At 52.0% G+C, this 271,154-nt stretch overlaps 1 protein-coding gene across 2 annotated transcripts; it reads right to left on the bottom strand.

The window, feature by feature from the left end:
• Positions 1–29,886: 29,886 nt before the first annotated feature.
• Positions 29,887–247,568, bottom strand: ADAMTS2 (ADAM metallopeptidase with thrombospondin type 1 motif 2). Of its 2 annotated transcripts, XM_023617040.2 has the most exons (22): positions 247,210–247,568; positions 245,793–246,187; positions 182,112–182,271; positions 125,178–125,380; positions 101,780–101,863; positions 82,860–83,016; positions 75,949–76,054; positions 75,102–75,245; positions 74,545–74,677; positions 74,183–74,296; positions 66,847–66,992; positions 62,938–63,113; positions 61,615–61,748; positions 57,589–57,712; positions 56,454–56,534; positions 54,549–54,715; positions 53,409–53,568; positions 51,515–51,647; positions 50,577–50,784; positions 48,953–49,082; positions 47,954–48,043; positions 29,887–33,416 (listed from the first exon to the last, which is right to left on the bottom strand). In XM_023617040.2, the coding sequence occupies exons 1-22, from the start codon at positions 247,340–247,342 to the stop codon at positions 32,959–32,961; spliced, it is 3,636 nt and encodes a 1,211-aa protein (XP_023472808.1). In that variant the 5' UTR covers positions 247,343–247,568; the 3' UTR covers positions 29,887–32,958. The 2 variants fall into 2 exon arrangements, with proteins under 2 accessions (XP_023472808.1, XP_023472809.1); XM_023617041.2 differs by lacking the exons at positions 245,793–246,187; positions 247,210–247,568 and adding an exon at positions 237,607–237,796.
• Between the last annotated feature and the right edge of the window lie 23,586 nt (positions 247,569–271,154).

The following is a 271,154-nucleotide window of genomic DNA, read 5'->3' as shown; positions in this document are numbered from 1 at the left end:
GTAATCATTGGAAATAAAATAACTTTGGTTGGTTCTGGTTCCCCTTTAAATGGAGTAAGCACACACCACCTTACCTCTCCCACTAAACAGAACTAAAAACCCTGGAGAGAATGTAGGGGCAGCTGTGTGAGGGCCTCGAAAGTAATGGTAGCAGGCAGCTTTGGGAAGGAAACCAGAATTTGAAATAAGACCAGTCTAGCAGCCCACACATTCCTGTGGTGAGGACAGTGGTGGTTGAGCAGGCATGTAAACCTCCAAGAGAGAGAAACCCTTATCTCTGGTCAGAGGAACGGTGGGCCAAAAGGTTGGGAAAATTCCCCTGGCTTTTCTTCTCTCACTGTCTTCCTGCTTCTTGGGCCTGGAGGTAGATATCTGAGGTGTATAGCAGAGAGGAGAACCTAAAGCCTTGTTTTTTTTTTTTTTTAAAGATTGGCACCTGAGCTAACCTGTTGCCAATCTTTCCCGCCCCCCTGCTTTTTCTTCCCAACTCTCCCAGTACATAGTTGTATATTCTAGTTGTGGGTCCTTCTACTTGTGGTATGTGGGACACTGCCTCAGCGTGGCCTAATGAACAGTGCCATGTCCGCACCCAGGATCCGAACCAGCAAAACCCTGGGCTGCCAAAGCAGAGAGCGCGAACTTAACCACTTGGCCACAGGACTGGCCCCAAGCCCTGGATTTTTAACCAGAAGACCAGGAAAAGGAAGTGGCCCCTGGGGAGCTGAAATGTGTTCGGGTGGTGGCAGACAAAAGGAAACTCAAGACAGTAATCTAAAGTGTCTGTAATCCTAGACTCATTCTGATCTGGACCCAGAGTCTCTCAAAATATTTAAAATGTCCAGGATATAATGTAGAATTGCACAAAATATAAAACTCAGGGAGATTTCAACAATTCATAAGGAAAAAGACAACAGACCCTACCCCCAAGATGACACAGATGTGGGAATTAGTAGGTATTACAAGAATGTTTCAAAAATTGTGACTGTTTTTGAATGGAAACCAGAATTCTCAGCAGGAAAATAGATAACTCATAAAAAGGAACCAAATGGAAATTTTAGAATTGAAAAATACAATAACAAAACTAACAAAAAAAATCATTAGGAAAACTCAGTAACAGAACAGAGATGAAGAAGAGTTGGCAACGCTGAAGGTAGGTTGACATATTATCCAAAGTGAATGAGAAAGAAAAAAACACATGATCATATCAATTGATGCAGGAAAAAATTGACAAAATACTCATGATAAAAACTCAGAAAATTAGAAATAAAAAAAAATAAATAAAAGGCATCTACCAAAAACTTAAAACTAACATCATGCTTATTGGTGATCACAGAATGATGTTCAGATGAGGAACAAGTCACGATGCCCACTCTGAACACTCCTATTCAACCTCCTCCTGAAAGTCCTTGCTAATGCTATCAGACGAAAAAAGAAAGAAAAGGCATTCAGTTTATAAAGGAAGAAATAAAATGGTCTTTATTCAAAAATGACTTGATTGTCCACTTAGAAAATCCCAAAGAATCAACAAAAAAGTTCTTAGAACTAACAAGTTTAGCAAGATCACATGATGTTAGGTTAACATGCAAAAATTAATCCACATATCTATATACTAGCAATGAACAATTAGCAAATAAATTTAAATAAGAAACGCCAATTGCAGTAACTCCAAAAGGAAGAAAAGAGAAGAGAGAAATACATAGATAGACATCTAGCAAATATGTGCAGGATCTCTGTGCTACTACAAACTATTGAATGAATGACATCAAAGAAGACCTACATGGACACCATGTTCAATTCTCATCAATTTAATCTTTAGATTTAACACAATTCCAATAAAAATTTTGTAGTCACAGACAGGCTGATACTAAAATTTATGTGGAAAGGCAAAGGAAGTAGACTAGCCAAGACAAGTTTGAAAAAGAATAAAGTTGGAGAAGTCAAACTACTCAAACTTACAAAGCTACAGTACTTACAGTATACTGTTGAGTATATAAATCAACAATAAAAATGTATGAACTGGGGGGCTGGCCCCATGGCCGAGTGGTTAAGTTCGCGCGCTCCGCTGCAGGAGGCCCAGTGTTTCGTTGGTTCAAATCCTGGGCGTGGACATGGCACTGCTCATCAAACCACACTGAGGCAGCGTCCCACATGCCACAACTAGAAGGACCCACAACGAAGAATATACAACTATGTACCGGGGAGCTTTGGGGAGAAAAAGGAAAAAATAAAAAACGTATGAACTGTTGATACATTCTGCAACGTGGATGAGAGGCAAAGGCATGTTATGTGAAAGAAGCCTGTCAATAAAGCTTATATGCTGTATGATTCCATTTATATAGACCCTGGAAAAGGCAAAAACTATTGGCACGGAGACTAGATCTGTGTGCCAGGATCTAGAGGTAAGGAAAGGGTTTGACTACAAGAGAGTTTTCTGGGTGATAGAGCTGTTATGTATCCTGATTAGTGGTGGTTACACAAATCTATTCAAGTGTTAAAACTCATAAAACTCGACACCAAGAAATGTCTAATTTATTGTATGTAAAATTTAAAAATAATTTTAAAAACAAAAACAAAATGTGTGTCCAGGATCTGTGCGTTCGCATGCATGAAGTTGCATTATACTGTGGATGAACCATGGAGGAGCCTATCGTAAGAGGCATTTCAAGGCCAAAGAGGTGAATCTTGTACCTGAGTTAATATGACAGAAGCAACCAAGAGAACCAACATGGGAGTCTGAAGTCATATCAAAATTCACAGCTAATGGAAAAGTGAAGTTGGTATAGAGTTCACTTGTAACCCTGCACGGCCACAACCAATGAGGAAATGTGAAGTCTTACAGTCGAAGGCTATCATGGCCCATGTGGAAAAGTGATAGAGCTTACAAGTGAAGCTACAGAGGAACAACATGGGTGTGTTTTGGTTTCAAACACAATGCTAAGATGTAGAAGGGACATTGGTTTCAGAATCAGAAGACTTGAGGTTAAAGAGCTGGTTTTACCACTCACTGTTGTGAACTTGGGAACATTTGATACCCTTTCTGGATCCTAGTTTTATATATCTGTAAAAATATGTATATATGTAAATAGACAGATGATCAATAGACAGATATGTATCAGATGAGTTGACAGAATATTTTCATTTATACCATTGAAATATCCTAAACCAAAGAAAACTTCCTCACCTGTCTTTGTTTCTGCTGAGTGATTTTCACTCATTATTGTACCAAGAAGTTCCCAGTTGGCTTCCCAGCAATTAGTTACTTAATGCCAGAAGCTTTCTCACTCATACTGATCCACAACCTGTGTCCTCCAGGGAGCATGCTCTCCCTTCTCTATCCCAGTCCTTGCTCTTCCCTCTATAGGAAGGATAAACAGGACTGTGGCAGAATAAGTGAGACTAAACCTTTTCCAAATGGACGCAGGGTGAAAACTCTTTCTCCCAACCTTATAATTAGTACTTGGGAAGTCCTAGTGTAAAAGATGAAAAGATTTGTGTGATGTACACTGAAGAAGGCTGCCGGTGGCCTTTTCTATTCTTTCTTTTTGGCAGACTAGCCTGTAGAGAGATTCATGGAGAGATCAGTTTGCTTCGTATGTTAGTTTGTGACACTGTTTGACATGATAGCTTTGTACTGCTCTCTGCTGCTCCACCCACTTCTCTCAGTTATTTCTCTCTTCAACCACATCATGTTTTCCTCACCAGAATTAACAGATATTTTAAAGGGTTTTGTTAACTGTAAGTTATAGTTAACAAAGGTCCCTAGTGATGAAGGGGCTGAAACTGGAGATAGATCCTGAAAACCTAGACTGGGATAAAAGTTGAATTAACTTTGAAAGGCAGGAGAAACCATGCTCATCTTGGAAAAAGCTGCGCCCTCTAGAAAGGAAATTGGTTTAACGAAACCTAGGGATGAATTTGCTCTCAGAGGAAAAGAAAGGCAGTGTTGCCCTTCACGGGGCTGGGATCCCAGCAGAGAAAAAGTGTAGGGTGGAGGGCTATCCCAAGCAGGGAGCTGCATCCTCGTCCTCAAGCTGGCGCCCGTGTGAAATAGCCTCCTCTTGCTCTAGAATGTGTATGGCTTTGCAGCTGAGGCTCCAAAACGGAGGTGGCGATAGCTGTACTGCAGTGAACTACATTTATACCACACTAAGCATTTATTAGTGTTGATATGAGTTGTTTCTGAAATTGTCATCAGTCACTCAATAATGACTTAAAAGTTACATATTAATTTGAGTCTCGTAGAATGTAATTGATCTCAAGGGTAACTGTGGAAGACATACAATGATCTAAAGCAGGAGTCAGCAAACTTTTTGGGCTAGATAGTAAATATTTTAGGCTTTGTGGACCAAGAGGCAAAATCAAAGATGTTATATAAATATTATTTTATAGCAAGAAAGAAAACAAATTTCCACAACGGTTTTTACATACTCATGACTTATAACTGGAAGTTTGTATCTTTTGACCAGCTTCACCCAGTTCACCCACCCCCCCAGCCACAAATTTTTAATGATGGAATTCAAAATACAAAAACTGAGTACTATTGTTTGTAGTATGAGCCTACTAATGAGAATAATGGAAATCTTTTCTGGGGAGGGATAACCACTTTGCTTAAGTGGGGTTCAAAGTTACTACTTCCTATCATTAAAATTGATTGTACTAAGACAACCAAATGGAAATGAATAGTCTTTCAACAAATGGTGCTGGAACAACTGTCTGCAAAAGAATAAAGTTAGACCCTTATCTACCATATGCAAAAATTAACTCAAAATGGATCAAAGACCTAAGTGTAAGAGCTAAAATAATAAAACTCTTAGAAGAAAACATAGGTGTAAATCATTGTGATCTTGCATTAGGAAATGGTTTCATAGATATAACACCAAAACCACAAACAACAAAATAAAAAATAAATACATTGGACATCACCAAAATTAAAACTTTTGTGTACCAAAGGACACCATCAAGAAAGTGTAGGGGTCGGCCCCGTGACATAGTGGTTAAGTTCACACTCTCCATTTTGGCGGCCAGGGTTTCGCAGATTTAGGATGGACCTAGCACCACTCGTCAAGCCACGCTGTGGCAGCATCTCACATAAAATAGAGGAAAGTTGGCACAGATGTTAGTGACAATCTTCCTCAAGCAAAAAGAGGAGGATTGGCAACAGATGTTAGCTCAGGGCCAATCTTCCTCACATACACACACAAAAAGTTCAAGGACAATCTTCAGAATGGGAGAAAAATTTTGCAAATCATATATCTGATAATGGATTTGTATCTAGAATATATAAAGAACTACTACAACTCAATAATAAGAAGACAAATAGCCTAAATAAGACTGGGCAAAGGATCTGAATAGGTATTTCTTCAAAGAAGATATACAAATGGCCAATAAGCATATGAAAAGATACTCAGCATCATTAGCCATCAAGGAAATGCAAATCAAAACCACAAGGAGATACCACTTTACCCCCACTTAGGATGGCTGGACTAAAAAAGAGATAATAAAAAGTATTGACAAGGATGTGGAAAAATTGGAACTCTCATACGCTGCTGGTGGGAGTGTAAAATGGTGCAGCCTCTTAGGAAAATAATCTAGCAATTCCTAAAACAGTTATATAGAGAGTTACCATGTGACTCAGCAATTCTACTCCAAAGTATATACCCAAGAGAAAAGAAAAGAAAACATACATCCATACAAAAACTAGTGCGTGAATGTTTATAGCAGCATTATTCATAATAGTCAAAAAGTGGGAACAACCCAATGTTAATCAACTGCTGAATGGATAAGGAAAATGTGGAATATTCGTACAATGAAACATTATTTGTCAATAAAAATAAATGAAATACTGGTAAATGCTACAACATAGACTAACTGTGAAAACATTGTGCTCAGTGAAGGAAGCCAATTGCAAAGGACCACATAGTGTACAGTTGCATTTATATGCAATGTTCAGAATAGGCAAACCCATAGAAACAGAAAGTTGGTTGCCAAGGGCTTGGAGGGTTGGGGGAAATCTGAGGTGCCTGCTAATGCATATGAAGTGTCTTTTTGAAGCAATGAAAATGTTCTAAAATTGATGGTGCTAAGAGTTGCACAACTCTAAATATACTAAGAAGCATTGGATTGTATACTTTAAATGGATGAATTGTGCGATATGTGAATGCTATCTGAATAAAGTTGTAAAAAAAATCTATTGCAAATGCTTATCTGTTAATGCTGATCTGTGATGAAATTTTATGTATCTCATCTTTGAAAATGTTTTTTCACAAAGACAGGTATGCCAAATAGGGATATCAGTCCTTGAGCATATGATGATTTTAATTGAACATACTCATTGCCTTGAAGGCATTTATATAATTCCATGAGATCCTTTGGATATTTTCCTTCAGCATATCATTCCATTGCAGATTAACCACTTCCAACTGATGATCCTCCATTGGACTGTTAAATGGATTTTGAGCTAAAGGAAATTTCCTTTGCACTTGCATTGAGATCTTAAGAAAAATGCTGCTGGAACTGAAGTTTATGCTCAGAATCTCTACCTGTGGAACATATTTGTGGGAATTGAAATATTACTCCCTGTTTTAATTTTTGACAGCACAGGACATGTATAAAGCACCTTGACATTACTTGTGATTCAAATATTCGTTGTCATGACTTTACAACAGAATAAGTTTTGCATTTAAGCTCTGATTTGCCTCATGATTTTAAGTTGAATTCATTCAGAAATATTTATCAAGTTTGCAGCAAAAGCCAATTTTCAAAGGCATCTCATGTTTAATAATAATAATGAGAACACAATTCTCATTCAGAAAAATTTCGTTGTCAGCCCTGAGTTTAAAAAATTGCAATCAACTTTGCTACTGCTGAGTCATTGAACTACTGTGTGGCAAAAGCAAGGGAGGATAGTCAGCTTCTGTTTCGGAAAAAACAATTCACAGAACTGACAATAGTTAGACGCACAAGAGCACATAAAGTTCACTATTGACACCACTTGTTCAATAAGACACGATAGACTTAAATATTTTCTGCATTATTACCTGCTGATGAATAACCACAGGTTTTAAACACTTTACGTTTTCACAAGCTTTGTGAATTTGTTCAATTAAGCCTCTTTCTGCTCTTTACATGTTTTTGCCACCATCGGTTGGAACATATCTTAGCAGAATCCACTTCAGGTTACACTGAGTTAGTGTTTTTTTCAACTTTTTTAGAAATATTCTTGCTTGTAGTTGTTTCACATGGCCTGTTTATACAGGCTAACTCTTCAGTCATTTTAAACTTGATATTGCCTCATCAGATAAACAAGAACTGAGCAGTGTCGTTAACATCTATAGACTCACCAAGAGCCAAGGGAAACCACTTAAAGTCATCTGCCTTATTTTTCAATTGGCAATTGATATTGCCCACAGTGTGCTCAACTCTGCACAACTGTTCTCACTGAAAGGCTTAAAGTTCATTTTCTCTGGACATCTCTCTTTGGCTGCTGCACTCAAACACAACTTCATTAATTTACCATCAGCGAACAGACCTCCTTATTTAGCTAACAAATGATCCACTCAGAAACTTATTTTGGTTGCAGCCTCATTTTCTTTTTTTAATTATTGTGAAGAAATTATGCTATGATGATATTCCATTTTATATTTTTAAATTTTTCTCTCCATTATTTCCCTGTGAGCAGGAAATATGGTGCCTTCTCTCTTTTTCTTGATTAGTCTGGCTATAGGTTTCCATTTTATCAGTCTTTTCAAAGAACCAGCTTTTGGTTTCATTGATTTCCTTTACTGATTTCCTGTTTTCAATTTTATTGACTTTTCCAATTTTTATTTATTTTTCTTATTTCTTTCATTCTGCAATATTGGTTTATAATGTTCTTCATTCTCTAGTTTCCTAAGATAAAACCTTGAATTATTGATTTTTGATCTTCCTTTTCTAATATATGTATGCATTGAATGCTATCAATTTCCCTCTAAACACTTCTTTCACTGCATCCCACAAATTTTGATGTTGTATTTTCATTTTCATTTAGCTCAAGATATTTTTATTTTCTCTTGAGACTTTTTCTTTGACCCATATGTTATTTAGAAGTGCATTGTTTAATCTCCAAATGTTTGGGGAAATTTCTAGGTATCTTTCTGTTATTGATTTCTAGTTTAATTCAGTTTGGTCTGAGGGCATACTTTGTATGATTTCTATTCTTTTAAATTTGTTAAGATGTGTTTTATGGCTCAGAATGTGTCCATCTTGGTGAATATTTCATGTGAACTTGAGCAGAATATGTATTTTGCTGTTTTGAATGAAATATTTTATGATGTCAGTCAGATCTGGTTGACCGGTGGTGCTGTTGAGTTCTACTGTATCCTTGGTGAATTTCTGTCTACTGGATCTGTCAATTACTGATAAGAGGTGTTGAAGTCTGCAACTATAATAGTGTATTTATGTATTTCTTCTTGCAATTCTATCAGTTTTTGCCTCACCTATTTTGACACTCCATTGTCAGGTGCATACACATTAAGGATTGTTATGTTTTCTTTGAGAATTGACCCCTTTATCACTATGTAATGCCTCTCTGTATTCCTGATCATTTTCTTTGTTCTGAAGTCTACTTTGTCTGAAATTAATATAGCTACTCTAGCTTTCTTTTGATTAGTGTTAGCATATCTTTCTCCATCTTTTATTTTTAATCTGTGTTTATATTTAAAGTGGGTTTCTTGTAGACAACATATAGTTGGGTCTTGTTTTTTTATCCATTCTGCAGTCTCTGTCTTTTAATTCGTGTATTTAGATTATTCCCATTGAAAGTGAATATTGATATCATTGGATTAATATGTATTGTGTAATTATTTGCTATTCATTGTACATGTTCTCTTTTTCTTATTTTATTTTCCCGTTTTCCGCCTTCTCTGATTTTAATTAAGCATGTCATATGAGCATTTATTGAATATTTTCCATTTTCTCTCCTCTCTTAGCTTATCAATTATACTTTTTTTTAAAAAAAATTTGGTGGTTGCCCTAGAGTTTGCAATATACATTTACACCTAATGTATGCCCACTTTCAATAATATTATACAGCCTCACACAGAGTGCAAGAACCTTAACACAGTGTTCTTAATTCTTCCCTCCCATCCTGTATTACATTGCTGCCATTTGTTTCACTTATCCATATGCTAGATCACCCAATATACTGTCACTCTTATTACTTTGAACAAACATTTATCAATTAGATCATTAAGAGTAAGAAAAAATTTTATTTTATCTTCATTTATTCCTTCTCTGATGCTCAGCCTTTTGTTGTGTAGATCCAGGTTTCTGACCTGTATCATTTTCCTTCTCTCTGAAGAACTTCTTTTAACATTTTGTGCAAGGCAGATCTACTGGTGGCACAGTTTCTCGATTTCTGTTTGAGAAAGTCAAACTCTCAATGTCTGTTTGTCTGTATTTCTCCTTCGCTTTTAAGGGATAATTTTACTGAATACAGAATTCTAGGTTGGTGAGTTATTTTTCTTTCAACACTTTATTTCACTCTCTCTTCTTGTTTTCATGGTTTGTTGTGAGAAGTCTGATGTAAGTTTTATTGTTTCTCTACAAGTAAGCATTTTTTTTCCTCTGTGGCATCTTTCAAGATTTTTCCCTTTTTCACTGGTTTTCTGCAATTTGAATATGGTGTGCCTAGGTCTTAGATTTTGGGGTATTGATCCTGCTTGGTGTTCTCTGAGCTTCAATGATCTGTGGTTTGGTGTCTGTCATTTGATTTTGGAAAGTTCTCAGCCATTATTACTTCAAATATTTATTCTGGTCGATTCTTTCTTTCCCCTTTTAGTATTCCCATTATACACATATTATACCTTTTGTCTTGGATCTTCTTGGTCTTAGATCTTCTGTTCCGTGTGTGTGTGTGTGTGTGTGCATTTATTTTCACTTTTGTTGGGTAAATGTCCAGGAATAGGACTTCTAGGTCATTTGGAAAGTGAGTATTAAACTTTATAGGAAGCTGCCAAACTGTTTGTCAAACTAGTTGTTCCGTTTTGCATTACCAGGAATAGTGAACGAGAGTTCCCATTGCTGCACGTCCTTACCAGCCCTTGATACTGTCAGGGTTTATTGGTTTATTTTTCATTTTAATCATAATAATAGGTTCACAATGTTATCTCCTTGTGGTTTTAAAAAGCATTTCTCTAATGACTAATGATTTTGGTCATCTTTCATCTGCTTATTTGCCATCCATTCATCTTATTTAGTCAAGTGTCTTTTCAAAATTTTTGCCAATTTGGGTAGTTTCTTTGTTTAATGCTGAAATTCAAAGATTTTTATATAGTCTGTAAATAAGTCTCTTGTCAAATAAGTGATTTGTAAATATCTCGTCCCTGGTATGTGGCTTCACTTTTTATTTTTTTTTTAATTATTTTATTGAAGTCATAATAGTTTCTAACATTGTGAAATTTCAGGTGTACATTATTATCTGTCAGTCACCATATATATGTGCCCCTTTACCACTTATGCCCACCTCCAACCCCCTTCCCCTCTGATAACCACTAATGTGTTCTCTTTGTCTGTGTATTTGTTTATCTTCCACATATGAGTGAAATCGTATGGTATTTGTCTTTCTTTGTCTGGCTTATTTCGCTTAACATAATACCCTCAAGTTCCATCCATGTTGTTGCAAATGGGATGATTCTGTCATTTTTTATGGCTGAGTAGTATTCCATTGTATATACATACCACATCTTGTATATCCATTCATTTGTTGATGGGCACTTGGGTTACTTCCATGTTTTGGCTATTGTGAATAATGCTGCAATGAACATAGGGGTGCATAAGTCTCTTTGAATTGTTGATTTCAAGTTCTTTGGATAAATACCCAGTAGTAGAATAGCTGGATCATACGGTATTTCTATTTATAATTTTTTGAGAAATCTCCATACTGTTTTCCATAGTGCCTGCACCAGTTGGCATGCCCACCAGCAGTGTATGAGGGTTTCATTTTCTCCACATCCTCTCCAACATTTGTTGTTTTTTGTCTTGGTGATTATAGCCATTCTAACAGGTGTAAGGTGATATTGCATTGTAGTTTTGATTTGAATTTCCCTGATGATTAGTGATGTGCCTATTGGCCATCTGTGTGTCTTCTTTGGAAAAATGTCTCTTCATATCCTCTGCCCATTTTTTGATCAGGTTGTTTTTTTGTTTTTGAATTGTATGAGTTCTTTATATATTTTGGAGATTAACCCCTTGTCAGATATATGATTTGCAAATATTTTCTCCTAGTTGGTGGGTTGTCTTTTTGTTTTGTTCCTGGTTTCCTTTGCCTTGCAGAACCTCATTAGTCTGATGTAGTCCCATTTGTTTATTTTTTCTTTTGTTTCCCTTGCCCAAGTATACACGGTATTCAAAATGATCCTTTTAAGACTGATGTCAAAGAGTATACGGCCTATATTTTCTTCTACAAGTTTTATGGTTTCATGTCTTACCTTCAAGTCTTAAATCTATTTTGAGTCAATTTTTGTGTTATGGCATAAGATAATGGTTTACTTTCATTCTTTTGCATGCGGCTGTCCACTTTTCCAAACACCATTTATTGAAGCGAATTTCCTTTCTCCACTGTATGTTGTTAGGCTCCTTTGTCAAAGATTAGCTGTCCATAGATGTGTGGTTTTATTTCTTGGCTTTCAGTTCTGTACCATTGATCTGTGTGTCTGTTTTTGTACCAGTACCATGCTGTTTTGATTACTATAGCTTTGTAGTATGTTTTGAAGTCAGGGTTTGTGATGCCTCCAGTTTTGTTCTTTTTTCTCAGGATTGCTTTAGCTTTTTGGGGTCTTTTGTTGCCCCATATGAATTTTAGGATTCTTTGTTCTGTTTTTGTGAAGAATGTCGTTGGGATTCTGATTGGGATTGCATTGAATCTGTAGATTGCTTTAGGTAGAATGGACATTTTAACAATGTTTATTCTTCCGATCCATGTGCATGGAATATCTTTCCATTTCTTTACGTCATCATTGATTGCTTTCAGTAATGTCTTATAGTTTTATTGCATAGGTCTTTCACCTCCTTGGTTAAATTTACTCCTAGATATTTTATTCTTTTTGTTGTGATTGTAAGTGGGATTGTATTCTTGAGTTCTCTTTCTATTAGTTTGTTATTAGAGTATAGAAATGCAACTGATTTTTTGTAGGTTGATTTTGTGCCCTGCAACTTTGCTGTAGTTGTTGATTATTTCTAATAGTTTTCTGGTGGATTCTTTAGAGTTTTCTCTGTACAGAATCATGTCTTCTGCAAACAGTGAGAGTTCCACTTCTTCCTTGCCAATTTTGATAACTTTTATTTCTTTGTCTTGCCTGATTGCTCCGGCCAAAACCTCTACTACCATGTTGAACAAGAGTGGTGAGAGTGGGCATCCTTGTCTTGTTCCTATTCTCAGAGGGAGCGCTTTCAGTTTATCTCCATTGAGTATGATGATAGCTGTGGGTTTGTTACATATGGTCTTTATTATTTTGAGGTACTTCTCTTCTACACCCATTTTATTGAGAGTTTTTTTTTAATCATAAATGGATGTTGGATCTTGTCAAATGTTTTCTCTGCATCTATTGAGATGATAGTGTGATTTTTATTCCTCATTTTGTTGATGTGGTGTATCACATTGATTGATTTGTGGATGTTGAACCATCCCTACATACCTCCTATAAATCCCACTTGATCATGGTGTATGATCCTTTGAATATATTGCTGGATTCAGTTTGCCAATATTTTGTTGAGGATTTTTGCATCTATGTTCATCAGCGATATTGGCCCGTCATTTCGCTTCTTTGTGTTGTTCTTGTCTGGTTTTGGGATCAGGGTGATGTTGGCATCAAAGAATGAGTTAGGAAGTGTTCCATGTTCATCAATTTTTTGGAATAGTTTGAAAAGGATAGGTATTAACTCTTCTTTGAATGTTTGGTAGAATTCTCCAGAGAAGTCATCTGGTCTTGGAACCAGAGATTTTATTGTTTGGGATATTTTTGATTACTGTTTCAATCTCTTTACCTGTGATTCATCTATTCAGATTCTCTATTTATTATTGGCTGAGTATTTGGAGGTTGTATGAGTCTGAGAATTTATCCATTTCTTCTAGATTGCCCAATTTGTTGGCAAATAGTTTTTCATAGTATTCTCTTAAAATCCTTTGTGTTTCTGTGGTATCCATTGTAATTTCTCCTCTTTCTTTTCTCATTTCATTTATTTGAGCCTTCTCTCTTTTTTCCTTGTGAGTCTGGCTAAAGGTTTGTCAATTTTGTCTATCTTCTCAGAGAACCAGCTCTTAGTTTCATTGATCCTTTTGACTGTTTTGGGGTTCTATTTCATTTATTTCTGCTCCAATTTTTATTATTTCCATTCTTATGCTTACTTTGGGCTTTGTTCTTCTTTTTCTAGTTTTCTTCAGGTGTAGTTTAAGATTGCTTACTTGAGATTTTTCTTGTTTGTTAGGTGGGCCTGCCTTGCTATGAATTTCCCTCTTAGAACTACTTTTGCTTCATCCTATATGAGTTGGTATGATGTATTTTCATTTTCATTTATCTCCAGATAGTTTTAAATTTTTCCTTTAATTTCTTCATTGATCCATTTGTTGTTTGGTAGCATGTTGTTTAGTCTCCACATATTTGTCAATTTTCCAGCTTTTTTCTTGTGGTTGATTTCTAGTTTCATAACATTATGGTCAGAAAAGATGCTTGATATGATTTCAATCTTCTTAAACTTTTGAGGCTTGCCTTGTTTCCCAACATTTGGTCTATCCTTGGGCATGCTCCCTGCTCACTTGAGAATAATGTGTATTGTGCTGTTTTGGGATGGAGTGTTCTATATATATCTATTAAGTCCATCTGGTCTAATTTTTCATTTAATTCCACTATTCCCTTGTTGACTTTCTGTCTGGATGATCTATCCATGATGTAAGTGGGGTGTTGAGGTCCTCTACTATTATTGTGTTGCTGTTAATTTCTCCCTTTAGGTCTGTTAATAGTTGCTTTACGTACTTTGTTGCTCCTATGATAGGTACATATATGTTTATAAATGTTATGTCTGCTTGGTGGAATGTCGCTTTTATCATTGTATACTGCCTCTCTGTGTCTCTCATTGCCTTTTTTATCTTGAAGTCTACTTTGTCTGATATACGTATGGCAACACTTGATTTCTTTTGATTGCCATTTGCTTGGAGTATCTTCCATCCCTTCATAGTGAACCTGTGTTTGTTGTTGGAGCTGAGATGTGTTTCCTGGAGGCAGCGTATTGTTGAGCCTTGTTTTTTAATCCATCCAGCCACTCAGTGTCTTTTGATTGGAGAATTCAATCAATTTACATTTAGAGTGATTATTGATGTATGAGGGCTTAATACTGCCATTTCACCTCTTGTTTTCTGATTGTTCTGTATTTCCCTTGTTCATCCTGTGTATTTCCAACTGCCATTTCAGTTTGGTGATTTTCTCTGATGGTTTTCTCATTATTTATCATTTGTGTCTCTGTTCTGATTTTTTGTTTGGTAGTTACCATGAGGTTTGTATAAAAGATCTTGTAGATGAGATGGTCCATTTTTCTGATAGCCTCTTATCTCCTTAGCCCGAGCAGTTTCCATCCCTTTCCTCTTCTCTGTCTAAGTTATTGTTGTCACAAATTATTCCGTTTTGTGTTCTGAGTTTGTAATTAAAATGAAGCGATTATAGTTATTTTTGATGCTTTCCTTCCCTTTATCTTTAATGTTGTAATTGTTTGCTAACCTTTTCTGATAGAGAGCTGCATTTCTGATTTTGTCTGTCTATTTATCTCTGTGCTCAAGGCTTTGTAAACCTTTTCTCTTTTTTTCAGGTATGAGGGCATTCTTGAGTATTTCTTGTAGGGGGAGTCTTGTGGCAATGAACTCCCTCAGCTTTTGTTTGCCTGTGAAGTTTTTATTTCTCCATCATATCTGGAGGATAGTTTTGCTGGATAGAGCAAAGTTTTTGTTTTTCAGTATTTTGAATATATCATTCTACTCTCTCCTAGCCTGTAAGATTCCTGCTGAGAAATCTGCTGAAAGCCTGATAGGGGTTCCTTTGTGGATTATTTTCTTCTGCCTTGCTGCCCTTAATATTTTTCTTTGTCATTGACTTCTGCCAGTTTTACTAATATATGCCTTGGAGAAGATCTTTTTACATTGATGTATTTAGGAGTTTGGCTTCATTTACATGTAACTCCAACTCCTTCTGCAGGTGTGGGAAGTTTTCAGCTATTATTTCTTTGAACAAGCTCTCTGTGTCTGGCCACTGTTGCTTCACATGCACAGGTGCTGGTGCCCTTGCAGGAATCACCTGCTGACTGGCTGACTGGCAACAGACAGGATGGGGTGAGGGGGCGCTTCCTTTCCCACCTGCACTCCCACTCTGCAGTCACTGGTGGCCTGCCTGGGCGGCTTGGCTTGGTGGGGTTGCCCCCACAGTGACTGAGCTGCCTCAGTGTGGAGTGTTCCCATGAGCTGAGAAGCAGCTCCCAGAGTGAAAGCGTTCCTGAGGAGGGCTGCCTTTTCCCATCTCAGAGTCATGTGCTGGCCATCGTGTGGTGTCCCACCTCCTAGATCTCTGCCACTGGGGAGGGGGAGGAGATCCGCTTACTTCCTTCCACAGCTTCCTGGGGGTTCCCGTACCCCCACCTTCAGATGTGTAGGTGCGTGGATTTCTCAGACCTCTATTGTGTTGTGTGGATGTCCTCTGTTGGTCAATGAATGTCCTTTTTATTGTATCTTAATGGGGAGAGACCAAGGGAACAGCTCATCCCACCATGATGCTGATGTCACTCCTCCTACTTTTTATTTTTTAACATTGTCTTTAGCAAAGCAAAAGTAATCCACTGTATTCATATGTATTCATACACACACACACATACACAAAAAGAGAGATCAGTATACATATTAAAAAAAAATATATATATATATATAAGTTCCAAGAGCATTTCATAATAAGTGATGATAATCATCTTTTCTAATGCTTCAGATTGATAAATATAAAATTTACTGTGCTATATGGCTAATATGGAGCTGATATTAGAATTCCTTTAATTTTTTTTTTATTTTATAGATGACGTGTAAGAAATCTTTACCTAACCCAATGCTACAGAGATTTTCCTGTATGCTTTCTTCTAGAAGTTTTATATTCTATGTTTTACATTTAAGTCTATGATCCACCTTAAGTTAATTGTTGTATAAGGTGCAAAGTACAGGATAAGCCTTATTTGTTTGTCTGTTGCTTTATTGGTTTTTAGTTTAGTTTTGTTTGCATGTGGACATCTAGCTGTTTCAGCACCATTTCTTGAAAAGGACTAGCCTTTCTACATTGAAATGTTTTTGCGCCTTTTAAAAAAATCAGTTCATTATATATGTGTGGTTCTATTTCTGGACTCTATTCTATTCCATCGATTTATGCTTTTACTCTTTAGAGGTTTCTTTTTAAGCTCTGTTTGTGTGTGTTTTAGTCTGTTCAGGCTACTATAAAAAAATACTATAAACTAGATGGCTTATAAACAGCAGACATTTATTTTTTACACTTCTGGAGGCTGAGAGTCCAAGATCAAGACACCAGCAGGTTCAGTGCCTGGTGAGAGCATGCTTCCTGGTTCATAGATGGCCATCCTCTCATTATGTCCTCACATGGTGGAAGGGCTGAAGAAGCTCTTCGGGACCTCTTTCATAAGGTCACTCATCCCATTCATGAGGGCTTCAATGACATAATCACTTTCCAAAAGCACCACTTCCAAATACCATCACCCTGGGGATTTGGTTTCAACCATAAGTTTGGGGGACACAATCAGTCCGTCTACAGGAGTGTGTGTGCCCTTTCCTCCAGGGCTAGAAGCACCCTGCACTTTTGGTGCGGCCCTTCTAGCCTGTCAACTGAAGCTTAGGTTTTCCTCAGGGTCTCCTCTCTCTGGCTGTCGGAAGCTTCAATGCCTCCCAGCCTTGTGTCAACACCAGAATCTCCCTTCATTTCACAGCTCCCAGCCCTTTGTTCTTCACCCGTCCACAGGCACTTATTCCCTGCATATTTGCAGCGTATTCAGCCAAAAACTCAAGGAGAACTCTGCCATTTTTGGAGCTACTTTGCAGCTGCTTTCTATTCTTGTAGTTTGTACCACAAATTCCAGACACCTCAGCAGCTCCAAACTTTGATTTATGTCTTTTCAGCTCAGTAAGACTGCTGTTTTCTGGTTGGACTTCTTTTCTCCTAACCATGACTGCCAAGTGCCTCCAGGTAGAAAGCTGCAATATTGAGGGCTTGCTTTTGTTCCCTTTCACTCAGGGATTAGAGTTCTGTGTTGCCAGTTATCCAAAATCTGAAAAAAAATTTTTTTCTTGATGTATAATTTGGTTCTGTTCTAGTAGGCTAGTAACACTTTTAAAATCATGAATGATAGTGATCATGTACAGAAATAATCCTTAAATTACAGTTTTGATAAATGTTATTAAAACTACAGACTATCACCAAGGCATTGAATAGAGACTTTTAGGTGCTCCAGAGCGTGCTGTGAGGTCAGAGCATGCTTGCTTCAGTGAGGACCACGCGGCAGAGACGCAGCACTTGTTCCAGACAGAGAGGAGTGTATAAAAAGGCCCCCTTTCATTTTTCATTCTTTTTTTGTTTGAATTTCAGTTTGGGAAGTTTTTATCGACGTATCTTCAAGCTCACTGATTTTTCCTTAGCTCTGTCCAGCCTCCTGTTGAGCCCATCAAAGGCACGCTTCATTTCTGTTGCAGTGTTTTTTATTTCAGCGTTTATTCCTTTTTAGAGGGTCCGTCTCTGCTTATATTCCCCCTCAGTTCTTGCGTGTTATCTACTTTCCATTAGACTCCTTAACATATTAGTCATAGTTATTTTACATTCTCTGATAACTCCAAAATCTGTATCATATCTGAGTCTGATTAGCACGCCTTGTGATTTTTTGTTGAAAGCTGAACACGATGTATCTGGTAACAGGAGGTGAGGTACTCAGGCTTTTCGTGTGAGCTTCTATGTCAACCTCTAGGAGCTGGGCAGTGTTTAATGTTTGCTGGGGCTGTAGGTGCCAGAGGCTTGTTTCCTCTAGTTTCCGTGTGTGTGTGCATTCATTTGTTTGTTTTTTGCTTCCCTGTTGTGTTTGAGTTCCCTAAGAATTCCTTCTTAAATAGAATCTGTCTCTTGCAGCTCTCTCATTTGTAATCCACTGTTTTATACTGGAGCCCTGTTGATATGGGGGGAAGATACTGAGGAGAGGAAGCATTCTATAATTTTATGATTACATCTCCGTTTTTTGGTGGGTTTTAGTCCCTGGGTTGTGACCTTCAGAAGCATTTCTTAACCTTTCTTTCTCCTGCTGGAGAGCAGGCTGGAAGGGATTGGCATTGTCTAATTGCCCTTCTCCAGGCCATGTAAGGTTCAATGTGGTTCTTGAGGGCAGGCCTCTGTTTTAGAGAACACTCTGGGCATATTTCAAAATGACTAATTTTCCCTTCTCCCTGCCAGAAGCACAAGGGAATTTTTCTCCCATCTTCACCAGCAGAACCTGGTCAGGTTTCTGGAGGTAAAACCCATGAATGGGGGCGGGGGCTCCCTAAGACTGCAGACCCCAGTAGTTTCTTACTCTTAAAACAGCCCACGCTCTGCTTCCAGCAATTTGTCAGTTACCATTTAAGTATTTCTACCAGTTACTGGCTCCAGAAGCTCCTGCTCCTGGCAAGCTCATCTTGTCTGTGGTTCTCTGTAGTCACTTGCTCCTTGAGTTTTTAGGGAGGCAATATGCCCTGTGACCTCGATTCCCTGAAGGATCTAAGAAAAGTCATTGCTTTTCAGTTTGTTCAGCTTTCATCTTATTGTGAGGATGGAAGTGATGACTTCCAAACTCTTTACGTGGAGGAGCTGAAACCAGAAGTCTCTTTCTTTAGTTTTTAGTGGAATTGCCTGAGGGTTTGAAAGAGGAGTAGGGAGAGGTGGGTGGCTGACAGTCTGCGCCTCTTTCCATCAATTTCTTATTGTCCTTGGGCTTCAATCCTATCCTGATGTGACACAACGGACAGCATTTAGCCTGAGCTGTTGCTAATAAATTCTGGGTGAATGTGGCAGACAATGATCACCCCAAAGCAAAGAATGGAAGGAAAAAGGTAAGAGTTATAAACTCTCCCCCAGTGCTGTCTCCTCATTGTGGGGTCTGGCTGCTCCACATTCCAGAGTTTTGAAAAAAAAAAACAAAATAGAAAACAAAATAAGCTTCTGCCACAGGCATACTTGTGCCAGTTCAAAACAGCCTTCTCAAGCATTTCACAGCGTTCAGGTGGATTCATCAGATCAATAACCCCACCTCCTTTTTGTAGCTTCTCCAGAGGCATTGTGGGGAGAAAGTTGGAAACTCATGCTAGTTCACCATCTTCTTTGGAAACCAATAGGTTTAAAGTTAAACCATCCTTGATTTCTGGGTTCAATAAACCTAACTTGGTCTGATATAGCACCTTTTTGTCCACAATTGGATTTGGTCTACTGATATTGGGGTTAGGGTTTTTGCATCCAGGTGATTTTATTCTGCTTTTTCCTTCTGGTCCTTATCTATTTTGGTATTAGAGTTATCTTAACTTCGTGGAAGAAATTGATGAGTGTGTCCTTTTGTTCCTATTATCTGAAAGAGTTTGTATAACACTAGAATTATCTGCTTCCTGAATGAATGGTAGGATTTGTCAATAAACAGTCCAAGCCTGGTATTTTCTTTGTGGAAAATTTTGAATTACAAATTCAGTTCCTTTCATGATTATAATTCTAATCAAGTTTTCTGTTTATTTCTTGTGTAAATTTTGATAAAATTTGTTTGTCTAAGAATTTATTCATTTTGCTTATTTTTATTTTTTTGCACTAATTTGTTCATAGTATTTATTTATGATCCATTTAATCTCTACCTTTCAATAGTTAAGTTCTGCTTTTTATTCCTAAAATTGTTCATTTATATATTCTGTTTTTTATTTTTGATCATTATTAACAGAAATTTGTAAATATTAAATCAACTTTTGACTTTATTGATCCGTTCTAAGTTTGTTTCCTATTAATTAAATTCTACTCCTATAAATAATCTTGGCTATTTATTTCCTTCTAATTTCTTTGGGTTTATCCTGTTACATGGTTCATTAATTAATTTTCAAACTTTTTTCTTTTCTAATTTTCGTATTTAAGACCAAAAGAACTTCCAAGCATGTCCTTGACTGCATTTCACAAGTTTTGCTATGTAGTATTCAATTATAAGTATTTTCTAATTTTTAACATGACTTTTTTGATCTATGAGTTGTTTAGAAGTGTGATTTTTGTGCATGTGTGAGGAAGACTGGCTCTGAGCTAACATCTGTTACCAGTCTTCCTCTTTTTGCTTGAGGAAGATTGTTGGTGAGCTAACACAGGTGCCAGTCCTCCTCTATTTTTGTATGTGGGACACCACCACAGTGTGGCTTGATAAGCAGTGTGTAGGTTCACACCCAGGATCTGAACCTGCGAACTCCAGGCCACTGAAGAAGAACACACAAACTTAACCACTATGCCACTGGGTTGGCCCCATTTTGAATTTCAAATATATGTTTTTAAATTAAATTTTTATGTATTGATTTATAATTTAGTTACATGTAGTTAAGTTACATTAATTACTAAATCTATTCAATTTCTTATGCTTCCTTAATGGCCTAATATATTATCAATTTTCATAAATATTTCATATGTATTTGAAAAGAATGTGAGTTCAGTTGTTAGGAGAGCAGAGATATACGTATGTTGCTTAACTCAAGCCTGTTTATTATATTATTCAAATCTTCTGTATATTATTGATTTCTTTTTTCTACTGATCTTCAATTACTGAGAGACATGTTAAACTTTCTCCCTAGCATGGACACTTTGTCAATTTCTTCTTGAGGTTGTGACAACTTTTGTATATTAACTTGGTTCATTGAACTTTTATGTTTTCATATTTGTATGATGATCCTTCTCTATCCAGTAATGTTTTTTGAAACATTAATAGTAGAAAGCCAACTATCTACATAGAATTATAGTACTTTATTTTATAAAAATTTTAGTCTAAATTGTTTTAGGAATAGAGAAGGAATTTTTGCATTTGGGCACTTTGCTAAGAATTTAAATGCTTTGAATTCTATTCTCTTTCACCACTAAAGCTTTGTGTTAAAAGTTTGCTATATAATATTAGAAATCATACCTAGCCCAATTCCAGCAGATAGAAATAGAAGACCCTGTGTCAAAAGTTAATAAATAGGATTCCAGAATTGACAGATAAGATCATTCAGGCCAATCAAAACATCCCCTGAAAACAACTAAACAGACTGAACAGGAAAAACAAAACTCTTGAAAGCATCAAATAGTTGAAAGGATATTTAGAAATTCTCAGCCAACATCAGGGACAGGATTGGAATTCAGAGAGGTGAACCAGAGCTACCAGAAGACTTAGACAACGTTATCAACAAACTTAACCCAACTGGCCCTGATAGAACACTCCAGCCAACAATGCACGTTATTTTCAAACACACATGAAGTGTGGACAGACCACATACAAGGCCATAAAAAAGTCTCAATACATTTAAAAGGATTGAAATAATACAAAGTATGTTTTTTTTGACCGCAATGAAATTAAATTAGAAATAACAACAATAAAAAAAGGGAGATACCCAAATATTTGGAAAATTGAAAAATATTTGTACTGAATGCAACTGAAAACTTTTAAATAATCCATAGGCCAAAGAAGAAATCATAAGTGAAATTTAAAAATATTTGAACTGAATGCAAATGAAAACACAACATATCAAAATTTGTGGAATGCAGCTAAAGTAGTTCATGAGGGGAAATTTATAGCTGTAAAGGCCTATATTAGAAAACAAGGATCTCATGGTGCAGCAGTTAAGTGTGCAAGTTCTGCTTCAGCGGCCTGGGGTTCACTGGTTTGGATCCCGGGTGCAGACATGGCACTGCTTGGCAAGCCATGCTGTGGTAGGTGTCCCACATATAAAGTAGAGGGACATGGGCACAGATGTTAGCACAGGGCCAATCTTCCTCAGCAAAAAGAGGCAGATGTTAGCTCAGGGCTAATCTTCCTCAAAAAAAAAAAAAAAAAGAAAAGAAAAAGAAAAAAAGAAAACAAGGATTTTGAATCAATAACCTAAAGCTTTCACATTAAGAAACCAGAGGAAGATAATTGCTTCCTGGTTACTGGATGACTCAGATCTCTGGAATGAGATGGCGGTTCCCTGGGGGCTGAGCGTCCTCTGGGAGGCCCACAGAGGCTGAGGTCTGTTCCTTTGAACCCCAGTGGTTAGATTTGCTCATACCTCAGCTTTCTCCAGGACTGACGCACCCCAGGATGCTGTAGAGCACAGTACATTCACCTGTCACCCAGCTGCCATTCTGGTTCCAAGGCTGCATCTCCCCTGGACTGGTGAGAGGCTTGCTAGTATTCACCCCTGGGCCTGCTTCCAGCTATTTCTTTGAATCCTTGCTCTGTGATGGACTACTCCCAGCCACAGCCCTCACTCTCTGTAGTCACCAAGGCCTTGGACAAGTTGTTACTGAGTGTGTTCATGTGGATACGTCACACAGAGCCGCCACGGCAGGCCTTTGGGCGCCCCTAGCTCTAACCTGTGCTGAGCTTTGTTGTTTCAGCTATCATGATGTGGGCACCAGGAGGCTGTTGCCGTACCTGGAATGGCTGTGGAAGCTCTGCCCTTTTGACTTAGAACCTTCAAAATTGATTATACACCTCTTTGCCTCTGCTCTGTCTTGCCACTCAACTGACAATAAAGAGGAAATAACAAATCAGTCCATTGGTGAGACAAACCTCTTCTAATCAAACGGTTATTTTCAGAATTTAATCTTTGAGGAAAAGGTTTGAGCGGAATTGTATCCAAGAAACTGTGAGACTGAGTTCCATATTCTGGTCCATTCATGGCTTTGTCTCCCAGTTTCTCACAAGACTCACAGTGTAACTAAACATCATATATGGGCTGTTCCCTTTTAATTTCTCAATCTCTTAGAGAGAATTCAGCTTCATGAGCATCAATACATGGTCAAATGTGTGTATTTGTGCTGGGAATGATGAACAAAGGGGAAGAGTGTTAATGCATAAGTAACAACTTTGCAGAAAATTAGACAGTGTTTAATTTCTGAAAACTTCCCCAGCTGTTCGGTTAATACCACCTACTGATGGTTACATGTCCTAGGGAAACTTTAAAATTAGGAAGTGCTGAGACCTCACATTACTACTTTCTGAATCCTAGGAGAAGAGAGTGTAGGGGTTCTGAATATAGAGAAGTCCCATTTCGGGAGGAGGTCCCCTTGAAGATGTATCAAAACCTTACAGATTCTAAACTGAGACAACTGCCAAATGTATTTATTTTACTGGTCCTAAAATAATCTGTCCACAAATATAAAACTATAAGTAATAAATTATTATTTTCCCATTGTGAGAATCTCTAATGCGAAAATGTATTCTATGAAAATAAAGTGTTTTTAAAAAATAAAATGCTAGATTAAAAAAAAGAAAGGAAACCAGAAGAAGAGCAAAGTAACCCAAAACAAGAAGAAAGAAAATAGTAAAGAATAGATGAGAATCAATGCCATAGAAAAGAGAAAAACAAGATAAACAAAAATAAGAGAAAAAAAAATCAGTGAAACCAAAGGTTGGTTCTTGGAAAAGACCAAGAAAATTGAAAAACCTTTAGTTAGACTAACTAAGAAAAAACCCACAAATTGCCAAAATAAGGAGTGAAAAAGATGATGTCATTACTGATCCTGGAGCAATTAAAAGGATTATAAGGGAATGCTATGATGCCAACAAATTGCATAACTTAGATGAAATGTATAAATTCCTAGAAAGACAAACTACCAAAACAGATTCAAGAAGAAATAGGAAATCTTAATAGACCTATACTGAGTAAGGGCATTTATTTCATAATTTAAAATTTTGGTACAAAGAAAAACCCAGACCCAGATGGCCTCACTGGTGAATTCTATCAAATGTTTAAAAAGGAAGTAATATCAATTCTTCACAAACTCTTCCAGAAAATAGAGTAGGAGGGAACACTTCGCAATTCATTCTATGAGGCCAGTACTAACCTGACACCAAAGCCAGGCAAAGACATGATGAGATAACTACAGAATATGGATACAAACACCCTCAGCAAAATATTAGGAAACCAAATCCAGGAATAGAGAAAAAGAATTATACACCATGATCGAGTAGGATATATCTCTGGAATGCAAGATTAACATTTGAAACTCAATTAATATAATAGAAAATATTAATAGGATAAAGGGAAAAAGCCACATGATCATCTCAATAGACAAGGAAAGTATTTGACACAATCCAATACCTATTCATGATAAGAACTCTTGCTAAGCTAGGAACAGAAGGTACCTTGCTCAATCTAATAGAGATCTACAAAAAGCCCACAGTTCACATCATACTTAATGGTGAAAGCCTGAATGCTTTTTCCATTAGGATCAGGAACAAAACAAGGATATCCACTCTTGCCACTTCTATTCAGCATTGTACTGAAGTTCTAGCCAATCCAAAAGTGAAAAAATAAAAGGAGTTCTAGATTGAAAAAGAAGCAAAGCTGTCTTTATTCACAGATGGCATGATCCTGTACATAGAAAATACTAAGAAATCCATACCCAAAAACAAAAGAAAACAAACTACTAGAACCAGTAAACATGTTGAGTAAGTTTGAAGACCCAAGATTAAAATACGAAAGCAATTATACGTCTACATACTAGCAATGAATAATCTTGAAACAAAATTAAGAAAACAATTCCACTCACAATAGCAACAAAAGAATAAAATGCTTAGAAATAAATTTACCAAAAATGTACAAGACTTGTACACTGAAAATTACAAAACATTGCTGAGAGAAATTAAAGAACATCCAAATAAATGGGGAGATATTTCACATCCATGGGCTGGAAGACACAATACTGTCCAGGTGTCAGTGCTTCCCAAACTGATCCATAGATTCGATGTAATCCCTCTCAAATTCCAGGATGCCTTTTGGCAGAAATTGACAAGCCAATTAAAAAATTTATAGGGAAATTCAGAGGACCCAGAAGAGCCAAAACAATGTTGAAAAAGAAGAACAAAGTTAAAAGAGTTACACTTCTTGATTTCAAACTCGTTAAAATCTCTAGTAATCAAGACAGTGTAGTACTAGGGTAAGTCAATGGAAGAGAATTGACAGAAAACTCTTATATTTGTGACCACTTGATTTTTGACAAACATGCCAAGGAAATTTATATGGAGAAGATAGTCTTGTCAACACACAATGCTTTGTTTCCAATAAATGATGCAACCACTGACAGTTGGATATCCACATGCAAAAAAGCATAAATGCAATAAATGATGCAACCACATAAATGCAATAAATGATGCAACCACTGACAGTTGGATATCCACATGCAAAAAAGATGAATTTGGACCCTGATGTCACACCACACACACAAATTAAATCAAAATGGATCATAGACCGAAATCTAAGAGCTAACACTATTAAACTTTTAGGAAAAAAAAAAAAAGCAATCTTCATGACCTTCAACAATTTAGTGGAGAAAGGATAGTTTTTTCAACAAATGGTGCTGTGACATGTGAATATCCATATGCAAAAGATGAACTTGGGTCCAGACTACACTTCATATACAAAAATTTACTCAAAATATGTCATAGACATAAATGTAAAATCCAAGCATATAAAATTGATAGAAACAAAACAAGAAGAAAATCTTTGTGACCTGGGTTAGGCAAAAATTTCTTAGATGCCATATGAAGAACACAATCCATAAGAGAACAACTTGATAATTTGAACTTTATTAAAATTAAAAACTTAGGCTCCTTAAAAGACATTGTTAAGAGAATGAAAAGACAAGCCACAAACTGGTGGAAAATATTTGCAAAGCATACATCTGATAAATTCCTTGTGTTTATAATATATAAAGAACTCTCAAACTAAGTAAGAAAACAAATAACCCAACGAAAATTTGGCAAAGATTTGACATACACCTCACCAAAGAATATATATATATATATGGCAAATAAGGACACGCAAAGATGCTCAACATCATTATTCAGTAAGAAAATGCAAATTCAAACCAGCTCCCGTGGCCGAAAGGTTAAGTTCTGCACGCTCCGATTTGGCAGCTGGGGTTCGGATCCCAGGTGCACACCTACACCACTCGTCTGGCTGTGGCAGTGGCTCACATGCAAAAGGAGGGAGACTGGCAAAAGATGTAGCTCAGGGTGAATGTTCTTCAGGAAAAAAACGCAGATTAAAACTACAATGAGATACCACTACACATCTGTAGAATGGCTAAAATTAAAAAGACTGACTATATCAAGTGTTGATGACAATGTGGAGGAACTGGAAGTCTCATACACTGCCGGTAGGACTCCGAAATGACACAACAAAACAATTTGGCAGTTCTTTAAAAAGTTAAACATATACCTACCATATGATCCAGCCATTCTACCCCTAAGTATTTGCTCAAGGAAAATATACACCATACAAAGACCTATACACAACAATCATAGATCTTTACTCGTTAGAGCCACAAGCTGGAAACGACCCAAATGTCCATCAACTGATGAATGGATAAACAAATTGTAGTATATTAACACAATGGAATACTACTCAGTAATAAAGGGAATGAAGTATCTATATACACAATAACATGTATGAATCTAAAAGTAATTATGCTGACAAGAAGCAGCCAGACAGAGTAGATACTATTTAACTCCATTTTATGAGACTCCAGAAAATGAAAACTATTCTATGATGATACAAAGGAAATCACTGGTTGCCTGGAGATAGGAATGAAGGGAAAGGAGATTACAAAGGGATGGGAAGGAACTTTTGAAGGTGATGGGTATGCTCACTATCTTGATTGTGGTGATGCTTTCCCATTTATAAATATATTTAAAAACCTGTCAAATTGTACACTTAAATACGTGTAGTTTATTGTTTGTCAATTGTATCTCAAACTATTTTAAAAATTGGGTATTTTGTTTGTTTTTACTTTTTTAATTTCATTTTCTATTAATTCCTTTATATTTTGTTAGTCCACAATGAAATGAAAATTTAAAAAATTTATCTTTCAGCACAGATAGTTGAGAGCACTAAGGACGTGCATTGTTGGAATGAGGGTCACTTTAAGAGTAATACTTGATTTTGATAAGTTAAGAATGCATGTTGAAATTTCTTGAATATTCATTAAACTAAGAGAAAAGCAGTGTATAGCTTCAAAACTAACAGATGACTAGAATGGAATGGAAAAAAGTCACCTGACCCAAAGGCGAGAAAAAAGAGAAGAAAGAACACAGGACAGTCAGGACAAATTGCACAGAAGGAGGTGGATATAAAGGCACTGGTACCAGTGATGGCAGTAAATGTCATGGACTAAGAGTCTCATCAAGAGACTAAAAATGTTAGACCACACTGAAAATTATATGTTTACAAAGGACAAATAAAACACGTAGGATATAGGAAATTTGAAAATAAATGAGTAGAAGAAGTTATGTCATGCAACCACTAACCCAAAGAAAACTGATATAGCGATACTAACATCAGGGGCGAAAAGTTTCAAGACAGAAATTATTTCTGGAAATAAAATTGGTCAATTCATAAAGATAAAAGGATAATGTTACCAAGAAGATATAACAATTAAAAATTTGTATGCTCCCATTAATGTGGCCTCCAAATGGTAAAGTAGCTTATTTTTTTAAAGGATGGCAAAAACTGAGAAAACTGCAAGAGGAAGTAGAAAAATCCACAATCATTGGGAGCTATTTAAACAAATTTCTATCAAATTAATAAACAAGAAGACAACAAAATCAAGATATAAAAGATTTGAATAACAAATTAACAAATTTAACATAATGGACATATATTCAAGAATTGCCAATTATGTGTCCTTTTCAAGCACATGTGTGGTACTTAGAAAAAATTGACCACATCCTAGGCCATAAAGCCAGCCTCAACAAATTTCAAAGGGTTGAAATCTTTCAGAAGATATTTTCTGACCACACTAAAATAAGCAAGGAATCTATAATATTCCATAACCAGAATATCCCCTAATGTTTGGAAATTAAGCAACATGCTTTAAAATAACCCTTAGGTCAAAGAGGAAGTCATAATGAAAGTTAGAAAATATTTGGAATGGAATATAATAAACTCATAAAATACCAAAATTTGTGGGGTACAGCTAAAGCTATGCTTAGAGGGAAATTTATAGCCATAAATGCAGAGAATTAAAAAAAGAAAGGTTGAAAATCAGTGATTAAGTGTTCACCTAAAGAATCTGGAAGAGCCTTAGTTGAATCAAGGCGTTGGTTGCTTTAGTGCACTGTGGGGCAGTCACATGCTGTCTTTGTATACCTTTTATGTATGTTTGAGGTTAGACAGTCCCTGGGGGAGCCCCCAGAGAACAATGTGGAAGTCTCATCCTGACAGACAAGCACTTCCTGGCCTCTGTCTCTTCAGTCTCCACTTGGTCATGAATGGATATGAAAGCTCCGACGTAGGAGAGCTGAGGGGGTAAGAAAAGACCCTCTAGGACATATCGTGATTTCGGATGTGCATACAAATGTTTGGATGTAGAATCATGGGAGTATGGCTTCTGAGCGCCTAACCCATGACAGTGAAGAAACAACTGTATAGGGTCATGAGGTTCAGAGGGAACTGGCCGCACGACCTCTAAGAATGGGAGTGCATGGTGTTCCCTGGGCTGAGAACAGGCAGTAGGGGATGACCGTGGCACGGCTGCTCTGTGCCTGGGAGTCGAGGACGTACACACAGGAGGGAGGAGGCGGAGGGAGTGCTGGCCAATACCTCTGTAATTACATTTGGTTCCTCCTAACATGTGTCAACATTCTTCAGAAAGCACAGATCGGGCCTTCCCTACCACTTCCTCTATAACCCAGGGCCTGCTTTCTCAAATAACCTCGCTGGGTTATCCATTTATGAATTACCTTTGCAAGTATTTAGTCTCAGCCAGTTCTGCTCACCCAACTCCACTTCCTCCCTCCACTCCTAATACGCACACTCACACACACCCACTCCAAGCTCCACTTCCGCGTTATCAGTGACTAACTGTACTATAAAAACAGAGTCAGAACAGATTCCAGTGGAGAACGAGATGAGCAATCCTGCGCATCCCACCGCCACCTCCCACCCCCGTGCCCGCGGGGAAGAGCCCTGCCTGTGCCCTCTCCCCAGCACGGTCTGCACCTTGGCGCCTCCTCACTGGGCAAGGTGCCAGCAGGAGTCTTCTGCTCTGCCTTCAACCTCCCTCCTCCAGTGCCTGCTGATATCAAAGAAAGCCAGAGAGAATGGACTTGTCTTTAAAAGAGGAATTCTGATTATAAGCGGGGTTCCCAAATTTAGCAAATAACCATACAGGATTCTCAGTTAAATTTGAATTTCACAGAAAGAACAAATAATTTTTTTTGTATAATAAATATTTATTTATAAATAAATAATTCATAAGTATACCAGAAAGTTATTTGTTGTTTCTCTGGAATTCACATTTCACCCAGCATCTAGTATTTTTTCTGGAAACCCTCATTATAGGAGAGGTGGCTGTGATCAGGCAGGAGGTTCACTTGGGAACTGCTGGCTAAGTTGTGTCGCCTGGACGGCCGGCTTCCCAGGAGCCGGGGCGAGTTCGGTCCCTCGGGTGCCTCTTGCCCTTCCCAGGGTCCTGCCTGGAGCAGCCGTGGCTCTGTGCCCGCCGTGGCCCCCAAACCTCTTGGCCTTGCGACCGCAGTGCATCCTCCCGCCTGCCCACGTCCAGGCTGGGGCTGAGGGGCAGCCCAGTCCGGGTAACAAACAGACGAGGCATGATGTGCAGACATAGACAGTGACTTTAATAAGTTACAAAATCTAGGAGCCAACTTTCACTACACAGAAAACAAATGCACTGATTGCTGTGATCGGAGGATAAAATGTGAGTTCAGCACCGTGATGATGCCTGTGGCGGCTGCCTGTCACACAGGAGCACACAGTCATAACACTTCATCTGAGAAAGGCTTCGCTATTGAGCACCATTTATATACCCCAAATAAACAAATAAACCAAAACTCTTAAGATACAAATGAAAGGCTTATATGTGAAATTCCATGGGTTTTCCAAAAGGAGAAGAGCAGAGAGCCAGGTCCCAAACTCTAGCACACGTCTCCCCGTGAACACGAAGTGACTCTCAGGCCCCTTGGCTGATTTTCTGGAGCCGCAGACAGAGAGGCCCTCGGAGTCACAAAACCTCAGCTAGAAGACCTCCACAGCCCCCCCGGCTGTTGGAGCCCCTCAGACACGGACACTAGCTCTGGAAGCTCAGGACTATTGCTAAGCTGGCTCTCCCACGGGTCCCCAGCTCCATGGAGATTTGCAGTTTCTCAGAGCCTGGCGAACACGGCAATCCTTGGACAGAGACCTCTGAGACCATCTACTCCTACAGGACTCTGCGGACACATGGCCCAGGGCGCTGAGTATGATATATGGGGCCATGGCCACACTGCCTGCATTTCCCAGAGGGCGTCTCTCCCTCCAGCAGAAGACAGGTCCCCGTGGGAATGTCCCACCTGGGGCCTCTCCCTGAAGGCTTCCAGCCCCCAAGACATGCAGCCCTTCTCTGCTGGGATCTGAGAACAGTGCGTTCCCATCCTATGGCCCCCAGGCTGCGTAAACCAAGTAATACTCTCTGGTTCGGGTTAGTCACCCCTAACTTCCTCTACACTCTAGGCCAGACCCAAGCAAAACTGCCCAGTCCTTCAGCCCGTGGGTCACGCCAGCTGCCGTGGGTTCACCAGAGGAGAGAGAGTGCGGGGTCCGTGTCCTCATCATGGAGAGACAGGACTGCAGAAGAGCTTTGTACCACGTCCTGTTAAAGAGGAAGTGACACTGGGGGAGATGGTCAAAAATGCCTTGTCCAGTGTGGTTCTTAGGAGCCAGCACCGGGACAGGTGTGAGCACGTGTGGGACATGGAGGCAGAGTGGGAAGGCAGGCTGCGTCCGCCGTGGAGGGGGCAGCTCGCTATCAGCCGGTTGGAAGGGTAAGCATCATCCCAGGGATTGTTCTCACTGTCTCCTGCACCCTTACTTGTCCCTTAGATCACACACAGAGACACAGCCACACACGCACAGACTCAGACACACTTAGCACCTCAAAACTCCGTAGAAAGTAGGCATCATGGTATTATCCTGAGCCTCAGTATTGTCATCCATATAGAGGGTAATTAAACAAGAGAGAGATCTCTCAGATCTAGTACTGGCAAGAATACAAAGGTTCCAGAACTTTCCTGGACATGAAAAGCTTAAGAATTAGGTGTCAGGCTAGGCCCAGCTAAGGAGCTATTGTGCCCCTGGGTCTTGTAATTTGGGGAAGTTTAAGCCGCACATTCAGGGAGAAGTACCATTAGCCACCGTCCTCCCACCCACCCCACTCCCTTCCTATTTCACATCTCGCTCACAAAGCACCATTCTGCCGAAAGTAGTTGTTCAAGTTTGGAAAAAGCAAAAGATAAAGCAGGCTCCCCGCTCCCACCCCACACCTCCCCTCGGAGGCCAAGTCTTGCACAGCCCTGCTGGGTTCTGGAAGGAAGTGGGGGTGGGGCTGAGGGGGCACCACAGGGCTAGACAGGGAAAGCCCATCCCCCACAAGTGAAGCTGGTCTTTAGGAGGAGCAAACTCAGCCCACAAGGCCTCATCTCAGAACCCTCGGATGTGGCCACCCTGGTGGCAGCACCCCTACCCCTCCAGGAGGGAGGTTCAGGGCCTGGACCACTCAGTGGACTGTCCAGGACAGCACATCCTTCCAGTGCACCTGGGGAGGGAGAGAGAACTCTGGGGAGCTAGCGCTGAGGCCAGGCTGGCTCAAAGCAGCAAGCAAGGCCAGGGTTAGAGGAGAAGAGAGAGGCCGGGGGAGCCCCAGAGAGCTCCCTGCTGTCTTCTGGCACAGGAAATGTGGCCCACTGTGCAGATCTAGCCTCAAGTCCCAGGTGGAGGATTCTCAGTACTTTCCCAGGAAGAAAGAGACGCTTCATGGCTCCAACTCGGCTGAGAGATTCAAACGCAGCGCGTGAGCACCAAATAGGTCAGGCGGCTTTCCCTAAGTCCTTAATGTGCAAGACTGCATCAAGCCGAGACTGGCAGCTCTAGGCTCGGACAGACCCCAACCACCTTGAAACATTCTGAGTTGACCTTTAAGGATTGAGAATTTTCACACAAAAATCTAGACTTCTTCTGGAAAAGCACACCATCTGGCAGCAGGCGCCAGCTCTCACAGAAGCGGCAGTGGCTGGAGCCAACCATCAGCTCCAGCAGGGCGTGGCTCTCCCGTTGGTCACGGTCCCAGCCGGCCACCACGTTCATCCTCGCCACCCGCCTGGGCCTTGAAGGCACTGGAGTTCACGGCCTCCACTTCATTGTGCTCATCTTAGTGACTAGTCAGTTAGTAAATAAATCACTGTTTCTCCTAAGAGTCCCCATGGGGTTTGTGCCTCAGTTTGGAGACCGGTAGGAAAGGTCCTGTGTCTCCAGAAGGGTTGTCACCACCAAGGAAAGGAAGATTCCCAATCACGGCCCAGAAGCTCAGGGCGAACGTTTTCTCTCTCTGCCTTGCCCTCCTGCCCTGCTCCCCGCCCCCCCCCGACTGACAGAGGCTGTGGAACCTCTGTATTCCTCTCCACCCCACACCCAACCCCAGTGCAGGACTTAGAACATTCCAGGGCTGGGAAACACGTGTGCTAACCTAGTGCCACATGCTCACAACCACATATGTATTTTTTTATGTCATTCTCCCTCTTTGTTTCCTTTTGGAATCAGGAATTTTTACTTCATCTCCATGACACAGGATTTGCCATCCCATGGAATATCTCTATAAGCAAGAAAAAAAATGCTATTGACGCTATCTTTCCATTTTATTAGAACTTTCCAAGCACCTCCTTCTTCCTCATCTCATCAATGAGCTCTTGGATTCTTCGGTTTCTGGTCTTTTCATACGGGCTTGGGCGTCGGGGGATTAGATTGGGTGGCAGAACTTCATCCTCCAGGCCGTGGATTTGGTAGGGCACATCGACGGCATTGGTTTCGGGGTGATCCTCGGTGGCATTGGTGCTGGAGGCATTGAGAGGCACCTCCAGGGGCGTGGCTGGGGGAGGCTGCACCTCCATGACTAGCGTGGGTACTGGGAGGGTGGGCATGAGCTCTTCAATGTCATTGTGCTTCCCGGGCGGGGCTTCTGCCCTGTTGTCCACGTTGGTGAGGTTGTCGTGTAGGTTGCAGGACTTGCAGCACAGCTTGTTGTAGCCTGGGATGGAGCAATAGCGAGACAAGACTTCCATCCTACAGAACATTGACTTGTCGCCTTGGCAGCGGCCCTCTGAAAGAGAAAAGTGGGACAAATAACCAAAGGACAAGATGGGGGCTTTGCTCCCCTAAAGGGAACAGCTTGCTGGAGGAGGCATTTGAAAGAGCCCAGAGACAGCATAGAGGCAAGCGAGCTCAGGTGGAAAGTCTGTGTGGTTTCAGTGTCAGAGCAGCCCTGGAGGGGGGCCATGTCAGGGACCCCTGCCCTGGAGTGCCACCACACACGCTGTGAGCCCTGCTCCCTCCTCCAAGCGGCCCCAGCCGAGTCCAGATGCTTCCATATCTCTCAAAGTTTGAGACAGAATGAGGCCTGTCTGGTTTTATTTTTTATTATTATTATTTTTTGAGGAGATTAGCCTTGAGCTAACATCTGTTGCCAGTCTTCCTATTGTTTTTCCCCTGAAGCCCCCCAGTACATAGTTGTATACCTAATTGTAAGTCTTTCTAGTTGTGTTGTGTGGGACGCCGCCTCAGTGTGGCCTGACGAGCGGAGCATAGGTCTGCATCCAGGATCTGGCCTGGCGAACCCTGGGCCGCCGAAGCAGAACACGTGAACTTAACCACTCAGCCATGGGGCCGGCCCCATGAGGCCTGTCTGTTTTTAGGGAGTGATTCCAAGCTCATCTTAAAGAATGGGATTTCATCAGATCTTCACATTGGACATCCCAGTGGTAACCCCAATGAAATTTTGTGGCAGAGTTGACTCTACAATAATCTATAAGCAGTAACTATAACAAAACTAAACCTAAAAGAACCAATTCCTAAAACTCAACAGAGCAGAGAGATCTCATCAAGATGGCGGTATAAGCAGACTCTGAACTCATCTCCTCCCACAAACACAACCAGGTTACAACTATTTTTGGAAAAATTACCCTGGAGAGAAAACTGAAAACTGGATAAAAAGAACCCCCACAACAAGGGACACTCCTGACTAAGGCGGAAGAGGCAGAAATTCCTGCTGGAGAGGAAAAACGCCACCTTTGGGAGCAGCGGAGCTTCTCAGCTGGCCAGGTGGGAGCCACCCTAAGGTACGCAGCCCTCCCTGGAGGAGTGAGGTCTGGAGTGGGGGCAACGATACTCCTACAAGCATCCTTCAGACGCAGCCCAACTGAGGCGAGGGTCTTACTATCTGGCTTCACTGGCTTTCAACTGCAGTTATTAACCCAGAAAAGCTATCGGCCAGCCAAAGGCCAAAAAGACCCAGGTCTTAAAGGGCCCACGCACAAACTTACTCACTGCAGCAACCTAAAATCACCAGAGAGAAGGCTGACTGTCCTTTGGTGAAACGAGACTCATCTAGTGGGCTCTGGGGGCATCTTGGTGAGAGAAGGGACCTCTCCAGAGACTGAGACACCTGTGGGGGCCATTGAGGTGCATCCCTTGGTCTGTTAGCCCAGGGGCCTGCCACACCCACTAGAGCACAGATTTAATCCAGTTCAGCCAGGGCAGGCAACCCGCCCTAGGGACTGGCCCCACCTAACAGCAAGCCCTCAGGCTACTTTTCAGCCTGCATTGACTGGGTGCCTTGATCCTCTACAGGCAGGCAAGGGTGTCTGCCTCTGTGGGGAAGGACCTGTGTAATGACCAGGTGAACTGTGAGGGGCATTGGTGAAGAGGCCTCTGCAGTGCAGCATTGGGGTACACTCCAGGGGGTTGAGAAGTCTGCACGACCAGGACTGTGTTGATGGTGTGTGCAGTCCTGTGGGGAGTGAGGCTCATCAGCGGCAGAAGACCTGTGCTTCACAAATAGCCATAAAAAGGATCAGCCCCACCTTCTAAAGCCTGAAACAATTGAGTTCTCCCTGCTTAGGGCCAGCCCCACTCAGCTGCACTCCTAAGAGAACTGACAACAGCCTTGTAGGCCTGAGGCCTATCACAACTGTAAGCCCCTGAGCCTAGCAACCAGCTACACTAGGTACCAACCCAATTAAGAGGAAAACTGCAATAGAAGTGTGCTGATAGACTTAGTAGCCAGTGGTGCTGAGGTTCCCCAAACAGGATTTAGAAACAGCTGGCCAGGGAAGGAAAGACTAGACTCCCTGGGTACCTGCAGTGGGAGCAACCCTGCCACAGCAGAAGGACACAAGTAGCCCACAAAGGGGTCACTCCTGGGTCTTCTGGACTGGTGACGAGAGGGAAGCACATTGCTGGGCCTCATAAGGCATCTCATACATAGGGCCACTTCTCCAAGATCAGGAGACATAGCCTACTCACCTAATACATAGAAATAAGCACAGAGAAGAGGCATAATGAGGAGACAAAGGAATACTTTCCAAGCAAGGGAACAGGACAAAACCCCAGAAAAAGGACTAAATGAAACAGAAACAAGTGACCTACTCGACAAAGAGTTCAAACAAAATATCCTGAGGATGCTCAGAGATATGGGGAGAAGAATGGATGAACACAGTGAGCACATCAGCAAAGAACCAGAAGATACAAAAAAACCCAATCAGAAATGAAGAATACAATACCAGAAATGAGAAATTAACTAGAGGGACTCAATAGCAGAGTAGAGGATGCAGAAGAACGGATCAGTGAGCTAGACGAAAGATTAGAGGAAATCACCCAAGCAGAACAGAAAAAAGAATTAGACAGAATGAGAACAGTGTAAGGGAACTCTGGGACAATATCAAGCATGCTAACATTCAGATTATAGGGGTCCCACAGAAGGAGAAGAGAGAGACAAAGGGGCAGAAAATGTATATGAAGAAATAATAGATGAAAATTTTCTTAACCTGAGGAAGGAAACAGACATCCAAGTTCAGGAAGCACAGAGAGCTCCAAACAAGATAAGCCCAAAGAGGCCCACACCAAGACATATTATCATTAAAATGTCCAAAATCAAAGATAAAGAGAGAATCCTAAAGGCAGCAAGAGAAAGGCCACAAGTGACATATAAAGGGAAGCCCATCAGGCTGTCAGTGGACTTCTCAGCCGAGACCCTACAGGTGAGAAGAGAATGGCACAACATATTTAAAGTGCTAAAAGGAAAAAACCTACAGCCAAACACTCTATCCATCAAGGTCGTCATTCAGAATGGAAGGAGAGAGAAAGAGCTTCCCAGACAAGCAAAACTTAAAGGAGTTTATCACCAAGAAACCAGTTCTGCAAGAAATGCTGAAGGGACTTATTTAAGTGGGAAAGCAATGACCACAAATAGAGATTTAAAAAAAAGTTATTATCAACAAAACAAAACAACAACAAAAAAAACCCAGGCAATAAAATCACTCGTAAAGGTAAAAATATAGTAAAGCTGGCAGATTAACTACTGTGAAGATAATATGAAGGTTAAAAGACAAATGTACTAAAAATCGCCTATTTTGATGATAAGAGGGTAATGGATAGACACACACTAAACAAGAGACTATATATGATTTGAAAAACATAAAATGTGGGAGGAGGGGAGTGAAAAAGTAGATCTTTTAGAAAGAGGTCAAGCTAAAGACTCTATCTACTCAATATAGACTGTTATATGCATAGTATATTAAATAGGATCCTCATGATAATCACAAATCAGAAACATATAATAAGCAAGCAAAAAAGTAAGACAAAAGAAATCAAACATACTACTAAAGATACCCATCAAAGCACAAGGGAAGAGAGCAAGAGAAAAAGACAGGAAGAGAAGAACTACTAAAACACTCAGGGGAAAAAAAGGCAACAAAATGGCAATAAATACATATTTATCAATAGCTACTTTAAACATCAATGGACTAAATGCTCCAATCAAATGCCAAAGGGTGGCCAACTGGATAAAAAAAACAAGACCCATGTATATGCTGCATACAAGAGACACACTTCAGACCTAAAGACACTTCAAATCTGAAAGTGAAAGGATGGAAAAAGATATTCCATGCAAATGGCAAAGAAAAGAAAGCAGGGGTAGCAATACTTTTGTCAGACAAAATAGACTTTAAAACAAAAACTGTAACAAGAGACAAAGAGGGGCAGTACATAATGATAAAGGGAACAATCCAACAAGAAAATATAACACTTGTAAATATCGATGCACCCAACACAGGAGCATCTAAATATATAAAGCAATTATTAACAGATATAAAAGGAGAAATAGACAGTAACACAATAATAGTAGGGAACTTTAACACTCCACTTACACCAATAGATAGATCATCCAAACAGAGGATCAATAAGGAAACACTGGCCTTAAAGGACACGTTAGACCAGATGGACTTAGTAGATATATACAGAACACTCCATCCAAAAACCACAGAATACACATTCTTTTCAAATGCACACGGAACATTCTCCAGGATTGATCACATATTAGGACACAAAACAAGTCTCAATAAATTTAAGAAGATCGAAATAATACCATGCGTCTTTTCTGACCACAAAGGTATGAAACTAGAAATCAACTACAGGAAGAAAACCAGAAAAGCCACAAAAATGTGGAGATTAAACAAAATGCTACTGAACAACAATTGGGTCAATGAAGAAATCAAAGGAGAAATCAAAAAATTCCTGGTGACAAATGAAAATGATAATACGACATGCCAAAATCTGTGGGACACAGCAAAAGTGGTTCTAAGAGGGAAGTTTATAGCAATTCAGGCCTACCTCAACAAATAAGAAAAATCCCAAATAAGCAATCTAAAAGCGTATCTAAAGGTACTGGAAAAAGAACAACAAACAAAGCCCAAAATCAGCAGAAGTAAGGAAATAATAAAAATCAGAGCAGAAATAAATGAAATAGAGACTAAAAACACAATAGAAAAAATTAATGAAACCAACAGCTGGTTCTTTGAAAAGATAAACAAAATTGACAAACCCTTAGCTAGACTCACCAAGAAAAAAAGACAGAAGGCTCAAATAAATAAAATCAGAAATGAAAGAGGAGAGATTACAACAGACACCTCAGAAATACAAAAGATAATAAGAGAATACTATGAAAAGCTATACGCCAACAAATTGGATGACCTAGAAGAAATGGATAAATTCTTAGAAACATACAACCTTCCAAAACTGGACCAAGAAGAAGTAGAAAATTTGAATAGACTGATCACCAGTAAGGAGATTGGAACAGCAATCAAAAACCTCCCAAAAAATAAAAGTCCAGGACCAGATGGCTTCCCTGGTGAATTCTACCAAACATTCAAAGAAGACTTAATACCTACCCTTGTCAAACTCTTCCAAAAAATTGAAGAGAAGGGGAGGCTTCCTAACTCTTTCTACAAAGCAAACATTATCCTGATACCAAAACCAGACAAGGACAACACAAAAAAAGAAAATTACAGGCCAATATCACTGATGAACATCGATGCAACAATCCTCAACAAATACTATCAAATCAAATACAACAATACATTAAAAAGATCATAGATCATGATCAAGTGGGTTTCATTCCAGGGATGCAAGGATGGTTCAACATCCGCAAATCTATCAACGTGATACACCACATTAACAAAATGAAGAATAAAAATCACACGATCATCTCAATAGATGCAGAGAAAGCATTTGGCAAGATACAGCATCCATGATAAAAACTCTAAATAAAATGGGTATAGAAGGAAAATACCTCAACATGATAAAGGCCATATATGACAAACCCACAGCAAATATCATTCTCAACAGAGAAAACCTGAAAGCTATCCCTGTAAGAACAGGAACCAGACAAGGATGCCCACTGTCACCACTCTTATTTAACATAGTATTGGAAGTCCTAGCCAGAGCAATCAGGCAAGAAAAAGAAATAAAAGGGATCCACATTGGAAAAGAAGTGAAACTGTCACTCTTTGCAGATGACATGATTTTATATCTAAAAAATCCTAAAGAATCCACTAAAAAACTTTTAGAAATAATAAAGGAATACAGTCAAGTAGCAGTATACAATGTACAAAATCAATGTACCAAAATCAGTTGTGTTTCTATACACTAACAACGAAGTAGCAGAAAGAGAAATTAAGAATACAATCCCATTTACAATTGCAACAAAAGAATAAAATACCTAGGAAAAAACTTGACCAAAGAGGTGAAAGATCTGTACACTGAAAACTGTAAAACGTTGAAAGAAATTAAAGAAGACACAAAGAAATGGAAAGATATTCCATGCTCTTGGATTGGAAGGATTAACATTGTTAAAATGCCCATACTTCCTAAAGCAATCTATAGATTCAATGCAATCCCTATCAAAGTTCCAATGACATTTTTCACAGAAATAGAACAAAGAATCCTAAAATTTATATGGAACAACCAAAGACCCTGAATAGCCAAAGGATTCCTGAGAAAAAAGAACAAAGCTGGATATATCACACTCCCTGATTTCAGAATATACTACAAAGCCATAGTAACCAAAACAGCATGGTACTGTCACAAAAACAGACACACAGATCAATGGAACAGAATCAAGAGCCCAGAAATAAACCCACACATTTATGGACAACTAATATTCGACAAGGGAGCCAAAAGCTTATGATGGAGAAAGGAGAGTCTCTTCAATAAATGGTGTTGGGATAACTGGACAGCCACAGGCAAAAGAATGAAAGTAGACCATTCCCTTACACCATGCACAAAAATCAACTCAAAATGGATTAAAGACTTGAATGTACGACCCAAAACCATGAAACTTCTAGAAGAAAACAAAGGCAGTACACTCTTTGACATTGGTCTTAGCAGCATGTTTTCAAGTACCAAGTCTGACCGGGCAAGGGAAACAAAAGAAAAAATGAACAAATGGGACTACATCAAACTAAAAAGCTTCTGCACAGCAAAGGAAACCATCAACAAAATGAAAAGACAACCTAACAATTGGGAGAAGATATTTGCAAACCATATATCAGATAAGGGGTTAATATCCAAAATATATAAAGAACTCATACAGCTCAACAACAAAAAAACCAACAATCCAATTAAAAAATGGGCAAAAGATCTGAACAGAGATTTCTCCAAAGAAGATATACGGATGGCCAACAGGCACATGAAAAGATGCTCAACATCATTAGCTATCAGGGAAACGCAAATCAAAACTACAATGAGGTATCACCTCACTCTGGTCAGAATGGCTATAATTAGCAAGACAGGAAACAACAAATGTTGGAGAGGGTGTGGAGAGAAGGGAACCCTTGTTCACTGCTGGTGGGAGTGCAAACTGGTGCAGCCACTATGGAAAGCAGTTTGGAGTATCCTCAGAAAATTAAGGATAGATTACCATATAATCCAGCTATCCCACTACTGGGTATTTATTCAAAGAACTTGAAAATGCAAAGGCATAAAGATACTTGCACCCCTGTGTTCATTGCAGCATTATTCACAATAGCCAAGGTGCCCATCAAGGGACGAATGGATAAAGAAGATGTGGTATTTATACACAATGGAATACTACCCAGCCATAAGAAATGATGAAATCCGGCCGCTTGTGACAACTTGGATGGACCTTGAGGGTATCGTGCTGAGTGAAATAAGTCAGAGGGAAAAAGTCAAATACCGTATGATCTCACTCATAAGTAGAAGATAAAAACAACAGCAGATGAAACAACAACGACAGATAAACACACACACAGCAATGGAGATTGGATTGGTGGTTACCATGGGGGAAGGTGGGGAGAGAGCAAAAGGAGTGATGAGGCTCACATGTGAGGGGATGGACTATAATTAGTTTTTGGGTGGTGAACACGATATAATCCACACAGAATTCGAAATATATTATGATGTACATCCGAAAGTTATATAATGTTATAATCCAATGTTACTGCAATTAAAATAAATAAATAAAATAAAATAAAATAAAATAAAATAAAATAAAATAAAACTCAACAGACCAGATCCCAGAGCCTCACCCGCTCCTCCACTCTGTTCCCGCCTCACCCAAACTCCCAGATGGTCTCTGTTTCTGAAAAGTATTTAAAGGGAATTTAAAGGTCACCCCAACTTGTGGGGCTGGCCTGGTGGTGTAGTGGTTAAGTTCACACACTCTGCTTTGGTGGCCCAGGGTCCGCAGGTTCAGATCCTGGGTGCAGACCTATGCACCGCTCATCAAGCCATGCTGTGGCAGTGTCCCACATACAAAATAGAGGAATACGGGCACGGATGTTAGCTCAGGGCCAATATTCCTAGCAAAAAAACAAAACCAAACCAAACAAAAAGGTCACCCCAACTTGTCTGGGCTTTCTTCCACTTGCCTCAACTTACCAGACAGCCTCATGTTCTGCCACTGCTCCATCCATCTACGGCCCTACCACATTGAGCTTCTTGTCGTTTTCCAAACGAACTGCTTTGTAACTTGATGCCTTCACACAGGTTAGTCCTCCTGCCCAGCACATCCTCCCCTCCTCTTCCAGCCCAAGAAACCGCTCATCCACGGTCTAGCTCACACAGAGAGCCCTGATTCTCTTTCCACGTGGCTGTCTCCTGGCCGAGCTGCAACTCCACCTGCAGTTATTAATTCCACCGCCCAGTTCCTCTCATTCTTTCTCTCCCTTCTCTGTCTTCCCAAATTCCCATCCCTCCTCCCTTTCCACCACCATCTCATTCCACACACAAGACAAAACTGAGATGACTTACAAAAATTCATTCAATATGAAAGCATAAGTCACATAACAACATAGAGGATATTTGATCCATTATACATTCCTGATCACGGGCCTCAATGGGCCCGCCCCTGCCTGCTGTGTTTCTCGCTCAGCCGCTCTGCTCTGCACGGTGAGGGTGTCAGTCCTTCCCCACACAGACTTCTCTCCCCTCTCTCCTCCCCGACCTCATCTCCTCCTGACAGGAAGGACGGGGGCAGCGGGAGGGAGGCGGGAGGATAGGGGAAGGGGCAGCCATGGCACAGGAACCACATCTGTGGCAGTCACTCTATGCACCCTCTGCATCCACGTCTGAAGCCAGGAGCAGACAAGCAGCCCTCCCACTCAGGGCCAGTGGGTCTGATGTCCACCCACTGCCTGGCCACAGCTCCAGCCTGTACTGTCCCCTACAGCCTGGCGACCCCTTAGATGGACACCAACCCCAAGCTCCCTCAGCTTCAGACTCTCTATACCACTGTCTACGAGACACCCCCTCAACCCCATGGTCCCAAAGGTGCCTGAGAGTCCACACGTCCAGCCCAAGCCCGTGGCCTTTGCTGACACCATCCACCTCAGATATGGCCTTTCAGGTGCACAAGCCACACCCCGGGTGTCCCCTCTCCAGTCATCTCCAAGCCCATCAGTATTTCCTCCTAGACGCTCTGGGATACAGCCCCGTTCCCCTCTCTGCCATCTCCAGCGGGTCCAGCTGCCCTGCCTCTTGGCTGCACCGTGGTAAGAGCCTCCTTTCTGCCTGCCTATCTCCATTCTTCCTCCTCATCCTCTAGCTATCTGGGTCCAGTCAGAATGTTGTTTTTCAACTAAAGATGTGACCACGTCACCATTCTGATTGAAGCCCCTGCAATGCCTCTTGTTGTTTTCAGGGTAAGGACTTGTCCCCTTTACCTCTCCAGCCTCACTCAGGCCTCAGACCCTCTGCTCTGCACTGTGCTGCCTCTGGTCACAGGGCCTTTGCACATACTGTGCCTCCCCTCTCCCTCCAGCTGCTCTCCTCTCATCTGCGAGGCTCAGCTAAAACGCATCTTCTTCAGGCAAGCATTGCCTGGCCTCCCTGAGGAGGCTGAATCCCACTGGGATGTGGCCTCACGGTGCCACAGGGTCTCCCCGTCCCAGCACTTCACCTCAGTTGGCAAGTTCACATTTAATTGTCAGATAAGATGACTAATGCTTGACTTTTTTTATTACCCTGAAAGTTCCAAAGGGCAAAGCCCCAAGCTGTATTTGGATGTCCCTCCATCCCCAGAGCCTAGAACAGGGAAGCAAAGGATGCATAAATGTATAGATGTGACAACTGAGGAAGCTCAGAGCCGGGAAATTACGGACTTTACCACAGCAACGCTGCGGGCAAGAAGAGCACAGGGAGGCACGGGCACCAGAGCGGACCAGCGGTGGAGCTGAGCTTCCACGTGACTCAAAGGAGGAGGAAATGTGCCGGCCACAGGACCCAGAATGCAATGCGAAGAGATAAACCAGAGGAGCTGCTCAAGAAAAGCCCTGGTCTGCCCAGCCTGGAGACCCGGGGCAGGCTGACATGCAGGGGGCAAGCACCCGTGTTGGGGGCCGACCGGGAACCCAACTGGGAGAGCCCGAGATGCACTCTCAGGTGTGACCTGGGGGACCCCTTTCCCCGGAGAGAATCTTACACAGATGCCCAATATATGAGACATACGGAAGCAGAGTGGTCCTGTCTGGGTGCCTAGGGGGGATGTGGCACAGAGGCCCATCACTCTCTCTCCCTCCCATTTCCCCTCCCCCCTGCTTCCTTCCCCCACCCCTTTCCCCTCCCCACCTGCTATCTTCCCCTTCCACGTCCCCTCCCCACCTGCTCCCTTCCCCTCCCCTTGTCCCCTCCCCACCTGCTCTCTTCCCTCCTCCCTGGCCCTCCCCACTTTCCAGCAGCCACTGGGGTGAGCAGTGTGAAAACCACTGATCATAGCCCTCAGGGAGACACCAGGGGGCTTTGACAAGAGAAGACGGCAGCATCTCCCACAGGCTTTGACCATCAGCTGGGGTGGAGAGGGGTGGAGGCACAGGCCTCGACTAGGATGGGACCTGGTCTGGTGGTGCTGCTGGGAGTGGGGCCACCCCTGCCACAGAGCAGCACCTTCTCCTGTCCCTGGTGCCTTTTCCTTCACACAAATGACAAGCGTGGTGTTACACCTCGCCCTCACGTGTCCCCCACTGGGCTGGGGCCTGAGCCGCAGGCATCACGACGGCCCCTCAGCTGGTTCTGGGCGTAAGGTTCTACTGGAGCAGCCGAGACCCTCATTTATGACCCACAGCTGCCTTCCTGCTGCAGTGGCAGAGTCGAGTAGTTGGAGTGTCCCCAGAGCCCAGGTCAGAGCTTGACACACAAAGCACTTGGCAATGTCGCTGGGTAAAGGGACGAACGGGGACCCATCTCCCTGCCACAGGTGGGCAACAGCTGGGTGCCGGGCTCCCTTTCTCCAGGGCACCTCCCTTCCACCTGGCACACAGAGCTGACCTCTGTGTCTGATTTCCTTTGAACAGTGGGCTGCACTGCTTTAGGCTTTTAAAAATTAAAATAAGTCAATGAATGAATAAATCATTGAGAAAGCCACTGACCAAGATATTAGCATTGGTTATGCTGATATCAGCCTAGAAAAGTTTCAAAATAATCATTACCAATTGCTCTTAAAAAGATGCCAAAGGCTGTGTATTTTTAAGCAGCATCACTGAGCAGAGAGCCCTCTGAGGGAAGGGAGATGCAGAGTCCACCACGAAAGGGCCGGGCCGCTGTCCTGAGCCCCGCCGGGCCACAGCGCTCCGGGCTGGCAACTGCGGCTTTATAACCCTGGATCTTCAGCTGCCCCCAGCAGCAATTAACTGGCAAGGCCTGCTGCCTTCCAGGGAACGACAGGCCGGGAGAGTGAGCCCACTTCTCATAGATCGAAGTCATTTGCATGCTGGTCCCACAGTCTCGGCGACACCTGAATACACCTGTGTTGTCATCAGCTTAGAAGTTTCCTCCTTCAAATTAACTCCTTTTTAACTTAAAACTTTTTTAGAAGAAAACATTATACTACCTCCGCTCATGGGAAGCTAGTGCAGTGAACACAGGTGACCCTAAACATCAATACACGGAAAACTTCTAAGTCCTCTGAAGTTAATTTTTTAAGTCGAATTTTAATTCCTCAGATTCTGGGGAGATACTCCGGTCTGCAAAGCTCTGAGCTGGAGAGAACGAGCAGATGCGAGCGAGATGCCAAACTCAGGCCAAGTGAGACTCTCTCCCGAGGCGTCACAACAGATGGGGGTGGGGGGAGGGGCTGCACAGTGGGACTCACACACACCACCCAGGTGACACCACCCACGTCTCCCACGCTTTTGGAAGAGGCCTGGACAGAGACAACTTCATTCTCTTCTCTCGTTTCTCAATCAAGCCTCACGCAGCACTTCACCATTCAAAAGGTCGTGCGACAAGTTAAAGAAGCGGGTGGCCCCCTCGGCTGTCTCAGGCACACAGCACCCTGGGCTGTGGTCGCCTGCCTGCAGCTCGGGCCGGGAGCCTGTCAGGGCACTGCCCTCGTCTGTCCGGAGGGAGACTGAGTGAGTGCAGTCCTGTCAGAGGCGGGCGGGCCTCCTCGCCTCTCTCGAGCTGGCATTCCTTTCAACCAGCAGCGCACTGGGCAGGCTGAACACAACCACGGCCACTGTGGCCCCCACCCCACAGGATGGCACCTGGGGCCTGGCCCTGTGTGCGCGCCGAAGCCCATCTCCTTGATGCTGGGTAGCCCCACGTCATCCTTTCTCATGATCTCCCTCCTCCCTGGCATGGCACACCTTCACAGAAAGGGAGGAGAGAGATGCCCAGTGACAGGACATGGCAGTGGCCCCAGACAAGGAGGGCCCTGTTGGACCCTGACCTGCTCTCTGGTCCTTGTCAGCAAGGTGAAGGAACACACAGGCCCTGTGGCTTCTGAGGGCAGCCCTCGGGGCACACGGGCAGGCACGGCTGAGCACACACGTGAACACCACAGGCCGGGTGCCAAGAGGCACCACCACCTTGCTCTTCTCTCCACCCAGACTCTCCTGGGGCTGGAACACCCCCACCTGGCCAAATGGGCACCCGCCCTCCCAGAACAGGTGGGCTGAGGCTGAGAGCTGGCTCAGGAGCCAGCGCAGCCGCCCTCAGGGTGCTGTGACCTGGGCCAGCACTGTCGCAGCTACTGGCCCCAGATTCCTACTCCACAGGCTCTGGTCCCAAAGATGGGAGAAACCCACCTGGGCCCTTTTCCTACTGTGATGCTCCATCTATGAGGGGAGAACCCAGGCATGAGGTGCTCATTTAGCACCAAGAATTCAAAACCCAAAATCACGGAGGTGGAGTGTCTGCACGGGCTGCTGTCACATTTTGAAGAATGCTCTGGCAGGGGGCACACGCCTCAGTGCCGAGGGGCCCTAATAGCCGCGCTGCGCAGGGGGGAGGGGGAGAGTAAAGTCATTTGAGTCAGAAACCGAGGATCTACTGCGACAGAAGGGCACCCGCAGCTCCCCAGCGCCGTGAGCCCGAGGAAGAGAAGGAGCAGCAGCGGGCCAGGCCGGCGCAGCGTTACCGCACTTTATTGAGTTTATTTGTGGGATGCATGACAGAAAGTCTTTCCATTGTTAGTAAGAATAAAAGGTCATTTTCACAGTCACTTTGGCACACACTGTCATAAAAAACCGGGAAAGCAACAACAATGGAACCTACATAATACGTCATTGAATACATACAAAACACTGACAAAATATCCCTGATAAACCAAAGTGCGGACAGACAGAGCGCCCGGCCCAGGGCGCACCCGCGGCCACGCGTGCCGCTGCGGCACCCGGGCAAGTGGAGTTAACAGTCGTGAGAGCTAGTCTGCGGTTCACACCAGCGAGTATTTACACAACGGGCGCGGTGTGGGCAGCCAGCTGCTACAGGGGCACGGCCGGGCGCCCGCGGCCACACGGCCTGGGGGCGGGTCCCCTCTTGCCGCTGGCGGGGTGTCTGGACCCCAGGCCTTCCCCTTGGCAAAAGCGGCGGCCTGACAGCCTCCCACAGCCGCCACTGCCGGCCCCTCCCTGGACCACGCGCCCTCTGAAGCTGGAGCTAGCAGCCAATTCTGTGACCTTTCAACTTTAAGGCATTTTCTACATAGTTTTGTCTAAGCAAAAAAGCAATAAAAATTGAGGTAATTCTGTAGTTGTTCACACTGTAGGTGGCCGCATCCACCTCAGCCTCTCACTCTCTCACCCCTGTGGATGGGGACGTGCACACAATGAGAAAAGGCCATTGGAGCTAATGGTCAGAGAATGGAAGGGGCGGTGTGTCCCCATGTCCCGCTGGAGGGACACGTCCCCTGCCTCCTCCATTTGACCTGAACCCCCAAGGGGACCAGGCATGGGGGCCAAGGGCTGTGTAAGTTGGACACGAAGGCCACAGGAAGCAGGCCACAGCCGCACGAGTCAGGAGGACACACTCAGCACAGGGGCAGCAGCAGCAGCAACAGCAGAGGTGGCCGGCAGCCCCGACACCCCGCCGGACAGTCGGGCTGGCCGCGCAGCCAGAGCCACTCTGGCCTGGCCCGCTGGTGGGCAGCATTTGAAGGGGGAGGAGCCGGCCTCGCCCTTGGCTCCCAACCTCAGCTTTAGCCTGGAGGGATGTGGCCCCCCGTGGTCACCAAGTGGTCACATTTGCACTCTGGCCTCTGGCCCCTCCAGCACCACGACAGATCTTTGCCCCTTTACAAGCCCTCACCAACCAGGTCCAGCCCCCTGACAAGAGGCCAGAGCCCTGGGCCATGCCTCGTGAGGCTGGCCTTCCCGCCAGGCGGCCAGGCGGCTCCGAGGGAGACAGCTGGGCACAGAGGCCCCGAGAAAACAGATCCCGCCAAAAGAGCCCTCAGGAAGAGTCAGGGGAACTTCCCATAGAAAGAGAGGAGAGGAGCCCAGGGCAGGCTCCACAAGGCGCAGGGCATGCACGGGAGGGCAGAGGCAGAGTTATAAACCGGCCGGTTACTTGACGAGGTCTTCTGGATAGGTGAGTCGGGGTCCGGTCGGGACAGCCACTGAACCACATAGCTCTTCTTGGAGGGGTCGGAGACATTCCCTGGAGAAAAGAGACAGGAGGCTTCGGTTGCCCGGGTGCCAGGCCAGGGCTCCTGCCCACCCCAGGCAAGGGGGCTCCACAGCCTCCCTGTGTCCTGGGGGGCCACAAGAGGACCCCAACTCCCCAAACTCCCGGGCGAGGCATTCAAGGCCTCCCTCAGGACAGATGGGTCCCAACCGCCCTGTCCAGGCCCTCCTCCTGCCTCGCCCCTGCCCCACACCTTCTGGGTCTGGCTACACAGAGCATCCACAGCTACTACCCCAACTCGGGCCCTGCCACACCTCCTTATCTTTGCCTCGCTCCTCAGTGCCCCCATCCTGCCCTGCTCCTGGGACACAAGAACAAGCGAATCCCAGCTCTCCCCACTCCAGCTGGGGCGGGCACACCCTCCCCCACTGAGCTCCCTCCTCTGTAGACAGGACCTGTGGAGGGGTCTACATCTTGAGCTTCTGTGGGGACCAAAAGTGGGATGCATGTTGAGTACTTGGCAGCATCTGCATGCAGAAGTGTTCGGGGTGCTCTCCTTAAAGGACGCTAGGCACCCCCTACTCACACAGGCGCCCCCTGCTCACACAAGCACCCGCTCCTTGCGTGGGCATGGGTGCCCCATCTGGCTGGGCACCACTGTGCAGTCACTGTGAGTCTGGTTCCTGTCTCCCAGACCAACAGGGAGTGCCAGGAAGGCAGGGATGGGCTGAGTCTGCTCCATCCTTCACCAGGGCCGGGCCGGAGACGAGCCTGGCAAATGTTCCTTCCACTTCCTACGAGGGAGAGGTCCCAGCCTTGGCCGGGTGGGCTCATTGCCAAGTCCAGCCCGTTGTGGGAAGAGCTGCGTTTGCCTGGACCTGCCTCCCTCACCCCGGGCCTTTATATGCTGGCGGCTGGGGACCGGCGCAACAGAGGGCTTACGGGGACAGGGGCCAAGCCTGCAGATCCTTGCCGTCTCAGGCCGCGGCTCCCGGCAGACCCCGAAGCTGTCGTCCACGGTTCGGCAGAGCACCGGCCGCTCCTGGGTGCCGTTGCCACAGGTGACGGAGCACTGCAGGCAGAGTCACCAGTCAGGGCCACATTAGGCTGGGCCTGGAAGAGCTGCCCAGGCGTGTGACCCCAGAACAAGTGGGAGGTGGTGAGGGGCAGCAGGTAGAGTGGGCTGGAGGCCTGGCCCCTCTTGCCCCAGCCTCGGTGGCCACCTCAGACTCTGTGCCATCTCTCTGAGTTAGTGTGAGCTGGAGAGACAAATGCGCAGGGCCCAGCCTAGGGCCTGGCGCTTCTGGGATCTCAGCGAGTGCCCTCTGCTCTGGCTGGAGGAGGCCCAGGCCCAGGGAGGCCTGCCGAGCACTGGGGCCGCTGGGAGAGCCCGGCCATGTCCACGAAGCTTTGGCAGACACCACCCCCTTGCAGCTGGACAGGAGGCTCCATGGCACCGGTCCCTCCCCGGCCCCTCTACCTTACCACACGGGATAGGTCATGCCCAGATGCCCACTCGGCCCAGCCCTGCCCCAGGAGAATTCTCAAGTCCTCGCCGTGTGTGCGAGAAGGGCTGACTCAGCAGACCCAGGAAAGGCCTGTTTTCAGGACCAGCCCTCGGGCAGCTCCTGGGAACCAAGTTCAAGGAACGTTCCATCTGGTAGAGTGTCGTGCCCACTTAAGGCATGAGTTGCTGCAACAACAGTGTGACTTATGGGGAGCTGAGCCCCTGCTTTCCCTTGGGGGGTCAGGGGCGCCAATGACCAATGTCCGTCACATGGGGCTGTCTGCCCACGTGACTGAACCCCAGTGGAAACTCTGGACGCCCAGGCATGGGGGGCTTCCCTGGTGGGCAGTACTTCATGTGTGTTGTCACACATTATTGCTGGGAGCTCTAAGCACGTCCCTGGTGACTCTACCGGGAAGGGACACCTGGAAGCCCGTGCCTGGTCTCCTCTGGACTCCACCCGCATACTTTCCCCTTTGCTGATTCTACTCATGTTGCCACTGTGATAGACCATAACTGTGAGCACCGCTGCTGAGTCCTGTGAGTCCTTCTAGCAAATCATTGAGCCTGAGGCTGGCCCTGGGGACTCCTGACCTGCCAGGCCTATGAGCTGGATGTCAGTGCTCACATCGGCTCAGCTCAGCCCCCAAAACTGCCCCTCTAGCCCCTGAGACCATGCACACTATTCTTTACAGCCCACATCTAAGCCCTCCCTTGCTCATGTCCCCTCCCACAAGTGTGGCTGGCCTTCCAGACCACACCCCCACCTTGTGAGATGAGAGCCCCAGCCTCTTTGGATCCCAGAGCCAGGCTACCCTCAGTCTCCTGGGATTCCAGACCCCTGTAGCACACAGCAGCCTCTGCCCTTTGCAATGAAGACAGACATTCCACTGCATTTCTCAACAGAGCACTGGACCACCAGTGCCCTGAGATCCACAGGATGGAGCCCAGGGCAGGAGCTGTGTCCAGGCCAAGGGGGAATGCTCGGGCTACCCCATTGCCACCCAAGCTTCGTTTGGGGGCCAAGGACACGGGGAGGGGAGCTGGGGGACAGCTTACCTGGGACCAGGGCCCAGCCCGCCACCGGCCGGGGCAGAGCTCACGGTTGCAGGCGCGGCGGCCCTCAGGCCGGGCGTCGTTGCAGTGCTTGCTGTGCACGGCACGGGTGGCGTTGTTGTGCAGAGGCTGAACGCAGCGCACGGAGCGTGCCTGCGTGCCGGTCCGCCCGCAGCTCTGACTGCACGGCTCCCACTCGCCCACCACCCACCTGCCAGGCAGAGTGGTGCGTGGTCAGTGCCCTGGAGAGCCAGCCTGCTGTGGCCCAGGGGACAAAGAGAGGCAGCCTGCCTCCAGGCGCACCTGTCCCCACTCTCACAAGGCGCCCTGTAGGTTGCTGTGACCCTGCCCGAGGTCCCACAGGTGACAAACCCCACACATGTCCACTGCTCAGAGACCCCGGGGAGTGGCCCTGGAGAGCCCCGGCCTGAGGGGCTTTGCTGGCCTCTGTCCCTTCCCAGCCTTCCGCCTCACCCTCTGCCCTCAGCTTCTGCTGAAACCGTGAGACAGCAGTGCGGACTCCGTCAGCACCCAGCCCCACACACCCACCTCCCTACTCGCCAGCCATCTGCCCTGCTCAGGGCCCTACCAGAGGGACCAGCGATGCAGCCCTGCCAAACCCTGGGGCTGGAGGGTTGGGCCACGCCACTGCAATGAGCCGCGTGGGGAACAGCAACTACAGGACCTGCCCCTCGGAGCCTCAGTGTCCACACCTGAGCACTACCCTTATCATTGCTAAGTGGCATGTCACCGTTCCAGGTCAGCAGGGCTGAAGTGGGGCCGCAGCATCTCAGACTCCACGGAATGTGGTGAGTGAGAGAGAACCCTGTAACATCTCAGGGCACATGAGGCCCAGTGCCATTCGTGGCCACACCCGCCTCCCCCCACGGGAGCGGGGGCCTGTGCTCTCCTCCTGTAGGAGCTGGCCACGAGGCACTCACACAGGCTGGGAGCACGCCTGGGGGTTGCAGGCCCGGCGGATGGCTTTGGGCTTCAGGAGGGTGTCGCAGAAGTCTCGGTGCACCATCTTGTGGTCCAGCCTCCGGCGGCAGCCGTACTTGGTAAACTGGGACCCTGAACGAGGTGGGGCAGGCGGAGGGGCGGTCACGGGGTGGCGTGGCCCCCCAGGGGTGCAGAGGGCAGTTCCACATGCAGCCTCAGACCTCCCTGCCCTTCTGAGGGGGTGGAGAGCAGAGCGCCCAAGCCAGGCCTTGCAGATATCCAGCTTGGTGTCCACCCAGCACTCCAGGCTAAGTGTGGGCAACAGGGCAGGCACCTTCTCCCCTTGGCAGCTTCTCCCCGGGCCCTGGGCTGGCCTCCTGGGGCAGGAGGAAAGGTTCTCTTTTCTCTCCCATCATTTAGCCATTCACTACACCTTGAATTAATATGCACCGAGGACCTGGTATGAGCCAGGAGGTGGCCAAACACAAGAACACAGCCTGCAAGCTTCCTCCCACCACAGTGTAGTGCCGTGGTTCTCAGCAAGGGGCGCCTTTGCCCCCTGGGGACATGTGGCAATGTCCTGGACACTAGTTGTCATAACTGGAGGAGAGGTGCTACTGGCATCTAGCAGGTAGATGCCAGGAATGCTGCTCAACATCCCACAGGACACGGGACCACCCCCTCAACAGAAAATGACAGAGCCCAAAATGTCAGCAGTGCTGTGGTTGTGCAGCTCCAGCTTAGTGGGCAAGACATGAGTGAATATGGCCGGGCAGCCCTGACCAGGTCTGGCTTCTGGAGATGTCCCAGGAACCAGCGTTAGGGAGACTGCTGGTTTAGTATGAAGGCGGGCGAGGGGGATCCCGGGGGTAGAGGGAGATAGCCTGTGCAAAGGCCCTGAGGCAGGAGCATGGCATGGCCAGGGAAAGCATCTAAGGTCAGTGTGGCCTGGTGAGCCCGTGCAGGGCACCAGTATGGTGGGAGAGGTCAGCAAGTTGCCCAAACTTCGGAGGCCATGAGGAGAATTTGGCTTTTTATCCTAAGAGCAGAGAAGTTGCTGAAAACTATGACTCCAGGAAGGGACGTCGTCTGATGTGCCCCTTTAATAGGCCACTCTGGGGGCAAGCGTGGACACACAGGGCCAGGTGTGGAGGGAGGGTGGTGCCAGGACTGGGAAGGTGGGACCAGCAGGTGGGTCCAAGAGATACGTGTGGGGAGAACCAACAAGCTGTGCTGATGAAATCCAGCGGGGCAGGAGGCCCACCAGAAGGCTGGGGGTGCCACCTGCCCAGGTGGGAGCACTGAAAGAGGAGCCTTCCATCCAGCCAGCACCACCCCCATAGACAGCTCTTTGTCCTCCGGGTGTGGGACCGGCCCGCGAGGGAGGTCTGTCCTGCCCCAGCTCCTGCGGGCGGGCTGTCCTCTCCTGCCTCTCATCTGGCCCAGCCCCCAGGGGCGGAGGCCGCCCTGCAGACTGGCACTTTCTGCCCATCCGTCCGTCTCACCCAACCCCGACCTCATTCCATCCAGGGCACTGGGGACCCCAGGAGGGTCTGGGAGGCCTTTCTGAATGAACACAGGGAGGGACCTCTCAGAGGGGCCCCTCCCCTGGTCTCCAGCGCGGCTAGTCTTCCCCGCGTCCCCCTCGGGCGCCCAGACCTGACCGGTCCCAGCGCTGCCAGCGCCGCCGCGCCCACGCGCCCCTCGGGCGGCCTTTGGCCTTCCTACCTGCCCCTCCCGCCACCGTGCCGCTCGCAGGCCGGGCTGGGCCGGGCCCTCGTCCACCCGGGGAAGGTCACTGCTGTGGCCTCCCTGGCCCCCCACCGGCTCCGCTCACCGGGCCCCTGGGTCACCTGCCGCACCCAGCCCGGGCCGATAGCGGAAGGCCCTCACCTCCGCCGCAGGGCTTGGAGCACGGGGACCACTTCTTCAGGGCCCACTCGTAGCCCACGGAGTCGTCTTCCAGGACGTTGTTGTCGTCCACGTTGAGCGAGTCCTCGTGGATCATGTACTTGTAGGTCAGCGAGACGCGGGCGTCCCCCTGCGGGATGACCTGCGCCCCCGCGCCGTGACGGTCTGCGCCCTCCCGGCCCCAAGCCCGGCCCAAGGGCTGTACCGCGCAGCCCCGCGAACACGGGGGCCGCCATGCCCGCAGCGCTCGCGGAGGGCACCCAGCGCGAGGCCACCCCGGCCCGCGGCTCGGCGACGCTGAGGGGCGCGTTAGACCGCGGCCGTCCCCGAAAGCACACAAACACGGCCCTAAATGCCCTGTGAGGGGCCGCTTCTTCCAGGGGGACGCCCGCACAGGTCGCCGCTCGGCGTGGCCGTGGGGACCTCACCCCGCAGCCAGGAGGTGGCTCTCAACGCGGAGCGGCTGCTGAAGCAGGCTGATCCCTGAGGGCCTCCCGGGGCCTGACCGGAACACCTGCGCTCCCCTGGGTGGAGGGGCTAAAGGACCTGAGCCTCATCAGTAGGCTCTTAATTTTTTACAAGTAAAATATATTACTTATACAACTAAAATTAATTTTTAAAAAGTGATTAGCCAATCAAGGCCCCTCTGCCTTCTCATCACCAGCAGAGCCTGTGGTCTTGGACTCAGGACACCTGGGTCCAGTCCCTCTTGGGGACAAAGTCCCTGTGACCTGGGTCTGGCGGGCTACCCTCCTGAGCCCCATGGGTCCTCCCAGGGCGTGGCAGGGTTTGGACGTGATGGCAGACATGGAGGAGCAGGATGAAAGGTGGCCGTGAAGGTCATGCAGAGGGGGAACCGAAACCCTTACAGGGGAGTCTGCCTGAGGTCCCTCGGGGGTCAACGCAGGGCCCCGGCTCTTGGCTCCGTCTGTTCCTCGCTCCGACACAGAGGTGGAGACCCTCGGTCCCAAGGGCAGGCCAGAGGGGCCGCTCAGAGTGTGGCCTGCCCGAAGGCGCAGTGACGCTCAGGCTCCCGGGCAACCCCCCATCGCTTCCCCAGTGGCCACCTGCCCCTACCTGGGCAGCCAGGAGGCGGCAGGCCTGGCTCCTGTCTCCACTTACCAGGATGGTAATGGTGCCATGGAGGGGGCCCATGGTCTGCAGCGTCTCCCGGCCGTCCTCCTCCCGGTATTCCCACTCCACTCCCATGGCAATAAAGGACTTGGGGTCGGGATCCACGCCATTCTCTTCATTTAAAATGAACTCGCCTGTCTCCAGGTTCTTGATGGCTGAGAGTGGCAAAAGGCAGCCCCAGCCATGATCGCCCAGGGCGAGGTCAGGGCACCGGGGGACGCTGGCTGGGAGCAGATGCCCTCGTCTCGCCCAACTGCCCTCTACCAGGGGCCCAAACCGCCTTGGGAGCCTGCCTCGCCCTTTGCTGCTCAGTGGAACTAGATTTCCCTCCGCCGTGCCCTTCTGGCCGGCCCAGGGCCCTTTCCTTGGTCTGCTCCACAAGCCCTGAAGGCACAGGGGCGGGGGAGTGGCTGAGCCCTCAGGGGCTTCCCTGCAGGCTACTGCAGCACCCAGCAGGCACTCAGAGCTACCGCCCTCCCTGCCCTGGCCCCCGGGTGCGGGGGATCTGCTGGACAGCAGGCTGCAGGGCTGCGGGCTTCCTGCCATGGCGTGGGCATATGTCCAGCTGAAAAGCAGGGTCCCCCCACCCCCTCGGTAACTGGGGCCTGGCCTGGGTCCCCACCAGTTGCCCATACCCCGGAAGAGGTCTGACCTGACTGGGGGGGGAGACATTTGGGCCACTGGGCATCCACGAAGAGCATCTAGGAGCTGAGAACCCAGCTGTCAGGGAGCCCCACACTTCCCAGTGTGGAAGGCGGCTACTGGGGGCCTGCGGGGTGATTTCATGGGGGCCACAGACAGGGCACGGAGACCACGGGCTCCCCGAGTGAAGAAACGACTCCCTGAACACGTCTCCTATGACTCTGTCCTGGTCACGGAGAGTCCCCAGTGGGTGCCAATAGGCCCTCAATTTGTCACTAACCCTCACTCCTCTTGTGCAGAGAGGGGACCTGGGACCTAGTCCACTAGCAGGAAACACGTTTAGGTAGAAGTGTCTTTTTTTTCGGGAAGCAGCTTTTCTATTTACCTTCCATTTAAGGCAAGTGGTATTGGTTTTAGATTTTGGGTGGTAATATAAAGTTTCCTCTTAAAACAAGGAAGAGAGAAAAATGCATGTTAGAGATGCTGTGCCTGATACGTGTTGTCAGTGAGTGCGCCGGATGGCAGCAGTTTGGGAGCTCCTGACCCAGTCCAGCCTCCAGGGCACAGGGAGGAAGGTGGGGCCCAAACTGGGGGAAGGGACTTGTGCAGGATCCCGCCAGGGACCGCAGGCATCACCCTCTGACTCTGGCCCCACAACTGCCTCGGTGGTAGGGCCCAGATGCCTTTGGGGAGGAGGGAAGCTGGGTGAAGCCCCTGCGAGGGTGGGGAACAGAGAGCACAGTCCCGAAGGCAGGGGCGGCCACATGGGAAGGGGTGCCCAGAGTCAATAGAATATCCAAATTTTCAAGGGATGTCCGAAATCCCTATTCCAGGTAGAATCCCTTGAATTTAAAATTAAACTAATTTCAATATATGCAAATACACCGGGAGCCTATCCTCCAGCGGCCTCAGCGCCCTCTGGTTGGTGCTGGGGGCGCTGCCCAGCACTCTGCTGCTTGCAGACCCTGCCCGCCTTCCAGTGGGTAGGGGGGGGTCTGTCTTCCCCCTTGGCCTTGAGATGGGAGGTAGAGAGTCACCATTCTATGGGCTGGGGGTGTGGCATGTCTTAGACACAGGTCCCTCCACAGCGGCTGCTCTGTTCTCAACCCCTGGCCTCTCCACCAGGTGACCCGGGGAAAGGTCCACCAGGTGGGCTGAGCCAGGGACAGGCCTCTGACCCCGGGGCATTCTGCCCATCCCCAGAAGAGCCAGGCTGTGGAGAGGCGACCTTGCCTGTGCTTGGAGACTCACCCAGGTGGTGGCTGGTGGCGTCTGCCTCCTGGATAAGCAGGTGTCTGGCTCCTGCTGGGATCTCAAACATCTTGATGTAACCTTTGTTGGGATGTAGGGAGACAAAGCCAAATGAGGGGAGAGGCTGCCCGAATGTGGGTAACACATGGAGGGCCTGGCCCTTGACGGCGGTTCCTGAGCCCCAGTGTTCCGTGGGCTCTGACTGCCCTCCCAGATAGGGGCCAATGGGAAAGATGCTGTGTCTCCACAGCCCTTCTGCTCATCTTCAAACCCCAGGTGCTCCTGAGGGAGCCTCCTCTACTGAAAGCTCGTGGGAATCCTGTGGATGGCCCTGGAGTCACGCCCGGGCCTGAAGCTAAGACGCCACATGTAGGAGGGAAGGCCCAGCAACTGCCTGGCCTCCCTGGACCTCAGCCACTTGATCTGCAAACTGAAGACCCCGGAGCTCTCGTGCGGCAGGTGGAGAGGGTCAGCTGCTGGCACCTGGCACCCGCTCTGTGTGGAGTCCCGCACGCTTGCTCCATGGCCTTCTTCTGGAAGAGGCAAAGCCAAGCGGCTTCTCTCCATTTCAGACAGAGGCGGGGCAGTCAGCGTCTGCAGGCCCAATTGGAGGGCGGAGGGCCAGGTGGAGGCACAGCCCTGCAGTGAGGCTCCCCAGAGGGCTGTCTTCCCAGAGCCCAGGTCCGCCAGGACCCCAAGCTCCCCAGGCCCATCCCATAGCCCCGTGGGGGACAGACCTACCATGCCCTTAGGCCCCAGGCTGCACTGACCAGCCCAGGCCCGGGAGAGTCCTACTGACAGCCAGTGGGGGTAGGGGCTGAGGGGCAGGGAGCAAGGGGCCCATAGGCAGCTGGGCAGCCCCGGAGGGCAGGGGAGGGGTGTCCTCCTCAGGCCTCTCCCCTCAAATCAAGTCTTCTAAGACCCACCCTGTGCGCCTATATCCCAGCCTTCTCTGCCCTGAGCCTGAGACCAGAGCCCCCAGTCTCCCTGTTCCCCATCCCCCTGGAGCCTGGCTCAAGCTGTCCCTGACTTAGGATTCTCTGTCCACCTCACACTCCCAGACCACCCCCAGAACAGTCTGAACCCACACAGAGCCTCAAGGACGGCTCGGGGCCGGAGGGAGGAGCGCACTCACCAAGCTTCTTGGGCGAGCGTGTGAAGGTGCCCTTGACGACTTTGCAGTGGCTGTTGTCCCCGCCGCACACGCCACACTTGTCCTCCTGCTTGCTGGAGCCGATCACCCCATCACAGCCCACCTTCTGTGAGGGCAGGGTGCAGTGTGTACGTGAGACCCCCTCCCCACTCAGGCCCTGGCCTGACCCACGCCCCTAGGCCCCAGCACCTGTTCCCTCTGCGGCCCAGGTCTGGGCATCCCTTTGCCATTCCCAACACAAGGGAAGGAGACAGGGCTTTGGAGCAAGGCAGATCCTGTGTGCCCACTCACTGGGGACCCACCAAGGACAGCCACTCCCCCTCACTGGGCCTCATTCACTCATCCGGACAGTGTGACCTCAGAGGGCCCTGCACAGCCCAAACAGGCTAATTCTCTCCTCAAGATCCTCCTACCACCTGCTTCCTCTCCCTTTGCTCTTTGGTTTCTGACTTTTGTCTTATAAGGACCTTTGAGGGCAGGGGCTCTAGACCATGAAGGGGCTACAGAGCAGAGGTTCATGCACCTTTTTTCTTTTCTTTTTGGTGAGGACGATTGGCCCTGAGCTAACATCTGTTGCCAATCTTCCTCTATTTGTATGTGGGACACCACCACAGCATGGCTTGATGAGTGGTGCATAGGTCCACACTCAGGATCCAAACCTGTAAACCCTGGGCCACTGAAGTGGAGCATGCAAACTTAACCATTGTGCCACAGGCCAGCCTCCATGTGTGATTTTTGAATGTGTGCATAGAGTTCAACAATCTTTGGGTTTTATTGACCTATATGTGATCATAAGCCTTTGAATCATGTTTGGAAGTGAGCAGGGTGAAAAACAATCAATAAAATGAAATGCTCTTTTTTATTTTAATAATTCCTGAGGAAAAAAAAATTTAGCAAAGGAAGGCAATGTGATAAACTGTCGGGGGGAAAATATTGGTCTTTTAAGGCACAGAAGCCTGGGCTGAAATCACAAATCTGCCACTTCCCAAAACCAGCATGTGTCACCATCACAGTCGGGAGGCCTGCCTGCCACCTGGAGGAGGGTTTCACACAGCCACTTTTGTCTGGGCAGCGGTGGTCGGCTCATCTCTGAGCATCCAGGCCAGGCAAGTACCACCCCAGCTCAGGCATATCTGTCTTTGGCAAGCGTGGACGGGCCTTCAGGAGACACTGTGTGAGATCTAGTGGCCTGAGCTGGACTAGCGGGAATGTGGCACTGAGACTTTAACTAAGAGGCCAGTGGAGCCCAGGGCCCTTCTACTGGCCTGGAATCTCACTTTAGATATTAAAGGGGTTAATGGGTCCGAGGACAGCTCAGGTTGGGGATGCCCATGTGTCCCCAGGCAGCTCTGCATGGCTGGGGCTGGCCATCCCCATGAACAGAGGAGACTGACAGTGTGATCCCACTTGGGTCCCAGCTGGGTGGGGGGAGGCGCTGGCAGTGAGGCTGCAGGGCTGCCACAGGGAGGGGTGTGGGGCTGGTAAGGTGCTGCTCTTCTCCCTCCTGATCTGTGACAGCCAGTCGGCGAGCTATGAGATCAGGAAATATGCTGGCTTATTTCAATTTTTCCATTTTTCATAGCAGTTTTTAGATGACATATTTGATAGCATGTCATTACTTTATCAAGGTTGTGGATTGTGCCCTTTATCAAAAGAAGCTATGGGCCACATTCAATTCTTGATTCTCTTGATTCCTTGCTGTGTGTGTACGCTGTGTGCATGCACCTTTATTCTCCTGACACATCTGCTGTCGCTTCACTTTTGACCTTCTCGAGTCATTGTTTTGACATTCTCTAAATTGACAGCATCCACGAGGGTATTGCTTTTTGACCCAGTATTAGATTCTTTTAAAAGAAGAGTTTCACATTCCCAGGCATTGCTGGGACTCATATATTTCATCTCACTACTGCCCATGTCTTTTGTGTGTTTTTAAATCTTTCTTTTCTGTCTCGTTTGTTTTGTGACTTTTGCAATATGATCATACACAGTCATGCGCTGCACAACGATGTTTTGTCAACGATGCACCGCATATACAACTGTGATCCCACAGGATTAGTACTATAGAGCCGAGCTCTACTGTCTGAGTTTGTGTGAGTACACTCTGTGATGTTCGCACAGCGACAAAATCGCCTAAGGACGTATTTCTCAGGACGTAAGTGACACACAACTGTATATATTTTCTACTTATGCAAAAATCTATCATCCTGCTGTTATCCATTAAAAATCACTGTTAATGAGGCGCTTAACCAGTCTTCTCCAGTTGCCAGTGTCAGGAGCGGAGCGATGGCCCTGGTGCTGACAGGGTGTGTGAGTGCTCTCACTTCTCTGTCAGGTTTGCAACCATCATCACAGCTGCCATGAAAAGCAACTTCTACTACTAAATGTTTTCCATGCTGACAGCCTATATTAATCATGTTTGAAAATTTTTTCTGCGTCTTGTGATGCTGGCCAGGGAGAGGCTGCCCCTCCCAGGGCAGGCCAGTTCATAGACAGCAAAGGGCTATGCTAGGAACCCACCTTTCATAACCAAACCAACAAATGCCACCAACTGTCCTCCTCATCACCTCTCACACAAGCCAGTACTTCCCCTGCCACTCCTCCTAGGCCAGGCACCCGAAGGCTGGGGACCACCCCTATAGCCTGGAGTCTACTGGAATTATTCACAATGGCCGATCCTCAGCCTCTACCCGCCCTACCTTGCCTTTCCCACGGAACCCTAATGCAGGCTCGGACCTAGTTCCCTGCTCCTTTCTGCCTCCTGACCAAATCTGGCGCTTCCCCTGAGTGGCCCTGCACAGCACAGTATGCCCCCTTCTCGGGAAATGGAAGCAATAAATTCTTCTTTCAATGGCATTGGTCTCTCTGTGTTGTCACCCAGTTGCCTCCATAACTTAAAACCCTGCGGGGACAAAGGAGACACTGCTATCTTTGTTTCGGGGTATTTGGTTTCACCATCTGAGCAGACTGTGTGGCCAGCCTCCCTGCCAGACTCAAGCCAGAGCAGCCTCCTCTTGGCCATCTGCCGTGTTGTGGAGGAGCCTCCTTCACTCTTGCTGGGCTCCTACTGAAGCCCTGTGAGCGGAGAGAAGCCCTGAGGGCACCCAACTGCCCAGCACCCGCCTCCTTGTCTTCCAGCCTCACCTTCCTCCTCCAGGGCACCTGTGGCCTTCTGCCAGGCTCTCTGCCAGAGACGTCCTGAGGATGCCCACTTCTCAGGAAGGTGAGACAGAGGCAGCCTCGGTGACACCTACAGTCAGTCCTGTCTACACAAACTCTACAGGGGGTTCCAGTTGTTTCTAGGGAGTCTGGCAGGGGGCGAGTCGGTGCTCATGTTATTATCATATACTGAGTTGTCCCACAGTTGTCTCTTGTGACAGCCTAAGATTGAAGCCAAAGATGTAAGAATAATGGAAAACACAGCAGGGCGTTTCTACAGAGCCACACCAATGAGACAGACAGTGGGCCACCCTGATCAAGAATAAGCTGTCTGGGGGCAGGCCCTGTGGCCAAGTGGTTAAGTTCACGCACTCTGCTTTGGCAGCCCGGGAATCGCTGGTTTGGGTCCTGGGTGTGGACCTGCACACTGCTCATCAAGCCATGCTGTGGCGGCATCCCGCATGGAAGAAACTAGAACAACTCCAACTAGGATATACAACTATGCACTGGGGCTTTGGGGAGAAGAAAAAAAAGAAGCAGCTGTCCAGTGCCCAGTGGAGTGCAAGGACGCAGCAGTGCCTCACGAACAATCACCTGGGGAGCTCGTGAAATTCATGCTCCCGGCCCAGCCTTGACCTGAATCTCTCAGGTGCAGCCCCCAAGCTCCCCCGGTGACTCCAGCCACACCAAGTCTGAGAACTGCTGGCACAGGGAGGGGTAGGCCGACATTTGCTGAGAGCCGGCCCTGCGGCAGGTGCTGTTCCAACACTTTGCATACTTAACCTCAGCAATTCCTCCCAACAACCCCAGGACGCGGAGGCCCTGGGCCGTGGCGGCGCTCGTGGCACTCACCCTGCAGTCCCCACGCACACAGAGGCTGAAGGCGTCCTTGTAGGAGCAGCGCGTCCCATCGTGCACCATGCGCTTCATGGCCACCACCTCCCCGGTCTCCTTGGACTCGCAGTAGAGGTGGCATCTCTCCTTGGCTGGAAGGGGAGCAGCGGGGGGTCGGCGAGCAGTGCCAGCCGCACCACTTGCCTTCCTTCCCTAGTTCACTCGAGAGAAGCACCATGTGAGGGAGAAACTCCCAGGAGGGTGTTCGGATGGATTCCTGCCCCCCCCCCCCCCAGCCTGTGCACCTGCCCTGGGGCAGGCGACCACCCCACCCCCTCCCCCACCACCCCCCACCCCCCGCCCCATGCACCTGCCCTGGGGCAGGCGACCACCACCCCTTGTGTCACTGTCTCAGGGCCTTGGAGCTTGGGGCGTCAGATTTAGGAGGAGCTTGTCCCAGTGGAGCCAGGCTGTTATAGGTGCAGCAGTATCTCAGATCCCCAAGGCCCCGCCCAGAGACCCCGACACAAGGAAGCAATGGCACATGGCTGTTTTCCAGGTCTTTGCCCGAAGACCCTTTTCTGCCAGCCTTCTCTGAAACCCTGAATAAGGCCAGATGCCCCTTGATTCAGTCTCGGGTCCCTGGCACCTCCCCATCTCAGCATTTTCTGAGGTCCTAAAACACACTGGGCCATCATTTGACGAGCATCTACCTTGCCCACCAGATTGCAGCCTCCCTCTGAGAGGGAGGGCCCTGTCTGCTCCGGCAGCACCTCCAGCACTGAGCAGGCCGCGGCCCCTGCCACCCTTTCCTGCCCAGTGCCTGGAAGGGACAGCAACTTGTGTTTAGAATGCCATCGTGAAGGGGGTGAGGACCCGAATGGGGTACGAACACTATCGTGTCAGAGTTCCCGGACTTTTCAGCCCAGGAACCAAGGAAGGCCTTTAATGCTGCCACCAGATCCAGTCATGCTTTCTGACACTTGGAGCTGAGAGCTCCCGCTGAGAGATGAGAAGGCCAGAGGCGGCCTGGTTCCTCGGCAGGGTCCACCCCAACCCTGAGACGTCCTGACCACAAAGCCCCAGCCTCGTCCACTGGTGGTGACTGCGGGAGCCTCCAGCAGGGCCCTCTCCCAGCACCCTGGGCCAGGTTCTTCCTGACTCCTCTAACTGCAGTCCTGCCATGCCACAGGCCCCAGGCCCCAGCCCAGGAGTGGCCCTGGCAGCCACAGGGGCCAGGGTGGGCTCTGCTGGCAGCCCAGGGTGGCCGGCAGCCTTGCCCGTGCAGCCTCAGTGGGAAGGGACGCGCAGAGCACCCACTCGGCCCCCATGCCAGCTCACCATCCCGGTGCTCGTGTGGCAGCCAGTGGTGCTGGGCGTCGCCATGCGGGAAGTACAGGTCCCACTGCCGGCACTGCTCCTCGCGGAAGTCGGCCAGGGCATCTGGGCAGTCCTGCGGGTTGCAGAGCTGGAAGTCGTAGCCGAGGCCGGAGCAGGTGCGGCCCCCGTTGGCCGGGCTGGAAGAGGAAGCAAAGGCCTGCAGCTTGGTGCCACCAGGGAGAGGCCAGCACTTGAGGCGCCTCTCGTGGGGTTCAGGGGCGTCCCTGAATCTCAGAGGGGACGCTCTGCTGAGTGAAGGGACCTAGCCTAGCCCTGCCCCAGCCACAGGCCCCGCCATCCCCCGCCTCCCAGGCCTGAGCATTAAGTAAGATGGGCTGGTCATGTTCCTTGGGCCCGTGGGAAGGAGCATCTGCCAGGCCCCTGGGCCCCCAGCTCCCGCTGCTGTGACCGTGAACCAAGAGCGGGCTGTGACCGGGTGTTTAGCTTCTGCACCTCCACCCCTGGCCGTAAGCCCCAGGATGGAAGAGCTGGGTGAGTCTCCTCTGCATCCGGGCCTGGGCCTGTGCCTGACACATGGCAGGAACTCAGAGCAATTCTGAAATGGTGGAACCCCCTCAGCACAGGTTCTTCACAAGCGGCAGGCACACAGTGGAGTGCCCCCACCAGCTTCCCCAGCTCAGAGAACGCGGGCTGCGTTTCTGTAACTCCCTCACTTCGCTGAGAACACACCAGTCCACCAAGCACTAACGCCACAGCAAAGGCCGGGCTGGGGGCCAGCAGATGCCTCTGGCGGGCGGGGTGGTGGGACACGGCAGGCCAGGGCCCTGAGAGCAGCTGGGGGCCTCTGTGTCGCCATTTGCCAGGTGTGGCAGAGCTGAGCAGGACCCAACACCGCACCTGAGACTTGGACAAAAGTCGTGCTCTGCCTGCGGCAGGGGGTGGCTGCTGCTGCTGTGCGCTGCAGAGAGGGGAAGAAAGGAGTCGCACCTGTGAGGCCCCGCACAGAACCACGTTCTCGAGGGAAGCTGGTGGAAACAACCAGTTGGAGAGGAAGAACCAAGAGACCTCAGTGTTTGGTGGGGAGGATGAAGGAAACGGCAACTTTGAGATTTACACCACTGATCACTGATGGGACCACAGTCAATGACAGTACAACAAGGGCATCACCAGAAGGGGGTGCAGGCCTGCGCGCAGGTGCGGGAGCCCAGGGGCATCTGTGCAGCAACAGTCTGGGAAATAGCAGGAAGGAGCCAGGCTGTCCCTGGAGCTGCTGGCCAGCCCAGGCAGGAGGCGTACTACTTCGAAAGGAAATCCGTGCTAACTCCACAACTGAGCGCAAGCTGGAGACCGGGGGAGCGGGGGGGAGAGCAAGCGAAGAGCTAGACACTGGAGACTGCAGCTGTGCAATCATAAGAGTGGGGGGAGCAAAGAACACGGAGGGAACTCAATCCAGTGAGCAGGCGGCCGTCTTCCCTCTGGCCCCAGCGTCACAAGCCAAAGAGAGCACAGGGAGTAGGAGCTAAAGATGGGCAGTGTGAGGTCCAGCTGGCATCACCTAGAGAGCGCGTGAGAGGGGGGCCTGTGGGACCCATGGGGGTTGCTGACAAAGAGGCCACATGGAGCCTGTGAGCTCTGAAATGCTCTGGGCACTACAGCCGCATGTCTCCGACTGACCCCAGTGTAAAGGAATGAAACAACGTTACAGCTCTGCGCAGCCGCACCCCTGCCGACAGCCGCTGACGTGGAGGGAGAGCTGGCAGTGGTCGCCCCCCACCCCCCGATCCGGGCCTGACGGGCTTCATGAACAGATGGGCTCACAGGCAGTCTTGGCAGCTTCGCTCCTGTCACTGCTGTGCCTGTCCCTTGCTACCACCACGGAGACTGGTTCAGCAGAGGGGTAAAAACTACCTAGAGGGTGCAGGTGGGGAGACACAGAACATGGAAGCCCCCCAACCCTTGAGCCAGGCCAGGCCTGAGGGTGAGTCCACTGGACCCCAAAAGCCCAGCATCAGGCATGAGGCTCAGAACCTGGACGCCGGGGGGTTAGGCCAGATCTGCTCACTGTGCACCTTGGACTCAAGTTCCTCCATCCGCACAGGAAGGAGCAGCAGAGACCAATCGCGTCACTCAGTCAATCTCATCCTGAGAAAAGTGTAATAGCCCCAGGGGTGCTTGAGGGGACCCAGTGGCAGGGCACGTGGGCCCCTTCCTGCCTCTGGACCTGGCTGGGACAGCGGCCCGGAGCCCTCAGACAGGAGCTGGTCTGAAGCAGGAGAAGAGTTCTCCAGGCTCGAGCTGGGGCGGCCGGCCCCAGCACAGGTGTCCCTGAGGTGTGGTCTTTCCTTCCCCACCCATGTGGACTAGAGCCCTCTCCCCAGAGGGGTGACTGCCGCCCTCTCCCCAGAGGGGTGACTGCCGCCCCCTCTGGCTGCCCAGTGGCCAGTTCAGGATCTGGCAAGAGAAAGTACAGCAGCCTGATGGAGCAGAGCACCGGAGCTGCCGCAGAGACGGGGTCGCAGCCTGTCTGCAGGTCGCAGCCTGTCTGGACAGGCCCCAGACACCTGTGGGGCTTAAATTTGGGGGTTATAGGTGCCTCTGAAAAGTTGACGTGAAGCTAGAGACCTGTGCCCCCCAAAAAAACACACACGCACAGAAAGTCACGGACACTTTCTGCTGAGACTGGCAGGGGCCAAGAAAGTGTGATGAGCCTGTGGCTTAGGGCTTAGGGCCCCAACTCAAATATCTAGGGGGTCCAGGTGGGTGGAGGAGGTGAGTGAACATGGCTGGGTGGGGCTGCCCACGAGGGGGCAGCCTGAGTCACCCACCAGCCTGTATTTGGGCCTGACATTGCTATGGCGCCCAATTTGGAAGGTGGAAATCTGGTTTGCTTTTTTATGTGAAATTCCAAATTTTAATGTAAATCAATTTTCATGTACATCAAAATCTTTAAAACACTAGACAGCCCAAAGAAAGAAAAAGGCCACATGTCTCCCAATAGCTGAGGGGCCTCTTCTGGGCAGGTGGAAGAGCAGCGCGAGCTGCCGTCTGGGGGATTCTTCCTGCACACCAGGCCCTGTTCACATCACTGTACGTGTACCCACAACAACCCCACAGGGCAGGCTGCCTGAGGCCCAGGGTGCTAACTGAGTCACCTGGGCTGCAGGTGCCCAGGGCTTGGGCCCTCTGGTTCCTCCCCCACCCGCCATGGGCACTGAACCAGGCAAGGCCAAGGCCAAGGGTTCAGGCAGGAGTGGCCCCGGCATGAATATGAAAGTGGTGCTGGGCAGAGCAGTGGGGGAATGAGGGGTTTTCGGGAAGGACAGCACAGCATAGGCCCTGGTTCCTGCACTGGAGGCAGGACAGGGAGTGTGGGTAGGGGGAGTCTGGTGGGCATGGAGGCAGCCTCTCCAGGCTGTCTCTCTCCTAGGCAGCTGGGCACAGGTGGCATGTCACTGCTCCTGCCCCTTGCCTGATGGGAACAGCTGTTCCCCTGCTCAGTGTCCTGGGGCCCCAGAAAGCCCCCTGCCTTGTCCCCAATTCCTGGTCTCTGTTCCCTCTTCTATCCTTGGCACCCTCAACCAAGCAGGGCAGAGCGAGGCAGTGTTTAGAGTAGGGCACTGGCCAGGTAGGGCGACAGCCCCAGGCCAGGGGTCAGGAGGCCAGGTTTCCAGGTCTCCAGGGCTAGCTCAGCCCTCTGCAGGCCATGTGGCCAGGGAGCCTGAGCCCTCCCTTCTCTGAGTCTCAGCTTCCTCCCAGGGAGGGTGAAGAGGGGCCGGGGCTGTCTGCCCTCGCAACCTCTCCAGGACCAATGTGTGGCCGGAGGGGCCCTGCAGGACAGGGGGCTAGTGAGGGGCCTCAGGGACTGCAGCTCCCACCTGGGAAATTTGGGAAATATCAGGGCCAACTCACTGTGGGTTGTCGCATTGGCGGGTCCTGAACTTCACACCTGTGCCGCAGGTGCGTGAGCAGGAGCCAAATGGACTCCAGGCACCCCAGTTGCCGTCCCGTTTGAGGATGTCAGGCGTCAGCCAGATGCAGTGTCCTTTAAAGCAGTGCTGAAAGACAGCCGGTTACTCCCTGACCCACCGCTTGCATTCTCCCCACCCCCTCAGCCTGCAGTGCTTGTGACGACCGCCTGGCTCTGGAGGCACGAGCCAAGCTGGCCCTAGATGCCCCCAGATGCTCAGAGCCCTGTCAGGAGGCCCAGGGAGGTGTTGGCCCACCCAGCTGCCCCCAACCACCGCCTGGGCCTCCCACCGTCCTTGGCACCTTGTCCAGCCTCCTCTGTCCCCCCGGCCACATGCTGCCCCACACCTGTCTCCAGGTGGAGACAGTGTGCCCACAGGGGACATTCATAAAGATGGAGGTGGCACATCAAGCCAGTGACTTCAGAGACATGCAAGATCTACTTGTTTAAGTAAAAAAGGCGATTTAAAGGAAATATGGAAATGAAGGACAGGTGATATGCTGACATGGTAAAAATTCACGAATACAGTCAGTAGAACGCTGGGGTGCAGAACACAATTCTCCAGCTTGAGTCTGAGCACACTGCCCCTTCCTCCCACGGGGAGGAAGCTTAGACAATTTAGGGCCCACTTGAAGGAGAAAATTGCAAAATTAAAAATACAAATTAGGTATAAAATGGAATGTTGATTTAGAATAAAAAATACATCACAAAAAATTAAAAACTGACCAATATCGCAAACAACCAAAAACAGAGGACAGTGATTTTTTTCAAATCGATTGACTGACACAACTTTTCTGCAGTTCTAACGGGATACTCTTTCATGACCTCTTCGTGTGACAATAACTTTGTGGTATTGTTTTCCAGAGAAGGAAGAGAAGGATAACGCAGGCATTCCTCAGCAAGCTTTCCCTATAAGGGCCAGAGAGTACCTATTTTGGACTTTGCAGGCTACACGATCTCTGTTGCAAGTACTCCACTGCCATCGGAGCATGAAAGCGGCTGGCCCCAGACAACATGTAAATGAATGGATATGGCTGTGTTCCAATAAACTTTATCTACAAAAACAGGCAGTAAACGGAAACTTCTAGAATGGAGCTGCAAGGAGCTTGGTGAACTCTCTCCTCAGTTAAACAACCATTTAACTGGTGAAAATTATTTTTAAAAAACCACCATTTAAAGCATCTGAAAATTATCCTAAGGTCAATATAAGAAATGGAGAAAAACTTACTCAAGAAAATCTACTAAATCTTGGTAGGAACAGTGAAAGTCTATGGCATTTGAGCCACAACCCTCTCCCACCCTTTCCCCAGCTCAGCGTGACAGAAGCTTTACTGCCTAGACGACAGAGCTCTCTGTCTTCCCCACTCCCAGTCTGGGGCTGTGGTTTCACCCTGGGGAAGGCAAGCCACTGGCATCTCCCATACCTCCCAAATACGTGTTGCAGAAAGTCTATTCCGGGTAGGGGAGACTGGAGGCCTGGGGCTCTCTTCACCCACCCAGTCCCCACTCCCAGGGGTGGCAGGCCAGGTATACTGGTCCCTGATAGTCCCTTCCCCAGCTTGCTCGTAGGGCAGAGGATTCATGCTGAAAGGGGAAATCAAGAAGACTAGGGGCTGCCATCCCCAATCAGTGACCGACTTGTAAACCAGGAGTGTCACCCTGGGCAAAGCAGGCCACCCTGCTCCTGCCTCCAGTGCAGTGGCACAGCGGTCTTCCCAGAGGAAAAGGCAGAACAGAGAGCGCCATGGCTCTCCCTAATGGGACCAACTTTATTTGGAACAGAGCTTGGGAAGTTCATGCCCTTAGCACTATCAGAAACAACAGAAATCTTGGTAGTGAGCAATAGAGAGGAGGCCAGTAGCTCTAGGATATTAGTAGCCACAAGTAAAATGGCAAACCCACCACAAGTGTAACAAAGAGAACCAGGGAAAAGGCAGCTAAGATCCCTCCTGGACTCTGAGCAAGCCTCAAAGACTGGCAACACCCTACCCCGGTGAAGGGTCTAGAATTTAACCAGTGTCATACTGTAGATAAGTTGTACCCCAGGGCATTATCAAAAACAACACAGCAATCAGTCAGCAGCTTGTGAAAACTAATTGATTGTGATACCAACATTCAACAGAACAGCCAGAAGCTTAGTAGGAAGATCAGAGAAAGAGACAAAGAGAGCCTGGCTAATTCCACTGTCCTAGGGCCGTGTGGGGGGTCGGGGGCTGTGAGGCCAGAGTGGCTGTGCACTTGCCCAAGGTTGCAACCTTCTCAGGGGCAACATCAGCAGCTGCACACTGCAGGGCAAACAAAATTTACTGAAACAGTGCAGCCTGGGAAGGAGAATGCAGAGAGCAGCAGCCTCTGCAGTGGCTCGTGCGGGCTCAGGCTGGGGCAAAGGCAGGCCTGGAGCGCGCGTGGATCAGGAGGGGGGAGAGGCCTGTGTTAGGAAGGAAGAGGCGAGGCGGGCTCCCAAGCAGAGATGTGCACAAAGCAGGGGGGCAAGGAAGGGCTTGCTTGAGAGACAGAACCAGGAGGACGCGTGGGAGCACCTCGGGCCTGGAGAGGGAGCACGGCTCCCTGAAATTGCACTCAGCGGCAGAGAGGTTGAGTGCAGGCATTTTCCTGGGGAGCGCTCTTGGATCAACGCCTCTGGGGAGAGTGAGGCATTGAACAGTGATGCGGCCACAACGTGGGGCTCCGTTGATCCCGCTCAGAGCTCTGGCTGGCCCAGCCTTTAGAGTTGTCCCCAACCTGACTAGTCATTGGCTCTTGCTGTCCCCAGGCTGGGACACTGCCAGGTCGGTCTGACAGCCTGAAAGGCAGACTGTTCTTTTTAGGAAATGCTTGTTTAGCATTTCTGAACGGCTGTGGTCCTGGGTTTCTGTCCTCCACCCACCAGCAAGTCCCGAGCAGGTACCCTGGGCCAGGATGTGAAGATAAGTGATGTGGACTCTTAGGTGACTTGCCAGAGGGGGAAAGGATGGCTGAAGGTCACACCATGAGGAAGGAGAGACCCTGGGCTTAAACTCCTGTACCCAGACCTTGGGCTGGCCCTGTCACTCTGCCTGCCTGCCAGTTCTCAACTATGCAGGGAAGCGTGGGTTCTGACACAGAGGCGTCACTGGGTCTGTGCACTGGGCATCTATCTCTAAAACAGCCCTTCTAAGGAGTTTCTGAAAACTTAGGGTGGGCGTTGCTGCCCCAAGATGTGAATGTGAGGGATGTGCATGTGAATGTGAGAGCACATGAGGACTCTTTCCTGCCAAGATACACTGAGGCAGGAGACATCCCTGACCCAGCTGGGCCTGCACTCCGCCCGCCACAGTGACCCTGGCTCACACAGGGAGGGCAAGGTCAGCCCAACAGCCCGGCCTGAGGGGCAGAGGCATGTGGGAGGACCATCTGTGCTTGGCCTGACCCTGCCTCTGGGGTGTCTTGGGCACAAGCTATGTGGCCACAGGGCATGGCTGTCTGAGAGCAGAGCTGACAACGCCTCCAGCACCCTGGACAGGGCAGCACATGGCCCAAGCACAGGAAGGGCTATCTTTAGTTCAGTCCGTCCTTGTCTCTCTCCCACCATCTCTCCAGCATCCTGGGGAGCCAGGTGTGTTAACCATGTCATTTGTTTCCTGTATTCTGATACATCTGGAGCCCGCTGACCCTGGAGGGACTGCCCCTCCCAGGGTTCACCAATTCCCAGAGATAGTGAACCACTCACTAGGGAGCGTGCTTTTCAAATGCAAAGCACTGAGTCCAGAGCGCACCCCCAACCACCTCTTCTATGGGGCTCTCGCGCTCCAGCCACTTGCCCTAATCACCCCAGGCAGCTCCGACGCCCTAGAGTCCCCTGAAGTTATTCAAATTATTCCTAAGCCTGCTTGCCCTGCCTCCTCTGGTCCTTTCTGTGGAAACTACACCTCCCCGCCTCCCCCTGCCTCCTGACTCACACGGTGCTTCCTGGTGTGGCCCCTCCTGTTGGGATGCATAAGGAACAGCTATCTCCTCAATGGCAATCATCTCCTGATCTGCTGGCTTTACCATGCCTCAAATGTTCTGTTAACACACTAGTCTTCAAACATCATGCTCGTCTCCTCTACGCTCCCCAGCCCTCCTCGCCTTGCTCTGCCCAGCGTGGTATTCCAGCCTGGAATGCTGGTCCCACTTTTGTCCACCCTTCTCCCAGGTGACTGACCAGGAAGCCTCTCTGAGCTCCCTAACAGGCCACACCCCATCCCTCTCCTCCCCACCGTGTCACCGCTGCCTCTGCACGCTCCTGGTCGACCCCCCAGACAGCGAGGTCCGAGAGAAGCGGAGTGGACCTGACACGTGCAATGAATGAATGAATGAACGACTATGGAGCTGAGTGACGTGGAGCCTCCTCAGCCTCAGCCCCAGGTTCACCCAAGGGCAACATGCTCATCTCTCCTCTCTCAGCCAGACCTGCCTGCCCGAAACCCTTGATTCCGCGGCCCTCGCTCTTGCCAGCCCCATCCTCCGTGCCGCCGACGCCTACCCGGCCCCACAGCGCCACCCTCGGCGGACAGTGGAACTACAGGGCGGAGGGCAGCTGCTCCTCTGTGCTTTCTGCTTTCTCTCCAGGTCATCTCAGCACACAGAATATAGATACAGATTGCTCCATCTGTGGGAAATGGCGGAGTCACAAAACTATGAGTGAGCAGGGGTACGATGCGGCAGTGGAGGCCAAGAGGGGAGAGCGTGCTTGGGATGACCCTCTGTAGAGTGTGGACAGTGAGGAGCCCGGGCAGGGTGGCTGTGGCCAGGGCGGCTGTGGCCAGGGCCTGAGCATGGAGCTGGGCACAGCCCGGACCCTGAGATGCTGCATCTGGTGCCCTGATATTTCTCTAACCTGGCCAGACCTCCCCCTACTTCCTCCTCACTCCCCTTTCTCCTTGCCTCTGTGATTTTTCTTGCAGGAAAGGGGTAAATAAAGGATGATTGTTCTCCTTTATTTATTTATTTATAAAATTACACTGCAATAATAAGTAAGATATCGAACCATGCAAACGCACACCAGCAGAAGATTCTGATAGGCCCCAGGAGACCCTCTTTCCCTTTGCCCCCACACCCCCTACCCCGAGAATGCTGATCTGGGTCAGCTTCTAACCTACACTTTTGTGACCCAGGGCAGGCTGAGCCAGCCGCAGCTCCAGCCCTCAATCAGCACAATGCTGTTTTTAATACATAAAATGGTGACTTTATTTACTGGGCTGAAGGAACAAAGGGTCCCACCACCAAAAAAGAGTGAAGGGCTGTGGCCAGGCCAGTGGTTTCTGTTAGAAGGAGGCACTCTGGCTACATCTGCCCGCCTCCTTCAGCAGACCAGCCCCATCAGTCAGCTGGGGGTGCAGGCGTTCTTTGGCCTGCTTCTCCCAGTGGCCAGGGTTCCTGTGGGACGAAGGCCAGCCACACACCTCTGGACGAGCACACCTGTGCAGGTTTGCCTCCCACTGCGTCCACCTTCTCTCTGCCCAGGGTGGACTGGGAGGAAGTGGATGGGAGGGGTGGACTGCAGTAGGAAGGCACACTGAGACAGTCTCACCCTCCAGCTCCGCAATTCCTGAGCTCCCCATTGGAGTTACAGCAAATGCTTCCAGGCCCTGTTCCCTCCATCCAGCTCCTGCGGGGAGGAGGGCTATGTGATCAGTTCTGGCTTCACCAGGTCCCTGGCGTATTAGCAACACCCCCCACCTCTGACTGGTAACAGTTCGTTAAGTCTGGGGGCACAGCTGAATCAGCTGGGGCACCCCTAAAAATACCAATTCCCAGGCCTTCAAACAAAAAAATACACACAAATATTCATAGCAGCACTATTCACAAATACCAGAAGGTGGAAAAAACCCAAATATCCATCGATGGAGAAACAGATAAACAAAATGCAGTCTATCCATATGGTGGAATATTATTCAGCCTTATAAAGGAAGGAAATTCTGACACATGCTACACCACGAATGAACCGTGAAGACGTTACACTAAGTGAAAGAAGCCAGTCATAAAACGACGCAAATCGTACGATGCCATTCATATGAAATTCCAGAACAGGCAAATCCATAGAGACTGAAGGCCTGTTAGTGGCTGCAGGGCTGGAGAGAGGAGGGGAATGGGAAGTCACTGCTCAATGGGGCCTCCTTTTGGGGTGATGAAAAAGTTCTAGAACTAGATAGTGGTGATGGTTTGCACATTGTGAATGTACCAAAAGCCACTTAATTGTACACATCAAAGTGGCTAAAACGGTGAATTTTACATTATGTGAATTTTACTATAATTTAAACATTAAAAATAAAAAAATGATTCCAGATGCTTGTTCCAAACCAAAATCTTCAGGGGACTGGGAACCTGAGTCTTTAAGAAGCTCCGCCAGCGACTAAAATGAAGCAAAGTTTAAGACCAGTGCGGGGGACCTCAGGCGATGCGGGGGTCTTTCTGGGCCTGCCGTTGGAGTTCCAGACCGGAGTCCTCGCCGCCCCACGCGCCGCCCCACGCGCCGCCCCACGCGCCGCCCCACGCGCCGCCCCACGCGCCGCCCCACGCGCCGCCCCACGCGCCGCCCCACGCGCCGCCCCACGCGCCGCCCCACGCGCCGCCCCACGCGCCGCCCGGTCTACGCGGCTTCCAGGGGCGGAGCCCTCTGAGCGAGACCCAGGTTTAGGCTTATCTGCATAAGCCCGCCCCCTAGCAAGTGATTGGCTGCCGAGTGGGCGTGTGATCTCATCTGAACCAACGAGAATCAGGCCCGGAGGTGGAGCTGGAAGGCTGGGGAAGGAGAAGGCCCTTTTGGCTGAGCTGCCACAAGTTGGGAAGTGAGCCTGGGGTGACCAGAAGGCTAGTGGGCAGCCGTCCAGCGACCTCGAGGGACAAGTCTGCCCACCAGGGGGCAAACACTGAGGCGCAGGGATGGAGAGGATAAGCCTGATGCTGGGCCTGAGGACCCAGTGGCCACCAGACCCCAATGCTGGCCTCAAGGGGAGGTGACCCACAGTGTGCAGGGGGGACGAAGGTTGCCAGAACCCCAAAACTGCTCCTCAGAGGAGGGGATTCCTGAGGGGGCGCTCGAAGCACTAAGAGGAGCTCTGAGACACCAGGTTTGCTCCGACAAAGGAAATCGTGCATGGGAAGGGGGTGGGGGAGCTCTGGAGTGGCAAGTACGGGATTATTAGAAAGAAGGCAGGGGTCACCCCGAGAAGGCCCCCCGCCCTGCCTCGCGGGCAGGGCTGGGCTTGTCCCTAGAGATCTGTGTGTGTTGCGGTGCCTGCTGTCAGCCTCACTCACCTTGCCAGGTGCACACATGGTCCCGTCCAGGGGAGGCCCCTTCTTGGTCTTGCAAAAGTAAGGGTTATCAGGGTGGCTGCACCACAGCTGCTTGCAGGGGTCGAAGGTCCGGAACTGGAAGAGAGCACCAGCAGCTTGCCAGGCCACTTCCAAATGCAGGGACGCTCGTGGGGTGCCACCTGTCCCCAGGAGCTGCCCCAACTCCAGCCACCTCCGAGGAAGCCAGCCAGGCCCAGGGCAGGCTCCCCTCCCCAGCCCTGCAGGTGCCCGCTCCTGCACCCACCGCGGTGCACATCAAGCAGCCCAGGCCCCACCCTCCCCCCAGCCCTGCAGGTGCCGGCTCCTGTGACTCCTGCACTCACCGCAGTGCACATCATGTAGCCCAGGCCAAAGTCGAAGCGGCACTGCTCGTTCATGGAGTAGTGCAGCCCGGGCAGCTGGGGCAGCACCGGCCAGTCATGGGCAAAGGGGTCGTCTCGCAGGCAGTCATAGGAGCTGTGAAGGGACACATGGGCCATCCAGCCCACGAGGCAGCTGAGGCCCCTACTGGAGCCGCGGTGGAGGGCCTTGCCTGCACACCCCAGCTCTCAGCTGTGCTGCCTCAGTTTCAACAGCATCTCTTTTTCTCAGTAAGCTACCCAGGACCTGGTTTGCCTAGATTCCGGGACCCTAGACATTCATTAAAGGTGAGGCTGCCATGACCACTTCCTGCTCAAGGCTGGGCCCCCCAACAACAGACTCTCCCCCCCACACACACCCCGACCTGCGCTGCTCTCTCCCTCTCCCTCCCCTGGGCCTCAGGCTGGAAGAATGGAGGTATGAGGGCTCAGGCATGGCCCAGGCACAGCAGGGACACGCACCTCCCCGAGCTGAGCCCCAGGCTGCGGGGTCGTCCTCAGGGGATGGGGGTGGTACTCACTGCAGGTAGCGGCTCAGCTCCTGCTGGCTGCAGCGGGACCAGTGGAAGCGGTGGAAGGCTGCCTGCACCAGGGGCGCCATGATGCTTCCCAACCGCACCTCGTCGCCACAGCGGTTGCCCTGCCCGTCATGCTCCATGCCAAGCCTGTGTGGGGAGCCAGAGCAGCCTCACTGGACCCTCACCTAGGCCCACTGACCTGTCGGCTCCACCCTACCCACACGCTGGGAGGGCACCCCAACCTCCCCGAGCTGGCTTCCCTCGACCTTAGCTGTTCTGGTCCACGTGGAGCCAGGTGGTCCGGCTTTTCCACCAGCCAGATTCTTAAGCGGGGGGCACTCTGGGAAGATGGTGTCCAGCGGTGGCCCCCTCGGTATTCTGTCCCTAAGGTGGGGTGCTGCCCCAGGTCTCTGGCTGCCCTCTCCACACAGACCCAGCGGCCCTGCGAGGTTTCTCACAAAGGTTGTCCAGGCCTAAGATTCAGGTGGTGCCTGGGTGGTGCGCACCGGGCAGAGTCGTGGCTTCCCCACCTCCGGCTCTCTTATCCTGGGCGTGCCTCCCTCAGAGCCTCAGCTACTCATCTGTAAATGCAGTAAGGAGCTCCCACCCAGGGGCTTGAGTGGCATACGTATGGAAGGCCCCAGTACCTGCTCAGCCCTCTGGAACTTTCTCCCTGTGATTTGTTCCCTCGGCAGAAAGAGGGCGGAGGGCTGCCCTGTTCAGTGCTAGGAGGACAGGACAGCGTCTCCCATTTTCATACAGAGCATGTCCCTCTCAGGGCACAGAGGAGAAGTGGGGCCCCACTGAGCCCTGACCTTCCTCAGACAACAAAGACAGCAAGGCCACTTACACATGGCCAGTCTCGTGGGCCACCACGAAGGCCGAGGAGAAGCCATCCTCGTGGTTTAGGGTACAGCTGCGGACGGGGTGGCACATCCCAGTGACAGGAGCATAGCCTGGGAGGAGACAAAGGGCAGCTCTAGCTCCAGGCCCAGAGCCCTGCCAGGGGTGGCTCCAGGCCCCACCAAAGCCCAACTCAGGGGACCCTGGCCAAATGCCCCCCACCATCCCCAAGCAAACAAGTAGAGTCAATTGCCCCCGGCTGGCACAGCTCAGGGGACATTGCCCAGGCAGCAGGCCTCAGCTCTGCCTATCAGTGTCCACACTGCAGCTGGCATCAGTTTCCCAAATCCAGATCTCACCTGCTAGGACTTTCTGCCACCTGGCAGCCGCCCGCCTGCCATCCTCTTCCACGCCACGCACCACGTCCCCCTTCACTGAGTGACCTTCAGGCCCCTGGGCAGCATGCTGCCTCCATACCTCCTCCCTCTCCTGTGGGTGCCCTGGCCCCTCATCAGCCTGGCATCACACCCGGGAGCCCACCCCTTCAGGAGGGCCTTCCCTGAGTCCCTTGGGGTTTCCCTGTGAGACCGTAGCTAGACCCATTTCTGTGTCACACAGAAGGCTGCAGTGAGGGCTGGCCCCGAAGCTGTCCAAAGGCAGAGCTGAGCGCAGAGAGCCAACATGCCACACTGCCCTGCTGCGTCCACGCAGAGTGGACCAGCCGAGGGGACTGGGGGCAGGCCAGCCCAAGACGACAAGGCCCAAGGAGCTCTTAGCCGGCAAACTCTGAGCTCCAGCCAAGAAGATTCTGAGCCACATTCCTGCTTCTCCTCAGGAAGGACCCGAGAACCTAGGACGGTGTCCCCAGAAGCAGAGGTGGGAAGGGGGAGTGGGAAGGGGTGGTTCAGCAGGCCGCATCCCTCTGACACAAGATGCCCAATGACCCTCCTGTCACCCCCTCCCTGGCAACTGGCTTCTGAAGAGCCACTGGATTCACAACTAAAAGTGAGGAGATGCGGTGGGTTTTGCCGGCCCAGTCACATTGTGTGGCCCAAGGGAGTAGCTGGAAAATGGAGGCTGACAGGGAACAGGGGCAGGGCTGAGGAAGGAGCCAGAACAGTCCAAGCAGGGTGAGAAGGCCTGCAGGTGGCGGGGTGAGCAACAGCGCTCCCCGGGGCTCGGCTGAGCCTCATCACAGGGTTCTTCAGATGTCCCCAGGGCAGCCTTCCCACAGTCGGGGACATGGAGGGTGGGGGTGGGCATGACACCCAGACCCCACCTAAAACTGAGGAAAACCAGAGAAGGGGGCCTGCCACCAGCGCCTGGACGCGATAAAGACGTGCGTACACAGCTGGGCGTGACACAGAGCTGGGACACCTGGGTCCTGGAGGCCCCGCAGCGGGGAGCCGCGACTCCTGGGACCCTGAGCAGCCTCACCCCTCTCAAGCCCCACCAGTGGATGCTGAGGCAATCTGTTCAAAGAGAAAAGTTGAGCAGTGTGACCCTGGGGTGCTGGGTTTAGACCTGTCTGTAGACGCACAGTATCTAACGAGTGTCTTTTTCCCTGGGAATAAACAGGAATATCTGAATCTTTTGTTTTATTCGCTCTGCAGATTTTGAGATGATTGTGCTTGAATCAGTGCGCCAGAGCGAAACTTGGAGATCTGCCATGTCCTCTGCACCGAGGCCGGGGTGTGGACACTGGCCTCAGGGCGGGCCCTTCTCCTTCATGCCTCGGAGGGCTACGCCAGCCTTTACCACCCGAAGATCTGACAAAGTATCTTTATTTTCTTATTTGTAACCTTCCCTCCTATTCAGTTTTGTTGTTCTCTCTCTCTGGAAATCTTATTAGATAGATATTGCCCCTTCTGTGCTAAGCCTCTCTGTCTCCTAACTTTTGTCTCATATTTTAATATTTTTGGATGCCCTGGACATTTTATTTTAGCTTTTGAATTTTCTATTTTACCCCTCACATCTTTAATTTCATAAAAACCCTTTGCTGTTCTCTAATTCTTCTTAGCAATGTTTTCTAGTTATAGAAGTATTTCTCAAACAGTCTGGGAATATTAGTTTATAAAAAGTTCTTTTCTATTCTCTAAATTATCTCTGTTTTCTTTGGAGTCAGTTTTCCAATTTTGTTTTGCATCTTTTTTATTCTATAAGTTTTTTTTTTTTTTAACGTCTGGTAATCGTTGGCTGTCTTTTCACAGTTTTCAATGAAGGATGAGGTCACTTACTATGAAAGTTGCGTGTCCCCAGGAGCAGTTCTGCTCGGGTTAGAGCTCTCGCTGGGACAACACGCAGAGGGCTGCACTGCTGGAAAGGTGGCTTGAAGGGGAGCAAGCAGACACTAACACCAACTGGGAGCCTCACTCTTTGCTCAGTGGGGTGGGAGTCATGGTCTCGGCGCCCACCCGCGCCGCCTTGTGGTGACGATCAGCATGGTAAAGAGGGCAACTACGGTGCCACAGCAACAGAAACTGATCTTAGCTCTGTGTTATACAAATATAGGCGAGCAGCCAGCAGAGAAAAGTGAAGGTTGAGAGAGTGGAGTAAGATGCAGAGCAGTGCATATGACAATTCATAGAAGAAACTGGTGGAAGGAATGAGCATATATTTCATACAAATATACTTACTTTTACAAAAAGGGTCACTGGAATGATCAACCAGAGACTAATAAAAATGACTGGCTGTAGAGGATAGGGTGGGTGAAATGGGTCCACTCCTCTGAGTGGATCCATATTTTTATATCGTTTTTTAAAGCTCTTTCTTTGGAAGTATAATACACATCCATGAAAGTGCACAAGTCAGGATACAACAAGTGAATTACCACAAGGTGATCACACCTGGGAAGCCACCCGCCCAGTCAAGAAATAAACCACATCAGTGCTGCAGAAGCCCCTTCTTGCCGCTTCCAACCGTGACTCCCTGCCTCCGCTCCACCCTCTTGACTTTAACACCACAGATTAGTTTTGCCCACGTTCAAAGTTGAGATAAATGGAATCCTAAGTATATATTCTTCTCTGTCTGGCTTTTTTCACTCAGCCCTCGACGTGTGAGACCCATCCGTGGGGTGGCGTGTGGTTCTAGACCTTTTCACTGCTGTAGGAACATATCACATTTCTTTATCCACTCTCCTGCTGACGGACTGAAGTTGTTCCCTGTTCAGGAGTGATTGCACACGATGCTGCCACGAACGCTCCTGCACAATCTTTGGGTGCACGGGTGCCTGCATGTGGCAGGTGACTGTCTAGGAGTGTGGCTGCCAGGTAGGTGTATGTTCGACTTTAAGAGATACTGCCAAACAGTTGGCCAAAGTACTTGTACCAATTTATAGTCCTGCCAGCAGAGCATGAGAATAACATAGCCCCATCCTCACCATTTCCAGTCTTTTTACATTTTAGCCATTCTATTAGGTGTGTCTTGGTATCTCATTGTGGGTTTCATGGCATTTCCCTAATGTCTGCTGGGTTGAGCTCCTGTTCATACATTCATCAGTCATTTATGCTCTGTTAAGACCTGATAAAGTCTCTTGCCCATCAATCTACTGGCTTGTTTTCTTATTACTAACTATTATTGACTTGTCAGAGTTCATATATTTTAGATATCCGTTCTTTATTAGATACATGTATTATGAATATTTTTCCCCAATGGATTAATGGTGCCTTTAATGAACAAAAGTTTTTAGTATTAATGTAGTACTATTCATCTTTTCCATTGTGGTTAGTGATTTTTATCTCTTTTTTAAAAGAAATCTTCTCTTGCTCCAAGAATATGGAGATATTCTCCTATATTATTTTTCCTAAGTTTTATTATTTTGTTTTTCAAAGCTAGATCTAAAATCCGCTAAGTTAAGATCCAAAACATGCACAAATATGATGTGTATATAGAGTAAAGTAGGAGTGTCAGGCTTCATTTTTTCCACCAATTTGGATACTCAGTGGCCCCAACACCATGGTTAAAAAACCATCTTTCCCCTCCACTCTGCAAGAAATCAAGTGTTCGTGCAGAGGTTCAGTTCTGGACTCTGCATTCTGTTCCTATGATATAGATACATTTGTCAATCCTTGCATCAAAATTATACTCTTCACCTATCATATTTTTATAAGTATTGAATACTTTGATCATCTTCTTCCATTGTTCTTGGTTATTCTTGACCCACTGCACTTCCATACAAACATTAGAATCAATTTGTCAATATCCTCAGACTACTGTGCCGGAGCTGTGCTTGCACGGGGGTGCCCTGGGGAGCACTGGAGAGTGCTTTGCATTGGCTCTGCACGTCCACTTGGAGAACACTGCTGTCTCAGTGTGCAGGAGGGAGACTCCCTTGCCATCAGCATGGCCGAGTCCTTCATTGGTTGAGCCTTTTACAGTTTCTGTAAACATGTCTTACAGTTTTCTAGTCTGGGTCTTGGATATATTTCGTTAGACTTATTCCTAGGTATTTGCTGTTTTTTATTCTATTGTAACTGGTACTAGTTTTTAAAATTTAATTTGTTGTTAGAATATAGAAATTCAATTGGTTTTTGCATATTGACATTATATCCAGCAAATACCTAATAATTCTAATGATTTATTTGTAGATTCTTTTGAATTTTCTATGTACATAAGCATATCATCTTCAAATGGGAGTTTGATTTTTTACTTTCTGATTCTTATATTTTTATTTTTTCTTGTCTTATTTCACTGGCTGGGACCTCCACAGCAATGTTGACGAGAAGTGGTGATGGGGGCATTCTTGACCCATTTTCAGTCTAGAGGAAATGCTTTCAACATTTCACCATTATATATGATGTTTGTCATAGTTTTCTGGGGGGTAAATATCCGTTACCACATTAATAAAGTTCTCCTATTCATAGTTCAATAAGACGTGATCATAAATGGATCTTGATTTTTGTCAAATATTTTTTCTGGATATTTTGAGATGATTATATAAATTTTTCTTCTTTATTCTGCTAATGTGGTGAATTTCAATGATTAATTTTCAAATGTTAAACCAACCTTGCACTCCTAGAATAAATTTAAATTCACTGTGATATAGTACCTTTTTTATATAGCACTGGATTTGATTTGCTAATATTTTGTTTGGGATTTTGTATCTAGACTCATGAGAGAGATTGGCCTATAATTTTGTTCTTGTAATGTCCTTCTCAGATTTTGGGTTCAATGTTAGCAGGCCTCATAAAATTAGTTGGAAAAATGTTCCTTCTTTTTTCATTTTGCAGGAGTTTATATATGATTGGTATTATTCTTCTTTAAAAATTAGGAAGAATTCTTGGGTAAAGCTATCAAGTTCAGGAGTTTACTGTGAAAGAAAGCTTTTAATTATAAATTCAATATCTTTAACTGATATGAGACTATTCAGATTTTCCATTTTTTCTCAGACTTTGGTCAAGGAATCTGTACTTTTCATCTAAATTGACAAATTTTTTGACACAAAATACCTTCTCATTATCTTATTATCTTTTCAAAATAGGATTTGTAATGGTGTGCCTTTTATGTTCCCGATTTTAGTAAATTTGCATTTTCTTTCTTTTTTAAAACTATTATTGCTGGAGGCTTTTCCATTTTAATCTGTTTTTCAAAGAAGTAAATTTTGGTTTTGTTGATTTTCTCTACTGCACTGTTTTCCATTTTAACTCTTACTCTTATAATTTCTATCCTATTTTTGTTGAGTTTAGTTTGCTGTTCTTTTTCAAATTTCTTGAGATAGATATTTATATGATTGACTTTTAGCCTTTTTTTCCTAATAAATGCACTCTTAAGGCTATAAACATCAATCTAATCATTATGTTAGCCACATCCACAAGTTTTGATATGTCATATTGTCATTATCACTCAGTTTAAAAATCTGTTCTAATTTCTATTGCTATTTCTTCTTTGAAGCACAGATTATTTATGACAGTATTGTTTAATTTCCAAACATTCATAACTTTTCAAGTTTTCCGTCTTTCCCAGTGTGATCAGGGAACACATTCTGTGTGATTTCGATCTTTTGCATTTTGTTGAGGTCTCTCTACGGTCCAGCACAGTCTCCTTTGCTCTATTTTCAGGTCATATGCGTGAAGAGTATGTATCCTCCAGCTGTTTGGTGTAGTATTACATATACATCAACTAGATCCCGTTGCTTAATTCAAATCTTCTGTATCTTTACCAGTGTTCTTCTTACCTGTTGTTCTCTCAGTTACTAAAAAGAGTATGTTAAAATTCTCAACTATGATTGTAGGCTTGTCAATTTCTTCTTTCAGATCTGTCAGTTTTATATAGTTTGAATTTTTTTTTCCTTTTTGAGGAAGATTAGCCCTGAGATAACATCTGCTGCCAATCCTCCTCTTTTTGCTGAGGAAGACTGGCCCTGAGATAACATCCATGCCCATCTCCCTCTACTTTATATGTGGGACACCTGCCACAGCATGGTGTGCCAAGCAGTACTATGTCTGCACCTGGGATCCAAACCGGCAAACCCTGGGCCAATGAAGCGGAATGTGCGAACTTATCTGCTGTGCCACTGGGCCGGCCCCTAGTTTGAATTTTTAAGTAAGATCTCTAAACTTCTAAAGGTTGAAAACTTATTCGAATTTGTTTTTTAAAAACTATGAAAGGCGAACAGCTCTGAAACCAGCCTTAGATCCCATCATTCTCTGGGCTGGCAGCCCCAACTCTCTTCATTTCACCCCCTCATCTTCGTTGTCCCCCTGGGGGATGCAGTTTCCTGGGGGGCCTGGCACAGGCTCTGATGGTTTTGGAGAGCCAGGAGGTTCCTAGCAGTTACCCAGCCCTTCACTCGGCCAAGGCGGCCACAGCCCCTCTCTGCCCTGACATACTCCCTCCCGGGCCAAGGTTGCTAGGGGCCCTCACAGGCCAGGGGCTCATGCCCAGCTCCCTCCTCTGTGCGTCTGCGGGGGCCAGGCTCACCTTGCATGCCCGAAGGCCCGAAGTCCTGCCGTGTGAGGAAGATGGCGTGATCGTGGTACTCATCGTGGCCTGTGTCTGGCTTCTGCTGGAGGTAGGCCCAGCGGCAGACATTCTCTAGGCTCTGAGAGGGGTTCCCAATCTCAATGAGGCTCATGGACTGCAGGGGGCAGGAAAGACGGGAGAGGGTTAGCGTCTGGTGGAGCAGATGGGAGTTGAGCAGGCAATAGTGTTCACAGACCCTGTCTACTGGGGACCTGGTCCAGGTGGCACAGAGCCCAGTCCATCTTAGGACCCACCTCCCACTTGGCTCCATTTCCCAGTCACATACACCTGCAAGAGTTTCCGCACAAAGTCACTGCACAGTTTCTGGTGAGATGTGGAAGCAAATCTCTGAAGCCATCTAAGGCTTCAAATAGTCCATTAACCCCACCCCGTTTCCAGGGGTCCTTGCATTCTATTAGGCACCTATTCTGTGCAGGCCCTGGACAGGAGGCAAGAGCAACGTGGATGTCACCCTGAAGAGCTCATGGTTCTGGCAGGGTCCAGGGACAGGAGACAGAAATCCCAACATAGTGTGTGAGCCCAGAGAAGGGGGAGATAACCCTGTGTTTTCCCCGTTTGAAGGTATTTACAGAAAACAACGCAATGGGGGGGAAAGCTGCAGCAGATATAGCAAAGGAGCCACACACAGCAGGAACAGAGAGTGAATTCCCACAGGAGCCATGGCTAGGAGGCCTCAGGAGCAGTCACACACCATTTTGTGCTGAGATGCAAACCTTGCAGCCACACTGGCACGCTCTGCACCATGGCATCGGCATCCACGCTCTCATTCAGTCCTCACAACCACCCTGAGGGGGAACTGAGGCTGCAAGAAGTCAAGTCATTTGCCCCATGTCGCACAGCTAGGAAGCAGAGTTGAGATCTGAACCCAGGAAGTCTGAAACCAAAGTCTATATTCAACCCCCTGCCTGCTGAACTGCCTCCCCAAGTAAAACATACACCAGACTGTCTCAAAAGCGAGGCTCCAACAGGTGGCCCACTTCCCTTTTCTCTCATACCACTGGCTTCTGCTCTCACCTCGTACTCCCACCACCAAAGTAATTCCCTGCAAGCAAAGAGTCCTGGGCATGTTCTTTTCCTCCCCAAGGACCCGTCTGTCCATAGAGTAGAGACATGCATCCCTTGGCATAGATGTGTGCAGGTGTTCTGTTTCTTCTCTTGCATAAACACATTCATCAAGCAGAGCCCCATATTTCTCCCTGAGTGTATAAGTAGCAGAGAGTGGATATAAGGCATTGTTAGGAATCCGGGCTACTCCAGAAGAAGGAAGAGCAATTCAAGGCCAAGGAGGGCTGGTCGTTGCCAGGGGTCTTGTGTGTTAACCAAGTCAGTGACATTCAAGATGGCAGACCAGTTCCCATTCCAAGCACAGAGCCAAGCACTCCTGGGAGATGAGATTACTCATTATAACAAGACGTACTGAGTCCTAACAAAGTACATCACAGACTGGAGTGAGAGGTCTGGGGACCAGGACCTGCTGGACACTGGCATAGAGATGGACAGCCCAGATGAAGCTGGAGGAGGGGAAGGGGGGGTGCACCCCCTGCCCCCCTCATGATTAGGGGTAGCGTGTGACTAGCTCTGGCCAACCAGCTGTGAGCAAAAGTGACGTGTCTCTTCCAGGTCAGAGCATTTAATTACCCCCCGTGAGGCCCTCCAGAGATCTCTCCTCTCTGGAATGTGAAGCAATGTCAAGATGATGGCTGCTCTGTCACCCAGGCCCTGAGTGACAATGAGACCAGAGTCCTCTGCCAACTCCCACTGAACAGACAGCGTGAGCAGGAAATAAATCCTTGCTGTTGTAAGCCTCTGGGACGTGGCGCCTGTTTGTTTCTGCAGTGCATCTCCTCCCACCCTGGCTGGTACAGGAGGGGCTGAGGAAGAAAACAGCATCTGTATCACATCCGAGCCAGACCCCCCAGGTCAGCTGAGTCCCTGCCAGGCAGTAGCTGCCTTCAGCAAAGCTTGAGAGGGCACAGCTCTGAAGGAGGGATCAAGTGAAAGGGTCTCCTTTCTAGGCATGAGCTGTAGGTGGGATGAGAAGGAAGGGACCCTCACAGTGAATCTCACTTGGTGCTAGAGTTTGGGGCCTTGTGGTTGTGTCCCACTGAGCTTAAGATTGCCAGCCCAAGTCCAAATCAGAGGGTGACCACAAAGGCCACCAATGACCACTTCATCTAGGATGGCCCCAGAGGCTCCCTTGAGTTCAACTTGCTCAGCAGCATTGCCAGGCCACTCCAGCGAAAGGGGCCCTGTTTCCTCCCACCCCAGATGTCAGAAGATCACGGTCGTGCCCCATTATCTGCGGGGGATATGTTCCGCAACCCCGAGTGGATGCCTGAAACCTCAGATAGCATATTCTACATATTCTGTCTTTTCCCTCTACATACACACCTATGATAAAGCTTAGTTTATAAATTAGGTACAGTAAGAGATTAACAGCAATAACTAATAATAAAATAGAACAATTATAACAATACACTCTAATAAAAGTTACCATAGATCTTAGCAACCTCAGCATATGATTTTTTTTCTTCCTTTATTAAGTCAAGAACTTTCACCTTTTCACATGAAGGAAGCAGTCTACAGCTTCCCTTTGGCACATCCCAGTTGCCAGCATCACTACTCTAGTGCTTTGGACTAAATAAGGGTAACTTGAACACAAGCACCATGACACCGCCACAGCCCATCTGATCACCAAGCCACTAAGTGACTAACAGGCAGGTGGCTTAGACGGCGTGGATGCGCAGGACACAGGGGTGAGTCACGGCCCAGGCACAGAACAGCGGAGAATTTAAAACTTACAAAGTATTTGTTCCTGGAATTCTCCATTTAATATTTTCAGACCACAGTTTATGTGGGTAATGGAAGCAATAGAAAGCCAAATTGTAGATAAGCGGGCACTACTGTATTCCCGTGATGGCCCCCCCTGCTCTCAGGGTTCTAAGTTCCATGTGTTGGGACAAACCATTCTAGGGAACAGACTGGTGCCCTGTGGGCTGCAGTTTCTTTTGCCTGTGCTCTCCTGACAACAGCAGCCCAGTCCCCCTTTGGTAAAACATCCCCTCCGTTAATCTGGGTCTGACCCCAGGTTCAGGGATGGGAGGGCTCAGGCCTGGCCAATCCCAGCTCTGCATCTCCCTGGTACCGAGAGGGTACTGGAAGGACACCAATGGAAGCGGGCGAGAAGTTGGAACGGTATGAGACTATGAGCCTGGAGCTGCTGGCACCCCTGCCGCCATGGGAGGAGACCCCAGCTGAGGAAGAAGCCAACACAGAACAGAGCAGGGCCCCAGCTGGAGGGAGGTTGTTCTGGTGTCCTTGCACAACCACCTGGTCCACCCAAGCCTGAGGCCAGCCTCCCACAGATCTGTTTGTTATCTATCGCTACAAGTTATTCCAAAACTTTACGGTCTAAAAAGAACCCAAACATTTATTATCTCGTGGTTTCTGTGGATCAGGAATCTGAAAGCAACTTTGCTGGGTGCCTCGGGCTCAAGGTCTCTCATGAGACTGCTGGCAAGCTGAAGACAGGGGCTGTGGTCTCATCTGAAGGCTGCCATAGTGGGGACCAGCACCCACACTCATGTGGCTTCTAGCAGGATTCAGTTCCTCATGGCTACTGGGCTGAGGGCCCCTTGCCACACCACGTGGGCCTCTCCACACACAGCAGCTGGCTTCCCCCAGCAAGAGTGACCTGAGGGACAGCAAGAGAATACACACTCGAGACAGAAGCCACAGTCAGTTTATAACCAAGTCTCGTTCCGGCCCACACCAGAGGGGGTACTATGCCAGCCTGTGACACCAGGAGGCAGGGCCTCTGGGGGCCATCTTAGAGGCTGCCCGCCACAGATGTGTCGCATTGATGTGTGTCAGGAAATTCCTCTTTGTAAAAGGCGATTTGAGTTGTGTTAGTGTTGCTTGCAGCTATGAGTCCTGAGCAATGCTCTTCCTCCTTGGGGGACCATGGGCACCCCAGTCAAGGCCACCGGCTGGCAGATGAAAGCCGGGGGCTGGTCTCCAGGGTCCAGCTGGTGCATCCCACACTAGCGGGAGAAGAGCAGTGGCCACATCTTTGAGGAGGAGTCAGGAGACCAGCCAGAAAGAGACACTCGTGTCAGGGCCAGAGAGCAGGAGTTAGGCCATGGGGTTGGGGACGGAGCTAAAGGCAGGAGCCAGGCTGGAACAGGCAGGCTGTGGGCTGGAGAGAGGCACCAGCGCCCAGGGGGTGGGCTGGCGGGAAGTGCTGGGGGGCGTTGCAAACCCAAATGCCACCCGGCAAGGCAAGTGATGCAAACCAGTGAGTCAGGTTGGTTGTAAGAAAAATAAGTCTCTCCTTTATCTTTCCAGGTTAGAAGGAGTAAGGATCCAGGGCAATATTTCCCTATTATGATAAAGAAAGTGGGGGCCAATAAGGAGTGGCGAGGACTGTAGCAAACCCAGGAGCCTGCACACCGCTGAAGGGGAGATGACACAGCGCCAGCCCACCGCTGTCAAGAACAGAGGCCGGAATTGCCAGATTGGACTTCTCAGGCCAATCTTTAAATCTGGATTTTACGTTACCTCACAGTAAATGTTGACTCAAATTAAATAAGTTATGTGGACAAAACAAAACACCTCCCCCAGCTGGCTGGGTGGAGAACCCTGGATAAAGACCCCAGGCAGACAGCCCCTCCCCGGTGTCCTTCCTGGACTCACACCATGAGGGCCTCCCGGAGACACGGCTCCTATGTTCCCAGCCCCCCTCCCCCAGCCAAAGTGACCGTGCTGCCGTGGCAGGATAATTTATTGAAATATTGATTTGTGTTTTGTTCTTGCTGCGTCTTTCCTTCACTCATGCCAAGAAGGCAGCCTGCCACTTGCATTCCCCAGCCCGCCGGGGTTTTGTGCTGCGGCATCCAGAGCAGAAGCTGTCTGGGACCCCCTTCTGGCTTCAGGGTTCTGAAGAGACTCCCCGAGGGGAGGAGCAGAGAGAAGGGTAGGGGGGGCTGCCCCTGGGATGAGTTTGCCCTGGGGAGACAGATCTCTGAAAACAGCCCGCATGGCCCTAGGAGCCTGCTGTCTGGACCGGGGACACCCCAGAGGTCAAGGAGGAGGAGGATGTCAGCCTTCGGGCATTCAAGATGGGGGAGCTGTTTGTATTTCCTATTTCTCTGCCCATGTCCCAGTTTTCTCAAGGTTCTGGTCCATCTCAGATGGACACAAAGGAACCAAGGGCCGGGTCCCTGTCCTTGCTGGGTCTAGAGAATGCAGGAGGGTGTGGGGTGCCCAGGGGCCACTCTGCGACCTGACATCGACATTGTGCCTTGTGGCAGGCGCACAGCCCACGTACATTTTAGAAAGAGGCCTCTGAGTCAGTGAGGAGGGACGGGGGACAAAATGGGGACAGTGTGGCCACTGAGATGGATGGGGGCATGGCTGTGCAATGTCAGCAGAGTCAGGACAACAAGGCCGAAGGAGACGCACAAGAGAGGAGGCCAGGCTGGCCGGTGAGGGAGGAGGGACCGAATGAGGAGGACGGGGGGAGAGCCGCAAACTCGCAGGGGAAGCTGGGGTCCACAATGCCAAGGGACAGACAGTAGAGGGATCGCCCTTGGGGGTCCAGCTTGCTTGTTTGGAAAGACCTCGGCAATTTTACTTTGGGGAGCTCTGCCACTTCCCGGGTGCAGCCCGTGGGTGAACAGTCCAGGGGCTCTGCCTGCCCCCGTGCAGGGCCAGCCTGGGACCAAGTCGGGCCGCTGAAGCAGAGGTTCAAAAGGACTGCAAACTGGCTGAAGCAGCTTGCCTGGCACAGCCCCCCAAACAACCATCCACCAACTCCTGCCTCCCGCATGGCAGGCCCAGCCTTCCCTCGACCTCCTCCTCCCACTTCCTGAGAGCCTCGGGCCTTCCCATGGGTCCAGGGGCCTCGACGGCTTCTCGCAGACAGGGAGGTCCAGGCAGAGGGCCCAGGAGGGAGTCTGGGCGGCGCACGTGGGTCGCTTGGGCTCCTGCGGGACCTCTGGCCCGCCCTCCTCCCACTCCGCGGCCACCCCGCCCACATCCACGCAGCCCTCAGATGGGCCCCGCCACGCCGAGCCCCTGCCACGCATGACAGCGCGTGAGCTGGGGCCGTCCTCCGACAGAAGAGGAGACGTCTATTTCTCCTCCAGAAGTGATGGAGGCGCGGCCGAGGGGTGCCTGCTTGCTTAGGAAAGGTTCTCACGCCGGCTCCCTGTGGCCGTCTGCCCTCCTCCCGCCCGAAGGCGTCTGTCTCCTGGCTGCCTCCGCGGCTCTGCGCTGGCCCCTCTAGAGAAGCCTTGTACGACTACACCTGTTCTCGTCCGTGCTGGGCTGGGGAACATGCCTGCGCCGGGGGCCCATGGGGTTCCAGGGAGCAGCAGGCCGGGTTTAGCAAGGGGGGCCACGGAAGCAGCCTTGGACCTCACAGCCCGGGCGGCCGCTCCCAGAGGGCGGCAGGGCCCGGCTGGGCAGAGGAACAGCGGGGGGCCGTGGGCGGCGCTGCTTTTCCAGGGGACGGAGCTTTCCCGCACCCTGGGGCTGGGTGGTAGCCGTGGGGTGCCCGTGTCCAGGCTCCCTCTGAGCCGGTCACTGGGCTCGGGGTTTACACGTATTGTTTAATTTAAGCTGCTCTAAGATATAGGTGCTGTTGTTATCCTATTTTCCGGATAAGGAACCACATCTCAGACAACTGAAGTAACTCGCCCCAAGTTCCACCGCTAGAAAGAGGTGGAGATGGGCCTGGAAGTCAGGCAGCGCCCCAGGCGTCCTCTTCGCCGCCTTCCGGAGGGACGGGAAAGGAAGGGCAGGGCCCCGCGGCGGCCACCAGGTGGCGCTGCTGCCGCATGAACGGCAGCGCCGGGGCCGGGCCGGGCCGGGCGGGACGCCCCATCCCGGGCCTGCGTCTCTGAGCCGGAGGGCACCGGACAGAGTGGACTGCGCTGGCCACAGACAGCCTCGGGTCCTACCCTAAATAAGTCAATTAAGACCTGCACAAAAGTTCTGTTCCAATCATTGCTCTGTGACATCTCCATTGTTTGCTCTTGAATGGGCTGAATTATTTATACTCTTCTCTCCTTCAGTCAAGGAGACAGGAAGAAAACAGATGGGCAGTGGGGAGGCCGCTCTCCCCAGAACTGCACCCAGCATGGTCATGGGTGGCTCTGTGGGCACAGCTGCACGGCAGGGAGCCCCACAGACCCCAAACCCCGTGCAGCAGCTCAGCAGGGCACGGGCAGGTGACAGATAGGGCTCACCTGGGCAACAGGAGGGCACTGGGGTTGGAGGCCTGCTCATCTCTCATCTGCTCCATGTTCTTGGACAAGTTCCCTCACTGTCCTGAGCTCCCCATCTGCAAAATGGGCACAATTGCAGCACGAAGCTGGGAGTAGGGCCTCCATTCAGCGCCCACAAACATTCCTGGTCATTGCCACGGTCACAGCAAGATGATAAAGATGTCAATATGATGCTAGTCCCTGGGGGAGCTGGCCCACCCACAGCTCTGGTGGCTCAAGTCCCTGGGATTTGGCTTCAGCCCACCAAAGCTTTCTCAACTGTTTCCACTGTCCCCAGAGGGACTCCTGCTTCAGACCACCCTCCCAAACAAGCAGGAAACCAGACAGCTGTCCCGGGGGCCCAGGCCTGTGCAAGGGCAGGTTGCGCTGGTTGAGGTGAGCAGAGCGTTCTCTCCTCAACCTCAGCACCACTGACATTTGGGGTCAGGTGTTCTCTGTTGTGGGGCCGTCCTGTGCACTGCAGTATGTTAAGAGCATCCTGGCTTCTACCTGCTAGATGCCAGGAACAGTCCCCGGGGGCAGAGTGGCAAAATCACCCTCCACGGGGGGCCACTGGAGTAGGGAATGCCCGAGGGGGACAAGGGGCAGGGTGCCTGGAGCTCATGCTCCCCAGCCTTTGGAGTGTCTAGCCCCTCCTTTGCAGAGCAAAGTGCTCACCACTGGGTCACCTCTTGGAGCCAACGTCCTCACTGTCAGGTGAGGGTGACAACATGACTGCCCCATGGAGCTGCTGTGTGAGAGAAGTCACCTAAGTCTGAAGCCAGGGTCTGACCCTAGGGGGCACCGCAGGCGGTAACTGGCACAAACTCCCTTGTTCCTGCTGTCATTGCTAGTGTGTGCTCATCTGACCAGGGACACTGAGGCTCAGCGATGGTAAATGACTTGCTGAAGGTCCCACAAGGGTCAACAGGGCCAGAACTAACTCTGTGTCCCCCTGGCTGGGCGCAGCATGCGCTCCCCCAAAGCTGGAGGTCTTCTCCCTGCAGCTCTGGCGTGCAAGGCAGTGCAGAGCTCAGATCCCCTCATGAGGGGCAGCTTGGAATCGCAACATGAGAGAGGCCAGAAGGCGAGCTCCCATATCACTAAGGTATGTTCCAGACATCCTCCCAAAGGCTGGGAAGCTATTTCCAGAGAAAGCCAAGCTGCCAGCACAGGATTCTCAGCATGAGTCTTCCCAGGCTCAGCCACAGTAGGCCTGGAGGGAGGCAGCAAGCAGGCTTCCCAGGGCAGGGCCTGGCCCCAGTCGTGTCCCATCGCAGGGACAGCTCCCTGGTCTCCCTGGAGTCTGGGTCCCAACCCCCAACCTAATCGGGACAGGCATTATCCGGCCCGCAGTCATCGGGGTCCCCTCCTGAGCCAGCCCTGTCCCTGGGGTGCTCTGAATCTCCTGTGCTGCCCTTCACACCGATAGGAAGGCTGAGGTCTGGAGGCGGTGGGTGATGGCCCAGGACACGGAGGAAGAGGCGGTGGCACTGCCCATGGACACGGAGCCCTCGCCCCCGGCCTCTCCTCTCTGCCTTCCACTAGGAGACCCACAGTCAGAATTGTTCAGACCTTTCCTCTCCAATGCTGAAGAACCCCTGCGAGCCTCCCACACTGTCTCTGACCTGGCCATTCATGACAAGACACCTTATGTTCTTCTCTGACTGTCCCCAAGTCTCTGATCTCCATGTGCTTTGATTTTCATCATCCTAGGAAATATTTAAAATGAGAACAGCTCAGTAGCTTTGGTGCTTCTCAAAAAATCAATTGAAAAGCCAGTTGCTATGCAACCCTCAAGTGTTCTGCTCCCTGGCTGATGGCATATTGTATAAAATAAGATAATCTCTTTTCTTCTGCTGTTTTTTTTTAAAGAAATGGAGAAAAACCTTGTTTTAGGAAAAACTTGAGATAACTCAGAGGCTTCTCATAAGCTGGAAGACAAACAACATGTCATTTGCACAAGTGCCACCAACTTCATCTCCCAGAGCCTGGCAGGGCCTGGGGACAGGCTCGGGGACTGAGGGTCGGGGCCTGGTCTATTTCCATCTCAATGTGGAATGACTAACAGGGTCTGATACCTGAGCCATTTTCTTCCCCATGTCTGGGTCTTGGCCTCACAGCCTCCCAGAGTCCACCTGGACCTCAGGAGACCCAACCCAGGCCCCTCTCCTGGATGGGGTCCTGGCTTCAGTCCCCTTGGTTTTGCCACACCTGAATCCTTGCAGGGACGGGGGCCTCACTCCTCGACAGGAAACACTGTTCCTTGAAGGAGACAGTTCAGAATTCATCTTCGCTGTGAGCCAAACTCTATCCCAGACCCCTATCTGGAACCCCCACAGTGGCTTTTCCTTGAGGGAGCAGAGCTCATCCCCGAGGACCTGAGTGCCAGGCCCCTCGGCCCCCAGGTCCTGGCTAGGCAGTCACCCACCTGCCACTCCACCCAGGGCACCCCCTTTGTTCTAGTTCCTTCATGGTGCTCGCCACTCTGCAATGGTCTTGTCACGTGTGCCTTCACAGGGAGCGTGTGCCCCACTCCCAGAGAGCCAGCCGGCCCCGGGATCCATAGGGGTGTGGCCTGGAGTGCCTGCTCAGGACGCATCTCCTCCAGCCTCCCACAAGGTCCCCAGAGACCTGACAACAGGGCCCCACCCCCCAGGCTGGCAGAGGGGAGGCTGTGACCGGTGGACACAAAACGTCACCGCCCACGAGGTAAGCACAGAAACAAGAACCTTTCTAAGCATGTGACAGAGTGACTTTATGTCTGCGGAATTTAATAGCAAAAAGTCAGGACTGGCATTTTGTATGTCTTGGTTTTTGTCACATTTCCCATTTCTAATAATCCCCTTTAAATGTATCTTACAGAAGTATTGGTCAGTGACAGGCCCTTCGCATGATGCGCGCCCTGTGTCAGGCTCAGCACCCTTGGCCCCGGCAGCCGCTCCCCACGATTGTCACTTTCCTGTGTTGCCTGACCACTCCAGGCCGGTGGGAAGGGCCCTTCTCTCCCACAGACACTCCTCCCCAGCCCTGAGGCCCACGATGGCGCTTGCTTAAGTCAACCAGGGCCCACGCTGGGCACACCGTGCTGTCCCTGGGCTCCTAATGCTCTGTGCAGAGGACAGGCGTGCATCCCAGAGACACCAGACCAGCAGCTGGGGCCCAGTCCCTCCATGTCTGGACATGTGTCCGGTGCCCGCCCTCCTGGGTGCTGCTGGCCAGTCTCACCCTCCAACTCTCCTGTTCCCACCTGCACTTCTGCAGCATGTCCTCTCTGGGGAAATCGAGGCTCGCACCTCACTTCAGTTCCCCTCACAATCTGGCAATTCAGGAAAGGAGGACTGAGCATTGGGGAGGCCCTGGACTTCCTGGAATCCCCTGGACACAGAGACCCCGATGGAGGCCAGCCTCCCCCAGGAACGCTTACCACAGCCCCACTGGGCCCAACCTGGGCCCCCAGGCTTCTAGGGGCAGGCGGGTGGGCAGGAGAAGGTGGGCAGAGCAGGGGGCAAGCTTTGCTACAGGAGCCCGGTCGTCCAGGCTGGATCCCCAGGGCCACTGGAGGGGCAGGCAGCCTGCGGCCGGTCTGTGGAGCCCTGCGCTGGGGATCAGCTCTGAAAGCAGGCTTCTGCTTCCTGGGCCCCCCTTCCAGTCCCTGCACCATCGTGGATTCACAATCCCCCTCCCTGTGGAAGTCAGGCAGGTGAGGGGATGTCGGTCACCCTGTGCCCTCTTAGGTCTCACTCACTGGGCCTGGTCTTGCTGAAGCGGCCCCACTGCCTAGGGTGGGCTCGGGCTGCCCGCCTTGTTGGCTGTAGGCTCCAGGCAGCCCCAAGGCCTACACATGTCCCCATACTGTTCCCGGCAGGAACAGGTGGCAGCCTGACCACGGAGTCCACGCCCACTCCCCTTACTGCCCACTCTGCCTGTGGGGACGTGGGGGCACCAGCACGGCCCAAGGAAGGCAGAGCCCTTTCCATGAGGCGGTGCCTGAGGGGTGGGGGCCAGACCGCCAGGGCTGTGAGAGCGGGGCCTGCACACTGGGCGATGCGGCTCCCCTGCTGGCAAGGCCATGCACCAGTGGTGGCCCGCGGCCTCGCTCGGGCCAGGACGGCTCAACCAAAGCTTCCCTGGGCCTGGGTGAGATGGTGAGACGGTACCCACAGGCAGAAGGACACATACCCTCTCCAGTAGCCCCCAAGCTCCCACGCAGATGGGGGCCAAGCCAGAGCACGAATTCCCTGCCACGTCCTCCTTCAAATCAGGAATAAAATGCTGGCCATGACAGAGCCCTGAGGCATGCCACTGAGACCTTCTCCATGGTGCTAGCCTTCAGTTAACAGGATTACTTGGACTCTACCATTTTTAAAAGCCTTTTTAAAAATGTCAGCTATGTTTTCATAATTAAAAATGTACCATTTGGGTTATAAAAGAAACATGCTTATCGTGATAAGTTAAGAAAATTTAGTAAAGAACAAAAAAGAAAATAAAAATCCATGGCCTACTGCCCAGAGATAAGCACATTCACATTTGCTGTATTCCTTCCAGTCCCTTCTGTATATGTATGTACACAAAATTGAGATCAGCCTGTAAATTTATATCCTTCTTTCAAAAAGCAAACAAACAGAAGCTGGCCCGGTGGCATAGTGGCTAAATTTGTGCACTCCACTTCAGCAACCTGGGGTCCGTGGGTCACATCCTGGGCGCAGACCTACACACTGGTCATCAAGCCATGCTGAGGCGGCGTCCCACATACAAAACAGAGGAAGACTGGCACAGATGTTAGCTCAGGGACAATCTTCCCCACCAGAGAAAAACAGAGAGTGAAAAATAAAGCAAACAAAATAAACTTGACTTTATGGGGTAACCATTTCCCAATGCCCTTCAACACGCTTTGAAAGTGGGATTAATCGGCAGCCTCATATTCTGCCATATAGACAGATTATAATTTATTTAACTAGACCCCTGTTAGCAGGCAATTTAGATTGTTCCCACTCATTTATGCTTAGAAATAAGGCCATGACCTTTGTCTTGTTCCTAAAACTTCGCCCACAGCTCTGACAATTGCTTTGGGAAAGAGTCATAGAAATGCGTGACCGGGGCAAACAAGAGGCAGCTTGCTCACAGCAGATATAAACACTGTCCCAATCCTTCTAGAAACACGGACACATTTACACTCCTGCCAGGAGACTGCACCGCTCCATTCACCCAAACCAGCAGCGCGTCCCTCTTCTTAATCTTAACACAGCTGATGCTTTAAAAATGGCAAACTGTTTTAGTCCTTTGATTAATAGTAAAATAAATATTTTCCCCACTTTTTGGCCATTTGTATTTTTTCTTCTGCTGTTTATTTCCATTGCCAATTCTGTTCTTCCTATGACTTATAAGAGCTCTTCATAGGTTAGGGGATCTTTGCCATACTGCTAATGTCTTTCTGACTTGTGGTTTGCCTTTTAGTTGTTTTTTGACAGAAGTTTTATATTTTAAGTATTCAAATATATCTATCTTCCCCTTTACAATCCTTCTTTTGTATTGATTCTTAGGAAGCCCTGACAACCAATATGTTCTTGATTTGCATGGTTTAAATAGTTGAATGTTTTATTGGCCTATAATTATCATATGATATATTTAATTTACTATGTATGAAATTTATATTTATCATGTATTAATTTATAATGCCTAATAACCATTCCATTTATATTTATCACGTGTTAAGTAATCTATATGAGGGATGTTTTCAGAGCTATACGTTATTCAATTGATCTGTTAATACTTATGCAAATACAGTATGATTTTCATTATTTTTGCTTTACAAGATGTTTGAAGCAAATTCCTTGTTATTTACTTGGCTTTCAAGGCTTTCCCAGGCATTCTTGACTGTTTATGCTTCTAGCTGAATCTTAGAATCATCTCATCAAATGTCCGGTTATTAATGTGGGAAAAATCACCATCCCTCCCACACCCAGCCTTCCTGGAAGGAACAGCGTATGGTCTCTTTGTTTATTTTTTTTTCCTCTCATTAACAACGAGGGATTTTCTTGTCAGGGCTTATATCTGTCTTGTCAGAACTATTCCAGGTAGTTTAGATTTTTGGTTACTGTTGTAAAGGGAACTTCTCTCTCCCTGTTATCCCTACTCCCAGGGCATTGTAGGTTCACAGAAATTATTGATTTTTGTATAATTATCTTATATTTGGTCATGTCACTAAACTCCTTTATTAACTCTAAAACTTTACAATGGATTCTTTTGGGTTTTTAGGCACATAATTATCAGCAAACAATTATAATTTTATCTCTTTTTTCCAATATTGGTTTCATGTCATATGACATTGTCTAGAATTTTCAGAACCTCAGTAACAAACTTATGTGTCTCCCTTTTTTTTGTTTTGTGAGTAAGATTGTCGCTGAGCTAACATCTGTGGCAATCTTTCTCTATTTTATGTGGGATGCCGCCACAGCATGGCCTGATGAGCAGTGCTAGGTCCATGCCCAGGATCCAAACCTGCAAACCCTGGGCTGGCGAAGTCGAGCAGGTGAACTTAACTGCTGCGCCACCAGGCCGGCCCCGGTGTGTCTCTTTCTTGTTGGCAATTTTGCTGTAACTACTTCAGCGAGGGCAGTGTTCTCCGAAGCCTGCTCTGCAGAGTGCCGATTACGTGAGGAGAAGGGCTCCGCTGAGAAACAGGTCTGAGAAGCCCTGTGTGCTGATCCATCCCTTGGAGGGTCACCATTCCGTTTCCACAGTGAAGCCTCGAGAAACTCTGCTGCCAGGAATACTTTGACAACCATTTCCCAGATTGATTTGACCATGGAACCCCTCTGTTTTCCTGTGTAAACATCTATGAACATCCTAAGAATTAGCTATGCAAGACACTTTAGGAACATGTGCTTCTCTTTCTACCTTTAAATAAAATTTTGGTTGTCGTGTTACCATCTGTTACTAGTGTTCACAGATTTTTATAAACCAGGAGCTGCCCTCTCGGCTCCTATGGAGCCCATCATGCCCCTTGCCCTGATGGTGCCTTCAGCGTCAGGGGCTCCTGGGCTCTTTCTCAGATTCCCCCAACTCGGCACGCTTCCCTGTGCACCCCCACACCTGTCTTTGCTAACAAGGTCCGTCTCTTCTCTCCAGGCTCCACACTCCCAAGCCAGCCCCTCCCTGGCTATCTCTACCGGGATGGACGGCACCAGGCACCTCAAGCGCAACACATCTCAACTGAACTCATCGCCTTTCTCCTCCAAGTGCTGCTTCTCCTCTGCTGTTCCCCATCCCGGGGGGTCGGCATCACCATCTGCCTGCTGCCCAAGGCAGAGTCTCAGTGTCTCTCCACCTCCACCCACACAGCGCCCACGCCCTCCTGACCTGCCTTCTTAAACTTCTCTTTCCTCTGTCTTCCCTTCTCCACACCTGTGGCCATGATCCCAGGACAGTCCACCATTGTCTTCCCTTCGATGGCACCCACACCCTCCTAAGCCACAGCTCCCACCACCCGTTCTGCACACAGGAGCCCCCTTCTCAGACATGCAAATCAGATCATGTCATTCTCCTGCTTGAAACTGACGTCCTGAGAAAACCAAACCCCTTGGCAGGACATGCAGGGCCCTCATCAGCTGCTTCTGGCTTCGTCAACAATGTCCATCCTGGCATTCTTCCCTCCAGTCAGACTCAGCTGCGCTCTGTTCCTCCAACTCACCCTGCTCTCTCTCCCTTTCCAGCCTTTGAATCCCAAACATCTCCATGCTGGTACTTCCCTCTTTCACTCCCTTCCTGTGGCTGAAAACTCACTCCACCAGTCGCCTGCCCCACTTTTCCCCATCGAGCCCCTGAGCCCCTTTCTGCACCTCTGTTCTGGAAGCAGCCGTTGAGGTCAGGGCCCATGTCAGTGACCCAGCACAGCACTCGGCACACAGAAGCCCTTCAAAAAGTATTTGTTAGATGACAAGGTTTGTCATTAGGCAAACCGATGTGATGAATTATATGAACAGACTCCTTGATATTGACCAATTGCTACATCCTAGAATAAACCTTATTTTATCGTGGTGGGAGTTTCTCATATGCAATACTGAATCAAATTCTTAATGCCTCAGGATTTTTACACCTAGTTCTGGAAGTGAGACAGGTCTGTACTGTACTTTGTCTTGGACATGCTACTTTTGGCAGCTTTGAGTGTAGGAATCACATTGGCTATAAAAATAAATTGGGTGGATTTCAGAATACATATATTTACATATTCTGAAACAGTTTATACAGTATTGTATTATCCTTGCTCAATAATTCCTTGCACATGAATAAGAATGTGCTGGCAAAAATAGATTATCTGACTCCCTATTTAGAGTTCTTTTCAAGATAATCTTGAAAACGGTGAAGACCTTGAGTTCCCACCATGGTTATGGGACTTATTATGGCGTCCTCTACATTTTTTGGAGAGAGCTTTGAAATATTGCCATTTCCCAGGAAATCCTTGATCTCTCAGGATCTCCACATCCCTGAGTCAGAGATCCTCACATTCTCACCTTCCGGTTTTGACTCTCTTCTGCAAATGTTGGACTGTGACCGCACATTCCTTCTCCCTGCCTGCAGCAGTTAAGGAAAAAGATCAAGTAGAAATGCCTTTGGGTTAAAATAAATGAGGCTTTGTTCCATCGAATAATCAATACTGGGAAGGAGATAGACTCTCTTTAGGCCAAATAAGAGCCAAAGCTTTGCCAGCACTGGTAAGCAATTAACCGTGTACAATTTCCAAATTTTCTCTTTAATCAATATGGGGGCAATCAGGGGAAAACGCAAGCTGCCATCCAGCACCCAGACCAATTGGCGTTTCTTCTCCCCTTTCTTCCTTAAGACCTGAAGTTTCCCATTTCCCCTTGCCAGAGGTAGAAAGAAAGACAGGGATATAACTATGCCCATCTCTCATGATAAAGGCCTGAAAATTCAGATATGGGAGGGTCCTCATGGAGGGGCCCCAGGCCCAGAATGGAAGGGCTGGAAGGACCCTGCCTAGGGAGGGGGCAGAAAGTGGGGAGAAAGGGAACATGTTGATAGCCACTCCACTGGGGACAGAGGAAAGTCCTATGGAACATTCCAAGGACCCCTGCCTGTGAATGGAGGCTGGAACTAGATCGCTGCCTGCCCCAGCCTTCCCTCCCCTGGGTCTGTGTGGTCTAGAGGCCACGTGGGACAAAGGACTCCATGAGCCTCTTGCCGCTCTCCCAGTCAGTTCACCTACAGAGGAAGGCATGCACATCCTCTCCTCCACTGGTCACCACTGGGTGTCCGTGCAACAGGATGGGGAGAAGGCTCAAGGGGAGATCTCCCAACGGCTGTCCCGAGTGCCTACTCCTCTGCAGGGATTATACATAGGCACCCTTTCTAATCTTTGGTTTGAGATCCCACTCTGTGTTTCTAGATTAAATATGCCAGAGATTTGCTTTTCCAAAGGCTTTCTTGATTGATTCTATTACTCCTTTCTACTTTCTCATTGATTGATTTCTGCTTTTTCTGAACTACTTACTTAGTTTTGCTTTCCTTAGGTTTCTAGTTTGGGGTTATTGTTGACATTTGTTCTAACTTATTGAGTTGGATGCAGGGTTAACATGTTTTCATTCTTCTTGTGTGACCTTGGAAAGCACCTGTGAATTTGCCTCTGAATACAGCTTTGGCCACACCCCATAAGTTTTGATCTGTAGTGATCTTGTTTTCATTAGTTTTCCAAATAGCCTGCAACTGCAGCTCTAATATTCTCCTTCCTAGGAGATTTTTCTTTTTTTAATTTTCAAAGGAATTGGATTTTTTCAGTTTATACATCTTTCTCCTCCTCCTACTTTTGGGGCACTGAGTCAAGAATCTAGCCTGAATACTTTTTGCTGTATAAAATTCACTGAAATTTTCTTCATGACCTAAAGTACTTTTGCAATTTTTAAGTGTTCTATGATTCCTCAAAAAGAAGGCATATCTTTCTGTAGGGCAAGGAAAAAGTAATATAACTACTAATTTAACTTCAGTATATTCTTCGAAGTTTCTACACCTCTTAAAATGTAATCTGTTAAAGGTCTTGAAAAGGGTATGAAAGACTCCTGCAGTTAGGTTTTTGTCAATTTCTCATCTGTTCTGATGGTCTGCTTAGGCATATTTTATGTTCTCTGTGGGGTGCATAAAGGACCACAACTGATGTGCTTGCTGTGGTCACTTCTGTCACTTTAGAGTGACCTGCTTCCCAGGGGAAGGAGAGTGGGCTCAAGGTCCACTGTTCCTGAAATTTGTCTTGCCAGATGAGTCCTTCATTTCCCTTTTCATACTGTGGGCTTCATAAGTTGTGTGCAGTTTGATTTTATTTTTTGAGACTGAGACTCCCTGTCTTTGAATAAAGGAGTTAACTCTTCACATAATTACCACACCTGATACACCTGATCTTATTGTAATTTGATTTTCTATACACCAAGTGAGGTCAGACCACAGACTCTAGAATTTGGCTGCCAGGGTGAGAAGCCCAACTCCCAAGGAGCCAACTGACCACTCACCTGGCATGCCACTGAATCATGTTAAGCCTCTGCGTCCTTATCTGTGAAGTGAGGATCCTTATCTGTGAAGTGAGGATTGTCACAGCTCTGCCTCCCCGTCTATCCCTGGATTAAGTGGGCTCATGCATGTAAAGTGCTGCCATGCTGCCTGGCAGCACCGGGCCCCTTCCCTTCTCACTGTCTCCCATTGTGGGGCACCCTTCATCTTCCCTTCTCAGGTCACTGCCTCTGGGGGCTTCCTGCCCTGCTACATAGACCTGTGAACAGTGCTAGGAAAGATGGTTCCAGGTTTACAGTGAGAGGAGGAAGGGAGGGCAAGAGAGCCCAGTCAGGGCAGAGGCTGCGCGCATGAGAAGAGGACACGGGTTGAAGACCTGGGCAGGGGTTGAAGCAAGGGGTGTACTAATGACACGTTTCTGCTTTGACGTCTGGGGCCTGCTGACTGTGGAGGGACTCACCAGATAGTCGCCACTCACGAGGGAGTGTGCTTTCAAATGCAAACCACTCAATCCAGAGCCCACCCGCACTACCTCCTGTAGGGGCGCCCCCACCCTGGGCGCTGCCCCCCGCCCTAATCACCCAGGGCCAGGTACCAGACAACCAGGGACAGCCCTGTCTCCCAGAGCCCACAGAAATTATTCAAACCAGACAATCCTAAGCCTGCTTACTCTGCCTCACCGGGTCCACCACAATAAAGCTCTTGCCTGGTGCCCCCTCCTTCTGCCTCCAGACCCACCCAGTGCTGCCCCCTGTGGCCCTGCATGGTGGGATCTGGCAGTCACAAACCATCTCTTCCACGGCAGCCACCTCCTGATCTGTACGCCTCACCACACGAATAACAACAAAACGTACATTTTAAAGCAGGGAGTAGGGGAGCAGGAAAATGGGGGTGGCTCCTAAGTTTCTAGTTGCTTAGAGGACCCACAAGGCGGCTGGGGAGAGGCAGGGGGTTTTGCAGGCACAAACCCTTTCAAAGGAGGCCCGTGCCCCCCTGGAGAGCCCCGTTCGTCCCAGGGTGGGTGCAGGCGCTGGTGCGTCAGGAGGGCACCGGCCCGCGGCGTGCACTCACCTTCCCGTGGCTCAGCAGGATTATCCGCACCAGCACGACATTGATGTGGGCCCCCAGGGAGTCGTCATGATAGATTTCGTTCACCTGAAAAACAACCAGGGAGGAGTCAGCAGGAATCTTAGGCCCAAGGACCAGCCCTGGTTTTGCAAATGGCGTCACCACCCAACCAGCCCCCAGGCAGAAATCTGGGATCCCCAATTCCTTCCTCTTTCCCATACTTTACACCCAGGCATCACCATCAACTTTGAATCCATCCCTTCCTTTCCCTCTGCACCCCCTCCTGCAGCCATCACCCCTGCCAGTGTTACTGCAACCCGCTCCTCAGTGGCCCCCCTGCCAACACAGGCAGTCTCCACCTGGAGCCTGACCTTGGATGGAGACATTGACCTCTAATTCACTCTAGCCTCTGAATGCACGTCGTATTTCCTTCAAGAGTGAACATGGCGACAAACCCCAGCGGCTTGGACAGTGGGGGGACTGCCCCGCGGAAATCTCTCCACAGCTGCTGCAGGTGGCTGTGAAATGTTATCTATGCTCCTCACTCCCAGGAGAAGGGGTCATTTTAGACCCACCACCAGGTCTGATTTCTCACGTGTGAATCAAGAGCAGATATTAGTCTGTCACAAAGGTGCTCGCGTGTTCTGTTCTGATAACTGTAAAAATAACCTTTGTATTTTGATTAGTCTTTTATTCTCACGTATTTTATTTGTTGTATTTAAAAACATTTTCTGAGCAGGTGCTTATGGGCTTCACCAGATATCAAAAGGGTCCACAGCGAAAAGTTGTGAGGAGCCCCCACTCTCCCCGGCATAGCTGGCATGACCTTCCAGAAACCTTGGCCATGTTACCCTGGGCTTCACGCTGACAGAGCCTTCCTTGCCCTTGACCCCAGCCCCACACACTCTCAGGACCCTACGTGAATGGATCCTTGCTTCCACCAGCTTCGTTGGTGAGCAAACCCTACTCCTCCTGGAGGCTCAGCCTTGTGGCCACTTCCTCCGGGAAGCGCCTCCCCAGGCGTGATTTGCTCTTCAGTGAGCCCAGTGTCCACAACTTCTGGAGCTCTCTGTGTTCCCCCTGGACTGTAAGCTGCACAGTTACCTGACTTTTCCCTGCATGGCCCCAGCACCCAGGACACAGCAGCCCACGGCAGGTACTAAGGACACACCCCCACTGGGAGGATCACCCCACTCGTATCATCACTGAGGGCAGAGGCATGAGCTGGCCGTGCAGCCTGCCCTGTGAGCAGACTGAGCTCAGAGGCTACTGACCAGCCCTTTGTGAGGGCAGATCTGGTCAGGCGCGCCTCCCAGGGCCCACTCTGCCATCTCAGGCCAGCGCCATACCCCCGCTGAACCCCAACTTTTAGAATCTCTATCTAAGCAACAGTAATTGATACCTATTAACAGTAGGAAGACCCTTCGGGAAATCTGAGACTTAACAAGGAAAATCAAATCGTGATGGATGGATGGGCAGGCACACAGGACATGTGAGACAAGGCCACTGTCACAGTTGCTGTGTGTAGAGAGCGCACCAATGGGAGGGCCAAGCTGACGTGCATACCAGTCCCTGTGAGGCCACCATCCAGCCCTAAGCTCAGCCCCTGCCAGGAGCTTCCCCCCAGCACACCCACCTTCTCACTATAATCGGGTTCCCCGCCCTGACCTGGCTTTCCTGCAGGGCAGGGGTGACTAAGAGCCCTACAGGAGCACGGATGGCCCCCAGGACTCAGTGCGTGAGTCTGAAGAGGGAGGGTCAGCACCCCGCACCTGCCCCTTGGGTGTCTGCCAGATGCCCGGGGCCCACCTGGTCGCCTGCAGCTGACAGGGTGGAGCCCCAGGAGGCTGTGCCCACTCACCCAGGCCGTGCTGTCCTCTCTGTAAACAAGGATGACAGCGCCCATCTCACAAAGCTTTGCGAGGACTCCACTTCCACACACGCGCCATGGCATGACGTTTGTGAAAGCAGTGACACTGCTCTTCCCACCGCCGGGGAACCATATTCCCCCGCAGCCCCCAGCGGGGTGAGGGGCAGGGGCATACCCAAAATACAGACTGCCTTGCCCAGCTGCGAGGGTCAAGCTAGATTGTTTAGTCCACAGGGACACAATAGCCCTAAAAGCCAGTTTCTCTTAAGAGAGAAAGGGTCTTTGGTCTCCAAAGTATTGCTCTATCTCTCACGAGCAAAACTGGGCCAATCTGGCTCACGGAGTTTAACCGAAAGTCGGGTGCAAAAACACAGAGGGCGGGACCCTGGGAGGGCCAGCTGCAGCTGGAGGGGCAGCAGGGAGGAGAGCAGACAAAGGCTGGGGTCGTGAGGGGCGTGCTTCCCGATGGGATTAGTGCCCTTATAGGAAGAGGCACCAGAGGGCTTGTTCTCGCTCTCCGTCCCTCTCACGTTCGCGCACTCTCTCTGTCGCGTGAGGACAGGGCCGGAAGGTGGCCCTCTGCAAGCCGGGAACAGGGCCTTCACTAGTAACCAGACTGGCGGGCCCCTTGATCTCGGACTTCCAGCCTCCAGACCCCGTGAGAAATAAACGCGTGCTGTTTAACCCCCGCGCCTGCATCATTTTGCTGGAGAAGCCCGAGCTGACATTTAAGACAAGCCTGGAGTCAGAGCTTAACCTCTGACCTGACGATTCCCCCCAAAGGCTTTTGAACAGCAAGCGCCTGAGTACCCCCCACCGGCCGGGGTGCATTCTCCCTCCTATCCTGGGATATGAGAACTAAAGAAAGCTGTGTTTCTCCCCACGTTGGAACTTTGGTGTATAAATGTCCATCCCGCCACACATAACCCCTTGGCCCAGTGACAAGCCCCTCACGGGTTCTCAACGGGAATCCTCCAACGGAGCCCCCTGCCTGGGCTCTAGCTGAGCCTACTATCCCCAGGGGCTGGAACTGTGTGGCTTGGCCTCTGCTTCTCCACGGCCCACGGCAGGCACCCAGCAGACCCAGCAGAGACGTTGACCCCGCTGCACACCAGCCATCATGTTAGCACTGGAGACTCAGCAGCGAACCAGGAGGGAGCCGCTCTTTTTAGGAGGTGGAGAGGGACATCTGGATGTAACAAAACCAGCTCCATGATCTTGACGATGCTGACGAGGCTGCAAGGGAAAGGCAGAGAACCTGGAGGGCACATGAATGGTGAATCTGCCCTGGGGGGATTGGGGAGCCTCCTAAAGAGGCGGCATTTTGTGTCAGAGCTGAGAAAGGAGAGCAAGTTAGCTCAGCAAAGCAGGGATGGTGCTCCCGACGGAACAGCATGTGCAAACATCCTGGGGTCAGAGTCTCAGGAAGGAGGAGGGGGAGTGAGCCCCTGAGTCCAGATCATTCAGGCATTCAGATCCATAGGCTTCCAACTCTACTCAAAGAGCAGTGGGTGACATGGGGCCAAGAGGGGGCACCACCTCTTATGAAGATTATTCGGGCTCCTTACGGAGAGCAGATTGAGGTTTCCACTGCCATGGTCAGGATGTGGGAGTGTGGGGCTCAGATCCGGGACAAGCGGAGAGAAGCGACAGACGTGAGGAGTGACTTGATTGGAACAGGGGGCCCCTCTCACACAACCCTCGGACACCCGGGGCCCGCTCAGCCCCTTCCCTCGCTGACAAACAGAGGCAGTCCATCTTTGCTCTGCACAGGGTTGGGGAGGGAGAAGTGTCCTGGGGTCATCTCTCCAGAAAACGAGGGGCTTGGGGGTCCCTCAACAGCCTGGAGGGGAACGCCACCCCAAAGCCCGTGCTCTGACTGCACGTCTCGGGGCGGTCTGGGAGCCACCTCCAGGGGACCTGCCTGGCACACACCAAGAGGCTCTGAGCCGTGGGCACAGCCCTCTGAGGACAGGAGACCCGGCTTGTTACTCCAAAGGGCTTTGGGCTGAGTTCACAGAATCCTCTCACTTTATGCTCCCAACAGCCCAGTGAGGAGGGGTGGGCAGCCCCACCTGAGTGATGAGGGAGCTGAGGGTGGTCCCCATAGGGAGGAAGGAGACACAGGCAGCACCTCCCCGGCTCCTGGCCCAGACCCTGCCCGTTGGGGCCCACCAGCCTCCTGTGCTCCCGGCCCCACCTCCGGGGCCCAGAGCGGCGGCTCTCATCTCAGGCAGGGGTCCTGTGTCCTCCTTGGGCACTGGGCAGGTCTGACCCTGGCTCCTGATTTGGGACAGGAGGTGACCAGAACCCCAGGAACCCCACACCTAGCACCGAGCCTGTGAGGCAGAGGGGCGAGTGTCCTGCTGGCGGTGGGGGTGAGGCCCCAGGGCCTGGGACGTCAGGTCACTGAGCCAGGCCTCTGGCTGGGGCGGCTCTGTCTTCGGAGCTGCTCATCAGCTGGGCTGGGTGCTCTAACTCTGGCCTCAGAGGCCACCTGGGCCTCCTGGGCTGCTGAGGAGCAAGCCAGGCACATCCGGAGTGCAGCCAGCAGATGGCCAGCGGGGAGGCCAGGACACGGGCCAGGCCAGCGGCCAAGCCTGCTCTTGAGACTCCCCCGCCTGCCCAGTGCGGTGGCCTCCAACTGTGGTGCCTTTCTACCCTTCCACACGGGACGCAGCTCCACACAGTCTACTCCTCTCGGGAGGCAGGGCTGTGAGCCAGGCCATGCCCCGGCTTCGCTCTGTGACACTGGCACCTCTCGGCAGCTGCTGGCCTTCTGGGGAGCCCTTTAGGTGGACTCCCTCAAGGTCAGGCCCCAGCAGCCCCCTCCCAGGGGGCAGGGTCCTGTGTCCCCCTCTCCCCGCTGTGACCAGCTGTCCTGGGCCAGCTCCTTGCTCATTAGCTGGGTGCGGCAGAGACCTCGAACCAGCACCCAGGTTCCCCTCTGGTGTCTGGCTCCCAACCCCACCCTGTGACTTGTCAGGAAGAGAAATGGCAGCATGCAGGGCTGTGGGGCAGGGGAGACGCAGGCGGTGCTGAAGAGGGGCCCACTGTCCTTGTCTTCTGCTGGCCTGTGAAACTGCCAGAGCCCCGAGTCCAGCTGCCTCCGGCTCCCTATGAGATGCGGCTCAGATGCTGTGGTGAGGCCAGAAGCCCAAGGGCCCACCTGGGCATGGGGACCACAGGGCATAACAAGCAAAATTCCCAGTGAAACACTCGAATCCTTAGAGGGACACAGCTACACAATTTCTGCCCAGCAGAGAGCTGACACGTGTGGCAAATCATGACCGAAGACAGAGGCAGCCTCCTAACATCTTCCTCCCATCTCTCCTGCTCGGACCCCTCATCTCCCAGACAGGCAAGCAGGTACAGGGCCTCCAGCGCCTTTCTGTCTCCTGTTCTGCCCACTCCCACATACCACTCTTCATGGTGTCACCACTCAGAGCAGATCTGACCTCCTTCCTCTGCCTGAAACCCTCAATGGCTCCCTAGTGCCTTCAGGAGCAAGCCCTTGGGGCCCTCTCCAAACTCACCCTGCGCGGCTTCTCTGTGCTCTACTTCAGCTCCTCTCCTCCAGGAACCCTCGCTCCTGACAGCTCCACCCTCCCCAAAGTCTGGCTCCCTCTCCAGCTGCTTGTGCAAGGGCTCATGCCTGGAATTCCCTCTTCCCTCTTCCAGCCCCCGAATTCTTGAAATATCTGAAGAGCATTTGAAAAAACAGTCATAGTAATAACTGTGTTTCAAAGGAGGGGGGGGAGTTACTCCCCTGCTTGACCTTCCACTCCCACCCCAGGGCCTTCCCACTGCAAGTGGAATAAAATTGAAGCTCTGTGGCCTCATCTCAGGTCGCCCCAGGCCTTGCTCACTGTGGTCCAGCTGCAGGCCTTGGAGCTCCTTGCACAGGCAGCCCATCCCTACCTCAGGGCCTTGGCACTTGCTGTGCCCTCTGGCTTCTCATGCTCTTCCCCCAGCACAACTGTCCCCTGCTCAAAGCAAGCCCCTAAGGCACCCCCTGACGTAGTTGCTCCCAGACTGGACTATGCACTTGATATGGAGGCACCTCTCCTCCTTGTCACCGCTGTGTGCCCAGCAGTGTCAAGCACACAGTAGATCTCAGTAAAGAGTTTTGAATGAACAAATGAGTGAATAACTTTGGAGCATGGGGAACAAGAGGAAATGGGCAGAATGTGTGACAGCAGCGGGTCCAGGATGCCCCGTAATGACGGAGGCCCCAGCCAGGAGCACAAGTCGTCACTGTCGTCATCGTCGTGGTGTCCCGCCCCGGCCCCCGGCCGCCTCCCCCCTCCCCGGCCTATGCACTGGGGGAAGCTGCTCTGCTCTGTCTATACCTCCAGGGGAAGGGAAGCCGGGACAATGTCCTTGAGCCCTGACTGAGAAATTGATCCTGGAATCTTTAAACCTTGGGGGAAGATGTTTGCAGCACAGCCCTCCTCCGTGCAGAGAGGCCCAGGGCTCTCTCGTTTGGGGAAGTACATTGCAATGCGCCTTTTGCTTTTGCAAAGACGCAGCCAAGTTCCTGTTTGGAATAGACAATAAGGAAGGCCGCAGCTCTGCATGGTAATGTAAAAGTTTGCCTTCTCTGTGGGAGAGTTCCACCCCAGGCCCTGTGGGCCCTGGCAGGTGGCCTGAGGTTACTGGCAGAGGTGACTTTCTCCTCTGCCAGGGTGGGGAGACCAGCCAGGCAAGGGGAGACTGGTGCAGGAGTTGGGGCTTCTCCGGGGGCAGAGCTGCTGGTGGGGCTCTTATCCCTTGTGCCAGCCTTCAGGAGGGCCACCAGCTCGTTCGCGGAGCCGAGCTTTGGCGATTAAGAGGCAGCCTGTGCTGCACCTGGTTGGGGAGCCAGCCAGGCCTGGAGGAGTCTGTAGCGAGGCCTTGGGAGGCAGGCGCACAACCCACTTTGTGGCTTCCCTGGGAACCCCTGAAATAACTGGGCAGGAGGCTGGTCTCCCTGAGGCCCCCGCGGAGGCGCGGAGGAGGGCGTGCCACTGGAAGCTGGGGCAGAGCTCTGCCGGCTTCCTGGAGGATGGTTCCCATCCGTGTGTGTCCCATGATGCGTAAGGGGCTGTGAAAGAGGCCTCATGGTGAGAGCAACCATTCCCTCTGCAGGTCTGGGTCCCCCGCTCTTTCTTCTGCAGATGCTTCCGAGGTGAGGCAACAGCAAACACGCTACTCTGGCCACTGCTCAAAATATCAGACTGTCGTGAAAGGCAAACGGGCAGGAATGGAACCACTCAGGTCAAGCCAATAAAAATGGGAGGCAGAGCCCTCCTGCAGCAGCACACAGAGCACGTCCCCAGCACCCCGCCCCACTCCTCCCACGAGAGTGAAACTGTCCTGGTCCCCAGTGCTGCGCCAGCCCACACTTGGCGGGGCCTGGGGACATCTCTGCAGGTCCCCAGGAGAGGACAGGGCTCCTCCGCTGCAGGCCAGGAGGTCAACATCTGGAACCCAGTGGAGGTTCAACAAATGTTTACTGTGCAAACGCATGGAGACACAAATGCAACAACAGAGCGTCCTTAAAAAATTGTCGTGTTGGTGCTAATCACTCCCCCACTGCTCCTGCAGGCGGCGCGGGGTCCGGCAGGCTGGGCCACCACCCTGCCCTGTGACTCGGGCCTGGTGCTTTGCTTGCTGGGGCCTCAGTTTCCTCATCTGTGGCGTGGAGGTGGTCCTAGTCCTCACCCCTCAGGTGGTTACCAGGACCGCCCTCCACAAGGTGTCTAAAGCATCTAGCAAAATCCCAGGCAGAGCACAGGGTCCGTACAGCCGACTTCAAATGACGGATGGCCACACGCCCTGAGCCGTTTCCCTGGGCCCCCAACCAAGCTGCACGCCCAGGCATTTTCCAGAGCCCACGCTGCTGCTCGCAGGGTGCTTGTGTGTGTGACCTGGGCTTCTCCCTGCCGGCCCTGCCGCACGGGACAGACTGTCTCACCATCGCTCAGGGCCTGACCTTCCCACTCATACCCCACAACTCATCAGAAGGGGACGATGCTGCAGAACAGGAAGCACAGACTCCGCTGAGGCCATAGAGGATGTGGCTGAAGCCACAGGCCAGGGCCCGATGTCCCCCTGAGGCCACTGTTTGGAGGCCACTGACAGGGAAGGAGCAGAGAAGGCAGGGATCTTGATTCCTGCTGGCAGCGGCCCTGGCCCTGGAGAGCCCGCTAACGTCACCCGCCTCCCTGGCACCCCCAGCCCCCAGGGTTGCCTGAGCCCAGAGCCCTGGGGCCAGCTCGGAACCGCATCCAGAAGAAGCCCTGCAGGGAGGGGCCCCTCATGACAAGATCTTGTGGCACGCTCACCTCCCCCACCAGCCTCAGAGCCTGCGGGCACAACCCTACCCCTGTGATGTGAGCTCTGTCACCTGTGTCCAACTGGGCACCATGATGCCATCTGAAAACAATGATTTTTATTGCTCCCGTAAATCATACTCTTCTGTGGCCCTATCACCATTTTGACCCAAGGAAAGAGAGGGGAAATGGCACTTTGAGGAGAGGGTGCCATGGCACTCGGGAAGCCCCCGGGGATGGGAATGGGGGAGGAGTGGGGAGGTGGTTGAGGAGAGGCAGCAAGTCAGACCCAGGATTATGGACCCCCATCCCTGCCACTGTGCCATACACCTTTAGGGTCAAACAGATAGATCCCGGGGTTTGGGCCTACTTCCCACTTGGACCAATGGCAGAAGCAGAACCCACTCCTCATGTGGTGCTCAGTGGGAGGTGAGAAACGGGAGGGCTTGTGTGAGTGAACTAGCCTGGGGAGCAGCCTGGCTCCCAGCCCCAGAGGGGAGCGTATGGGTTCCAGAAGCTCCCATCTTACACTGGTTGGGGTGGGGGGTAGCTGGCTGTGGACTGAGAGAGGCTGCAGAGTGGACAGGTCACCACGGCACTGGACCTTGCCCGGGCAGGGCACCTGAGCAGCCTGGGAAAAGAGCCCGGGCCAGACCTGACACCCCTCACAGGAAAGAAGGCGAGCACTCCGGCTAGCCTCCCCACTGCCGTTAGGGCCCCAGGGGACCCTCGTGATAGGAGGAAGGGAGAGACCCTGCCAAGCAGGTGTTGACCCAGAGGAGACTGAGGAAACCACGGCAGTGCAGACTGTCGCCTGGGGCCCCAGCTCAGGCAGGGGCTCAGGAGGGATGCAGAGTGCCCTGAGGTTCAGAAGCATCAGGGCAGCCCTACTCCATCGTTACAGCTCAAGCCAGGGTCGGCTCTGGGACACGTTCCCCTCCCCTCCCACCCCCCCAACCCCCCCAACTGGGAGCGAAACAAGCCGCCTCCTGAACACAGCAGGAAACGGTTTGTCCCGCCGTGCAGCACACGGGCCCTGCACCACACGACTCTGTCTGAGTCACCGAGCTCCTGTGCAGACCTCTGTCCCAGGTGAGCAGTGCGTTGACCACCTGGGCATAGGCTCGCAACAGGCGCCCCACAGCGTGGAGCAGGGGGAGGCAGGAGCGGGTAGAGGACAGAGCCCAGAACCAAGGGAGAGCAGCAGAGTTCCTGGAGGCACAAGTCCCCGCAGATCATTCCTGGGTCTGCAGGGCCACAGGGAGCCCAAAGGCCCATCTCCTTGCCAGGCTCGGGCAGGGGGCGCAAGAGGACTGCCCTGCCCCACAGCTGGCAGCCCCTGCCTGCCCTGCGCTGTCCTGCACCATGGACGTGCCCGCAGAGCTCAGGCGCTCAGCTAACCGGGTGCCGCTCCCCTCCAGGCTGCCCCTCTGCTGCACCGTCACATCCCGACCCCCTCGTTTGCTCGTCAGACTGCTCACCACTCCCTTGCTCCGCTGGGCCTGTACCTCTGAGAACCCCAGGCTCTTCTTCATCCTTAGCTGCTGCATCCTCAGTGCCTAGAACCCGTTTGGCTCCCAAAGCTTCAAGATCAAGTCCCAGCTGCCCCTATCTGCCTAGTCTGTCCCTCTGAGGCCTCCCTGCCCTGCTCCCCACGCCTGCCCCACACCCCATCTCCCATTCCAGGGACATGCTGTGGGTGTGGCGCCCTCTGCTCGGAATGGCACCCCCACCATTCCACTGGGGAAACACCAACTCTGCAATCAAAACTGGCTCCAGGCTCATCTCCACTGTGTCCTTCCTCCCAGCCAGGCAAAGGGCGCCAGTTGTGCCTGGGGCTGTGAAGGCCTTGTTCCCCTTGCTGTGATAAGGCAGGCAAGCGTGTCCCCAAGACAACCAAGCTGCTCGAGGACACAGTGGGCTGGTTTGGCAGATGTCACGGACGTACCTTGTTGGTCAGCTCTGATCTTCCTAAACCTATGTCCTCCTCTCACGACCTTTCACCTCCCACCCCCTGCAGGGGAGCGCCACCATCCCTGTTTTCCATGGGGGAACTGATGCGCAGAGGGCAGGGGAACCTCACCCCCACAAGTGCAACTGGGAGCTGCTGTGAAGGCTTTGGAAGGCAACTGACAAACCTGCGGAACTTAAGGTGGCCTGTCCCGTGAGCTGGCGGCTTCCACCTCAGCGTCCGTGACAGAGGGACAGCCGGGGTGTCAGGGGGAAGGGACAAGGCCCCTGAAGCTACCGGGACTCCTTCCCATGACAGGTGGGGTCCATTTCTTACGGGAGTCAGTGGGACTGTAGTCCCTTGGTGGGAATTCCTCTACTCACTGACTCCCGCATGGAGAAGACGTAAGCCCCCCGCGCCGGCCTTCGCCAGGCGCTGAACACGCAGCGCCCGGCAAGCAGACTCTCACTCTGACCCTTCCGAGACACAGCGCCAAGGGGCCTGGCAGCAGCAGGACCTCAGGGCCGCTCAACAGCAACTTGGCACAGGGGACAGCCCAGGGGGGCCTGGGCAGGAGTGACCGTCCACACAGGCCCAGACAGGGAGCCGCTCTCTGCTTTTCTGGCTCAGCTGTCACCTCCTGGCTGGCATCTGCACAAGACAAGCTCTGTAGCTATCTCAAGCTGTCACCAAGAAGTGACAATGCCTGACCCTCCTTGTCCATGGGGACTCCAACTCCCGCTTTAACAACCATCAACTCTCCCAGGGAGACCAAGGAAAGGCTGCTCCGAGGCCTCCTGTCAGCTGTCAGCAGAGGGGGGTGGGGGAGAGTAGGGCGGGGAGGGGGGGAGGGGAGATGGGGGCTGGGAGGGGGTGGGAGAGAATGGGGCAGGGAGGAGGGTGGGGGAGAGCGAGGTGGGGTTGCGGTCGGGGAGAAGGGGGTGGGGCTGCTGCAGACTTCAGGGAGGAAGAGGCAGCAGAGGTAAGGACCCCCACGGGGATGTTCTCCACCTGCACCATCCTCACTGGGGAGGGGGTCTACTGTCCACCCCACCCCCACTGGAATGTGAGCTCCATGCAGGCAGGACCCCCAGGCTTGCCCACCACAGCACTCCAGCACCTATGATGGTGGTTGGCACATAATGGGCGTGCTACAGAGCTGAGCACGCACTGAATGAAGGAGCGGGTGGGTGGGTAGCAAATTTTAGAACACAAAGACACGAGAGACGGAGAGGCCAGGGGAAGAGCCAGGAGAGCCACAGAAGCGGATGGAACAGGCAGTCGGAGGCGTGGGCAAGTGATGGGAAGTGCTGAGAGAGGGCCAAAGGGAGGCTAGGCCTCGGGACTTCCTCAGGGGACTGAGCACCTGCTCTTCAGGCCAGAACAGTGGGAAGAGGATGCACACCTCAGCCAGGTAACCGGGGGGGGGGGGGGGGGGGCCCACCTCCTGCAAGTACAGGAATCCCATCTGCCACCCTAGCCACCCATCCAACCTCTCTGAGCCTTGCCGACCTCATCCAGGAAAGGGAACCTCACGGGGCCATTGGGACAACACAGAGACGTCACGTCAGTGCCTCCTGACACAGGGCCGGCATGTGGGAAAACTCAGCCCTCTCAGGCTGCAGGGAGAGGCACTTCTATTAAGAGAAGGCATAAGCCCCAAACTCTGAAGAGAGAGGTTTCTCTTTTTAGAGCCCAAACCAACCTCGTCACTCTCCCGTAATCGTGTGGCAGTGGGTCCCAAGACCCTCAGCCTGGCACAAAAGCTTTGCCAACCTCATCTCCTGCCTCTCCCCCAGCATCCTACACTCCAGTGAGGCCCAACCATGCACTGTGATGAGGTGATGCCACTGGGCCTTTGCACATGCTGTTCCACCACCCACAGCAGCACCAGCACAAGCCAGGCTCTCCTGGTTAACCTCTGCCTCTGTGGAAGCAGCAGCTCAAGGGGTCTTGTCTGAGGCGCTCTTCCCCATGACCCCGCAGTGCTCTGTACTTGTGCGATGAGTGTGTTAACCAGGGTCTAATTACTCGTTCCGTGCCCTGCTCCCCAGCAGCCGAACTTTCTGAACACAGGGACATAACTGTTCACTTCTATATCCCAGTGCTCAGAAAGGGGCCTGACTCAGAGCAGGGGGCCAGAGAGCACTCTGTGAACAACTGCGTGACAGGGACAGCTCACATTCACTGCATGCCATGACCTGCGCTCTGCCAAGCACTCTTCTGGTGTCTCACCCGAGGCAGGCTCGCCCCAGCCCTGGGAGGCGGCACCAGCTGCCCTGTCACAGGACGCAGCAGGGCAGGCAGGCAGGCAGGCACATCCTTGCTGCTGGGCCAGAAGGAGCAGTCCCCTTGCTGTGGCCACACTCGTCCTGCAGTCACGCTCTGATTGACTTGTGCAATGTGAGGTCTTAATTTCAATTTGCTGCTGACATTGAAAAATAATTAGATTTCCCATAAAAGTTGGATTTCCAGCCTCTTAGGGAAAAAAAGAGCTGGCAACAGTGGGCCTGCTTATTCCTACATGACCACAAGGGAGTGGGAGCGAGGAGGGGATCTCCAGGGGTGTGGCCTCTCCTGTCACCCTGGTCCCCTGGGCTCCCCATTGCCCACAGCCATCCACGCCCACCTGTACCCCCAGCCGGCTCCCGTCAGCATCTGAGAGTGCCACCCTCTCCTAAGTGTGGCAGCAGCCTCACACCCCCGCGGCCCTGACAGCGCATCATGGTGGCTTGTCAGGCCGTGCCCTCAGGCCAGCGGACAAGCGTGAGGAGCAGGAGCAGTCTGCTGCAGCCCCCGCCACCAGCAGACCCCAGGGCCTGGGGAGCTGTGGGTGCCCCACGCTCCCGCGTCCACCGTGGCCAGGCCCAGACCCAAACGTAAACCCCGTGCCCAGGAGCCCCGTTTGCTTCCCCTCAACTGAAGGGAACCAAGCTTGAGTGTCCAGTTTCAGAGATGTTTTCCTCTCCCCCAGGAACTGAGGCCAAAGACATGTGAACAGGCCTTGGGCCACGCCCCCCGGCTGGGCTGCAGCTCTGAGGCCAGTTCCCGAGATTCTCCCCCGAGACAGCACAGAGCATTCCTGTCCTGCCGCTGCCTTCCTGCCATCACCATGCGGCCCCAACATTCTTGGAAGTTGGTGAGAAACGAGCCCGTGCCTTGGATTGTTTGCAAACCCTGGCAAGGCTTTGGCAGACCCAGGCCAATTTCTGGATTAAATTAGAAAAGAAAAGAGGAAAAATATCTGAATCCTGGCACAGAGAGAAATCATTCATTCAAGAAAACTTGTTTAAGAACATACTGTACAGAGGATTGTCCCCATTTAGGAGGGGTCAAAGGTTACATCCTTGACTCTGAGAGCGCAGAAGCCCCTGTGGATCCCATGTTCTCCATGGGCCTAAGGAATGCGTCTGCCCTCAGAAGAGGTGCCTTGGGGGCTCAGGAATTCTTCCAGAACATGAGCCGTTAACACAGCTGGGAGAGACAGCTCTGCCTGCCGAAAAATCTGCTCCTCCTGCGCTGCTATTTTAAAATGGTTCTTAGGATCAGATCATTCAACTGCTTTAAGAAGAATCCCCAAAGTGACCTCACAGGCCCACTGAGCTGGCAAGGCTGGGATGAGGGTGAGGGTAGGCTGGGGTCTGAACAGAGAGAGGGTGAAGCTCAGCTCAACCTGAGACAAGGTCCCCACTATGGCCTTCAGGAAAGGGCTGCTCCAGTGCAGGGGCTCAGAGCCCTCAAGGGGGTGAAGGGGAGCTTGTCTCCTGGGGCCACCTCTTACCAGGGACACTCAGGGTGTGTTAACTTGTGCCAAATTCAGGGCAGGGAAGGAACTTTGCCAGGCAGGTAAAAGCCAGGATTAGGACATAGCTGCTTCTGACTCCAAAGCCAGTCTTCACTCTACACCAAGTGCCTCCCTAACACATATACCCAATGCGGTGACACAGTGAGACACAAATGCAAACTTCAGAGTGCTGGGGCCACTGGTCAAGGTCGGCACTGAGCAAGTAGGAGATGTTTTTAGAGCCTGATAGCTAATATTTCTTTAGTGCCAGATAGTGACAATTTTCAGCTTCATGGGCCATACGCTCTCTGTCCCAATTACTCAATTCCACCAGTGTGGCACAAAGGCAGCCACAGACAATTCATAAATGAATGGGCATGGCTCAGTCCCAGTAAAACTTTATTTACAAAAGCAGATGATGGGCTGGATTTGTGCAAAAACAGTGGCACTTTCAGGGGAACACATCACCTCTGTCCTGTGCGCTCTGCGGCCTCTGCCAGGCCTCCTGAGAGTGTGAGTCCCAGGAGCCATGGGGTCACCCTGGGCTGCCTTCGGGGGCAGGCATCGTGCACCTGTCAATGGTCTGCCTTACATCTGCAAGCAGTGCGATGGGCCTAGTAGCTGGTGTAGTTGCTTCTAGGTCTCTGTGGACACCGAGATCCCAAGCCTCTCACCAAGGCCTTTGGTTTCTCAGAGAGGGCGGGACCGCAATCAGGGCTCCAGTGAAACAGTATAAGCCACGTAGGAAGCACCGGTCTTGGGCCCAAGTTTTGTATTTCTTGAAGTCTTGGAACAAACAGATTTTACTTTTTTTTTTTTTTCCTGAGGAAGATTCCCCTTGAACTAACATCCGTAACAATCTTCCCCTGTTTTCTAGTATGTGGGCCGCCAGCTCAGCGTAGCTGCTAACAGAGCATTGTAGGTTCGCGCCCAGGAACTGAACCCAGGCTGCTGAAGTGGAGCGTGCTGAACTTAACTACTAGGCCATGGGGCTGGCCCCAATAGATTTTACTTTTAAAAATGCATATGTAATTCCTTTAATAAAGGCACAAGTCTTCCCTAAGCATTCATCCTTGGCCTCCCATTCAGCTGAGTCTGGAGAAGGACCACCATCTGTACCTGGTGGCTCTCAAGGTGCCACGAACATCTGGGCAGTGTCCTAGCACAGCCCCTTGGGTGCCAGGCACACACTGCCACAGCAGCGCGTTTGTGAGCAGAGGCAGGCTCAGGGGCTGGCAGAACAAGTCCATGAGAGCCCAGCGCCGGGGCCAACAGCAGACGTGGTCAGGGCTGCTGCCTGCAGCCCAGCCCAGGAGCGCCACACACAGCAGGGAGCACGTTTCCAAGGAGGAAGGGTCAAACAGGAGGGCAGTTCCCAGCACAGAGGGGAGCCCGGCAGAGGGGATGTCTTGCCCTCAGGGCTGGGCCCGGGGGATGCCACAGGGCGAGACAGAGCCCGAGGTTGGGAGGAGCAGGAGGGGCTGACAGCAGAGGGACTAGCCATGGAGAGCCACATCTGAGCAGGGGCCCCACAGGGACCAGCGGCGGTGCAGGGACCGGGGTGTGGAGGAGCCAGCTGGGCGGGCCACACTCTGCCACGGCTCACAGCTCCCTTCACAGCCCCCCAGCACTGGGAAGGAGACCCCTGCTCCCTCACGCAGTCCCAGCGGTCCCAGCCTCTCTGCGCAGGCTAAGAGCCCCTGAGCTAAGGGTCTCCTCCTGTCTCATACCATATGAGTGCTAAAAATTAGTGCAAGGGGGGACAGCCCCGTGGCACAGTGATTAAGTGTGCACGTTCTGCTTCGGTGGCCCGGGGTTCGCCAGTTCAGATCCCGGGTGCGGACATGGCACTGTTTGGCGAGCCATGGTGTGGCAGGCATCCATCCCACATATAAAGTAGAGGAAGATGGGCACGGATGTTAGCTCAGGGCCAGTCTTCTTTAGCAAAAAGAGGAGGATTGGCAGCAGATATTAGCTCAGGGCTAATCTTCCTCAAAAAAAAAAAAAAAATTAGTGCAAGGGCCCCAAAGGACAAGGCCACAGCCCACAGCCTGGCCCCGGTGCTCCACAGACCTCAGCACCGTCTTAGGCACAGCTTTCTTCCTCTGGGCAGAAAGCTGAGCAGGGTAACTCCGGGCTGAGCCTCTGGGTGAACAGAGGAGCAGTCGGGCCATGGAGACCGGGCCCGTAGGTGGGAGGCACAGGCCACATCAGGGAACAGGGGATGCTCATGTCGGGCTGTGGGGTCTCAGCACAGGGCTCCAGAACTGGGTTCGTGGCCGAGCGACCAGGACCCATGGTCAGAAGGGACCTGCACCTGGGGCTTAAGGCCCAGCAGTTGTCGTCTTAAAAGTCTTCATCGTTTCACCTTTGAATTTGAGTTTCGTTAAGTGAGGTCTCACAGGACAGAGGAGCACATGTGGGGGCTTGGAGCCCCAGCTCACGTGAGTCCCGCCCCCCAGGACAGGTTCTCTGCCACCCTCTCCCCACCCTGTGACACTGCCATCCTCTGGCGCCAGCAGGACCTGGGGGCAGACACAGGGAGGGTGAGGGTGGGCACACACCCCGTGGCATCTCAGGCTGGGTCACGGCAGCAGTGGCCCCGCCCGAGGCAGGCAGCCCCAGAGGCCTGAGCCTGTGTCCGTCGGAGGTAAGCCCCTCATGCAGCCCCATCCAGGCGCCGGGGGTAAAGAGCCTGGGCCGGCGAGAAGGGGAGATGCCAGGCTCAGTGTCCCTGACACCCCAGCCTGGCACAGCACCAGATGTCCTTCCAGCAGCTGCTGTTGGGCAGATCCGGCACTGTCAGGCCCAGCGGGCTGGCCCTGCCTTGCTGGCCGGGACCCGGGGCCCGTGAAGATCTGTGCCTGCGGAGCACCTCCACCAGCTCCACTCTGGGGCCCCTCTCCCTCCTCCAGCCTTCCTGAGGCCAGCTCGTGCGTTGTGGGAACCTCCGGCCGGCCTGAGGCGCCCTCCAAGCATGAGCCACGACACAGACCTGCTTCATGTCGGCGCTGCCCACACAGGGACACACGCTGACACGTGCATGTGAAACGGGCTCTGTATGTACAAAGATAAATGTAAAACTCATGCTAGGAATTAAAAATTCTAATTTTTCTTCACTCAAAGTGACAATAAATAGAAAATTCTTAAATCCTGACACGTTGAGAGAGAGACTGAGGAAGAGAGGCAGTGGCTTTGCCCGTCCCTTTTACGGTACTTTTCCCTGCTCTGTGAACAGAGCGCACCTGTCAGCTGCACGGGCCTCGGCAGTTTTGTCCCAGGAGGCATTCCAGGTGCAGGACTGCTGCAGCGAAGGCGGTGTGGCGAGAATGGTCAGCTGGTCAGCGGATGCCAGGGTTTGGGAAATGATGCCAGTGACAATGGGCCAGAGACCCACTGCCGGGGGCCACCAGAGGAGAGTTCCCGAAGATGCGTTGCTGCGGGGCACAGGTGCCGGCACACCCAGGGGAACACCGGGGAGGAAGAGGGCTCAGGATGCGACGACGTGCAAAATGTGAGCCGTCGAGAAGACCCCAAGCAAAGCGAGCAGAAGGCGAGCAGCAAAACTGGGAAAATATTTCCCAACATCCGTCAGACAAAAAGTTAAGCTATTTTAATATAAAGTTTCTTCAAATTAACAAGAAAGAAACTAAAATCCCAGTAGAATAAAGGACAGGAATAGGCCAATCATAAAAATATAAGATGATCACTATTTTAAAAAACATATGTATATTTAAAAGCAACCTCATTACCATCAAATAAATACGACTTACAAAAACCATCTATCCCAGTTGCAGCTATGAAACTGCCACAGGTAGGAAGGCAGCAGGGGTGCAAGGAGGCGGGTAAACAGGCACTTGCCCAGCAGAGCACGGAGAGGTGAAACCACAGTAGAGAACATTCTGGCGTGGAAACTTCCAACGCACACACCTGTCGACCCCGGAAGGCACTTTTAGGAACTCTGTTTAAGGACGTGGTAAAAGAGGAGTGATAGATTCGGCTGCAAGGATGTTCATGAACGCTCGAGGCCCATCTGAGCTCTCACAGGGAAACAGATTTTGTTATACGAACATGTCATACAACAATCAGTTACATAAAAAGTACGCCACCGTCACGTGGCGGTGCCACATTGTGCCAGTGTTGAGATGAGGTAGCAGGCGATAACTGGTAGGAGAAAACACTCACATACCTATATGAATACATTTTATCTTTCCATTGTAAATAATACATCATCTGTATTAAATGTAGTATTTCTAATAGACAAACAATGCTACTTTTCTAGATTTAAGGAGAAAAAGAAGGAAACTGCTGGAATGGGTTGGCGGGGTGGGGGGGCGCGGGGTGCATCTGAACACTGTGAGAGCCTTTCTGTGCCCAGGGCTCAGAGAACATTTGCAACCCTTCTCACCCACCGAGAGTCTGAGGTGGAGACAGAGATCGACTGATGAAATCCCATTTTCCCATGAAAAAAGAGAATAAAATGTCTTGCCCATTAGTGTAGGAAGGAAGCTGTACCTCCAGGGATTTCCTGCTGCCATTAGGGTCACATCCAAGTCCCTCTCCACATCTGCCACCTGGCCTTGCTCGCCTCCCACTTCCCCTCCAGCCTGTGCCCCAGGATCCCACACTAGCCCTTTTGCACTTCTTCACATGTGCCAACCTCCTTCCTGCCTCAGGGCCTTTGCACCACTTGTCCCCTTAGAATACTCTACCCCATCTCTTCCCACAGTCATCCGTTATCATTCGAGGCTCAGCTCCAATGTTACTTCCTGTGCACAGCCTCCCTGACCCTTGTATAAAGTGGCCCACCTTCCCCAATCCTTCTCCCTCCTCCACTCAGCAGCAATTTTACTTCCTCTGTTGCATTTATCACTATCTGAAATCATCTCATTTGTTTTTCCCTTGAATACTGTCTGCATCTCCCCACCAGAATGCAAGGCCGTGGCCACAGGGACGGTGTCTTGCCTTACTCACAGCGTTACCCCTTGCCCGACAGATAGTAGATGCCCAATAAACATTCGTTGGCTGCACGGGCAGGAGCCGGGGGTATCAGTCAGAACAGGACATGCTACGCTGCAGCGACAAGGAATCCACCGCGTCAGCAGCTGCACACATCACAGCCCAGTGCAGGCTGGCGGGCCCTGCCCCATTTGTAGCTGCACCTACCGGGAGACGTGGCTTCCAGGGTCACTGTGGCAGGGAAAGAGAGAGAGGGAAGGGACACACCGGCTCTCCACTGCCTCGGCCAAGAGGTGACACGTGTCACTTCCCAGCCACACAACTCCAAATTAGGTGCAGGGGAGGCTGGAAAAATGGAGGAGAGGAGGGGAGCATGTGGATATCTGATGAACCTGAAATGTCTCTGTCACACCAGGACCCACATCCCAGCCCAGGCTCTGCTACAGAGAGACGCCAAAGGGACTCCTGCAGGAGGAACCACCCCAACGATGGGGTAAACCAAGGCAGCTGCCAGGCCGAGTCACGCCTGCATCCTGCCCACCCTGGCCTCTCCTCCTCCTGGGACCCCACATTCCCCAGGTCCCTGCCATGGGAACCCCCACCACATCCTCCTCCCAGGGCATCAACAGCCTTCCTCAAGGGACAGGCTGCATCCATCCAGGGCTGGCCCCCGAGCCTCAGCCACTGGGAGCACTTCTGCCCTGGCCCTGGCCATCCTCACAGCTGACCAAATGCCTCACTTGGAGCGCGTGCCGGGCCGGCTGCCGCCACATCTGTCCTCCACATTGCTCCTTTGGCTCCAGTGCTGACAAACCCCAAAAGCAGCTGTGCACTGACAAGGAGAGGGAGGCGCGCCCTGGCCAGGCCTTCCAGGGCCACTCAGGGCTCCAGCCGCAGCTCCAGGTGAGCCAGCACATCCAGGGTCTCGTGGCCCCCACACCCAGGGCCGCCCACATCGCTGGTCAGCACTGTGCGCCTGGGCACATTCAGAGGAAGGGCACGCAGGAGGTCTCACCGTGTACACACCTTCCAGGACCACACTGTCAAACACGGCAGCCACGAGCCACACTGGCGATTTAAATCCAAATGTAAATTAATTACAAATAAGTTAAGTTACCCATTAGGATGGCTACTATCAAAAATCACAAGTGCTGGTGAGGATGTGGAGAAACTGGAAGGGTTGTGCACCATTTAAGGGAATGTAAAATGGTGCGGCTGCTGTGGAAAACAGTAGAGAGGTTCCTCAGAAAACTAAAAATAGAATCACCATATGATCTTGCACCTCCACCTCTGGGCACATTCCCAACAGAACTGACAGCAGGGCCATGAAGGATTTGCCCATCCATGTTCAGAGCAGCGGTATTCACCAGGAACCAAAAGATGGAAGCAACTCCAGCAGCCGTGGACAGATGACAGGACAGGCAAAACGTGGTCTACCCACACAATGGAATATTATTCAGGCCTAAACAGAAGGAAATTCTGACTCATGTCACAACATAGATGAATCTTGAGGACATTATATTAAGTGAAACAAGCCAGTCACAAAAGGACAAATACGGTATGATTCCTCTTACATGAGGTCCCTAGAGTAGTCAAGTTCATAGAGACAGAAAGGAGAATGGTGGGTGCCAGGGGCTGGGGGAGGGTGGTCTGGGGAGTTTGTGTTTAATGGGTCCAGAGTTTCAGTTTTCCAAGATGAAAAGAGTTCTGGAGATGGACGGTGGTGATGGTTGCACAAGCGTGTGTATGTGCTTGATGTCACCAAACGGTACACTTAAAATGGTTAAGATGGTAAATTTTATGTGATACGTATTTGACTACAATTAAAATTTTTTTAATTAAAATTAAAAAATTCTATTGAAAAAAATACATTAAAAATTCCATTCTTCAATCACATCAGCCACATTTCAAGTGCTCAGGGGCCAGGGTGGCTAGTGGCTGCCTCATTGGACAGGGCACAATGAGCATTTCCAGCACTGCAGAAAGTTCTACTGGACGGCACTGCTCTAGAAGATGACCCTCTATCAAATATCCGTGCTTCCTCAGTCCCCCTCCTCCACGAGACCACCACGGGGCGCCACGTGCCTTAGATCAGCCCCGGGGACTCTCTCCCGGACATGCACTGCCCTGCCTGAGGACACAGAGCCTAGAGGGCACTCCCTGTCAGGCGCCGGACGCTCCAGGCTCTGTCCTCATCTCCTCGACCACGCGGCGCTCTCCTCGCGGTGGGAAGTGGGGCTCAGAGCAGAGGTCCAGATCCTCCCTGACCCGCGGCCCCCTGAGCCCCAGGACCGTCTGCCACACACTCTGCCTCTGCAGGACCAGCCGCTGTGCCTGGACAACCACGCATCCAATGAACACTTGCTGGATGCGGCAGGGAAAAGAGATACCGCCCAACTATTCTTTCTCAGCTCCTGCGATTTATCTCCTGAAATCCTTTCGTTGTGATGATAAAGTTTGCTTCGATTTAAGAATTTTTATATTTCTCACGATTTTCAAGAAACTCAACCACCCCATTATCCAAAACTGACCATGAGGGTGTAAATGAATAAATTGAAGTTGACTGGTAAAACCAAGAGAAAGTTCTAGACCTCTCTCTACCAGCTCACACAGCATGAGGTGTGTGTGACAGAGGGACCTTCTACAGCAGGGAAAAGGCGGATTAGCTCCACCACCCTCCAGAAGAGCTCACCAGGGATGCTCCAGCTTCAATCAGAGTCCCTGGCATACTTCTCAAAAATAATTCTAGATGTGCTGTCACTAAATTAAATATCATCACCATCACCATAGTAACCACATTTTATTTAGAGACTGAGAGGCACATTCACCTCCATTATCTCATTTAATTCTCAAGACAACCCCTGAGAGGGAAATTATTGCCCATTTTAGAGATGAGAAAACCAAGGCTCAGAAGACTAGAGCAGCATTCCCAGTGACACACCTGGTAATCGCGGGGCCAGGAGTTAACCCAGGTATGACATGGTCAGAGATATATATCTGGTCCATAGCCCCAGTTCCTGAGAGACTCCTAAAATCCTCATAATTTTCTGAGTGATGGGGTAAGAGGAAGGTCTTTGGTTATTCATAATGAGCCCCTTTCAACCTGCCTGAGTTCATGCTAATAGGGTGACTCTTGGTGGGCCCCTATATAGTTCAGGGCAGGGCCTCCAGAGTAACCAACTCTGTTATTAGAGGGTTGGAGCTTTCGGTCCCACCCCCCGACTTGGAGGGTGGGGAGAGCGGCTGGAGATTGAGGCCAGTCATCCATGGCCAATGATTCCATCAATCATGGCCAAGGATAGTCATGTGCTGCTTACGACAACCCTCATACAGGACGGTGGTCCCATAAGATTAGCATCATAGAGCCTAGGCGTAGCAGGTGGTACCATCTAGGTTTGTGTGAGTACACTCTATGACGTTCACACAGTGACAAAATCGCCTGAGGATGCCTTTCTCACAACATGTCCCGGTCACTAAGCGACACATGACTGTGGCAGAACCTCCACAAAACCCCACACATCGGGGTTTGGAGAGCTGCCAAGGCGGCGGACCTCAGCAAGGTGCTGGGAAGGCAGCGAGCCCAGGGAGGCCGGGGGAGTCTGCGCACCTCCTCTGTACCTTGCCATCCTGTGCATCTCTTCCATTTGACTGTTCCTGCGCTGTATGCTTTAAAATAAACCGGCGATAGACACCCCGTGAAACAGCCCAGCCTCACAGGGAGAAACGGATTCCCTCTTCAATCTTCAATTTCTCTGACTACCTCAGGAAGCCTCAGATGGGAGTCTGTCTGTCTGTCCCCACCAGCACACACTAAACTCCCTTGTAAGCAGCACGGGCTGTGTCCAGAGCCTGCAGAAGGCAGGACGATCCAGCTGGGACGGAATAACGATCGCTTCACATTTTACTTTTTAGGTTACCTTTCGGTAAAGAACTTTAGGTAAAGAAGTTTCCTCTGAAAATAATTTTGTTTCAAAAAACAGCTAGTCGATTTATAAGGAAATGCATAGTCTGGGTACAACGAGGATACGGTAAAAATCAAGAAAACTGGTCTACGAATGACTTGAGTTTGTGAAAAACTGCCTTAGTGTGTAAACAGCCTTGCCGAGTCAGAATCACCCCCATTTGCAGAGGAGAAAAGAGGTTCAGCGAGGTTGATGGGGCAGTCACCTTTTCTCACCTGTGGACCCAGAAAACCTCCCTGTGACCACGTCGCTCACCCCCAGTTCCTCCAAGAAACGGCAGAAAGTGACCCCTGCTGCCCCGGCTTCCAGCCACCCGCACCCCGCTGCCCCGCCCCTGCCGCCAGGCCCCGCCCCGACACGCTGGCTACCTGGCCCCTGCTGCCAGGCTCCCCACACCCCCACTGCCCCACCCCTGCCACCAGGCTCCACCCCACCCCCACTGCCCCACCCCTGTCACCAGGCTCCACCCCACACCCCACTGCGGGGGACCCTGCCGCCAGGCCCTGCCCCCACACCCCGCTGCCCCGCTCCCACCGCCAGGCCCCGCCCCCCACTTACGATGTTCATGAGCGTGAGCAGGTACTTCTGCACGTGCTCCTTCCCGTGGAACTGGACCACAGAGTCGTCCACGCCCAGCAGGACCTCGATGTTGTAGTCGTCATCAGCAGCGTGCCTGCGTGCCCTGCGCCTGGAGCTATTGACCCGATCCTCCAGGACGCCCAGGGCACGGCTGAGGCTGTCCAGGCTGTCCGAGGAGGCCCCTGGAAGGACAGAGGACACCATCTGCAGCAGCAGCCCGGGCTCAACAGGGATACTGCAGCAGGTCAAAACCCCACTTGGACACCAGTGGGCACCTGCCAGGCACCAGCTTGGCCATCATCTCTTTGAAAAGTCACAGCACCCGAACTGAAGGCATTCTTGTCCTCATTTTACAGAACAAACTGAGGTTCCGGGGAGGCAGTGAGTCCACTTGACCCTGCCAAGTCACCTCAGACCTGGCAGCATGAAACCAACACCTCAGCCGTTGCAGAGGCCAGGTCTGACACCCAGTGATGATCGAGAGGCCAGGAAGCTGGGCCGCCCAGCAAGGAGCGGGCATGGGCAGAGCCAGCTCTTTTCACCCATTCACACACTCGCAGGTGCCCGAGGGGGCTGCCCAGGTGCCAAAGGGCTGGTCTCCCAGATGTTGCCACCTCCAGTTATAACTAGGGAAACTGAGGCCCAGCCCAGATGGTGTGTGTCCCATAGTGTCTCCTTGGGCAGCTCTCCTAGAACTTTCTGCTCAGTCCTCCACTGAAGCAAGGTCCCTCATCTCCAGGCCGGGTCTGCCCGCCCCTCTCCTGGGCAGGGACCTCCTATGGCCCCGCCCAGGTGGACTGTGCCAGCCCCTGGTCCTGTGTGCCAGGAGATGGGAGGTTGCCTGACTGAATCCTGCAGGGGCCAGTATGATCCCCTCTCATGACAGCTCCCCCACAGTCTGCCTGGGCAGGGGCTCACTCCGACCCCCACAAGCTGGACACCTGGCCCAGGGCAGGCAGCCCATCTGGGGCATGGGGCCTGTGAGGCCTCACCTGAGAGGTCCGGGGCCTGGAGCTCCATCGGGATGTCGTCTTGCCATCCGTGCAGCTGCAGCTTCTGCCTCAGTTCCCTTCTACTTTCCCACTGGGCCTAGAGCCCACCCTGGACCAAAGCCCCTGCCCCCACATCTCAGAGTCACAACTGAGCTGAACAGGCTGACCTCAGCACCACTGGTACCCCCAGACCACTTTGCTCCCTCAGCCCCAGCACTCAGGCCTTCTGGAAGCCCCCGCATCCCTGCACTGGTCTCTGTGTCCATGCCATATCCTTGACCCCAGGGTCCTGCTTCTCCTTGACATTCCCTGGGGGTTCGGAGGGTGTCTGAGACTCCTGGCCTGGGAATGACCTTGGACCTCAGGTCATCATGACATCACAGACCCAAGGGGTGGCGTCCAGGCCCTGTGGCCCCTGCAGCCGATGGAAGCCTGCAGGACCACCTCTCTACAGAGTCTTCCAGAGTAATTCTTTTCACTTGTTCCCAAAACCTCTTGTCTGTTGCCTCCTCTGGACAGGGACAGGAACTGGTGCCACGTCACAGTGGCATATGACAGACCCTGGAGGCAGAAGAGGGCTTCGGAAAGCAGCATGGTAGCTCAGGACAGGCGGGGCAGCCTGCCGCGGTCCAGGTCCTGCTCTGCCACTCAGCCCTGCACATGTGTTTCCTCATCCAGTGCTGACAAGGGGCCTCTTTGGTGTGCATTACTGTCCCCGTTTTACAGACAGGAAGACTGATGGACTCAGCTGGGAGCTCTCTCCTTTAAACCTGATGTCTATTAGGTTTGAGGCACAAACCTGTGACCTGAGACCAGAAAGGAAAACTGGAGGGAGGGAGGGGAAGGAGAAGGGCAGGACGGTGGGGGGGTGGGGGGGTGGGATGCGCCGGCTTTGAAAGAAAGGAGTAAGTGGGGCCAGGGCTGAGTGGCTGCTTGCATTCCTGTACCTCCTGGCGCCCTTGTGCCCCTGCCCCAGCAGTCTCCCGTTCCCCTCCACCCCGGACACACGCTCACGCTCACGCACACAGGCACACATGCACATGGCAGGTGTCGCCCAGGGCCACTTGGGGGCCAGGCACACAGGCAGGCAGACAGTGCCCGTGCAGAGCTGATGGCTCAGCTGGGCTGCCTGGAGATGATTCAGGGCCATCCTTGCTGCTCCCAGAGGAGATGCCGGCTACTTCAACCTGACACAGGGGTTGAGGAATTGCTACTCTATTTTTACGCATTTATTTCTTTGCATTTCCAACAAGCAGGGACAGCTCACCTTCAGAACACCTTGGGAAGCAGAAAGCTGGTAATTTCCATTAAAAAAATTCTTCCCTAGGGAAGAGACTGGACATTACCCTCTGCCCCTGTCAATCCAGGGGTCACTGATGGGTGGTCCCTGGGCAAAACCAGACTACAGAGGCGCCTGTTAGAGCCACGTGGTGTTTAAAAAATACCTTATTTGGTATTTCAAAATTGGGAGATTTCACATTGAACAAAATCTAGAATTGCCAGCTTCTCTGAGGAATTAGGAGATGTGGTCAGTGCGGGGATGGGGAGTCACACTGGGCTGTGGAGTGACGGCTGCCCCTGGACACAGGACCATGAGGCTTGGACGCCCAGGCGCTGGGCCTGCCACCCTGCTGTCCTCCTGGCCCCTGAAGGCATCAGTGTGAGCCCCGCCCCCCAGCCAGGCAGTGACCCTCCCCACAGGCCCTGTGGGCGGGGCGGGCAAGGAGGGGCTGGCGGCAGGTGAGAGCTGGCTGGGGCACATCTTGTAGCTGCTTCTGCTCAGCAAGCACAGTTTTTAACTAAATTGTATGTTACAGGTCTGTCAAAAACAACATTTTCTAAAGATGCATTAGAAGTGTTAATTTCACCTCAAGCATAATTACTGTTATTATTTCGATCACTATTATTCTGGGGGGTGGCTTGGATGTTATGTTCTAGGCCATCCCTCTAGGCCTGGCACCTGTAGAAATGCCTCATAGCCCAAGGTCAAAATGCAGATGAGAAGAGAAGACAGGGCCCCTCACGGCACGTGGCGGGTGAAAGCCCTGGAAGCCCCAGCCCTGCTCAGGCCTGGCAGGACATAGGGAGCAGCCCCAAGGTCAGTGGGGTCTGCCAGGCCCACGGGCTAGGGGCCACATAAGCATTGACGGACCCCAGCGGCCAGGCTGATGTTCCACCCCGACAATCTTGGATGTCTCCTCAGTTTCCCCACAGTGGGCTGATCCTGAAGCCCAGGCCATGCAGGGACCCAGACCCCACCCTGGTGCTGGCAGGCCTGTCCCTCAAGCTGAGTCTTGTTGCAGGGAGCTCTGGCCGGCAGCAGGCTCCTGCTCTGTCCTGAGTGGGCGGCCTAGTGATTCCCTGATGCCAACCCCGGCCTTCGGGGCCTGCCTACCTGCACTGGGTTGTCTCTTGGGTCTAAGGGCCTTTGCTCCTCTCGGTCCCTCCAGGCTGGGGACGGGCTCTTTGCCACTCTCCCCTGGAGATTCTCCCACTGGAGCTCCTGCATGCTCGAAGCTGGCCTGCTAAGTCTCAGTGGCACGGAGCTCACCCAGCCCCTTGCTCCATCCATTATTACTGGCCCAGGCCTGGATAATGAGTTGTCAGTGCTCCCACCTCCTGCCGAGACAGGAGGATGGCGCTGCCCTGACTCCTGTCGCCTCTGTGCACAGCCTCCCCGACGAAGAGAAGTCGCTGGCCCCCCCAGGTGGCTGACCCATGGTAAATGGGAGAGACTGGACCCTGGCAGGCATCTGCGACAGGACCCTGTCTTTTCCATGCATAGCCACAGGGGTTTAGCTCCTGGCATTCCCTGCACTGGGGGACCCTTCTGGATGGCAGCTGGGGCTGTTTTTGCTCATGTCTGAGGCAAAGGACAGCACAGCAGGAGGCTTCTGAGGGCTGTCCCTCGTTTTAGAGTCTCTGGGGGAGATCGGAGAGGATTCCTCAGAGTCCATCAACACGCTGGGGAGAGGACGGGAAAGAGGAAGCAGAATGGCATCCAGGGAGTCCCGCAGAGCCTGCCCTGCAGCGGAACAAACAGGTCACAGCCGCCCAGCTCATCTACAGCCCCTGGAGCACAGGGGGCTGCCCGCACTGCCCCCACCGCTGCATCTGGGGGCGGGCTGTGTGCACAGCCCTTCACAGTGACAAAGCTCCACTACCCACAAGCAAGGAGGAGGCTGCTCACCATCCCCATCACTGTCCCCATTTCAGCATCAAGGAACCCCAGGAGCAGACAGATAAAGTGACTCAGACAAGCCACACCCCAGAGGAGGAGCCCGGACCAGGCCAGGCCAAGCCATGGGATCCAAAGTCGTTAACATGCCCAGAGGGGCTCCTACAGTCGGCAGCACAGGGGGATGGTTTGGGGAAACTGAGTTTGGTAGAAGAAACAGGCACATTTAGCCTAGAGAAGAGAAACCCTGGAGTCCTGAGTCTTCCAGGGCTCAGAGCGTCGCACAGGCAGTCCTGGCTCTGCAGGCTCAAGGGTGCCTGGGTGCTGCTGCTGTCCCTGTGCACGTCCCATGCCCAGGCCTTCGCTGGGCTGGCCTCTTTGCCTGGGTTCCTTTTCTGCTGCTGCTGCTGCTCCTGCCCAAATGTAGCCCCCGCCAGGCTGGGCAGGAGTCCCCCAAAAGGCCCAAAGGAAAGAGGGCCCACAGCCCCTGGTGCCGGAGCCCCACTGCCTCCCACCCACACTGGACTCAGGGACATATTTGGTCCCCATCTGCCGCCCCCACAGGGCGCACGCCTACGGGGCAGGGTAAGTAGAACCTGGAGAAGCCTCTCAGTGACAGGGGATGATGGCTGTCCCCTCTCCCTGGAATGATCTTCCCCTCATTTTTCACTGGACTGCTCCCTCTCGTCCTTCAGATGTCAGCTGAAATGTCACCTCTTCGGGGACTCGCCTGTTTCATCCCTCCCCGCCCCGTGTCTCCCCGACTGCATCTTGTTATCTTCCTTCATGTGATGCTCTGCTGTCTGCAGCTCTGATCACCTGTGAACTTACTTGGGCATCACCTGCCTCTCCCCTTAGATGGAGGCCCCCTAGAAGACAGGGGCCCTGGGGTCTTACGTGCCTTGGCTTCCCCAGTGCCCTGCAGGTAAGTGCCGGGCTGTGAAGGGTAGGAGCCAGGGCAGAGAGGTAATGGGAGGGAGCACAGTGCCCGGCAGGGGAGGGCCCCATGGGAGTCAGGCTGGAAGGAGAGGCAGGTGCAGCAGGACCAGGAAGGCCAGGTGGAGTGGGAGGGTGGGAGAAAGTGAAGTGACAGGCAGAGGGGCACAACCTGGCACGAAACCAGGAGCAAATTACTTATACAAATGGCCCAGGAGGAGTTAAGACAAATGGGGTGAAGAGAGGGACCATGTAATTGCCAACTAAGAGAAACAAGACAACAGTATTTATGAGAGAAAACATAATCCAAGGCATTAACGGGACAAACAGATAAACAATTTATTGAGAAAATATAAAAGAGAGGAGACCCCGCACCTCACAGAGCTTTACCTGCTACTTCACCTGGGAGAAACGGACAAAGCCACAGTTCTCTGCATTGTCATACATTTATTCCAGCAAACAACAGATGAAGTTGATGAAACATTAGGTAGGGCTGAAGAAGATGTGAATTACTAAGACAATCTAACGATTAAGCCCAACAACTAGAAAACACACGTGGAACAAGTCCCGAGTTTGACCACACATTAGAATAAACAGAAAACTCAAAACCGTGTCCACAATCGCTACCACAGAGATGAAGTCAGAGAAAACAAGAAGCAAGACCCTCAAACCCTAAAACCAGACATTAAAAACACAGCTCTAAAAGCCTGGGCTAAATAGAGAATAGAAATTCTAATTGTTGGCTGAAGTTAAAAACCTGAATAAACCTTAGAAGAAGTTGAAAAAGTAGTCCAAGAAAGCCCAAACTCAAAGAAATGGATACTTCTCATTGTACATAGAACATGTATGCAAAACTCAGTAACTTTCTTCTACACAGAAATAACCAGACAGAAAATAGAACGGAAAAAACGGGTTTATCAACTATAGCAACAAATCCCACAAAATATCTCAGAATAAACAAGAATAATGAACATATAAAGACCACACAGGGAGTAATATACTATAGTCTAAAACTCTTCAAAAATACAAAGACGACCTCAGTAAACGGAGACAAATGACACAAGCCTGGAATGAAAGTTGATTCTCCTCCAAATTAATCTACAAATTTAACATGATCTCTATCCAAGAATTGTGAAAACTTAACAAAGTAATTCCAAAATTCAACTGGAAGACTACCTATGAAAGAATAGCCAGAAAAATGCTGAAAAGAATAATCATGGGGGGGGGGGGTACTTACCTTTCAAAGTAACAGAACATATTACAAAATAATTTTAATGAGAACACATCAGTACTAGTGTCATGAAAGATCAATAGGATGAAATGAAAAGTCCAAAAACAGATCCAAGCATATGAGCAGCTTCCGGATGAAAATGGTGGACTGAACACATACGTTCAATTTAGCTCCTTCCTGGAACCCCATTACAACTTAGTAAAGGGATGTTTTGTAAAAAAACACAAGCCCACAAGGACAGGGAGAGTAGGAGAGGAGGAAATAACAGCAGAACTGTTGGCTGGAAAGCAGATGGCCACGTGGTAACAGACTTAGCATATCCAAGAAAGTTGAATTCCAAGCTGGCGATGAGGAGAGCCAAGACTCTCCCAGACTGCACTGCAGAATCCTCCCAAGGCACCAAGGACCTCTGGAAGTGGGGGTCCAGGGCGGATTGAAATAAGTAGGACTAGTTGATGGCTAATGCTAAATCCCCCCCCCACCCACACGCTGTGCCCATAACTAACACTGGCATTGATCTGGAACCTCATTCTCTCAAAAAGGTGGAAAAGGCAGTCTCTGGGCTACAGGCACCAGGTGTGGTTGAGAGCATGGGTCCCACACTGGAATCAGGAGGACTAAATGAATGCTGAGACACCAGCCTGCTTCCACGATTCACGCCTGGAATGCTGGTGCTCAGGCCTTTACACCCAGGCAGGAGACTGGTGGTGGTGGGATGGCGGCTCTTCTCTAGCGACTCTGACCAACCAAAGACCAGAAAGCAGATTCAGTGTCCACGGTCCCCTCCCACATGCACTGAGCTCCCAGTCACCTCTTTTGTAGCCCAACCTTATATATGAGCAGCCAGCCCATGCTAACCACCCCTCAGGATAAGCTCCGGACATGGCAGATGGAGAGCAAAATGAACAAAATCACCAAAAAGAGGAAAGTGGAGGAAACAGAGACTACGTAGGAAGGTGGGGAAACCTATCATTAGTAACCGTCTGAGAGCTACAAGAAATTACATCCATTAAACAAGAACAGGATGAGAACAGTCAAAAGGGTTCTTTGAAATTAAAAGCTTTTCAGCAGAAATGATAAACTCCATAGAAAGACTGGGAAGATAAAGCTGAGAAATCTCCCAGGACGTGAAATAGCAAGACAAAGACTTGAACAATCAGGAAAAAAGATAAGAAAATTAGAGGACCAGACACGAGGTGTATCATCTATATATAAACAGAAGCTCCACAAAGACAGAAAAGAGGAAACAGAGAGGAAAGAATTAAGGAAATAATTCAAGAAGATTTCCCACAACTACAAGGTGTCCCCAGACTGAAAGGGCCCTGCTCGTTCCCAGCACAGCAGATGAAAATAAACCCACCATGGCACACTGCCGTGGAGCTCAAGGACACAAGGAAGCTTCTACTGCAGACTTTCATAGAGAATAAGGGGGTGGGGCAGCAGTTACAGACGAGGTCACAGACGAGTGGAACCAGAAGGACTTTAGACTTCCCAAAAGCAGCATGAGAAGCAGGAAAACAATGGAACAAAGCCTTCAAACCTCAGAAGGAAAATTATTTCCCAACTGGACTTCTATACCCAAATTCTCTATTAAGTATGAAAGTGGAATACAGACATTTCTGGACATGTAAATTCTCAGAAGTTTTACCTGTCCAGTGCCCCTTCTCAAGAAGCTACTGAAGGATATGCTCCTTGCAAAACAAAAGAGACAACGAAGAAAGTGGAAGACCACAGATTCAGAAAGCAAGAGACCCAACATGAGAGATGAGGAGGGAATCCCTCGGTGAAATGATGCTGAAAAGCGATCCCCAGATGGCAGCTCTGCACCAGACCTGGAGGGCAGCTGAGCCACACTGCAGCAGCGGGACCCAAGAGATGGACTGTCATCACTAAGACCCCACTTCCATCGGCCGTCTTCTTACCCCGAGGACGGAAGGCCCAGGAGAGCTTGGCCCAGAGTCTCATCGGCCCTTGGCTTGTCTTGGCCATGGCTGAGGAGGGTCTCTCCCTCGTGCTCTGCTGAGGGCACGCACATCACTCGCAGAAGTTCTCAGCTTTTCCCTGAGGGCTGCAGGGAGGCCACGGTGGGCTCAGAAGCGGAAAGTGCAGAGCAGCCCGCTCCCTCTGACTGCACTGCTGCTGCGTGTCCAGTGCCTGGTCTGCACCTCCGTCTTGCCGGGCGCCCGACTGCAGAGAGCCCTGTGTTTCCCAAGACTCGCTCGTGACCTTGCTCACGACCTCCCCAGAAGGGGCCTTGTCAACTCCCAGAGAAGCAGAAGGCAGACCATGACCAGGAGACTGTTCCGCTCACCTCCACCTGGAGCCTCCGTCCAGCGGGGGCAGTGCTGCCCTCTCCTTGCAAGGCTGGTGGGTGCTTGCCCTCCGTTTTAATATTAATTACCTTTGATATTCATTTACATGTAAATTGTAAACAGGATCAAATGATAAAATAGAAAATAAAGTTAGTAAGTGATAAGGTAGCGATTCAAAACTGGGTGATGTGGTAAATGGTGGGAGTGGAGCAGGTGTGGACATTCTGGCCATCTGCACTACTTAGTCAATTATGTGCAGGGCACCTGATGGCCAGTAATTTCACTCTTTGGCCTGTATCCTAAAGACATGGGATGTCTATAGGACATCCAGTCCCCTCCTCAGACCAACCCTGGCCCTGTGAACCATTTTTCATTCCCCTTGAGTGGACGTACAGACAGGCATGCTCACACCCGTTCCTAAGGAGGCAACTGAGAGCCGTTCATGGCAGCGTTGCTTGGGTAGGTTGCGGGTAGTAGGAGGCAATGTTTGTCATCAGTGGGCAAGAGGAGGGGTGCACCCCACACACCGCTACGTGGAGGTTAGAAGTCTGACACTCTCATAGACAGACGATCTGAGAAGCAGAGTGCCAAGTGCAAAAAGTAAGCAACAGAATGAGATATACAATGCAGCACAATTTATGTCAACTAAAAACATACACATTCAAGGAGCAACACTGATTTTGCAAAAATACAAACTGACAAAAGGATCCCCTTTGATCACCTTAGAATGGTTGCTCACTTCAGGGGAAAGGAGAGGAGAGAGTGGATGTGGAGCTCAGTGGTCTCTTTCTTTAATAATGTTGGGACAACTGGTTAGATGGAGGAGGAAAAGATCAAATCCTCACCTCACATCTTAAGCAAAAACCAATCCCAGGTGGGCTGGTGACCTGGGATGATGAAAATGCAGTCACAGAAGTGCTAGAAGAAAATTCAGCTAAATGCTTTTTTATAAACTCAGTGTTGGGCAGGCTCTGGACCCCAAGGCCAGTGCACTTTCCAAGTCTCCCGAGGACTGCCCCTTGCCCATGAGCTGTTCCGCATGCCCCTGGCCTCAGCTGGGCAGGCACGTGGGCAGGTGGACATGCATGCTGAGGGTCCCGCTGCTGCCCAAGCCGACAAGCGTGTGGATGAGAACGAATCACTCTCCCTTCCCCAGGGCTCAGCCGCTGAAGCTTAAATCCCTACACCCGCCCTGCAGAGCAGGACCTGCTGTGTTGCAAAGAAGGGAGAGTGACATTTACGGAACTGGAGCAAGGCCAGAGCGCCAGCCCAGCTCTCCTGCTGCAACCGCTGCAGGCCCCAGCATGAGCAGCAAGCCAGGCCTGGGGGTTCAGAGTCCTGGACACCAGCAGCCTTGGGGAGCACACTGGCACCCCAACCCAGGGGAGGTCATCTGGAAGAAGGTCATCCCCTCCACTTGTTAATGACTGCAAGCTCCCAAAAGAGGATCATTAAGATAACAGACGTTTGTGGAGAAGCAGAGTCAGGCCCTGTGTGGAAGCGGCAGGCTCCTCCAAGCCTCTGGGAGCAGAAGGCGGCTCAGCCCCACGGGGCTATTGGCACAGAGCCCCACGGGTGAGCTTTATTAAAAGATGCTCATTAGGATTATTTCATCTCAGTTCTTTATTACTTTATTACTGAATCAGAATTAATTTTTGCAACTCGGGCAGACGCAGCTCATCCAGTGTCATTTTTACGACTCGAGGTGGTGGGGAGGAGTGGGGGGCGGGTGGGGCGGGGCTCCTGGGCCACGCTGGCCCCTGGCTGGTCCGTGAGGGCTGTGTCTGTAGCAGCTGTGCCGCATCTCAGAGATAAGCTTGGAGGTCCACAAACTGCCTCGAGTTCCAGGCCTGCCCACCCCTCCAGCACTTGAGGGAAGAAACACAGGCTCTGGAGAAGGAGAGAGCACCGCCCCCGGAGCTCGCCGGCCCCGGCTCCCCGGCAGTACGCTGGAATACCCCGGCCTGCCCAGCACCACCTGCCCTGCTAGAGGTCAGTGACGCCACCTGGAGCTGTGCCATGTGCGACGTGCCCCTTCTCTGGGCGCTGCTCCTTGATTTCCTTTTGGTGAACTACCTTCTCCACTCCCGGGCCACATGGCTCAGGGGGAGCCAACCCCACTGAGCCCCGGCTCTGGGATTGCCCACCTGGCCCAGGCAGGCCAATGCACCCCGATGCCAAGCATTTCCTGGAATACCTGGGAAGAACCCCTCTCTTCTCTCTCTGCTGGGGTTGCTAGGCTGGAAAATTGTGAGCCAGGGGCTGCTGGGGCCTCCTCCTCCCGTGAGAAGCAGAGCTGAGAGATGAAGAGAACAGGTGACACCGTTGAGCTTCCAAATCCAGCCATGGCTGAAGCTGATACACCCTTGGACTTTCCAGCTCTTTGAGTCAATTCATTTGGATTTCTGTGTCTTGCAGCCACAAGAGTCCTGACATAATCCCACATACAACCACGTGCACTGGCTGAAGCTAGACACCGTCCTCAGGTTGTGTGGCTAGAGCACCCTCAGATTCTTAGCACCAGTGGGTGCTGCTCTGTTCTGCCCTGTGCTGGCACTTCCTACCTTCGGAGGGACCCCGGTATGGAGGTAGATGAGAGAAAGTCCTCTGTGGATTTAAGGTATGTGACCAAGAGAAAGGGGCCAGGCCCTGGTTCAGCCCACACAGATACATGTCCTTGAGAAGTGAGGGGACCTGCCTGATGACACAATGGCCCCAGCAGAAGTGTTGAGGACACTGAGGTTGGGCCCAAACCAGCAGGGCTGTGCCAACAGACCAGGAGCTCCCAGAACCCCTCCCAGGCTCCCTGCAGCCGGGCTGGGGCCGACTGTCCACAGCCCTCACACAGAGGGTTCCAAACGCCCCTGCCCTGCTCTACGTCCCACACCTGCCCAGTCCCCCCAGGCTGGCCTCCTGCTGGCTTCCGAAGCCCACCCACCCCCAGGGATGCAGCACCAGGTCCCTGAGGGCTCCAGGGGCTGGGGACGGCGAGAGCACAGTGCCCAGAGGAGTTCTGCCCTAGCTGCGCTCCTGCACAGAGCCAGTGCAGGGAGGGTCCCAAGACCAGCCCGGCCCCTAGGGCACCTGGCAGGCTGTGACTCCTGTGGGCAGTCGGCCAGGGAAGGGGAGCTGGCCTCCCCTGGAGCTCCTCCCTCACTGCCGCTCCCTAGCACGAAGCAGCCAGATGGTGGGACACAATGGAGAGACTGCAGATCGTTTAATGAAAATATTTACCATGAACTTCAGAACAAAACAGACACCCACAGGTCCCAACAGAAGGGAGGATTCCCTGGGACTTCGTCTTGAATGTGCGGAAGTGGGAGGCTGGCAAGTGGGGTGCTCACAGCCAACGTCGCAGGGCCATGGGCCTGGCGGCTTCCACCGTGCACAGCTTGTACAAGCGCGTCACAGGCGGAGAGATCCCCTTCGCCAGCCTCCTACGCGCTCCGGAATCCTGGATTTGGACATCTGGCAGCCTCCCTGACCCGCTCTCAGGAAGGCCCTCAGGCATCCACACTCAGAATCCCCAGACAGCATGCCTCCTCCACCCTGTCCATGCCTCCTCCACCCCACCCACACCTCCAGCTGCACTGTCCACCCCACGGCCTGCAACCTGCGTCCACCCAGGCGCACCCAGCTACAGGGCCTGCTTCTTCCCCCCAACAACGCCAGCTCCCTCCTCACCCTAAGGATCTCTGGAACCTGCCCCCACCTCTGCCTTTGCCCTAGCTCAGACCTCCACAGCAGCTAGCTCCCCGTTGGCCTCTGGATTCTCCAAATCCAAGTTCCAAGGCATTTCTCTCCAGCTGCCATCCTCAGTTCCCTTACTGTGCCTTTCATCTTCTCTGCTGTTGAGCCCTGAGTCATAGGGGTGGGCGAGGGCACTGCAGGGGCGGTGGTGGCGGTCCTGGTCCTTTGCAGGGTGCTTGGTGCCAACACATGCAAGAGGTGTGGGATGCTACCCGTCCCTGCACAAGGCCCTCTCCTGCCAGGCCATGATCGAGATGCATGGACTCTCAGCAGTCTGCCCATCAACCCTCGATCCCCTGCCACCTCCTGCACCCCTCTCGGCCCCACCTAGAGACTGGATACACAGAGGTCCTGGGGCTGGGACACGTGGCTGCTCTCGGCTGACTCTGGGACTCAAGGTGGAACTGCAGGATGGGCCACACTGTACCACCGAGCCACCTTCCTAGGAGGGAGAATTCTCCAGACACCCCTCGTCAGCAGTGTGACTGTTGACAGTGAAGATGACATCAGCAACACTGGGCATCGGGGCTTTACAGACATCCCTTATTGATTCTTCACAGCAGCCCATGGGTCAGGAATGGACCCCTTCCTGTACAGATTGAGGGACAAGCCCAGGAAGGTCACAACGCCAGCCCACGGCCTCACAGCAGCAAGGGGCAGCAGGTACAACCTCTGACTCCAGAATCCAGCTCGGCCCACTGCACCTGAGCCTCAGACAGGGCCACTCAGAGGCAGCTGCATTGCGGCCAGTAGACAAGCAGCTGCTGAAAGTGTCGGGGGACCCCCCAAGCTGGAGACCTCATCCCAGAGCCAGACCCGCCATGACTCTGGCACAGACCCACATTCTGCCTCACCCCGTCCAGTTTCAGCCCTGAAGTGTGGGGCTCCCACAAGGACCAGGAGAAGTGGGAAAGTGTTTCTGTGGCAGCATAAAGTAGCCTTAGCTGCTCAGCGCCCCGAGAGGCCTTCTGCCTTGTATTGCTGGCATCTTGCTGTGAACTGGGCCTTTTAGATGCTCTACAGAGCGTGAGCTGCCCTGCAGGAGGGAGACGCTGAGGGTCCCTCTTCAGGGTTACTGTGCACAATGGTGCCCTGCAGCTCCAGGGGTGGGGAGGTAGTGTGCTCTGCTCCTAGGTACCTGCCCTAGGGGTGCACATCCATGGGGGACCTTCCACTTTAAAACCTTGCTGTGGACCGTGCAGGAAAAAGGGACAAGAGATTCCAAAGATCCCACATTGGGCAAGTCTGAGGGGCAGGGATCTCTGACGGGAGAGATGGCCAGCTGCCGACTGCTCCTTGCGTCCGTACCTGTCCAGGGCCTTCTCATGGAGCAGGAGTGAGGGAGCAGGGACTGGCCCTGGCGCTCCTTGCAGTTGCCCGGGGCCAGAAGGGCAGTGGGGCTGCCCTGGGGGCTGAGGCCTCTTGGCTGACAGCCCAGATCCACGGATGGGCAAGGGACACCTGGGGGGTGGGCACCCTGGGTCAGCCGAGAGCAGCGCTCCTCAGGGGAGGGGCACCCCTCCTCCTCCCGTGTCCCCTCCTGTGTCCTGATGGGCCCTGGAGGTCCCCCTAGGCCTCAGCCCTCTCTCCCAGGAGGGTCAGCAACCAGGCCCTCCCTCCCCAGGTGGGCCTGCCCTCCTTCCTGTCTTTCTCCATCCTGTCCTCCAGTCCTGTCCTCCGGGAGGGGGCCCAGGAGCCGGCCATGAGCAGCTCCTCTCAGACCCACCTGTCCACGGGCATCCCAAGTGTGACTGCTGATGCTATTAAGAGGCCCCGTGGCCCAGCCATCATCCAGGCCTGCAGACACTGAGGGCTCGTCCTGTTTGTCTCCCTGTGTGAGCTCGGTGGGTTAAGAAGCCTGGGGGCGAGGGGGACCCCAACTTCCCTCTGCCACAACGCTTCACAGCTGCAGTCTCTGACGAGAGGCCTGGGGCAGCCTTCTTCCCCAGCAGCCAAGGCGTGACGCTCCCCGGGCCCCCACACCCCCGAGCCTCCTGCCGGACCACCGTGTTGATGGGACTTAATTTGATCAGCGCATTTAGAGAAGGGAGGAAATGAGAAGTCAGAGCAAGTGCCGAGCCCTGTGAATTTAATCCGTTACGCAGCCTCACACGTTAGGCCTTTCCTAACAAGCCAGGGCAGAGGGGTGGGGGGCACTCCAAGCACGGATCCCGTGCCCCTGAGGGAGGCCCTTCCCGCAGAGACAATAGCACAGGGCTAGCTCACCAGGCCCCTGGCCGCCTGGGCACCCCAAGGGCTCCAGAGGCCAGGTTGAGCAGCCGGGCGGGCAGAGACACAAATCATCATGTTCTCCTTTAAAAGGGCTGGGTTTTCTTTCCTAATTTAAAAGCAGATGGGACCTGGCAGGGTCTGTGTTCACCAGCTCCCAGACCACTGTGCTCCTGCCTGGTCTGCAAGAGAGCGGGGTCTGCCATCACAGCTGTGCATGGTGTGGACGGCACAGGACACTCAGCTACCCCAGGACTCACTCAGAGGCACTGAGAGAGCTGCTGGCAGCCTGCTGCTCCCATTTCCTGCCGCACCAAATCAGGCAGGAAGGCCCTGCATGACCCACTCACCTGCTGGCGTCTTCCACCCCTCCAGCTCACACATGTGGCTCCCTGGGGCAGGAACACCCTACAGAGGGTCCAGCATGAACAAAATGCAGGATTGATGTCCTTAATATGTAAAGTGCTCCTTCAAATCAACAAGAAACAGCTCAGCAATCCAAAAGGAAAATGGTATGAATGGACAGTTCTCAGAAGAGAAAATCAAACAGCTCTTAAATACATGAAAAGATGCCCAACCTCCCCCTTATAAAAGAAACAGCTGCGTCAGATTGTCAAAATAAAAATGTGTGGATCAGAGGCATGTGTTGGAAGAAATATATCCTGGCATAGTGAGTGAGGGAGCCATAAGCAGGAGGTGGCACAGAGGGCTAAGGAGAGGTGAGGTCAGGGAAGAGGGCAGAGGGGCAGAAGCCATGAGAGAGGCCAGGCTATGTGAGAGTGGGCCTCATCCTGAGGATACGGCAGGACATGCCCGGTGTACTCTTCAGACCAGCCCCCATTTCCATGAGGAGGTGGGGGGAAGGGAGTGCAGCAAGTGGACAGGTACTCAGAGGGCTGCGAGGCAGCATCGCCACTGGGATGCAGGGAGTAGGGGGCTGAGCTGGGCAACCCACTACCCTGGGGAGCCCTTTGCTGCAGGAGGGACCTTGGAGGAGGCTCGGGGAGGCCCAGCTGGGGCATGTTGGGCCTGAGGCTCCTGGGGGGACCCGAGGACAGATGTCTACCAAGCACTCAGGTCTGAGGGGTCTGGGGCACAGAGAGAGAGTTGGGCTGCAGGGTGTTCTTGGGGTCCTGGGTGTATGAGGGAATGTGGATTCGCATTCTAGATGCACAAGGTGAAGGACGCTGAAGTGACTGCAAACAGGAGCAGGCCAGGTGGATAGAGAGTTGGTCAAGAGCATCATTACTGACTCCTGCCCACTCCCCAGGATCCTGTCCGGGTACCAGCCAGCTGTCCTGTCCTTTCCAGCCAGGGGGCCTGGGTGAGGGCTGGCTTGTCACAGCCCAAGGCCTCCAGCAGAAGAGGCGGGCACTCCCTCCACTGGCCACAGCCCAAGGCTGGCCTGGGTGTGAGGTGGGAGGAGTCCCTGACAGGGACAGGCTCTCACTCCAGTGCCGCCGCTGCCTTGTGTCCGTCTATCTGATGCCTCTCTGGGCAGCAAAGGCGCCTGCAGCCGGAGCACCCGGCAGACGTGTCTGGGTCTGCCAGCCCTGCCCTCGGGCCCAGCGGGATCGCAGCCAACCAGAGCCAGGTGACATTCGCGGCCCTGCTGTGGTTCCCGGGCACCTGCGAGAGCACCTGGAGGAGAGGCCGTCACCCCTGTCACCTCCTTCAGTGTCTACAACCATCCGCCCAGGAGTCCTCGCACCCCTTCCAAGTTGACGCACTGAGACTTGCGGTCCGGACGAAGGCTCAGCGCTGAACACCGAGCTGGGTAAGCTGGGTCAGAGGACCCCGTGCTCCCCACCCACCTGAGAGGCCCTAGGTTCTGATCCCAGCCAGGATGCCTCCCAGCTGTGAAACATGGCCAAGCCACTCTCCCTCTCTGAGCCTTGGTTTCCCCATCTGAAAAAACGGGCATAATGACCCTGGCAACAGCCCAGGGCACGCGTTCAATGCACATAAGACAGTTGCGGCTCAGGGAACGTGAGAGCGCCTTCGGGCCCGGTCAGAGAGCCCAGGGAAAGGAGACAGACGCACGGTCAGATTCAAATGGCTTGAACCGGACCAAAATATGGAATGGGTCACAAACACCAGTCCCCTGGCCCGTTCCCCATGGGTCACTAGTATCCAGCCCAGCCTGGGCCTCTGGGGGCGGCCAGCAAAAGCTCTTGTCACGGGTCCTGCCCCTGCTTGGGGCCCAGGGGCGGATCCCCCAAGGCCCAGCTCTCCAGGAAACCCCCCCTCCTCGGGCTGCACTTGAAATCACCTCCCCGAGGAAGGAATCGCTTCGCTTCCAAAGCCATTCCCCGGGGCCGGCCGGCGGAGCATGCGCGTTTCCGCGGGCACGCCCCGGCCCGGCTTAGCCAGCAGCATCCCCGCCCGGCAGCCCGGACTCCGCGGAAGCCGGAAGCGCTCGTGCGCCCCACCCCTGCCTCCCCTGCTCAGGGCTACGACCCCCCGCCCTCGCCCCCTCACTAATGCCCGCCTGCCTGCCTGCCTTCCCAAGTGATTCTCTGACCTCTTCTCTTGACACGTTCCCGCACCTTGGCACACCACGCCAAGCACCATAATTACTTAACTATAACCTCTCGTGGGAATTTGCTTTTGACTTTGTTAGAAAGCGCTGTGATCAAATCCCTAGGAGACCCCATGCATGGGCTGGCTTGTCGGAGGAAACACCGCAGGATTACGTGGCTTAGCAGGAGCGGGTCCCGGCGGGCGGTGGAAGGCCCAGAAAGCGCGGCCTGGCCCTCTCCGGGTCAGCAGGCATCATGCGTGCTCACCGGTCCCAGGCCGTCGCAGGACACGGACCCTGATATGCCACCCCGGGCTCAGCAGTGACGAGCAAGCGCAGGCCTCGCGGGGCCTGACCTTGCAGCGGCCTGAGGTCGACTGGCCTCAAACACAGCCCTCGGAGGCCGCGCAGGCGCACAAAGAGAGCGGGGTTTGGGGGCACAGGCCCCGGAGCTGCGACCTGGGGCCCCATCTCTGGAGCCCCCACTTCTTGGAGACTGTGGACTGGGCTGGTCCCTCCTTCATTTTTTAATACAGTGGGACTCTCAAGAAAGTAAAAGGAGCCAGGCCTCTCTTGCGCCTCCGAGTTTGTGGCTGTGTGCTCCTGTGCACGCAGGCACACGCACGTGCATATGCACTCACACAGAGACCCCTTGGTGCTGAGCAGCCACCACCAGGTGCAGAGGACCAGGCACCGAGGTTTGGGTGACTGCTTCCTGCCCAGTCTCCCCTTTCCTGGAGCAGCATCCTTGTTTTATTCCCGGGAATCACTGGCCCCAGGTGCGGAGCCCTCCTCTAGCCAGTCAGCCCCTCCCTCACCAGACACAGAGACTGAGCCAAGCAGGTCAGGAGAAGAAAAAAGCCGTGGGGTCACCAACTCCCGCTCACAGCTGCCGAGCCCCTCCTGCTGCTGGGACCCCAAGCAGCCTGGCTTCCAGGTCCTTCCCCAGTGTGACCCCTGTCTCCCTCCTGACTCTGTGGGTGTTCCACTGTCCTCCCAGTAATTCTGCCCTGGCTTCGGGCAGCCAGACGCCATTCATGCTGCCTGCCACCAGAGAACCTCCCCACTGCAGGGCATCCTCAGAGGCGCCCGGGGACCATGGGCTTAACAACTGCCCTGCAGGGAATTCTGACTGCTCTGCGTCACATCACCCAGCTGGGAAGTCCTCAGGTGGACTCTGCCAGCTCTGCATGGAGAAGCTCACAGAGGGAGTGCAGGAGCCAGGCGAGAGGCTCTGCCCCCACCCCAAGTCTCGGTCTGTAACCACAGAGGGCTGTGTATCCTTGGGGTCACGCTCGCTCTCTTCTCTCCTCCTTCCACACCTGCTGCCTCCAGCTCCACGACGATGTGTGGGCTGACAGGCGTCTGCCCCTCTGCAGCCTGCACCATCTTCCTAGGCTCCAGACTCACCACCCAGCTGCCTGAAACCGACCCCGTTGGGGAGGCGTCCACAGGCACCTCCGTGACAAGACCCAAACTAATTCGTTGCCTTTCCTACCCCAATCCCAGCAGATGTCACTGACCCAGCCATTGCCCCTCCACAGCCAAGGAGTCATCAAATCCTGGCACTTCCCCCTCTGTTCCTCAAAATCCGCTCCCTCTCCTCTGTTCATGACGAGACGATGCCTCACCACCTCCACCAGGCTGGCAGCAGCCTTCTCACAACCCCGTCCCATCAGCCCCTGCAGCAATTCCCAGACCACCCAGGAGTGTCAGCCTCACGAGCCAGGGCCTCCTAATGGGTCTGACACCATGCCAGCCCCCACCCATCACCCCACACTCTCGGCTCCTGCCCAGAAGACCCACTGATGTCCGTGCAATGCACTGACAGTCGTGGGTCCTAGAAAACTGCTTGCTCTGCCCGGAATGCCCACCCTGCCCTTTCTGGCAGACTCCTATTCAGTCTTCAAAACCCAGGTCATCACCCCTGCAAACAGAACAAGTCATTCTCCTTTCTAAACTCTCGTAGCACCCTGTATTTTCTTCTGTTAAAACATTGATCACATGAAATGGTAAATTCATGAGTTCTCAAAGGAAAAGCCTGTGTTGGATTCATCTCTGGACCATCAGCCCTGGCCCAGAGGAGGATCTCAGTAAAAGTTTATGCATGATGGAATGAAGGAATAAACAAAGAGCAAGAAAACCAGCCTTCCCCCATGTCGCTGGCACCATGATATGCTCAGGGTGTGTGAAACAGAAATGATGTCCTTCACGCCCATGGAACCAAGTGCCCATCTATCTACGTGTGTCCAAGTTCTGCCAACCGTGACTGGCCCAGCCCAGAGGAAATCAGATGAACGCCAAGGAGATCAGCTAGGGGCCTTAAAGACACTCTCCCGGCCCCTTTGTCTCAGGCTCTAGGGGTCAGTGCTGCAGAGAAGTTCTAGGTAACAGGGAGGGGGCCTTGTTCCCGCCTGACCCCAGGCATCAGATGGAGCCAGTGAAGGGCTGTGTGCCAGCCTTGCCCGGGGAGCGGAGGGGTGGGGAAGGAGCCAGGAAGGAGTGTGGACTGCCTCTTCCCAGACCACAGACAGAATCTAGTACTGACGCCCACCAATTTGGTCCTCTCTCTTGCTGGGCCCCACCTGAACCACGTGAGCCCCAGAGAGAGCTCCTAGTAGGCCCCAGATGCCCCCAGGTCCCCTCCGCATCAGGATCGCCCCAACATCCTCATCACCCACCAGTGCCTGGGTCACCCCTCACGTGACTCAGCCCCGTTTCAGACATCTTTCAGCCTCAGCCCTGCCTCTTGTCACCCTGTGTCCACTGGCGCCAGTCCTGTCCCAGCTGCCCTCTTGTTCCAGCTGTCACTGAGCAGACAGGAAGGGCCTCTGCCCCCTTGGCCTGAAACAGTCAGCCCCCACCCCAGCCTAGCGTCCAGATGCCGCTGCGCCTGGGAGATGCTGGCCTTTCAGATGGCGCGTCCTGCCCAGCCCTCTGCCCACGGTTGGCTCAGCTCTGGTAGTGGGAGGGGCTGCTCTGAGGGACACAACAAGCGTCTTCTCTCCATGTGGGTTCAGGATCATCCCTCCCTCCAAGCCCATGGCCTTCACCCAGGAGTCATCCCCTCCTGTCAGAGCACAGAAATGACAAACATTATCTCCAGGTGCTCGGGGAAGATGGACATGGGTCCCAGTGGCTCCAGCCACCCCCGGGAGGGCAAAAGGGAGAATAAACATCGAATCCTCCAGGAATGCCCCCGCTGCGCCCCAGGGCGCTGCTGTCCGGGGCCAGGCGACGATTTTCTGAGCCACTGTGTCAGGGCCTCCAGAGGGCTTCCTGCTGGTGGAAGGCAAGAAGACAGAGCGTGCAAGGGCCGCTGGGCCTCTCCCTGGGTCCTGTGGGGCGGCTTCGTCTCCAAAGTGTCCAGGACAGGAGGTGTCTTGGGGCACATATGTCCCCTGGTTTTGCTTTCATCCCTGAATTCACTAGACATAACAGCCCAGTGCTTCTCATCCAGGAATGTTGACAAAGGAAGCACAAACCAACGGAGCTAACGAAGCCCACGATGCCTGTGTCTCTCAGAACCCGTCAGACCGTGTGGCTGCTCTCTTGAGAGTCCGTGTAAAGGATGCCTGCTTAACCAGAACCTGGAGCTGCCCCCACGAAAGCCTTGAACATCCCACAGCAAACACACAGCAAGCCACTTCATTAGGCAGATCCTGAGGAAGCTGTGGCTCGAAGGCTCAGAGGACACAAGCTGTGCCGTCCACTCTGGGGTGCGGCCACGCCTTCTGAGGCTACACGAAGCCACTGAGGAGCTGCAGTGACGCCGGCTCTCTGGGACACGCAGCAGGTGAACAGCTGACCTCTGAGTGAAGCCGAGTCCTGGCTTGCACCTACTAGTGTGCACAGATTCATCCCCCAGCTACTGACTGAGGGCCTTGTACAAGCCCGCACTGCTCCTGGGCCGCACCAGAGGGGAACACAGCTCCCTGCTGGGGATCTTCCATTCCAGCAGAGGGCCAGACAAGAGCTAGGTAATGCACAGAGTGCAGAAGACAGTGAGCGCTGAGGACAGAAAGAAAACGAAGAGTGGAGAACTGGGGGTGTCAGTGCTAGGATGGGGAGGGCAGGGAGGCTGTAAAACATTCAAGTGGTCAGAGTGGATCTCACAGAAAGGGGACAAGAGAGCAAAGACTTGAACAAGGTGCAGGAGGGAGTCATGGGAGCGTCCAGGTGGAAGGAAGAGCCCGTGCAGGGCCAGGAGCCAGGAGGCCCAAGCGAGCGAGGGGGAGAACAGGAGACGGCAGGTACAGAGCGGCAAAGGCTCTCGCAGACTGTAAGGACGCTGTCTCCTCAGCTGAGTGAAGTGGGGCCACAGTGGGGTTTCAGGCAGAGGACAGGCATGATCTGACTGAAGTCACCACAGAATCACTGACGGAGGATTGCACACTGCAGGACTCCATTCATGTGAAACGCCCGGAGTGGGCAAATCGATGGAGACAGGGAGGAGGTGAGAGGCTGCCTAGCGGTCGGGGAGGGAGGAACGGAGGGCGACATCTAAGGAGTGTGGTCTTCTGCGGGTGATGACAATGTTCTAAATTGACTGTGGTGGTGGCTACACAGCTCTGAGAATATATTAAAAGCCAGTGAATTGTACACTTTAGATGAGTGAATTGTACAGCATGTGAATTATGTCTCAGTAAAGCTGGTAGAGAAAAAAGAATCATGGCTGCTGCACTGAGGCCAGACTGGGGGTGAAGGAGGCCGGGAGACCTGTGGGGAGCCCGTCCACGTGGAGGGTGGTGAGCTGGCCCAGGCGGGCCCACGGGAGGTGGTCAAAGGTGGTCAGGTTCCGGTGGATTTTGAAAGTGAAGCCCACAGATTCCTGACAGATTGCACATGGGGCATGGGAGGAAGAGAGGGCTCAGAGATAACTCATGACCTTTGGCTATGCAAGTGGAGGGGGGATTAACCATTCTCAGAGATGGAAGCAGTGGCTGGAGCAGTGGCGTGGGTAAGATCCGGAGTTCAGTTTGGGGCCTGTTGAGTTTGATACTTCTGTTAGGCATCCAGGGGTCAAGGAGGCAGAGGAATACGAGTCTGGAGTGTGGGAGAGAGGGCTGGGCTGGAGACAAAAAACTGGGAGCCATCGGCACTTAGATGGTACCTAAAGCAGCAAGAAGGATGAGCTCACCAAGGGAGGGGTGTGGTGGGAGACGAGAAGAGCTCCGAGGACAGAGCTGGGGGCATGCCAACACGCAGAGCTGGGAGAAGACTAGTGAGGTGGTTAGAGCCCAAGAAAGTGGGTGTCCTGTAAGCCACGCCAAGAGTAGGAGTGACCAGCCCTGTCACATACTACCAAGGAGAACTGAGGACTGGCCAATGGATTCAGCAGCTTGGAAGTCATCAGCAACCTCAAGGAGGACAGCTTTGGCAGAGTGTTGAGGTCAGAAGCCTGATCAAGTGGGTTAAGAGAGAATAGGAGGAGAGGAATTGGTGACAGTGACTCCTTGTGGGGGAGTTTTGCTGTAAAGGGAGCCAAGAAAGGGACAATAGCCAGGAGGGGAGGGGACTGAAAAGTTGTGCATGAGGATGGGGACCTGATGTTGGAGCTATGTGAAGAGACATAGGAAAAGTCACCTAGGGCGGGCAGAGTGAACGGACGCGGGAGTGCTGTCCAATTGCTGGTAGCCTAAAGACCCACCAGAGACTTGTGACAATCACTGTAAATGAGACCACCGTGAGGCCAAGTGTCTTCCTGCTCAGGGGTCCCCCAGGGTCTGAAGTAGGTAGAGAGCTTTATTCCACCAGGACGTCAAGCCAGTGTTACAAAGCAAGGGTGATCAGAATGAGCACACAGCCATTTAAGACAAGGAAGCTGGGTAAGGGACGGAGAGAAGACATCAGTGGTGAGAGACAGTGAGAAGGCAAGAGCATCAGTGGGTTGGAGGTCCTAGTTGGGCCTAAGCTTTGTTAGCATCCAGGTCCTCGCAAAAGTGAGCCAGGAAAACAGAAGGCAGTGCTCAGAGAGCACATGCTGAAACGGATTATGAAAAATCCAGTTGTGAGTCCTTTTGGAAACCTTGAAACCTGCTGCCATTGTCACACTGGTGGGAATTTTTGTGGAACTCGATCCTCTGTCAAACGAGTTCCCGTGATGTATGTCAAGGTGTGGGTTGGCCGCCTGGTGGGGCAGGAGCTCCGGCACCCAGTGCTGTGCTGCCCTCCACGCTGACGGGCACTGACACAAGTCTTGGTCCCTGCTGTGGAAACCAGACACATCCTCAGATTCAGAGCTCACGTCCCACCTCTTCCAGGGGTTTTGTCTGGAAAGTAAGTGGAATGTGGAGTCTGACTCTCCTGGCAGATCCCAGTGGAACTCCTGGAGGACAAGCTTGACAACCTTGGCCTGAGGCGGGACGGGGTCTCAGGTTCAGTGACAGAGGAGGAAACCCAGCTCTCAGGAGAAGTGGGCGGGAGGACTGAGCATGGTCTTGGTTTCGCTGACAGGTGGGCTTAGCTGTAAGGCTTTGGTAAATCCAGGCCCTTTGTGGAAGCTGCTGGAGAACAATGGTGTCTTTTGGTCAAGAAGGAACTGGAGTTTGACAGGAAGAAAGGGGCGAAACTTCCAGAGCCAGAGGCCAGGCCACTGCAGGCCAACTGTCTCAATATGTCACCATCTCAACCAAGATAGTGAAAATATCTGGAAACTCCGCAGGACAGTATGGACACTTCCCTTGTCTCAGGCAGCTTTCCTTTGTGACCCTGGACCAGCAGCCAGTGCTGCCGCCCCAGACAACCTCTGTGAGGCAGAGACTGCCAGAGGTGACCTCACGCTTGTGGAAAATGAGGCCACAGCGAATCAATCCAGGGAGCCCCCTCCTTCCAGAAAAGCCAGGCAAGATCGCTTTGTTATTCTGCACTTTCATGAGTCAGACTTTTCAGTCTCACTGCCACCAAAACAGAGAGTCAAAATCAATCTGATGCCCAAAATGACGTGAAAATTGCCGTGTCAAAGGCCATTCTGTAATTTCAATTTATTAAAGTCAAATGACCGCAGCCTTCTTGGAAAAGTTTACTTTTGGGCAGGATTCAAGTTTGCTCTTTCTTTTACTTACGCAATTGGAATTTATTTCGGCATTTCAGGAAGTGGCCATTCATTTTTGTACGAAAAGTACAGTTAAAGGAGATAGAACTCTCACGAATTTTTTTTTAAGTTCTGAGTATGTGCAAGTGATTTACAGCATATGAGAATTAACTGTACCCAAATGTGCGTGTGCCTCTCTGTATGTATTTCTAAAGGGAGACAAGTAGAGGCCATTTGTTAATCTTCCAAAGCAGCCCCTCTTTCTGCTGAGGGAAGAGCCCTGCATTAGGCCAGGCAGCTCAGCAGTGTGTGAGTCGTAGCTTCTCTGCCTCAGCTGGCTCAGGGGAGGCACACAACCCACACCTAGCTCCCTGTTCCCTGGCCACAGTGACCAGTCCAGGGTGGTCACATGACTGCAGTGAGGCTAATCAGTGGCTCTCCATGAGATCTGGACATCAGGAGACAGAAACACTCCCTTCCGGGGGCAGCGAGCTCACAGTGTGAGCCGGGTCTGCTTTTGTGAAAGGCCAATCTGAGGGAGACGTCTGTACAGAAGAAGCCAAGTCAGGAGAGGGAGGGAGGGACAGAGCCTTGGCAGCCTTGTTTGGGTCAGCTGTGCCTGCCATCTCAATCACATGGGCCAGTACATTTCCTTTTTTGGCTTAATTGGATTTGAATCTCCATCACTCCACACCTTGAAGAACCCTGACAGATACAGGGTTCTCTACCTTCCTCACTGCTATGGCCCTAAAAAGATTAAGAATGACCTTTTGTCATTGGGACCTCCTGTCCCAAGATTTCCACTTCTGGAATGCTGGCATGAGGAACTCCATGGGCCTGCTCTCCAGCAAAACAACCACAACTGGTAAAAATAATTAAAAAGAAAACCAAAAACAACAATTTGAAGTCTCTGGAAATAGTCCTAAGGGCATACAGCAAATGAAGAAACACCATTTTTTATAGAAAATCTACTAAATCTTGGTTAAAAACAACTCAATAAGAATAGCAAGAGTCTGTGGCACTTGAACCATAACCCACTGCCTCCTTTCCCCCCATCCCTACTAGTTCAGTCGAAGGGAAGTTCCACTCTGGGTGAGTGCGGCCAAGAAGATGGGGCTCCCTCTCCCCTCAGATCTCAGTCAAGGGATCCAGTATCTCACTGGTTGAGGGTTGGCTCCAGCATTTCTCATCCCCTCCAACTCAGAGTTGCAGAGGTGAAATTCCTGGGGAGTGTGGTTGAGATGTCAGTGGCTCCCTTCCTCCACCCAGCCCCCACTCACAGGGCAGAGGCCCACCTCAGGTGACTGGGGTCCCAATCACCCTCACCCCAGCTTCCTCACAGAAAAAAGGTTCATGCTGGGAAAGGCAAGCCAAGAAGATCAGAGGCTCCTTGAATCAGGGTGTGGACAAGTTCAAGGCTGAGTGTGCTCTCAAAACCACTGGAGATTTTGGTGGTAAGCATTTAAGAGGAGGCTGGTAGCTCTATGACAGCAACAAGCTAAACCTAGGCCAGCTAGTTTACTAAAGAGAACCAGGAAAATAGAGAGTTATGAAGACCTCCCCTTTGAGTAGAACAAATCTCACACTGGCCTCAAAAAACTAGCCCAACTCAAATTCAGTTGGATCAAACTATGGAGCAATTTATGCTCCAGGGCATTGTCAAAAATAATAGAGCAATCAGCCATCAATTAGTAGAGCCTAACAGCTGGGTGTGATACCAAATGAAGCAGCAGGGAGAGACATTCAAAGAGCACTGCTAAAGCCACTGTTGTCCCAGGGTGGCCAGGGACATGCCCAAGGCTGTCCCCTCTGAGAGGCAGCATCAGAGGCTTCATGCTGCTGGGGAAATAGACTTTGTGACAATAGTCTACTCAGGTAAAGAAACAAATAAATAAGCAAACAACAAGAAAATCAAGCCCCATAGCAGGGGAGGGGAATCAGCACCCAGAGCTGCTACAATTTATTACCTAAAATGTCTAGCTCTCAAAACCAAAAAAGGAGAGAGAGAGAGACATGCAAAGAAAGAAGAAAGTGTGACCCATACACAGGAACAAAAGGCAGGCAACAGAAACCGCCTGTGAGAGGGCCCAGATGTCAGATTTAACAAAGATTTCAAAGCAGCCATTTTAAATACATTCAAAGAACTAAAGGAAATCACGCTAAAAGAAGTAAAGAAACTATGATGGCAATGTCTAATCAAATAAAGAATATCAATAAAGACAAAGAGATTATAAAAAGACAACCAAGTGGGAATTCAGGAGTTGAAAGGTACAATAACCAAAGGACAAAACAGTAGATTTGAACTGGCAGAAGAAAGAATCTTAAAAACAAATCAAAAGACATCGCATGATTCTAAGGACAGAGAGAAGAATAAGGAAAAATGAACAGAAGCTAAAAGAAAGGAACTACATTATTAAGGACATGAATATATGCATAACAGAAGTACCAGAAGAAGAAGACAGAATGGAGCAGAAGAAAAATAGAAGAAACAGTGGCTGAAAACTTCCTGAATTTGATGAAAAATATTAGTCCATGTATCCAAGAAACCCAACAAGTTCCAAGGAAGATAAATGCAAAGACATCTACACCCAGAGACATCATAGTAAAAATGCTGAAAGACAAGGACAAAGAGAAAATGTTGAAAGCAGCAAGAAAAATGACTTGTCACATATAAGGGAGCCCCAAGAGGATTAACAGTTGACTTCTCGTTAGAAGGAATGGAAGCCAGAAGACAGTGGAAAAGTATATTCAAAGTCGTGAAAGAAAAACATCTGTCAATCAAGAATCTCATATCCAGCAAAACTATCCTTCAAAAATGAAGGTGAAATAAAGCAGTCTCAGATAAACAGACACTGAGAGAATTTGTTGTGAGCATCTTACAAGGCATCCTAAAGGAGGTTCTCAGGCTAAAGCAAGTGACTCCAGATGCTAATTCAAATTCACACACACACACACAAAAGCACTGGTAAAGGTAATTATATCATTACAAAAAAACATTATAAATGCATATTTCTTCTCCTTTCGTCCCATAACTGACTTAAAAAGCAATGTTATGAAACAATATGTATATAATTATATTTTGGGGCCCATATTATATAGAAATGTAATATATTTGACAATAGCAGCACATAGGAGTTGGATGAGAACAAATTTATGTTGGAGAAAGGAAATGATACCAGATGGTAACTTGAATCCACAGGAACAAAACGAAGAGAATGAGAAATGGTAAATAAGATGGTTAATATAACAAACTTTATCCTTGTTCTCCTTTCTTTTCTCAGCTTCTTTAAGTATAAAATTATATAAAGTAATAATTATAACAATGTATTGTTGGGTTTGTAAAATATACAGATGTATGGCAGGCAGAATTATGGCCCTTGAAAGATATCCATGTCCTAATTTCCAGAACCCATACATATGTAAGGTTTTGTGGTAAAGGAAAATTAAGGTTGCAAGTCAGATGACTTTAAGATAGCAAAATTATCCTGGATTAGCCAGGTGAGCTCAGTGTAATCACAAGCGTCCTTAAGGGTAGAAGAGAGAGGCAGGAGAGAGATAGTAGGATAAGTACTTGGCCTGATGATACCGGCTGTAGGGTTGGAGGAAGCAAGTCATAAGTCAAGGAATGCAGGTGGCTTCCAGAAGCTGGAAAGGGCAAGAAAACATTCTCCCCTAGAGCCTCTAGAAGGAACGAAGTCCTGCCAATAACTTGATTTTAGCCTAGTGGGAATCATTTCAGACCTCCAGAGCTGTAAAATAATACAATTGTATTATTTAAGCCATTAAATTTGTGGTAATTTGTTACAGTAGCAATATAAAACTAACACAAGATGTATACCAATAGTTGCTCAAAGCGTGAGAGGAGAACTAGACCTACGCACAGAAGTAACATTTCTATAGGTCAGTGGAATTAAGTTAATGTAAATCTGAAGCAGATGCTGATGAGTTAAGATATATACAGTAAGGGAGTGGACATCACCAAAATATCAAAGTAGGGAACTCCAAATCTCCATCCGTCCACAAAAGCTACAAATATGCTGGTAAAATCTGTCAGAATCAATTTTTTTGGAACTCCAGAATTTAACAAAATACTTACAACAGCCAGGGAAATGCTTAATGAAGAAAAAAGCTGCTGAATTTCAACAAGAGAGTCTGGTGGCATTTTAACTTACCTGCTTACCATCCCCTACTCCCCAGCCCAGTGGTGGTTAGGAGGAAGGCAGCCTGAATTCTGGTGCAGATTGCTGCCACCAACAGGAGCAATATGAACCTTATTCCTAAAGAATTGTGGCTTGTCTTTTGACATGTCTGGTGGTCCCTGAAAGATCAGCTCAAGGGCTCAGAGGTTCCTTAGGGCTGAAGTGGTTTCCCAGGCATTACTTGTAGAAAATATTTAAAGGCAAATGTATTAGCCACAGCCACCTGGGACAAGGGACAACAGTTGGGGCAAGGAAAGCAATAGACAAATCAAAAAGCCTTGAAAGGAAGAGGCTGGGGAAGGAGATGCTTGGAGGAACGAGGTCTTTGGAAAGCTCCCACAGATACCAAGGAACCTGATAGTCCACAGATATATCCAGGGCTTGACACATGCTCAGAAAGCACCTGAGAAGACCTAAAGCTTTGACTTCTGGCTGACCCTTATGCTCCATGCAAGCAGGCAGTGAAGTCTAAGACGGAGATGTACATAGTCTGGCTGAGCACTGAAGGGGTGCCCCAACACACTGCCAATCTGCAGGGACTGGAGGGCCATTTTTTCCTTCCTTTGGCGGTAGGCATTTAATCTCTGTTAAGGCACTAGCTGACCACCAAGCCAACAGAACAGAGGCTTCAATGGCCACACACAACAAAGAATACAGACTTTACAAGCTCACTCAAGAAGAAGCAGACAATTTGAACAGACCAATCACAAGGAAAGAGATTGAAACAGCAATCAAAAACATCCCAAAGAATAAAACCCCAGGACCAGATGGCTTTCCTGGGGAATTCTACCAAACTTTCAGAGAGGATTTAATACCTATCCTTTTCAAGCTATTCCAAAAAATTAGGGAGGATGGAACACTTCCTAACACATTCTATGAGGCCAACATCACACTGATACCAAAGCCTGACAAGGACACAACGAAAAGAGAGAACTACAGGCCAATATCACTAATGAACAGAGATGCAAAAATTCTCAACAAAATTTTGGCAACCAGAATTCAGCAATTCATCAAAAGGATCATACATCATGATCAGGTGGGATTCATACCAGGGACAAAGGGATGGTTCAACATCCACAAATCAATCAATGTGACACACCACATCAACAAACTGAGGAATAAAAACCACATGATCATCTCAATAGATGCAGAGAAAGCATTTGACAAGATACAACAGCCATTTATGATAAAAACTCTGAACAAAATGGGCATAGAAGGGAACTACCTCAACATAGTAAAGGCCATATATGACAAACCCACAGCCAACATCATACTCAATGGGCAAAAACTGAGTGCCATCCCCCTGAGAACAGGCATGAGACAAGGATGCCCTCTCTCACCACTTTTATTTAACATAGTACTGGAGGTCCTGGCCAGAGCAATCAGGCAAGAAAAAGGAATAAAAGGAATCCAAATAGGGAGAGAAGAAGTGAAACTCTCGCTGTTTGCAGACGACATGATCTTATATACAGAAAACCCCAAAGAATCCATTGGAAAACTCTTAGAATTAATCAACAACTACAGCAAAGTTGCAGGGTATAAAATCAATTTTCATAAATCAGTAGCATTTCTATATTCTAATAACAAACTAACAGAAAAAGAACTCAAGAACACAATACCATTCACAATCGCAACAAAAAGAATAAAATACCTCAGGGTAAATTTAACTAAGGAAGTGAAGTACCTATATAATGAAAATTACAAGGCCTTTCTGAGAGAATTGGATGACGACATAAGGAGATGGAAAGACATTCCATGTACATGGATTGGAAGAATAAACATAGTTAAAATGTCCATTCTACCTACAGCAATCTACAGATTCAATGCTATCCCAAACAGAATCCCAATGACATTCTTCACAGAATTAGAACAAAGAATCCTAAAATTCATATGGGGCAACAAAAGACCCCAAATTGCTAAAGCAATCCTTAGAAAAAAGAACAAAATGGGAGGCATCTCAATCCCTGACTTCAAAACATACTACAAAGCTATAGTAATCAAAACAGCATGGTACTGGTACAAAAAGAGGTGCACAGATCAATGGAACAGAATTGAAAGCCCATAAATAAAATGACACATCTATGGACAGCTAATCTTCGACAAAGGAGCTGAGGGCATACAATGGAGAAAAGAAAGTCTTTTCAACAAATGGTGCTGGGAAAACTGGAAAGCCATATGTAAAAGAATGAAAATTGACCATTCTTTTTCACCATTCACCAAAATAAACTCAAAATGGATCAAAGACCTAAAGGTGAGACCTGAAACCATAAGGCTTCTAGAAGAAAACGTAGGCAGTACACTCTTTGACATCAGTATTAAAAGGATCTTTTCGGACACTATGTCTTCTCAGAGAAGGGAAACAATAGAAAGAATAAACAAATGGGACTTCATCAGACTAAAGAGCTTCTTCAAGGCAAATGAAAACAGGATTGAAACAAAAAACAACCCACTAACTGGGAAAAAATATTTGCAAGTCATATATCTGACAAAGGCTTAATATCCATAATATATAAAGAACTCTCACAACTCAACAACAAAAAATCAAACAACCCGATCAAAAAATGGGCTGGAGACATGAACAGACATTTCTCCAAAGAAGATATATGGATGGCCAATAGGCACATGAAAAGATGCTCATCATCGCTGATCATCAGGGAAATGCAAATCGAAACTACACTAAGATATCACCTTACACCCGTTAGAATGACAAAAATATCTAAAACTAATAGTAACAAATGTTGCAGAGGTTGTGGAGAAAAAGGAACCCTCATACACTGCTGGTGGGAATGCAAAATGGTGCAGCCACGATGGAAAACAGTATGGAGATTCCTCAAAAAATTAAAAATAGAACTTCCATACGATCCAGCTATTCCACTACTGGGTATCTATCCAAAGAGCTTGAAGTCAGCAATTCCAAAAGTCCTATGCACCTCAATGTTCATTGCAGCATTATTTACAATAGCCAAGGCATGGAAGCAACCTAAGTGCCCATCAACAGATGAATGGATAAAGAAGATGTGGTATATATATACAATGGAATACTACTCAGCTGCAAAACAGAACAAAATCATTCCATTTGCAATAACATGGATGGCCCTTGAGGGAATTATGTTAAGTGAAATAAGCGGGTTAGAGAAGGATAATCTCTGTATGACTCCACTCATATGAGGAATTTAAACATGTGGACAAAGAGAACAGATTAGTGGCTACCAGGGGAAAGGTGGGGTGGGGGGTGGGCACAAAGGGTGAAGTGGTGCACCTACAACACGAATGAGAAACATTAATGTACAAATGAAATTTCACAAGATTGTAACCTATCATTAACTCAATAAAAAATTAAAAAAAAAAAAGAATACAGACTTTACAAAAATAATTTAGAAAAGTCACTAAATAAGTAGACAACAACAACCCATGATAAGCAACAACAAAAAACCCTGGAGAAGGGGAAAACCTGATTTCCAGAGTTGCCACATTATAATATTCAAAATGTCCACTTTCCAGCAAAAACTTATGAGGTATATGCAAAGAAACAAGAAAGTATGGCCCACTCACAAGAAAAAAAGAAATTAAGAGAAACTTTCCTTGAAGAATCCCAGACATTGGACTTGCTAGACAAAACTTTAAATCAACCATCTTAAATACGCTCAAACAGCTAGCAGAAACCATGAACAAAGAGCTAAAGCCAAAGAGGAGAAAGATGCCTCACCCATTAGAGAATATCAATAAAGAAACAAATTATAAAAAAAGAATCAAAAGAAATTTTGAAACTGAAAAGTATAAAAACTGAAATGAGAAATTCACAAGCTGGGTTCAACAGCAGATTTGAACAAATCAGCAAACTTAAAGATAGATCAATTATCCAGTCTGAGGATCAGATGAAAACAGAATGAAAAAAAAAGAATAGAGCCTAAGAGACCTGTGGAAAACCATCAAGTGCACCAACACACACATAATGGGAGTCCCAGCAAGAGAGGAAAGAGAGAAAGGGCGTTAAAAAATATTTGAAGAAGTAATGCCCCAAAACTTCCCAAATTTGATAAAAGACATGAATCTATACATCCAAGGAGCTCAATGAACTCTAATTGGATAAACTCAAAGAGATACATACCAAGACACATTATAATCAAATTGCCGAAAAACAGAGATAAAGAGAGAATCTTGAAAGCAACAAGAGAGAAGCAACTCAACACTTACAAGGGATCTTCAATGAGATTAACAGCTGATTTCTCATCAGAAACTAGGGAGGTTTCTACACAGTGGGCTGAGATATTAAAGCACTGAAAGAAAAATATTGCCAAGCAAGAATTCTATATTCAGCAAAACTATTCTTCAAAAATGAAAGAAGAATTAAGACATTCCCAGATAAATAAAAACTGAGGAATTTTGTTGCTAGTTGACTTGCCATCTAAGAAATGCTAAAGTCCTTCAGATTGAAATAAAAGGACACTAGACAGTAACTCAAAGCTATATGAAGAAACAAAGAACACCAGGAAAGGTAACTACATATTCTTGGTTCATAGCTCCTCTTTTTTTCCATATGATCTAATAGAAAAATGCATAAAACAATAATTATTAATCTATACTAATGGGTATGCATTGTATGAAGATGTAATCTGTGACAATAACATCATGAAAGGTGGGAAGAGACTGAGATATATAAGGGCAGAGTTTTGTATACTATTGGAACTAAATTAATATTCATTCAAACTAGATGTTTTTATGTTTAAAATAATAATTATAATCCCCAGAGTAACCTCTAAGAAAGCGACTTAAAAATATACAGTTAAAGAAACAAGAAAAGAATCAAAATAATACACTAGAAAAAAATCAAACACAAAAGAAGGTAGTATGCAAGAAATTGAGAAACAAATAAGATATGACATATAGAAAACAAACATCAAATGGAAGAAGTATGTCCTTCCTTATCAGTAATTACTTTAAATGTAAATGGATTAAATTTTTCTATAAAAAGGCAGAGATCAGTAGACTCGATTAAAAAAAATGATCCAACTATATGCTGTCTACAAGAGACCCAATTTAGATCCAAATACACAAATAGGTTAAAAGTGAAAGGATGGGAAAAAAATTTCCAAGCAAATAGTAAGCAAAAGAGATCTAGGGTGGCTACACTAATATCAGACAAAATAGACTTTAAGTCAAAAAACACTATAACAATGAGGAACGTTCTATATTGATGAAAGGGCCAATCCACCAAGATATAACAATTATAAATATATATGCATCTAACCACAGAGTCCCAAAATATATGAAGCAAAAACTGACAGAATTGAAGGAAGAAACAGACGGTTCTACAATAATAGTTGGAGACTTCAATACTCCATTTCCAATAATGGATAGAACAAGTAGCCAGAAAATCAATAAGGAAACAGAGGACTTGAAAAACACTATAAACCAACTAGACCTAACAGACATATACAGAACCACACCCACCCCCCCAACAACAGCAGAACATGTCAGGCCACAAAACAAGTCTCAATAAAGTTTGAAAGACTGAAATCAAACGAAGTGTCTTCTCCAAACACAGTGGAATAAAACTAGAAATCAATAACAGAAGAAAAATTAGAAAATTCACAAATATGTGGAAATTAAGTAAAACACTCTTAACCATTGGTTCAAAGAAGAAATTGCAAGGGGAATTAGAAAATGTCTTGAGAGAAATGAAAATTAAAATAAAACATACCCAAAACTATGGAAGGCAGCAAAAGCAGTGCTCTAAGGAAATTTATAGCCATGAACTCCTAGATTTAAAAAGAAGAAAGATCTCAAATCAGCAACCTAACTTACAACTTCAGGAACTAGAAGAAGAGCAAACTAAACCTAAAGCTGGCAGAATAAAATAAATAATACAAATTAGAGTGGAGACAAATGAAATAGAGAATAGAAAAACAATAGAGAGAATCAACAAAACCAAAAGTTGGTTCTTTGAAAAGATCAATACAATTGACATTTAGCTAGACTAACCAAGACAAAAAGAGAGAAGGCTCAAATTACCAAAACCAGAAACAAAAGTGAGGACACTACTATTGACCTTATAGAGATAAAAAGAACTATAAAAGAATACTACGAACTGTATACTAACGAATTAGACAATCTAGATGAAGTGAAAAGTTCCTGGAAACACAAAAAACTACCAAAATTGACTCAAAGATTAATAGAAAATTTGAAAGACCTATAACAAGGTCTTTCAAGTAAAGAGACCGAACCAGAAATCAAAAATCCCAAAAAAGAAAAGCCCAGGACCAGATTGCTTCCCTGGTGAATTCTACCAACCATTCAAAGAAGAATTAAAACCAGTCCTTCTCAAACATTTCCAAAAAGCAGAAGAGGGAAAACTTGTAGCTCATTCTATGAAGCCAGCTTTACCCAGAAACCAAAATGCCAAAGCCAGACAGACATCATAAGAAAAGAAACTGCAGACCAATATTCATTATGAATGTAGACACAAAAATCCTCAACAATATACTAGCAAACTGAACTCAACCACTTATTAAAAGCATTACAGGGGCCGGCCCTGTGGCCTAGTGGTTAAGTTCAGCGTGCTCCACTTTGGAGGCCCAGGTTCAGTTCCCGGGCGCAGACCTACACCACTCATCAGCAGCCACGATGTGGCAGCGACCCACATACAAAAGAGAGGGAGATGGGCACAGATGTTAGCTCAGGGCGAGTCTTCCTCAGCAAAAAAAAAAGGATTATATACCATGACCAAGTGAGATTTACTCCAGGAATGCAAGGGTGGTTCAAAATAAGAAAATCAATCAATGTAATACACCACATTCACAGAATGGAGGAAAATAAACCACATGATCGTCCCAATTGATGAAAAGAAAGCATTTGGCAAAATCTAATACCCTTCATGATAAAAACACAACAGACTAGGAACAGACGGGCACTTCCTCAACATGATAAAAGGCATCTGTGACAAACCCACAGCAAATATCATTCTCAGTGACAAAAGGCTGGAAGCTTCCCCTCTTAGAGAAGGAACAGACAAGAAGGCCCACTTTTGGCACTGCTGTTCAACATGATTCTCGAAGTTCTAGCCAGAGCAATTAGGCAAGAAAAAGAAATAAAAGGCATCCAAGCCGGAAAGGAAGTAAAACTTCCCAAGGGGAAATGGGGACTGAGGGCTAACAAGCACAAGGCTGCTGTCTGCAGTGATGAAAACAGTCACAAGCTGACTGTGATGATGGTTGCACAACTCTGCAACTATACTAAAAACCATGAAATTGTGCACTTAGAATGGGTGAAGTACAGCTATGAATTATATCTCAATAAACCTATCGTAAGAAAAAAATAAAAGAATAACCTTGACCCCTGACTTCTCAGGGCCATTCCTATCAGGCCCTGACCCCACGTGAATCTTGGTAGTGACCCGCCCACACTTTAAGCATCAGCTAACGGGGCCTCTTGGTCCTGCTTTGTGGCTGTCCAGTGTCGCACAGCACCAGGCCCTGGGAGGCCACCCGGTTAGCTGTGTTTTCACCAAGCAGGGAGGGGGTCCTCCTGGGGAGAGACTGCGCTCGCTCCCTTGCCGCACTCCCTCACAGACACGGCCTCTGTTTGTATTCTTACAGCCACACAGTCAGCTCACGGGCACCTTCCATTCAGCCCTCACAGGTGGCTTCTGCCAGTGGGGCCCCGGCTGACTGCACAGGAGAGACACAGAGATGTCCAGGTTCCCCGGGAGGACAAGCAAAGACCTCATCACCTTGTCCTTTGGTTCCTCCCTCACAGGGGCTCAGGAAGCTCCTAAAGCTAGTGTAGCAGAAAGAGCCCGTGTCCTGCATGAGACAGGCCTGGGTTCAAGTCCCAGCTCCTCCAGTTTCTAACCGTGCCATCTCTGAGCCTTCCATTTCCATCCCATAAGTGGACGTCTTGCCATCTCTCCTGGCCCCAGTGAGATGATGTATGTGACAATGACATCCACGTGAGCCTGGAAGTAAAGCTGTGAAAAGGCTCACGTGGCAGCAAGAGTGGGAGTTTGTACCCCAGAAAAGCCTCGGGAAGTGTATTTCTGCCAATGAGGGATCCACATTAACACAAACCCAAGGTGGAAATTATTCTCCAGCCAAGAGAAGCAGAACCCAAACCCCCTCCACCGTCTCCCCAGTTTCTCAATAAAACGTACAGGCTGGGGCCTGAGAGCACGGAGTCCTCGACGGGAGACAGAAGCCAGCAGGCCCCCGGGAGAAGCTGGTCCTGCTCACGAGGAGCCAGCAGCAGGCCTCTGTGTCTGCTCAGGAGCCCTGGGGACAGAGTGCAGCGCTCACAGGGAGCTGGACACAGTACACTCATGGACCTAGAAATGTTCTGGGGATGGTGACCAGCCCTGACCCTCCTGGGGAGGGGACATCATGCTTAGGACCCATTGGAAACAGCCTGGCACTTTCCTCAAAAGGTTCAACATAGATTACCCTATGACCCAGCAATTCTCCTCCTAGCTATGTACCCGAGAATAATAAAAAGACACCACACACGAAAATACATTCACGCCTGCTCCCAGACAAGAGGACGGCTGGGGCCCGGGGCCCAGAAGCAGGGCTGGGACCAAGGCTGGGCTCCTGCCCAGAGTCAGGCTGCCGTTCTCACTGAGTCACCTTAGTCATCCCCAGTGATATCACCTTGTCACCTCCCCAGGGGAGGTGAATGGCCCCTCCCAGTGCTGTTTAAGAAGAGGCAGGGCTCATAAAAGAGGTGCACAGGCTGGATTCGGCCTATGCATGTTTCATACAGTCCACATCATATTTTTCTTAATGCAGGAATTTCTTGTGACATTACAAATTCCTGACTTCTCTTGAAAAACATAAAGATCTGGCAACACTGACCCTGCATCCTCGTAACAGCAACAACCATCAGAACAGAGAGGTTTTCTGCTTCGTGGATTTCGGATCTTACTTTGCATTATCTTCTCCCTTCCACTTCCTTTGGGTAATTTTGCTTTTTTCTATCTTCTTAAACTGGAAATTCATTTCTTTAATTTACAGTCTTTTTCTTTTCCAGTATAAATTTCCATCCAAGTTTTGATACTTAGTGGTTTTATTAGGACTCAGTTTTAAGTATTTTTAAGTATTTTAAGTATTTAAGTTGCACTATTATTTCTTCTTGGACCCATGAATCACTTGAAAGTTTTTTTAATTTCCAAATAATGGGGATTTTTATTTTGAGGAGGTATTAATTTCTAGCTTAAAGGCACAATGGTGAGGGAACAGGCCCTCATTGTAACTATCCTTCTAATATTTGTGAGACTTGCAGCTAATTGATCACTTTCTCTAAGAGCAGCACATGGACTTGAGAGGAATGAGGGACCTTTGCTTGTCAGATGCAAAACTTACCTCCATCCATTAGCTCAGGCTCATTATTTGTGTTATTCTTCCTTGTCTTTGCTGACTTTTTGTCTATTTAATCCAACACTAATTGGAAAAAATGGCCGAAATCTCCCCAGATGATGATAGATTTGTCAGCTTCTCCCTTTTTCTAACAAAGTTCACAGCCAATGTGTGGAGGCTGCTCTGTTGAGGGAGCTGCTCTGTCATCTGGGGAAATGAACCCGTCTCATCAGACGATGCCCTGGCCTTCCCTGGCAAGGCCTGGCGCCTGCTGCGCTGGGACCCACACACGGACAGCGTCTTGCCTTTGGCCCCCTGATGTTTCTGTCCCCCTTCTCTTTCCCCTTTACACTTCGGTCATGCCTCTGGTGATGGCACACGGCTGGATTCTAGATTTGGGTTTTGTTTGGTTTATCTACTATGATAACATCTCTTTGAACTCATGAGTTTAATCCATTTACATTTACTCTCACTATTGATCAATTCGGCCTTGTCTCTCCCATCTTAATCTATTGTTTCAATTGTCCTCAGTTTTTGGTTTCCCTTTTCTCTTTCTAACCTTTCTGATAAACAACGGCATCCCCTTTCTCTAACACATCCTCTCCTGGCTGTGCTGGCAGCCTGGCCCCAGCTGCAGCCCACGGACATGTGTCCACTGGTGGACACACAGACATGACTCCACACCAGTTCCAATCTGCATATCAGCACCAGTCCCGTCTCCACAGGCTTCTCACGGCTGTTACTTTCTCTTTGGGGATGGGGGTGGGGGTGGAGGTTTGTGTTGCTGTTTCTCAGAATCCACGTTTCCCAGTTTGGAGCTTCTCCAGAGTTGGTTGGCACCCCTGTCAACAAGCCATCTTGGGGGAACCTCAAGTGCCTCTTCGGTGTCAACACTGAGCTCATTTCCGGAGCGTGGAGGAGGCCACCCCTTCAAATGAAGCACGTGCTGGATTGTTTTCTAACCACAGTCTCCACTGTCCTCCACTGTGTTACACACCTGGGCTTCACGAATGCACGTTGCTCCCTGTTGCAGGCACGTGAGATGCAGCCCCTGTCATGGAGAGACACGGGCGCCCAGCACACTGACCCCAGGCCCACCTCCATATCAGGACAGGAGCAGGTGTGTGAGATGCAGCTGTGCCCTGATCCCAGCCCCAGCAGGGCCTTCCTTCTGCCACTGACCACTACTTCAGTTTCTAGCGGTAGTAATATTGGTACAATTCAGTGTTAGTATTATTTTATGTCGATGTCAGCGGGCACCCAATGCTCCCAGGCAGAGGCTCCCTGGGACCACACACCCTCCCTTGCAGTCCTTCTGAGGACTGGCCCAGAAAGTGTAGGTAACAGGGCCTTAAACTAAATGTTTTCTGAAGAAATGAATAAGGCCCCTTTATCCCCTTTTCTGGAGGTGACCTAGAACCAATTAGAAGTGGCCATGGTCATAGAAAAGTCAGGAGAAGGAGCCAGGAGGCTGGTCCACTGCCCCTGCCCGGTCTGAAGAGTGGTCAGTGGCACAGGCGTGCGGTTCTGGAAGATGCAGCACGGCCCGGCAGAGCTGCGGGGCAGAGAAGGACCTCAGACACCCAGTGAGGGATGAGATGGAGCCAGCATGGCCATGAAGGGAGAAAACCAGTCAACGCGCCCACATGGGTGAACCATGGGCCTGCACACTAGCAAGATAGGTTATTTTAAAAGAGCAAGGGTAAAGCCAGGCCCAAAAGGCCACAGATTGTGTGATTCCCTTTATATGAAGTGTCTAGAACATGCAGACCCGTAGAGACAGGAGGTAGATTAATGGTTGCCAGTGGCTGCGGAGACAGGGAATGGGGAGTGACTGCTGGTGGGTACGGGGTTTCTGTCTGGGGGGATGAAAATATTCTGGAACTAATTGGTACCGATGGTTGTACAACACTGTGAATATTCTAAAAACCAGTACATCTAAAAACCATATACATTTTTAAGTGGTTAAAATGGTGGATCTTGTATGAATTATAAGTCAAAAAAAAAGAAAAAAAAGGCCAGTGGCAGCAATTCAAATGCTTATAGGAGCCCAGGGGAGGCAGAAATCAGTGATGCCAGCTGAGGGTTGCAAATTAAGCCCTTCAGAATACTCCCTAAGCCACGAGGTCACCAACACTCTCCCCCTCCCTGGAGCGCCCTCTCTGCCTGGCTGTCCTTCGTCAGCTTGTGATAGCACCAGAGTCGCAGAGAAATCCTTTGGCTAAAAGAAAGACTACAGGGCACAATGATGAAGGGTCCAGAGCCCCAAACTCTGGGCCAGAGAATCACTGGATATGGTGGGGACTGGAAAAGGAGAGCATGTCCCCTACCCAGGGCCCCTGGGCACATATCCACTGGGACCCTGAGGGAGAGTAGTGCAGCCCCGGTGCTGTCAGGGGTCCTGATTTCTCAGGGGAAGCTGGAAGTCTTCTTACATGTTAGCTCCATTCGTTTGAGTTGTTTTTCAACACCATGTGAGAAAAACACCATGTCATGGCGTCCAACAAGGCCCGTGGCGGCAGCCCTCCGCTTCCACCAGCTCTGGAAGACCCCCGGGGCCAGGCGGGCTCCCATGAGAGCTTCCACCCCCCATCTTTCAGGACTGCCCAGACCACCGTCTCCAGGTGGTAGAGCAGGTAAAGTCGATGACCCCTCCGGGGTGCCCCCAGGCCCTCACTGCCCCCTCTACTTCAGGAGCCATTGCCCTGTGCTGTGCCTGCTTCTCACATCTGACCTGGCAAGGCAAGAGAGCAAATGGGTCGGTCCACGACTGTCCCACCCTGAGCCCACCTGAGCCCGGCATGGGACAGCAGCCCAGCAGCTGTCTGCCAAATAAATGCAGGTGGGCAGCAGCTGGGGGCAGGAGCTGGAGGTGGGCTGGCACACAAACCCCAGGAGTTCTTTAAGGAAGCCTTTCTCTTCCCCATCACCTGGGCCCAGCAGCCCGCAGAAGAGTGAAGGGGCAGCTTCAGTGCCTGTGGGCCATGTCCCCTCAGAGGGACAGTGCAGGTGCTGGGATGGGAGAAGTCGCGGAGACCCCAGGTGGGGCTTTCCCCTCCGCTAACGACAACACGTTATTCCTTAGAATGCGCCAGGGCCACACTGGGCTCTTCACAGGTTTGATGGGGTCCAATCCACCCCATAGCCCTACCAAGTACAAACCCCTTTTCTCCATTTTTCTGATGAGGAAACAAGCACAGAGAGGTGGAAGCAGAAGCCAGGATTTAAACCAGGTAGCAGAAGCTCAGAGTCTTTGCTTTGAGCCAGCGTGACCTGCCCTCATCCCCGGAGCCCGGGGGCAGCCACTCGGCCTTGAGGCCTGGCGAGAGCAGCCCTGCTCTGATGAGCTTCCTGGAGCTCACCTGCCCAGAGCAATGGTCAGCTGCCCATGCCCTGGGCCTCTCCAGGGTGTCAGCAGCACTTGTCATTGTTTGTCCCCTTGTCTGCCTCTCCCTCCACCCAGACCTCCTCGGAGCAGAGACCAGATCATGCATGCTCAATGCCCAGCACAGGGCCAGCTCAGGGGCACTTGCAAACACCAGCTGGATGGATGGATGGATGGAGGAATGGATGGAGGGATGGAGGGAGGGATGGAGGGATGGATAGATGGATGGAGGGATGGATGGACAGAGGGATGGACGGAGGGATGGACGGAGGAATGGATGGAGGGATGGATGGATGGAGGGATGGAGGGATGGATGGAGGGATGGATAGTTGGATGGATGGATGAAGGGATGGATGGAGGGATGGATGGAGGGATGGAGGGATGGATGGAGGGATGGAGGGATGGATGGAGGGATGGATGGAGGGATGGAGGGATGGATGGAGGAATTGATGGAGGGATGGATGGATGGAGGGATGGAGGGATGGATGGAGGGATGGATAGATGGATGGATGGATGGAGGGATGGATGGAGGGATGGATGGAGGGATGGAGGGATGGATGGAGGGATGGATGGAGGGAGGGATGGAGGGAGGGAGGGATAGAGGGAGGTATAAGTGAGTGAGTAAATGAATGAATGGATGAGTGAATCAATAAATGAATGAGTGAATGAATGAGTGAATGAATGAATGGATGGACGAGTGAACAAATGGACTCTGACACTGGAAAGTGAATCCTTCGTGTCCATGGCAACTGAGTCAGGCAACAAAGTCAGGGACAGGGTGGTGGCAGTGCTGTTTCTAGGCATTTTAGGGGCGAAATTGGTCAGGCTTGTCCACAGATCAGCTCTGGAGGTGAGAAAGGAGCTGAAGATAACAGCCCAGGACATCTTCCCTCGGGGATCAGCAATGCCCAGACCAGTCACTGAAGCAGGGCAGAAGGAGCCCATCAGGGAGGAGGAGATTCAAACTTGAATTCAGCTAGTATGCACCCAGTCTACACCAGGCCTGAAGGCCCCTCTCTCCCTGAATTTGGGATCCACTGTAACTCAGAGCAACCAGGCAGGCCACCTCCAGAGCCTGAGGAGGGAGCAGGGGGACTGCTCCGCGGCTCAGAATCGGGCCTTGGATTTGGGCCTGGGGGTGTGTGACTCGAGACCAGAGCACCACGGCCCTCCCAGTGAAAACTTCCAGGAGGGAGTCTGGGCTGTGGGCCTGAAGCTGGGGAAGGGGCAGAGCTGGGGCAGCCTCTGCACCTGAGAGTGGTCTGGATTTAGACCAGCTTATCCCCCATCTCACCGCTGTCCCTCCACTGTGAGGTCAGACCCTTCCCACTGTGCGCCTCAGGATCCCCCTACCTCTATCCTCTCTCCTGAGAGCCAGTCGGGGCCTGGCTCAGAAGGGAATCGGCAAAGCCCTGAGACAGGGCCGCCTCCCAAAACCATGGGACTGGGGTCCAACCCAGCTCCTTTCAAGGGGCAGCAGGTGGGAGAACCACCGTGTTCCCCCGGAGTTGGCCCTTGGCCGCTGCTGGAGCCACACATGATGTAAACACTGACTACACAGAGGCCCGACTCTCTCTCTCCTGTCATCGGCATTCACAGGGAGCAGGTGGCTCTGCAGGAGCAGGTGTGGGGCCAGGCTGCCAGGGCCTGGGTGCAGAGTGCAACCATGGAAGGCGTGGGCACACTCACCCTCCACCCGCCAGGCCACCAGCCCCAGCGAGCCCCTTTGCACAGACACTGCCAGCCTGAGAACTGGCTCCTATCCCACCAGCCAATCTGGCGGGCCCTGGGGGCTGCCTGCACCCCCACACGTAAGCTTTGGCAAGTCACCCAGCAGCTCCCCTTGCAGTGCTCTCCCTGAGCACTGTGGAAAGTGCTCTCTGAGCCTGCCCTTCCCCCAGAAGACTTGGACGGTCTTGTTCTGCCCTCAGAGGACTGCAGCCCTGGGCCCCTTCAGTGAGAGCACACCTACCTCTCACCCAGGCAAGCAGCCAGCTCGGCCCAGGGCACAGTGAGCCCCTAGGTCGCAGCTTGTCTGCTCTTGTGACCCCTCGCTAGAGCCATATGTGCCAAAAGGGGAAGTGTCCTGGGACCCACTGACAAGGACCACAGTTGTCAGGGCCGCCCATGGAGCTCTACGAGCCTGAGGCCACCACCAAGGCCCGGGGAGTACTTCCAAGGCTCGTCCAGAGACAGGCCAGACACTGGTGTCCTGGCACTCAGGCCAGGGAAACTCTTCAGGGTCCCACGGTTCATTCCATGAAGATGTTGATGTGTCTGTTCTGTGCACATGTGTGCGCGCATACATGTGTGTGCATACATGCACGTGTGTGCACACGAGTGCATGAGAGAGACAGAATGAGTTTGTGTTTGTGTAACTATCCTCCAGAGGTCATCTTTGTTCTGGAGCCTTTCTCCATTGCCTCCTAGGGCAGGCGAGGACGGAGTGAGTGGGTGGGCCAGAAGGGAAACAGTGGGGACAGGGGCTGCACGCCCCGCCTGGAAGAAGCCTGGCGCCCCACTTAGTACTGCCCGCAGGAGCAGGCCCAGGAGCACCAGGCCTTCTGATCTGAGAAACTGAAAATCGAGATTTTAATGCTAAGCCTCCTGACTTCCAAGTGTGTACTCACAGTTCTGAAGACACGGCATGAGTCAAATAAAACGTGTGGGGGTGACAGCAGCGACAGAGCCCATGAGCTGCCGGCTGAGGCTTGGCTCTAGCCCAAAGCCCCCAACGTCACAAACAGGGAAAAGGAGAACAGGCCAGAGCAGGACTGGCAAACCAGGGCCATGCTGAGACCCTGGCCCCCTCACCCCCCACCCCCAGGCCACCACAGTCCTTGGGGAGCACCCACACATTCTAGGCACCAAGGACCAAGAGAGGGGACTCAAGGCCTGGCCCCTGAGGTCTGTCACCAAGGGCCCAAGCTGAATTTACTGAGGTGGGTCAAGGTGGGTCCTGCAGGGCTGGCCTCTTCTAGGCGTGTGAAGACCCTATGCCCCTCCCAGTCCAAGGTCCCAGGACAAGGACAAGCCCCCTTCTGTCCTACTGTTGACAAAGGCCAAGAATCTAAGTAGATCCTGGGACGTCACCCAGAACAAAGGAGCTCGGTCATCTGATCAGAATCTTCCTACACCTACACTTGACCATTTGCTCCCCAGGTTGCAGGGACTCCAAGGACAGATGAGCTGAAGCAGAGCCTCAGGCCCCTGGAACTTGAGTCCAGAAGAGACAATCACAGGGTCTGTCCACCCCAGAGCTGTCCGGCCCGGCAAGCGGGGTGGGGCCGCCCAGTGCTTTGTGGGCAGAGGGCACCTCCTGGAGCCTGAAGGCTGATCCCACCACAGGGCCACCCTGCCCAGGCTCTGTCTGGAGGCCTGGAGGGAGCACCCTCTTCCCGCTAGTGCTCTGCAGATTGGCATCCCCACCGCCTCCAAGAAAACCCATGACTGCAGAGCTCCACTCACAGAGTTGGAGCTGCTGGAAAGGTCTCTTGCGACGTTTCCCAGATGAAATAAAGATCCCTCTCAAGTGACTTTCGCCTCCAAGGCAGCGCCGGCCACACAGAGAGCTGTGTGGAATGCCGTGGCCTCGGGTGCCCAGCCACTGGAGTCACCCCGTGACCCCTCGCCCCTGCCGCCAAAGGCCTGCTTGGCCCACACACAGTGTTTGAAAATTCTGAATTAGCTGCCAACATTTGAAAACGAAGAGGTTTTACATAAAATCGCAATTTTCTGCTTCCCTTGAGAAATCGGAAGCTCTCCTGCAGCTGTCCCACGCTGGCCTGCACCGCATCCACGTGGGCATCCGAGACGCCAGCAGAGATGGGCCCTCTGTGGACACCTGACTCCCAAGCTCTGGGCAAGGTTGCAAGGACATGAGCTCTTGTCTTTGGGGGCTCTGACCTGTCGGGGGCTCCCTGTCGCTGCCCATCCAGCTCTGTGCCTCTTGAGTCTGGCCACTGGGCACAGGCCCCCAAGCCTTCTGCATATGCTTCAGCCTGCAGTTGCCCCCAACTGTGGCTCTGGGTTTGGTGGGTGGGGTTGAGCAGGCCATCACTCCCCTGTCCCTAACTTGAGCCCCCTGGGCCTTTCAACCCCAACGACCTGTACTGAGCCGCAGTCAACTCGACCCCAAGTCCCACTCCCCACAGTTCACTGGGGGCTCACCCCTGTGGTCTGGGAATCTCAGGGTGGCCCTTGGTCCTTCGCCCTGTGGGACATCACCTGGCCAGACTGGCCTGGTGCCCCAGCTCTTTGTTCTCCTGACTTCATCACCTGCCCAGCCCACTTGTCCCCAAGGACAGTCTCCCCCAGCCCACGGCAGCTGAGCTGTAAGGTCAGGGCGGAGCCGGGAGGCTGAGTCTGTCTGGTTCCCTAGGGTCCTGGAGCTGGCCCAGTGCCGGGCCCTGCGTGGGCCATCAATAAATATCTGTCGAATGAATTAAGTAAACAAGGGATATGGTTTCCATGGGGCACTTTATGTTCAGAGACAGAGCTTGGTGAATGGGAGGCAGTGCGTGCCGCCTTCCCCTGCGCAGTGTCCTGCTGCCCCAGCACAGCTCCCCATGTCACCAGTCAAGGCCCACGACCACTGGACAGCCCAGGGGCCTGTGGCCCCAGCAACATCCCACCTGCAGAAACCCAAAAGTCACAGCCAGGAGTGTAAAAGCGGCTGCCACAATAAACGTGGGCTCCGGCGGTGAGCCTCAGATGCCTGCCAGGAGCCTCTTCTCCAGGAACAAGGACCGTGTGGCCAGGCTTCCTGGGCAGCTGCACTCATTCTTCCTTTCCATGGATGTTTAAGCACCAACTGTGTGCCAGGCACTCCCCCAATGCCGGGAATTCCACGGCAAGCAGAGGGCTCTCCCCACGGCCAGTGTGCTGAATGAGCCGAGACATGTCCTCGCCCCCGCACCAGCCCTGTTTCTGCATCCAGTCAGTGGACAGCCAGCCTTCGGGTGGGCTCTAAGATAGCTGGGCCTCTCAGCCCAGGTTCTGGGGTGGATGAGAGGCGCTGCACGGGCCAGCAGCCTGGGTCCAGCCTGCTCCTCCCTGCCGCACGCGGGTCAATGGCCTGGCTTCAACTGCAGCTCTGCAACTTACCAGCTGGGCAACCGTTGGTGCCTTGGTTTCCTCATCTGTAATGTGGGCACAATGACAGCACCACTGAAGCCCAGGGCTGGTGACAAGAATCCACAAGATGACGTGCCTCCAGCGCTCTGGAGAACGCCACACATGTGAGCGCCCGACCAAGGCGGGCATCTCCTCTCCCTGGCTCATTGCGGCCCCCACGGCAGTGCTCCTGGGCTTCGCTTCGCTGCCTGCTTGCAGGCTGCCCAGCACATTAAATGACACGTGGATGCAGAGTGCCCGTCCTCACGCAGGTCCTCCACCAAAGCGCGTGTCCCCCGACCAGCGACACAGCTCCAGGGCAGGTGAATCACCTGCAGGCTGGGCCACAGAAAGACCGGCTTTTGTGCAACGAAAACTAACAAGACTGAGAAGGAGAAAGGAACTACAGCCTGGGGAGCAGGGTTGTAGCAAGCACAACAGAAAGTCGATATCTAAACAGACGAAGGGCTTATCCTGATATAGAAGACCCCGGGGGGAGGAACCGGCAAAGGACTTAAACGAGAAGAGGAGACAGACACAGTCATCAGACGCAGGCAGAGCATCCCTCCTCCCCGGCAGCCAAAGAGGCACAAGTTACAGCCCAGGGCAGCCCTGCCTCAGCGCGGGGCCAGCAGCCCGTCAGCCGGTAAAGGCCCGGGCTGGGGGGATTCGGAGACCTGGAGCCTCCATGGGAAACCGGTCTGGCTCTGCCCCCAGAACCGTGAGTCTGTCGTGTGCTTGGCTCCATAATTATTTCAGTCACTGGGCAAGTACTCCCTGCCGGCTGCTAAGGGCCAGGGCTTGAGGGCGTCTGAGCTGGTTCCGGCCCGCGGCCCACAGGGTCAGCAATAGGCACCCATTCACAGGAAAAGAACGCAAGCCCCTGCCAGGAGGTCCCCAAACCCAAGTTCCAAGAGAGGTTGCACTAGGGGCAGGGCTGTTACCACCATCCGGGCAGTGGCTGTGCAAGCAGCTGACCAGCACTGCCTCTGGCCCAGCTGGGTAGACAGCAGGCTTCTGCCCAGAAGGCCTCGGAAGCAGGCACACAGCCCACCATGCCTGCTCTCACAAGCTTCCATCCACCCTGCCAGGTCTGGGCCCTCCCCAAAGTGACAGACTGGGGAAGCGGGACCTGGCCTGCCAAAGAGGCAAGGGCACATGAATGTCCACAGGGACCCTGGACCTCACACCATGCCCAGCCACCCTGGCCCACAGAGCAGGGCCTCTGTCTCCGAGGCAAGAGGAGCTGCAAGCACACCCCAGAGCCCGCCTGCCTGGGAGGCCGCCCCACGAGTCTGGAAGCCAAATGGGATCAGCGGGATCCCCACCTCAGTCTGAGGCACAACCACCTGCCATCCTCCAGGTTGCTCGGGCCTCTCCTTGATCCCGTCCCTCACACCCATGTGCTGTGAGCTCTACCTGCAAACACATCCTGAACCCATCTACTGGGCCATCTGTCATCGGAAACCAGGACCACCCAGGCCCCTCACAGGCCTCCCTGCTCCCACTGTCACCACTGAGAGCCCTCCCAAGGCTCCCCATCGCCTGGAGAATAAGACCCTGGTCTTACCCCGGCCCCCTACCTGGTACTCCCTGGGCTACAAGCACAAGGCCTTCTCTCTGCACCCCGGTCACACGGGGATGACCCCCCCTCAGTGGGTGCCGAGTGTTCCTGTATCCCTCTGTCTGGGGCCGTCTCCTGGGGCTGGGCCTTCCTGCCGGCCAGGGTCATCTCACCCAGCAGGAGTGGCTCCCCGGCTTGCCCACCCTCTCTCTCTCCCCTTCTTCCAATTTTTCTTAGTTCTCGGATTTACCCTTCTCTGCAGCACCTGCTCACTGTGTCTCCTGCTGGCCGGTGAGCTCTGGAAGAACAGGGGCTTCATCCAGCTCATTCCCTGCCAAATCCCCAGCACCTGATCCAGCCCCAGACACAAGGTGGGTGTACAGTAAGAACGCGTTGAATGAATGAATGAGTGAACGAAAGAATGAAGATGCTGCTCATGGCCTGTGTGCCATCTCAGGAGGACAGTAGTTATTCTTATTAATCCTGCCATGACAAGGGAGAATCACCAGGCACCTGGTCCCTTCCTAGCCCAAATCAGCGCCATCGACCTCCCCGTGCAGGCCCAGCTCCCAGGCCATCCCCACCACCAGGTCCTGGTCCTGCTTCCTCTGAATCCTGAGCCATCATGCAAGCTCTCACCAGAGCCCCGACTCATCCCAAGTGTGCGCCTTCATCCTGCCTGGACTCCTGTGGGAGATGCTCCAGCTGGACTCCCCACCAGGCTCTCCCCTCAGCCCCAGGCGCATTCCGAGGCCGTGCCCAGGGTCGCGGTGAAGCCACACCCAGGACTGGGCCCAGGCCAATGGGGACAAGGTGAAGGCTCTGGGACAGACACCCCCACTCAAGAATCCAGCCCAAGTTCCAAATGTGTGTGTGCACGTGTGTGTGTGCAAGAGAGAGGGTGAGACTGAGGGACAGAAAAATTAAGCCTGAGGGTGGGAGGGAGAGAGGCAGACACCAACATTCCCACCTCAGCGCACGACCTTTCCCAGCTCAGACTTCCTTCAGGGCCAAGTGCACAGCACGGTTTGGTATTAACTTCAAAGAGAAATGGGTCAAGGAAAACTAGAAATTTTTATAGAAAACACTTCAGGCTTGGAGCTCGCTGAAGTGTTTGCCAACCTGCGGAGAATTCTGAGAGGAAATGGGGCCTGTGGTCAGAGGTCTCCAACTGGGACAGGTTGGACCTCAGGCCCAAATCCAGCTTCTGCTTCTGGGTAAGAGCCTTCCATCCTCTTCGGACATGGCTCTAGTTGTCTCTGCAGCCCCATCCCTCTGACGCTGAGTCTCATCGGCCCCTTTGCCTCCCTCAGAGACCTCTGCAAGGAACCCCTGTGGGACGTCCGTCCCTCTGTCCCCCATCGTGTAGACGCAGGAAGCCATGTCTCTTTCACAATTGTCCCATAGGGGTACCCGGGGTGTGGAGGAGGTTTCATCAGGATCCCCAAGGGTATTCAGGCCCAGCACCTCCTGCCCCTCGCAGGCCTGCAGGCACATCTGAAGCACAAACGCCACAGACACAGTAAGTGGTCCCTGGAGACATCACATATCTCCCAGAAACATTCTAGTCGGCTGTACTGGGGACCATGTAGAGCCCACAGGCCGTGTGACAACCAGGCACGTTACTCCTGCCAGTTAGACTCCAGACACCCGGAGCAGAGCACGGCTGCGCCGGGCTGCACGTTATCTGAAGTGGGGCGTGCTTACAGTGTGCAGCAGGAAGCTCTATGGGGGACATTCACAACAGAAATCCAAGGAAAGGAAAGGAAGAACATCAGTTAATTATGTCTGTGGAAGACACAGCCTTGGAGAAGGGGTGGCGAGGGTGGAGAGGACGCACGAGCCAGAATCGTAATGACGCGCAGCAGCAAGCATGCAGCAGGGCCGGCGGAGGGCGAGACGAGGATTTGCTTATCTATTCCCACAGTTCCTGTGACCTCACACCCATCCCACAGGTGAGGAAACTGAGACCCTGTGGGCTTGGGTAAGCTGCCCAGGCAGGCACCCTCAACTCAGACCGTTCCCCAGCCCCATGCTGGGAGCAGGTGCTGACGTGCCTAGAACCACTGCCTGTCTCTGAGAATTGACCCTTTGTCCGACTTGGAGCTGCAGCCAGGCCAGAGCCAAGCCGCTGTCCCCAGGTCACATTCGTCATCTGTTCATCTCTGCCTGTTCTTTGCTATGCTCCAGCAAAGAGCTGGGTACTTCCCGGGCCATGTTCACTGGCCAGCTCTACCCCTGAACCAGAGCCTGCACAGAGGTGGGAAGAGAGAGGAAGGGGGAGGGCAAGCCTGAGACATGGGGATCTGGAAATTTAAGTCTGAGGAGAGGAGCTGAGGACACGGGCTGTCTGCGCCAGCCAGGCAGAGTACTAGTCACAGACTTCATCGAGGGGGCCACACCTAGCATCATCTCTGCCTTCCTGGCCCACCCGGCAGGGCTTCTGAGCTGCAGACCCCAGGCAGAAAGTGCCCCAGCTCTACCAACAGCTCTATAGCGCTCTCCTAAGTCTGACCCCAGACAACTCCAGGCCTCGAAGAATATGCAGCCTAGGCTGCCCAGCGCCCACGCCGCCCACCCTTCCTGGCATGAGGCCACGTCACCACACTGGCATCTCCCACAGCTGTCCAGGGGGCCAGCCGCAGAGCGGTGGGAGCATGGAGACCTCTGCCAAGGATGCGCTCAGCTCTGAAACATGCCTCCCAGAGCCGGGCCGGCCATCTCGGGTTTCACAATCAGAGCTTCTTCTTGGGTTTCCTCTGGTCCCCAAGCCGCAGGCACAGCCCAGGGGAAGAATGAGGAGGAGGAACTGGGAGGCCCAGGAGTCAAGCCCAAGGTGCCCAGACTTTCAGCTGGAACTCGGTGAGCTGGCAACAGCCTACTGGGCAGGGCCCAGGGGCAAGCCCCAAGGAGAGGCCCCAAGTCACCACCTGAGAGTGCTCAGCTACACTCTAGAGCTCTGGCGAATGGCTTAAGAAGTGCCTGGGTTGGGGACACAGGGACCCAGGCCCCAGCACTGGAACTCTGGCCAGGCCTGGGGCTCAGGGTGCAAAGCCTGCCAAGGGCCTCTCTCCCCTTCCACCAGGGTCTCAGGCTCCAACACTCAGACATGGTGTCAGCTGAACCACGGCCCCCAGGATGCCCACATCCTAATCCTCAGAACCTATGAGTGTCGTCTTATATGGCTAAAAGAACTCTGCAGGTGTGATTAAGGACCCTGAAATGGGAAGAGTCTCCTGGATTATCCCAGTGGGCCGAATGTAATCACAAGTGTCCTTATAAGAGAAGCAGAGGGAGTCGGACACAGAAGAGGAAAAGGCGCTGTGAGCAGGGAGACAGAGACGGGAGTGATGCGGCCCGAGCCAAGGGATGCGGGCGGCCACCAGAAGCTGGGAGAGTGAGGAAGTGACTGCCCTAGAGCCTCCGCAAGGAACCAGCCCTGCCGACACCTGGATTTTAGCCCCTTAAGATCTATGTTGGGTTTCTGACCTCCAAAACTGTAAGAGAATAAATCTGGGTTGTTTTAAGCCACTAAGTTTATGGTAACTTGTTACAGTGGCAACAGGAAACCCAGACAGACGTCAGTGGCTGCAGGCGAACCCTCCTGCTCACTTCCAGCAGGTCAGTGCCCCCCACCCCTGGCTCCTCACCCCCCAGCCCACCAGGCTCCCCGGCTGGGCCCTCTCCCCCAGGACTCATGCCAACAGCGGAGCCTTGCGCGCTTCCCACCCCTGGCCAGTCCCGACAGGGCTCCAGTCTCCCAGTGCACATCGCTGCTCTGGCCTCCCTGCCCCTAGCCTGGACCAGAGTGAGCTAGCCAAAACAGAACTGTCAGGCCCCCACCCTCCCGGGGCTGCCCGCTGCCTGCCCTGGAACATTCGAGGCTGCGGCCCCGGAGAGCACCCAGCATTCGTTCTGCCCTCAGCTCCTGCCCTGTGCACCTTCTCTCTGGAGGTGGGCCCTTTGGCTCCTGGGCAGCCTGGAAAACGCCTGTATGGCTCAAGGCAAGGACGGGACAGAGGCACAGAGGGTCAGGAGGGGACTCTGGGCGGCCAAGCTGGGCTGCGCTGCATCCCGCACCCTCCCCGCGGCTTTCGTCGGCCGGCAGGCAGGGCACTCCTCTGCCCGCCAGGGAGGACGAGCGGCCTGACAGCGCCCAAGGCTTGGCACCAGCTGCTTCCAAGAAGGAGGCCGCTGGGTCACAGGCACTGAGCCGTCCGACCGCTCTTCCTTCAGCCAGAGCCGCGTGTGAGGCGCAGCCCCACAGGCCGCGGCCGGAGTCTGGGCCCGCAGCAGCTCACAGCCCCTCCATCCAGGGCCACGCCGGGCTGCAGGCGCCCACAGGAGCAGCCCGTGAGGAGCGCCCAGGACGCTTCCGCCTGTGCATCTCATAAGCACAGGGGGCCGACGAGAGCCCTGTTTTATTTGGCCCATTGGTGCTTTTCAGAAACTTGAAGGAGCATTTTAAAATCAGGAGAGTTCACACCAAAGTTCTTATTCTAAGGACCATTGATGTTAAGAGGACGGCTGCCCCAGGCCCACACACCGACCAGGTCGCAGTCAGGGGGTCAAGGGAGCGAGCCAAGGATGGGCTGCCCTTTGTGAAGGAGTCATCTCTGCCCTCTGCCCACCATGAGGCCAGGGCTGGGTGCTACGTGCCACTGTGCTTGCGTGGTTTTCCTTTTAGCTGAGAAGGCCGCTCTGCGTCCACGATTGTATCAAAGCAGGGAAGTGGAAGCCAGGCCAAGGGTGGGGTGATCCTCCCTCACGCTCTGCCGCCATCCTCGTTGGCCCTGCCTGCCAGGTCCATAGGCCTCTGAGTCTGCAGCCCTGGTCTAGGCAGGCCAGGACTTCCTGCAAACGGCACTGCGTGCCTGACAGAGACCACGTGCCCAGGGGGACCCTGTGGGGACCTGCTCAGAATCCCAACTTCAGGCCCCCTTGGTGCTAAGAGCAAGGCTGGCTTCTCCATGCACACAGTCTTGGGGTCAGCCCAGCCGCGGTGTGGCCCAGCCTCTCCAGGCCCCACAGTCTGGCTGAGACTGGACGGGAGTCCAGCAGAGGCAGAAGAAAGGCAAGGGGCCTGCCTGGCTGTGCCCGAGCCCCGTCCCCCAAGGAGGGGGGGATGCCTGCAGCAGTGTTCCTCACGGACAGGCGCCCGCTCGCTACACGGCCCGCCTCCTCCAGGAGGGCTGGTTCACTTCCCGCTTAGGCTGACTGATGGCCCTAAAGATACCTGGGGCCTGTGAATGTTACCTTAGACGCAAAAAAGGATTGTGCAGACGTGATTAGATTACAGATTTTGAGACAAGGGCGATCACCCTGGATTATCAAGGCGGGCCCTAAATGTGACCACACGCATCCTCATACAGGAGGGAGGAAGGAAGATTAAACCACACAGAAGAGGAGGCGGCGATGTGAGCACAGAGGCAGTCTGGGGTGACACGCCAAAGTAGGCCAGCAGCCACCAGAAGTGGGAGAGGCAAGGAACGGATCCCCTGCCCCCGCCCCGAGGCCCAGGAAGGAGCACAGTCCTGCCGACACCTTGACTTCAGCCCAGTGATGCTGGTCTCAGACTTCTGCCCTCTAGAAGTGGGAGGGAACAAACTCCTGTTTTAAGCCACCGGGTTGGCGGTAACGTGTCGTAGCAGCCTGAGACTCAGCGAGGAGTGACCTGCCAGGATCACCCAGGGCAAGCGCCGAGCAGGGCTTCCGGCCAGGCTAGGGCTCCTCATTGTGCACCCACAGGCCCTGGCTCCTCCTCAACAACCCCAGACAGGGTTGACAGATGGCAGCCAGGGCAGGGCTCAGGCACAGGCCCAGAACTCACAGTGAGGCCCTGTCCACATATGTGTACAAGTGCAAACACACATGCACGCACACAAGTGCAAACACAGACATGCACACACACGTGTGCAAACACCAGAGAGGCCAACGTCACACAGCACCCTCAACATACTGCTCCTGGGTGCAGGGCTGGCTCTGGGGAGGACAGAGAACGGGACTAGGGGTGCCAGGGAAAGGCCCAGCCCAGAGGTGGCCTGGAGACACCCCAACTGCCTCTCCTCAAATGGCTGCCCTGGCACCCCAGCCTCGGAGCTCTGCCCTCCGACCGGCAGGGCTCCCAGGCCCAGCAGAGCTCAGCAGAGACGCTTCTGCAATACCCGCAAGGTCAGTGAGGAGAGAAGAGGTCCTCCCTTGTCTCCCCCAACCCCTTGCCCCCCCTCATACCCTCCTCCAGTGCCTGAGGGCGACACTGTTATGCACTACGCCGCCCAGTGTACACACCCTGGCCTGAGTCCTAGAACACACACAAAAACCTTCATCTTCCAACCATTTTGCCGGGCAGCCTGCAATCCAGCAACTGACCTCAGATGATGGAGACTCTTAGTGACAACAATGCTCTGAGGCTCCGTGAGTCCCCGAGAACACACCAAGAAGCCTGTTGGCCGATGGGGGAAAACAGGGCAATGGGTCTCAATGCCCTAGAGGAGCCACGTGGGATGCGCACCGCCCCGCCACCCCCACACCTAGGCAATCTCCCAGACCAGGAGCCTGGGACAGATGTCTGCCCTTCCTCAGAGGGCCCATCATATCCACTGCCCATCAACAAATGGCCAGGGGGCTTCAAAGCCACTTCTGGAAGCTGCCGTGCAGGAGCAGGAGGAAGCCTCCAGTCAGAACCTCCTGCCAGCTTCTGCCAGAGCACACTGATACGCCAGGGTTCCCATCAGAACTCACCAGAAGAAAAGGTCCCCTGGCTTGCGTGCACGCACACACCCGCACACACACACACACTCTGAAAACCTTTGACAGAGGTCCTGGGGTTATGAGCCCAGTGGCCCATGTCCTCTTGCAGGAAAGAGAAGAAAACACACATGCAGCCCAGGACACTGCTTGTCCTCGCCTCCCAGCCACCGCTGAGGGCCCGGCAAGCCCAGGCTGATGGAGAGCTGACCATCTGAGGTCACTGTGGGCCCTCAGCCCAGCCCGGGCTTAAAACGTGTCTGGACCCCCTCCAGCCAGTGATTGGGCCTCAGCCCTGGCCGAGCGGGAACACTCAGGCGCATCCAGGGAGAAATGTGCTCTGCAGAGCAATCACCCACACAGGGTCATGCTGACACTGGGCAGGAAGGTCAGGGAAAGGGCACTTGGCCCCAGACCCCGGGGCCTGTGGCTGGACCCACCACCCACAGCCCACAGCCTGGAGCCTACACACCCACAGCTGGGGCCGAGGCCAAGGGCCCAGCCTAGGACAGGCTCCCCTCCCCCACCCCCAGGGCAGCCTCAGCCCCTGACCCACCAGTTGACCTTACCCAGAATCTTCTAGGGCCAGTGGCTTCTGGGCTTATTCTGAGTTTGACATTCCTTTCCTGCGTTCTGAGTTCCAGACTCTCACTGAAGATACGTGGATGGCGGATGGGGGGTAGATTGGAGAGAAGATGCCAAAAGACCAACAGAAGCCCAGAAAATAAGGCAAGGCCGCCAGCCATGGGGAAGGGCTGCCATGTTCAGGAGACAGGCACCACCTGGAATCTGGGACTGCAGACACAGCCCAGGGCACCAGCAGTCCCTCTGTGCAGGCTCCATCTCACTCCACCTGAGCAGGGCCCTCGGGACCATCCTGACTCTTCCAGCCAGCCCAGAAGCACCAGCCCAAAGCCCGAAGTGGCAGGTCCTCAGCTCTCTGAGTCACAGGCATTTACAACCCCACTGGACAGATGAGAAGGCAGAGGCCAGAGGCCCAAACTTGCCAAAGGGCAGCCAGCCAGCAAGGAGCAAGGCCAGGGCCATGATCTCTGGTCTGGGGCACTTCCCCTGCCCAGTTTCATTCCTGCCCCCACCCAAGGGGTCACTCTGCATTCCTCCCACTGCAGAGAAGCCCAAGGTGGAGAAAGAGGTGGGAGGGGCTGAGGCTGCCAGCAGCCCAGGCGACACGATCCATCACCTGGGAAGAAGCGGCTGCCGGAAGTATTGATCTGCTCTGGAGAGCACAGGCCTCCTGATGGAATGATTCCTCTGCAAAGGTATCTGACACTGCTCCTTGAAATTAGCATGGTGCCCTGCCAGGCTGCACCCAATTTATCTGTCAAGCTGAGAAGTCAGAGACCTAAAATAAATGAGCCAGGGCTGCTTGGGGTGATGGCAGTGTCTCAGCAAATCACGGCATGGCTGGGCTGGCCCAGGGGGCCTCCGGGGCTCCCCGTAGATATGCAGATGAGCCTGACCCAAGACCAGGCCTCCATTCCCTGCCTGCTGGCCCCCTGCCAGGGCTGTTGGCAGCCAGGGGTCTAGGACAGGAGGGTGAGAGCTAAGCTGCCCCGCAAGAGTTAGGTGCAATCAAGGCAGCCTCATCCACACCCTGGAGCCCTGGGGACCGTGAGACTTGCTAGGACCACGGTCAGAGCCCAACCTGGCCTTGCTGCAACCTGGGACACAAGATCTCAAGAAGGCTGGGGAGGTGCGGGCTGTGAGTAGGCCTGGCCTCCTGGAGGCCCCGAGAGGCTGCAGCCAGGACTGACACCATGCCCACCCAGCAGTGCCTTCCACGCTGCTGGGCCCAGAATCAGAGTCTGATTCTAAGCTGAAAAAGACAAAGTGACATGAGTCTGTGTGCGGGCGCCGAGGCTGCCAGGAGCACCTCTGGGGTCTCTCTTCCCTCCATTCCCGGCAGGACCTTTCTCTGGGAGCAGCCAAGGAGGGCTGTTACCATTGCAGGGCAAGCAGGCAGCACAGAGACAGAGGAGAGAGACTGTCTGCAAGCAGCAGACATCCTCTTCAGAAGCACAGACTAGAGACACGGGGCTGGGTCTCAGGCTAGGGTGCAGGCTTGGTCTGGGCCACCCTGCTCCCTGACACTTGTTGGCCTTTAGGCAGCAGAAGGTGGACCCTCAGGCAGCCCTCACTGCCCACTATGCAGGCCCTGGACCTGCAGGCTTGTGGCCCATGTGCACCAGAAGAGAAGCCCTCAGCCCGGCAGCCCTGTATCCCCACCGTGTAGTGCAGTCAGCAAGGGCAGGGCTCAGCATCAGCCTGGGACTAGGCCTGCAGAAGGGGTGCCTGGTCCCCCAGGGGACAGCCAGGGCTCACCACGCAGCCCGCCCACCTACAGCAGCCTTACCTGTGTCCAGGGCCTGTGGCCCCCCCAGAGGAGGGGACCTGGGGGTGGGTGGCCGGCGGTACACCACATGCACGCGGCCCTGCTCAGCCTCCTTTGCCACCAGCCCCTTCTCCAGGGGCTCAATGAAGAACTCCTCCTCCTCCATACGGATCAGGCCAGCCTGCAGAGCAAAGAGAAGATGGTTCAAATTCCCAGCGCACAGCAGCCCAAGGAGATAGAGCAATGAGCAGGGACCAGAGCGCAGAGCCTCCCACCTGGCTAAGCAGGGCCCTGCTGACCCTGCCCAGCCCCCAGCGAGGTGCTAGGTTTGAACCCCAGACCGGGGAGGGCATGGACAGTTGGCCCTAGAGGCCCCATCTGCCTAGAACCTCCAGGTCCTGTCGCTGAGGCCAGGGCCACTGGACAGTGGTGAGCCCTGTCTGGGGAAGGGGTTCTGCCTGGGTCATGCCCAGCCCAACCCCCAAGTCTCCCCACCTGAGTTTGTAAGACCAACTGTCAAGGACAGCCTGAAGGAATTCCAGTACAGTGACGGGCCTGTGCGGCCCCGGGAGGACACTAAGACGCACCAAATATGGACCAGTGCAGCCCACCCTAAGCCAAAAGTCCAAAAGAAAGGTCAAAACTGTCAGCCAGGGGCTGAACCTGCTTACAAACACGTTCAGCTGGACCCACATGATATGTTTAAAATTCTGAACCCAACGCTCAAAATGATGAGGTTTCATGTTTCAAAAATGGAATTCCAGTTTTCCTTGGGAAACACAGGCTCTGACCACACTGCAGTGGATGCCATGGATGGAGCATGTGCCTCTGTGCCTGGCCATGGTCCCCACTGCCCCCAGTGTCTACACCTTCATCCATGTCAGTCCCAGGCGCAGCCTCTCCAGGACTGCGCCACTGCCTCCCCTCAGTCCAGTCACAGCCCTGCTTGCTGCAAAGCCCCTGCTGGACTCCCATCTCTGTAGAGATTCGGGCTGCCCTGTACTCCGGCAGTTAAGGCTCTCAGCTGGCCATTGCCCTTCCTGCCCCCAGCTCACACACCTCATACCAGTCACTGGGACGGCCCCATCCTTCCAATCCAGTGAGCACTGGCCTCCTGGCTCCTGAACCCACCAGGCCCTCAGCTTAGGAGGCCCTGCTCCTGCCCCCACCTCAGCCATCTAGTAAATTCTTCCTTCAGTGCCTGACTCAGACAACCCCTAACTGCCACCCCGCCCCCTGCAGGCAGATGGCCCTGCCCTCCCCCTGGCTAACCTGCTGTCATGTCCCGCCCAGCTCCCACACCTTTGAATTTTTGGTCCATTATCCATAAACTAATGGTCTCACACTGGGAGCCCCTACCGTGTCCAACCTGCAGATAGATTTCCTTTAGATCATATACTTACGATCCACTCAGGGTTTGTCTGCTTATCTTTTAAACCAATTTATTGAGGTATGACTGACATGTAAAAAGCTGTACATGTTTAATTTATACAACTTGATATGTTTGGGGTAAGTAAACACTCATGAGACGATCACCACCATCAAGGCCATACACATATCCATCACCTCCCAACGTTTCCTCCCACCTCCTTTATTATCATTTTTTTGGTGGTAAAAACACTACCCACTTAGGAAATTTTAAGTATACAGTATTGTTGGCTTTAGCTACTATGCTGTACAATAGATCTCCAGAACTTATTCATCTTACACAACTAAAATTTTGTCCCTTTTGACCATCGCCTCCCATTTCCCCCTCCCCTCAGCCTCTGGGCAACCACCAGTCTGCTCTCTGCTTCTGTGCGTTTGACTATTTTAGATTCCACATATAAGTGAGATCATACAGTATTTGTCTTTCTGTGTCTGGCTTATTTCACTTAGCAGAATGTCCTCCAGTTTCATCCATAGTGTCACAAATGGCAAGAGTTCCTTCTTTATAAAGTCTGAATAATATTCCATTGTACATATGTACCACATTTCCTTACCAATTTGTCATCCATAGATGGACATTTAGGTTGCTTCCATGTCTGGTGTGAAAAATGCTTCAGTGAACATGGGGACACACATGTCTCTTCAAGATAGTAATTTCATTCCCTTCAAATATAGATCCGGAAGTAGAATTGCTGGATCAAACAGTAGGTTCTATTTTTTATTTTTTGAGGAACCTCCATACTGTTGTCCATAGTGGCTGCACCAACAGTGCGCAAGGTTCCCTTTTCTCCACATCCTTGCCAACACTTGTTCTCTCTCATCTTTTTGATGATAGCTATTCTAACAGATGTGAGGTGATATCTCATTGTGGTTTTCATTTGCATTTCCCTGATAATTAGTGATGTTGAGCATCTTTTCATGTACCTCTGGTGTCTTCTCTGGAAAAATATTTAGGTTCTTTCCTGATTTTTTAATCATAGTGATTTGTTCTTGTTTTTGTTTTTTTTGCTGTTGAGTTGCATGAGTTCCTTACACATTTTGGCTTTAATCCCTTATCTGATACACGGTTTTCAAACATTTTCTCCCATTCCATAGGTTGCCTTTTCATTTTGATTATTTCTTTTGCTGTGCGGAAGCTTTTTAGTTTGGTGTAGTCCCGCCTGTCCATTTTTGCTTTTGTTGCTTGTGCTTTTGATGTGATATCCAAAAAATCATTGCCAAGACCAACGCCAAAAAGCTTTCCCCTATGTTTTCTTCTAGGACTTTTACAGTTTCAGGTCTTATGTTCAAGTGTAACCCATTTCAAGTTAATTTTTGTGAGTGGTGTAGGATGGCTCCAATTTTATCCTTTTGCATAGGAATATCCAGTTTTCTCAACATCATTTAATGAAGAGACTATCCTTTCCTGTTGAACATTCTTAGCTCCCTTGTCAAATATAAGTTGACCAAATATATTCATGGGTTTATTTCTGGGCCCTCAATTCTGTTTCACTGGTCTGGCTGTTTTCGTGTCAGTAACATACTGTTTCGATTACTATAGCTTTGTAATACAGCTGGAAATTGGCAAGTGTGATGCCTCCAGCTCTGTTCTTTCTTAAGACTGCTGTAGCTCTTCAAGGTCTTTTATGGTTCCATAAGAATTTTTGGATTGTTTTTTCTATTGGAACTTGGAATTTTGATAAGGATTGCATTGAATCTATAGATAGCTTTGAGTAACATGAACATTTTAACAATATTACCTCCTCTGACCCATGAACATAATATATCTTTCCATTTATTTGTATCTTCAATTTCTTTCATAAATGTCTTATAGTTTTCAGTGTATAGATCTTTCACTTCCTTGGATAGACTTATTCCTAAGTATTCTAGTATTTTAGATGCTATTGAAAATGAGATTGTTTTATTTTGTTTTCAGATAGTTCATTGTTAACATATAGAAACACAACTGATTTTTGTATGTTGATTTTATATCCTGAAACTACTGAATTTGTTGCCAGTTCTAGCAATATTTTGGTGGAGTCTTTCAGACCTTCTATATACAATATTGTGTCACCAGCAAACAAACAATTTTACTTCTTCCTTTCCAATTCTGATGGCTTTGGCTTTTATTTCTTTTTTTTTTTTTCTTGCCTCATTGCTCTGGCTAGAGCTCCTAGCATTCTTGTCTTATTCCTGATCTTAGAGGAAAAGCTTTCAATATTTGACCATTGAGTATGATGTTAGTTATGGGCATGTCATGTGTGGCCTTTATTACGTTTATGCATGTTCCTTCTACACCCAATTTGTTAAGAGTTTTTTTCATGAAAGGATGTTGAATTTTGTCAAAGGCTTTTTATGCATCTATTAAGATGATCATATGATTTTTATCTTTCATTCTGCTAATGAGATGTATCAAGTTTATTGATTTTACATGTTGAACCATCCCTGCATCCCAGGGATAAATCTCACTTGGTCATGGTGTATGAGCCTTTTAATGTATTGTTGAACTAGATTTGCTAATATTTTGTCGAGGATTTTTGCATCTATACTCATCGAGGATACTGGCCTGTAGTTTTCTTTTCTTGTAGTGTCCTTACCTGGCTGTGGTGTCATGGAATGCTGGCCTCGTAAAATGAGTTTCAGAATGTTCGCTTCTCTTCAAGTTTTTGGAAGAGTTGGAGAGGACTGGCATCAACTCTTCTTTAAATGCTTGGTAGAATTCACCTGTGAAGCCACCTGATCCTTGGCTTTTCTTTGTTGGGAGGTTTTTGATCACTGATTCAATCTTCTACTCATTATTGGTCTGTCCAGATTTTCTGTGTCTTCATGATTCAGTCTTGGTAGGTTGTATGTTTTTAGGAATTTATCCACTTCTTCTAGGTTGTCCAATTTGTTAGCTTATAACTGTTCATAGAAGTCTCTCATGATCCTTTGTATTTCTGTGGTATCAGTTGTAACGTCTCCTCTTTTGTTTATAATTTTATTTATTTGAGACTTCTCTCTTTTTTTCTTAGTCTAACAAAATTTGTCAATTTTGTTTAGCTTTCAAAACACCAGCTCTTAGTTTTGTTGATCTTTTCTATTGTCTTTCTGTTCTCCATTTCATTTATTTCTGCTCTAATCTTTGTTATCTCCTTCCTTCTGCTAACTTTGGGCTTAGTTTGTTCTTTATCGAGTTCCTCAAGGTATAAAATTAGGTTGTTTATTGAAATCTTTCTTTTTAATTGTAGGCATTTAAGACTATACACTTCGCTCTTAGAACTGCTTTTGCTGTATCCCATAAGTTTTGCTGTGTTGTGTTTTCATTTTTGTTTGTTTCAAGATTTTTTTATTTCCCTTTTGATTTCTTCTTTGATCCATTGGATGTTTAGGAATGTGTTGCTTAATTTCCACATATTTGCAAATTTTCCACTTTTCCTCCTGTTATCAATTTCTAGTTTCATATCATTCTAGTCAGAAAAGATACTTGGTACAATTTCAGCCTTTTATATTTGCTAAGACTTGTTTTTTGACCTAACATATGGTCTTTATCCTGGAGACTGTTTCATGTACACTTGAGAAGAATGCGTATCCTGCTGCTGTCAGATGAAATGTCTCATATGTCTGTTAGGTCCATTTGATCTAAAGTACAGTTCAAATTCAATGTTTCCTTAATGATTTTCCACCTGGATGATCTATCCATTGTTCAAAGTGGGGCACTGAAGGCCCCTCCTATTATTGCATTGTTGTCTATTTGTCCCTTTAGATCTGTTAGTATCTGATTAATGTATTTAGGTGCTCTGACATTGGGTGCATATATATTTACAATTGTTATATTCTCTCTGAACCGACCTCTTTATCACTATATAATGACCCTCTTTGTCTCTTGTTACAGTTTTTGACCTAAAATCTACTTTGCCTGATATAAGTATAGCTAGCCCTGCTCTCTTTCGGTTTCCATTTGTGTGGAACGTCTTTTCCATCCCTTCACTTTGAGCCCATATGTGTCCTTAAAGCTGAAGTTAGTCTCTTATAAGCAGCATATAGTTGGGTCTTATGTTTTTATTCATTCAGCCCCTCTATGCCTTTTAATTGGAGCATTTAATCCATTTAAATTTTTCACTTGGGAAGCAAGCAGGTAGACAACATCAATTGAGTTGCAGTGTGCTGGTTCTGAGTGCATCCCAGGCTGTATGCGTTCCCACAGCCACTGCTCAAGGGGAGGGACAACCAACTCTATTTACTCCATTTATTGATAGGTAAGGATTTACCAATGCCATCTTGTTCACTGTTTTTTACCATTTGGTAGTTCCTTTGTTGCTTTCTTCCTCTCTTGCTGTCTTCCCTTGTGAATTTACGATTTTCCACAATGGCACACTTTGATCTCCTTCTCTTTATCTTGTGTGTATCTATTGTAGTTTGTGTGTGTGTGTGTGTGTGTGTGTGTGGTTACCTGAGGCTTATTTGAAACATCTTATAGATATAACAGTCTATTTAAGGTGATAACAACTTAACTTCATTTGTATACAAAAACTGTACTCTTTTATTCTCCCCACACATTTTATGTTTTTGATGTTACAATTTACATCTTTTTATATTGTGTATCCATCAACAGATTATTGTAGCTATAGCTATTCTTAGTACTTTTTGTCCTTTGACCTTTATACTGGAGTTAAATGGTTAACACACCACTACATTACAATATCAAAGTATTCTGAATTTGACAGTATACTTACCCTTACCAGTGTTTTGAATATTTTTACATGCTTTCATGTTATTAAATAGCATCTTGTTGTTTCAGCTTGAAGAACTCATTTCATCATTTCTTGTGAGGCAGGTCTAGTGGTGGCGAGTTCTCTCAGCTGTTGTTTCCTTGGGAAAGTCTTTATCTCACCTTCATTTCTGAAGGACAGTTTTGCAGAGGAAAGTATTCTTGGTTGGCAGTTTTTTCTTTCAGTACTTTGAATATATCATTCCACTCTCTCCTGTTCTGCAAGGTTTCTGCCAAGAAATCCACTGATAGCTTTATGGGGGTTCCCTTGTATGAGAAATTTTTTCTCTTGCTGCTTTTTAAAAGAAAATATCTCTTTGCCTTTGATTTTAGATAGTTTTATTATGTGTCTTGGAGAAGACTGTTTTGGATTGAAATTTTGGGGTGACTTGTTAGTTTCATAAACTAGGATATCCAAATCTCTCACCAGGTTTGAAAAGTTCTCAGTTTTCTTTCTTTATTCTTTTATCTTATTTTTATAAGCTCTCTGTCCCTTTCTCCCTCTCTTCTCCTTCTGAGACTCTAACAATGCATAGATTGTTTCTCTCAGTGATGTCCCATAAGTCCCAGAGGCTTTCTTCATTCCTTTTCATTCTTTTTTCTTTTTTGCTCTTCTGACTGCATAATTTCAAATGATCTGTCTTCAGTTTAATTCTCTTTCTTCTGCTTGGTCCAGTTTGCCATTGAAGCTCTCTATTGAATTCCTCAATTCAGTAATTGTATTCTTCAGCTCCAAAATTTCCATTTGGTTCTTTTCTATGTTTTCTATGTCTGTCAAACTTCTCATTTTGTTATTAAATTGTTTTCCTGATTTTGTTAAGTTGCTTATCTGTGCTTTCTTGTAGCTCTCTGAGTATCTTTAGAACAATTATTTTGAATTGTTTGTCATGCAATTCATGTGTTTCCATTTCTTTGGGGTCAGTTACTGGAAGTTTACTGTATGCCTTTGGTGGTATCTTGTTTCCCTGATTCTTCATGAGCTCTGTAGCCTTGCGTAGGTGTCTGTACATTTCCAGACTCTATGGACTGACTTCAGTAAATAAAGACCTTTACCTGTGGGTGGGGACACACTGGAGCATGCTGTGACCCTGGATCTAGCGCTGCAGGGCACCAAGTACGGGAGGATGTGGCAGCTTTGGGTCCAGGTTGAGAAGGGGGCATGATATCACATTGGCTCAGGGTGCTAGGGTCCACGACATTAACAACTGTGTGGTCCACAGCAAGCACTGCAGGGGGACCACAGTGGCTGCAAGAGCTGTTGGGGTCCTTAGCAGTGCCTCCAGGTCCAATAGTTAGGGACCAGGGCAAGCAGCAATGGTGGCTGCTGGTATGCACACATTCAGTTGCAGGGGCCAGCTGCAGGTACTTGTGCAGCGGCAGGGCCAGTTGCAGACACACATGTAGTGAGGAGGGCTGGGGCCATCAGTAAGGACTGGGGCCAACTCCAGGCACACTAGCAGCTACAGGGACTCTGGCTGTCAATGTGCACTCCCATGGCTGCAGTGTCTCACCACAGATGAGCAGACCACAGTGGAGACTGATGACAGGAGTCAGGTGAGTGGTACACATGTGCACAGCTGGAGGGTCTGGCCTTGAATGCATGCATGGCACTGGGGGTCAGCCACAGGGGTCTAAGTTGGCATTTTGTACTCACACAGCGGCAGAGGCTGGGGATGGGTAGGGGGCAGGGGATGAAGCTGGAGGGACTGAGGCAGCTGGTATCTGTGAATATGAAAACCAGTGGGGCAAAAACCTCAGCCATGAAACCTGCAGAGGTCTGCAGCAGCTGTGCGGTCGCTGGTTTCTTCAGTGGTGAGAGCTGCTGGGGTCCTCCACAGAGCATGCCACTGGGAACCATGACGACTCCCTCTGTGTGGCTGACACTGGCAGCCCTGTGCCCTTCTTCCTTGTTCCTAGCCACCTCTAGATATCTCAGCTTTGCTGGTCTCTGGGTGGGGTGTAATTGAAGCAGGTCCTTCGTGTGGTGCTCCAAAAGGCTGGGGAAGCTGGTCACTCACTCTGCTCTGCCTTTCCTGGTGAGGGGAACTCTTTCTAGCTGGAGTGCCCTCTTGATGCTTAGTAGGGCCAGCCTGGAGGACAGAATGACGCAGGCAGATGAAGCCGTTCTTCCTTCCCTTCCCATGTGGCCATTCCTCAGGGTTTTGTTCCACTGTGTTGCTGAAGTTTCTTAAGTGGACTCCTGAGTTCTCCCAGAGCTATTTTTGTTCATGGATAGCTATCTAATTCTTGATCTCTGTTGAGGGATGGAGGCTGGGGTCTCCTCAGCCAACTTGGTGACCTCACTCAGGAATTTTAAAGCTTGAATTAGTTGCTCCAACTTAAACATCAGGAGATTTCACATAAATGACCAAATTTCCAGATTCTCTTGAGACATCAGAAAAGCTGGTATTTCCTGTTGCCCATTCTGGGAACTGGCTGGGGCTCCCTCTAGGGGTTCTCCCCTTGAGCCTCCAGAGGGAGTGCAGCCCTGCCAGCATCTTGACTTTGGCCTCCAGATCTGTGCGAGAACAAGTCTCTGTTGTTTCCGGGGATTTGTTACAGCAGCTGCAGGAAACTAATACAGGTCCCAGCGGGCGGTGGGATGAAGGGGCAGCATGGTGGGATGAGGGACGGAGAGCAGGAGCAGCAGGTCCCTGGGGACAGGGTTTGCAGCATCACGGACTCCAGGGAAGGGTCCAGGAGGCAGAAGAAGGACAGGAACCAGAGCTACAGGGACCAAGACCGAGGTGCCGAGGTCATCAGGCTGCGGGAGGAGAGATGGGAAGAGAAGCCTGTGGGAAGCTTGCAGGCTCCCACACTCTGACTCATTCCTACGTCCCAGGGCCTCTCCAGGCCTGGGAGGGGGTGAGCAGATGCTTGTGGCATGAGTGAATGAATGACCCTGAGACAGCAGGACCTCTGAGAGAGACATGGAGGAGGAGGGCAGGGACACTGTGGGCCGGCCCCTTCCGTTGGTACATGGGTGAGAGTGTTTACAACAACAGGAGTTCCTTCATCTACGCTGCCATTGACATTTCCTGTGTTCGTGGTTTGGGGGCAGACTGGTGTTTCAAACCCGTCTCATTAACAGAACCCATTCAAGGACGTGTAGGAATTAACTGAGGGCCGGTAGCAGGTGGGTGGTCCGTGAGTCTGGCGATCTGGGTTGCCGGTACCGTTTCTGTCTGGCTGGGTGACCTCAGCCAAGGTGCTGAGGCTCCCTGGGCCTCCATTACTCACTGTAAATGGGGCCGGCTTTCCCTTCCCTTGTATGGCTGCTGTGGGAGCACACGCAATCTGGGCCACACCCAGGACTGGGGCACACAAAGGCAGCACACTGCAACCCAGGAGATGTAGTCCGCCTGCTTGCTTCCCAGATGACAAAACCTAAGGCCCAGGGGTAGGAAGGCCTGCCGGGGACACACAGGGTCTAGAAATCAGACTCTAGGCCCCTGGTGGAAGGAGCACCTCCTGGGTGGGCCCCTGGGCCAGAATAGGTCTATTGTGGCAATTAGGGCTGGACATTGGGGCATCAGGGCCCAATGGGGCCACCTCCTCTTCTGGAGGGACCCTTGCATCCCAGGCTGGGAGCCATCTATGCCACAGGCCCAGGGTCCCAGGGTCCCAGGGTCATTCTGGAAGGACCCAGCATGATAGTGAACCCAACCTGGTGAGGGGCAGCCCTCTCTGGCCTGGCCTGAGAGACACTAGAGGACAGTTTGGGGGTCTCCTCCTCAGCCAGCCTCCTGCTGGAAGGCTGCTGGGCTGAGCCAAGGGCACAGAATCTGTTTGATGCTGCCCTCAGCCTTTCCATGGTTAGGAAGCCAGGACCCAAGCTGGCCAAGCTTCCTGGCAGGGCCTCTCCCAGGTGCCCATCTGAGGACACTAGGGGGCACTGAGATAAATTGGAAGTATGGCGCTAGTTTACTCAGCTTTCCTCGGGTACCCAAAGACCTGTGACTGCCAGCGCTCCCAGAGAGGCTGGCCACAGTCCTCACCAGCATCACCATCTCCAACAGGCACTGCAGAGCACACACACGCTGCGCTGATGAACACGGTGGCACCTGCCCCAAGACCAGCAGCTGACCACGCTCAGACCAATGGATGGCCACACCCAGACCAGCCTACGGTCACCCTGAGACCAGAGACTGCTCATCTCAAGGGCAGTGCTGACTGCCCCAGGACCAGAGGACAAGCCCCTGAGACCAGCGGCTAATCACCAGAATAATGCTCAGTGAGGGGCTCCCACAAAGAAAGCGGGCTTCATTTTACTGCCTGATTGTCAGGTATTTTAGTATACATCCCAGGAATGATCTGTCTAAAAAACTGCAAAAGAAAATGAGCGAGAGAACAAGGTACAGAACATGAGCTCTGTTTTGCTGAGTTTTTCCAGGACTCTGGTTTTCCTGCTGCCAGTGGCAAATGCATTCGCTTTTACCTGTAATTTTTATTAATCAGAACCCATTTCCTCTCCCCCTCAATACATATGAAAGAAACCCCTGCAGGGCACTGGTCTGAAGGGCACTTAGCGGGAGCCACCTGTCTCCCACGGAGGGGCTGGCACCCCAACCACGGCTCTGGTCCACGCTGCTCTCAAACTCTATGACTGTCCGCCTAACCCCACCAGAAGGGACACTCACTGAGAGGGCTCTGCCCCCAACCCTCGGGTGCCACTGCAGGGACCCAGAGCCTGGCAGTTCTTTGGTTGTCAAATAAAGTCGCTGGGTCTCAGATCTTGATTAGAAGATGCCTGTCCTACCTCCTCCCTCATCCACGCCCTGCTCCTCTGCTGCATGGTTTATGATGAAGTAGTCACTAGACATGGAAACAAAACGTCAAAAATTTATAAGAATCCAAAGGCTTAACAGATATCCTCTGTTACTTTGAATTTTAAAGTGTTTAAAATGCTGACACTCTCACAGTTGGGGTCTCACAGGAAGGCAAGAATGCCCCCTGCTCCCACCTGCCAGGCGCCCACTGTGCCATCCTCCCCGGCTCCTTCTGTGGAGGCTGCAGGCCGCAGCACGCGCCAGGCTCCTGCGTGTGCGTGACAGGGACCAGGTCTGTCACTCAGTCTCGTCATTCTTGCAACCTCCACCACCAAGACTGTCAGGCATCTGTCAAGGTTGCAGTGGTGACAATCAAGAATAGAATGAAAAAAGAAGCTGGTTCAAAAAAGGGAACGACCCAGACTTTGACAGAGGACAAGGCAGCAGCATCTGCATCAGCTCACTGTTGCCCAAACTTGACCTTGCTGTGAAACACATACACACACACACACACACACACACATACACACACAGACAACATGAGCACTTGCCACAGGAATTCCCAAAATGCTGGCATCTGATCAGATTCCTGTTCCTGGAGCGATTTTAGCCCCGAGAGAACCATGTCCTTTCTCCCCTTCTTCCTTCTGGTAATGAAGCCACAAGATTCACTTGGGCAACAGGGCACCAGCATCCCCTGCAGGAAGATGTGCCACATGACCAGGCCTGGTGTAATGATGGCCTGGTGGGTGGACTGCCAAAATGGGGTCTGCCACTTCTTGCCTGCTTGGGTATGCTCTTTCCCCTCCCAGCTACCTGGGGAAGATCGGTGCAACCCTGGAAGCCTTATGGGGAGGGGGCTGGCCTCTCACGGGTGAGCAGTCACAGGGTGAGCAACTCCCTTTGGATGTGAGCCACGCCATCCTAACCAGTGGGCTCCTCTACAGTGCAGCGTCACAGAGGATGTTTCTGCAAATCGACTTCCCCACTTTTCCTTAAGGAGCATTGGCCGTCTGTGGGGGGAACCGGCCACCAGCAGGTGAGAGCAAACCCATGGGGTTAGGAGGGATTTGTCCTCTCCCCTCCGTCTCCGTCAGCTCCTGCTCCATGCCTTCCAGAACATCTCCTTCTGGAGAGGTCTGTCTTAGAATGTCCTACGGCAGAGCCCCTGCCTCCCCTACGCTCCCCCTCATTTGGGCGGACGCACGTGGTTCTTGCCGTCTGCCATCCACAACCATCCTCCCTCTTGGGGAGCCACCTCTCCCTCTAGCCGGTAGGCCAGGGTTTTTCCTCCCAGATCAGAGGGGAGGCTGTGGCTGGCGCAAAGCTTTCCAGGGTTCTCCTGAGCCGAATGACCACAGACAGGGTTGTCTCTGACCGCCATGGAGCCCTGATGATCTCACAGGCCCTGCCCCTTCTTGGACCTGGTTTCAGGTCCTCCCGATCCTTTGCTCCAGAAAGGCCCTCCTTTGCTCTAAGCTGGCAAGATACAGTTTCTGAGGCTCGAAACCATGAAGCCTGACTGATATGATCCCCCAGCACTGAGTCCCATGCCCAGCTGCGTACTAAGGAAAGCCGGACCCCGCTTAACGCACAGGGTGGAGGGACTGACAGGCAGGGGAGCAAGCACTGGGCACAGAGTCTGCTCTCCAATCCTGGTCTCAGGCCAGTCCCGTTTCCTCCACAGCCCCAGTTCCCTCATCTGCAAAATGAGGAGCAGGCCCAGGGGACCCATGACTTAGGGGCCATTTATCCTTTTATAATTCCAACAGGACCCAGGAAAGCACCAGCAGAAAGAGCCCAAACAAACTCACTAAAAGCAAGAAATGCCCCTCTCCCCTGGATCATCGCCTCTGAGGGGCCACAGCTGCCCTCTCCCTGTGCCCAGGTGGACCCCGAAGTGTCCCCCGATCCATGCCTGGCCTCCCCTTGCACCTCAACACCATAGCCTCCAGCCTTCATTCCCAAGGGGCTTGATGGCACCCGTGGGACCCTGGGCTTGAGTCCTCACTGTTAGCCAGGTGTTATACATGGCCTTCAAATACAGTGTGGACTCAAACTCCCCTAAAATTGCACATGGCAGGACGCTTCATTTCCAGGGACTCGAAGGCTCAGAGAAGTTAGGCTGATGGCTCCGGCCTCCCAGAGGGGCCCGAGCAGGCTCAGGAAGACAGCCTCGCCCTGCCCATACCCACCCGGGAGACCCAGCACGGGCACCAGGCTCCTGCCTTCTCTTCACTGTCATCACGATTTTTGCCTCATCCGATTTTGTTAAATTCTAGTTGCATCCTCCTCTCTGCTAAGACTCAGAGCCTGAATCCTGATCTCTCTCCATCACGAAACACTAGAGAGGTGTGAAAGATTTGTTAGCATCAAACTGAGACTCTCCTTGATTTAATCAGAAAGTCTAAAATAGAATTGAAAAGAGAATAATTTTCTCACTATAAGATTCATGCTTTTTTAATATATAACAGCTTTACTCAGCTATAATTCACATATCATACAATTCACCCACTTATAGTGTACACTTAAACCACCACTACAATCAAATTTAGAACATTTTCATCACCCCAAAAAGAAACCTCGTACACACTGGCAGTCATTCCCCATTTCCCCCACCACCCCCCACCCCCATGCGCACACATGCCAGCCCCTGGCAACCACTAATCTACTTTCAGTCTCTATGGATTTGCTTATTCTGGACATTTCATAGAAACAGAATCCTACAATATGTGATCTTTGGTGACTGGATTCATTCACCTAGTATAATGTTTTCAAGATTCTCATGTTATAGAAAAACCAGTACTTAAATTCCTTTTTCATTGTCAAATAATATTCCATTGTATAGATACAGCACATTTTATTTATCCATTCACTAGGTTGATGGATGTTTGGGTTATTTCCACTTTTTGGCTCTTATGAATAATGCTGCTTTGAACAATTACGCACAAGTTTTTGTGTGGACATGTTTTCATTTCCTTTGGGTACATATCCAGGAATGGAATTGCTGGGTCACGTGGTAAATCTATACCAGACTCTTTCCCAAAGCAGCTGCAAATTTTTCATTCCTGCCAGCAGTAGACAAAGGTAAGTTTCTCCACGTCCTCTCCCACACTTGTTATTGTTTATCTTTTTTATTCTAGTCATACTCATGGGCGTGGTGTGATCTCTCATTGTGGTTTTTATTCTAATTTCCTTGATGACCAAGGATTTCGAGCATCTTTTCATGTGCTTATTGGCCAAATCTTTTTTAGCAAAATGTCTATTCAGATCCATTGCTCATTTCTTAATTGGACTATTTTCATTTTTTATTCAGTTGTAACAGTTCTTTATATAGTCTAGATACAAGCCCCTTGTTAGATATGTCATTTGTAAAAATTTTCTCTCACTCTGTGCGTTGTCTTTTCCCTTTCTTTCTTTTTTTTTTTTTTAAGATTGGCACCTGAGTTAACATCTGTTGTCAATCTTCTTTTTTCTTCTTCTTCTTCTTTGCCCCAAAGCCCCCCAGGACATAGTTGTATATTCCAGTTGTGAGTGCCTCTGGTTGTGCTATGTGGGACGCCGCCTCAGCATGGCCTGACAAGTGGTGCCATGTCCACGTTCAGGAACTGAACCAGTGAAACCCCAGGCCACCGAAGTGGAGCGCGAACTTAATCATTTGGCCCTGGGGCTGGCCCCTCTTTTCACTTTCTTGATGGCGTCCTTTGAAGTTATGAAGGACTTTCAAGAAGGACTTATCTATTCTTTCCTTTTGTCACTTGTGCTTTTGGTGTCATTTCTAAGGCTCTGCCTAACCCAAAATAATGGAGATTTTACTCCTGTATTTTTTAAGAGTTTTATAGTTTTAGCTGTTATATTTAGATCTATGACCCATTTTGAGTTAATTTTTTATGGATGAGGGAAAGGTCTGACTTCATTCCTTTGTGTGTGGATGTTCAGTTGTCCCAATACCAAGCTGAAAAGACTATTCTTTCCTCCATTGAATTGTCTTGGCGCTCTTGTCAAAAATCAATGTGAGGATTTATTTCTGGACTTGCAGTTCTATTTCACTGATCTATGTGTCTATCGTTCTGCCAGTGCCACACTATCTTGATTACTGTAGCTTTGGCTACAGTAATGTGGCACTGTAGTAAGTTTTAAAGTCAGAAAGTGAGTCCTCCAAATTTGTTCTTTTTCAACATCATTTTGGTTAGTTTGGGTCTCTTATATTTCCTTATGAATTTTAGGATCAGCGTGTCAATTTCTTCCAAGAAGCCAGCTGGGATTTTGGTAGGATTCAATGCTTTTGAATGTCATGTTTGATGCCACATTAATTAACCTCTTATGCCAACCCTTAGGGAACACTGGCCTAGAGAGAACACTGCATCAGAAAGCAAGACATTGAGATCAGAATCCTAACTCTGCAAACCAACCAGGTGTGTGACCTCAAGCAGCTCAGAGCCTCAGGGAGCGCACTGCAGAGGCACTGTGCCACACCTCTGCTGTTGGAGAGAATTCTGGCAACTGCACCCATCTCACCTCCACTCCACGTCCCCCTCCATCACCTCTCACGGGCTGCTCTATTCCAAAACAGAGTCCCCATAAATGGCGAAATCACAGGTTGAGAGTACCAGAACTGACCTCTGCAGCCATTCTACTGTGATAATTATGATTACAAACCAGAAGTCATTTAGCATATGGTCTGGAAAACAAAGCTATGTAATGTAAAAATAATTTGCAGGTCAACCTTAATAAGTTGGGGCAAAAATTGTCAAACAAGTCAATAATAATGAAAGAAAGGATGGAGGAGGGATGAAAGAAGTAGTTTAATTGCATTAATTTCCTAATCTTCCATAGAAGGATCAACAGTTACTGATCAGCTGCTGAAGTTGATAGATGAAAGTTTAAGAATACTATTGGAAGTTATAAAAGCCACAACTAGTAAAACTGATATATACCTTCCAAGTTACTGGAGGTGAAGGAGGGTAGATCATATAGTAAATGCAGAAGACTAGAAAAACAGCAAAAAAGCATAAAAACAGAAAATGTAAATAAAATGATAGAAGTAACAACAAATATATCTGTTATAACAATAAATGTAAATGGTCAGATTGCTTTAAAAAGTCTCTATGACTTGCAAAAGACATTACAAAATTTACAAATTTATGCTAGGCCAAGAGAGTTTTTTGGGGAAGAGCAAGCACATTGCTGACGGTTGCTGCCTGGGGAGGCAGGTGCTCCAGCATGCCACCCCACAGGGAGCCACACATCCCTCCTGCCTCACATCAGCACAGGGTAAGGCCTCAGGCCACTTGGCGTCCGTGCCAGTGCTGACTCCAGCAGCGGCTGACCGCGCGGACACTGAGTGCCAGGGCTGCTGGTGTAAAATGGGGGCAACAGTAGTGTGTGCACAGTTGGCGTGAGATAAACCAGAGAGAGCGCTTAGCACAACACCTGATAAACCAGCCCGTGATTATCACTGCCGTCATTATTAACGTGAAACAAGAGTTGTCTGGAAACGTGTAACAAAGAGTTAAGAGTATCAAAGTTTGGGGTGAATTTTGCTTTTTTATTAGTATTTTTTGAGATTTTTACACATGGCATATATCAAAACAGACAATCTGTTTAAGGCAGAGAAAAAGGAGGGGGCAGGGAGAGAAAGATAAGGGAGGACAGTGGGATAAACAAGACCTCTCCCAGGGGCCAGTGGGTCAGCCGGTTGGTCTCTCACTGTCTCAGGCAGCCCCAGGCTGGCTGCCCCAGCAGCTTGCCTGTCTAGCCTGTGAGCATCCAGACTGCCCCACACTGAGCCCCTGAGCACGCCAGCGCCAGGGAGGGCCTCTAGGAAACGGAGTTGGCCTCCCAGCCTGGCCAGGCCAGAGGGGTCAGAGCAGCAGGCCCAGACTCTGGGAGCCCGACAGGCCTGCCCATCTATCACAAGAACTGACACTCATTCCTGCCAGATGCTCTGGCTGACATTTCCCAGGTCCCACTCAGCACAAAGACCGCATCAGGGAATGTCCCCAGTCACAAATTAACATTCACATAAATAACAGGGCGCTCTCCACTAAAGAAGAAAAATGACTCTTGCTGCAGGGACATTTGCCAAAATACCAAAAAGTGGAATTTTTCTTTCTGAGTTCCCATATCCCACCAGCTGGGCCTCAGCAGACTGCGGCCTTGAGACATGAGGTGGAGGAGAGCTCACGGAATAAGGGCTCAGTTCCTTGTTCAGGGTCCTGCCGACAGCCCCCTCCCTGGGCTGGCACCTGGCCCTAGAGCAGCCCAGCCCAAGTGATATGCACACCTGCTGGAATTCAACCCCTTTGCGCAGCTGCCCCAGCTGGCCTCCCTGGCTCCTTGGAGGCCATGCACAGCCCGCCCTTCCTACTACCCTCTCACGTGGCTGGGGCCGGCATGTCTGAGCTCTGCCACCTCCAGCCCAGTCCAGACAGGACCTGCACAGTATGGTCAGGGGGCGTGGGTGACAAGACCACTTGTCTAGGAGCACCAATGTCTGCTTTTCCCCTAGACATCTGTTATTTGGGGTGCTGCGGACAATTATGAGGGGGCTAACACCCCTCTAAGCAACATCACTGGTTGCAGGGACCTTGGGCCAAAGTGTCACCAGCCACCTGCACCCACAGGACTCCAGGCCCCACAGACACTGCCACCCAACCATGCCAGACCCCTAGGAGACTTACCCTGGCAAGCCAAGCCCCCCAGTGTCTCGCTGCAGGGCACACAGGCCTGGCGACCCCAGGACCATCCCTCGGCATTCACACAGCCTCGCCCCACTGCCAGCTCCGATGCTCCGAGAGGAGGCCGCCAACACATCCTCCCACTAGACCCCGCAGCCAGAGCCTCCTCCCCGCTCTGTCTTGGTCGGCTCAGGCCACCGTAACAAAGAACCACAGTCAGGCCGGCCCCAACACAGACATTTATTCCTCACAGTTCTGGAGGCTGGAAGTCTAAGATCCAGGGATCGGCAGGGCTGGTTTCTCCCGAGGCCTCTGTCCTTGGCTTGCAGACGGCCGTCTTCTCCCCATGTCTTCACGTGGTCAACGCTCCGTGTGTCTGTGTCCAAATTTCCTCCTCTTACAGGGACACCAGTCACATTGGATTAGGGCCCACCCATATGGCCTCATTTTACCTTAATTACTTCTGTAAAGACCCCATCTCCAAATACAGTCACGTTCTGAGGTACCAGGGGCTAGGACTTTGACATACGAATCAGGGAGGGGAATCCAGAACAGCATCCATGGACCAATGCACCCAGATTCAGAGCTGACTGCTGGCAGGGTTGCTGGTGATCCTAGGACCCAAAATGACAGATGGACAGGGCTGCTGCTCTGGGAGCATCTTTGGACAGCAGGAAGGAGGGGTACCGCTTAGGCAGGGTGCCCCCTGAATCGCACGCTGGTGGGCTGGAATTCAGGCAAAGAGAAGGACTGTGACTCCAGGGAAGTCAGAGCACACCCATGACTGGCCACGGTGGACTCCCAACGCTTCCTCCTTCTCATGCAGGCATTCTCACTCCCACGACACAGAGCAGTGAGTGCAGGCCAGGGGGATGGGAATGCTGCACAGCCAGCGGGCAACAAGCAGGCATGAGGACCCTACCTTCCAGCCCAATCCCCCTCTCTGGGGACCAGCGGGAGCCCTGCTCCAGAGCCCCACTTGGGGTGGCTTCAAGCTGGCATCTACCCTCCATTCCTGCAGAGAGGCTGGCTATACCCCCAGAAGTCAGCGAGGGCTCCTGCCAAGAGGCTCCCCACATACCCACAGAGCCCCAGAATTTTCTGGGAATCCCAAGGCTAAGCCTGCACAGCTGCTGGGAGACAGGGGTGCAATTCTAGATGGCCGCACGTCTGAGAATGCAGTGCCCTTTCCAGAAAGGCAGCCCCCAGTCCCAGGGGCCCAAAAGGCAGTGTCCTGCTCCATCCCACACAGGATGCTCCTCCAGGGGGCTCCACAGCAGCAGAGGGGAGACATGGGCTCACCAAGCGTCCAGCGGCCCAGCTGGTGGATGAAGGCTGTTTGATGGGCAAGGTTGCCAGCCCTGCAGGAAGCCTGCAGCCTCAACCCAGAACCTGCTCAACACAGGTCTGGTGGGGGCGGGGCAGGCGGAGGCGGTCAAGGCCACAGCAGGAAGCAGGGATGTAGCCACACTCACAGCAGATGCGCAGAAGCGGGGCAGACACAAAACACTGATGGGGAAAGTGCAGGCCAGGACACAGAGCATCCTGGCACAAGGTCCCGCGCTTCCTGCAACGCTGCCTTAGCCTTCCTCTCCCTGAGCCTCAGTTTCCCCAGAGGTAGAATTAAGTGCTCAGAGGGTGAGACTTGGGGGCATGTCCTCTATGCTCACATGTGCTGGTGTCCAGGTCTGGAATTTTTCCAGACAAAAGAGCCTGGCTTTCACTTTTCGCCACAGGTCATCATCTCCCTGGGTCCCTGGGCCACCAGCCCCTCTCCGGCCATCTCAGGCCTCAAGCACACAGACAGCCTGGCATCCTGCCTGATGTTGGTTTCCTGCAAATCCGACTTCTTTTCCTGCTCGGATCTCTGGGGTTCGCCGTGGTATCCGGGGCAGGCTGACCGCCGACCGTCCTCTGCCCGCCTGCCCAGCTGCCGCTCGTGGGCGGGCAGCTCTGCCAGGGCCCAAGGCTCTCTGCCGCCCCTTCTTGTCCAGATTTCCCAAAACAAAAATCAGGCCACGCCATCTGACAAAGGATCGCGTTGGGTTTATTTATGGGAAGAGACGGGGCTTTAAGAGCCAGGTTCTCTGGGCCGTGGCCAGGCTGCTCCACAGGCCTTCAGACGCTGCCGTGCGGTGTCCTCAGTTGCCGAGTGTGGATCCAGGCTGCGGGGCTGGGCCCCGGCGCCAGTGACCTTGAAATGGTTATTAATCCCAGAGCCAGGACGGCAGCCCACACAGCCTGGGCGCCTCTGTGGGTCGTTGGCACCTCAAGGGGGAGCCGGAGCAGCCTGACCAGATTGTCCTAGGGCACTGCCTCAGTGGGCCACTGTCCCTGGGGGCTACGGGACATTCAGAGGAGGCTGACAAATGGGATCAAGTGCCCTGTGGGATCCTACTCAGCCCGAAGTACCAGGCCACCAGGCGTCATGCTGGGAGACAGTGGCAGAGTCCCAGGGTAAGAAAGGCAATGTCAGGCAGATGTCTGGTACCCCTCCCTACTCCAAATTCCCCACAGACACCCTGGGAACAGCATGGCAGCCATGCATGGCAACACAGCGCGCCCACCAGCAGTGCCAAGCCTGGGCTCAGGGCGCCTCCACCAGAAGCAAGCAGGTGAGCTGATGGCAGCTCCAGGCAAGTGCAGACCACAAGGAGGCACGAGGCTTTGCTGCTGCATCCTCTTGTCCAGAGGCCGGCCTGCAGGAGTAGTGAGTTCTAGGGGATGGAGCTGCAAGTGCAAAGGCCCTGGGGAGGAAGCAAGCCTCGCGCATTCCAGGAACGCTCAGGAGAACAGCACCACCAAAGCAGTGCTCTCGCGCCCACACCTGTCCCATAGCCACGTGGGTACTCTCCACCCCTCCACCTCTGCCTGGGACCACAAGATGCCCAGGAGCTCCAGGACTTGTGCCTGTGAGGTGGTCCCAGGGTTCCAGGTGGACAGGCCACTCCTGCTGGCCAGAGGGGTATTTCCTCATGGGCGTGCATGGGAAGGAGCCACCAGAGCAGTGCTGATACCTCTGTTCTGATGCCGCTCACTCCCATCAGACGCAGACTCAGTGCAGGGCTCCGGGCGCTGACACTCACAGCCCGACTCGAGTTTGAGCCACCGTGTGGGCTCAGGCACCGGCTCTCGTCCATCCATGATCCACCCACAGAGCCACCTCCCGCATACGGCCCCCATGGCCGGGGCACCGGGCACCAGGCGTCCTTTGCCTTGTGTGCTCAGGGCAGTGGCCCCACTCCCTCAAAGGTGCCAGGCCACCTACAGGCAGTCCTCCAGGGGTGGCTGCACGCAGCGGCTCTGAGGGCTCTTAGAGCTGGTGCTCTGCCTCCTCCCTCGCCTCCGAGGGATGCTGTCCATTGTGCTCTCCCAGGCTGTTCAGCCGAGGGGTGGCACGCTTCGCTTGAGTAGGGCACTTGTCTCACTGTGCCGTGGCAGCGTGCGGAAGGCGGGCTGCACTCAACAGCAGCCGAGATCCCACTCTGGAGAGCAGCCACAGGACTGAGAGGATGACGTGGCTGGAAGATGTGTGGTTCTTTGCTTACACTGCTTACACAAAAGTTCCCAACGATAAATTTAACATGACCAGAAATGAAAAACAGTCCACGCGTTCATACATACTGTGCCGGTGGTCATCATCAACAGAGCATAGTCATGGGCTTCAAGAGAGCCCTAGAAACCAGCATTCCCGGGCAGATGTGTGAAACTAAGTCAGGAGAAACACTGCAACCAGCACTAAGCACAGGGACTGGGAATCTGCAGCATCTCCATGTAAGCAGGTCCCAGAGAGCCCTGCACTGTGAGTGATGACTGCATTGCTCCCCGTGTCCCCGCTGTGGGAGATATAAATATGAAATTAGCCAGGAACACACACTCGATAATAAAGAACACAGAGAAGTTTCCTGGACCTGAACAGGAAGAGTCAGCATGTGCGCAGAGAAGGATCTTTGCCTGTGCTGAGCAGACGGCAAACAAGCAGGTTCGCGCTTCTCCTCATTCCCCAACATCTGCATCAAGACATCACTGTGCCCCACGTGGGCTCGTGGGTCTCGTAACACGTTTTTAATCAAATTGTTTATATAGACAGGGGCCCTGCAAAAAATATTTGCCCAGGACCCCTGCATTCCCTAGGGATGGTTGTGCCTATGAGAACACCATAGGATTGTTAACAAGGAGCCCAGCTGGGGAGGGGTGGTGTCAGCTCACCCAAGGTGACACTTTCTTCCTAGAATGTACATCTGAGACAGAAGCACAATATGGCCAAGCCGAGCTCTTCGCACCACCCCGGAGCCCTGACCACGGCCGACAAAGCTTCCTGAGGCTCTGGCTGGCATCATACAAGGCACCCCATTTCCAAGGCACCCTATTTCCATCCCCCATAGCTTGCCTTTAATTCCCTTCTGCTTGAGTGAGTTGAGATGAGCCCAACACTGCCTGACCTCTGTCCCTGTCTTCCTGGAGGTTGTCAGGAGTTCTGCATGCCAGCTCTGCCTGCAGGTCCCCTGGGCCACCGCTCCTGCAGTCCCGGGCACCATGACCTTACCCGGTGTGGCCGTGGCTTCTCGCCTGCACACTCCAAGTAAGTGCCAACCCACAGCCACCCTCCTTGTTTCCAGGGTGTAGATGCAGGCAGACAGTCTGGCCTGAGTCCCTCTGCTTTCCCAAAATAAGGGGCACAGTGTTGTGCTGCTTTGTCCCGACAGACGCACACTTCCTCAGAAAGTGCTAAACCTCTCGAAACGCACACTTCCTCAGAAAGTGCTAAACCTCTCAAAAGAGGAGGTGCGCTGGGTGTTCCTCTAAGTCAGTCAGGTTCATCAGCCGATTCACACATGAGAGCCTCTTTCTCCTGGAGGCTTCAGGTCAGAAATTAGATTTGAAGCGAAAACCGACATCTCAACATGAAGACTGCTTTCCCTTTTAATGACAGTGCCTCGCGGCCAGGGCCTCAGCTGTACATGGAGCATTGCCGTCCCGCACCACGGATGGGAACCCACCAACGGCTGACGGGCCACAGGCAGGACGCACGGGAGACATCAGTTTCCCGCAGTCGTGGACCAGAAGGTGCCAGTGGCCTGACAGAACTTGGGCAGGACAGGCACTGGAATGTGCCTTCCAGGGTGGTCTTTGCTTTGTTTTCTTTTGTTTTGTTGTTTGTTTTTCAGGTGTCAGTGCATCCTGAGCGCTCACCTTAGTACCGGGGACCTGAGTGAGGTGCTGATGAAAGGGGTGTGGCTGAGTCCAGAATCCACAGCCACAGCCATTCAGCCAATTTTTTTCAATTAATGCCCTTTCCTTGGCAACTCTATCCCATGAATAGCGGAGACGTGATCATGGCTAGAAGCTCCACCCAGGTTCTAGCGCTGGCTGTCGCAGCAGGGACGCCTGGAGGGCTGGGCCCAGGTTGGCCCAGGAAGTGGAGCAGCCCCCCTGGTGTGACCTACCAGCTTGGCCTCGAGCAGGCAGCTTGTGGAGCTTGGGAGTGGCAACTCGGGACCCTACACCCTCAAAACCACAGGCTCTGGGGAGCAGCAGGGGGGCCCGGGCCCCGGCCCCACCCACAGCATCGCTGCAGGGTCCCCCGATCTGGCAGGGTGGCCTCGGCACAGTGCTCTGACTTCCAGGGTGGCTCAGCCCACGTCAGAGGAGCTGCCTGCTGGCCCAGTGGGAAGGGGCTGGCTTCCGGGGCCTGGAGGAAATGTCAAGATTATCCCTGCAAATCCCTCAACACCCGCCCCAAGTCGGAGACATTCAACGTGGAGACCCACAGAGCAGTCCAAAGAAGGAAGAAAAGAAAGCCATGTGCAGACGCCTGGCCTTGAGACCCTTCTCTCTGCCCACCACTACTGCCCTCGGGGTGAGGTGGGGAGCCTGGACGGTGTCTGCTGCACCATCAGCTGGTTTCTGCTCCCAGCCTCTAGCCCCTTCCTGGTGGCTGCTGACTCGTTTGTCGTCCTCAGGATGTGACAGCAGCCCGCACAAGGCCCAGCCAGTATAAGTGCTGAATACACAGGCTGGAGTGGGGAGGAAAGCCAGCTCTGAAAAGACACAGAGAAGAATGCGAGTCCTGCTTCTCTCCCTCCCAATGACACTCATGCTGGCTGCTCTCCATCCCCCACCCCTGCACCTCTGTCCTGCCCTGCACCAGAGGCTGACCCGGCAGGCAGCCTCTCCCTGGCTCTTTTGGCAAAGGGAGGTACCAAGAAGCAGTCAGAAGCTGGGAAGAAAGAGGCTTTTCTCCCTCTGCTTGGCCCTGCAGGTCGAGGGGTGCTCCCCGAGCCCTGCCTACCCCTGTGGGTCCCCTTAACCTGCCCAGGGCTCAGTCAGGCATGCTTCACTCCACTCCCTTCCCGTGGAGCACCGAGTGGACCCCGGGCCCTCGGACCCTCACTGATGGCAGTTGCCGTGAGCAGTGCTCACTTTCAAAGCTCTGGCGCTGGTCCCATGTCTGGGGTTCAGGACAGGCCTTCCACGTTCCAGCCTGATTCCCACCCTGAGGCACACAGGGTTAGCCTGCTCCTTGCAATCACAACAGACTCAGGCAAACGGAATCCAAGACTCACCCAGAACATTCTGAGCCAGGCACACGAGCCCCTCCCAATGCTGCTGTGAGCAGCCCTGGACAGGAGGAAAGAGCCAGTGTAGGATGGTTGGACACTCTGGAAGGAATTTAGGAACAGCCCATCGAGGCTGCCCTCCATACACACTCCCTAAACATTCCTTCCAACAGAAACAACTCCACGGGTCTGTGCTGGGAATGAGGGGGCATGCATACCAAGAGCCTTGGGAGGAGGCTGCCCCATGAAGACGAAGGACTCTCCAACCCAGGACACCCCATCCCAGGACACGCCCTTCTGGGCCACGGTCCAGGGACCATGCATGTGACACTGCTTCTCTCTCCAGTTACCACCAAAACCTCTCCTCTCCTTCACACCCACCCTGCCAGCAGGCTAGCCTGCAATAGCCCCCGACCAAGGTCTCCTGTCCCACATGCCCACTACCCGTGCCCCTGCCCCACCTCCCCAAGGTCACCAGGGACCTTTACACAGTCCTCTTGCAGCTTCTCTCTGGCCTCCTCTGGTTTCCATGGCAGGCCTACAGATCCCCTCATATTGCATTAGCCTTGTAACACAGAACATGCATTCCCTTTAAAAGCCCCCTAACATTTACAAAACTGAGCAAACATCAGAAGACAAAGGCAATTTCAGAAATTCCCCAAGGCTCAGAGCACCCAGGTCATCCGCCACGCTCATAACTCAGAATGGCTGGCCTGGATGAGGGTATCGCTGCCAAGTCTCCATGGAGACTAGCTCTTCTTCCTCCAGAGTCTAGCTGCTGCAGAAGATGCTCAAAGCTCCATGGAGCCTGGGGTGCTGGCTGAAAGACTATAAATGCCCAGACACCTGGCAGGAGTGTGCACATAGGCTCTCTGGAACTGAGATAGAACCTGGAGACACCTGGAAATGTTTGGGGGGGTGGAGGTAAATGTAGGGGAAGCAGGTCCTTGCAGGAAACTGAGTCAGGGCTGGTTAGAAGTGAATGCCACTGAATGAGTGAAGGAAACCTGATTTAAACCCATAGGTGTCTCATAGCATAGCATCAAAATGTCCAGAACACAGTCCAAAATTACTTGGCATCTGAAGAACCAGGAAAATCTCAACTTGCATAAGACAAGAAAATCAACAGAGATCAATACTGAGATAACACATAAGTTGGAATTATCTTACAAAGATTTTACAGCAGCTATTATAAAAAGACTCCATAAAGTAAAGGCAAAAAACTTGCAACGAATGCAAAGATGGTCTCAGCAAGAAATAGAAGATATAAAAAAACCCAAAAGTTTTAGAACTGAAAAATACAATAAGCAAAATAAAAACCTCACTGAACAGCCTCAGTAGCAGAATAGAGATGACAGAGGAATGAGTCAGTGAACTTGAACATAGATCTATATAAATTATCCAATTTGAATAGTAAAGCAAAAAAACATTTTTATAATGACAAAAGCCTTAAAGACCTGTGGGAAAACACCAAAAGATCTAACATTGATGTCACTGGTGTTGCAGAAGGAGAAGAGAAAGAGTGCAGTGATGAAAAAATAACTGAAGAAATACTGACTGGAAACTTCCCAAATTTGGCGAAAGACACAAACCTACAGATTCAATGGAATAGTGAACTTCAAACTGGATAAATCCAAAGAAATACACTCCAACACATGTTGTAATCAAATTCCTGGGAACTATAGACAAAAGGAAAGTTTTGAAAGCAGCCAGAGAAAAACAGCGCATTACTTGTAGGGGAAAAAAACTATTCCAATGACTATAGATTTCTCATCAAAATCATGGAATCCAAAGAAAGTGGAAAAAACATTTTTAATATGCTGAAAGAAAACTCAGAATTCTAACCAACCCAGAATTCTATTTCCAGAAAAAAAATATCCTTCAAGAATTATAGAGACATAAAGACATTCTCAGGTGAAGAAAAACTAAGAGAGTTTGTTGACAGCAGACCTACACTAAAACAGCTGCTAAAGGAAGTTCTTCAGACAGAAGGGAAGTGATACTAGAAAGAAATTTTGAACATCAGGAATAAAAGAAGAACAACAGAAATGGTGAATATCTGGAAAAATATAGTAAATTGTCCTCTTAAGTAAGAATGACAACATTGTTTAATGGGCTTTTCATCACGTATAGTTGTATAAAACACTACTACAAAAGAAAGAGGGTGGAGTAAAGAAACCTATATGATCCTAAGGTTTCATCATTCAACTTGAAGCTGTAAAAATATTAATTCTAAGTAGATAGTGAAAAGTTAAGTGTGGAGCAAGCACGAACACAACAATACAGAGTTATAGTCAAACACACAGATAAATTAAAATGCAATACTAAAAAATATTCAATTGTTAGAAATAGAAGAGCAAAATAAACCCAAATCAAGTAGAAGGAAAGAAATAATAAAAATAAGAGTAAAAATCAATGAACCTTAATATGGAAAAATAATAGAGAAAACCAACGAAATCAAAAGCTGGTTCTTTATAAATATCAATAAAATTGATAAATCTCTAGCAAGACTGACAGAAAAAATACAAAGTAATAATAATAGAATTTTTTTTAGAGGATATCACTAAGAATTCACAGGCATTGAAAAGATAATGGAACACTGCAAACAACCCTATGCACATAAATTCAACAACTTTGATGAAATGCATGATTTCCTCAAAAACCACACACTGCCAAACTCACCCCAAGATGAAGTAGATAGCCTGAAAAGCCCTAGAACTATAAAAGAAATTGAGTTCATAGTTAAAAAGCTTCCAAAAATGAAATCTCCAGGCCCAGATGGTATTACTGGCAAATTCTTCCAAATATTTAAGGAAAAAATGACACCAATTCTACAGAATCTCTTTCAGAAAACAGAAGAGGAGAGAACAGTTCCCAACTCATTTTATGAAGCCAACATTACCCTGATACTAAAACCAGACAAAGATAGTTCAAGGGAAAAAATTATAGACCAACATCCCTAAAGAACATAAACACAAAAATCCTCAACAGATTATTGTCAAATCTAATACAACAATGTATAAAAAGTATAATGCACAACAAACAAGTGGGATTTATCCTAGAAATACAGGCTGGCACAATATTCAAAAAGATAAATGTAATCCACCATATTAACAGACTAAAGAAGAAAAAACCCATGATCAAATCAAATGATGCAGAAAAGCATTCAATAAAATGCAACATCCATTCATGAACAAAAATTAAAAAACTCTCAGCTAACTAATATAGAAAAGTTCCCTCAGCCTGATAAAGAGCATCTACAAAGAACCAAAAGCTAATGTGATACTCACTCATGACAGACTGAATGGTTTACCCTTAAGACAGGGAGATTCTCACTACTTCTATTCAACATTGTACTGGAAGTCCTAGACAGCGCAATAAGCCAAGAAAAAAATAAATATAAGGCATATGGATTGGAAACAAAGAAACACAACTGGCCCTATTCACAGACAACACAACCATCTATGTAGAAAATCCCAAGGGATCTATAAAAGGCTTCTAGAAATAATAAATGAGTTTAGTAAGTTCACAGTAGACAAAGTCAAATCACAATAAATCAATCATATTTCTATATTCTAGCAATGAACTCTTGGAAACTAAAAAAAGAAAAAGTAAGCCATTTATAACACAAACAAAAGCAAAACAGTTAGACATAAATTTTAAAAAACATATGTAGCATTTATATCCTGAAAACTAAAAAACGTTTAGTTTTAAAATACCTAAATAAACAGGTATACTATGTTCATGGATTGAAAAACTCAACATAGTAAAGATGTCAATTCTCCATAAATCGGTCTATAGATTTAAGGCGATTACAAAAAAAACATGAACAGGATTTTTTATAGATATAGACAAGGTTATTCTAAAACTTATATGGAAAAGCAAAGTAACTAGAATTAGCCATGACAATTTGGAAAAAGAAGAACAAAGTGGAGGTAATCAGTCCAGCCCACAGCAAAGCTGGTACTATATAGCTACAGTACTCAAGACAGTGTGGTGCTGGCAAAGGAACAGACACACAGATCAACGGAGCTGAGGCTGACCGGGCTCTGCACACAGCAAATACGGCCAGGGCCAGGTGTATGTCTCCAGGAGCCCTGACCACATACCTCAGGCTGGGCCATGCCCCGCAGGTTGGTGTGGCTGGCAGTGAGAGACAAGGCCCGCGGAGGGTGGTGCTGACTGATTTGGAACAGGCCAGAGCAGACAGATCAGAGCTGTCTCTGGACCCTGCCATGCTCCCTCACTGGCTTTCTCAGGAGCTGTCCTGAGTAAGGCGGGGAGAATGCAGGTCATGCCCACAAGTGCCCAGGAGTAGACTTTGCCTGTGAGCTTCACTCACGTCCTAAGGAAAGACAGGAAGCTGAGACCAGTGGATGGCACGGCCAAGTCCCCCTCAGCTCACACCGAGGGCCTGTGCGCCCAGCCTCTGCCCCTTGAGCGCCACTGCACTCTGCATCCCGCCGCATTTGGAGGTCAGAAAGCTAAAATTCTGGCTGCCTCTGCACCGCTCCTGGAATATCCTGAACCTCTTCCCTCTTGGCAAACTCTTACTCAACCTTCAGGGCCCAGCTCCAGTGCCTCTTCCCCCTTTCATGGATACAACCTTGGGCCAGAGAGAAAGTGGGGGAAGGGGCTTGGGGCAGAGAGGGCAGCAATGAGAACCTTCAGTCAGCAAATAACATGCTGGGGGAGAGGACACCCCTGCCAATGCCCCACTCCACATGCACAGGGAAGCCAGACCTGCCAGAACCAGCCCACCACCCCAAATCTCTGATCATTAAAAATGCCCACATGCCCTGTTCCAGCAGTTCCACTCAGATACCCGCCAACAGCCACCCCTGCCACCTCAGAGCACAGGAGATGAGTCATGGAGCTTTAGCTGGACATGACCCAAAGAGCCATAGGGGCCCACTGAATATTCCATGAGGTGTCCACACACTACAGCACTGGGCAGGGGGTTGCAAATGAGCTCAGCCTCTGCACATCAACACGGCTAGGTCCTCAGGATATATTTTTTAGAGAAAAATGCAAATTATACAGTGGCAATTACGGTGTGTGTTTTAAAAACATATATATAATATTTTTTTAAAAGAAGGAGAGAAATACACCAATGATACTATACATTTTCTCAAAGTACCTTGAAGTACATGCAAAAACATAGAAAAAGGTCCAGGAGGATATTTTTCCCAGGCCCCCATTCCTTCCGAGGAGTCGGGGCAGGACCACCCAGGCCTTTCACCTAATCTGCATGGCTGCCTGTTTACAAGAACATATTCAATCAACTTGGAGATTAAAATATAATGAGAGCAGATGAATTCATTGGACTTAGAATTTTTTTCCAAAAGAGAAGACTCTGCCGTGAAATCTCCAAGGCCTACCTGCTGGCCAGGGCCCCGGGGCAAGGCCGGTGTACACAGGCAGGATTCCTGGTCCTCGCCCTGCCCTCGTCTGAGACGAGACTGAGCATGGGCACAGGGAGCGGAGGGCTCAGCGCAGACGCCCCACCCCAGGCCGCAGGGCACAGCAGATCTGTTTGCAGCAAGCCCCTTGGTGGCTTAGAACACACATGCACACTCACATGTGCACACAGATAATCACACTCATGTGCACATGTATACACACACTCACACCACACACATCGCAATCACACGTGAACACACACACATAACACTCACATACACACAAACATGCCCACACCCCACTTAAATACATGCACTCACGTGGACATACACATAACACTCACACACACACATTCACAATGCACAAACCATTCAAATACACAGTCACATGGACATGCATCACAAATATACACTCACACACCACTCAAACATACACTCACACAGAGACATAATCACACTCGTGCACATACACACACTCACAGTCACATGGACGTGCACACATGCACACACCCACTACTCAAACACACTCACACAGAGACACACAAGCACACCTTTGCACCCACCACTCAAACACATACTTGCACACACTCCCAGGGTGCACACTCACACTCACTTGCATGCACATTCGCACATGCCCAGCACTCACAGACCCTCAGGGCAGGGCAGGCTGTGCACAGGAAGAGACCACAGAGAGAAGCTCATGTCCCTGAGGGAGGGAAGAGACAGCCGCCACACACCGCAGGGAGGGCGGGGAGCCCCTGTGAGCCCTGTTCCCCAGCACCAGGCCGCGCCCCGCAGAGAGCCGGGTGGATGAATGCCCCCTCAAAACTGACACCCTGCAGGAAGCAAGGCCACGACCACACCCCGAGTGCCAAGCACTCTGGCAGGTGCTGGGCGGCAATCTCGGTGAGGGCTCTCAGGAAGGGCCTTCTGAGGACACAACACGTGTCCCGGGACAAGGCCCGTCAGGAGCGGGGCCTGAGGGGCTGGGGGAACAGGCCTGGGCAAGAGGCCCCAGGGAGACAGAGGTCCACCAGCCGCAGAATGGGCAACAGGCCCACGGCTTCACCCGGGAGGTCAGTCCCACCCCCATGATGTCCCAGAAGCATCAACCCTGGGCCTGAGTCCTTGGGGTGAGCCCAGCACCTAGCAGAGGGTGAGCACTCATCAGAGGCAGCTGAATGAGGGGAACCCCGGGTCAGCCAGCAGCCAGCCAGCATGAGCCCAGCCCAGACCTTCGCTCTGCCCGGGTGGGGCGAACACCAGGCCCACACTGCATCCTTGCTCCCGGGTCACCTGTCCCTGCTGTGCACAGCCGTCCACCCCTGCAGAGATGTTGTGAGGACATGGCTGCCCTGTAAGGAGGCCTGGCCGCCCCAGTGGGCATTGCTCCTCACGCGAGGACAGCCCCATGGCACAGTGAAAGCTCCGCCCACAGGGTCCAACAGCTTAAGGAGCTGGTCCCAGGAGTCCACGGCTGCACAGGCAGGGCTTCCCGGGCCAGGCAGCACTGTCTGCTGACAGTGCCACAGAGAAGGCCAGGCTGAGAGCAAGTGCAAGCTGACCCCAGTGACCATTCTCCACACGACTACCCAGTGGAATCTCAGAAATACGAGTCAGACCTGTCGCCCACCTGCCTCAGACCCTCCAGCTGCTTCCTACCACATGACTGCCCCATCACCCGACCTCCTCTCCTTTACTCTAAGTCCCAGCCACAGAGATCTTCCTTCTGTCCTTGGCACACTTCAGCTTAGTTCCTGCCCCAGGGCCTTTGCACCTGCTGTTCCTTCCACCTGGAAGTCCAGGTCTCAACTCAAATGTCTCCTCCTCCGAAGGACCTTGGCTAAAAGTGTCCCTTCCCCATCATGCTGTACTCTGCTATCCAGTTCTATTTTTTCCTAACATCACTTCCTACTAATTGATGTGTGGATTCTTTTTCGGGTCACTATCTGCCCTCCAACCAAAGGCTTTCAAGAGAGTGGAGCCTTGCTAGACCTGCAGTGCTCAGACCAGTGCCTGGCACTCCACAGGCACTCAATGAACGTGGGATGGTCACCGCGCCTCCAGAGCCTCAGTCCCTACTGCAAGGTGTCGTGGGGCTTCCTGTTCAAGTCCCCTGTTTCCCCCAGTGGGCCAAGTCCCCTGCCTTCTGGTGTGAGCAGGGCAAAAACTAGAGGAAGTGCAGAAAAAGTGATCACATTGAGAATTCCAGGGCTCCGATGCCTCTCTGGTTTATGGAACATGGCAGTTGCTCGCTTAGAGGTGGGAAAATAGGCGCTGGGAGTTGTCTGACACGGATTGTCTTAGCAGCAGGAGAACCTGAAGAGATGTCAGGAGGCTCCAGGACCATCTGACAAATGACCGCCTTGGGGATCCACAGGACTCAGCAGCGCCAGGAGCGCGCACTTGAAATGCCAGCTGGAAAGGTCGCTCCTGCCAGCAGGAAGGAGAACTGTGTAGCCCCACGGGCAGAGAGAAGGCAGGGCGGCCACCACTGCTCCCGGAGCCAGGGTGCAGGTGGGTTAGGGGCTGCCAGGATTCTGATCAGCCCTGCAGGCCCCATGCGTCACCTCACTTTCTTTCTCTAGGCAAACACTTTGGGAGGAATTCTTATTAATTACATTCATAAAATAAATTCTCCCAAAATGACATCCATGTGCATGGGGTGGGGGGGTAAAGCCCTGAACCCTCCCAGAGAAGTGTCTCCTCCTCGAGTGGTGGGCCCAGCAGGGACGTCCAGGGCCCTCGCCAGCTTCCTGAGCCGCCCCAGACCACAGATGGCACCTGGGAGCTTGTCAGAAACATGGAATCCCAGCCCACTCCAGACCTGCTGAAACAGGACCTGCCTGTTTGCAAGTTCCCAAGTGATTTGCTGCTAGTTAAAATCTGGGACATAGTTAACTGTGTGTGTGTGTGTGTGTGTGTGTCCGTGTGGTGTGAGCACAGTATTCAATACAGTACCACGAACTATAGTGTGCACACTGCACATTAGATCTCGAGATTCATTCATCCCGCATCACCGCGACTTCGCACCCTCTGACCCGCACCTCCCCACTTCCCCACCTTCCGCCCCGGTCGCCACGGTCCCCCACTCTGCTTCTGTGCATTCAGCTTTTTTCGATTCCACCATCAGTGAGATTGTGTAGCATTTTCCTTTCTGTGTCTGGCTTATTTCACTTAGTGTAATGTTCCCCAGGTTCATCCATGTTGTCACAAACAGCAGGATCTCCCTCTTTTTTTAAGATTGAAAAATACGTGTATATATATACTACAAATCTTTATCCATCCTTCCGTCGATAGACACTGTAGTAATCATTTTCCTATGCATCTGTATATCAAATCATCATGTTGTACTCCTTAAATATATGCAATTTTTATTTTTAAAAAGTAAGATTTAAAATAAGTCCAGGATGTGCTGCTCTAGACCCTCCTGGGCCCCCTGAAGGTCAACAGAGGGCTCTGGGAGGAGCCTGGGTCACTGAGCTGACCCCCCGCCTTGCCAGCTGTTCAGCCTGGGGGTGAGCTCTTCTGGCTTGCCCAGCCTCACTCCCCCAGCTGTGAAATGGGCCTGGCAAAGGCATTGGGAGGACCAAGGAGAGGAGGTTGGGAAGCCCTGGGGTAGCGGGGGCTCCAAGGGCCTTGGTCGGCCTCCTGGTGATGGTGAGAGGGCCACCACGCCACACTGCGGCCACACCACAGAGTCAGAGAGGCCTTGTCCTGGACAGGCTGCCCACCTCCCCACACAGCACCCAGGGCTCAGCGTCCCATGTGCCCCAGCCTGCTGCCACCCACCTGCTGGCTCACTCTTCCCGGCCATCGCGCCCTCCCTTCCACCTCTAGGTGGGGCCAAGGACCCCCCAGGGCATGCTATCCACTGTCTCCACAACAATAGGAAGGAATTTTTCCAAACCAGCTTATGTAAAGGAAAGATGCGTATGTACAACAGATGTTTGCGGAAATGCTGATGCTCCCTAGCCCCTCGGAGCAGGAAAGCCATCCCCTCTGCACTCAGGGCCTGGCCCTACTGGCCCAGGAGGAGCTGGCCTCCAGCAGGGCACTCCTCTGGAAGGGCCTCACACTGGGAAGCGCAGGGCAGGCGCCGCACAGCTCAGGGGCGCAGTGACCAGCCAGGGTCAGGAGGCTGCGAGCAGCACGCAAAGAGTAAGGGGAACGGAGATCCACCGGCAAAGGCCCAGCCCCAACGAGGAACGCGAACAGTGGACCCCGCGCTGTGCAGATGGGAAGGTGAAGATGACAAAGTGGAGAGGGCAGAGGGGCACTACGACCAACTCCCACTGAGGGCAGTCTCCAGACCCACCACCCGGGCTGACGGAGGAAGAAGCAAAGGTGCCAACACGTTTGAAGGTGCACCGGCTGTGGTCGGCTAAAGAAACGACCTCCAAACATACGTCCCAGTGCGAATCCCCAAATCTGTGCATGTTACCTCATAAGTCCAAACATGACAGACGTGACTAACTGAAGGACTCTGAGACGGCCGATGACCTGAATCATGAGGGCAGGCCCTAAGTGCAGCCACAGGCCTGCTTCCTTATAAGAGGGAGGTGCACAGAGAAGGCTGAGCGAAGACGGTGGAGAGACGGGGAAGACGCTGGCCTTGCAGACTGGAGCAACGCGGCCACAAGCCAAGGGACGCTGGCAGCCATCAGAAGCTGGCAGAGGTGAGAACAGGTTCTGCCCTCAAGCCTCTGGAGGCAGCACAGCCCTGCCGACACCTTGATCTCCACCTCCAGAAGCGGGAGAGAGCGCACTTCTGTCGTTTAAGCCAGGAAGCTCGCAGCAATGTGTCTCATCAGCCACAGGAAACTGAGAGGACAGGGAACCACAACATGGGCTACATGGGGACAGAACGAGTGGGGAAGACGGGCACAGGGAGGGGCTGCCGGGCTGGCAGTGAGCTAAACCCTCCTTGTCCACTCGGGAGGTCCACAGACGACGTCGAGGCTGCACGCATCAAGAAACAGCACTAGGGGCCGGCCCAGCGGCGCAGCAGTTAAGTTCACGAGCTCCGCTTCAGGGGCCAGGGGCTCACCAGTCCAGATCCCGGGCACCGACCTACACACCACTTGGCAAGCCATGCTGTAGCAGGCGTCCCACATATAAAGTAGAGGAAGATGGGCACAGATGATAGCTCAGGGCCAGTCTTCCTCAGCAAAAAGAGGAGGATTGGTGGCAGATGTTAGCTCAGGGCTAATCTTCCTCAAAAATAAAAACAAAAGAAAAGAAACAACACTAAAATTGTATTTAAAGAGGTGGTGGTAAATGCCGGAACCAACAGCCAAACACCCGGCAAGGGCTCCCTTCTCAGGAACAGCCTGTGAGGAAGGCAGACACACGCACACACTCGTACACAGGTGCTCTTACTCACACACAGTCTTACACACACTTGTATACAGGCGCACACACACACACTCATATACATGCACACGCTCACACACATGCTCACACTCATAGACACTCCTGTATACACGCATGCCCATACTCCTACACACTCGTACACATGTGCACTCTCACACACATGCACTCATGTACACACTCATTTGCCCACACTCACACTGGCATGTATCCTCGCACTCACATGCTCTCACACTCACACACATGCACACACACGTGCTCAGTCCATGCACACTCTCACATGCACCCACACATGCACACACTCACATACTTATACACTCGCGCTCTCACACTTGCATGCATCCTCACATTCACACACACACACCCCCACACACGCACACACTCACACAGAGCCAGAGGGAGGCCTGGCCAGAGCCGAGCTGCAGCTCCAGGACCAGGCGTTCCGACCAGACGCTGACGGGGCTGCCTGCACCCGGCACACACCCCCGGCCGTGGCCCAGAGCTCGAGCTTCGTGCTCCTGCGTCCACTCGGAGGCTTCTGATGGGGGGCAGCCTCCGAGCCGGCAGGGCTGTGCCAGAGCCAAGTCCAGGGCTGGCAATTCTTGGGCTCCTGTCCCCTTCCTGTCCCCTCCCAGCCAGGTCGGCCTCTGTCCTTGTCTCGCTCGGCTCTCGGGAAGCACCTCTCGCCAGCCATCTGGGGCTTGGCTGGGCCTCAGCCTCCTGGCTGCCACGTCTCACTCGGAGCTGGGCGGGCGCCAACTCTGAGCTAAGTGAGCATGGGGGGTGGAGGGGGTGCAGGGGGCTCCTCCCCTACCCGCAGCGTGGCCGGAACAGACACTGTTTTCCGCTTTCTTTTTGAACCAAGAGTAGTAAATGCACTGTGCTTTACTCAGAGCCTGAGAACCAGACCCCTGGGCTCATGAGCCCGCTTGCCCACCACTCCTGCCTGCTCACCCCTCTGAAGTCCCCAGGCCGTGTTCCTCCTCACTGGCAAGTACACTGCCACGTCCCCACTACACTATGCCCTCATTTTACAGATGAGGAAAACGAGGCCTGCAGAGGCCAAAGTGTCTGCCAGGTCGCAGAGCCCATCTGGGTGACTCCAGCCAGACTCTGGCTCTGGGGGGCTGCTTCTTCCGCCCAGCCCTCACGTGTCCACATACTCAGGCCATGTCTTGTCTCACCTCCACACCAGCAGACTCTCCACCCAGTTGGCGGGGGTCCCTGGGGCACTCTATCCCCAGACCTCCCTGAACGGGGCCAACCAAGAGCCGCAGGGACACAGGGACAGCCCTCAGCACACCAGGGAGCCTCAAGCCCAGCCTGTCCAGATGGGAACTCTCCTCTTCCTCTCCACTGTGCTCCTCCCCTGCCCTGGAGCCTAAAGACAGTCAGCCACGCCCTCCTCAATCATCAAGCCAAGGAGCCTGGACACGTCCTGGATTCCTCCTCCCCCCACCCATGCCCCCAAGCCTCAGCCCTTCCACTTTCCGATTCTCTCTCACCAACCCACTGCCTCTCCCTCCCTTGTCCCTGCCTTGGCACAGGCCTCACATCTCTCTCCTGTATTCCTCCGGGGGGGCCCCCAACCCAGGCCCTCTCTGACTAGCATAGCCTCTACCCTACCCCAGAGAGCTCTTCCTAAGACACACATCACAATGCCGCCACGGACAAGAGTAAATACCCTGCCTTCTCAAATGCACTGAGAGCAGATCACTGTGTGAGTTTCGTGTCAAGGTCCTGGGGTTGGCCAACTGCACTCCTGTTGGTGAAGTGGTGGTGTCCCCAACATGCATTCACTTCTCACCATCTGTAACCTGAGGGGACAGGATCCTGGGTCAGAGAAGGGGAACCGGGACCAAGAGGTGTACACAGGGATGGGAGGAAAGTCTCCCTCGTCCTGCTCACTAGGAGGAACATGAGCCCTCCCCCGCAGACCCAGCCTTAGTCGCTTACACTGCCCGGGGAATCCAGCTCACAGCTGGGCAGCACTTGAGTTGTAAGAGAAGACCATCCCCAGAACATTGCAGATAAGGAAGAGCTGAAGTAAACACAACACTCATCTTCAAAGAGATAAAGAGCAGGAGAAACACAGAACAGGAAGGAGCAGCTGCAAAGAAGAACTGGCGAGGACAGACATCTGTAACTGGAGAAGGGCCCAGTCACTGGACCGGGTAGCAGAACAGAGGAGCCGAGCCACCGACTCAGAAGCTAGAGACTCAGGGCAAGCGCTCACTCTGGATGCTCAGGGATGGAGAGACAGAAGGCATGAGAGAAAAGTGAGGTGATGTGGACGAACCCCAGAAGGAGAAAAGGGGGTGGAGGGAAAGAAGAAATATTTGAAGACACAATGGCCAAGAATTGCCCAAAATTAGATGAAAGATTTCAACTTAAATGGACTCTGAGAGCTGAGCAAGGCACATCTAAGAAAAACCTCCACACCTAGACATATTATAATGGACCCCAAGAACATCAAAGACTAAGAGAACATCCTGACAGCTCCCAGAGAGACAGAGCAGAGCACCATGAGGAAAGCGTCCCGGTACAGGGAACGTGCACTAGGGGCAGCAGACGAGAGACAAGACCACCAGGAAACAATATTTGCAAAGAATTCCAGAAGAGGATCTCGCCTCACAAGAGAGAAACTGCCCATTCCCTGAGGCCAAAGTGACAGCAGCCGGCAGCAGAGGACACCTAAGTCCCCCCAGGAGGGTGGGCAGTAGCCAAGGCCACCCCAGAGCAGAGGAGCATCTTGGGGTGCTTAAACAGCTGGGCTGGGGAAGCCTCTCAGGGCTCACACCATGCAGACACGCAAGGCTCCTGCGGAGGTCCTTTAGGAGCCCCTGTGCCACGGCTCCCTGGGATGGCGTTTCAGACCCCCCTGATGCGTATCTCCAGGAAGCCATGTGCTCCGGAGGACAGGGCTGGCCTCAGGCTTGCCTGCCTCTTCACGTTGTGTCCACAGTGTGTCCTCCTCTCCATCCTGGGCAGAGGAAGGACAGAGAAACGTCGCTGAATGAAGGAGGGGGGAGAAAGGAAGGAAAGACAAAGAAGGGAGGGAAGGGGAGAAGAAAAGACGGAAGGAAGAAATCAGGAAAGGAAGCAAAGAAAGAAATTCCAGCTGATTCTCAGCAACATACAAGTGCAGCAATGCAAGGACAATGGAAGAGCCCCAGCCCAGTGGCTGCAGGGTTCCCACTGCCTCGCCTTCTGCCAGCTCTGCCCGGAGGCCACCCTGGGCCCTGGAGCCAGTCTGCTGCTCTTCTCCCAGCACCTCGGTTTCTTTCCTCCTGATGGCTTCCTGTTAATTCCTCATAAATCAGTGTTTGGGCCCTGGCTAGAGCTGTCCTTGTCCCTGAAGACTGGCTCAGCAGGCAGAGCAGCTGACATCACACGGCCATCTCACACGGCGCAGCCAGACTGCACTTCTGACCCCAATTTCTGTCACCAGTGCAACCGGGAAGAAGCATGAAGACCCAGAAGCCCACAGCACAGCCTCTGCAGAGGGAGAGAGACACAAACAGGTGGGTGTCCAGGGAGGAAACAGCACTGGTCAGGGGTGAGCCTCCTCCTTGGGGCGGGGAGACCCCGGGGACACGGAGGCACGGAGCCGCAGCCCCCTCACTGTGCTCACACCGCCTGCTGCCGACCCTACTGTACAGAGGGAAGGCCGTAGAAATTCCTTCAGCCCGCCTGAGGGCCATGAGCAGGATCTCACACCCTGGCCCTGAGCCAAGCGCTCCTGCGGCCATCCAAGACCACTGGGCTGGCTGGCAGGACACACACCCTGGGGGCTCACCAGGAAAGCGGCGGCACTCAACACCATGAGGGCTCCAAGAATCACAGGGAAACTTCACTTACTTTCTTGTATTAATTACATGAGTATTATGTAAATATAGTCTCCTCAAAAAAATTGAAAGAGGACACATCCCCAACCTGATGGGCACAAGGTGCCCCGGCCAGCAGGGTAGGGTGGTGCGGGCTGCGCCCCTGCCCTGGCCCCCTACGCACCCGCCATTGCCCCACCTTCCGCCCCTGCCTGGCCACCGGGTGCCCGCGGCTCCCCCTCGCTCCTGGAAACTTCGCTGCTCAACTGCGGGCACATGGTTCACGTGGCCTTTCTCCTCTGGACGGACGTGGAGGTGCCTGCACATGTCTTATCCCGCAGGATGGTGGCCTGCGCATCCACGTCCAGGGGAGACCCCAAGGCCTGGAGCAGCACTCGGGCTTGCGCAGGTCACACTTCCATTGGCACCCACCCAGCAGGAGCGCCTTCCGTGCACACACACCACTGACCAGCCTCTTCACTGCTGCCCACCCACGGGTGACCCACAGTATCGCAGTGTTGGGGTAACTGTGTCTCCCCGGTGGGCAGTGCAGCACGGAGCACATGTTTGCTGGGGAAACGTCCGTCTGGGCTTATCCAGCTGAGGACCCGCGGGGGCCAACACCAGTCGGGATGCCCTGACCAGGTGAGGAGAGCGGTGCAGGCTGGAGGTGGGGTGGGGCCACAGTGAGCCAGGAGGCAGGTATAGACTGGGCCAGGGGAAAGTTCAGAAACCCAGACTGAGGCTCTTTGGGGTCCCTGGGAGCCTGGCCCGGGGCGGGCACAGACCTGGGATATGAGGAAGGCAGAGGCGAGTCCAAGTGCCTGCTCCAGGTTGGGGGGCAGGCTTAGATCCCCACCCTGGCCCGAGCAAAAGGGCCTCCTTGGACCAAACCGGTGGGCCAGCCCCTCCGCCTTCCAGCGCAGCGCCTGGCCCAGCAATGCCACTCCACAGAGATCCCAAGCCAAGACATCGCCAGCAGAAAGGGCCATTCATCTCAGAGCTTAACTAGCCTCTTCCAATTAGTGAGGAATAAAACGGCAGCGTTGACTCTGAAGAACTGCAAGGCAAGATCATTAATTAAATGTACTGCTGCAGAGCCACTGAGCACAGGAGGCCAAGCCCTCATTAAAACGGCATGAGACTGAAGCCGGAAGAGGGAGGAGAGGCAGAGAGGAGCCAGACAGAGATGGGGAGAGAAGGAGACGAGGGGGTGGGGGAGAGACAGCGGGCAGACAGGGAGGACAGTGCCACGGGAGAGGAAAGAGGCCCCACTGCAGACCCCTCTGGAGAACGCGCTTGCTACAGCTGCTTCGAGCCCTTTCTCAACAGGTGTGGAGGTGGGAATAAACCAAACGAAATCTTGATGGTGAGAGACAAGGGCACAGCCCAGTAGCCCGCATGTCTCCCTGTAGTGCAGAAGACAGCTCCTGCCCTGGGCCAGGTCAATGGGTCAGTGGGGGGTGGGGAGGGGGCAGCACCAAGGAAGGCCATCTTGGCTCAGGGCGGGCTGAGACTCCCATAGCAACTTCCTGGGGACCGTCAATATTACCCTCTTGGGCCTTGAGACAGTGAAGCCTGGCCTCTCATGGGGGAGGAGGGCTGACGGGCCATCCAGGAAGGTCAGACGCCAGCCCAAAACAGCAGGGTCAGGGACAGAGCCAATGACTGGGCAGGAAAGCCCCTTCAACTGGGCGCTCTGCTCACCAGATTGACCTTGGTCCTCACACACTTTTATTTCCCTCTGTTTTCCTCCAGCCATGAGTGTGGTCTCATGAAAAATTATTTTGTTCTCAGTTATGACTGCGGGTGCCCTCAGCTATGGCCTCAACACACACACAAACACATGTGCATCACACACATGCCCTCACACACATGCATGGACACTTGTGTGCATGCCCACATGCATCGCATATGCATCCACACGCACCACACATGCACTTCTACATGTGCATTGCACACACTTACATATCACATGCATGCACGTGCATGTACACATATCACGTGCATGTACACACATCACATGCACGGTACACCTGTACATGTTACACATGTGTGCATGTGTCCATCACATGTGTTGCACATGCATGTGTCTGCATGTTGTTCACATCCATTGTCTCATATGCACTTGCATGCATACGTGTACACGCACTCTCTTTTCACCCAGAGGTCACAGGCAATTGGCAGGCCACAAAGAGCACAACTGCAAGCTGGGCTCAGCCCCGCGAGCCTGTCAGCATGCCTGGCTCTCTGCTGGCCTGCACGTTGCTACCCAGTGCACTGCACCTCCAACCAGCCACACCATTCCTGGTCTGGCTCCTGAGGGGAGCCTGCCCTGACTGGCCTCAGTGCTTCTCTTCTGCATTCAGGCCTCTCCTGCTGCCCACCTTGAGGGGCTCCAGGGCATCCAGTGGTCGGCCCACCTCCCCCAGCCTACGCTCTCCTTCCAGGGTGGCCAACCCCAGGAGACCACAGAGCCTGCTCAGCAACTGGCAGCCTCGGTCCCTGCCCTGCCCAGTGAGGCAGGGGAGACCACTGAGGGAACTCTCTCCTGCCCACATCTGCCTCCACGTCCTTCTCTCTCCTTCAGTCCTGCTGGGGCAGCAGTTCCCTCCTCCATCCACCCAGGGCTCCCAGGGCTGCCTGGCCTCTTCCTCAGGGACCTCAGGTCTGCCCTGAGTCCACTGCTCTCCTTCTGAGACCATGGTCCCTGTGTTTCTCAGGAGCCACCCGTCCTTTCCTCAGGTCACACATGACCCAGGTCAGCCAACCCAACCACAGTGAACACAGCTCAGGGACAAGGACTTGCCAAAAGTTAGTCCATCAGACTAAACCCAGAAACTGCTGCTGGAACTATTAGAAAAGAAAAGCTGTTTGCTCTGGGATTGTTGAACTATGAGAATGTGAGGTGACAGCTGCCTGAAGCCATTTTTCTTCCTCATGTGAAGAGCAGGAATGAAATCAACAGAAAGAAGATTAGAGACAAGAGCTGGAGAAAGTAAAGAGAGACTGAAAATTTATTTGGGCACCTGGATCTAGCCATACCTGAAGCTAAAAAGCCCTGGATATTTTTTTCAGATTTATTAACCAATAAATTCTTTTTTGCTTAAGCCAGTTTCATTTGGATTTCTGACACTTGCAGAATAACTCCTGATATACTAATACACTAATTTCTCTTCCATATCTTCAAACTTCCCTTCTCTCCTGGATCCTCATCTTCAGTGTATGAACAGATTTGACCTATCTAAAATCCTCTATGCAAAGAGGCAGAGTTCAAGCACACATTACATACGTGCACATGAAATCACTACATGCACATCTGAACCCTCAAATCTTCCCAAGAGGAAAAATCCTCTTCAACCAGGCATCTTCCCTGCTACAGCACCTGTCCCCACCATGCACCCTCTTTCCGCCAATTGTTTGCCACTCCCCTACCCCTCGCCTCATCAGTCTAGCTTCCACCCACTCCTCAAACCTCTGGCCCTGACGTATGCAAGGCCCCCTCTCTGATGTTGGTCCCCACACACACTGCTATCTGGCAGCCTCCTGCCTCGCTGAGCCCCATCCTCTTGAACTCCTCTCATCCCTTAACATAAGCACAGCCCTCCTCTCAGGTCTCCATGGCCTCCTCCACTTGTCCCTCCATGGTGGAGGACCAAGGAGCATGTCCTCCTCCTTCCACCTCCTTCTGCCTTTGAGGCCCACCCTCCCCAGGTGGTGGCAGCTCAGACAGCCCTCTGCACAGGATGCTCCCCACTTGAGCTCTACCCAGACCGGCTCCTGCACCCAGAACGGACACTGCCAGCTGCCTCAGGACTCCTCGGGCAAACCCCCCGGACACACCCTCCCTCCAAGCTGCTCCTCCTTCCTGGCCGCAGCCCTCCCAACTGCCCAAGTCAGAGGCCTGCAGGGGTCCCCCTCAGCCTCTCCCTCACCCCAGGTCCACAGACTCCCAGCACCTGGAGATTGGACCTCTCCACATTTCCCGAGTAGATTCTGCTGCCTGTGGTCAAAAATGTTCAGGTAGAAAATTAAATGACTTATAAATATGTCTGCTTTATATATATAATGAACAAAGGCAGGTCAGCGAGTGCACCGTATGGCCCTTTTGTACGCTTGTACACACGCATATATGTGAAAGACACACACTAAAATGATGGGAATACAAGGGATTTCAATTTTCTTCCTTTGGTTTATTTATGCATTCTGCTTTATTCAATGCATAGGCATGCCTGGATTTAAGACAGACAGAACAAAACATTGTAAACCATTGTAAAACCATGTAAACCATCTGATGGGCCCCAGCACGGGTCGGGAGAGGACCTGAGGCTGTGCGCCCAACTCATTCCTTCCTTGTATGCATCCTCACTGGAAACCACATGGCTGACACCGTGGAGGCTCAGAGAAGTGAACTCGCCTGCCCAAGGTTACACGGGAGTGAACTCGGAGGCCAGTTCTCCCTCCACCGCCCGGTGCCCCACTGCAGGCTGTGCCCCACCCCCTTAATTCAGGGCAACCCCTGCAGCAGTCCCAGGGCGCCCTCAGGCCCTGAAATAGAGCTGCACTGCCACATAAGACACCCAGAAGACAAGAGGAGGCTGGGAGCCAATTCTAGATGGCTCAGCCAGGTCGCCGCCAGCCACGGAGCTGGGGAAGCCTCCGGTTGTCTCTGAAATACAAGGAGCAGGATGGGAGGCCCCTCTGGGAAGGCACCAGACAAGGACCTTGGCAGCTCACAGGCAGGTGGGGCCCAGGCCAGGCAAGGCAGGAAACCAAAGAGCCGGAGAGGCTGAGCTCCTTCCAGCGGGGGCCAGGGAGGGAGCGCCAGGGTGAGAGCCGGCCTCTCATACACAAGGTGGAGGCCGACCTTCAACTACAGGTGTCCCCAAGGAAGGACACTGGCAAGGTGTCTCCCAGTCATGGGCGTTCTCCCTCCAATTTGCCACCTTGGGCCAGGAGGACTAGATCGTGCCTGCAGACAGGAATGGGCAACAGGCAGGACCCGAGCCTCCCGGGGCCAAGACCAGCCCGGAGCAGGACCACGGCCCCCATGCAGCCAAGGAGCCCTCACTAGCCCCACTGCACAGGAAGTGCCGGAGGCTGGAGCCCTCCCGAGGTGAGCACCCACCCAGCCGGTGGCCGGGAGCTGGTCTGCGTGACTGACATCAAAGCCATTGGCAGGTCCCTGCTGACAGGCCCTTCGCTGCGTTCCCTCCTAAGTGGCCATGAAGGGAAATAGCCAGGAAGGAGGGAAGACAATGGGGGAGGCATCCCCAGCAGTCCAGAAGGGCCTGGCCCCCACTCTCCAGCTGCAGGACTCCCAAGCTTGGGACACAGAGAACGCTTTGGAAAGGAAGGGGCAGCAGGACATCACCCTTCACAGTTGGCCACACAGGGTGGCCGAGAGCACAGTGGGTGAGACAGCCACCACGTTGACCTGGACGCCTCACTCGCCCACAGGCCACAGCACTCACAGCGTCTCTCGGCACCCACGGCAAGGGGCTGCCCTGGAGGGCTCTGAACCCGGGCTGGCCCCGTGAGCTGGAAGAGGCCAACACTCCGCCTCACTACGCGCTGACCACTGGCCCATCCCTCCGATCTGGATGGAGGGAGCAAGCCCAGCAGAATGAGCGGCACCGCGTCTGTCACGACAGCCGTGATGAGGGTCTGCCCATCGCCACCGCGGGCGCACTCACCCTCAGCACGGACACGTGCTGCCAGGGCTTGTACGTCATGCATCGACTGAACAGCACGCGAAAACGTACACAAAGGTTCCCAGTGGCGTTATGTAAGAGCCAAAGGGTGGAAACAATCCAAATGTCCATCAACAATGAACAGACTCAAAAACTGAGGTCCGTCCATCCAAGGAAATATTTGCCCATAAAAAGTAGCGACGTTCTGATACCTGCTACCACGTGGAGGAAGCTCGAAAACATTACACTCACTGAAAGAAGTCAGACGCAAAAGGACAAGTATCGTGTGATTCTGTGTACATGAAACGTCCAGAATAGGCAAATCCACGAAGACAGAAGCAGGTCAGAGGCTCCCAGGGACTGGGGGAGGGGCTGCCAGGGGGCGTCAGAGGGTGCGGGCTCTCATCAGGGTGACGAACAGACTCTAAACCGATTGGGTGATGGCTGCAGAAATCTGTAAACATCCTAAAGGCACTGAATTTTACATTTTAAATGGGTGACATGTATGGTATGTGAATGATATCCCAGCAAAGCTGTTACCAAAAAAAGCCATGATGATGATAAAATTAAAAAGCACATGTATTGCTGTTGTTAGAAATTTTTTTCAATGTTGATAGCTTTATTTGAATAGGATCTGTGTCCTTTGTGTCTCACATTATGTAATAAAAAATCTTATTGTGATAAGAGGTCCGTGGGCCTCACCAAACTGCCAAGAGGGTGTCTGACATAGAAAGGGTAAGCAGAGGCAGCCTGGCATGTGGGATTCCCGGCACTGCAGACGAAGGCCCACAGCCCTCAGGGCCCCCACTGTCTGCTCTGCTAACAACCCCAGGAGGCCAGCTTTCTTCCGGACACTCAGCCCTCCCCATGGGGTCCCAGGGTTCCAGACCACAGACTCTACCCACTAGAGCCAGTGGTCGTGTGACCAGTACTGGCCAGTCCAAGTCCTTCCCTGGGCCAGCCACAGAGACTGCTCAAAGCTCAGCGCGCCCCAGCCTGAGCCAGTGAGAATCGGTGTCGGGACTCCCACTGAGACCCCCAGGGAAGGAAGGTCTCTCTGCTGGGCTGGCAGCCGGGGCCCGGTGAGGCGGCTGAGGCCAGGCCACGGCGAGAGGCAGAGCTGAGAAGGGGCGTGAGGCCTGAGCATCCCCCTTTGGCCCTAGCTGGTTCCTCCTGGGTTTTCTGTCACCTTCAGCAGCAGGAATCCAGATCTGGGGACGGCCTTCCAGGACAGACAGGGCGCAGGCACCAGCTGCACAGGTGTTGCTGAGAGAGCAGGAGTGAGGCCCCAGCTGCCTCTTGGTCACACCCTCCAGATTCACAGCCAAAGAAGAAATTAGGAGACAGGCTCTCCCCTCTAGAGGACGAGGGAAGAAGGGACATGTGCTCCCCCTTCCCTGGCCAGCAGCTCCGGACGGCTCTCCACCCCAAAGGCTGCTCCTCCGTCTCGAAGAGTTCATCTCCATCCAGGCCTGTGCTTCCTCTCCCCGGCCTGCCTGCCAACAAGACTCTTCTCTCCTTCAGGCTGGAAATCTTTTCCACATCCTGGCTAATTGCATTCAGGTGGGGAGGACTGGGTGGAAGAAATGGCACACATGCGTGTGTCTGTCTGTCTGTCTGTCTGTCTGCAGCCCTGGCAGCTGCCCCAGGAATGCTGCATTGGCAGGAAGGGATGGAGGACCCTCAGCCTCAGCCCGTGTCCTGACGGGCTCTCAGTGATGTCAGCGGCTCTTGGCCTCGTCCAGGAAATATCTGTTCTCCTTATTCTGACCCAGGAATTCCATTTCAGAACAGTCACGGCCTCATCTGGCAACATGTCCAGGCCGGTTATGGCCCAGGGCAGGGAGAGCATCTTACCGCATCTCTGCCGGCCCCCAGCCCTGCCTCCCCACTCCCTAGCCCCAGCCCACGCCCAGCTCACAGAGCACACAGACATGATCAGTCTCTGCGCTGCTCTCCATACGTCTCCGAGCACTGTCACACTGCGGCCCCTCCTCGCAGCACCATGAGGAAAACATCACCTTGTAGGAACAAGGGCTATTCACCCCTAAGTGCCGGGCCCGGGACTTACTTCATTTAATCCTCATGATAACCCCCAGAGCAATTGCTGCCATCAACTGGTACCTTTTGCCACGAGCAACAGGAGGTGAGTGAAGGAAAGAGACAGAATCAAACACACTCAATGTGATGGGGTGGGACCATGTCTGACTTCAGCACACAGGGCCTCTAGCCACAGAGACCAAGGTCCATACACCACAATTGTGGGAAGGAGGGAGGGAGAAATGACTGACTCCAGGGCCCCTGCAGCACCCACCTCAACATAAGAGACAGTCTCAGGTGCCAAAGGGGGACCACACGGGAAATGCAGGCGCGTGAGGCAGGGCCAGCGTGATCCTAGGGAGCAGAGAGCACCGTGCCTGGAGCTGTGGGACCCCTCTGGCAGGCTCTGTCCCTGCTCAGCGCCAGCCCGCAGAGCACAGGCCCTGCAGCTCTCCCAGGTTCTCAAGAGAAACTGGAAATCTGGAGCTTCGTGAGAAACTCGTCAAACACTGGGAAGGCCAAACAAAACTCATCTGTGGGTGGACATGGCGCACAGCCCACCGGCTTGCGAACTCCACCCTGCACGATGAGAACACTGAAGCTCAGGAGCGGCGTCACTGCTGGGGCAAGGCAAGGACTCAACCGGCTTCCAAGCCCAAGTGCGCTCGGAGTTTCCCATCACACACCTGGCTGTGGCGCCAGCCTGCTCCCAAGAGGCTCTGGCTGCGCCGCATCCCCGAGACAGTCAGGACAGCCCCAGGGACAGCCATTTTCCTGCCACCCCCCAACAACTCCGCACAGGCCTGGGCATACTGCTCCCTAGCAGCTGGGGACACCTACCGGGCCCCAGGGCCGAGGCTCCCTGATCCGACGGGCCTGCCAGTTACTGCTCCTTGTGCCTCACACAACCAGCACACGGGCATGACTGTCGGCTCCACCCGATGCAGCAGAAGGCAAAGGAGAGCTGCTCCACGGGGAGCAGAGATGGAGAGCCCCTGAGGAGGCTCCATGACTCCGCCCCTGTGGGTCTCCCGCCAGCAGCGTTCACCGAAAGAGAAGCAGGACCCGGTCCTCATCTCCCTGAGACGCAGCCAGCCAGATGCTCTGAAGACACGGTTCTGGCACCCACACGAAATTACTAACACTCAGTTTTACACTCTTACCAATGTAATAAGACGTAAAATGAATAAATGTTGAAAAAGAAGGCACAAAAATATTATGAATTGTAGAAGATAACTGCACACTTAACAAAATCCTCCCCCTGGAAAAAAAGACAAACAAAAATACAGAAGTTCGTGAAAATGCCTAGACGCAAAACAAACACAGAAACTTGCATATCTGGAACACAGACACGTGAGACATCCAGTTGAGAGATTTATTTTGAAAAGACTTTTTGTGATTACCCACGTTTTGCATTTGTGCCACCGTGACAACAGAAGATTGACTCTGCTGAAGACCAAGAAGAAGACGTGAGTCATCGGGCGCAAAGGATGAGAGCAGGGACCTGGGAGGGCCTGGGTTTGCCGGGTCAACGATGCCTGTCGAGCGCTTAGCTGCAGTTGTACAAATGCACACACCGTTCGTCCTAACATACTGTTTTTGGCTCTGTCTGCCCTTTGGGAATGAAATTGTCTAAACTCTGAGAATGTCACGAATCTAGAACAAGGAGGTCCCAGTGTCTGAGTGAACTCATCTGCTGTATTCTAGATTAAAATGTTCCTAGATATCTATAATAACTTACTATAAAACATTACGGAAAAGATCCTATTCACAACGGCAATAAAATCCTAAAACTCTCAGTAATAAAACTACTGGGATACATTTTAAAAGATTTGAATCAATGTTATTATTTCCCTGAGAGAATTAAACATCATGAAGATGTCATCTGCTTGTCCAGCAAAGACTTGCGGAGGCCCCTGCTGCAGGCTGGACACTGTCCTACACATGCAACATTATCCAAAATAAAGACCCTCACGATTGTGCTTAAGATCATAAGAAAACAAACGCAAAATCCATTTGGAAAATGGACAAAAATAGCCAAAACATTTTTTTAAGTCCCGATGGTGACACTTGCCCTGTGAGGTATTAGGACATTTCATTAAGCAGCAGCAACTAAAGAACCTAGTGCTGGTGCGAAAGAACCACAGAGAGGCCAGAAACAAACCAGATCACCTCCAGGAACTTCAAGGAGGAGGGACACGCATCCCCAGGTCACGAGGAAAGGTGAGTTAGTAAACAACAGTACTGGGACAACACGGTGGGAATTTAGAAAAAGTGCTTAAAACCAACACCTTATACAATGCAGGAAACACACTTCCCTTGAATTAAAGGAGTTAAATATTTAAAATGCAAATCAGAAAAAAAATCAAAAATCAAACGGAGTACTTCTTGGAGAAGCTGATTATTTTCCACAGCCTGAGCAAACAGAAGAAATCAACAGGAGAGGCTGGCAGAGCCGACCAGGAGAAACAGAAGTCAGCAAGGTAAAATAAGACAGGAAACTGCGTCTAGACCTGCCCAAGCCAACAAACCGTTAAGGTCTGGTCCCAAGGAGGACCAGGCAGCTTCGGGGGGAGCACAGAAACACGAGTTTCAGCAACAATAGGATCACACCCACACCCACACAACGAACCCAAAGCCAGTGCCCACGCCTGCGGGTCCCAGGCCAGCCAAGCTCCGGTCTCCTGCACACCGAGCAGGCCGGGCCAGGCTGCAGGAAGCAGGGGAAACTTGCAGCCCCCATGGAGAAGGGCTGTGAGGGCCGGCGCCCCAGCAGCCAATCAGAACACGGGGACTCCAGAGCAGAGCCAGTCTGCCCTCCCGCCGTGTCCAGTCCCAGAGGACCCACCCAAGCCACCAGAGCCACCCTCCACCTCCACGGCCGGCAGCCTCCCTGTGCCTGCCCTGGCTTTGATTCCTGTGCTCTAAGTCCTGAGGACCCAGGAGGTCCCCAAAGAGAAGAACGCAGTGACTCCGGTGACCTTGATGGTGGGGCAGATGCCTGGCACACCCTTCCTGCCCCTCTCCTGTCTGCTGTCCTCCACCCAGCTTTGACCACCCTCCACCCCATTCACTCCCAGACACTGAGCAGAGGCTGGCCTCCTTCACTCCCTTGCCCAGGGGCCCTTGCACAGGATACCACCTGCACAACCGTCCATGGCAGCCCTGAAGCAGAGTACAGCCTCATCTGACCAGCCTTCCCAGTAAGGACACAGCCAACAAGGGCCTGGACTCCCAAAGGCCAGGCTGTCCTACCTGAAGTGGGGACTACTCCAGCAAGGCAGGGGCGCATCCTTGACCTTCTTTGCTGGGCACTGCACCAAGAACTCAGCCACCAAGGAGAGGAGGAGCACCCCTTGCAGCAATCAACCCTGTCCGAGTGTGTGTGTGGGAGGTGTGCACCTCTGAGGACAGCAAAGCTCTCATCTGGAGCTCCGGCTGCAGCGGAAGGAGCCCCGGCTCTGGGCCCTGTGTGACCCCAGGGGAGGTCACTCCCCTCTCTGATCCCCACTTTCCTCTCCTTGAACTACAGTGGAATGACAACGCCAGTTCCCAGAGTGCGCCTGTTGGCAGCGGGGGCTTGTGAAGGTCACAGGAGGTGATGTGTAAGTAGGAAAATGCAGGCGTAGCCTGGGGAGAGTTTGTGCCCGGCGATGAAGACCCTGTGACCCAGGAGGGTCACCCAGGAGTCCTAGTAGAGGAAAGGGGGTCCCCTCACTCTGGGAAAGAAGGGGAGGACCGAGACGGGAGGAGAGAGAGGAGGGGAAAGAGGGAAGTGTAAAGAGGCAAGGGGAGTAAAGAGAAGGAAGGAGGGAAGGAATGAGAAGGGAGTGGGGAGGAGAGAGAGAAGAGGCGAGGGGAGGGGAAAGGAAGGGGAGAGAAAGGGAGAGAAGGCAGGCGAGGCGAAGGGCTCTGAGCCAGGGCCCAGTGCCACTCCCAGTGTCCTGCCACCCCTCCCGGTGACAGTCATCTCTGGAGCTGCATTTGCGGGCTGCTCAGGAAACACAGGACCTCCCTGTCAGCTGAGAGGGAGACCCTGCTGGAGCTTTCTCCTCATGCTAAGAGTGCCGGTCTCAGACAAGCCACTCCAGGCTGTGACAGATCTCAGCTCGGGGCTGGTGAGCTCAAACCAGCGGCTAGCGGTCAGCTTCAGCGACTGGTGGGAGGGGAGAGGGCTGGGATCTGGCTGGGGGCAGTGAGGAACACCAAGGAGAACACTGCCCCTGCCCTGCCCTGCCAGACAGGGTCTGCAGAGTCACTGCCCAGTGTCCACTGAGCTCCAGGCACCCGCTGCACAGACAGCCAAACTCAGGGACTCCACGCATGCGGATTGCCCCCTCTGCCAGGCTCTGCATGTCCAGGTGAGCGACCCAGGGCAGAGAGTCAGAAGATGACACTCCAGCAGCAGCTTCCTGATCCCAGGCCACCTAGAGGCCTGGCCGTCCCCCTTCACACTCATCTCCCTCTACCTCAATCCTCCCATGACATTGAGGATGAGGCTGGCCAGCCTTGCTGCCCTTCTCTCTCTTATGGGCACACACCCTCCGAGGGAGGTGGCAGCACAACTGAGGAAACTGAGCGTCGCCCGCCAGCAAGAGAGCCAGGCCCCAAACCTGATTCTGGCCAACCTCAGGCCTCACGACCTTCCTCTAGGTCAGTGGGTGCCCATCTGCTGTGCATAAGTCTCTCCCATGTGGGTCTTGAAAAATACAGACCCCCAGGTCCCGCTCAGATCTGACAGATCAGAATCTCTTGGGGTGGGGCCAAGGCACAGACACTGTTCCAAGCTGCCCAAACCCCGCGCCTGCCTGTGGGCAGACAGACAGATCACACGATGGAAGACAATGGTATTCTCGGCACAGCAGGCCACAGATTTCCTCTAAGGAGGTCTCTGTTTGGGAAAAGACCTTCCAGAAGCATAAGGGAATAAAGGTAACAGTGGGATGCAGGGGACCTGTGTGACAGGTACCAAGGCCTCAGCAAGTGGGGCAAAGTCTTCTATGAGACTCAGGAGGAGGATTCAGGAGGTCTGCCCCAGAGAACCCGGAGAACGGAGACAGCACTGAGAGGAGGAGAACCTGGCACATCGTGGTGGCCATCGCCCATGCACGTGCTTTCTAAGAACGGCCCCTGTTCTACTGGAAGCCGCCTGCACGGCTAGGCAGGGCAGCCTCCTCCCCCCGCCTCAGCGAAGCTCCCTGAGCCCCACAAATGCCTTCTGTGAGTGCATCTGACAGCCGTAAACGGGGGCTGGCTCACATTTTGGGGCCAGCAAGCGGGCAAGGGAGGGGACCCGCGGCGGCCCTGAGGCCCAGGTCAGAGGACACAGCCCCTGGGAGTTGCAACGCCTTTGGCTTTGAGGGGGTGGTATTAGACACATTTTACCCAGATTTCAGCTCCTTTGTTGATCGAAAAGGGGATTTTAGGCAACTAGAATTCAGAGGATATTGCCTGCACATGAAATCCATCTTAGTCCACAAGCAAGCACTGTATCAAGCAGAGAATCGCCGGGGGCGGCCATCAAAGGCAGGCGGGCGCGGAGGCGCAAAGCCACTGCTGCTATTTAATATTACTCAGAAGGTTCTAGACGGCACAGATTGGAAATGAGGCTCCAAAATTATCATTGTCTACAGCCAGTACAACTGCATACCTAGAAACCCCAAGGGAATTGCACAGATATATCAGAATTAATGAGTTCAATCAAGCAGCTGGATAAAAGATAATTATATAAAAATCAATAGCCTGCCTGTATACCAATGATAGATGGAAACAATTCAATTCACAACAGCAAAAAAAAATCCTTGAGATGACCCTGATTAAAAACAATGGGTGACCTGTATGAAAAATGTATAATACTTTACTGAGCAACATCAGAGCAGAATTAAATCAATCGGAACACCGTGTTCCTGGTAAATACTGTAAACTATGTCAATTCCTCTTTTAACTGGTTTCTAAGTTTAATTTAACGTCAGTCAAATTCACAAGGGATGTTTTTAACCTGACAGAACAATTCTAAAATTCAATTGAAAGAATAAACAGATGTGACCAGCCCAGCAAATTTTGCAAAAGAGTATCAGCAAAACAGGAAGTATCCAGCCAGATGTTTCCAATACAGCATAGGCCAAGAGAAACGTACCGCAGACTCCACACGCAGCCACGTGAAAAACAAATAAATAAAAAGAAATAGGTGAAACTAATTTCAGCAATATATTTTATTTGACCCAATATATCTGAAATATTACCATCTCCACCTGTAATCAACACTTTAAAATTACCAATGAGATATTTTCTATTCTGTTCTTGTACTAAGTCTTTGAAACCTGGTGTGTGTTTTACACGCAGAGCACCTCTCAGTTCAGAGCAGCCACATTTCAAGTCCTCAGCAACACGGAACTTATTGCTCCCATAGCGGGCAGCACGGCTGTAAAGCAGTGAACACTTCAGATGGCATGTGACATAATCCATTTAAAGATATATATACAGTCACAGTTCTTGAGCCACTTTTTATCACACCTTCAGAAGCTCTGTCCCAATCAGACTGACCACTACTGAGCCTCACACAAACCTTGCATGAAACATTAATACACCTTATTTGCCATGTGGTCCCAATCCCTGCTTTCAAAGGAGAAATACCCAGGGGCAAAGACAAATCCTTGAATGCTCTGCTCACAGAGCTGACAAGGGCTAGCCCCTCTGGTGTGAACGGCCCAGCTGCGCTGCCGCCCTGCTTCTCCAGCCTGAGAATCGCATGCCAGCTCTCAGACAGAGCTCCGAAATCATTTGTAATATAACAATAATAAAACCACATATCCAGGACTCTAAGACACACATCTGTCACATTTGCCATCTCTGAACTCGGGAGGAAATCAACAGGTCGTTAGCATTCCCAGCAGCCACCAGGAGCGTGAGGTGGCTGGCTTTCCCTGGCACGCACCAACTTAGCCGTGGCACTTCAGATTGCCATAGCTTCACTCGAGTCGCGTGCAGGGTTGGCACTTGTTGTGTTGAAACACTTGCCATCCAGAATGTCTTCAAAAAGTCCTACTGTGATGGCAAAAAATTATGGTGTGTGCAGAAAGACACAGAGACAATGCAGAATGTAGCTTTGGCATCAGTGAGGAATGTCCCTGGAGGAATGATCATGACCCTAAACTTTACCAAAGAAAGGAAGACACCCACAAGTGGACGAAGTCAGTCACAAGCTAAGTAAGCAATGCAAGCGAGGCAGGAGAAATGGCCCACTGCTCGGAGTGACTAGGGGCAGGCTGGCTGGTGCGTAGACCTCATGGGACTGCAGCTAAGGCGCGTGGTGCTGTTTAATTGGGAGTGTCCTCTCTTTCTTGGTTGCCCTATCATTGATGGAACCTTAGATCCGATGACGCGCATAAACAGCCAGCATTTCCCAAACCCCGGGCCTGGGCCCAGTGCCTGTCGTGCCCCCATCCTTCCACGGCCCAGTGAGGTGGGTGTGGATAGATCTCCCTTCGCAGTCTGAAGAACTGAGGTGCAGCGGAGATGCAGCCCTTGCCCAGGCTCGTCACGTGGCACAGCAGCCTCAGTGCCCCCCAGGCGCAGCGTTCAGGTCCGCCTGGGAATCCCTGAAACGCGCAGAGCCGGGCGCAGCAGCACCAAGCCCGCCTGGCCTCTCGGGCCTTCGTCCTGGGAGCGAGGCTTCCTCTGCCTCTGAGCAGGACCTGTGCACCCCACTCTACAGGCTCTGGAGTAGACGAGCAGCGTGATTGAAATTCATGGAGGAGCCCGGGGAGCCAGCCCTAGGCCCGGGAAGAACTTCTCCATATTAATGGCAGCACCGCAGACCCGGCGGACAGCTGACATTTAATATGAAACATCCGCAGCAGACCAAGAGGCTCCACCTGGCCCTCCCGCCCCACCCCGCAGCGCCTGCCAGCGGGGGGCGTCCAAGCAGCGCCAGATCCAGGGGGCTGCAGTCTTCCTCTCCCCTCAGTCCCTCCAGCCCGCCTCATTCCCCTCCTGCAGGAAACCCCTGTCAAGAACACACACAACACATGCACACTTACACTCGGATACACATGCTCAGATGGGAACACACACACAGCTACAGACACACATTTGCACACTCACATGCACATACTCACATCACACTCATGCAGATATGCATGCACGTGCACACACATGCACACATTTCCACATAGACATGCACAGGCACACAAACCAGCACCTATGTTCACATACACCCAGCAGCCTGCTGTGTTCTGGCAGCAGCACAGAACCCCCAGGCTGCCCAAGCAGGGGAGAGCAATGCAGGTAATGAAGGATGTGTCTGCTGGCCAGTACAGACCCTGCGTCCCAGGAGGGACCCTACACACTCTTGCTCCAATGGATCCTGGAGACCAGAGTGGGGAGACCCAGGCCACAGCTCAGGCCACCACACAGCAAAGCCAGCTTCTATGCTGAGTGGACACACAGGTCATGGGGAGTGTCCCCATGGCTCAGAGCAGATGAGCCCTTCCATGACTCCTCTGCTCATGCCTGCTGTGGCATTTGTGGTCCTCACAGCAGGCCTTGGTGAGGACCCAGCCTTCCCCACCTCCCAGCTGACACTTGGCGTCACTCTTCACTCACTAAGTGCTTGGGACACAGGGGAAGAGGCAGCCGAGGCTGCGGGCTGGGGGACAGGAGGAGCCTGAAACCTGCCAATACCTGAATGTGCAACCAGTGCCAGGAATGTTACACTCCACAGCCAGTGCCAGAAATGCACGTGGCCAGCGTGCAGGGCAGGGGCAGCAAGGTGACAGCGGAGGCTCAGGAAGAGCTAGCTTCTTGGGCACAGGCTCAGAGAGGGGTGACCAACTGTGCTGGCCTTCATTAGGGCTGAGTCGGCTCCACTGCCCTCCCCTAGAGGATTCCAAGGGGAGAGGGTCCCCACAAGGAGAGCCCCAAGGATGCGCATATCTCACGGAAGCTTCGGTTTCCTCATCTGTACAACGAGGACAACAGTGGCTGGCTCACAGGACGATTGCAGGGACTGGCTACCTGTGGCAGCAGAGGCGGCCGGTGTAGATGGTGATCCCCTGACGCCTCCTCTTGAAGGACAGCACTGGCTGCTGGAGTCCTTAGGCGCAGAGCAGACCGGCCGTGGAGAGCCAGGGCCCAGGTTTCCTGGGTGGTCCCAGCAACCCTCCGCTCCCCCAGCATCATTCCAGGTCAGGGGTGGAGCACGTGACTCACGCCAGAGCCAATCAGCACAGGGCATTCCTGGGCCACAGTGATTGGCTATGGGAAAGCCCTGTGACCTAAGACCATCCAATCAGAGTGAAGCTCAGGAACTTGGCAGGAACCTCCGAAAAACAGACCGCTTCCCTTTTGCACCCAGCTGTGCTTGGGGGCCTGGGTGTGGGGGCAGCTGCAGCCGCTGGGCCCTCAGGAAGCGGAGACACACAGAAGGGATGGGGCTGAGCCGGCGGGGTTCAAGGACACCACTCCACCCAATCCCACGAGTCCTCTGATGCCTTGTGTGTGTGTGTGTGTGTGTGTGTGTGTGTGTGTGGTAAATTACACACAGTATCAAATCTACCACCTTAACCATGTGTAAGTGTGCAGTTTAGTGGTATTAACAATACTCATAATGTTGTGCAACCATCACCACCATCCGTCTCCAGAACTCTTTTCTTCTTGTAAAACTGAAACTCTGTGCCCATCACACACGAACTCCCCAGCCCGGCTCCCCGCGCCCCGGGGAGCCCCACTCTGCCGCCTGTCTCTGTGATTCTGACTCCTCTAAGCGCCTTCAGATGTCTTACTTGCTGAAGCCAGATGAGTCTGGGTTTCAGACCACGGATGCGCCTACACCATTCTGAGGGGCCGCCATGAGACAGGTGGTGGGCTGCTGGCTGCTGCTCTGCCACATCGAGCACAAACTCCTGACAAGTCAGCCTCCATAGTGGCAGCCACCGGCCAGTGCACATGCCTCCCCCACCCCGGGAGAGAAGAGCCCCTGGGAATCCCCTTCCCTCCCACCAAATAACCCCAGTGAGAAGAGGTGGTGAGGCAGGCCAGGAGGCTGTGGATGCCCCCGAGGGCACGTGGGGTGGCATGAGGAAGGAGAGCTGGGCTCTTGGTAGTTCCCAGGACAGCCCTTGCTTGCAGGGGACCCTGGCCCCTCTAATGGTCATGCTGCCAGCACAGTTCCCAACACTCCCGCTTATGCCTCTGGAGGCCCCTTCAGGGGACCGAAGGGCCCACACAGGGTCTTCACACTGGGCTTGCTTGCCCACATGATGTCAACAGACTCAGAGACGCAGCTTCTCTGCAGAAACAGTGCAGAGTCCAACAGCAAGGAGCCCACACTCCCTAGGGGCAGCCGTCTATCAAGAGAGGTCAGGCACAGGCTCACCAGGGCCCCCACCCCTCCCTCCACAAACCCTGTCCCCTTGCTTGTGTCTGGTCCCCATCAGGCCCCTAAGACACCTGGAGTTGCCCTGGAAGATCGCAGAAACAGTTGACTCCAGCCCCCACTTTCCCCGTGAACAAACTGAGGCTCTTGGCAGGAGAATTTGCCTAAGGTCACAATGTGACTTGCCGGAGCCCAGCCCAAGGTCTCCTCACCCCCACCCAACCCGTCCCCATACAGGCCGAGGGGGCTTCCCTCCCTCACTTAGCTTGATTTAGACCAGGAGTTTTCAACTTGGGTTTCATGAACCCCAAGAGGGTGGGGGCAGGAAAACTGTACAAACCCTGTGTGCCCAAGAGCTTTCCTGCAGGAAAGGAGACCGAGCTCCCAGCCACTGTCCAGGGGCCTACCCCACCAAGTGTGGGCATTCTGGGGTCAGCAGCTGAGGAGAGGCGGCCCAGCGTCTCCAGGGTGAATCCCCCACCCTGCCCTGCCTGGGCTTCTGGCCCCCGCCCCCAGGCTCTCATCTCACGGCCCCCAGCAGAGCTCTGCTCAGCCAGAGCTGAGCCCTGTGGACACAGCCAGGTACAAGTTACCAAGAAGGACAGGGTGCAACACAGCCTGTGGACATCTGGGGGGCTTCCTGAATGACATGCCGGTTAGCTGAGACCTACAGAGCAAGCCAGGCAAAGACGGGGGGATAAGAGGGGTCCCCCCCAGGGCACAGCCTGCGCAAAGGCCCTGCACTGGGAGTGTCCAGTGTTGGAAGAACTAAAAGCTCGGTGTGACCAGAGTGCAGGCGTGAGGGGGACACAGTGACACACAAAGCTGGAGGCCACCGAGCCAGGTCATGAGGGACCTTGAATGTCAGTCCAGTGGGTTTGGATTTTTCTTTTCAGAGCAATAAGAACCATTGAAAGGTCTTAAGCAAAGGAGAGACATGATTTAATGTGTGGTTTATAGAAATCACTCTGGCTGCTGTGTGGGGACAGCGTTGCTGAGGAGAGACTAATTTGGAGCCCGTGGGGAAGAGAGGAAACACAGGAGCAAAGACGGGCTTGGAGTCAGGCGTGGTGGAGAGATGCGCCCCGGGATGAAGTCCAGAGAAGTCTGGGATGGTGGCTGGCTGGATGTGGGGGTCAGGGGGGGATCCTGGGACTCCCGCCCAGGTGAAGGGTGAGGTCTGGAGGAGAATGGAGAGACCAGCATCCCATTTCAGAAGCGTGAGGTCGCCTGGGGAAGGAGTCCCGAGGTAGCTGGGAAGGCCAGTCTGGAGCCCAGGAGGAGATCTGGACTGGAAACGGGACTCTGGGTGGAGTGTGGTGGCAGCCATTTTCATCTGCCTGGCACGCTCGTCCTTCCTCCTGCTTTTAGGATAGAATCCCAATCCATTCCAGAGTTTGGGAGTCTGACTCTCACCCTCAACCCCAAAAGTGGGCAAGAGACTCGGGTCAGGCCCATATCACAGCTTTAAAGATGGGCCTGTAACCTAAGCAGGGCCCATCAGAGCCCTCCACAGGACTCTAGTAGGAACCATCCAGAAAGGAGTGCTCTCCATTTCTGAGAGATTTCCACTGCAGAAAACAAGCTGAGCCAGAAGCTGCCAGTGGCCCCCACATTGGGAGACCCATCTTGAGATAAACATAGAGAGTGGCAGAGCTGAAAATCAGACAGCATGTTCTGACATCAGCACTGAGCCTTTGGATCCAGCCATGCCTGAAGCTGGCACTCCTCCGGACAACAAGATTACTGGGACCATGACGTCCCTTGTTTGTTTTATTCATTGTAAGCTGATTTTCTGTCCCTTAAACTGAATGAGTCTTAAACAACAAGGAGAGTAATAAGCCATGAAGGATGCTGAGACCACCTCAGGCAGCTTGCCTGAAACTCTGACCTGAGGAGCCCCGACATCTAAGGAACCCGGAAGTTCCTGCAGCCCCTCTTCAGTGTTCCTGAGACCCCCTCGCTGCCTTCCAGGCAGTGCCAAGACACGGTGGGAGGAAGGAAGACCCTACAAGGACAGCTGCAAGTCTCAGGCACCCCCACCCCAGCCCCACAGCCTGGCCTGCTGCAGCTAGCACCTGAGCCCGCGGGGTCCAGGATGTGGCCTCAAAGGTAGCAGCCTTGCTAAGAAAAATGAAACTCATCTCAGTCCCTTGGGCCAGCAAATGACTTCTCTCTGTGGTCCTTAGTGACTTTTAATGCCCGTCAAGACTGGACAGAGTGGGTGCCTGACCAGGATAGCGGCCTAGCAGGGGAGCCCCAGCCTGCAAGTAAGCAGCCCTTGGGCCTCTCTGACACTCAGCCATACAAGGGGGGTTTACCTCACTGAGTCAGGGGGGCTCAGACCAAGCCCCCAGGGAAGGGTGTACACTGCCCCCCTCAGGCCACAGGCTGGGACCAGACCTCAGAGGCCACACCCTTCCCACTGCCCAGCCAGGGGAGGCTTCGACCACGGGCCCTGCCTGGTCAGAGGTGCCGGGCCGAGAGAGGTCACCAGGGCTGCACTGACGGGGAGGCGGCGGTGGGGCAGGGCGCTTCGGTCCTCCTGGAGTCCCCGCTGCCCTGGCCCAGCCATGAGGACTCAGGCAGCCTGCAAGGCACTGCGGCCCAGGGCAGGTCGGCAGTGGGTCAGGAAGCCCCCAGGCCAGCAGGTCTGCTCCCAGCTCCCACTCATTCACACTGACAAAGGCTGAGATGGCCTCCAGGAGTCAGACAGAAGAGGTAGGAAATGTTTGAAAGAAATGCATTTCTTCATTTGTATTCTTTTTTTGTTGGTGTGCAGAAAAGGCAACAAAATATAGTGAGCATGGTCTTGGAATCAGACAGACATGCGTTCAAATACTGGCTGTGAGGCTGGGAGCTGGCTCACTCAGCTTTTGGAGCCTCAGTTTACTCATTTGTAGAAAGGGGATAACATCAGATATAGGCCACAGAGGACCGCGGGGAGGAAACAAGCCCAGGCGGCACAAAGCAGGGGCACCGCCAACGGGGACTAGCTGCTGTTACTGTCAATGCCGACGGCTTCTCATTGGGATTTTAATCTGCAAATAAAAGTGATGTGAAATCATCACACCTATGCTGTGACCTTGGAGGTACTAGAGAACTCTGTTGTAGCAACACGATGGACAAGAATCCTTGGTTAAGCATTATATTCATGAAATAGGCAAACTTTCACCTTTCCCCGGGAACATCAGGGACAACTTCTGTCTGGTGGCTGTAAAGAACCCGGCACCTCCCCCTCCGCCGGCCTCTGTAGAGGAAGCGTGCAGGGCACGTCTCATGAAGCTCGTCTAAATGCAGCATGTCTTGAGTCTGCACCTCCACCTAACTTCAACAGAGTTTGCACCTTGGCAGGCCCAGGGCCTCAGTCTCATATCATTTCGGGGAGAAGCACCTCTTTAACTCTTCATTATGAGATTCTGCAGACCCCCATGTCCTGGTTCTCATGGGAGCATCTGACCCCAGCTTGAGCTGAGAGATACCCAGGACTCAGCTAGAATTATCAGAAAAAGATGTCTGCCTGGCACTGCTGGGGCCCCTTGACTCACCATAAAAGGACTCCACCTGAGAATACAGGAAACAGAAACACAGGAAAACAGAGGCAAGAGACAGCAAGGGTCCTAATGAGCTGGTGGGAGCTCCTGGATCCAGCCATGCCTGAAGACTTACCATGATGCGAGCTAATAACTTCCTGTTTCTGTTTAAACTAATCCGACTTGAGTTTTCTGATCCTGACTGATGCAGTGACATAAGAATCCCCTTGTACTGCTGTCCACAGCAAGCAAAGCTACTACTGCCTTCTTTTAAATCAGAAAAACAAACTCAGGGCCAGGCAAGTAGACGAGCAAATGTGTGTCCCAGGCCAGGGGCAGGACAATGGGCCTGAAGCAGCCTGTGGCTCCTCAGAGAGGTGTGTCCCATCTAATCCCCCAGGCTTAAGCCAAAAGACACAGCTGCCTGCTGTGCTCCTGGCCCATGGTTTCTCCATGCATCTTCCAGGAAAGCTGGCTCTACATGTCTGCAAAGAAGGGGTTCCATGGTCCCATGTGGGTGGGAAGTGCTGGATTACACAGAGTTCATGAGGTTTCTTTGTTACAGAACTTCTCAGAGGTCTCCGTGGGCCCCCTTGAATCTCCCAGGCTGAAGGCAAGGCACAGCATTTCTCACACCAGTATCCACAGAACGGCACGTGCTCACAGCAACATGTGCAAGCCTGCAGGAATGGGGCTAGAGAGCCGTGCTTCCCAAAGGGCGCTGTGAGGCCCTGGAGCCTCAGCCTGGGAGCGCACCAGAACCGCAGACCCTTGGGCCCCACCCCAGACCTGCTGAATCAGAACCTGCATTTTAACAAGATCCCCAGGGGTCTGCATGCACAGCACAGCCTAACACACCTGCTCTGTGTGTTCCGCTGTCTCCGAGGGAAGAGCAGGAGCTGCAGGGGAAGGGGCGCTGTGTGGCACAGTGGCTAAGGGCCTGGCTTGCTGGGAGGATAAGACGCCTTTGTCCACATAAGGCCTATTAAGAGGGAATGCCAGGAATTAATGGCTCCTGTTACCACTCCTCAGTGTCTTCCACCTGCCCAGACTTGGGAGCACCCTGGCAGAAGGGGCTGGGCAGAATCAAGCCAGACTCCTGCCATCACGAGCTGTGTGGCCTTGGGCAAGTCCCTCAACTTCCCACAGCCTCACCAGCCCAGCTGTAAAGGATGCGGCCCCCTCCCAGCAGGGTCGCTGTGAGGACCAGAGCATGATGCGTAAAGCCCCAGGCCCTCAGTCAGCGGGCCTTTCACTGATGAAGAGAGGAACTTAAAGGGTTAAGGAGTTAACTGGTGTAAAATCAGAACAGACACACACACCGAAAAGAAAGAAAGAAAACAAGAGCTAATGGTGCCGCCCCACTGTCTCAAGGCCATTTTTCACCGAAAGCATTCAAGGCCACTCAGGCAAGCTCCAGACCCTCTTCCAGCTCTGTCTTGCACCCCTACTGGTGTGTATCCAGGATGTGTGGCATCGCACCATGCCTGTCCTGACCAAGCAGATGCACACCCGCTACCTCTCCACATGCTCTGCCCTCTGCTACAATTGACAACTTGCACTTTGCCCACTGGCAACCCACTGTTCCAGTGGCCCCCAAGGAGCACACTCTCAAAGCCCTGGCCACAGTGCCCTTCTGCACATCAGCCGCCCTGAGCATGTGAGCCCTAGGAGGGCACCAGCACAGGGGACAAACACACTAGGAGGTGCTGGCTGAAGAAATGAATCACCAAATGAACAGATGAATGAATGATACAGTGAAAAAGGCCCCTGAAATGCTCTCCACCAGGAATTAATCAGTACACAGGAGCTGACCCACCATCTGTGTCAACACCCCCATGCACTCCACCCCTGGAGTCCCCAACACGGATTCCCTTTTATTTAGGAAATTCACCTCCAGCGTAAAGAGACACATCTATGAGACCTAGGATGTTCTCAGAGATGATGGGGCTAGAAAGGGCTGCACCATGTTAACCCAGTTCCTCCAAGGACATTTATAGTTGTTTGCAATACGCCCGGGTTCTAACTAAATCCAGCCAAAGGCAGTGATTTTCCAAAGCAACAAGTGACATTTCCTGTGTCTCCATAAAAAGAACACCCGCGGTTGTGGGGCTCCAGTGTAATTGCCGGCTCTGCAGCCGGCAGGACAAGGCTAAGGACTAAGGACGGAGAGCTCTGGGGCCAGCAGGGCTGGGAGAGCCGGCCCTCACTTGGCGCAGGAGTGCCCTGAGCATCAATTAGACGGGATCCACGGTGGGCGGCTTCAGATGTCTGGCCAACACAGCCGGCCTGACCACCACACACCCAATCCAAAATAGAAAACTGCAGTGGCTTCTGCCGTGTGCCAGGCCCCCGGGTGGCCAGAGAGAGCACCGCCAATGTCAGCCTTCTCCCTGAGCATCGATCCAGCCTTCCTCAGAGGTCCCCTTATGCCAAGCCATGGTCCCTCCCGGTCCCTGGAAGCAGAACTCCCCAGGGCTCCAGTCACACTGGTGGCCCAGGCAGTCCCAGGAGGGACCCCCCCCCCTCACCTCTCTCCTGTCCTTCAGGGGCTGCCCATGGGCACCAGAGCCTGCATTTCCAAATGCTCCCCTTGGCTCAAAATAGAGGAAACTGACTTTTCATATAACAAGCTGAAGTTCAACAGGAAACCACAGCATAAAAATCAGTAGCTCCTGGTCAGCCAAGGGGCAGAGGGATAACTGGGCATTTCAGCACAATTGCCCATTCCCTGGGCTGGCACCACTTGCACACACAGAAACAAGAAGACTGACTGCCAGCACACGTGCCCCCGACACACACATCATACATGCTAAAATGCACAGGGATACACACTCAACAGACAGTCTGACACACGAATGAGCAAAAACCTACAGATACACACATGCACGAGACATACAATGGCACATTCACATCACACAGGTGCACAGGTACCCAGATACAAGTACACACCAACATTCCAAAACACATGTGCAGATGCACACGCTCACAGAGATATACCCGCACCCGGATGCAAGAGGAGGACCCGTGCAGGCGTGTATAAGGGAGATGCACACTGGGCTACTTGTTAAGTACTTTGGAAATCCTGGCGCTCCCCCTGCATAAATCACCCCTCTCAGACCAATCAAAATAACTTGCCTTCAGCCAACCCCGTGCCCCGTGGTCCCTAGGCACAGGAGTGTGGGAAAGGTCCTCAGCGCTGGCTTTGCCCTCCCAGGGGACTCCCAGGTAACGGCTTCCGAAGCCCGGGCAAGGGCAGTGGACAGAATGCAGCGAGACAAGCGCGTACTCACCAGCCCATCGCAGTTGCTGAGCGCCACAGAGGAGGTTTCAGCCAGGCCGGCCACGTCTCCGACGTAGAGGCAAGTCCCGAGCAGGGGCTCCACGCGCGTGGCGCCAGACTCGCCCTGCCACTCCACCGTGGCCCCGGGCGCCACAAGGCGGGCGTTGGGCCGCAGCCGCAGGTGCAGGTCTCGGCCGAAGACCGTGACATTGTAGAACAGGCGGCCGCCAGGGTCCTCCTCGCTGCCTCCAGGGAAGCCCGGGGTCTGGACGGGGGCGGCCCTGCGGGCCCGTACCCCTGCCTGGGCCGTTGCCGCTGACACCACGTGGGACACCAAGCGGCCCTGGGCGTCAGTGCGCACCGGCACCGCCAGGATGCGCTCCGCTCTGTGCCCCAGGGGCCCGCCTGCAATGGGAAGGGGCGTTAGGCCCGCAAGACCTCGGAGCCCAGAGTTCCGCCGCCAAGCCCCGCAACCCCCCAGCCCCATCCCCAGCCCCCCACTGAGAAGAGAAGGGCATTCTGCCAGGCAACCCCCAGAAACTAGCCTGCACCTCCCCGGCCTCCTTCCAACCGGGAAGGGGCATTCACAGGGCCAGCACTCGGGAGCCCCGCCGCCCCTAAGCCGTCCCTCTGTGGGACCCTCCCAGCCAAGAGCTCTGCCCCCTGCCCCGTTCCGGGTTGGGGCTCTGCGGGCTCCTCACAGTTCCCCAGAGGATGGCCCCGTCAGAGCGTCCCCTGCCCCTTGAACCTACCGTCCTTGGCAGGACGTGGGACTGCTCCGAAGCCATTCCCGGTTGGCTCCCTACCCGTGCGCCGCTACTCCTCGGCGTCCCCCCACCCCCGCCCGAGCGCCCTCACCACTCGCCTCCGGAGCGCCGAAGACTCGGTCCCTCCGGGCACGGGCGGCCTCTCCTCCGCGTCCTGCTCCCGGTTAGCCCACTGCCAGCCCCCCTTCCCGCGCGCCCGAGGGCAGGGAGGGGTGGAGCAGGGTCCCTCGGATCTTTAGGGATCCCCTCCGAGGCGCCCCAGCCAATCCTCAGGGCCCAAGGCGGCGCGCTCGGCACCCGGCTCTTCCCGAGCCTCCCCGGACGCGAGCCTGGGCGCCGCCTCGCCCTGGCTCCCCCGGACCCGCTGGGGCTGGCGCTGCGCTCTCCGCCGCGGGGCTGTCCCGGCCCTTGGTCTCCTCGCTCAGCGTCCCAGGAGCCGCGAGTGGTCCGAGGGTCCCCCAGACCCAAGGCGCCTGGGTGCGCCGCGGGGCGCCCCCTGCGCGACCAACCCGGCCCCGAAGTTGGCCAACTTGGCCCCGGGCGGGGCGCACGGAGTTTGCCCAAGTCCGGCTGGACCACGCCTGGGGAGGGGGCGGTGGGGCACGCGGGGCGGGGCCCGGCCGAGGGGGTCGCGGGCGCCGGGGGCCGGGCCGCACCTACCTGGGGGGTCGGCGGTGGCGGCGAGCCGGGCGTCCGCGGGCGGCGGCGGCAGCAGGAGCGGCGGCAGCAGCAGCAGCAGCAGCAGCACCGCAGGGCAGAGCAGGCGGCGAGCGGCTCCCGCCGGCGGATCCATGGCAGCCGGACCGCAGCCGGGGCCCCGCACTCGCAGCCGGCGCGAAAGTTCCCCGCGCGCCGCCCAGCCCACATCTGGGGGCAGCTGGAGCCGCCCGCAGCTGCAGCACCGCAGGGCGCGGGGCGGAGGAGGCGAGGCGCGGAGGGGAGGGCGGGGGAGCGCGGAGGGGAGGCGGGGAGAGGGAAGGAGCGAGCGAGCGAGGGAGCGGGAGGGAGGGAGAAGACGAGCGAGGGGGAGGGCGGGGACGGCGGGCGCCTCAGCCTGCGGTGACCCGGCGCTTCTTGGCGCGGCGGCCGCCGCCGCCGCCGCCCGCTCCCCTCCTTGCGCCGCCGCCGCCGCCGCCCGCTCCCCTCCTTGCGCCGCCGCCGCCGCGGATCCCGGCTCGCAGCGAAGCAGAGACACCCCGAGGCGACGGCAGAGAAGCGCCGCGGGCCGGGCCAGGGGAGCCCCACCGCCGGCCACTCTCGGCGCGCCCCGCGTCCTCATGGCACACAACCTGGGAGGAGCAGACCCACGCAAAGAGTCCTCGGGGTGCTCAGGTCCGACCCGTCAGCCCTGCGGCACAAGGGGCCGTCTCACCCTCCGTGCGCCCTGGGGCTGACCCGGAGAGGGTTTTGTAGGAGGGTGCATGCGCTGCAGGGGCTACCCCAAAGATCAACTTTTGCCCTGACCGAGAGGCAAGGCTCCCTCAGCCCCCAACTCCTCTCTGCCTAAAGACCTTGTTCCCCTCCGACCGCCTCCCCACCCCTCCGTTGCAGCCTCTGAGCACTGCCTCGCCCACCTAGACCTGGGCACCCTCCTGGAGCTGAAGTAAGGTTGCTCCCCTCACCTGTCCCGACTCCCAGAGGTGCTCTAGCCTCCTGGCCTTTGCCTTCCCCCAGGCCCACCTGAAACAGCCGCTCTGCACCCTGCCCACTTTTTCCAACTCAGCAGCCAAGGCATCCGTCTCCAGCCTGGAGCAAGTTGCCGTGGAAGCCCAAACGCAGCTAGACCGCCTCCTCCAGCGGTCCTGATCCTGCAACTGCCTGGAGCCACTGTCCCACCTGCGGTCCCTCCCACAGTGACCTGCCCTCCGCAGGCCGCCCTGGGAACCCCCTCCCAGGCATGTGTCCGTCCAAACCTCTCTCCTGTGTGACCCCAGACTTTTGCCGCACCTGCCCAGAGAGTGACCACTGTCCCTTTGGATCTTCTTCTTCACCCTGCCCCAGGGCTGTGTGGCCAGGGTTTGGGACTGGCCTTGGTTGGGCAGGACCCAATGCCCCAGGCCCCTCCCTGCCAATTAGGAGGGCCCAAGCTTATGGGGAAACACATGACTTGCACAATTAGCTCCAACTGTGATTTCTTATCCTCGGTTCTGTCATTTTCAGGACCAGGGTGTGAGGGCACTAGAGCTTGATGGCCATCTTCACCTGGAAGCTTCCCTCTGTGTCACCTGAGGATGCCCAAACCAAGATCTGGCCCCCAGGCATGGTGAACATTTGTTGTCAACTTTAAAAATGGTGACATTTCACTTAAGAATTTAGATTTCTGACTTTTCTTGAGAAATTGGAAGGTGTAGCCACACTGGGCCTGCATTTCTGCTTATCAACCACTAAATAGGGCACATGCCTTGCAGTTTGCTATAGGTCCCTTTCCTCCACCCACAACAGGCATCCCCCTCTGTGACCTCTGATGACACAGCTCATTCTAGAGAAAGGTGGATGGTGATCAGTATATGAAAAGAGAGATGACTCAGAACCAGGCATCCTGGAGGAACTCCTGTAAGAAGTGGCATGGGTTGAATCCTGCAGCTCAGGGAGCCAAGCAGCCCAAATTGGGTCCAGCTAGGTGCTATCCTGGAACCCATGACCCTCTTTCACTCATTGCTCCTCTGGTTGGCCATGCTTTCCTCCTCCTCTAAAGATGAGTGAGACCCAACCAGCTGCCTCACCTACTTCAAGGGTCATGTTCTACGACCTCACTTCCCTGCCAGGTTTATTGTTGTTAGAAACATAATCGTCCTACCACTGCCATCTTTAGTTCTTTATACAGTACTTAATCATATACTTACACTTTTAAAGGATACTTTAAATCACTACCATAAATGGAAAAGCCAATATCTCACCATAAATCAAAGACAACTGCCCAAAAAAATGAAAATGAAAAGCATGTTACCAACTCTAGATACCACTGCCTGCAAAGGGCACTGAGGCTGGAGTGGATTAGCAAGTGTTAGAAAAGTGGTGAGGCCGACGGGCGGGCAGGGCCTCTCCTCTGATGCAGCCAGAGGACGAAAGGAGAACCGGAAGGCATGACTCTCACTTTGCAAGTCAAGGATATTGTCTGATGGGTCCACATGACTAGATTATCGTGCACACTTTCAAATATCAGCTCTAGGATAGTTTTTGGAAAGAGGGCTTGTCTCTCTGACCCCCCTGAGTAACACCTGGAATCGGTTCCCTCCCACACCCCCCAGCCTCCTGGGGCTCCACCAGACAGAGACCCTGCGCTGAGTGGGAGGCAGACCCACGCCTGTCACCAGCCTGTCCTTTAGTCCCAGAGTAACACCCTGCAAGGCCGAGTGGCTGAATCAGACAGACATGCATCGAAATTGCCCACTGAGCCCTCCTCGTGGGGAGCGCTCCTGGACTTACCCCAGCTTCCTGATCACCTGACCTCAGCTCAAAAAAAAAAAAAAAATAGAGGCGCTTCCTCCTTCTTCAAACCTCCGTGGTTCAGATCTCGCCTCTTCATCTTCTGGAAAATGCTGCCCTATGCTTTCTGTTCCATCTGGTCCCCCTCCTTCTCTTCTACGTGAACTGTGGGGCACGGAAGTCCCCAATGGTTCTTTGTTTAAGTTAGGCTTAGGGTTTGAAGCCTAACCCTAAACCCAACCCTAACCCGTACCCGAACCCCAACCCACACCCAAACCCCAACCTGTTTAGTTGAACTTGAATGTCTTTGGGTCTGGCTTGCACTCTCCTGCTTGCCTCAGTCCCATCCACTCCCTATTATCCTATATCTGCCTGCTGCTCACAGTTGTTTCAGCCTGGTCTCTGAAGGATGAGAGTTGCAACCCTGATGTGGAACAGCCCTGCGTTGTGGGGGCGGCATGAGGACAATTCAGGCTGAGCTGGAGCCCTCCAACCCCCTTAAAAGCTTCCCAAAGATGTGAGGTACAGAAAGAGATGGGGACCTTTCCTGGTCATCTTGGATGTCACAAACCACCGCACATGCCTCGAAGCAGGGGCAAGAAGAAAGGAGAACGTGCTACTGTGTGCCGGCCCCAGCTCTGGGCGGGCACAGTCCCCTGCCTTATTCTGAGGAGAAGAGGCAAGGTTCTCAGCTCCGCTTCTGGCATCTGGGCCACATGTGCCAGCACAAACTTCATCAGAGCCATTCCTGTCCCCTAGTGGCCACACGGAAACTAGAAGGTCTTCTGCCCTTTGCCGAGGTCATAGTCCTTGGCAGTCCTGCCCACGCTGCAGGCTGCAAGCAGACGGAGGCAGTGCGGTTTCACTGTCCTCCCTCCAGACCAGCAATCTCCCAGGGGCTGGGGCAGGCACCTAGACTTTTCCAGTCCCCTGGGGACCTGTACGCAGAGCATAACAAGCTGTGAGGGTTTGGTGACCTTGTCAAGGGGACTCTGAAGACAGTCGCTCTGTCCCCTTCTGCTGTTGGCAAACAGTGGGTGAGGTGGCCCCGCTAGATGCACTGGCAGGGCTCTGCCGGGAGTGGCCTCCGTAAGCAGTATGTCAGGACAACGCTGATGGGACAGGATGTGGTGACCGGCAGGCCTTTGGGGAGTGTGGTTCTCGCTGTTTCTTGAGCATCCCCACACACCCTGATAGGGAGCTGTGTTGGGCAGAAGAGGAGGCGTGGACAGTGTCCAGGCAACGCTTCCTTTCCCTGCCCTGTTCCACAGAGAGGTGTCGTATCACCCCTGGGATCAGTTCTGCCTGGAAGCGACAGACAAAGGGCTTGAAGATTGCAGGTTTGGGGATTCAGGCTCAGTCAGCATGTCCACGTGGAGACACAAGATGAAGGCTCAGACTCGATCTAAGCAGTAAAAACCCAGGGAGGGATAAAGCTCAATGCCCACGTGTGACTGTCACTTGCACGTATGCTCAACCCAGCAGAGAGGCAGCAAGGCCCACGAATTCTCAAGGGGATGTTTGGTGTGTCAGGTAGTGCTGTTCTGGGCCCACTTGGCTCAGGATCTAGATCCCTGGGTCCACCTGTGTCTGACCTCTCACAGAGGTCAGGAGAACCATTTGGTTTGGCTCTCTCATCTGAGAAAGGCCTCTGGGTCCCTTAAGACACCCCTGGTTGCAAGTAACAGAGCCAGCTTAACCCACAAGGAAATGCATGGCCACACGTCCAGGGGACCCACAGGCACGGCGGCCCCGGAGCTCAGCCATCGCCTCAAGGCCCTACCCCCTAAGGCTCCTCTTTGCCCGGCCAGGTAGAAGGCTGGGCACAACACATGTGGGAAGCCTGCCCTCTCTCAGGGGATGGCTGACCCCCTCTGGTCTGTGGGTGAAGGCGGGTCACATGCCCATTGCTGATCCAGCTGACAAGGGGTAAGGGGTGTTACTGGGACAAGCGTGGATTAACCATCTGAGGCAGAAAGGCTGGGAGGGGTCAGCCCCAAGGCCCCAGCACTCGCTTTCCTTTCCTTCCCATCCAGCAAGAGCACAGCACAGTCAGAGGCCTAGCCCTGTCCTTCGAGAGGAGGCTTCCTTCACCAGCTTCATCTTGACATCCCACTCCCAAATGACATCATCTTTAGAGCATGGAGAATTAATTCCTTCACTTATAAACCCTGGGCATAACCTGTGAAGGCCACAATCCCATGACATTCTGGGGGTTTGTACACAAATCCCTTGTCAGCCTAACAGGGCTGTTCCTCACTCACAGTCTAAGGAACACCAACTGGTGGCCGGCCCAGGCCTTGCTCGACCCTCAGGATCCTGGCCTCTAGGGCTTTCTTCCTTTAGGTCACCCTCCCTTTGTATCTAGTTCCTTCCATCCAGCCGGGCCTGACCCTGCCTGGTTCACAATCTGCAGGGTATGGGCCTTAGAGGGACAAAAGCTCGCAGCTGGAGCTGGCATTGACACTGACCATGGGATCCTAAGGCCAAGACCCAGTGGGAAGAAAACTCTGGATGCACAGTTCAGGGCCTTTGGCCATCACTGCAGCCTCTGGGGACTTCTGGGGACCCCGCTGCTCCTCCAGGGGGCGCCAGGAGGTCTCTCTCCCCCCACCCAAGCCCTCCTCTCTGGTCAGAGGCTCCTTCTTGGCTGCCTCCCTCCCAGCATCTCCAGGTGGTCCCTCCTCCTCTGTAGAAATGCTGAGACTGACGCAAAGTCCCCAGGACATTTAAAATGGAGCTCATGGAAGAACGTGTCACCTCTGCTCCCTGCAAAGTACTGTCCCCTTCTTCTGATTGATCATTCGGCACACAAAAAAAGACATACCTGTACATTTTGTGCAACATTTGAAAGTTTTTCTTTTTGGTTTCAGTGAAATAAAGTCATCCCTGAGTCCAGCTGCTCTCGTAGGCTCTCTGCAGATCTGGCTCCAGCCAGCCCCTCAGGAGAAGACTTCTCTTCACACTGTCCCCAGGGCCACTGGCCACTCTTCAAAGCCAGTCCTGATGAATGCCATCCTGTCTGCACACACGTGGCCCCTCCTGGGCAATCTCACTCTTTCCCGTGGGTTCAAGAGTCTGTGTGCCAAAGACCCCAGCGGGGTCCGTTCCGCCCTGTAAATGCAGTAACCCCCGGGCATCCCCATCAAGGTGTCTCTGAGCCCCAGCTCCTCACGACCCCAGCTCCACCCCACCTTCAGCCCCTGTCCTGTCCTGTCCTGGGCTTACCTCTGGCATCTCCAGTCCCCCCAGGGTCCCTGGGGCACCTAGGGCCCTTCCTTTTCCTTACCCCCACATCAAAGGGGTCACTAGCTCCATCCACCTTGGCTCCGAAACCTGCCCTCTCTTCTCTCCCTCCAGCCCTGGCTGGTCACCCCTCCTGGGCATGGTGACAACCCCCACATGATTGTCCTATTTGGGCACCAGACTCCCAAAATTGAGCCTGTTGACTTGACTGACTTTGTGTAGTCAGTCAGGGCGCCCCCAGGGCAGCACTCCACACACAGCGTTTTGCACGTGGCCCTCAGCCTCTCCACAGCCCATTTCCACAGCCCGTTTCCTCACCACACGCTCTGACCTGTAGCCGCAGAGCGGGGGCCTGGCACGTCCTCCTTGTCAGTGCAGGGAGATGTGAGCAGCCCCTCATGCCTGCTGGAGGCTGAAGGTGCGAGTGCTCCTGCGGAATAAGGAGACAGATGCCGTCCTGCCAGAGACGGAGTTACATCCCAGCTCCCAGTGGGGATGATTTCAACTCCTCCAAGGGGCCCTGAGACAGGCTGCTTGGACTCTGCAGGCCACTTTCCAGCCATGTGACCTCGGAAAACTTACTTAACCTCCCCGTGCCTCAGTTTCTTAAACTGTATAATGGGCATAATAATATCCCCAACTCCACAGGGTGGTTTTGAGAATGAAGTGGTTTAACACATGAAGGGCTCCGAACGGGGTGCACAGCAGAGCAGGCCCTCCACCCCTGAGCTCCTATCTCCGCCACCGGCCCCCAGCGGGATGCAAAGTACTGTATGGGGCTGAGACACAAAACCGTGCCCACAGGAAATTTTCCAGAGCACTTTGACCACATGCTTTCCTCATGGCGTGTGTGTCCCATGACCATCCCACCTGCCCTTGTCAAAGGTGACTGGCCAGCCTAGGCTCTACAGCATCCTCTTCCCACTGGAGTGGAGAGATGAAGACACTGGGGTCACTATGGTGCAGGGGCGGCTCTGTTGGTGCATTAACAAAGCTCTTAGGGAAACTATCCCCTGAGCCTCACGACACCACGCGAGGTGGAGCTGCAGCAGTCCCATTATCAGACAGGGAAGCTGAAGCTCGGGGGTGCTAGTCCCCAGGAGGCCAGAGCCAGATGAGAGCCCACTTACTCACTCCAGGATCAGGGCGCTCAGCACCCACAAGGGTGCTTCTGGGACCCCTTGAACCTCTCCTATAAATCCCTGCTCTTTGCCTACAGTAGAGAGTCATTAGCAATCACTTATGAACTCAAATAGAGGAACTGGTGCGTAAGGGCTGCCTGCCAACCAGTAGCCCACAGGGTCATGTCTTTTAACAGAATTGTTTGCTAAGATTTTTTAAAAGTCAAAAGATTTTGCATGAAAATATACATCTCTGGTTTCTCGTGGGGAAAAAAATAAGAACACCTCTGGCCACGCTGGTCCCAGTGGGTCACGGGGCAGCCACGCTGGAGCTGAGGGCCACGCAGCCTGTCGCTGCTTTCCTGACCCTTGCTGTCTTCACCCCGACTTCACCGCAGGGCATTGTGGCCTCCACCCTTGCACTGCAGGGCCTAGCCCAGCCTTCTTCGGACAGGAAGCTGGGACCCAGGCCTCTGCCCTCAGCAGCCCCTGCAAGGCCTGTGAGGCTGAAGCAACACTCCGGGGTGGGGTGGGGGGCAGCTCTCCAGCACGACCTGGCTTCGCATCCCCCTCCCCAACCTCAGGCCCCTCTGCTGTCCCACACAGGGACTCCACAAGGTGCTCCTTTTCTTGGTCCCCACATGGCACCAGTGGCCCCCTGCTGCGCACCAAGAGATGGTCCCCCGAGCTGAGGAGACAAGGCCCTCCAAGCACAAACCTGAAAGCACAGGCTGTTGGAAGTGGGGGCGGAGGGGACACAGGGCTGCAGGGTGGGGTGCCACAGGAGAACTGCCTTTTCAAGGTCTGGGGCTTGTCAACAAGTTCATATGAATGGAAAGCAGGAAGCCAGTTCAGGGCACCTGACAGGCAAGTGTCCCAGAAGACAGGAGGCAAGAGCTTTCATTTGCACATGCATGTGCACACATGGTGCGAGACACGCACGGTGATCCATGTGCACAAACAGGCATGCAGACACAGGCTGACCCTCAGCCCACGAACGCCCACAGACCCAGACACACAGACACGTGCTCCAGAGCCCACACAGTGCCCAGGTCGCCCTAATTGCATTTCTGAAAATGAGAAAGAGGAAATCGAATGACTCTCAGGCAGCCGCTGTTCCCCCACAGCGACTTGCCATCTCCGTTTTGAGCGGCCGCAGCAGCAGGGCAGCCTGAGTTCTCAGCTAAGCCCCAGACTCCTTAGCAACCCCAGCAAGGTCCATGCTGCAAGCGGGTACCCCGTCTGGCAGGCCCACAGGCTCGTCTGTGTCCTCTCCTGCCCTGCCAAGAAGACTGCGACAGGAACTGCTGGCTCACCAGGGGTTGTGGTGATGCTGGGAGCCACTGGCCTGCTTACTGGGGCAGCTGAGACCCAAGTGGGCTTTCTGTTCTCAAGTCCCACCCAGAGCACAGGACTCCAGCCTTTCCCCAGCATCACTGAGCTCAAGGGCCTTGCCTCCTGCCTCTGAGCATCCTCGAACCCTGTGCCAAGTACGGGCTGCAGCTTTACAGGGGATCCCTTCCTCATGGGTCTGTGCTACAGTGTCCATCCTTCTCCCGACCTGCTCTGCAGACCCTCTGATGGGGAGCCCCTCCTCCAGCACATTCCAGACCCTCTATTCTACGCTGCATCTCAGACAGAACCCAGACAGAAAGTCACTGTTGGCAAAATGTTGTCTTCAATTTTTGAGCAGGCAAATCACATTATCAGCCACCCTGTTATATCTGAGGTCAATTGAGACCCTCAGATCTTTTTCATATAAACATAATAAAGCCTTCCCCTACTCCTGAATGTCAGTGATGAAGATTTTGACCCCAATTGCATGTCTCACTGGTTTCCTTTTCCTGGCTCTAATCTGTGAGATGATGAGGTACACAGCTGAGTGAGAGTAGGGCCAAGGCTCCAGGGATGGCCCAAGCCTGGTCTGAGAGACCAAGGCCCTACTCTCCTGTATCCTCGCTGGACAAAAGAAAGCCCTGAGAATTGCAGGGCCGGGGTGACCCTGGACAGATGAAGACCCCGGGCTCTTGGAGCAGCAGGTGGTGAGGGGTGACTTGGCCATCGGAGGCCGCCGTCTGCCAGGCTTTCACCACACTCAGCAGCGGGCAAACGACGCCTCCTCTCACTGGTGGCTGATCCTCCATCTCACTGGACTCCGGGCCCCACCTTGGCCCTCAGCCTCACTTGACCCCCAGCATTGGCCTCACTGGACCCTGGGTATTGCTTCCGGTCCCTCAGCAGCCTCCCCTGGGCTCTGTGGTCCAGCCTGGCCTTCTCTTCTCTCAGAGAGGCTGAGGCTCCTAAGGAAACAGCTTCTGCAGAAGGCCTACTCCACCAAGCAAGCTGTCACCCTGCAGAAAAAAATAAAAAGCTCTCAGCCTCACTTATAACAAACTTGGTCTGTTGTGCAACTTTGCAGTACAGAATGTGCATGTGCCCAATCTCCCCACGGTTGCATAATTTTCCAGCTGTTTGCAGGACTATTTCATTCTTCGTCTGGCATATTTCACAAGCCATATATAAAAATTAGATATATGTAAATATAAAGTTGAGCATATGTGTGCAATGAAACGACAAGTGTGAAGCAAAGGAAAGGAGGTGGGGACCAGGACTTCACAAAAAGGCAGATGAAACAAGTGTAAACATTTTGAATGCCACCTTCTAGAAGTCTGGGAGAGAAAATGAACTTGGACTCAGTTTAAGCTTAAAGTGAGGTGTTTGTCCAGTAAAGTCAGTTTCGGCTTGGTTGTATTCGATTTCCCTCTTCTCTGATAGGTTTTTTTTTTCTTTTTTTAGAGCAATCCCTAAAACTCCATCATTTATATTAAAAAAAAAACTCCGTTGGCATCTTCTTGCCAAATATTTCTTAACAGTGTAACCTGAGATGCCCTTGTGAGGGACAGAAAGGGACAAAGACAACAAACCCCTCCCTCCCATCACCTAGTCATCTGTGCAGGACCAGCTCTGCACATGCTCCTGACGGAAATCCTGGGCTGCCGCTGGGCCCGTCCGGGTTCTGTGTCACACAGGAGGACCCCCTCTTCCTGGAACCAGGATTTGCACAGAATGGCACTGTGACAGGTGGAAGCACGCAGAGGGCCCTGTTGGGGTCAGCCCGTCTGCAGCCCGGGCCACAAGCTGGGGGCTTTCAAGCAGAATCCTGTCCAGGTGTGTCTGGTTGGGGCAGCACCGTGATTGTCTTTAAAAGTTGAATAAGATACACACATATAAAAATTAGGAGATCTCAGATTAGCATCTAGATTCTGTGTTCCTTTTGATAAAATAAAATACCCTGGGTTTTTCCAGCATGGCAGCTGGAGCAGAGCTTAGGAGAGGCTGTCCCCTCTCCTCCTGTCCCTTCCTCATCCAGATCAGTTAACTCTTGCCTCACAAACCGCCCTAGAACCTACTGGCATCAGACCACCAGAGTTCCCCAGGGCTCACAGCTCTGCAGCTTGGCCAAGGCAGCGCTCCTGCCAGGGCAGGTCTGCGGGCCCGCAGGGGTAGCTGTGTTCCGCACTGGCTCATACTGGGCCCAGGGTGCAGGGACAGTAGCGTCCAGGGGAAGCTCATCTCACGAAGGAGGACAGAAGCTTCTGAAACTGTGAGCAAATGAAAGCACAATGCCTCGGAGACCTGGGCTCCAAACTGGCACACTGTCCCTTCCACCCATGTTCCTTTGGGCAGGAGAGATGCCTGGCCCAGCTTACGCCAACGGGGTGCTCTCCATCCTGGAGAGAGAAGCTGCAAAGTCACACAGCCAAGAGTGTGATACGGGGACGTGTACTGGATTGACAGTGTCCCCTGAAATGTGCATGTCCTCCAGAAACTCAGGAAGGGAACTGACTTGAAAATGGGGTCTTTGCAGATGTAATCAGTTAAGATGAGGTCATACTGAACTAGAGAGGCCTCTAATCCAGCGTGACTGGTGTTCCTATAAGAAGAAAAGTGGAGACACAGAGACAAAGACACGCAGGGAGAAGGCCACGTGGCGACGGAAGCAGAGACTGGAGGGCTGTGGCTACAAGTCAAGAAGCTCCAAGGATGGCTGGCGGCCACCAGAAGCTAGGAGAGAGGCAGGGAACAGATTCTCCCTCAGAGAAGGAACTAACCTCACCGACAACTTGATTTCAGATTTCGTGAGACAATAAATTTTTGTTGCTTCAAGCCATCCAAGTTTGGGGCAATTTGTTACGGCAACCCTAGGAAGCTACTCCGGGACGGGTGAGGAATGGGAACAATGAAAAAGTCTACCAGAGACTGCCCATTTGGACACAATTACTCAGGATTCTCCTACTTGCAAAATACACTCCCTCCCACCTGAGAGACCCCACCACGGCATCAAGCTTGAAGTTCAGAGTCTCACATTCTAGGTCAGAACTGGACGCAGCTCCTCATGCTCTGGAGAACTATGGAACAAAAGGAGAAGCTCCCAACTGCCCCCCATTACACACTCCCCAACAGGCCGTGGTACAGCAGGGACAGGATCACCCAATAAACATTCCCAATCAAACAGGCGGACAGGGGGCCAACCCAATAACATAGTGGTTAAGTTCACGTGCTCCGCTTCAGCAGCCTGGGGTTCGTGGGTTTGGATCCCAGGCATGGACCTACACACAGCTCATCAAGCCATGCTGTGGTGGCTTCCTACATGTAAAAAAAGAGGAAGATGTTAGCTCAATGACAATCTTCCTCCAGCAAAAAGAAAAGAGGAAGATTGGCAAAAGATGTTAGCTCAGGGCCAGTCTTCCTCACCAAAAAAAGCAGAAAAAAAAAAGGAGGACAAGAAGCCCAAACAGTCACTGGTCATAGGAATTCTTAAGTTCTGTTGGAAAACATTGCTGGGAACTGCAGGAATATTCTGTGACTAGGCACCAGGTCCACTCCCAGGAGTGGATCTTCAGTCCCTTGTTATCAGTAGCTCCTGGCTGTATTCTCTAGGAGATTCTTCCTTCTCCTCCATTCTCCTTGGTCTCTTCTGAGAAAGACCCTGGAAAATATGCCCTTTGCTGCAAATGAAAGTTTTCTCAGCCTGAATCTTGCCCATAAAAAATTAGTGGCCCAGAGATATTCTTTTTTCCCATCTTGAAAAGTCTCAGTCTCTTTTAGTCCAGGTTCGTGGGCTTTTTCCAATACAGTTCTCTCAAAAATTGTGGGTTTCCTATGTATTTGATTGCGCGTGCCCAAAGCCATATCCATAATTCTTTTCAAGATATGTCTCTCTCTGCACTTAATTACAGGTACTGTGATCGGCTCAGGCTGCTGCAAGACAACACCATTGATCTTTCTAGTAACTACTAGGCACTATTTAACTCTTCCAGAGGCCTTCATAGCAGTGTGAGAGCTATGGCTTTGACTCACTCTATGTCCTCCAGCTATATCTTAACAGCCATGCCCTTGATTGGACTTTTCTCTCAGGCTGTATCTTAATTTGAGAATCTTTTATTGAATGGAGAAGCTGGAGATTCAAAACAGTTTTATTTTTCAACCCAGCAAGTCCTAGATGTTCCAGACACTCTTCCTTCCCTCTCAGTTCTTTCTGAGATCTCACCAGGTTGTTCCTGCGCTGTCTTTTCTTTGTAGTTCAATACCAAATGCAGGTGGCAGGAGCCTGCTGGTGCCTGCAACATTTTACCTGGACTCTCCCAGCCCGAGGCCATGAGCGCATTAGGTGCACCTTCCAACCTCCAGGTTATTGCAAGTGCCGGTTTTAGCGAATGTTTCACCACTCCATGACACAAGCCGTCATTTTTCCAGCTCCCTATGACAGTTTCTGGTTCTAAAGCCAAGGCCTCATATTGCAGGTTTCTGTTCTAGGTACCAATTTCTGTAGCAGTTACCCACTGCCATAATAACACTGGGCACTCAACTGCCCCAGCATGTGGCCGCTTAGAACAACAATAACGTATGATCAGGCTCACAGCTCTGCTCCCTGTGTGTGCGTCCTGGAGCCCTGGCATGCACTCCCAGGGGAAGCCCATCTTGTGGAGTAGCTCAGAAGCTTCTAGAAGGGTGAGCATGAAAGCACGATGCCCCTTAAGGCCTGGGCTCCAAACCGGCATGCCGTCGCTTCCACCCACATTCCATGGGCCAGGCAAGCCACGTGAACGGGCTGGACATCCACTCCTTTCTAAGAGGGAGGAGCCGCAAAGTCACACGGCCCCAGGCGTGGACACAGGGATGGGTGAGGAACTGGGAGAGATGATGCAATCCAACACATCTCACAGTCAATTTTCCTTATTTGACATTTTTCACATTAGGAAAGTACTAGTTGTAACTAGTGAACCAATTCCAAATCGTGTGAAGAAAAAGCAAGTCTCTCTCCCCTGTGAAACTCCCACTTTTCCCTCCTTGTGGAGAGAGGAGAATGGAGCAGACAACGCGCCAGGAAGCCAGCGAGAGAGCTGAGGAGCAAGACAGAGCAGGGAAAGGGCTGCTGGCTCGCTGGCGTCTCTCGGGCCTGCTCCCAGCCTGTGGGAGGCGGAGTGCTCTCCCACTCCAGTTTTATGAGTTACCCCGCTCCCATCCTCAACACAGAGTCCCTGGTTTTCTCGTGACAGTTCAGACAGGTTTCCCTTCTGTACTTGCACCCTGTGGCTGCCACAACAAATTACCACCAAATGAGTGGCTTAAAACAGCAGAAATGCATCCTCTCCCAGTTCTGGAGGCCGAATCAAGGTGTCAGCAGGGCCGAGCTCCCTCCAGAAGCTCTAGCGGACAATCAGTTCCTCACCTCTCCCAGCTCCTGGCGGCCACCAGCAGCCCTTGGTTCGTGGCCACATCATTCCAATCTGCCTCTGTGGTCTCGTCGCCTCCTCGTCTGTCTGTATTTGTGTCAAATCTCCCTCTGACTCAGTCTTACAAGGACATGTGATAGCATTTAGGGCCCACCCAGATAAGCCAAGGGAATCTCTTCATCTCAAAGTCTCCAATTCAATCACATCTGCAAAGATCCTTTTTCCAAATAAGGTCACATTTACACCTTCCTTGCAACCAACCATCCCTCCGAAAGACGTGGGAATTGGCCGAGACTGCACCCAAAATAGAGAGACACAAGTCAGCAAGCCCGGGTCCTGCCTGTCCAGAGCAGAGAGAGGGCGTCCCGGCAGGGAGAGGCAGCAGCAGGGCAGAGGCAGGAGGCGTGTACGTGCACGCGTGTGTTCAAGAACTGCTCCGGACTGCACCCATGTCATCTCCTCAGGGGCCACAAAGGATCCCCAAAGGGCACAGGCATTTCCTCTCTGTTCTCTCAACCTACAATTAAGTCCAAGCCAGGCGCCGCTTTTCTCTAACGAAAATGTCTTTTGTCGGTGGAGTTGACCCTGTAGAGGAAAGCCCTGCTTTGATGAAACCAGTCCTTCAAAATGAAACGTTTCATCAAAAGCCATAACACGATCCCCGTGAAATTAAACCAGGAAGACAGACATCCTGAATGCCCCAGACGCTGGCTTTGATTTTTCAGATTGCCAGTTGAACTAAAGCTGGGCCGTGGCCTCGGCGCTCGGCTGGCCGTCCTGGAGGGAGGTGCTCTGATACACCTCCCCCAGCGCGTCTGCCTCCTGCAAGGCTCTCAGAGGCTGGATGCAGTGCTCGCCTGCAGGCCCGGATCCACTCTGGGACTGGAAGTCAGGAAGACACTGGGGAGCCAGAACTATCCACTAGATAGGTAGGGAGTCCACTCCAGCTCAGACCCCAACCCAGGGCATCTGATGGGCCCCATGGGGTCAGGTGCCCATCCATGCACCCATCCCCTGGCTGAGGTGATAAAATGCACTGAGGGGTCAAGGCTTGGCCCTGTGACCCACCCCTGAAGCCCAGGGCCAGGTCAGCCGCACCCCAACTACATGACTCTCAAGGGTGGGTTATGAGTGGTCACAAAACAGTAAGTGTCCCCTAGTCCACCCAGCAGTTCTGACTCAGAGTGTGCCTACTCAGTCACAAAATCAGTTAATTCTTATAACCTGGATTGTCCCATTTAATGGCTCTATTGGTCTACTCTGGCTGCCGTAAGAAAATACCACAGACTGGGTGGCTGCAACAACATAAATTTATTTTCTCACCGTTCTGGAGGCTGGGAGGCCGAGATCAAGATGCCAGCGAGGTCGGGTTCTGGTGAGAGCTCTCCTCTGGCTTGCTGACGGCCGCCTTCTCTCTGCTCCCTCACACGGCCTCTTCTCTGGGCACACAGGAGAGCTCTGGGTCTCTTCCCCTTTTGTGAGGACATTGTTCTATCAGATCAGGGCCCCACCCTCTGACCTCATTTAATCTTAATTACCTCCTTCAAGGCCCTGTCTCCAAATGCAGTCACATTGAGGGTTACAGCGTCAACATATGAATTGAGGGGGACAGAATTCATCCATAATAATGGCCAAACTAATTTGCTAATTGTCTGTCTGCACTGGGTCCTATGTGAGCATGGCATGAAATCCCATAAAATACCAATTTAACAAGCAAGTGAAGAGCTGTCCCAGATCAAACAGGAGCTAAAGGTCAAGGTCATAATGTTTTGCCTGCCTCACAACTCCCACATCCTTCCTCCCACATACCCCACCAGCTGGCACAGCCCTACCCAGGACCACCATCGCCCTGGGGCAAGGGGAAGCTTTGGCGCAGCCTGGCTCAGGCCAGCTGGTGTGGAGCCCGCCCTGGCCTTGGACCCCTGCACCCACCTCCTTCTGGAGTCTAGTCTCAGAAACCCGACCTGGGCATCTCCTTGCCCCTCAAAGCCGCCTGCCTCTCACCTCTCTCCGTGCCCCACCTGCATCCCTGGTGACCCCGGGCTCAGGCACAGGCCGCCTTCACGGACGTGGGAGGGTCTTTGGGGGTTTGTTTATCAAAGATGGAGTCATACACATATCAGCAACTAACAGTTCTCACTTGCTGACACATCACGACCATCCCTTCAGGACAGTAGCTAGAGGTACCTACTGCCTTCTCGCAATACCTGCTTATAAGCCCGTGGCTGCAACTTGTTCAACCACTCCTGTATTTATTGACACTTTAGGTTGTTTGCAGGGTGTACAAGCGTGTGCGTGTGCGTGTGCGTGTGTGTGTGTGTTACTACCAGCAGTCCTGTGATAAACACCCTTGCCTCCTTGTGTGTTGGTACTTTTGTTTCTATAGGATAAAATGCCCAGGTGGGATTGCCAGGTTAAAGTTAGTTCGTTTTCTAAGTTTAACAGATATCACCAGACTGTTTCCCAGAGGACCGAGCAGTTCTCACTTCCATGAGCAGTATGCGTGCGCGGCCTGCACCCACGTCCCTGCAGCTCAGGGTGTCACTGCCTTTCTGGGTTTTTGCTAATCTGATATGTGATCAGGGTACCTCACTTTAATTTGCACCTCCTGACCACCAGAGGGGAGGCCGAGCGTAGTCGTGTGTGTTTAGGCCCCTGGGGCACCCAGCGGATGCCGAAGGGTCAGAGAGACTTTTCTGGGGCCGAGAGCTCGGCAGCTACATTAACTGAATTAGGCTGGAGAAGAGGACCGGGAGGGCAGAGGAGGGAAGAGCAGGGTGGAGGCTGGGAGGACTCAGCCAGGGCCCTCAGGCTGGTCCAAGGAGTGGAGAGTGGATGGAGAGTGATGGAGGACTGACGAAGGGTGGGGCTGGGCAAGGGCCGGGGCTGCGGCCTAGACCCTCCATTTAAATGCTTTTAAAAGGAATTCCCGGGCCTAGATAAGGAACCTGCCAGGGATTCCATTCCAACCCAGCTCTGTCATCAACTGTCACTTTAGGCACACCCCTTCCTCTCTGGGCCTCAGTTTCCCTATCTGTAAATTCGGGGAGCTGGCCTAGTCAATCTTCCAAGTCCTTTTAGCTCTAAAATATTCTGAGTAGCCCAGTAAAAGTCTGAACAAGCCCCCCACCACGTAAACATCCACTAGGGAAAGTTTTTAAAGCCGCTGGGAGCCCCAAGAGGAGACTGCAACAGAGCAGGTGTCGGAAGGCAATTCCCAAGAGCCAGCTTGGTGACCCTTGGGCCCTTCCTCTCTTCCAAGGCATGACTGTGAGAGGGGTGGGGAGAGCGTGGCCTCAGAGGGAGTGGAGCCAGGAGGCTAAGTGGGACCCCAGCGGGGTCCTTTTCATGGGGTCCTGCCCCAGAGGAGCGCTTGCCAGTCAAAGGGGGATCAGGAGTGGCTGGCTGGAGACTCCCTGCCCGCCACAAGGAGCGAAGGGGCAGAGGGGCTTGGGGCAGAGGCTCTAAGAATCTGTCAACTACAGGGCCATCTCTGAGCAGGGGCCCTCACCTGTGAACACCTCCAGCTGGCTGCGCTTACCCCCTGCACCACCCACTTCTCCCTGCTGGTGAGAGGGGAGGGAGTGAGCACAGAGAGGGGAGACAACCCCACCCGGGTCCCAGGCAGAGGGCCCCCAGGCAGGGAGGAGAGTGCCTCATTATTGAACAAGATTGAAATGGTGACTAATATGCTGGATGGGATACCTAAAGGTATGGAAAAGACAGAGCATCTGAGATGTAAAGTGACCACGACACTGCTTATTGCCGAAGGGCCAGGCTGGGTGAGGACACAGACCGGGTCAGCACAGGGACGAGTCAGCTGTGCAGGGGCCAAGGCGCTCTCCCTGAGGGCCTCCAGGCCAGTCCCAAAAGCCAGGTCCTCCTGGAGAGGAGACCTTTCTGCTTCCACACCCAAATGCCCATCGTCCAGCCAGCCCAAGCACCTCTTGGCGCTTTTCCTCCCATGAGATGCTCAGAACGGTCTTGGTGGGTTAACCTGGGCTCTCACGGAGATGTCTTCGTTCTTGCCACCCAGACCACCAATGAAAGGTTAATGGACCCCCACTGGGCCCACAGCCTGAGGATTTCAGGGACCCGGCTCACCTCTGTCTGTGTCCCCTCTTCACAGACTTGGGAGCTGTAGGCACAGGCCTCCAGCAGAGAGAGGCTGAGGTGGCCCAGGAGCCCGTATGTGTGCAGAGAACACGACGGGGGCCAAGCGGGAACAGTACCTCAGCATCATCTCAGGGTTGGGGGACTCATGAGAAGGTCCCAGCTAGAGCCTGCGGCCACCCCAGCGCTTTTCCCAGCCTGTGGGGCGGGGCCCTGGCCTTTCTTTCCACATCGCTGTGCCCAGCTCTCTCCTCTCTGGACGCGTGTCCCAGCCCACTCCACCTTTGCCTTTCAGATGCAGACAGTGAGGCAGGGCCGGGCGGTGGGCTCTGCCTGTCTCACCTCTGAGCCTCGCTGTCCCTGTCTAATAACCGGGCCGTGCCAGGTCCTGGCTGATGTGCAGGGTGGTGAGGACCGCAGTGTGATTAGGAGAGCGGTCTGTCCACCCCGGAGCTCTGCTCAGTGAGCGAGGACGCTGGGAGGAGGGGTGCAGAGCCTATACAAGCCCATGAGCAGGCAGGTCCCCAGGGCAGCTGTCCCCACTCACTTCCTCTAGGGATATGGGACCCCAGACTCATCCTAACCACATACACACACACACACACACACACACACACACGATGGCACCACGCATTCTGGGGGACGCCAGAAACTCCTGCGAAGGGGTAGCCTCTGCCCTCCTGGCCCACTTTGCCCCAGAGATTTTCAAACTTGTGACCCCAGATCTTAACCATGGGGCTGCGTGGGGTCGACTAGAGTTACACACCGAGAGCCAACCAGGAAACACATTTCTACTGACCTTCTCCCCCTGCCGGCCTGTCACGGGTAGAAGAGGGGGACTTGGCCTGGCAGGCGGCCCCTCCAGACCCCAGGGCGATGATTCCCTCACCTCCAAGCCTGGCTGTGGTGAGTTCCCGGACCCAGAATCGCCAGGATAATGCAGGGTCTGCCACCAACAACCGACAGGCTCTAAAGTCACGTTTCCCTCCCCAAACGCTTCTCCTGCCACGCTCCTGCTGTCTCGTGGGTGGCACCAGGGTCCCCCAGCCAGACTGGCTGCTCCAGAAATAGCTCAGGGCTCTCTCCACAAGGCCTCCACTGCACGTTGGAGAAACTTACAGAGCCAGAGCCAGAGCAGCTCAGCCCTGCGCACTCCCTCGCCAGACGTCCTCACTGGACCCCACGCCCTTCTCTGGAGCAAGGATGAGACCAGTCAGTCTGGGCGTTGACGTCAGCTGCTTGCGGGAGTTGCTGGCCACCACCAGTGGGGCCAGTGGAGATGATGGCCCAGCAGACTTGTTGTCCAGGAAGCAGAGTGGCCCGCCGGGCCAGTGCTGTGCAATGCTGTTGTCACATCACAGCCAGAGCCTCAGGACCTGCCATCTGCACCTCTGACCTCCGGCCAGTCATCTGGTCCACTGAGTTTGCCTCCACCCAGCCTTTTAGGCCACTCCCCTCGCTGGTCCCACTGCCTGGCCACGATCTAGTGACTCTGAGCAGGTTGCCATCCCCACCCTCTCACCTCCAGCTCCTGTCTGCAAACTGGACCACAGCTCACCCCGTCCCCTCATCTCCCTGACTCCTGCTGCCCTCAGGGTTGAGCCCAGGCCCTTCCCTGGACTTCCAGACCTCCCGGATGCTCCCAGCCTCCCCCTGTGCCTCACAGGGCCCACCTTCCTGCTCTCTGCACTCTCCCGGAAGACCCTTGCTCGGCCCTGCTTCTCTGCTCCGCCTGCCTTCTCCTTCCACCCAGAATTCCCACCTCTGGTTTCTGCCCCAAGTGTACCCATTCAACAAGAGAAAAGGGCCACAACCATAAGCCCGGCAGAGACACAGGCCTCGCCAACAGCCAGGGATGAGCAGACGAAACGCCAGCCAGCATTTGTCGCTCCTCAGATGGGAAGGGCATTGCCAGGCCCCAGGAAATGGGCCCTCTCTCAGCCACTGGGGGAATATAGTCAGGGAGAAGCTGGCCTGTTAAATCTACCTGGAGTCATTGGAGTCTCAAGTCCTTCCCAGGGGCAGAGTGTCTGAGGCATGCCCACTTTGGCCTCCCCCTCGGGTCACATTCAAGACGCCCTCTTCCACCATCTCAGGATGCAGGTCCGGCACATGAAGACCGTGGAGAAAAGCCGTCACCAGGGCCTGCCTAGGGCTGCTCATCACCAGACCAGCAATTATCAACATGGTACCAGCAGGAAGGGAGAAGAGACGGGGCCTTGAACATGGGGCCTCCCTCTCCCCAGGCCCAGGCTGGAGATTTTAGGGGAGGAGGTAGGGGCAGGCCCCTGACAGACCAGTTTCTTTCTCCCAGTTCCCAGCACCGGCCCCGCCTCACTTCTTGTATCCATAGACTGGAAGAGATGGTCTCCTGCCGCCTTCACCCTCAAGGACCACCCCCCATATGAAGGAGTGGAGGAGGGGCTTGTGGCACCCTCACAGTGCCTTCTTGCTGTGACCTGCCTTAGGGGATGACAGCGCCCCTCCTCCACTGAGCTGATGGGCTCAGAGGCGCTGCTGGTGTACCACTCTGAGTTTTAGGATGTCATTAAAAAGATGAGTCTAAAAGAAAAATCTATTAAAACTGAAGTTAACAATCCACACGCTCCATGAGCCAGTGGTTCTTCATGTCCCCCTTGGCAAGGAAAAGCTTGCTGGTGTGCCCAAGGGGGCCTGTGCAAGGTTGCTCTCTTCAGTGCTGTGTGTAATAGCAAGATATTGGGAACGTTGGAGACGTCCAGTCACCAGCAGACCAGCTGAATAAGCTGCCCGCACACTGAGAGGGACAGCCTGCTGACCGCTGTCACACACTCCACTCACGCTATCACGTGAAGGGGGCAAGTGGCGGAGCTGCGGCACATACGATGCCATTTACAGACAGCGACAACACAAGTCCACTCCTCCCCTTCTTCCCCCTCCTTCCCTTCCTCCGTCCCCCTCAGAGCCCAGCCCCACAGCCATGCCCCCACGAGCCCACCACAGAGGGCCCCTGGCTCACCATCTGGGGTGCTGTTCACTCTCGCTGTAGCCTGCCACTTTGTAGGGTCATCCTCTCCCAAGGGTTCAACCCACAAACCCCGCAATGCCTGTTGTGTGACCCTGGGATGAGCTCTGGGGCACGGAAATAACAACAATAGTTAACACTTATATCACCTGCCAGGGCGGCCATAACAAAGCACCATTTACTGGGCTGTTTCAAAGACAGAAATCTATTTCCTCTCACTTCCGGGGGGTGGAAGTCCGAGATCAGGGTGTCAGCAGAGTTGGCTCCTTCTGAGGCCTCTCCGCTTGGCTTGAGGTGCACACAATTTTTATCATCCTCATGTTACAGATGAGAAAAAAGAGGCTCAGAGAGTTTAGGGCAGCTGTCCCAGGTCACCCAGTCATTGCGCAGCTGTTTCACTTTCACCACTGCCTTCTCAGCACCCACACTCTCTGTGTGCCTTGTCTGTCCCCTGCTGAAAGAGGGGTCTATGCGGGTAGGAGGGACTTGTCCCCTCCCTGATGCCTGGCACAGAGAAGGTGTTGAGTGAGGGATGATGCCCAGAGAGGAGCATGTTCATCTAATGTGGTCTCTGCCCTTCAAGAACTGCAGCCCCCCAAGGGGCTTCTCTTTCAAAGCTCAGCTCAGAGCTGACCCCCTGGCAGCCAGCCCCAGCTCCCCTAGACACAGCCTGCCCAGACACAGGAGCCTGCAGAGTCCTTTGGTAAAAATCAATGCCATGCCTGGCGAGCAGCTGGGCCCTGCTTCCCTGGGCTCCACCGTATCCCAGCAACAACACGCACGTCCCCTTGTCTGCGAGCTCCTGAAGATGCTGCTCTCAGACGCCAGAGCCCAGCTCGAGCCACTGAGCCTGCAGCCTCCACCCAGGGCTCCCACGGGCTCACCTCCTGGGCCAGAGACCAACCCTAGTGGGTGAGTCTGAGAAAAGTGTCAGTCAAAGACCTCACCACTCAGACCTGGGTTCTGCAGCCCTCCTGGCAGGCCGTTAATCCTCTCAGATCAGGGCAAATGGCAGGGAGGCCTATCTGAAATGTGAGCAGCCAAGATCTGACCAGAGTCTGCAAACAGACACATGTGCAGGATGTTTTATGGAGATGCAACTGCTTGAATCGGGCTAGTATTATCCTCATGCACAGAAAACAGCTCCAGAAGCAGCTGCTAACCCAGACTCAGGGGGGATTCCGTGCACGTGTCCTCCCTGTCTGGTCAGAGCTGCCGCCGGACAGCAGCCTGTGTGGTCTGGGTGCCCAATTCCAGAGAGCAGGGAGCCTGGCTGGCAGGGAGACCTTCTGTTGGTGCTCTGCCGGGTGGGGCTGCCAGTCACTGCCCCCCGGGGGAAGACGCAGGCGGCAGGAGCCCACCCCAGGCTCTTCAGGACTCTGCTGCCAGCTCTTCCCGCCCTTCCCATCCGGAGCCGCGTATTTTTAATTATCCAACTTTACTGCTTCTTCTGTCCTATTTGTTCTGTTAGCTAATGCTATTTACTCTCGTACTTTAAACTTTTAAAAATTTTTGTCTTTCTGTGCACCCTTTTATTGTGGAAGCTGTCAGCTCATTCCATCTGGCTTATTTGTTTTCCTTTTCTTTTATTTACAATTTGTTATTTGATTTCCAAGAACTTTCTTTTTCAATTTGGCCTTGTCCATGGGTCGTGGCATTTTTGGAGGGAAGAGCCCAGGTTTTGGAACCTGGCAGACCCTGACCCAGATATGACTCCGGCTAGGCTGGTGACCTGGCCTCGTAGAGTCACTTTAGATCTCTGAGCCTCAGTTTCCTGATATGAAAAATGGGGGTAGTGATACCTATGGGAATATTCATACCTGTGCAGGTTGTTATGAGAATGACAAGTAATCTAAAGTGCCTGGCTCAGGGCCTGCCCACAGCGGGTACACTGTCATTGCCAGTGGGTGTTAATACTGGTGCAGGGAGTCTGGGCTTCCATTACGTCCCCCACGATTACGGGACGGGTGATTTTCTTGGTCTCTCTTACCCTTATCTGGGCAGCCATGAGGAGGGTCCCAGACAAAAGCCAAGGAGCCACATGCAGGGGTGGGCACAGCCATGGGCAGGCCTGCTTTGCCCAGGTCACCCATTGCCCTCTGGGAAACTGCCCAGCTCTGGTTGGGAGGGGACCTGCCAATCAAACACATTGCCCTGCCTCCTGCTACAGGATTGGACATGCAGCCCAAGCTGGACCAATCAGCATCCTTCCCCAGTGCTTTTAACTGGACCTAAAGGGAGGGGTTTCCTCCTGATAGAAAGGTGGTGAAATGTGTCTGCAGGTGTCAGGAGCCTAAAGGGGAAGAAGCTGGCCTGGCAGAGGCCTAAAAGTGGCAGAGGAGGGTCCAGGCAGGCCAATCCTAGGGCCAGAGTCCCTTGGGTGCAGCAACAGTTGGTTATGAGAGCCCTTGAACTGGTTTGATCCAGCTTCTGACACTTGCAGCCAGAATCTTAGCTCAAAAACCTATGGCTCTGCCAGGCCCCCAAAGGTGGATTCCCATAAGCTGAGCCCTAGGCCCACTTCAGTTAGATGCTGGGGGGCTCCCCAGGAACCACATTAGTGAATGCACCCACTGGTGCCCTCCTTGTCTCTCCAGGAAAGCACAAGGCCCATGGACTGGCTCATGAGCTGAAGGCCACAGGATGTTTCCACACCCCTCACCAGGCAGGCTCCTTTGGAGGGACACGGGGGACACCCTGGCAGGCAATCTCCAGGAGGAAGGGCCACAAGCCTGGGTGGGTAGGGTTTTGAAGTGACCCTTGAGGACATTGCCTGGTCTGAGTCTCAGCCCCCAGAGGGTGACCAGGGTATGCTCTGAAAGCCTAGATCAGGACAGGGCTGCAGGCAGAGGTTGGGGGCTGCACCCAATCAGACCATCAGCCTCATGACCCAGGGCAAAGGCCCTTCTTCATGGCATGCCCCAGCCAGCAATGGGGCCAGCTCCCCAAGAGAGGGAC

The sequence above is a fragment of the Equus caballus genome, chromosome 14 (genome assembly GCF_041296265.1).
Source record: "Equus caballus isolate H_3958 breed thoroughbred chromosome 14, TB-T2T, whole genome shotgun sequence".
Lineage (NCBI taxonomy): Eukaryota > Metazoa > Chordata > Mammalia > Perissodactyla > Equidae > Equus > Equus caballus.
Note: the sequence above shows the minus strand (reverse complement) of the source record. Positions and strands in the feature narration are given on the sequence as shown.

Bases quoted from the DNA above. Each gene is read 5' to 3' on its own strand.
- ADAMTS2 (XM_023617040.2), bottom strand. From the start codon at position 247,342: ATGGATCCGCCGGCGGGAGCCGCTCGCCGCCTGCTCTGCCCTGCGGTG. The intron at 63,114-66,846 runs GTGAGTTGGCCC...TTCCTCTTCCAG, and splicing joins CGCCAATGCGACAACCCACA to CCCGGCCAACGGGGGCCGCA. The intron at 53,569-54,548 runs GTAAGTGGAGAC...GCGGGGGCGCAG, and splicing joins ATGGCACCATTACCATCCTG to GTCATCCCGCAGGGGGACGC.